Below are 246,033 nucleotides of genomic sequence, written 5' to 3' on the forward strand. Positions count from 1 at the left end.
GGAATGGGGCAGAGGTACAGGGAAAGGCAGAGCTGATTGGAGCACAAGGAGCTTTGGGTTGTGATATAGGAAAGAAAGAAAGGTGGTGCACAAGGACCAGGCCTAGAGAGGACAAGGAAAGATTGAAAAGCTAGGAAAGGAGGTTATCCATTATACTGGTTTATACACCTGATGGTTCAGGGAAAGATTATGGTTACCCTGTGAAATGAGGGTGAAATGACAGTAATAGCCCAGCAAATATGTGGCCCAGTATGAAATCACAAGCTGTGTCTGACTTTTAATCACTTAGAGACACATCTCGCTCGGATTAGTATGCTCATGACCAGAGCAGCTCCATTAGTTGTGCCGTCAGGGTGGGTGAGACAGTGGGCTGGCAGTGGCTGGAATGCAGGGAGATCAGGAATAGATACTGAAAAGAATAACTTGAAGCGGGGTCCTCCCTCAAAACCCCCAAGAGGTCCTTCTTTGGAGGACCTCTCTGCTTTGCATGAACCACAGGGGCAGGCCAGGGAGACTCACCTCCTGCCTCCAGCATCCTCTGCCAGCAACACAGTCCCTGGCAGTGGGGAGGGCAGGCAGGTGGGGTGCCCCAGAACTCCCTTTGCCATCCCTTGGTCATTGCTGCCCTTGCCCCATCAGCACAAGCGACTGAAACTTGGGCCCCTCACTGTTTTATCAGCCACATGGTTTGCAGAGAAAGGGCAACACAAGTGTCATTGGCAGGTCTGTTGATCTCAGCTTGGTCCAAGCAGTACTCAAACTTGCAGGGTGTTAGGTGAGTGCTGTGATAGCTGTTAAATGCTTCCCATGTGCTATTCGTGTTCATATTGTTCTTCTGACCAGTGAGACCTTTTTTCCACTGAAATGGTATCCCCTTGTTGGCAGGCTTTGGGTCAGCAAGGAGGAGACCTGGCCTGATCCAGTTAATTCTGTAATTGCCATCTAACTGCTGAGAGAAAGCTTTTGGGAAGCTTCCTAAGCAGCCTAATGATTTTACATTGTGTACACCTAGAGAAGCACTCAGCCTTTCCAGCTCTTTTGGTGCACTAACATGTCATGTAATGAAACCATTCAGCTGAGATTAGAGGAAAGCTGTAGGGGCAGGCAGTGGGGAGTTGGCTGGTCACAACTCTGTCTTCCTGACGCCTGTATTGCCAGGGTCACAGAAACGGGGGGAGTGGAGCATGAAATGAGTAGATTGCTGAGAGTTTATTAAAAAACCAAATTGATATTAAGCTATCTAACAGGGAGAGTAAGATTTTGCTCCAAAATCCAGCTGTTGCAATGTCACCCTCATATTCTTATAAAGCACTTTCCTCCCTCTAAGATCTTGAAGGACATCTTTGTCTGAGCTCAATAAATTTCAGTGTATAGAGATGGCAATTTCTATTCCATGACAGAAGCTCCCCCTTGCCTTGTTATTAATAGTTTTTAAAAGCTGAAGTTAAGTAAGCAAAATTGCAATTGTTCTTCCCCTCATCTTCCAGCCAAGTGAGGGAGCATTTATACAGATATTACCCAGAGTACTTGAGAAAATATTTGTTTGTGGCTTTAAGTAAATTTACAGTGGAGCCCCCCATGGGTTATTTCATATCTTAGGAAACTCAGTTACAGTAGTGAAGGACAGCCTTCTGCAACCCTCTCAACTGCTGGCTGATGCTTCTGTGAGTAGCTCCCAGAAGATTCAAGGGACTACTTTTGCAAGCACAACTAAAATTGGTCACAGGTTTCAGAATTTACCCTGGAAAGCATGGTAGAGAAAACTCAGAGAGTGGACTGCTTTCTCATGCTCCAAACAGGAGAAATTGTATTCCTTTTGTTCTGTCATTCCTTCATTTCCTTCCTTCCTTCCCTTTCTGCCTTCCCATCCTTCCTGGCTTGCTTTCTCTTCCCTCTCTTCCTTCTCCCTCTTATCCAACACAGATAATTGGAAAACTCATTCTGGAATTCCTTTGTCCCTGCAGAAGACACTGAATAGTGATTCTGAAATAGTCCAACCTTTCTTTTAATCCATAATTCATCATCCTAAATTGTTGCTCCTCACTGCAACCCTGAACAAAATGTCAGATGCAGCATAAAGAAAAGAAATCAATCAAACGATAAAGGGACAAAAGGAAATGCAGCAAACCCTGAGGACATCTGCAAAGAGAAATAATTTAATCCAAAAAGGCTTCTCAGCTCTCATACAGGAGATCTGACTTGTGCCATGTGTGTCACCCTGTATTAGGGGAAAGCAAGACTGGTCTTACCTCAAGGCATGGTGTAAAACGACTTACTGGGGGGAATAAAACAGAGACATGGAAAGACAGTAGAAAACAATTTTATCTACCGCCTGTACGTTCACAAGTAGAACTGCAGTGAGTAGCCAGGCTTGGCTCTGTCGAGGCCTTCTCCACCCCATGTCAGACTCCCACCTGACTGTGGCTTGCTCAGCTGACACAAAGAACTGTCACTGACTGAGCCTGCTGGCCCTGCCCCAATCCCTGTGAAATATTGTAGCAGCCATGGAAAAGCTGTGAGACCTAAACAGTACAGTGGGATGGGATCTGCTGGGGGTGGTAGTAGTGTCTTCAGGTCCCTGAGATCTGTACCCAGAGCAAAACTCTTCATGACTGGATGTGCATGTTGCCTCTCAGCGATACACACGCCAACCTGATGTCACATTAATATGGAGTTTCTTGAAAATGCCTTTAACTGGAAGGAATCCTAAGAGAGAGTTTTGTGGCATTGTAACCTGTAGTTTCTCTTCATCTCTGGCAGTGGTTACCTGGAAGCAGCTTCCTCTGTAACCTGTGAAGTGCCACCAGCTTCAGGTCTAGGAGCAGACAGAATCCAATCCTGTCCAGACAGGATTGCAAGAGTAGGCAGGTAGAAAGCCAGCTAGGCAATAAAGGATCCTGAGGGCTGGAATAATTGAATTAATATGTACTAGTCTTTCTGCCTCCATTGAGGCCAATGGGGGCTCCTACTATGATCTTCACAGGAAACAGGATCAGGCTTACTTTGGAGAAGAGAAGATCAAAAGTGGGGACAAATGTTTGTACATGTGATTGTGCCATGATTTGAATCTTGTTTGTTTTCCTGTGTTATCCATGCAAGGATGTTGGAGAAATTAGATTAAAAAAGACTTTAAGCTCCTCCTGTCAAGAGAAAAAGAATGGAGAAAGCCATGGGGTTAGTAAATGCAATTATTAGCCATTCATTCCCCTTATCCCCTTAGACTTTTGGCATTCCCATTACAGTTGTCCTTTATACACACTGATTAAAGTTAGTCTGGATGCTCCAAATAATGCCAGGAGAAAAAAAAAGATAAACGTATTCAAAGCCTTTCAAAAACTTGCTCTGCTGTGAGAAAGAAAGGTTAAGTCCTTGATCCAGCAAGGTATTTTAACATATGCCTTTATTTTAAGTGTGTGAGTTGTCCCATTGATTTACACTGAAGAATTCTGCTGAAGAGGGATCTTTGGCTTGTGCCTCAGCAACACAGCTACACATGTGCTTTGCTTTTGGCATGTTTAGTCCTGTGACTTTCATGAGGAAACTCACATGCTTGGCTGGCTCAGGGCTGAGGGAGAGTCTTCAGGAGAAGAAGCATTGCAGCACAGCCAGGGTTAGAGGAAAAAATGTCCCAGACCCATGTCTCTGTCCCAGTCATCATCTCTCTCTCAACTGTTTTACTCTGTTCAATTGTTTGTAGCTTTGGGATAAACCATAGTAGTAAGAGAGTAGTAGTAAATAGTAAGTAGTAAGAGAGATTCTTAGGAAAAAACCCCAAACTTTTATTCAACGTTTTGTCCTTTGCAGTTCTGTCCTTTGCCAGACATGGAAAAGAAAAGATGTAGCCAAAATTTTAGCATGTGGAAGAAGAGAATACTATGAGTTTGGTTTTAATCAGGGAGAGGAGTTTTGGAAAGCAGAGAGGAAACAACAATTTGGGTCTAATTCTGCTCTTTCTGTCAAAATACCACCCCTCACCCCTCCACATGAGATCATTAGTGTGGCTTTTCTCCAAGCTGATAGCAGAAGTGCCTGGCTTGTACGTCTTGCTCACATGCTCAGATAAACCTCTTGCCAGTTTTGGGGCTAAAAGGGATTTCTCTCCCAGGTCAGCTGCAGTGACTAAGTTTCCCCCTCCTCTGCAGAGAGAGGCACAGTTTGCTCCTCCAGACCACTTAGGATGGTGCGTCAGACCTCCTCCCAGGGCCTTCTGTGGGATTATCTTTCTGTGGGAATAGCCTCCCACAGGAATAACTTTCGATCTTTTACTACAAGACTTGAATTTATAGTGGCACACTGAGAAGTATTGTAGGGTGGAGTAGACTGTTCCTCTGCCCCGGGTCTCACCCCACATTGTCTCCAATGCTGGAGTTTGGGCTCAGCAGTCCCAATATTGTCCTTTAAAAGCCCATGCCCTCTAAAATCCAGCTATTGTGTGCACTGTGAGGAAGGAGACCTATTGCAAGTAGTAGCTGCTGGCAAATAAATTTTATCACAGTAAGAGAGTGAGGTGAATACCTACACAGGGCGTGTTTTGTCAATTCATTTTGAGCTGGAATATATTCTGCCTCGCTGTCAATGCACAACCTCCCTGCTACTTTCAAAGCAGAGAAAAGCCTCTGTGCCAGGCATGCCACTAAAGCTTTGCTGGGAGCTCAGAAGCCCAGGCAGCTTGAGTGAAGGACTCAGAAAAAGATCTGAGCATCCTGGGGTGTAGGAATGCTGGGGAAAGGATGATGGAGTTGTCTGGGATTCCAGCTTCTTGGGCCTGACTCAAGGCTTTTACACTTTGTTTATGCAATAGTAATCCCAAGCACTTCACGTGATAGATCCCTTAGTGATATGTTTCGGGGGTGGGGGGGGGTTTACACTGATTTGCACTGCTTGAGGCTTTGGCCTCTATTTTCCAAAGAATTTTCCAAAATTTTCTAATGAAAAATACCAGAGCGGTCGGATCAGCACAGGGTTAGGTTACCTCAGTGAGCGGGCTGGAGAATGCAGGGAGCCCCTCTCCCCAGTGTCCCCCAGGGAAGCCCTGGGTGAAATCCCTTCCAGCCTGCTAAGAGGTGCAGGATGAGGTCTGTAGGCACTCATACTCCTGGGGTTTATCTGCTGGCTCTCACACCCTGTGGGAAGACTGTCCATAATGCATGCAGCTCCCACTTTCAAAAGCTGTGGGGCACCCCTTGGAAGGCAAAGAATTTAAAAGTCTCAACACTGATTAACTCCTTCAGGCCCAAAGAGCACCCCAAAAATATCCGTCTCCCATTGCCTCCATTCAGCTCTGGAAGTGGCAAAAATGAGATGACAGTGCAACCAGGCCTGCAAGATCCCATTTCCCAAGTCAGATGAAACAACAGTAGGATCCAGACTTATTCTCCACGTTGCTGCTGCTGTACAGCTCAGAAACAGGCACTGCTTTTGCCAGTACCTGCTAAGGGGAGTCATTTGGCAGGAAAAAGAGGTCAGGAGATCCCCTCTGCTCTGCTGGTCAGCAGGTCAGCCATGGGATCCAACTTGCCCTGGCTCCTGTTTCCACAGTGGCACTAGTTGGATGTCACATTTGTGATCCTCATCACCCTCTGTTTCCTTGTCCAGAGCTTCCCTGCAAGGCACTGTGTTCCTTTGAGTAAGGAACAGCACAAATGTAGGTAGCATCTGAGAATTTCTATCCAGATAGGAGGAATTTGCTTGTGCTGAGTTTATGGATCAGTGGAGAAAGGGTGTAGGAGGAGAAAAGGGATGATGAGAACTAAGTGTGCAATCTAAACCAGAGTGTTTGTCAGGATTTTGAAGTCTGTGTAAACCATATTATTAATATCTAAACAAGGCTTGCTTTCACATTTTTTATTTCTTTTTTTTTTCCTCTCTCCTGCCTTCCTGTTACAGGATTGCAAAACTCATTTCCAAAGAGGCTTATTTTTTTGCTGTTACTAATAGCAGCAGAAGTGATTTATATGCACATTGGGAGAATAAGTGCATCTGAAAAGAAAAAAAACATCCATCCTTTTTTCCACCTGTGTCCAAACTTACTCTCTTTTCTTCATCCTTCCCTCAGGGCTCAAACACACAATGAACTTAGTATGGTTTCTGGAGCTGTACTGGTAACTTGATAGTGTGTCCAGGCCCAAGAAGAGCCCAGCTTTGCCGTGTTGAAAGCAAAAGGTCCCCCTTTTAGTTTCAGGAGCTGGGAAGGGCTGAGATCTTAAGAATATTGTCTGCCTACAGGCAGTGAGGTTTCCTCTGAAATTCACTGCTCTGGTTAGAATTTGCATTGCAGATTTTCACCTGGAATTAATTTTAATGATTCCATCATGTGAGCTCTGCCAATGCAAGTTTATAATGGGAACATTGTCTTCACTTTAATGGAAGCAATGAGAGGGCAATATCAATGCCTGTGAATATTTAAGCTTGTTTGGGCTATTTTTGGTATTGGAAATCTGAAGGTCTTCCTGAGGGGCCCCAGCCAACATCAGGCTGAAGCGTGCTGGCACACGTCCCTGTGACACCTGTCCCTGTGACAGAGCTGCTGAAGAGGAAGGCACAGACCGTGGCCAGACCAGCCATGCAGTTGGTAGTATTGCCTGAATGCTTTTCTGTGCAAGTAGTTCGCTACCAGTATAGAAAAGCTAAGCACCAGCACTGTGTTTACACTGTGGAAGAAGGGACAGACTTAACTGAAAAAGACTTTCTAAGGTGAAACAAGTGGCTGTGGAAGGGTTTTGTCAGGTTGTAACAGATGAAGTTGACAGCAAATTCTGTACCTGATTTTGGTGGGAAGGTTTTCTCTTTGAGATTGGCAAAGGTATGTTAATGAGTATCATTAGAATTGGATAACAATGCACTTCCATGTAGGCTTGCCTGACTCTCTTGCTGTGCTTTCAAACGGAACATATGTTTTCAATTATTAACATGATTAATGGGAGTGAGATGACTTGAATCCCAATGAGCTCTATCTTGCCATCATGTGCAAACTTCTTGGTTATGAGTATGTTTACACAGTGTGGAAGTGCATTATTTCCTTCACCAGGAGTGGTCTTTGGAGGTCCAGGTGTCTAACTCTAAACAAATTTAGAGATCCACAATCAGAGCCCCTTGCTGTATTCAAGTCCCTGGGCTCCTGTGTCTCCAGGAGTATGGGATATGGAAAGTGCTGTGCAGGAGTCAATTCATATTGTGCTGCCCCAGCTTGGCCTGAGTTTTGGTCCCAAGTCTGAGAAGGTTTGGGAAATATGAAACCACTTTCTCTCCATCATCACCTGGAACAACTTCCAGGACACATGAATCTCCGATGCAGCTGAGACTCTCCTACTAATTTGTGTGGGCTCTAAACCTCCCTTTCCATTCTTAGCAAATTTTGCTAAGTTGTGCATAACTTTTCGCCCTGCTCTGTGTTTTTGGGAAGGGAGCAAAGTTGAGGATCTAGAACAAGAAAACCAGACATTGAATATTCATGTAATGTTTAATTTTTCTCCAGCTGCTAGACCCAAAGATCATCACTATACTTGGACCTTTCCCCCCACCCCCACCATCAGTTAAGTCTTGGTCTAATTCCTTCTGACAGAAGTATATATCGCTCCCCCAAAATTTGAAACAATGTCTCTGCAAATGAGTCATTCATCACCTTAACAAACAGAGTCAAAGCAGAATTGTACAGAATGAGTGCATTTGCCAAAGATCCAATATAGAAATGAATAGAGGAACACCCTCCTTCAGATCAACAGAAACAAAGCAGTGCCATGGGCACTGGAACCAATGAAATCATATTTCCCATTGTTTTGGGTCTGGTTGTTGAATGAAAGTTCCCATTTAATTTTCCTCAGATTTCTAGACTTTCAAATTTGCTGTCTCTTGCAGATTCTGTAGGTTAAAGTGAGGATAAGTTCATATCACATCCTTTGCCTCAGTCACAATACAGATTGAGGCTTTCTCCTGTGTCTCGATGCATAGTTTTGTTGATTCTGTAAGAAACTAGTAATTTCCAGGTAAGCTTGGAGCTGCCAGAAAAGTTTGAGATTGCAAGGAGAGCAAGCAGGTGGAAGGAGAATGAAATCTTAATTAATTTTTTATCCTTGGGAAATGTGACTAAAACTGCTATACAGTGAAGTGCAGATGGCTTTGACAGTACCAGCAGAGTGTGCATGTGTGTATGCAGATAGACATAAGTATGAGTTAGCATCAAGGAGCTGTGTGACTAAATCTCCTTTTTAGTTTTGAAATATTCCATATATGTGTAAATATGTATGTATACACATAGGCAAAAATGATATCTTCTTGTCTGTCTCTACACATATATGTGTGGATTTTTCTTTTTAAGGATTCTGTATATATTTAGAAAGAGTGTACAGCATTTCTGAATAGGCTGATATATGATTATTTGTCTTACTGCACTTTAGTCATATTCTTATTCTTTTCAGATTTACCAAATCAAACAAACAGGTTGCATATCTGGGCTCTCGAATTCAGCCACAGAATGGTGTGTGGGGGATGTGTGTGGTGGGTGCGTGTTAGTTTATGTGAGTGTTTGTGTGCAGTGGGTGATGTACAGCTACACAAAGGTTGCATTCACCTATATGAGAGACAGCTACATATCACAAAAGCAGTAAGGCCACCCCAAACAATGCTATCAGATGGTCCCTAGTCACCTCTTCATGCTCCATCTTTCTGAGAGGAATTTTTCTGCTAGCAGGCGTGAAAATTCATGTCACAGGAATAATCTGCAAATGGTTATGGGTCATATTTCCTTGTGTGAGTCTAACTGGGATCTATATGAATAAAAACTTGACTAGTTACAAACTATGAGTTCTCAGACTGTAAAAGCTTACAATGATCTGCACTCAACTGTTGATTTGTTTGGGTGAGCTGCCATGACAGAGAGGAACATTACCAGTTAACTAATGGCATGCTAGTAGAAATTATGGACTCAAGATCATCACTGCTAGACGTATACAATCATACAGAAGATGCTGTCAAACAGCAACGATTTCCAGCAACTGCTAAGCACAGGGTGAGGCAGCAGTGCTCCATATTCCATTAACCATTCTCCCAGACATCCACTTTTGCTGAGGAAGGGATTTTCGAAACAGAACCTATATTTAAGGTCAATTGAAGTCTGAAGAGATTCCAATTTCTTTTAAAGTTGCCATTATTCAGTCTAATGCATCACTATGAGCATCTGGAAAAGGCAAGTCAGGGGAGGGAGCTGCTCTTATGCTGGGAGCTTGAGCAGGTGTCTGGAAGCAAAGCAGCTGATTTTTGGTTGGGATAAAGCAAGCCCAAACTGCAACCTTAAATGAAAGCAAACTGCAGCTTGTGAAAGAGCATGTACCAGACTGTGAGCCACTTTCTGCATGACACTTGATCAGCATCACTAGGTTAAAGAGGTTACTTATTGCAGATGATGAGATTTCAAATGGGAAAGAGAAACAGCTTTAGCAAAGGGTGTTGATGCATGCTCATGGAGAGCATGCTCTTATGGCTACCAGGCTAGGTCCCAAAAGACCTCTTTGCTTCCTGCATCCTTGGCTGCCTCCACCTGGGAGAAAGCCAATTGTATGTTATAGCAGGACCTGATAAAGAGGACTCACTCCTTCATACATCTTCTTTTTCTATATGTAGCATGAAGTAAATAACACACAACAGCCCGAGTTTTAATAACAAATGTTCATCATCTGGGAAATTCCTACAATTAAAGATGAGCGGGAGTCCATGGTGCAGCAATGTTAGCTAGCACCTAAACAGGTTGCAGGGTTTGTTGCCCTGTTTCATTACCATCTTTTGCTGTCAAACTTTCAAAAGCCAAATCTTTGTATTTCATTCTCAGCAGCAGATTAATCAGTCAGTTGGGCTCTTATGTGACCCTGCTAGAACCTCAATTCTTGAAATATCTAAAGGGGATGGAGAAAGGGGGATTTCAAAAGATGGGTCTGGGAACAGGCCAGGGCACAGTATGCAGTGGTGTGGGCACTGCTAAGACCCCAAGTCATCCTACTAAGGACCTGGTGCCCTGAGATGTGGGCTGTGATCTATGTGGGGGTGAGGAAGGATTATCCCACCCCTCCTTTCCCAACACTTTGGGTGGGCTGGCAGCCCCTGCCAAATGGCTGAGGGAGAGCTGTGGGAGCACAGCAGCAGCTGTGCCCAAGGCTGCCTTCCCTATGCTTCAGTCACAGCCCTAACTCCCTTCCAGAGTGAAATGAGATAAACTGAATTAGGGACTCTATTTCTGAATGAGAGTGTTTAATCTGCTGCTGATTATGTGTCATCACCTAAACCCCTTCTAAAGATAAATCAACTTAATTCTTCTGGATGTCCCCATATCAACAAGCCCTGAACATGACTATCTTCCATGCCAAAGGTGGCTGGAGAGATAACCAAGTTTAAGGACATCTAGAGCAAGTGATGTCTGGAGGCAGATATGAGGCATGGCAATAACCTACTTCTCTACAATCCCGTGAAGATTTTCCTGTGAAAACCTTTGTGTCCATGTCAGCAGAGGCATTTGGTGGCCTCAGTACAGGAGTGAGAGCCAGAAGCCTGCAGGTGCTGGTGTTGGCTCATGCTCAACTCCATCACTTCACACACCCAGAGCACATTCCTGCAGCTGAAGGCAGCACCATGAACAAACCCACATTCTTCTGCCCACATTGTCTCCAGCTGCAGTAAATTTTAAGGAAAATCAGACCTTATTTAACAAGGGAAGTTTACTTTTTTTTTGCTTCTCTTGCAGGTTTCAATTTGTAAATAGAACTTAAACCTCTGTTTTAGAGTATTTTAGCACGATGACATGGCAGACTGTCAGTACAGTGCAGTACTTTGATGAATGCCAGAAGAGACATGGTGATCTGGAAGCATTCCAAGACCTGAAATTCAGTTTGTAGTACTGAAAGTACTGTGCAAATTTGCCTAAAATGTAGATGTATATCGGTAGTATTATGAAACGGAGAATCTTAATTTTTTTTCTTGCGATAGGATGACACTGAGATTACAGTGTTTGCTACTGCTGTGCTGCAAATAATGGGGTTCAAACCCAGCCAACTCAGATAGAAGAATCTTCACTGCAGACTGTTAGAAGGCTGGTAAGAACAATGACAGTTTTGCTGTTGGAAACTATATCTAGAACATCACAGCAGGGGACCTGAGTCATATTTTAAGTACTTTTGAATTAAATGTTTGTTTGAGAGAGCTATTTGAATGCCACCCCCTGAAAAGTCAGTAACTGCTCATCCAGAACAGAACAGGGAAGCATTTGGCAACCAACTCTGTAGCCCCCAGTAAGAATGTGTTATAAGCCTCTATGTGATGCACAGAGGGTAAAAGTAGTTGCATGTATGAAGAGGTGCAGCTCTTTGAGAACCAGTATTCATGATTTTGTTTTGTTTAGGAAAATCCTGGCAATATTATTATTATTATTAGTTATGAAACATCACTTGAGATGGAAACAAACTATTTTATTTCAGATAAAACAAAATATTTAATGCAATTAATTGTGGATGGACTGTTATCTATTTCACAAAACATCTATTTTTCCAGTCCATTTTATCTAAACCTGGAGCTGTTTTTTATTTTCTTCCTCCTCAAAATACACACCACTCTGAAAATCCAAGTACCACAAGCCCTAGATCCAAATTTCTTTCAGCACTGCATTTCACCCACACAGTCCTCCTGGACTGGAAGGATGTGTCCATGACACATATCAGCTATGCCCTGTTTTCCAATCATGGCAAACCCCCAAAATAGAAGGACTCACCTCTGAGGAGTGGGCTATATGACACACCCTCTCTGCTGGTGCCTGGGGTTTTGGAAAGAAAAAAAATTTCATACAGAAGATCCCAGGTTTGTTCCCTCTGCCAGATGATGTCTGAGAAGTTGTTTTTAACTGCTGATGTGAAGGCTCATTTTTTGAGACACATGTCATCTGGTCCAGACCTATCAATATATTGTAGCCCGTGGCTTTTATGTGAGCAGGATGAACAGGTGAGAAATCACCTGAAGAAGATCAACAGGGGATAAATATTCCTCTCTATGTAGTGATGGAAGACAAGACTGGATAATGAGTGATCTTCCATTTCAGCAGATGGCTTTTATGCTTTCTTCTTGCTCTCTGCTATACCCAGAATAAGCTTCAGTAACTCATTTGTAAAAATACCATTTCATCTTCTGCAAATCTCATGTTGTTTGTGAAGTACAGTTCAACTGTTTTGAGTAAATGTTTATTAGATATTAATCACATGGTTTCAGTATTTCCTAATTGTATCTTCTAAAGATAACTGTGCTACCTGTGCCCAGAACACAAGCATGTTATAATTTCTAGTCCTTGTCTTAATTTCTCAATTTCTCAATTTCAGGTCTTCTTGCACTTGATGATTTGCCTTAAATATGATTTAAATGTATTTGATTTAGAGACTTTTCCCCTTGGTGCTTGTATGACAGCATGATTCTTGTCTAGTTATAGTATTAATAACAATCACACAATATTTTCTTATCATCACAGCAGGGACAACACGATCCTGTGGTTTCATCCTGCTTCCAACTGAATTCTGTGGGAATTCAGATAATTCCCTATCTATGACAGGGGCAAGCTCAAGTCCATTACAACTGCAAGTCATCAATATCACCCTTCAAGGTGCACATCAGGGGCTCAGAGGTCCTGCTGGCTCAGGGCAGAGCTCTTCTGCCTGGGTGGATTTTTGGGGATGTCTTGTGATAGGTGCTGCTCTGGTCACAGCTGGGGATCCAAAGCTGATCTGGAGGAATGATCAGTTCCTCTCCCCAATCAGCAATGTTTCTGGTAGCACTAAGCCAGGCAGTGGCTCTTGAATGTTTGCCGAAGTGCCTGAATGTGAATAGCTGAGGTGCCAATTGACAGCAAGTAGCTTCCAATCCAAAACACTGAATTGCAAATTGAGATACATTTAATACCAGCTTGAAACAGCTGGTGTTCTTCTGCTGAATTATTTACCTGTTGGCCATTGCACAGCATTTTCTTCCTCTAGTTTACTCTTTTGTACCCTGCACTCACTCTCAAAAGAATAGTACAGACCCACAGAAAAACTTTGCATGTCAGTATCCAGCAACTAAAAATCCCTTTTATCTCTGCAGTTTTCACTTTTGAACAACAGGAGACAAAGGACAATTTCTGAGATAGATGTTGTTCCATCAACACACACTTTTGGGCCTTCTGCACTTTTCCAGACTTTTTATTTCCCTCAAACTTCTCCCACAAAAATCAAGTGATGTACCAAAGACAAGTCTGGCAGGTCATCAAGATGCAAAGGTTGGACTGTACACTAAGAAAAAAACCAGATATCGTTAACACTTCAGTCATTGTTCCCAGAAACCATCCTTTTGGTTTATGGGCCTAAATATGACTGGTGATTTATATACTATTTGACCTACCACACCCGCAGATTATTGTTTTTATCATACTGGAGTAACTGGTAAAAAGGAACAATTACTGTACTCTGAGCTTGCAGTGGAAGTAATTTCCCTGGGCTGAAGGCAACGTGCCATGTCCAAGGGAGTTCCACACACAAGTAATTTCTGGGTATCCTTTTGGTCCTGCTGCAGATTTTGTTATTGCTATTTATTTACTGAGCAATGCCAGTGAGCTCGGTTTTGTACACTGTGTAAGAAGAGCACCTAGAGCCTGACTCCCAACCAAGTTAAACTGGCATGTTGTGCTCTGGTGAGTCTGGCTCTCACTCCCTTATCCTTGGGGCTTACCATCAAAGGCTTTCCCTGGTGCATTAGGTACCAAGCTTATTTCATTTGCTAACTGTACATTCAAACACTGTTGGGGAACCAGCCTTGCTGAGAAACTGGGACTTAAATCAGCTGCAGTGGTAATTCCAGTATCTCATTCCTAAACCACACCAGTCTGCTTTTCCTTTTATTGTGTTTCTCTTATTTCTTTTATACCACTTGTTACATGCATAAAAACTATCTTACTGTATCTTACTGGAAGCAAACACCACAAGGTTTCTCTCATTCCTTTGAACACCAAATCAAAATTCTCCTGGACATGAATGGTACACAGTCAGGGCACTTGGTGATGTGAGGTGCTGCACAGCCAAAAAGTTAACCTCCATTACCTTCCTCCCTGCTTGGATTTCTAAATGCTGTTCACCAAGGGGCTACAGAAAGTCTCACTTGTCTGGGGGAAGGCCATTTCCTTGTGAAGGAAATTTCCTTGTGAGCCCTGCAGGGAGTAGATGAAAGACTATATTCCTGGGCATTTGGAAAACTCTGGGTAGAGATGTGCTGAGGTATCATGAGTTGTGAGGAAAGGTACTTAAGAAAAGGGGGCACAGTTCTCTCCACTGCCATTTCTAGACAGGACCATGTCTCCTGGAAAAGCCCTAGGAACATCCCCCTTTGAAGCCCAGCAGAGTTTCTGCATTTCTCAGAGCATTCTGCAGCACGGCCTTGGGTAATGTACAGGTGGCTAAAGGCTGTCATGCTCTGCTCACAGAGGTTGTCAGCTCCCTGCTGCACCTCTTACAGCTACTTTGCTATGCAAGAATGGGCTTACACCTCTCTTGGGCCTTGTATTTTTGTCACAGCAATGAGCAGAGCCACAGCAAAGGCTCCATGTATTTATTAAGATCCTGGACAGACTTTGCAGTCCATGCTAAACTCTGCATAGCTCTAGTCCTTCTGTTTTTCATACCGAGCTATTGTAAAACTAGGTGTTCCTTCAGCTGTAATTGCACTCTGGCTTGTAGTGTGCTCATAGCTGGAGGGATAGGGAACAGAAACTTACCCCACCTCCAGGGAACATAAGTCTAAATTGGGAGATGATGGGAAATGTGAAAAATGTGAGGGCTTCTGTAAGGACAATAGCCAAAAGCAATAAATATATAAGTAAATAAATCCATAAATAATTGAGGAAACATGTCCTCGGGTGTCATAAGGAAAGTAAGTGGAAGATGGGATAGAATTAGAGAAAGGACAGGAAAAGAAGGAAAGAAGAAACAATAAGAAAAACAGACTATTTTACCATGTGTTAATTTTTCTTAGGGGAAGTTGGGAGAGGGAATTGTGGAACAGGAAGAAAGGAAACAGAAACATTAAGACCTGTGAAAAAAAGTTAAAAATAATGTTGGAGTTAGCGATAGGAAAACGCAGGCTGTAAAAGAAGAAAAAAGCAAGCAGAACCAGACTTTACTGTCCTTATACACAACATCTGCTGCTCAGTGTGATTAAACCAGTGAACTCAGAGGGTTTCTCTGCAGAGCAAAGGACCTGTCTGTGAGAGAGAAGGAGTAAGAATCTGGCAAGATGGTGAAGTAGATGGAGAACTGGATGGCTGCAAGAGAAATAAGAAAAATCAATGTTACCATGGAAAGGCTGATGCCAGAACATTGTGGCAACAAATCTTAATTTTTCAGTTTCTGTAGAGCATGACTGCTGAGAGGCAGGAGCACTGGGTAGGTTCTGTGGTGACTGAATTGTGTGTTCACAAGCCTCTGCATTTGGGTGCAAGAGTGAATCAATCTCATCAGAAGTTTTCTTGCGATTTTTTTAGGAGTCACCTAAGTGCATCTATGCAGTGACCTTTTTCGGTGCAAGGTGATGCATCAAAAAGCCAAACAAGAGCAAGTTAGCAGGAGCCTTCCTTTATTCTGACTTAAAATCTTTGAAAAAAAATCTAAAAATAAAGATGCATCATCAGACTGGAGATCTTCCTTGCATCACCATGCAGTGTTTTCATTATGGTTGGAAAATATCCTCCCCCTGCTCCAACAGACAACCAAATCTGTGTGGAGAGGTAGTAAAGCAAAATGTAGAAGTTTTCATGCAAGTAATTATCTTAGAAAGTGTAAAAAGGTGCAATTGCCTGAGGCTGCCATTTAGTTGATTGCATTGCGGGGGGGGGGGGGGGGGGGGGGGGGGGGTTTTGGGCTGTGAACAAGTAAGAGTCACAGTGAAACAAGGCAAATCAGCTTGTGTGGTGCTCCATCCTCCAGCAGATAAACTGCATCTTGTAATTTGAGGCTGTCTCACGCTTGTTGATACCACACCACTGTCAGCAGCACACAAGACAGTAGAGACCAAGACAAACATTGCCCACACTGCTCCTCAGCGGCGAGAGAGGAGCAGCTGAGGTAATGGTGGTGCCTTCATCTTGCAGCACAGGCATTGCCTGTACTTTAACCTGCAGGGGGTAAACTGGAACAGTGCTGTGGATTCCTCATTTTCTGGGACCTGGTGGGCAGGGATACAGCATGTGCAGCAGTTCACACAGCACCTGCACAGTTCAGGTTCAGTTCAGTTCAGCCCATAGTTCAGGTTGAAGGGGTTCCAGCATCCCACAGCTCAAGCTTTGCCTTTAGCAGGGTTGATCCTGGGATGGACATTGAATTCTAAGGGTCTTCACAGACAGCTGAAGCCTGAATAAACCGTCTCTGCCTTCAACTACAGAGAGGACAAAGATTCAGGATGATCTAGAAAATATTATCAGTAGAGTCCAACACCAGAACAAGATCCAGGACTGATTAGAAAGGGGGTATGTGTGACCACTGGAGTTTACTCATGCCATATAGCTGTGAACACACCTCACCAGGGAGAGAAAAGGGAATGGAAATTCCTCAGGACTCCCACTACTGGAAAATGCACATGTGAAATCAGGGAGCAGAGTAGGATGATGACTATGATTCCCACTTGTCCAAGAAAAGCATGAGAACGGAAAGGTGTCTGATCCTGAATTTGTAACTGCTAAAGTGTTGAAGTGTCTGAAAAGCACCTGCAGTTCAGCTTCAACTCTACTTGCTGTTGCAAACAAAAAAACCTGGATGGATCTTTGGATAAAATAGGATTGAGAATGTTGACAAGCTGTATGAAACCACTGAGAAAATTTCCCTGCTCCAAGTGGGATAAAATATACTGGTAGCACTGCCAGATCTCTCTCTAAAATTTTCTACAAGCAGAGTCCCAAGTGTTCCTAAGAATTATTAGCCAGCTCTGAATTTTCCTTCATCACCCAACTGCCATCCTACCAGATCCACAGGACTCTTTCCTGAAAACTGAGCAAAGGAAGTAAGTTTTTGTTGTCCTTTCTTGGACAGTCTTTCATATACTGGAAAACTATTATCAAATCTCCCTGTGAAGTTTCTAGAGTGACCAACCTAATTATACAAGTGTTTCTGATAGGCCATATTCTATAAATGTCTTATGGTTTTATTGATTTTTTTTTTAAAGAGTTACCCAGAGCTAGATCAAATGTACTAGCTGGCTCTTCATCAGTGCACTGAAGACCTGAATAATTCCCTATTGCATTTGACACTCCTGTAATAATGCATCTCATATGAGATTTGTCTTTCAGGAGATTTAACTGCTTTGCTCGTATTTGTGTTGAGTCATATTCTAGTTCTCACATCCTTTTTTTTCCCCAGCCCTCCCAACTCTTTTATGATTTCTCATTTTGTATTTGTGCATTTGATCTTTCATTTCTCCATTTAGTGCTTCATATGCATTGTTACTAAATTCTGTCTTGATAGTTTTATACTATTTCTCCAACATATTGGGATAATTTTGTATTCTGATCCCATCTTCTGAATTACTTCCATCCTCTCCCACCTTGGTGTCATCAGCAAATTTTATAAATGCTCTCTGCATCTTCTCTGAGGATTGCAAGAAGACACTGAGCTAGGTAATAAAACAGTATTTTTAAACCTTTCAAAGATAAATAGTGAGCTAAATGCTGATAAAGAACACTTCAGGATGAAAAAGGTGGGAATATATCTTAGCTCTAGGATTTCTAATCCCAGTTTGTGTGACTATTTTGCATGTACTACACACTTTAGTATGGATTGGGAAAATGCAATCCTAATTTTTGTGAGGGGCCTTTTTCCTCTAACAGCTGAACTGCAAATGAAAAAAGATGCTGGTAAACTAAAGTATAAAAAGAGCCATATTGTATAATACAAGATAGTTCCAGGAAGAAGTTTAGTATTCAGGGAATGTACAGCACTAAAGTACTTGTCAATATTGCAGTATTTTGACATATAAGATGTCTGAAGCCTTATCTTTGCCCTCCATCGCCTAGTGCGAAGACTTGGCACAGTGACAGAATTCATCTTGCTCAAGATGTTACAAGAGCCATCTCCACGAAAAAAAAAAAAAAAAAAAGAAAGAGAAGAAAGAAAGACTTCTAGAAGACTTACACCCCTGGGTTGGCAATTGCAGCACCTATACTCTTGACAAGCTTGGAAGGTTTTGTCTGAACTCAGAAATGCACAATTTGTGAACTTGGTCTCTGAGAAAATGTCAAGAAGCATTGGATGAAGAGGATACTTTCCTTAGCCTTTGGGATGCTGCCAGTTCTCCCAAATTGCTGTCAACCTTGCCACTGCTTGTATGATTTTCCCATCTGTGTAATCAGTTGACAAAATATATCTTTTTGCTCCCAGAAGGTATCCATCCTGCCTCCACTTGAAGTGTTTCATTGCTTTGTTTTTGTTTTGTTTTGTTTTCTCTGTAGGGTTGTTTTCATGCCTGGAGATCTAAATGGAACAATGAACTGAAAGTACAGGAAATTCCAGTTGTATTTATCAATTTTTGGTTGGTTCTAGCAAATTTCATGGTTCTGAATGGTGCTGGGCCAACAGCCTCTGTACCAATGTTGCCTTTCTTTTCCATAGAGCAGGAACAGGAACGGTGCTGGCTTTACCAAGGCTCCTAAACTCATTTGTATCTCAGCACAGTAGGGCTAAGAGCAGTGTAGGCACTCACTTGTGGTACCTGTTACAAGTGCAAATGCTGATCATAAGCTGTGCTGTGGACTCTGATCCACTCTGAGTGGGCTGAGACCAGACCATTTCAGAGACAGCTATTGAAGAGCACTGGGAGGGACTGAGCAGCCACTTCTCTCTGGCAGAGACTGGGAGCTCTGTGTGTGCTGCTCCCAGCTGCCTGGGGCTGCCAGCTCTCCCAGCAGACACATGAAGCCCCTGCTTGTGGCAAGACCAGTCTGAATGCTTCTGTGCATTTCTCAAGGAAGCAGAGGAAAATCTTGGCAGAGAGACTTACATGGGAAGGGAGTAATTGATTACACACTGAAAAGACTCCTTGGCTCAGCTGAGTTATTTAGTCAAACTTTTCTCAGCTTTAAATAATGTCACTTGCCATGGGCCATGCAGGATAAAAGCACAGCTCTAGCAGGGTTTCCTACACTGGAGAGGTTCCTCTCTAAAGCCTTTATTATTCTTTCAAAGTAAAACCTCTCCACCTGGTAAATTCAGACTTCTCTCATATTTTCAGGTACATGCCCTTTGGTTCTGCATTTCTTAGAATGTCAGAAGCACACTAACTCCTCTCAGCATCTATTAGCTACTGCCTCAAGTTTCCTCCAGGACCCTGCTTCCTTCTCTGTGGGTGTGGGATGTGGGAACCCTGTCAGGGTTCTCCTGGCTCTTGGAATCCCTTTCTTTCAAGTCTTTTTTTCTGTGCATTGACATAGTAAAATTTTTCAAGAACCAGTAGAATGACATATGCAGAGGGACCCTGACATGCACTTGAGATCCAAAGTCCCCGTCTTTCCTCCCCCTCTCTCTCTCCATGAGCAATGATATGAGCTCATGGCTGATCAAATGCAGCTGTTGAAGCACCAGTGGGATTCTGAACTTGTTTGGTGTCCTATCAAATTCTTTGATATAACTGTATAACAGCTCAGTGTTCTAGTGACTAGGGAAAAAAAAAACAACAAAGCAGCTCTCCTGAGCGTATTGCGCCTGCTGATGGTTTTTTGGCTTTTAGAACAGAAAATCTAAATAAAATAATAATCTTATGAACGGCTTCATTTTTCCTGTTTGTTATTGTTACTCAAGCACATGGTATGCCTGGAGATAATCTAGCCAAGAAATTAGCATGGACAGCAAGGAAACATTGTGGAAAGCCGACACAGCATCATGATCTAACCCAGGGTACCTCCAGCTGCCAGGTTAATTATTATTTACTCACATGGTGGAAAATATGTGATTAATTAAAGCAAGAAAATGCACTGCCCTTTATTGAATTTGAAAGAAGTCTGCCTGCCAGGAAGAATGACAAAATCTGTGAAACTGAAAAACTGAAGTAGGAGCAGGAAAGAGAAAGACAAAAGCTAACACTGGTCCTGCAGTAGGTGAGGCTTCCCATTGCATTCAGCCTTTAGCAGGGTCCCATTAGAAAGCAGGGAAAACCATGACACTCAAGCACTGAGGATATTCCTTTTGTTCCGGCTGAAATTCTGTGTCAGTGTCTGGACAGGGTCCTGGGGAAGTGTGGGAGCACAGGGAGATATTTCTTAAATATTGTGTTTCCTGTGCTGTGTAGGTGTGTGCCTGGCTAAGGTGTAGTGCCATGGCCCTTTTCCTGATAGGATCCTTGCCTTCAGGTGTGGTGGTGTCTGTAGCATCAAGCCATCATCCTCCTTGCCATCTCCTTAGCAAGAACTCCATGCCTCAGCTGCTCCATCATACATAACATGCAGGATCCTGAAAGGGCAGATGGCTCAGACAAATAATGGTTTAGGTGAGGCACTGCCAGGCTTGGCAGGGGCCGTACGGGTTAAAGACAGGATCCTGCTGCTGGACTGCTAGGATTTTTGCCAAGGTCAGTACAGTGTATGCATATTTGTCTCACCACTGTCACACTGTACCTCTGCAGATACATCTGTGTCCCTAGGTAAGTATTTAGTGAGCTCCTCTGTAACAAGGACACACAAAGAATAGCTGGGAAATGTTTTATATGGGGCAGTACGCTCAAGGATATTTGCTCCCGTAAGAGTGTCCTGGGACATCCATCTAGAGGGGATGACTCAGACAGTACCAAAAAAAAAGTATACAGTTAAACTGCTATTTGTAAAGTTCTGATGCCAGAAACAGTACTTTTTTTGTTCAGCATCACAGAGTTTTCTATTTCCAGAATCACAGCAGGAAGCATTTCCCAAAATGCGTGAGGTTTCTTTCCTTAACAAGTGATGTGTGAGAGGCTACAGTGCAAAAGCTTCAGGTCCCTATTGCTGGGCTACCTGATGCAAGCACTATATCCCCATACATCGCCAAGCGAAGGGCGTCTTCTCTTTTTCAATTCTTGCCTCTTTTCCCCTTTCCTCTTCCTCTCCTGCTCCCTTTCCCTCTCCCTCTCTCTTTCCCTCTTCCTCTTCCTCTTCCTCTTTCTGTGCCTTCTTTATCCTTGTCACCCCTGCCATCCCCACATCGCTGCACACAAGCCCTTGGAATAGTGGCCCAGTGAGCATTTTCATGCATATTTCTAGTGGTGATACTTTTTTAGGAGTGTTTGGTGAGACATATATGCTGAAGTGCAGGACTCTGGAAGTGCTTTTCTTTTCTCCACTGTATATTACCATTTTTCAGTAAGAGAAGGAGCTCTATGGGAAACCTGATTCTTTTTTTTCAACTTATATCAATTTAACTTGTTGTAATGACTTGGCTTTCTACAGACTGACTCCCAATTTACACCAGTGTGTGTGAGGTTACAACTGAACAAAATATTGCTGTCTTGAACTTACGGTGAATTCCTGAGGCAAAAAATGTATTTTCACAGGGGAAGCCTCATTTACACCCCTATGTGCTGGAAAAATCTAATTTACAAGTAAAAATAAAATCATTATTTGACTACTTCTCCCCAAGCGGCATGTCTCTTAGTTCAGATATAGTTTTGAAAGCTAGACAAAACAGTGAGCAATATCCTGGTAAATGTGAAAAGAAAAGGGATATTGACCTCAGTTAACAAAGTCACACACCTTCAGCTCACAGGACAAGGACAGAAAGTTATTTTATTTGATGTTTGACTCCTTGGAAGGAAACAGTTGCTCCTCTACTTGAAACTCTTGAAAGAACAAAGGGGATGGAAAATACATGGTCTCTGCAGGGAAATCCCAGCTTTGCTTTCAAATTATTTTCTGTGATAGGCACTAGGGCCAAGGTCATTGTGGTTCAGTTGTATTATGGAGGGGGTGGACCTGTCTGTTTCTGTTGGAAGAGTGTAAAATTAATTTCTTGAGGCGTGTTGTTTTTGGTCCTGTTTTCAGAAACAGTCCTTCATGATTCTAATGGGTGATGATAAAGGTTTGAAGCCAAACTGGTCGTGAAGGTTACAAATGGGGTCAATTTCCATCTCTTGTGGTAAGTGAGCCTATTTACTGTCTGTTCCAAAGTACTGAAAGATTAAATTTGGGAGAAATCAATATATGACTTCTGGAGAGTATGTGAACTGAAAGAAACATCTCTTTCCTCTATTATAAGAAATACGTTCTTGAGTGTGATAGAGATGACCTGTGTAATTTGTTATAATGATTGGAGGATCCAAACACAAAATTTTGCAAATTGGCAAATATGCAAAGGAAACATGACAAACTAATGTATTTATTGATAATATGTGCTGTCTGAAAATACTATGTTTAATTGTACAGTGAAAAATATTTTTGAGCAATATCCAGGAGTACAATATATAGTGTTAATAAGAATACATTGCTGGAGTTTATTTGTTTAGCCACTGTTGTAATGCAAAAATCAGATGTGGTGCTAAGGCAGGTGTGGGGGGATTGGTGTCCTTCACCTGGTGCAGAGGATGTACAGCACTGCTAACTGTCAGATTGCACTGTGTACAGTGGGAATAGGTTGCTATGGGCAGCACACCACTTTTGAGGCATGAGCTCCACTAGGTGCACCTGAGTGGGAGGCAATAGCTTGAAGATGGAAAATTATATTTAAAAAAATTAATCAAAGACATCTGAGCTGTATTCAGCCTGTCCATGACATGGCATTTCTGATGTTACTTGCCATTGTCACTGATTAGAATGTTTCTCCAAAGAACTGGAGATCTGTTTGTCCTGTCTTAGACTGAAAGCACATACTTTAACTCCTAATATGAGGAAAGTGGGGAAGAAGTAAGAAAATGCTATCCAGCTGAATCTAAAATATTGTGTAGCAAGGAAAGTTTTTCTCCTCTGCCCTTCTGAATGATACACAATCACTGAAGAGAAACATTTACAATACCTAGACTGAGCACTCACTAAGCATCAGGTTCTCCCTGCCATCTGGGTCTGATATCCTGGATAGCTGGCAATCTGCACCACTTATCAATCTTTTCAATTCAGAAACTGTAGATGGTGCAGCAGCTTTGGAAGACAAAAGCCTATGTTGCTTCCTTGTACTCTCACCTCCCCTCTTACCATGCCTCCTTCAGTCTTCTTTATGTTTTTTTCTTTCTTTTTCTCTTTTTGTATGACATTCCCTGTGGTGAGCTGATGATGGTGCAACTAGCTAAGAAAATCTTTATGCAAAGACAAGAGCAAAACCGGCTTCTGGTAAAACACTTTGACTAAGGAAAATCTTTTTCTTCATCTCCATGAATCTGATTGTAGGGTAAGTTAACCACATTTTCTGTGCTTTGCCGTAGTCTCAAATTTCTTGGCTGTAGCCTTACTGCTGTGGATTATAAATTTGAATGGACAAAGCACCAGTTGAGATTACAGAACCATTGTCTGATGGGTTCACATTTGTTTTTGTTGCTCAAAAATAGACTTGTATATTATGCATTAGCACATAGTGTTTACCCCTAGCCTCAAATTACTTACAGTACTACAGCTGCACTCCAATGCTACGTAGAGTTGCTCGAGAGGAAAGGATGGAATTTCCTGCCTCGTCTCAGACCGTAGATCATCAGTCTTTACCACTTCTGGCAGCTATGACCTTTGGAATTCGGATAATTCCAATGAAGGAGTGCCAAATTACTTCAATTAAAGGTGAGGTTGTTGTTTCTGCAAGTCTCTCTCCATGGCTGATTCTCTCTTTCATCTATCATCACTCTTCTATGAGAGAGACTTCTGAGCCGTATCGTATTTTGATATCCGATCAGCAGCCTACAGACTGCTGCAAGAGGTTTGTTTTGTTCTGCTGAAGTTCAGTACAACATACAAAGTGACTCAGGAAGAATAGCTGGCAGTGGGACTGCAGTTTGTTCTGACTTCTGCCATCTTTAGTGGGAGGCCAAGCAAAGGCTGAGTTGTTCTTTCTTTGTCTTCACCACCCATAGGAAAAGAATCTGTTTCCTCTCCTTGTTGAACTGAATGAACTCCAAGGAATGTTTAACCTTAAACTTTATTTAATAGAGAGGAAAGGCTTCCAGATTTGGATAATTTGCCTTGGAAGCATGAAGGCTTAAGCTGATACTTCAAACTCATGTGAGAAAGTGCAGTGTTTACAATATCTGCATAGCATGATGTAATGTGTAGATCAATCTCTAATGTGGAAACAGCATAAGAGCAGTGCTATCAGAGGACATAGCCATTACTTTATGCTTTAAAAGAGAAGATACTACCTTTTCAAATTCAGAGTCTAGGATGACAGAGCTTTAGTTCTGCAATGCCTGAATGTATTTGGACCTGACAAACCCTGTGGTCAGGCATGGTGACACACTGTTTTCAAGGTATCATGTGCATGTACAATATTGCTGTTTGGGGTTTTAACAGTTCAAAAAACATTCTTGGAGGGTAACAAGATTTTCTGGAAGTGAGCCACTTTTGAATGCTATTGCCAGCACGTCTGCCTACTCTGGGTAGCATCAGAAACTCTGCTGAAAAATTAAACAAACATAGTTCTTGGCATCTAAACAGATGGGAAAGGACATGTTGACTCCCAAATCTTTAGCTGAGGAGGTAGTCTGTTTCTCATTGTTTCCACTATGCAGTGAGGAATTGCAAAACACCTACACAGATTTTCAGACCTGCTAGCTGCACTTAACCTTTAATCCTGCAAGTACTCAGCCATAAGTATATAATTTTAAATATCTGAGTAGTCCAACTGACTCCAATGGGAATACGCACTGAATGAAGTTAAACATTTGCATGAATGTTTTCAGGATCAGGCTCTTTCACTACAAACAGAATTCTAGCATTACAAACACATACTGGGCTTGTGCTGAGTCAAGATTTCAAGACATTAGTAGGCCTATATCCTCTACAGATGTATTTTAAATTTCATGTCAGTGTGTGATTTCTGTGTTATAAAACACTCTACATTAGTCTAATAAGTAATCTTTCTCATAAAAGAGGATAAATTATTTACTTTGTGATATAACCGCATAGATTTGAAAAAATGTAATATGAACTGGATCAGTTATGTTTTAGCTTCCATGTATCAAAGAGGTTGCAGTATCTTAATCGGTTATATTTTTGCCTTTTAAAGTCTTCTAAAGTCCCTATTTTCTGTGGTTTAGACCTGGTCTGAAAATTTTCTTCCTATTTTTGCAAGGACAAGATTGCTAGCATGAGTAAGAGATTGACTTACTTATTCTGGAAGGCGAGGACTGCTTTCCATTTGCCCTGCAGAAGGATTTGCTCACCTTTGACTAGATCATGTAACTCCAGAAATGGATGAGCAAATTTTGTGTTGTCTAAATTAGGTTGTGGCTGGTTTTGTACCCTCTCTTATATGAGTTCAGGGATATTCCCTCTGGTTTACACCCTAGCTAACTAGATCAGAGTTCTGTTCCTTAAATCTAGGTGTCTGCATTGCAGATAAAAGGCAAAGTTTTGATGATTCTTTCTGCAAATTTCACTCCCATTTGTACTCTCACATGCTTGATCTCTTTGTTTAAAGGGCTGTGCTTGATACAGAAGCATTTATATTCTGTGAGTCATTCTAGCAATGCTGCTTTCAAAATATGATAATATTTTCTTTTTAAATGCACTGGAAAATAATTTAAAAATATCTTACATTTTTCTTGAATTCTTTCCTTTAATTGAAGTGCATTTTTTTCAGTTTTTCTTTGCTGACTAAACATGTTAGGACTTTTGAGGTAAAGAGATATCTGTATGCAAATGCATTGTAATAGAACAGGCAGCTTTTCCTAGAGATAAATCAATGTAACATTTTCCATTCTAAACCTCTATGTTTTCTGTGGTCTCTGAAATATAAATGATTCAGGATGAAATCTGCCAGATTGGGACTTTGTCCAAATGTGAATATTTTGGAAAGACTTGAACAAAACTGGTTCAGCCAGTTCAGAATATCAGAAGAGTGGAAAAAAAATTCTTGATCTAAATAGACTCTTACAATCTTTTTTGAGCATTTCTGTAATTTATCAGCAGAAGGCTGAAAAATGAACTCTGACATGGAAATAGCCTTCCTTGAAGGCTTGTTTGAGAAGAAATTAGTTTTGATTTGACTGAGTTAAAAACCTTTGAGAACTGTGGTTGAGCATGTGCAGTGGATTATTTTGATAAGCTTGTGAAGTCTGCAGCTATGGAAGAAATTTCTGCACATGCATGGCTGGCTAATTTTGCTGGAAAGGGAAAAATCTATCTAAGCACATTGCTAAAATCATTGAAAATACCTGTGGCTGCAGGGAGACCTTTGAAGACCATCCCAAGATATTTAAGACAACGAAAAGGGCAAGAAAAGTTCCTGTAGGCTTTGTAGGGTGGTTAAAGACTAAGTGGTCTGCAGATTTTGTAAAGTTAAATGGAATTATGGCTTCACTTAGCACATGAAAGTGTATGATGTTTTCTGTGGGGACATATGTCATGCAAAGCACCCTTTCCCTCAGCAGATCTGCCCAGTGAAGGAATCCCCCAGCAGCAGGAAAGTTACTTCTTCATCTCATTGTTGAGCTCAAGAAGAAGGAATTTATCAGGATGTTCCCAAGCTTGGGCAGCTGAGTGCTCTGACTTATATATAAAACCTTGCTAATGGAAATTTACCTTTGGACTGAGGTGTGTTTATATGTGTACGTGTGTGCATGTCTTTTTAGATGCAGGCACAGTCAGCGATTTTGGAGGAACTGCTCTCACTTGCATCAAACACATTCTGGATAAATCAAAAACTCTCATCTAGAACATCTGTGTGTCTCCTGGCAGCCCATACTCTCCAGTGTACATCACTTCAAATAGATGCTAGCTATTTGATTCCAAAACTTGTATTTTGCCCAAATTGGGTGTCTGTCTCCAACTCCCTCCAAACTAAATTCATAATGCTCAGTTTATTGAAAGATTCATTTGCTCTGAAGAAATCAATCTCTTTGTTTTACATTTACAATCCTGGAATGGATACTTATTTGGGATTCCTTCCTTTGTCTTTTTACCCATGTTATCCCTCCAGGAGTGCTCTGGCAGGTGGGAAGGTATGCAGTTATCCCCTGAAATCTCTGCATGCCAGACAACTTCTGCCCAGGCAGTGCTAACACTGACACCTGACACAATTCACCTTCTTGACAAGACTGTCAGTGGAATGACTGTGCTGGTGAGCAGATGACTTTTTGATGCCATTTCTTCTAGCTGTTGGATCTTTTCCTGCTTATGCAACAGAATTTATGCCAGACCCCCTGGCCACATCCTGGCCCAGCTTGGTGAGCAGTCTGCTACAGAGGCTCTGTAGCCACCGGTGTGGCTGGACTGGCAGAGGCCTCACATTGGTATGGAGACAAGGCGAAATGTGGGGTATAGTCAGAACATGTGGGAGTAAAACAGTCTATTGATAAAACACAGTGAGATGACAGAAAAAAACCCAAAACATTTCAAAACCAGGAATGTTCTCCTTTGAGTTGATATTATGCCTCTGAAATAGAGGTGCTTTTTAATTGTTAGAGAATGTGCCTCATGTTAATCTTGTGTTCTCATTTCTTGATGTCTCACAGAGGGATGAGATAGCAGCAAATGCTGAACAACAGGAAACTCATTGGTGTGGAATAACAGCAGCATGAGCTGTGCACATGTAAGTCAGTGAACTAGTGGCATTGTAGTGTCTGTCCTGGGGTGTTCAGGGGTGAAACTGGGTAAGTAGAAAGATAATTTTACCAGGCAATGACTCCATATCAACAGACCAGCCTCTAAGAGCAGAGTCTTACTGGGTCACCCTTCTGGGAAGATCCAGGCAGAATCCCCCAGAGATCCCTTTAAGCCTGCGTTAGTGGTGCCCATGCTTCCAGACTGGGCACTGCTGTAGTGGTGACTTCAGAAATGCAAGCGGAGCAGGTACGTGACCTCAGTGGGATGGTGGGCTGTCAGGTCCTCAATGTGTCCCATAAGGCCATAGAAAAAGCTCTTCAATAAAATCATGCAGAGGGCAGTGGACATGTCCTGGCATGACTTTGCTTTCTGACCTTTGAGGCATAATGAAGACCTGCCTCGCTACCTACCTCAAGTGACTTCAGGGACAACACCTTCATAGAGCACATTTTCCTTTCTGAAGAGTCAGAGACACAACTTGTGTTGTGGTCAGTCTGGAATTTCTGGGAGCCTCCATGTGATCATCCAATATGAGTATGGGAGCAAGACAACTCCGAAGAGTTGGGACCCACACACTAGTGCTGTATTACGGTCCTTGGAGGATGCACTGAACGAGGGCGCAGCCACTACCAAGGGCTGTGAGTCCGGAGCACCACTCATGTCCGAGATGCCGCTGCGGCACTGCCCACGGCCCAGCTGCGCGGGGACCCCGCTGCAGGAGCGCGGGCACGGACACTTCGGGCTACGCCAGGCGGGGAGTGCGCGCCGCGGACCGGGGCCAGTCTGGAGTTTTTGCGGTACCGAGAGTCTCCGTGTAATCGGCCAGTATGAGCGGGGAGGGAGCGGGACAACTCCGAGGAGTAGAGACCCGCACAGTGGCGCAGTCCCGCGGTGCTCCTCCGCCTCAGGGCGGGGAGCGGCCTCCCCCACGCCGCCCGCCCGCTGCCCGCGAGGCGCGGCTCCCGCGCCCCGGGCGGGTTCAGGCAGCGCCTGCCCAGACCCGCGGCCGGCGGGGGCGCCCCGGGGGTGCCCGGCGGAGGGAGGGGCAGGTGGCGCCGGTCCGGGCCGTGCCGTGCCCGCCCTGCGGGGGGCGCGCAGCCCCCGGCCCGCGGGCGCGGCGGAGGCGGCGGCTCTGTGTGCTGCAACCATGGCGACGGCGACGGAGCCGGCCCGCCCCCCGCGGGGCCGGGCGGCGCGGGATTGGTCGGGGGGCGGGCGCTCGCCCTCTGCCCCCTGACCCTGCGCGGCGGCGGTGGCGGCAGGAGCGGAGGCGGCGGCTGCTGGCGGCCGGTTCCTGGTGGCCTGGCGGCGGCGCGGGAGGGAGGATGCGGCGCAGGTCTCGGCTGCTGCTCTGCTTCGCCTTCCTCTGGGTACTGGGCATCGCCTACTACATGTACTCGGGCGGCAGCGCCGCTCTGGCCGGCGGAGGCGGCAGGAGAAAGGTGAGAGCTCAGCCCGGGGAAGGTGCGTCCGCTCCCTGCCCCGGCGGCGGGGCGGGGCGGCGCGGGCCGGGCTGGGGGCAGCGCTGCGCGGCCCTGGGGCTGGGAGCAGGAGCGGCGGCCGGGGAGGATATGTTTACCACCGCTCGCTTTCAAGCGGCTGAAACTGCCCCGGGCTGCTCCTTCCCCCTTCCCGCCCGCCCTTCTCCAGCCCGCTTCCCGGAGGCCGATGGCTTCTTTGTGGACTTCAGACCGATTTCAGCCCCGTCGCGTCGCTCCTTATCCAAATGCAGCCGGCCACGTCTCGGGCCGGTCGAAGTTGGTGTGGGGAGGGCCAGGGCTGCGCTGTGGGGCGGGGGGGGGCTGCCCGCCTGGCTCCGCTCCGCTCCCGGCACAGAGCGTCTTCCCCTTTCAGCATTCCCCGCCGGCACCGGGGTCCTCCGGGCTCGTGTTCCCACCTAGAGAGCACACGAGGATCCGAGCTGCTAGTGCATTTTTCCTTTGGATGCACAGCACTTTTCTTTTTCTTTAGCACTGGGTCTGAAAGGTACCGTTTTCCGACCGCTTTTGCAATATTCCAGGATATTGCCGGATTTGTCATGCTTTGTGTCTATGGCGTGGAGGGTCTGTCTCTTCCTTTTTATAGCGGCTCATATTACAAGTGTTACTAATGTTCAAGAAGTTCCCTGCGGACAATACCTGAGTAATTTTTCAGTATTCTGGCCATCAAGTTATTAAAGATATTTTTCAAGATGTTGTAGTAATTCATCGTTCAGGAGCACAGCTGGAAGTTAAGCACATCACAGTTCACGTTTGTGTCAATATGAACGGGTTTTTGTGGCATGATGTGGACGAAGTTGCCACTTCCCACTATCTCTGCTTAGAAAAATTAAGTGCTTTTTCTTTTGTGGTGTTTTGCCTGCAATAAATATTAGCAAAATCAAGAGCTTTTAGAAACTGCTGTTTAAGCCTTATATTTTGAAATAGGAAAGGTGTAAAGCATCTCATAATTATGTATTTTTTTTACAAAAAAACCCAGAATAGGGCAAGAAGGCAATTGAATGAAATGCACTACACTTGAACGGTGTTGTTTGCTAATGAATTGCTGCCTCCTGTTAAAAGAAAAGTAGTGTTTTGTAGGTCTAGCTGATATATAAAAAGAGGAATATTTTTATGTTTCTTTGATACTGTTTGGTTCATCAATGTATATATTCCCTGTAAAAAAATGCTGATGACTTGTTCCTGTGTCAGGTTGTGGAAGCAAATACTTGGATGGCTTATGTGAGCGAGGGTTTAGAGAATGAGTCACTGCTTGCTAATTGCCTCTCTGTCCTGTTTTTTATTCTCTCTGTACCTTAGGTATGTATTCAACAGTGACTTTTGATGTAATATATTAAAGTAAGTGTGAGTACCTATTGCCACATACAAGCTCCTGGTCCTTCAAACTAGATACAATAGCAGGAATAGATCAAGCATGTGATAGAAAGTAAGGCAGTAGCCTAAAGCCTTTCTTGAAGAACCACCAGAGTGTATTTAGAAAGTAAAAGCAATCTTACACTGCTGCTGTATAATGGGATAAAGAAAAGCTATCAAGGCAAATGTATCTGCAGATAGGGAAATATATTTTTAACTCTTAGGGTGTGTTACATTTGGAGTTTCCAGACAGATTTACGATTTTGTTCAATTAATTTTTACTGCTGGGGATACTGCAATGTGGGAGTAGTGATTTGCCCAAGGTCACCTAGAAGACTTGGTAATAATAGAATAGGAAAGAAACTAGTATTTCTGATTAAGAGTCTGGTATTTAATCTGCTAGAACCTGTTGCTGTCTATTATTGATATTAGTAGCAGTTTTTATTGTGGTTTTAAGAGATCAGTGAACCTGTTACTTGCTTTGGTAGCATTATTTGGTGTCATTCTGCACAAAATTTAGTAAACCTTACTGGTCTGGGTAATTGGGAAAGTTTAGTAAGGAATAATTTCAAGTAAATGAGACGTTTCCTAGACCTGAGCTGAAACCCAGTGCTGTGTTTAAAAATATGGAAGTTTAAAGTAAGGCCATGGTAAGGAAGAAAGTAGGTACTATGACCACAAGAAACAAGTGGGGAAATTAACTATTATATGTGGATTGGTGATTTAGGATTCTATTTTCTGTCAGTGAAGCATAAAATTTAATCCTAGGCTTCAGCGTAGGTTGGCAAATGTAAGTAGAGGAAGATGTGTGTAGTGTAATAGCTTTTGAATTAGAATAAAAGGCTGATTAACTTAGTGTCAGACACTGGTGTAAAGCAAAAAACACAAACTCTCTTAAACTTATGAGCAGAAACTCTGCTGTAGTAAATTTCTTGATGTGTATGACTTCATATAGTCCTTTTTACTTGCCCACTATTTCAATATAATGGAAACAGAGTTGCTTATAGGAGAACACAACTTTTAATAAATTGCAGTCTCTCCTGTTTTCAGTCTATAAAATTACAAAACCCGGGAGGGCATAGTTCTTAATTTGTCTAAGTAATTTGCATTTTAATTACAGATATGGTTGTACAAACAGAATGTGTTTTTCCATAAGGATTGTATTTTTCTTTTTTTTTTTTTTCCCATACACAGACCTAATATGTTTAGACATACTGGACTTGTTTGATATGGCACCCATAATTGTGTGATGTGTTGAACAGCACCAATTCTCTTTCTCTTCAGTAGAGTTGAAGGTGTTTGCCCTCTGCCGGGATTGCACCTGAGTAAGAGAAAAGAGTGATTTTTTTTTTTCCTAATTTGCTTTTCTTATTAGAGTAGTGTTAGAGTTAATCTAAGCTCCTGCTTGTTTTGGTTCTTCATTTACAACCTTTCTAATAAGATCTGTGAAGCTCTTTGGATGTTGCAGGGTGTAGTACAGCCTTGATAAAGTTTTTGGCCCCTCTTAACAGTGGTGCAATCCACAGGTCTGCGTGCAGTATATTGGCCTGATAGGGTCTGAGCAGGCATAAAAGAGTCTAAAGCACACAAAGCACAAGATGTTTCACTGGTAATGTGTAAATAATAATAACCCCCCCAAAAAAGTACAATGCTTCTCATTCTGGACCTAGGCATAAAAACTGTAGTAGAAAGAAGTGATGTATTCCACTTCTGGAATTCAGTGTGTGATAGATATTTTTTTTTTATCTGCTTGAAAAGAAGAAAAGGGTAGAATCAAAGCCTTTCATTCAAGATGTGCTTGAAGGGGACAGAAATATTTTGGGTTTTTTTTTTCCCCCTTTCTTCCCTCCAGTGAATTTCCAATCAAAATTTTTGTGAACGTGAGAGAGCCATGTTCAGTTGACTCCTTTCCAGCTGGATCACTGAGTTGTAGATTGGAAAGAGTGAGTCTGATTCACATGTCTAAAGGTTAGAGACATGGTTCCCATACACAAGCTGTGACAGAGAAGAGAGCAAGTTGAAAGCCTAATAATTGTGAGACTGAAAAAAAAAAAGTGGTCTACTTTTATGTTCACTAAATGTTTTCTTTATATTAAAAAGCCTTTGGAGTGGAGACGGGAAGTTCCCTTCTTTTCATGGATAAATTTCCTAACCCAGAGCAAAAGCAGTTCATGCTCTCTGTCTCAGACTTGCATAAAAATGGGGCAGCTTTTCCAAGATGGTTAGAAAGCCAAAGTCATGCTGATGTGATCCCCTCCTAAGACTGGTGTGAATTTGTATATTTGTCACACAGATTTTAAGTTGTTGAACCACTAAGCTCTTGCACAATAGAGTGACTGGATTGAAGTCAAAAAGAAATTAAAAAACCCAATACAACAAAATCCCACACCAAAACCAGCCAAAAACTCCAGCTGATTTCTAAAGAATTTGCTCTTCTAGGCATTAAGAAAGTAGCTCCATGTAATTGAGCCCTTCACGCTGAACAGAGGAAGGTCTGCATCTTGTTGAAAGTGCCAAATGCTTTGCTGCTGCCAAGAGGGAGATCCTCAGAGGCATCCCCAGAAGGAGATCTGTGGGCAGAATGGGGATTTACTGGTGAAACCTATGGCATGCAGAGAGGCCTGCAAGGTTAAGCCACAGCTGAACCAATGTTTGTAGCCTTCTGGATTTAGGTGCCAGAGGGCTGACAAGCTTTTGCATTTGTTGCCATGTAAAGAATCTCAGTTGTTTTTAAGTGGAACATCTATCATCTTCCACCCTGTCTAGAGGAGAAGGCTAAAAGCAGCATTTTGGTAAGGAGTGATAGATCGTTTTCACAGGTAGTTCTACATTTAGAAACATTTTTCATTTTCATCAACTCCACCCCCGTGAAAACCAAAACCCCAAACTGCCTTGAATTAGAAGGCTGTTACTCTTTTGGCTCACCAGATTTACTGGGTGTAATGGAATGAACTGGAGAAATCTAATTTAGTGCTAGTTGAGCCACAAGGAGGCAGGCTTTTCCTGTGGAACTGGTTATCCTGTACATAGTGCTAGTTTTCCCTTTTCTTCCCTTCCCTTTTGTTTGTTTTGCTTTTTTTTTTCTTTATTTTGGAGCAGACTTTAGATAGATGACTGTACTGGAGCTAGCTGAGGTGAAATAAAGCTGAAGGTAATGGCCGATGCTTCATATTGTGTATGTGACTGATTAAAAATGTCTCAATCACTGGGTAAAGCAGGGGAAAAAGAAGCAAGCCTTGTAAGTTCTTTTTCTGTATGGATAAAACTTAAAAATAACTCCTTTAAGCATGGACAAAGATTTCTTTTCCTTGTGGCTCTTTTTTGTTTTTTGTTTTTTTTTTGGGGTTTTTTTTTTTTTTTTTCGGGTTTTTTTTTTTTTTTTTTTTTTTTTTGTTGGGGTTTTTTTTTGTTTTTTTGTTTTTTTGTGTTTTTTTTGGGACCCCTCTACTATTTCAGTTACTGGTAAAGGAGGCTTTTATTGACATTGTATGTAATGGCACACATAACACTTCTCTTTTTCTGCATAAACTACAGATTTAGTGTACCTAAATGGTTTTCTGATGATTTAAGTAAGGAGGAAAGGAAATGTGTGTTAACTGAAGTTCATTAATCTGATTATGTGCAAGTTGAGTGTTTTTCTTGAGGTATGTGAAACAAAGGGGTTTAAAGTAACCACTTAACTCTGTTGGTTTCATCACAGGAAGGCATTGCCTGCTTTAATTACTCAACACTGTTTAATTTGCAGCATCATTTTTAATGTAACTTTAGTCCCTTATGTTTTGTGACATTGAATGTGATTTCTGATACCTTGATCTTGAGACAAGTAAAGATACCAGATGTTAAAAAAGTCAAATTGTCATATGTCCTTTTCTGTATCATTCACTTCCTAGAAATGCAAGGAGATAGAAAATGATGTTCCTCTCTATAACAGGTAACAGTCTCTGCTAGTAGATCTTTCTTTTATAAGATTCTGTAATAAATGGGAAAGAGATTAAAATATCCAGTCACTTGAATAATAAATCTGTCCTCTCACTAGAATGTAATTGTCATACATGTATATTTTCTTAATCTAGTGTATGTCAATTGACTAAATTACTGTCTTGGCAATTCAGCCACTTATTTTTATGGATTGCTTCATAAAACTTAACTTTGGGTGTAATGAAAAGGTGGTCTATTGCAAATTCTGTGCAGGCTCTTTAGGTCTGTAGCTGTATTGGGCTATTCTCTTTTCCTCTCCTTTTTTAAATGCTTCATTGAGAGAGTTTTTTTTGTTGACATTTAGAAATTACTTCTTTGCTAGAATACTTGTGTTGTCCCCTGCAACCTGCTAGGTTAGAAACTGATGACTGATACAGATGCTATGGCTCTTGGATTACTGTTAGCTGCTTGTTTCATAAATGCAGAAGTACAGCAGGGCCATAGATAGAAGGGACTGGAGAAACAAGAATGACTTCTTTGGTGGTTTAATACCAAATGGGGTAGTTAACCACCTTTCCCCATTATTTTTCCTTTCATGTGGGTATTGTAGTAGTTTGCTGTGCTTCTGTGTTATTCTGTTGCTGCTGTGGTTTGCTGCTTTCTGAGATCTCTGTGTATAAAGGTTGTAAGTTGTAGTGATGTCCTTTGACAGATATATTTTAAAAATTAGGCAGTCCACTAAGTAATTGTGCATATGCCTTACCTGTTTTTGTCCCATCGGTCTTGTGATTTGAGGTGTATTCAAATAAATGCCAGTCATTTTTTTCCATGTGTTCTAGACACTTCCAAAGATACAACATAAAAATCGTAGAATAGCACTTCTTTTCTAATTGAGAAAAGGCACAATATGACTTCATATGAATTGAAAAAAAAATTTACAAGATTCATCTCAATGGTGCTACCTCATGTATTCTTAAGACCAGCCTGGAATAAAAATATAAACTATGTAATCAAATCTTAGCAAACTTAATTCTTAGTCTTCAAAATTACATGAGCGCTCTACATTTTTTCCTTGGAAATCCTATTATTTTTTTCCTCTTTTGACTTGCCTGTCCTTTTCAGTTTTTCAATGTGATGTGTTATCTAAGTGTTTGTGTATAGCTGGTACTGTTTGGTTGAAATGATGGTATGTCAGATGAGAGAAGTGGTACTGTCTGCTGGAAAGCTGCTTGCAATGATACTCTACTACAGAATAGAAGAGATACCTTTGTAATGGTACTGGGTGTCCCAATGGAGTGACCCTTCTTGCATGCTTAGAAGCTGTTTAAAAATAATTCTACCAGGCAGCCTAGAAAATGAGTTTGCTTGGCTTTTGGTAGCTACATATAATTTATAAATAATTTAATATACAGTACTTTTGGCTAAGTTAAATCAAGTTGAAAAGAAAACATTAGAATACAGTTCGTCCTGTTAATGTAAACTGCTCAAATTAAGTCACTGCAAATGATTTAAGTATATTTGGTCCACTTACTTTTCTTATATAACCTATTCTTGATAGTAGTTAGCTGTAATGGTGCAAAGCAATATATAGCCAGGTGGTGTACGAACAATTTTTAAGTCTCTGCCCAACAGTAAAATTGTGACTAAATGGGATTTTTATTAGGACTTAGGAGAAGATGTGTATTGCTAATATGTTGGCAATGCCATGTGTTGGCAAATAATTTGAATTCTAAAATTAATCTGCAGGAAGCAGTGAGGCATTTGCAATTTTTTCAGGAATATAGGGCTGAATGTCATTGCCCGAATAGATCAGGATATCATGGGAATGGAATATCAGTGTGGGTGTTACAGATGGAAACACTAAGCAGGTTTTTAAAATTACATGTTGCCATCATGTAATGCCAAGTGGTGGTATATTAAGCTATATAAATTTTAAAACCTGGGTGCAGTCTTTCGTGTTGTTTGTTTTGGATTAAGTAAGGTGTCCTTTTCTCTTCTGCTTTTCCCTTTCATTTAAGCTTTCAAAGGAATAAGGGATGGATTGAGGAGGGAAGATGGGGAAAAATAGTTAGGTGTCAACATCAAAATGTTTGGTTTGTGTGTTTGGGATTTTGAAGATATGGCATAAGAGAATCTAGCTAACACTAGAAATTGAACCATTTCATGTTCCCTCGAAGTCCATAAAGATCTTCCACAGGAATCTTCATGCAGGGGACCTTTTCTGATAAGTGGAAGTAAAGATATTTAAATGTCTGGTGTTTTTTCCTTTTCCTCCATTACTTGGACAATGAATTTTTTTTGTATGCCTGTATCTTACTGACATATCCAGAGTACATGTTTACCTGTCATTCACTTAAATGTTCATTTCCCATGTGTTCTTATCATGAATTAAGCAGGCCTGCACTATTTATTGTGTCATTAATGATCAAGAAAGTGTAAAAAAATCAGCATGTGTTTTCTTTTCTATAACTTGAATCCCCTGTTGTAATGTAGCATATTTTAAACTTGTATTTGGCTTATAGATATGATTTTTAATTGTTTATTTGTTTGTTTTTCTTGGATCTGTCGCCTTGAATGTTAAAAGCTGTTTTTCTTCTGCAAAATCAAGGCAACTTGTTAATATGACTGGCTTCCAGGGTAGCCTGCTAAAATTACTATCAAGACTATTTTGTTTTCCTTGTTCACTTTTCATCTGTCTAAATTGTTTTATTTTTCCTACTATCTCTTTTTTATACACTGGTTTTGTTAATTGCTCAGGGTACCTATATTGTCATTTAAGCAAGTTAAAATGTACTAGTTCAAATAGCTCCATCAACTGACAGCACATTTGTGTAAAGGGACTATGCAGACAGATGTTAGTTTTGAGCTTTGCTTATGAAATTCAAATGGGAAAAGAACAGCAGATTTGAATTTTAAAGCATTCCATATATCTTCAAAATTGCTATGTAGTGCACATCAAAGGCAATAATTTGGATTTCTCTTCTTTATCGCTGTGGTCTTGTATGGAAAAGAACCTATTGAAAAGGTTGCAAGTTCAGTTGTTAATAACTTTTCTGAAGTTGTAAAATTGTCATAAAACCTGGGTGCTTTATTAAGGGAAGCAGAGAATAACTAGAGATTCTGCTGAGTTCAAGCGTTATCAAAGTGCAGTGGACTGCCTATACTGAATAACAGATCTGCTCGAACAAAAGGACTTCGGCCAAGGAAATACTGCAAAGAATTGGCTCCCAGCTAATGCTATTGTGTATGAATTCTCAAAGAGCTATGACTTGATGAGCAGAAAATGTTTTCTCCTTGTATTAAGTTCCAAATGTTTAGCCACCCTGGAGATATGAGCACAGTTGAAATTTGTTACTGAAATAAATTTTCTCTATCTGGCCTGTTGGTTTACAGATGGTCAATAAATACACGAGTATGTGTATATAATGGATATGTGCTTCGATTATGTGAAGGTTTTTGAGTTGCTTGGTTTTTCTTTTCTTGCTTCTCTTATGTGAAATAGAAAAGTCTGTTCAGTCAAGTACACTTTGATTCTCTTGGGACCTTGGTAAGGAAAAGGAAAGTTTTGCCCTCATAAAATAGTTCATTTGGTAGCAAACTGCTCCCGGCTAATGGTGGACCAGCCTAGATACTTAAAGGTTACATTGTTCCAATGTTGAGCAACATCCCTATGGCAAAACTGTTGCTATGGTAGGTGTGCCTACCAAGAGCATGGGGGTGATGGAATTGCAGTATCTGTCTGCTGGAGTGTGTCAGTGTGTCACAAAATTAGGTCTGCGTATGTTGTCCGGACAGTGTAATAAGTTCTTGGTGGTGGCATGGCTCCTGCTACAGTGGAATGCCAAAGTCCTTCTGGTTACTGTGGCAGACCATCTATCAATTGCAGCCTTGGCATTATCTGAGTTGAGCAAATAGGGACTGGTCTTTAGTCCTCTGACTTGTGCTCTCATAACACAATGCATTGCTTTGCCAGCAGCCACTGAAATGAAGATGTGCTATGTCATTTAGCCTCAACAAACACAAAATGACTGTTCCACCATGTGGAATAGTTACAACACATATACACTATGTTAGTGACTCCTTTTCAAATTTTCAGTTAAGGAAATGTTCTTTTTTTGTCCCACTGACACAATGTATACCTTTCTTTTAGTGTACTCTGAAAGTGCTGTGGGTGAACAGTAATTGTAGCAAGTGCTGTAAGGACCTGGTGAAAAAGCTGGAGTTTGATTCCTAAAAGAGCAGAGATTTGTTCTTAAGACCTCTTCAACTGATAGATGTCTATCAAAGACAATGTCCCCACCACATTTGCTAACATGTGTGCTTTCTGTTAATAAGTACGTCTTAAGAATTTACAGGTCTTGCCAATTAAATTAAAAGGCATTTGGGGTCTTGTTGCATCCTGGAATTTGGGTTTAGATTAGGGTTTTTAATTTATGTTAAAATAAGTCAAGTTCTGTAATCCTGCAACACCCCCTGTGCTGTTTCCCCCCCTGCGGTTTCTGGCCCTATGTTTCCTGCCACCGGATCTTCCCCCTCTGCCGCTCCTGTAAGTCCAGCCCCGGGAAACCCCGTGCCTGCCACCCCAATCCACACGATCCCACTCAGCCCGAGGCTCGGTGCCTGCCCCTGTGGGGTTCTCTGGTCGGTCGCTGTTGCTGGCGTCACTGCCATGGCAGCTGCCCCTATTGGACGGCAGGCCGTGGATCCTCTTGCCCCACCCCTCCATAAAATCCTACCCCGCCGGCACCCAGGTGCCATTTTCTCCCATGCGAGTGCCGGGAGGGGTTGTGTCTTTCCATCGAACCACGCCACGTGATCAATAAACCGTTCCTGCCAAGCACGGAGTAAATAGACAAATTCCTTACCTCTTTACCGGATCCCTAGCGCACCGTAACAGAGGCTGGCCAGCCCACACGCCCGAGACACGGAGCCGTGTCTGGGAACCCGCGGCAGAAAACCCCGGCAGCACGTGCGTGGAAGCTACGCCACAGCCGGGCTCCCAAGAGCTGCGTGCAGCCGGGGAGAGCGAAAACCCACGCCGCAGGGTCTGAAAGTAGTATTTAAATTAAAAGTACCAGGCAGTGGGCTAGCAAACATCAGCACTTCTTTACATTCTTAGCTTTCATGCTTAATGTTCAAAAAGTGATGGAAAGACTTGGCTTATTTGTACTGCAATAAGTATGTCTGAAGACACTTTTTTGAGGAAACTTATTTCTCTATAGAGATATAAGTGCAAGTGTTGTTTAGCCTGGTAGATTCTTAGGGAAAATAATCTGAGTCAGAGATTGTTGATACCACCCCTGAGTTATCATATAAATATGTATATAAATATGCATATAAATATGTATATAAATATGTTAGGGGAAAATGAACAGTGATCAGAGAATAAAAAAATTTTAAAGACTTCTCTGCAATGGCTATCATGGCTATATGGTTTCTGAAAGCCTTGGTAAGAATGCAGCATGTCTTGTTAAGGTACAATTTCTCAGTTATTCCCAATGCTTTCTGAATATTCTCTAGTAAAAATAAGCAAGAGATTGATTTTGATGTTCATGTTAGCCTAGACCTAAAATATCTGTCTTTATACAAAGAAAAATCTATTTGCTTAAAAATCCATTTTGGCTACCTGCTGAGATAACTAATGCCTCTTGCATCCTGGGAACAATAGTGAGAAAATCAAGGTGTCAAAATCAGCCTGCAATCATTTAATGTTCTCTCTCATGTGCTTGCAATTCTAAGAGCCAGAAACTTGGGCAAAACCTGACTTTATACATATGGATTATCATGGTGAGTGACTTTTAAAAATTTTTTTTGTTGTTTTCATTATTCCCTAGTAGTTGCAAGTGTTTCAGATTTGGTCATTATTTTTTCTTCTTTTAGTTAGGCATATAGAAAATATTTTGACAGTTTCCGAGTACATTTGCTAGGTTGTTTTTGTATAAGTAATCCTTTTCTTGCTAAACTTGAATTCTGTAAATATTGTTCAACTGTATTGGAAAGAGTGGTGAAAAGATACCACCACTTTTGAATGTTGTTTGTGTTGTAGCACTGTTTAGAGTCCTGGTTCTATTGTGCCAAAGACTGAATGGTCTTAACAGGTTATTTCTACACCATGAACTTAGAAAAGGGCTTATTCCCAGTAGGATTTAGATACCTGAGTGTGAATGTTAGCTGTGGTCATATGGTAGAAATTCTCATGTGGTTATCTTTTGCTGTGGTCTTTTGCTCAAAACCAGTCTTGTTTTGTACTCAGCAAACTTTATTGGATAATTGGCTTTTATTAAGTCTCAGTAATTGAATGGACTTCAAGAAATTATCATGTCCCAGGTTATATGTTATATAGAAAAGATAGCTCAAGCTTTTCAGTCTTCTTCACTGCAGTACAATGGGACCTTGTGCTTCTTGCTGAGCTTACTAGAGTATGGATCTGGAGCTGGTATGTAGTCAGGCTATGCATGGAACCATGTCTAGTGTCTAATCTTAGTGTGGTTGATGCTGACCACTTCTGAAACCCTCAGTTCACACATGCTCAGTTTGGTTTAGAATTGTGATATTATAATGTTTATTTCCAAGAGCAGCTTACAGCTCAGAGGCAGGCAACAGTTCGGAAAGCACTTGTTAATGTATGCAAAACAAATATCTGTAGTTGGCTTTGATTATTAATACTTTTTTTGTTTGAGTCTTATTTTGAATTTATTGCTAGCTATATATTTATATAGTTTATCCTGAGCTATATGACTGTGTCACTTTCCTCTTGTAGTGTCATAATGCTTTGTCAGAACCTCATGGCACATATGTGTTTTTTTAAGTGTGTTATAAATGAAAAATGATCCAGCCAAATTAAAAAAATAAAAAGAATTTATTTTAGCAATAGAGATCTAACTTAGCCAGCCACAAGGAAAAGGACAGTGCCGAGCCCGGGATCGGCGCTGGGTGCAAGACACAGAGATCAGCCTCAGCAGAGGTTTCACTCTATGCTCCCACCCCACCATCCTGGTACAAGCGATTTTTATAGGGAAAATTTTGCCTGAAGCCAGGATTTCGGCATTCAGTCCTTTGTTTCATTCAAAGTCCCATAAGTTGATGAGATTTCCTTCTCGGCAGCAAGGCAGAACAATTCGAAGTCCGGTGTCGTTGAAACCCTTGATGAAATTTACGGGAACACAGTATTCACATGTCTCGGCCCGGGGGCGGGGGGGGGGGGATGTTCCTGATGTCCATCTCAGGTCGTTCACGCGATGATCAGCGCCTGGGTGTCTCCATATCGCCTCAGATAAGGCCCATCTCCTGGCGAGCCACATCCCTTTGCTTGTAAATCGGGTTTCAACACACACCTGGTTTTTCCTGAGAAGGGGGGCTTCTAAGCCAAAGGGTGCATTCTAACAACTATTTAATATTATATATATATCATGCAAAAAAAATGGCACGAATTATACCTGTTACATATAACAAGTGTAACTAGTTAAGACAGGTTTTTAGGTAGAGATTCTATTTTATTATACAAATTAAGATAGATGTAGAACTTATTTTGGCAAAATGTGTGTGTGACTTTTGTTCTCAGTGTTTTGGGTTTTTTTTTTGTTTAAAACTAAAGACAGTGGCCTTCTTGTTGATACTGATAATTTGTTTGCTGCTGTTTCTCATACAATACAGAGCGTATTTCTCACACAGTATCTTGCTGGGTTTATGAACTTTGCAGTAATGCAGCTTGATAGCAAGTGAGTTGAAGATATTTGTCTGCATTTTTTCGGGAAAAAAATACTTCTTTGGAGAAAAGTGGAAAAAACTGTTTATTAAACAAGAAAACCTAAACAATATGAAACAATGAAACTTCTTGCCGCTCTAAAAGAGGGACAAACTCAGAAAATTCCGCCCCCTCCACCCCCGGGCTGCCGCTTGGCTCACTCAGTCTCTTATCAGTCCCTCCGGCCCTGGAAATGCCGCGGCCCAGGCCCGGCCCGCTGGGCCACAGGTGCGAGCTGCTGGTGCTCTTCTTGGTGTTCAGTCCAGAGTAGGTTTGAGCAGGTCTAAAGAAAAGGAAAAGCCACAGTCCAGGGAACTTCTTTGCCTCAGCTAGCTACAACTAACTAAAAAGCAAAGGAGAGCTCTGTCTCGCTGTCTGTCCGTCTGCAGACAACACAGTCCAGGAGAGGGAACGTGGATGAGTGAGTGCAGTTTCTGAAAACAAACTCCGCACTTCTTCTCCCCCCCTTCACTCCTGGAACAAGTCTTAAAAGTGCAAAACTTATTATTCAGCATAAACAGAACAGACGATTGGGGATCAAAGCATCATACAGTCAACCTAGGACAACTCCCTGTCCTGGAGAAAGGTGATAGAGAGGGAGCATTAAATGATTGATCTGGAAAACCTGATTTCATATAAGCATCTTACCAGAATAATTAAAAAAACTTTTTGTGATCAGCTAGGGCTTGTGGATTTCAAATTTCTAGTACTGAATTTGAAATGAACAGGGCTAATGCCTTTATTAAATGTTCAGCTCTTTATTAAAAAGATCAGCTGGGCAGGGGGCTTGACGCAGAACTCGCCCCCGCGGTCGTAGCTTTCCCAAGCGGCCGAAAGGAAAGGAGGCATGCAGAGAAGTCCAGAGCAGCGGCTGTCCCTTCTTCTTTCCTTGTGGCACACCGGTGGCCAGAGGGTGAGGAGGCGTGGTGTGCAGAGTCTGTTGCTGAAGTCCAGAACAACAGCTGTCCCCGCTCCTTCCACGGTGGCAGCACCAGGGCTCGCTCTCTTTTTTGTCTCCCTGCTTCTCACAGCCTAACATAGTCTATTCTTTCTGAGGTGATGGCGACGGGTAAAAGTCAATCAGGGGATGTGTTTCCCTCTTCCTCAGCTAGGGCATTTGTCTAGACTCCTCTACTGTGTTCAGTTTTTTATTTATAGTCCTTTTTATCTCCTAAAAATACTCCCATGATCCTAAGGGGTTTTTATTTGCATGTTAGTCCCAGAATGGCAGCGTGGAGGGGTGGGAGGCCAGTTATCTCCAGGTAGTTTAGAGAAAACAAACAGAGCAATTAGCTAATTAGCATTTCAATATCGGTACTTAGCTAGAGTTAGTAGTTTTTTTAGTGTTGCCATGGGAACTAGGAAGGCCCTGCCCGCGTCTCTGGGGAACACGTGGAAACTGTTCATTACAAATTCTTTTGTCAGCTGGAGGAAGAAGAGTCTCCAATGGGAGAGTTTTTTTGGAAGTATGTCAGTTGCTGTTCTGGCAACTGCATGATGTTTTCATTTAGATTGTTCTCATGCTCTTGTTGGCAGTAGGCTGTAGCAGCTGGGATGGCAGCATGTTTGCTTTCTTGTGACATGGTTTAGGCTTCTTTTTCTGGCTTATCAGTTTAAAACAATAATTATGTAGTAATTTTTTCCTCCTGTATTTGAATGGCTTTTTGCCTTATACAAACAGTGAAGAAAATGGCAGTGGAATGTTAGGAAGTGCTAGTACTGGCTTCCCTTCTGGTTTTGGAAGTCAGAATTGTTGCTGCATGCCTGTATGCTATTATTTGCCCCAGTGCAATGATCAAGCACTTGATTCTTTTCTTCCACAGAATATCCTGAGTTGGAAGGGAGAAAACAAAGCTTTCCCAGGTTTGGCAGTGAACAGCAGTGCTTTCCAGTTACTGCAATGATATTAGAATGGATAGAACTACTGGTGAGATGGAATTGTTCCAATTGTACTCTTTAAATAGAAGCAGAACATGGTACGGGCTACATTCCTCCTCTTTCTTTGAGTCCCAGCATGCATAGATATGTGGTCTTCATGTCTGTGTTAACCTGAAGATTAATCCCCTCAATACTTTAGGCTAGTATAGCCTATCTCACATGCAGCACTGTGTAGTTTTTCAGCTGTTAACTTAATTCTGCCTGGTTGTTCTGGAAGTGCAGTTCTAGCTTTTATGCCCATTCAAATAAGAGAGGTGACTTTAACACACCCTGCCCTCTTACTCCCTTGAGGACTGAATATATACAGCAAAAATTGTATTGGTTCTATTTGCCCAGTTTCTTGCTATGCTCCTGGGTTTATATTTGAATCTCTAGCAGCTTTGCTCTTTGTATCATAGTTGAAATTTAAGTACTGTGTAAATAAATTGCTTGTTCTTTTTCCATGCAAGAATGGAAAGCGACTGATACTGACACGGCATATTCCTACCATGCAATAAAGAATATAGTGTAAGAAGTATTCTTGGGAAATCTGCCATCTAACCAAGACCTTAAAAAGAAAAAGTTAGATGGACCCTTGATTATTTTCCACTAACTAGAGCTCTTATGAGCTTAGATTTAAGAATTAAATGATTGCATCCTGGTAGAGTATGAAAAGAAAGCTCAATATTTCAGTAAGTAACTTAAGATAGGAACTGACTGCTTTCCATTTTTAATGCCCAAACCCAGTGTTTCTGTGAAGGAAGAAGGGCTGCAAGAATCTAGTAATTTTGATAGTATCTGGCACACATTGACATTTTACTTGTGTTCTGCAGCAGAAAAGGGAGAGATAATTATACAGGCTGCTACTTTGTTTTAAAGGCTTAGTAGCTGTTGTACATAATTTTCATCAGTTACCAACGACTATGTAGAGAAGGAAGTAAATTGTTGAAGATAAGCTGCAGGTCATAAAAAAAAAAAGGTATTTTAAAGATGTGTAGCCTTTTACTTTCCTTTTGTCTATCTCAGAAAATCACCACAAGCCCTAAGAGAACAAGAGTGTTTTTACTAATCTTACTGTTAGTATAAAACCATGCCTGTATTATCTGCGCTCTGCATGAAAGTCAAATCCAGTTGAACTGAAGAAAATCTGAGGAGAAAACCTTGCTGCAGAGTTTTTTTGATGTTCATTTGTACTAATGGCAGCAATATATAATTTTAATTATTCTATTAAATTATCTTAGCTTTCACTTTTACAAAACGTTAAATAGTCTCTGTGCTAAGAATAGCAAAGCAGTTTCAGACTGAGCTGTTCAGTATACCTATTTACCAAGTTTGCTTGCAAGCAAAAGCAGTTATTTTCTATTCAGACCAAACATGAGTGGAAAGCTGTTCTCTTCACGTTTGTTTGGTTGTTTGGGCTCTTGTATCCCTCTGCTTGACCATTCTGTCACTTCTTGACAATACAACTGATTTATTTCTTTTTCAGTCACATTTGGATTTTAATAATAACAACTGGGTTTTCTCAGACTGTCAGCTGCCTTCAGATTTGCATTAGCAGAGAAGGAGGCTTCTAGAAATGGAAACCATGTCTATCATGGTACTATGATGTCTTTTTTTGTCAGCTCTGAAGTATGGCATGTGTAGAGAGAAATTAAATATGTTGTGTATGAGTGTTCAAATCTAAGATATGATAGTTATGGTGTACGATCCTAGGACTCCACTTTTGATTTTTGTACCCACTTTTGATGGATACATTTCCAAGAAACTTTCAAGTCACAGTAATCTGTAAAAATCTGGGGTTTGTGTAGCCACTAATGATGTTACAAAGACTATTGGTAATACTCATCTGGGTGGGAGAACTCACAACTGAAGTTACAGCTTAAACTGACAAAACTAAGGTATTGAAAAAGAAGGGTCAATTTACTCTGTAACCATCACTGTGACTCCAGCTATTGAAATACTGGATTTAGGTTATCTTTAAAGCTACAGTATATGTCACTTCTTTTGCATTGATGACTCTTAGAGAACCCACAGTAACTTTTGGCTGGCAGTGCATCAAATTCCGGAGCATGGATTGCCTGTGGCCTCTGCTGCATTCAGTATCTTTGTGTGGTACGAACTAGTTGGCACTGAACTTGTTTTTCAGTCTTCCTTTCTGCTTGGGCCATCACTACTGCTAGTCATAGGCACTGGCTCTAGGAGTGTCAATGCCTATCTTAATGTAGCATTTCAGTTTATTTCCAAAGAGATCAGAAGGTGTTTTGAGGGATGATCTGCAATTACGAAAGGGAAGTTAAATTGACAATGTAGTTTTTTTGCTGGGGTTGGATACCTACAAATTTTAATTTGTTTGCTATTTTTGCAATGTGGTTTTTCAAACTCTACTTCAGTGGTATGCTTGGACTGCTCATTGAGAGAAGCTGTTTATTTCACAACAATGTTGAGCTGCCAAGGCTCTATTTTGCAGCTGCCTTTTTAGAGATGCACTAATTTGGAATGTGTTGCATGTTCAGCATCCCTCTCTGTCCACCTTTGTTTCTTAAATCAAAACCTGTCTTGTCATGTTACTGTAAAATAAATTGTAATGGAGATTTCTACTATTGCAACAAGAAAAAACAGGCCCCATTTTTCCAAAATATCTTTACCATTTGATGTAAGCATGTTATTTTACTTTATAAATTGTCTGCTTGAGTGAAAGTGGAAAATATTATGTCTTATAAATAAAAGCTAATTTAATCTGCTTGTGATATTTTTGCAATTTTACTGTTTACAATTTAAGACTTCCTAGATATGCTGGAGCTTGTTTCTTTTTGGGAATAGCAAAGTATCTCATTGCTTTTTTTAAAATCACCATTTACTCTGGCCTACAGTTTGAAGCAAAAGTGCTGTTGAGGCCTTCAATTCTCTACATATGGCTGCTGGCCAACACCTTGTTTTCTTCATCTTGGGTTATTAGACAGTTGTAGTTGAACATGTGTTCCAAACCAGAGAAATGTTGACCTGAAATGTCACAAGGATAAGGACTTCATAATAATTTCCTCTGTGAAGAACTGAGGAAGCAGAATAAAATCCATGTGTACAGGTCATTTGTGTTTTATTTTTGTCTGTTGGAGGAAATGCACTGTTACTGAACTATTTCATGGCATAATACCACGACCATATGCTCATGATTAATGCATAAGTGGACTTAATTAAAAATGTGACAGTCCTTTCTTTTTTTTTTCCCCCTCTTTTTCCTCTTCTCAGTGTGCAGTGTGAACTAAGAGGAATGAAATCTTAATATACACTATTCTTTTCCTTGACAGTTAAAGAGAGTGATAACCTTTGGGAGATCAAGTAGCTCCTGGTAGCTCTTGATGGAACATGTTTTTTTGTATAACAAAGTCTTTCTTCTGCAGAGACTGAACAGCATCTTCTACATACAGTTGTCACTATAAACTAATTTCAATGTGTAGCCAAATGCTTGAAATTCAAGTAGGGTTTAGTAGGCTTTCTTTGAATCATTATACAGAAGTTGTACAGAGGCTACCAAACTTAAAATTGATGTTTATTTTCAACATGATATTGAAAAATATTCAGTTCAGATGATTCGTTTGTTCCTGGACCAGGTTGCATCATCAGCTCTGCTCCAGGAAGGGAGCTTTGATTAGGTTTATAAAGGTTGCTGAGTAGGTTTTCCTTCTGTGGTGATTGGCTTTTCTTTGCGTCAGGTTGTCCCTTTTGACTGTTTTCTCCCTCTTGATGTTAGACTGCTGCAACTAAGTACCTGTGTAGTTCCTGTTGTAGTTCCCTTTCTTGTCTGTTGATGTTTTTGACTCCTAGTGCAGACTAGTAACCTCTGAGGACGGAGTTATGGAAACTTGGTAATAAAACAAGAATAATTTTAACCCCCTCTTGTTTAGAGTGAATCCTCAAATCAGTGTGAGAAGGGGAAGTTCAGAAACAAAGGAAAATAACATGGTTATTTTCCTGCTGGTGAGAAGGTGTGACACAATGCTATGCTGATGGTAAGCAGAACCCAAGGAATATAATGGTCTTAAAAAACACACAATTTTTCTGTGTGAGAATGTGTGTTGAGTGGTGGAAGGGTGGAAGGCTTCAGTTTGCTGCATCAGACGATTTGATGTTTCAAAGTGATCTTGGGTATGAATTTTTTTCAAAGATTTTGAATGAAGGTTAACTTAAAGATGGCTTCACAAGGACATTTTGAGAAAGAGTTTCTGCCAGATCTGGATCTGTTTTCATTGTGGGTTTTCTTTTTCCGAAGAAATCTGCTGCAGTAGCAATCTTGGAGTCTGTGTGTTTGTGTGGCATGGCATATCTCCAAAGGCTTGAAGATTTGTTTTTGAAGAGTGATAATGTAGCTACTTCTTTATTTTAGTTGCATTCAAAATTAACCATCTTTATTCTGCACATTCTAAGATAATTGTTCCATGAAATAGATATAACCCTCAATATTTTTCTTTGAAAATTCTCTTGCCTTGGTGACATTGTCAGTTGCTTGGCTTGAAGGACTTTCAAACCAATGAGTTTGTATTTACTGAGAGGGATAGAAAAATTAACATTTCTGCTTTTCACATCTTAGATTTTCACATATTGATGTGTATTGATGACAAGAGTGTAATATATGAGCTGCAGGGAAATAAGCTTTACTGGTGCAGATGATCGACACGTATGTATGGGTATAAATTACAACAATACAGAAACCCCCTAAAATTCAGCCTTTGAAGCTGCATCTCAACAGCTAGATTAAGAAGTTGAAATATTGTTAAAAGTATTTTAGAGAGGTTTCTGGAATTTAAAATCTGATTTTAACATTTTTGGTTGTAAGCTATATATTTTTGTATTTTGGCAAAGCCAATGTAAGTTTTTTTCTGATATAAGAAAAAAGCAGTCCATTCAGTGGCTTTTTTTTTTTTTTTAAACAGCAACACACAGGAATTCTTGCCTGCCTTTGCTCCCTCTGACCACATGACTGCTCTTAAGGGTTTTTTGTTACTCTAACCATGTGACTGCTTGTAAGGGTTTTTTATTTTGTCAATTTAGTGTGATTTTTCCAGTGGAAAGGTTAAATTTTTCGTGCAGTCTTTCCTTCCCATTGCCATAATAGTAGTATTGCCATACTCTTGAGTAGTTTGTTTTCTGATCAGAAAGCAAGTCTTGTGAAGTACTCTATGGGCACTTACCTGTTGAATGGGTGAATAAGTGGTCTCAATTTGTGTAGAAAGCAAGTAAACGGACATAATTATTTTGTTGAGACAGATTTCAAATATGCTCGATTCACTGTAATTGCTGATTGGCTAGTTCAGTAGTTGGCCACTTCTGTATATTGTGTATCTCGTAGCTTCAGACTTTTGGTGGAATGGTCCTTGCCTTGAAGTTTTGGATAAATGTAATACTTAATTGTCAAGCTAGCACCAACTCCAAAAGCAGTCATTCTAAAAACTTTTTCAAGACCCAAAGCTTTCTAATTCTGCACAAACTTTCATGGAAGTTGTTCATAAAGGAGAAAAAGCAGGTTTTCCTTTTCCTGTTTCAGAATTTAATTTCTCAGGAAGAACATGTGTTTAGGGGAGTGGAATTCTTGTGTTGAACACAAGTGCTCCTGTGTTTATTAAATGAATGGTTTTGATTTTTTTAACTATTGTTATTTTTTTAAATATGCTTAGAAGAGCTGATTTGATCAAATTGATTTATTTTAAACAGATTTTTAGCTATAAATCTTTGTAGCCTTTCTTGCTGAGAAGGGGGAACAGAGTCTGAAGAGGGGTGTTACTGCACTAAAAAGGAAGTCTGGTGTTGGGCTCCTAGGTACTAATTTTCCCAGTGTGTCTTGCTCAGACAGCTGTGCATGACAGAGTGTGTTTATACATGCAAGTATGAAGATCTCTTCTTAAGGGGTGAGAGATGCTGCGTGGTTGTACATACCCTTACTAGCACAATAGTGTTTTAAGGGTTTTTTAAAAATCCAAGTAGCAAATTTTAAAATTGAAAGGCTGAATCTGTCAACTAATAGTGAAGGTATTTTGGTACTTCTAAAAGTACAATTACTTCCTTGCTAGGCAATCTAGACTTCCATCTCTTCCCTGCTTTTAGGGTAGGCAGTGTGATAGGTAGCTTCTCACGGGTAATCTGTCTAATCAGATTCCAAAGAACAAGTCTATGGACAACTTGATAAACTTAATGATTCTGTGTTATGCTGGAAGTTTTGCATCTAAAAGGCAAGTAGTGAAGAAGAAAGCCTCACAGCCAGGCATGCAAATACCCTTTCTTCTTTGGTTTTGCTGTATTTTACAGTAATAAGTGTAGCATATAAAAATAATTCAGTTATTTTCTCAGTGCTTACTCTTTGTGAAGATACTTCTTCTTGTAATGTGACAATTCTTGATTCTTGGATCTATGCTGGAATATTGATAGACTGTGAACTCATAGCTACAAACGTCCTAGTGAGTGCCATTGAAAAAGGCTGTTGTAGATGGAAGTAAGTAAAAATAATTACTTTGTGCATTTTGGGCTGTGCTGTCTGTGAGATTTTCTGTCAAAAGGACTGTGGGGTAAATTGACAACTACAGTAGAGTGCAAGCCCATGGAATCACTGCAGCAGAAATAGCTAGCACCTTGAAAACACAGCAGTGTATCTGTGTTGCAAAGGAAATTAGACCTGCTCTTCCTGCTTATGAATGGCTGTGTTGGCTCTCTGAGGTGAGTAGGATATGCTTTGCTGTTCTTCACCACATTAGGGTAGATTACAATATGGTTTTGTGCATGTGGCTTACACTGACAGGAAGATTTTACTCTCCAGCCATGATAAGACTGCATTTGTACGACAGTATTGTGTGAAAACTACTTTACACTACAGGTTAGAAAAGAGATTCTGGAAGCATCAAGAATGTTTGGTGGCTATTCATTTTCAAGTCAAGTGTATGACTATAGCACTTCATTCAGCTGTCCTCAGTGTGGTGGATTAACTTAACTGGCCACAAGGTGCCTACCAAGCTGCTCTATCACTCCCCATCTTCATCCGGATGGTGAGAAAATGGAATGAAAAGTCTGTGGCTTGAGATAAGGACAGGAAAATCACTGAATAATTGCTATCACTGGCAAAACAAACTCAACTTGGGGAAATTGATTTATTGCCTGATAACAGATTACGATAGTGAGAATTGAGAACAAAAACTAAAACCACCTTTCCCCACCCCTCCCCTCTTTTCAGGCTCAATTCTACTCTTGACTCTTCTGCCTTCTCCCTTTTATCATGTAACAGTACTGTAAAACGCAGTTGTTTTTTAATTTTCTGCTTGTCCAGCTCTTTAAGTGAGTAGAAACTAATGATATTACTTAAAACTGTGGAAAGATAGTAAAGCAAGAGAGTAGTCAACAAATCCAGTGCACAGTTCATACGCACATTTACATTGTAGTAAAATGCACCAGCTTGTCTTAAACACAGGAACTATGACTGGGAAAAAGAGGCTTCTGTATCATTAGTAGCATGACCATGGACCTCTAACGACTTGATACTATCTGCAGTAAAAATGTATGAGCACATGTGTTAAAACCTCTTGGCTATCACTGCTGTTTCATTCAGAAATTGAAGCAGTATGTGTGTGTAAAATCTAAACAGATGTGTTTGCCTTCACATTTTGAGGAAGTAGAAGTGCACTGTGTAGCACCATTGCTATAACACATTTACTAGGCTTGGTAGAGGTCCAATAAATCAGTGTGAGGCTTTTCATGTAATAACTGGGTTATTAGACAACATGCTAGAGAAGTGGCCATGTCTTCTCTGACTCACTGTTAAAGTTTGGTTGCCTTTCAATATGTGTCTCTAAGCCTTAGGTGGTTTTCTAAGAGTTTTGAGCCAGTGCCCTTTTTTTTTGGTCTATAAAGTCTGATAAGACAGTGCATCATCTGGAAGCAAAGCAGTAGTGATAAGGAAGCCATTTTCTGTATACGTTGTGAATGTCAGTCTAACTTAAAGCAGTCTGTCTCAGTTGTGAGTCTGGGCTTCTTGCAGGAGCCCTCTTTTAAGCGTTTTATTAACTTTAATTGGTTTATGTGGTCTCAATTACTGTGTATCAATACTTAGCAGCAGAGAATTTACTGGGCAGTATTGCTGAGTCCTTTGCTAGAGAGTTTGCTCTAGACTCAGCTGTTTTGCAGCCCATAAAGCAAAGAGGTAGGAAAGCAGAATTGGGAAGGGAGCAGAAAAGAAGCTAAAAATAACCCCAAAACAGAACAGTAAGGGTTGAAGAAGGGCAGAAGAAGAAAATATGTAAGAATGTATACCAAAATCGACCAACACAGTACAGTAGGAATAGTTGCTCTGCTTTAGGAGAACAGAGTTGGCAGAGCACAGGGAGTGGGCACTCTAGAGCTGTAGAGGCAGATGGGTCTTAGCAAAAAGAGGGTAGATCATAGAATGAATTTAAGCATGTTATTTTTCATCTTGTGCTTTTAAAGTGACAGTGGGTAGACCAAACACCTGTTCTTTATCATCACTTTTTAGGAAATGTAAATAAGTTGAAATGTTAATTCACTTCTAAAACTTCACCTCAGCTTACTTTGAAAATATTTGCTGGTGTGTTTGTTCCCTTTGGCATGCTGAATTTCTATTGTAAATGCAGCTGGTGTGAGCCACATCTATTACCTCATTGTTAATGTTTTCAGTGAGCTGTAATCTGCTTACTGAATGTTTGATTTCATAGAACCACAGTATTATTTAGGTTGGAAAAGACCTTTAAGATCATCGAGTTGAACCCTTAACACACCACTGCCAAGTCTGCCACTAAACCATGACCTGAGCACTAAACTCCCTATCTTTAAATACCTCAATGACTAACAAATTCCCTCACTGTAGCTCTTGTGTGTTGGCTGTGATTTTTTTTTTAATGCATTTGTATGTTTTTTTCATCAGCCATCAGGGCATTTAGGAGTATAACCCTAACAAATTTACATGGCGAAACGAGCATGGCTTACTTTATTTTGTGTTTGTTTGTGTCTTCAGAAAGTCCTAGCACTAAATTGTAGTGCTAAATTGTATAAAATTACAAGCCTGAGCTTTCTATTAAGGTAGTGCCAGTATTAGCCTGCACAACTTGGAGTTGCAATTTTTCTAATCATTCTTGATTACGTCTTCATTTCTTGCATGCCAGGGATAATTAAATGTTGACTGTAGTGCTTTAGATTTTTGCTGACAAAAACCTGCTTTAGAAAGTGCAAATTCCTGTTCTAGTTATAGTTATCTTCTTCCAGCCTATATTTTAAGACACAAAAATATCGCTTGAAGGCTGTCTAAGCAAAAGTGAATACAATCTGAATGACAGTGATTGGCCTCCTTGAACTTCAGGAGCTCTAGAATTAGCTGACTTGAAACGGTGGTACTTATTGGGCCCATCTGCCTGTACAGTGGTTCTTATACCTGCCAGCCACTTCTATACTTCTTTTACTGGAGTCCAGGATAGCAAAGAGTTGTGTTTTCTGCTGGGTCTTTACTAACTGAATTCAGGGATTAGAAAGTTCAGTTACATTTCACAAAGCACTGTAAAAAGCTCAATGTGGACTGACAAGCCTACCCTCTCAGACCCCGAATCACCAGGCCAGCCCAGATATACGGGGCCTTGAGGGAAGGCACGTCAGGAGATGGGCACAGGTACAAAAGAGGCTCCAATTCCCGATGTGGTTCTCCACATCTCCATCTGAGATGGAGGGGAAAAGAGAGACCAAACAGGAAGGGTCATGGCCTTATCTAGGCTCTGGACAGGGAGGGCTTTCTGGCTCTCTGCCAACCCCAGGGGAGCAGGAAGGAAGGGACCCTGTTTATCTGATCCAGTCACAGGGGTCCCTGAAAGGGAGGAAAGTATAGCCCGAGCACACTGTAACATCGGACCATCTGTAAATGAGATATCTAGTTGTGAGTTAGCAAGATAATGACATTGCAATTTGTTATAGAACGCAGCTGTCTATAGAAATTGCAGGAAACAGAAAGATGTCCTGAAACACTAACCATAAATCTAGAAGAGGATGAAATTCTGGTGATACTCTTCTGCATTTTAGAGTGTAAGACTTGCTTTTTTGTGTGCCAGCTGGCATAACTGCTTGTATATCTGAAGTGAGTCCCTAGAGAAGTAGAGGGTAAAAATGTATATCACTTTTTGTCAGTATACTTCATGATGTTCTATTTGTCAACTTGGCATGGATTTTCAAGAATTAAGGTATAAATTGCTGAAGATGCACCTCTAGTTCTCCTAAACTCCAAGGTTTTATAGAGATTCAATCATCAGTATTTTATGTGCTATACAGTGAGTTACCATACTAGAACATTTTTTATAAGTACAAACTCAATATCCCGTAGCATTTCTGTAACAAATTAAAAAAAAAATTATCATGTATAGCCTTGCAGATTTAAAATATTTCTTTACTTACTGTGAATATATAGGGTTGTAATTTTAGATAAGGCAAATTATTCCTGGCACTTCTTGTGATAATACTTCTTTAGTTGACTCAGAAAATAGAGAGATTATAGTGATTTCATGGCAGAGTGACCACAGAAAAATTATTCTTAGTACTGAATCAGACCTTGGTTCTGGCTTTTTGGTTTTGCTATAAAGCACACTCACAAGCAATTGTGAAAATAAAACTTTACTTACCTATTTACTTATCACCTGCCTGGTGTGTTAGAGGAGTATTGATTGTTCTTGAAATTGGTTTAGAGATGCAGCTTGCTGTGTGTCTCTGTGATGACTATATAAAATCTGTAGGCCTGTTCTAAATGTGGGTGTTTTTTTTAGTGTTTCATTATAAAGAGCCTCCTGACTGTGGAATTCGCACTGCTGTCTGTGCTGCCCAGGAAACAGGCACTGCCATTGTGCCCTCTGAAGCTTTGCTACAACCCTTACACCCTTGTGCAACTTTTAATGGCCCTGTGTTAGATGTGGAAAACATCTGGCTGAGAGGATGAATGTGTCTAATGTTCCTTAATGGCTTTCTTATAGCTTTCTTTTGAAATGATATCAATAACTTTTTTTTTGTCTAATGTTCTAGGCAGATTGGTTTCACATGAGAGGTTGTGTCTTGTTTTTGCAGTTTCAGAACTGCACTTCTTTGTCATCAACAAACAATCAGTAGGGCCAGTCCTGTACAGATCTGCCACTTTCTCAAAATGGTTTTGATGATTAAAATGTGATTTGTCAGTGAAGTCAAATGTGTATTTTCCCCTGCACACTAGTTTCCCTTGAATGGTGAGTTTTGAAACTTGGCTGTCAATTAAAATCAGAGTTGGAGCATGCAGCTGGGTGGAACATGCAGCTGAGGTATTTTGGATGGGACCTCTGAACTTGTGATTTCTGACGGGAAGGTTACAGTTGGTGCAGTGTATTGCAGCTTCTTTACATTATTATTCCAACCATTTCCATTCGAGTTTCTTGTCTTCCATTTCTTATCCCCTTAACCACTTTATCCATTCACCTCTGTTCTTTTACTGCAGGCAAAAAGTCTGGTAAATAGATATAGAGCACCCTTCCCTTGATGGGTAAGTTGTGTTGCATAGCACACTGGGTGTATAGATATCTCTGTTCAGTCAGTTTCCTGATCACTACCTTCCCAGCTTCAGTGAGTCTTTCACAGTTCTTAATGTTTTTGAAAAGTCTCTTAATAATCACAGTGCTAAACAAAGGTTTAGTGGTTCTGATCCTGGACCGTGTTTCTGGGAAGAAATAGGTTTTATTGTTACCTTGTGCCTGCTGGGACTACAAAAGGCTTCCCAGGTAGTACAGTTTCTCTAGTCTCTGGTAGCAGGTGTAGCATTCATCTAAGCTTCAACTCCCTCTGAACAGGGGAAGTAAATGTGTTCCTCAGGGTGCTGCAAAAAGGTCCCTAATCTAAAACTGTCACTTTTTTTTATTGCTAGATTTCCCTAGGTTATGTAGTTTCTCAGATAAGTAATAATGATATCCTTCAAATAATTAAGTTCAAATTTCTATCGTGTTTGGGGAGGTTTTGAACAAGAATATTGGGACTGCAACAGTGATGCTTCACTGTAAATTTGCTTTCTATTAACTCCTGAAAAACTGTCTTTAAGGGAGGATTAATGTCATGTCTGACAGTCATGAAGGAAGTTGAATAACATCTTTACTCCGCCTTCATTTGATGTGATACTCCTGTTACTAGTGGTTTGCTGCTATTTTAGAAAGTTGAGAGGAGATACCATCTGATCTGGACAGTATCCCTAGCTGAAAATTACTCTAAAATAGAGATATACTTACCTGTTTAAATGCATGTTGCTATAGGCTTCTTCTGTACCTTCTAAATTTCTTTGAAGAATAAGGTCTGTAGGAAATAAATTTCTAGAGTAATTTGAATTTCTTTGATAATAATGGGAGAGAAAAATGGTCAACAGTGCAAATTAATATGAAAAATCAGCATAAATTGAATTTTTTTTCTTTGCGTGATCTTTGCTTTGCCTAAAATTCAAGTTATGTCATCTTTTGTGTGTCCTTCTTAGTTTGTCTGAGTACTCAAAAATTGACACAAACTATATGCCAAAAAAGATTAAATAGCAAAATGCAAATTCTCCTAATACTTGGTCTTCCTTGTGTTGGTTCCCTATGTTGTTACCCCTTCATAATTTATTTCCCACAAATTATATGCGAGTCTTTGTGATCACAGCTTGGTGTAAACTTGCTTTTTTTAAACCAGCATGGATGCCAGTTCCATGATGCTCTAAAGGAGTTAGGGACATTTTTGAGGTTGCTAGCTGCAAAATTATGGTTTTGAAAGTGAATTTGAACAGGCTGAATAATGGAAGATGTGACTTCTAATGAACATCAAATTATCTGGATGGAAAAAAAGCCTTTCAAAAATTGAATATGTGAGAAACATGAATGTTTTCCTACTGTGTACATAGTGTTACAGCCTAAGCAGACCCTGGATATTCAACACAGAGCTTGACCGTTCAGGTTATCAGAGAAAAAGATGCACACAGGCTATCAGTTCAGTGAGGGGAGAAATTACTTCTTCCTTTACAGTTGAGTGAAGAAAAATGTCTCCTGTTCTTTAATGTGAAGGTCCTCTATTTTTGATAGGGTTTTTTTCCTTTACTTCACCTATGCTTTGTATTAAAGTGTGACAATTAATAGTTTATGTCCTTTGATAAATCTGAGACTAAAAGAATTTGGCATTGCACCCTTTGTTCTCTCATTTAAAAACAAAATTTAGGAAAAACTTTGAGGGCACAGAGCAGTCTTGCAACAAGTCCTTCTTTTTGGGTTGACTTTTAAAAGATTTTCAGTCAAGCAAGGTTTCACTTGGAAAAAGCATCGTGTCTGATTTCTTGCTGATTTTCTATTGCAAGTTGTTGGGTTAAGGATATCTTTTGGAGTTTGTATCTCCTGAAGCTGTGAAGTCTGCAGTGGTGTGGATTTGTGGTTATGAAAACATTTGTTCAGAGCATGACTGATCAATTGAGACAAGGTTTCCTTCTGTTGTTTAAACTGGAAAGGAGCATGGTTGCTTTTGAAGACTCAGGGGGCCAAGTATAAAATGTTTCTCTGGGAATTCTAGTTAGCTTCTTGCAAAAATGCTTCTTGAAATGCATGTAGAGAGGGAAATTGTGTTTCACTTGCAACTTTCTTCACTTGTGCCTACAAGAGAAAAAAAGTTGTATTTCAGGAGCTTATTTTTGATTGGTACTGAAATCTATGGCAAGAATTGTAATATTCCAGTGGCTCTTGAGAACTTCTTTGTAGAAGCATGGTAATGATAGATGTAAGGTATTTTGTGCCTATTTAGATGCTGGATGCTTTAAATGTCTTTCTGGAGATAAAACAGTGTATGAAACTGCTCAGCATTTCTGGGCTGGAGACCTGTGTCTCACTTCAATATGCATGCTTGTAAGTATTCATGGTTAATTTGCACAGTAATTTTACTGAGATTGTCTCTTCCAAGAGTCTGTGGTATTGTCTGATTTTTTTTCCTTCTGTTCCTCATAGTCATGAGGATTTTGAATTGCTCTGAAGGCATGACAGAGAGATCAGATTTTTCCCAAAGCATCTCTGCAGAACTGAAAGTTATTAGAAATGTCATAGTACTAATATCCAATATTGCTTTAGCAGTTAGGTGGCTCTTAAGTGCTCAAAATCCCTTTACCAATTAATGATGACAGACTTCTAACTATATGCATCTCTGAAACGAATTTTATGTGAAAGATCTGCTTTTACATGATAAATGTAAATCCAATCTGCTGGCAGAGTAGGGTTTGAAATGCCTTTATGTAAGTTTTGTCTTAAAACTTATACCAAATAGGTCTAATAGATGGCATACTTGAGAGATTTTTCTTTTTTTTTCTTCCCTCTAACTCTCAAAGTATCTTTTTAGTATTGATGAGGAAAATTCACTGTTTTTTGTTAGTGTATGTTTGTGTAATGATAAACCAAAGTTTGATTTTTTTTTCCTTCCCTTCCCCTGTCCCAATTATTATCAGTATCAGCTTATTATTTTAAAGTGGAAGAATTGTTATAGCTCTACCTTAATGGCTGCCTCCTTCCAGAATGACCTCTTCCTCAAGAGCCCAGCTGTAGGACATTTCTTAAACTTTATTACTTGTTGTTTTTATGAAAGTCCTCTACCTTAATGTTTTTTTCTATGATAAAGTAAGCCAGATAGTTAATTTTTTCAGGCTTCACTGAAACTTCTTCACTGAATCTCATTCAAAAAAAGTTTGATTAAGGCTCAGTTTTGTACAGATAAACTGTTGGTGGGGTAGGAAGGTAGAGGTTTGTGGAGGATCGCTTTTGTAAGATAAGATGGAAATGTCTCAGTTGACTTGTAGTTAACTTTTTTATCTTCAGCTGTGTAATATTGAAGAGATTCTTAACTGACTTAATTTTTTTTTCTCTTATCTGGGGACATGCCTACTATCTTGACTGTATCTGAGTTCTCTCTTTTTTTGAAATTACAGTCTTTACAAGAAATGCTGTGGCTTGGAATCAAGTTACTTAAAAATGAGGCTAACCCTTTCCACATCCTTAAATCATTAGTTATTGCAGAGAAGTAATAATCATGTGAAACAGTGACTTTTGTTTTCTAAAAGTACTCTACAGCTGATAAAGTAGTAAATGAATTATTGTAATGCAAATTTTATCTTTCCTGTAACTTTCTCTGCATTTGCAGAATCTTAATTCTGTGAACTTTTGGTCAAATAAAGGTTGAGTTCCAAAAAGCCATCTTTAGAGTAACTGGGAAATTCTTTTGTTGTCAGTGTGAACTAATTAGTATCACATTGCTTGGCTTTTAGCACTTGCTAAGTGAAATCAAATTAAATTGCACATGTCTATTTGTTTCCAAAAGAAAAATTTTGGATATTTGACAAATGGGCTTGCCTTTTTTATCACACACTCATTCTGGGATAGTTTCTCCATTTAAAATGAAAATAAGGGTGTCTATGAATCTAATCAGAAGATTAACGAGTAATAATACTTCTATTTAAGTATTTCAAGGAGATAGGGCCTAATTATGTCCTTAGGTGCCTTAGACTCTAGTCATGCAAATTCAGAGAAATTGAATATTTCTTCTCTTACTGTGACGAGTTTTGTTTGAAGTAAGAACCCATGCTGTATAGTATGAGATGGATGGCAAAACTGGCTGTTAGTCTCTTCCTTTTATGCCATTTAGTTAGATACTCACTTGCATGCCAAAAAGTGAGGCATTCCACAGGCCATGCATCACCAGGGAAGTGAAGGGTTGCCTGGTTTTCAGGCATGTTTGTCAATTGCATTTATTGCAGTTAGGAAGTGTATTTTATAACAAATCATCTATTGCTGATGTGGCTGATGGGCTGATCAGAGATGAGGCTCAAGTTGTAGTTGCCATGAATGGCCTCACAACAAGGGGACTGGATGCACAGCAAGCACCCGTGGGGCAAGCATGTCCAGGCACTTTGGTTTTTTAACAGTTAAATGTCATCAAAACTGCACATAATTGATTTGAACCTGCTAAGTGCAGCAGTGAAGCAAAACCAAATGCTTTTTGTGACTGCAGAAAATTAATGGTGGAAAATATGTCTGGAGAACAGTGATGAAGTCTAGTGTGCTTGCTGCTTTTCAAGTTGTTTTTAAGGAATAATTGATTATCAGTTGCTCTTTCCCCCAGACTTTTCTGAATCTGCAGAATAATGGCTTTCTAGCAGAGCGCATGGCTCAGCTGGCAGCTCTGAGCAGGCGGGTGGTGTCAACTTCTGCGTGGTGCAGGAGGTGGCCCAGGGCCAAGCAGTGAGCCATGAACTCTGCATATAGTTCTGCAGGTCATTGTGGAGGCACTGAGGTGAATTCTGCCCTTAACACAGCCTTCTGAATTAAAGGGAAAACTTCCATTTACTCAAGTTCTTATTTGTGGTGGCAGATTGGCCAAACAATTTAATTCAGCTCTCTTTCTTCAGTTAATGCTTCGGAAAGGTATGAATCACGTTGCAGCACATGGCTGTTGTGCCTTTATTCTGAAGGCTTAAAATTCTCTTACAAACAAATTATGTTAGGAATAGCTGTTCTTCATTTAAAAAAGAATCAGGAAAAACTCTGAATATAATACTAAACTTTGTGTGTGTAGACTTCAGTGTTGGAAACATTTCATAAAGAAAAGCTTAAATTCTTGATTTAAGCAGGGCTGAGAAAGTGAATGGGCCAGAATATGTTAACTGCATGGGAAAGCTAGCTGTAGCTGCTGCTGAATATTTGACTATTCTGTTATGTTCTTTATCTTATTATTTATCTGTTATTACCTTTATCTTTTAGGTAGTTTGAGTAATGTCTACAGTATACGTTCCTCCAAGGGTTTAAAAACAGAAGTTGAAAATCCTTTTCTTTACAGTCACCTTCTCAAGATGGAAAAGGAATGTTACTAGGTAATATTTATTGTATCAAATTATAGAATTCTCACAGATTTGCCAGGTTATTCTTCAGTCATCTGAAAGCAGAGTTGTCTTAGAAAACAGCACCTTAATTGGTAGACCAAGACACACTTCTAGTGTACTCTTAATAAATCCTTATTATTCTTAATACTTAAGTATTACTCAGAACAGGACTGCTATCAACCCACAGATAAGCATTCACACAGAAACTTTAGTGTTAGCACTTTTTTTGTGTTTTCTCTATCTGATTTTAATAAAGCCCTTTTTGTTTGCTTCTGTATAAACCTTATTAGTGGTAATTTCATTAAAAACTATTTAAAAGATGAAAATTTGTTTGCTTGTATATGAGTCATTGGAAGACTAATGCAAGAACTTGATAAGATCATGAGTAGGAGGAAGAGAAAGCCACACTTGGTTTTCTTGCACTGCAATGAAATTTGGCAGCCTGAGGATTTAAGAATTTAATTTCTTTATTAATAATTTTTTAAGATGGATGACATGCAGTGTGCTTTTCTAGGATAAGAGAAATATTGATTGCTAAAACAACTATTTCATTTTAACAATTTCATTTTCTGTTCTCTCCCTTGAAACTCTCCTCCCTATGAAAGGGATATGTTTCTGTATAGTTGGCTGGTTGTGCAACAAAAGATCTGTTCATCCAATTGTTGGTTTGTGGGTTTTTTTGGTTTTTTTTTTGTTTGTTTGGTTGGTTTTTTGTTTGTTTTTGTTTTCTTTTTTGTGTGTTTTTTGTTTGTTTGTTTGTTTTTGGCTGGGGACATTTTTATGCTTCTGCTATGGTATTCGTTTGTATCAAAGTATCATGAGAGACCACTGGAAAAGTAGAAATACCTTTTTTGTTATATTGGTCCATGTTCTGTGTAAGGTGCTGTAAAACAATTAAGTATGATTTTCCATAGCCTGTGGTAGCTTCTGGAAAGGTAGGCTTTTGAGGTGAAATCTAGTTTTACACAGAGATCATATCATGGAAATCTAATTTGTTGCTAGCAGATTTTTGTTTTTTTACAAGAGTTCACACCTTACTTGTATTGCAAGTTAGAAAGACCTGTTTGAAAGTTTACCTGTAAGAATCGTACAGTCATAGCACAGTTTGGGTTGCAAGGGTCCTTAAAGATCATCATGTTCCAACTCCTCTGCCATGTGCAGGAACACCTCCTACTAGACCAGATTGCTCAAAGCCCCATCCAGCCTGGCCAGGAACAATTCCAGGGATGGGCCATCCACAGCTTTTCTGGGCAAGCTGAGCCAGTGCCTCATCTCCCTCACAGGAAAAAATGTCTTCTTAGTATTGCATCTAAACATACCCTTTCCAGTTTAAAACCATTTCCCTCCCATATCATCACTACATGCTCTTAAGCATTAGGCACCTGGAAAATGAATAGAAAAAATGGCATGTTTCAAACTTTTGTACTTTTCAAAAGTGTTAAATATGTATTGTGGTTTGGGTTTGCTCATCTTTTGTTTCCCTTTTTCTTGTGTGTTTGAAAGGTTTCAGGAAAGGTATGGGTTTGCGGTTTTGTTTTTCTTTTTCCCTTTGTTTTGGTGTTTTTTTTTTATTTTGTTGAATTATATAAATTATATTCATGGCAATTTTGGTGTAAAAGTTAACATTGTTGAGAAAATACGTCCTTTCTTTGGGGTCAGCAGGGATCACAAAAATGGAAGTGAATTTACTACCAGAAAATTGAGTTTACTTATGTCCTTTTTAAAATGTCTTGCATGTTGTTTTCAGATCAGCCTGGTAGATCAGATTTAGTAGATCTTCCAATGTCTAGAAAAACAGTGAAGCCTTTCAGGGCACAAATTCCTTTAGTTCTAAGATCTCTGAGCAGTCAAGGTGGCTGTTCTCATGACCAGATTCTCCTTTTGATGGCTCAACCCTGCTTGCTACCTTGGCTGGACCATGCCCTCCCAGTACATTATCCAGATGTTTTTGCTGTGGTGTGCCCTCAGCTTTGCTAGCTCTGCCACATGAAGAGGATTAGTGTAATTGGTCTAGCAGAACACCTTTTGTTGAACATCTGGGTTCATATGTCAGTGCTTGCATGCTCTTGAGCTTCACAAATTTTGCCTGGGTCATAACTGCATGCCTTGGATTCCGGACTCTAATGAAATGGTTGCTTGGAAATCCTTGAAAGTATCTTCGTAAGACATTAATAGATCTTGATGGAAGGATGAGAAGCTTATCTTCAAAGTATTCTCTGATAGTTTTGAGTCACTAGATGAGCTCTACTTTGACAGAGCTCTCCTTTGTTGTCTGTTCTGTAGATCCCTGATGAAGAGCACCTGGACAGAAATGATCTGTGTCCACCAACTCTGCTCCTTAGCCTTTATCCTGTGTGTCTGTAGTTCATGCTGGCTGAGTTGATTGCTATTGGAAAAGGCTGATCTTTTGGTGGCATTGTGCATGTGACAAAACTGGGTTTATTTTTCTGTGTATTCAGAATTAGATACATAAAACTCATTAGAAAGAAGCTTTAAGGTTTTTGGAACAGTTTTTCAGCTGTAACTAAATATATTGTCAATGTACGTCTGTAAGAATATCCTTCTGTGTGCTGAACCAGCGTAGAAAGCAGATTAAGAATGCAAACTGCAAAAAGTCTGATATGAGTGCAGGGAAAACTAATTTGAATTTAGTCCTTTATTGAAAAGCAGACATGTCTAGTTTATCAATAGCATGGAGGAGCAAGGTGTTATATTTCTGCCAACAGATCTCTCATTTGCGTTCTCTGAGCCATGCTACATATACTGTATTTAATTTCCTGCTTCATACACTGTATTTTTTTACCCTAACTACATAAATTAATGCTAGTCTTTAACTGGCAATAAAGCCAGCTTTTTGTCAAAAGGGTATAAGATTTCAGTACAGTTTTAAAAAAGCTGGGAGCTCTTAAGGTCATACTGAACTTTGCCAAGAAAATGCATTGGCATCAGGGATGCAGTCCCACTTTTAAGGAGATGAAAATGTGAGAACTTAGCTAAGTAAAAATAGCCAATCTTTTATTTCATCTCCAAAGGAATGATTTTGTTAAGAGAACAAATACTTACTTTCTTGCATCTGGACTAAGTATTATTTATGCTGTTATATAGCTTGTAGATGTTCATGATTCAGATTAATTTTGGACTTCAGAGCAGATTTATTTTTTCTTGATACTGCTGGTGCAAAGCTCTGGGTTTCTTTTCATTTTGGACAACCATTCCTTATGATCTCTGCTTTCTTCCAGGAAGTTATGGTAGAAGTAATCCCAAGATGCTTTTCTTTTGCATTATTAAACCCGAGTACACAGGTTTGGGGTTTTTTTGTTTGGTTTTTTTTTTCCATAAGATGCATGTATTTGGGTTTTGTGAGGAAACAGTATATTATATTCTCTTTTCCCCATCCTTTGAGAGTTCCAGATGAGCCCCTTTCTTCTGAAAAGTCTATTCACTCTGCTTTAGTTGTGCACATTCTGCATTTTTTTTTCCTCAAATTGATTTATCTTTGCCCTCACTGCAAATTTTCCTGTAATTTAACCTGGGTGTATCTAAGTAGATACAAAGGAGTAATTGGTTAAAAATAAGTGTTATATTTTGTTCAGAAGAGAGTAGTTTTAATATGACATCTGATGTTTGATAGCTTATATTTGCCAGACAACCTTTTCTATTATTTCCTTGCCTCACGTATTCTCCCTTTTTGATATGGTTGAGATTCTCTTGGTTGTGGAGGTAGGTAGGTGCTCCCCAAAATTATTCCTAAGAATTGCAATCAAATAGGTAAGAAGTACTGTGATACTTCTCTAGCTTGAGAAATACTGTGTATTTTTTGTTGGGAAGGTAGGCAAGAAAGAAAACAGCATATATAGTGAAATAAGAACTACTGTTCCTCTTTTAATTTGAATCATTCTATATAGAGAACTGAATTAAAAAAAAAAACAGTAAACTGTTTTAATCCACCCAGTGGAATGCAACATGCATAGAAAAACTGGGCTAAGAAATTTACATTAAACGGGATAGGAAAAATGTACTACTTTAACATTTTCAAGTTGAAAGTGAGAAGATGCAGGCATAGGTTCATCCCTGTATAAAGGGACACTAAGAAATAAAAGATGCTGTTTGCAATCCACAAAGCTAAAAGTGTGGTTACCAGGGTACTATTTCCAAATACTATATTCAATAAATAAGTCTTGAATAATAGTTGATAAAACTTTGTATCCTAGGCTTAAAAAGTCCACTCTGCTTTTTACTTGCAGTGGTGTAAAGGGTATCTCATTATTCCATAAATCCCATTTTATTATTAGTTAAAATATTTCCGAAAAGCAATGTGAAAGAATATTTGAAAATATAAAACTTGAATTTTGTTATTGCTCTTCAGTGAGGCTAGCAGCAGTGGTTTGTGGTGAGAGGAATGAACTGATGGTTAAGACAGAATCAATATCTTCCATTCAACTGTAGTGTAAACTTCAGTGTATTAGTTTCTCTGTAAGTTTATCTTTGCCTCAAGCAGGTTGATTTCATAGATGCAAGATCTTCCTGTGTCCAAAAATAATCAATAAACCTGTCTGTGTGCACTGCTTCAGGCTTACTTTAGCCAAGGATTGAACCAAGATCATTCTCCAAGTTGTTGTTTGTAGCTGTGCATTTAATAAAATGTTCCTATTACTGTATCTGAAGAGAATTTAAACCAATAGTCTAATTAACAAGCAATTTACTTAAAATGTTTTTCCTTAAGAGAAAACCTATGGCTCTCATTTTAGGTTGTGGATTCAATTTATTACTGTTTTTTACCTACTTAAATATAGTTCTAAAATTATAAGTTCCTGCATATGACTGACAATTCACCTCTTTCATCTTTAGTAACAGGCCAGTTGTTTTAACTAACTCAACCAAAAAAGAGAATTCCCTTGATAGTAATGACAGCAGCTGATACAAAAATAAGCACAATAATTTTGTGCTACAAGTGTTCCAAACCAATTTATTGTATTTGTTTGCCTATGAAGGGAAACTCTTGGTCATTTTTCTGCGTGTAAGAAAGCTTAGCTGCTGCCTCTATATAATCACAGCATTATTTATAAATATATCCCCTTGCAACAAATGGTTAGCACTGTATATATAGCTGATAATGGGTTTTTGAGTGTTTTGCCCTAAATGCTGATGGTAAAGGTGATCACACGTATGAGAGCCTGTAAAATTGGTAATTTCTCTGTATGTGTCTCTGAAGCAGCAGCAGAAAATAGGCAAAGAGTGTTTAACAGAATACAACCACCTGGAATTATCATATATAGATTTTTCAGCTAATGCTCATGGTAAGCAACTCCTTTTTATAACGCCAGCAGTTCAAAATGTTTTGTGAAAGGGAAAGGGATGGGATTAGAACAGGTTGTGATGTTAGGTTGAGGGAATAGAGCTAGTGACTTTCAAAATCAATATCAGAGACAATTGCTGTGACCTACTCCTGTTTGTGTTACAGTTTGATTCAGTGGCACTTGATCAGTTTGAGCATCAAGGAATTCTACTCTGGTTTTAAGGACTGATTAATCCTTTTTGAGGGAAGCATGAGTGGAAAGCAAAAAAAGGAAGGCTGGAGACATCAAGCAATATTGCTTCGGGCTGGCAAAAAGTTATCAGACACTTGGATTTTGGAAAGAATTATTCAGTGACTGGAGAAGTTAAGGTGTATCTCCCCCTTAAATTATGGTAAATGTTCCTTTATGTGTTTGTGTAAATTTAGGGGATTTTCTCTTTCCAGATTTTCTTTAGCAATTCTTTTTTTCAGCTTTAATCTCGACTTGTGGATAATATCTATCAATAGAATAACACACACTATGAGAGCAGGTGATCTAATCTATGTCTCTGTCTTTATCTGTGCTTTCCTGCAAGTGAAAAATGAATGAGTTTTCAAGGGATCTATATGTTTAATAATAAACCTTTTAAAGCTGCTGTTATCTAAAATATATATCCAGTATATGTAACTATATATCCAGTAGTGAGAATTAAGTGTCAGAGAAAGACTTTGAATTGTTACTTGGTGGTTCTGAAATTTTTCTTCATTTTCTCTAGGAAGTTTCAGGTTTTTTTCTGTTTTCACATGTGTGTGTCAGGCTTTTTTTTAGACCTTCCTCCTGACCCAGAAAATTCTTTTGATGGACTATCCTGTTCTTTCCTTTCTTATTAGTCCTCCTCGTTCTGCTTTTGACTCCGTTGCTCAATTCAAAATAGACTTCAGTGTGTCATCTTTGACAAGCTGTTTGAAAGACACTAGACAGTGTAGCAGATAAGGGCAGATCAGATTATGACTTCCCTGAAGGAAAGGCTGTATTATGAATTTAAATATTTGTAGCTCCTTGTGAGTTAAGATTAGAAAGCTTAATTTCTCCTGGCCTTAGTTTATAAATGCTTCTGCTTGTGTAGTTCTGTTACCCGCTGTAGTCTTAACTGAAATATTAAATAATTGTAAAGGTACATCTAGGCTGCAATTCAACTATCAATCTGGGTATGTGAGTCAAAATATAAGGAATTTTGACAAACCGTATTTACTCAGTCTAGAAATAGCTTTTGAGTTATTAGTCTGTGTGAGAAATGTGCTACACATTACTTCTCTAAAGCTGAGTTTGTGAAGCTCAACTTGAGTGCGATGGCTCAGTATTTTGGTGCTTTTTTTCCCCAAAATAGAAGCAAAATTGGGTGAGGCATTAGAGCAATGTGTGGGGTTCTAAAACCTGGTGGCTCTAATTTTTTTGATAGCGTGACTGGTCTAAAAAGTCAAGCCAGTTGACTGTACCCACTTTATTTATCCACACTATTCAAAGCAAGTCATTGAAAAGATAGGACATTCAGACTCATGTAGTTTGAATTCCTCCAAGTTTGATGAAAACCTTTTCTTATTCTCTAAATATTTTAGGATCTCTCTTATCGTTAAGGACTTCTCTAATCCCTATGACTATAAATTCTACCTGCTAAAATTGAGAATGCTGCTGTGGCTTGGGTTCAAGAGGGTTCTTACTATTGTTTTTCTTAAGTTTTGTGAATTCTTGTTGCTCCTTAGGTTTTGTTTTGGTTGTTTGTCTTTTCTTCTTTGCGGTAATGTATATCTTAATTTTGTTATTTGCTCTTGTGCTGTGATTGATTTCAACTCTTCTCTCTCTTGCCAGAGACCAAAAAAAATAGTATTTTTTTCCTTCTATCATCTAGTGAAAGTTTAAATTCATTGTACTTCTGAAAGTGTACTTGGTCTCTTACCCTGTGCCTCCCCCTAGTTTTCTAGTACAAAGTAAGTCTGTGATTAACTCTCTGTATATGTATGTGTGTATGTTTTGGTGTGTACCTATATATGCATGCATGCACATCATACACGAGTACAAGGAATCTCTCCTCAAATTCTTTTGTTTTCTCGCCTTCTTAGGGCAGACTTAAATGTCAGTATATGGTCATATATAGTGAGAAGAGGCGGAGTGCTCAGTGTTAAAAATAGTGGGGTAGTATGTGTTGTGAAAACACTAGATGATAGGAGTGACATTTTGCTCTTGTCTGTTATAAACCATTCATGACTTCCAAACTAGATTATGGTTTTGATCTCATCTTTTGACATGTTTTGACCTTAAGGTTGATATTCCTGTATTTGAAGGTATTCTGGAGAAGGGTAGCTCATAAAGTTCTGCAGAATGGTTTAAATTTTGCCTCGGAAGTTTCTAATAGCTTGAGTTTGGCAACCTGAAAGCAGAGTCTGGGTTGGAGTAATTTTTCATGTTGGAGTCTTTTGAGTTGTTAAATTTCAAGACTTTTTCATATTTTGGTAGGTTTGAGAGCAGCACAAAAGCTTTCTGCACTGCACTTGGCTTAGCCGTCATGCTTGGATCAGGCTTTAATTCTGGCTCTCCCCCTTTTACGTCAGTCTCTATGATAAGGGCTCTTTGTGGAGGTTGTGTGAGATCATCACTAAGGGTGCACAATTGGTGACCTCTCTTCTGAGGTGAGTCTCTCTTCTGAGAGACTGCAGATGAATAGGCCATAACTTCAGCAGACTTGAGCCCCCAGCCTTTTCTTGTTAGGCCTTAGCATCCAGGAGGAGGTTTTCCATCTCTCTTTAGAATGAGATTAATTCCAGTGTGCCTGCATAGTGTGAAGTTGCTTGGCTTCTTGCAAGTGTGCAGAATTCCTTGAGTGCCTCAGTAAATTGTCCAGACTTTTCTAATCTTCTTTTTCCTCAGTTTTTTCCATGAATAAGTTTGTGTATTGTTAACTTTATGTGGTCGAAGGTCTGATAGATATATCTGATACACAGTGGGAATATCGAATGTTTTGCACATAGGACCTAAATTGTATCTAAAGAGCTCAATTTATACTCTTGTTTTAAAAGTTGCCTGAAATTACTGCTTCCCTCTGTGCCTTACAATCTGCATTGGCTCAGTGCTGGACTAACCGTATCCCGGCTTGAAGGACTTTTTCTGAGAGTACAGACAAGCTAATGCAGCCCAGATTGGAGGAAAGGCAGTGCTGTGTGTGAGGAGCAGCAAGGTAAAGTGCCTGATTTCCTGCCTTGAAGCTCTGGGTCTTGTGTGGTCGAAATTTTACTTGTAGAGTGCTCTAACATTAGCTTCCTGTAATAGCATTAGTTTGAGTGTTAACCTCAATAGACAAAAACCTCCAATCTTTTTCTTTTCCATTTGGTGCCTTATTACAGAATTATGTCTTTCAAAGGAATAATCGGATTTGTTCTGTGTTGAGGAAAGATACAAAGATCTGCATTGCCTACTTCAGGTGGAAATCTTAATACTAAAGTTTGGCAGAAAAAATTTGAAGTATAGATGTCCGTTATCTCAGGAGGGATTAGTATTTCTTCCTTCTGATGTAGGGGTCTGTCTTCCACACTGCTTGTCTTGTTTGTGATAGGCATTTGCTTCATTATGGAATTGAGTTTTGATTTAGTAGTCCAGACTATTGTAGATGAATGATGCTGTCTGTGTCTGGCAAAAATCAAAGATGTAATTGGCAATCATCAGTGTGAATTTCATAGTATGGAGCCTTTAATGTTTAATGCATTAATAGATATCATTTTCCTTCAGAATTTTTGAACTGGAATAAAACTTTACACTAGCTGTGGACAATTTTTTTTTTTTTGTAAAAATCTGCAGTTAAACACAGATGCCGAAAAGCGATACTATGTGTACTGTGTCACGTGCCCAGAGCTACAGAGACCTGATCATAAATCCTAGTGTTGGGATACAGGGAAAATATGCAGAGAGTTATTGAAGGCAGAAGTCATCTGTCAAGCACAAGCTTTCTCTGAAGGTTTTTTAATTAGAGGAGTTACTAAGTAATTTTTCAGACTCCTGGGATTTACTCCATCTCTTTGTGTTCAAAGATGACCTCCTTGAAAGAGATAGAAGGAAATAGTTTCCTTGTTTTTCAATGCCTTGATTTCTGAATCTGAAGATTAATCTTTTTCCATTTAAAAAAGTCAAGATTTTTGTATCAGTCTTGCTTTTTTTTCCCTATTGTTTTCTTAGAGACTTACACAATGCTCTTGCATTCTACAGAAATGTTCCAAGACACAGCAACTTTAATTCCTTCGTCTCAGTCTATCTTCACTTTCCTTATGTCTTTGGTAACTTTCCATTATGGTAGAGAAAATGTGGTGTGATGTTGTGTTGCTTTATTGCATTGTAGCTCTACAGATCTCATCCAGCAAAACATTCAACTTGTTCACTGTGTCTTGTTTTTTGGTTTTTTTTTTTTCCTTTTCCTTTCTTTTTCCTTAGTGCAAGATTGTTTTCTTGGTTTAACAATTTCTGTGTTGTTTTGGTATAATAGCCATCTTTCCCCTTTGCTAACAAACTGTAGGCGTGACTGCCGTAGCAGTTTTTGCTTTAGATGTAATTGCATGTCTGATATCCTTCTGATCTAAGTTACATTTGCAGGTTTAAATATTTATAAAATGAAATTAAGCTAAAAGGATTTTGTACCAATTGCTTTCCATTTCTGTTTTTTGTGCTTCAAGATGCATGTACAAGTAATGGGGATTCATTTTTTCTTCATTTTTGCTGCATCTCGTTCTTGTATTGCTGGTGAGCGATTTTCTTATTGTTTCATTCAGATGTATATAGGTGGAGACTTTACAAATGCCTGTGCTATTAGAATACTTCAGTATACTTACGGTTTTGGATGCATTCATGTTGAGTTCTGCTTATTTATCCAGTACTTCACTTTTATTTCAATTAATTAATTTCAATTCCCTGGACTTCCAGAAAATATGACACTTTCTCATATAAGTAAATACTAAAATAAAATTTTGCTTTCTATGCTTTTCCTTTTCTTCCTGTGCAAAAGCTTTTTCTTTTTTTTTTTTTTCTGTAGCAAGTCATTCTTTGGAGAGCTAAGAGCAAGCAGTGATGAGTTTGAATTCAAAGAGGATTAGGGATAGGACTGTGAAATACAGACTAATTCCTCAGACACTTCTGATACTGTAGAGTTAACAAGAGGTGACATTAAATCATGCCTGAGCATTTGTTGAGTAATTGCCTTCTTTCAGGGAAGGAAAATTTGTAGTGGTTTTGAGTGATGGGTAGTTTAATGTTGTAACTAAACTTGTAATCCTTTACTTGTAATGGGAACATCCCTTTCAGCACTTTTTTCCCTGCTACCCTAGCTGGGAATGCTTCCTTGCATCCAGTACCTCAGATAATTTAGTGGTTGGTCTTGTGGTTCAAAAAATCCTACCCAGTGAAATGATACATCCATACCCCTCCGCAGCTCACTGTCAAGTCAGTCAAATGAGTTGGATGACCTGCTGTGCCACACCAGTGTGTGTAAGGGGAGCAGTGGGGACAGTCCAGCAGTTTGGGATGGAGTTGTGGTGAGGTGTGAACAGCTCCTGTCAGCAGCAGCTGGCCTGTACAGCAGCTGCCTTGTAAGCAGCACCAGCTCCACATTCGCTGTGCAGCGTTGCAGCAGTTTAGGATCATGTCCTGCTTTCTTCCCCTTACTGGACTAGTTGTTCCATGGGATCTTTCATCTTCTCTAAATAGAATCAACTGAGATTGTTAAACAGGAGTTTAGTCTAATCTCATAATTTTTTTTAATCACATAGCTTCTCTACCCATTGGATCTGAATTGGGGCCTGTGTACTTGTATTAAGCTTTGTGGACATTCAGGTTTCACATCTTGGAAAGCACTCGAGTGAGAAAATGAATGTGCACAATAATTCTCAAACAAGAGCTATGGACTTTGAAGGAAACACAGTGGGCAGATACTCTTTGTGTATCAAGACATGTCCTGTTTGGAAGCTGTTGCCACTTTTTCTTTCTTTTCCCATTACAGAAACTCATAAATTAAAAAAACAAACAAACAAACAAAAAAAAACAACAAAAAACCCCACCAAAACAACAAGAAAGAGAAATATTACTTGCAAACATTAGAACTTACAGGGATAGGCATGCTACAATTATTGCTGCTGCCTAAGTATGTACTTCAAAACACTTTTTAACTCACATCAGACATGATGACAAAATGTTCCTTGGAGGTGAATATACTAGTAAGGTGTTTTTATCAAGTTGCAAATAGTAAAGTTTTGTTTCTAAACCTTTATTTTTTGCTGCTGAAGTTTTGGGGTTTTTTTTGCTTGTATATCTCAAACAGATCGGATCAATCAGCTCCTTTTAATTGATGATGATTTGTGATTAATATATTCTTGGATTTTTTTTTTCCCCAATCTAGCACAACTAAAAGAGCAACTTAAACACTATCGCTGCTGATATATACTTACTGTATAAATCATGTAACTGTGTCTGCACTGACAAATACTTTTGGAATAGAAGGCTGTTTTCAACATTATTTAAAAAAAAAAAAATGAATTAACTTTTCAAGGAAATGTCTTTTGTCAACATCAATATTTCCTTTTGGAAACTAAAATTGAGTGATAATAGCCTTGATGTTACCCTTAATTGAAATAATCACTGCAAATGTTTTGTGATGTTTCATTTTCAGATTTGTGGCAGGTAGTGCAGAAAGCTGAGGTTTTTTTGAGACATGATAAATTTAACAGGAAATACTGGATCCTGTTTGTGACCTGCTGCCATTCTTAGAGGGGCTTATTTCTTGCTTTCAAAGCTACTGGTGCACTTAAGATTATACCCTTCTATCAGTCCCAGTACCCTTATATGTTTCTCCTACTTTTCTTCCCTCCCCTCTCTACTTCTGTCCTTGTACATTTATGCAGCTTCATGATTCATGAGGATTTAGTGATCTTAGAAAAAACAGTAAAGTCTTGTCATGGCTGCTCTGCAGTGGTTTTGTCCATTTGTGCTCTGTGTGGGGTATGAGACCTCCCCCTCACTTCTGCTGCTTCTGTGGAGAGGTGACAATCAAGCCAGAAGAGATCCATTTTGCTTTCTGCTGCTTGGGCACTGCACAGCAGGTGCTGGTTCTGCTTCCATCTGTGATGGCCTCTGGGAGATCTTTAGTTGGCAGGGCTTCTTTTGGCATGAAAGACTTCAACAGAAGTAGCCTCTAGCAAGAAGATGTATTCTTACCCACACTTAATATGTTTGGGGGGGGGTGTGTCATTGCATTGTCTTGACTGTCAGTCTGACAATCACTTTAGCTTTAACAGTGTTTTTTCACTGTAGAGCTGAAGGAAATGAAAGGGGTGTTATAGTTTCTGGGGTATCTGGTTTTTGTTTCCTCTTTCTGGTGATACATTAGATTGTCAATTTTGTAAGGCAAGTAATGTTTAATTCTCTGCTTTTCTGGTAGGTGATAAGGTTGTCCCACTTGACATTTTGACATTTATCACTAGAGTGGATGAAGTTTCTAGGCAAAAGGAGACATGGTTTATTAGAGGTCATTTGGAGCTGGGTACCTGAATTCTCATCAAGCTGTAAGAGTGTTGTGGGTTTGGGTTTTTAAATTTATTGACAGGTACTTGCAGAAAAAATTATTTTTTTGTAAAATGCTGAAATACAGTCAAAAACTGTATAGCATTTGTGGGCTTATCAGTTAATCCAGTGTATGCTAAAGCAGTGTGGGTATTTGGGAGAGAAGTCATGCTATTATTTTTAGGGAATTAATGAAAATTTGAAGATCATCTAAAATAGACTTTCATGCAAATCTTCATATTTAATCGTTTATCTATGCTTACTTCTTGAATAGCCTGACCTGCCCTACCTGGGGTTTTCTGTTGCTCCTTGGCTTTTGTCAATTGAGTAGGTCTATTGTGCCCAGAAATAAAGTTGAACCAGAATTTCCAGTTGATCCCAATTGCTGCACACATAAATCTTCAACTGCAAAGTTGGATCAGACTTTCCTCAGAGAATATGTATCCAGAAACCTCAGATAAAGCATTATTTTTGTTTAACCCCATTCTAGGTTTAGAAAATGTCATGTTTTAATACTGTTGTTGTTTTAATACTTTAGATAGTGCTTGTAAGCTATAAAATATGTACTTTGCACTAAGTAAAGGTAACATTGACAGAGATGGTAGGACACAAAGGCATTTTATTTTGTCTAGAGATTACAGCTTATAGTAATTGCCATTTTCAAAATGTTTTGAGTGTATTAACTGAGAGTATATCTAAACACATTTCCTATATATGGAGCCATCAAGGTATAATCTTGATGCTTTTCCCTGTTTTGGTTTTTTTTTTTTGAGAATGTAAAATGTTCTTATGAGGGCTGTGTGTGTTCCTCCTGCTGGAAGCTTCTATTTACTTACACTGAGTAAAGGAGTAAGAATGAAAATGAAATCATCTTTGCTGTAATAATTTTGGACACTAACAGTGGTAATCAAATATTGCAAAGTATATAGTTTTTCAGTGTTTATGCTTCACTTCCTGGTGTGCTTGGAAATGTCTGCTTGTATACTAAGCAGGTTGGCAGTCAGAGGAAGTTAACATTTCTTTATGGGATATTTTCTGCTTGTCTTTTCTGTAAGAAGCAGCATTCCAGGCATTTTCAGAGGTTACTTTATCTCTGTTTTGTACAAAACTCTTTTGCTGAGAAGGGAAGAAGTGGGTACCCCATAATGTAATTGCATTAAATTACTAGAGTGCTTGCCGGTACACAGGAAAGCTGGATTCATTTACTGCAGCAAGAGAGACTGGAGTGTGTTTCTAGAGACTCCTTGGGAGGCAGTGAGTGAGTGCTGGGTTAGAAATCAGGCTGGACACTGGGCTCTGCTGAAGGTCCTGCATTGGGAGGAACTGGTGCTTTCAGAGCTTATGTGCTAATGTAATGGGTAATTAAAAGATGGTGAACTGAATTGGAGTGGGGGAAAGGGCACATACTGAATACAGAAGGATATACTGAGCAGCAGCGAAGAAACTTGGGCTTAATGTCTTCGTCAGCTGTCAGATTGTCCTTGTCTTTGAGTCCTTTTCTAAGGAGGAGCCTTTGTGCTTGGTTTAGGGATGTAAACTTCATCAGTCATTACACTGTTGCAATGTGAAGCGCTGCTCCGCACAACATGGAAGTGCTTCTGTGTGACTGGTCCCAATTACGTGGTCAGAACAGAAGTGTATGAAGTCCTGAGAGTTGTCTTGCAGTGAGAACACCCCTTCCAAATCCATCAAGTGGTGTGACTGATCTGTACTGCTGGATGCAGCACAGCCTTCTATTAGGCCAGCTGGATCAAATGCTGCTCTTTGAAGGTGCTGCCAGTATTCACTTTCGTCTTAGAAAATCACCACTAGAAGAAAATCTGTCTGCAGTAGCCCTCATCTAAAAACAAGTTCTGAAACAAATATTAAGCCTTAACATGTATTTTGTTCAACAAAGATACATTTCTCAATTATTTTCTGAGTGTCTACCTGACCAGGTAGCACATAACTCCCAGCCATTTCTTCTGCCCAAATGTTGCACGCTGTTCAGCATCTAGGTTGCCTGTGAGAGGAATGGATGGTATTGAGAGCACAGTCAGCTCCCACTTGAGATATTTCAAACTCAGGAGCTTTTCAGAGATCTGTGTTGAGTTGCTACTTGTAAGGTCTGTGTGATATCTTAATGTATCTAAGGAAGTTTCATGTTGTTAAGTTGTTCTCTTGATAGGAAGCCACTGTGGGTTGAAATCTCTGCTATAATGAGATTTAGTTCATAGCAGTTAAATGTCAAATCCGTGATACTTGAAACTATAATTAAAAGGAAAAAAATGTATTGCGAGACAAAAATAAGAAAAACAGTAGTAGTTTTAAGTGTGGTTTTAATTTTTTTATATAGAAGCAATACCTAGGAACTTGAAACAGTTTAAAATTGGTTTTGATGCCAAATGAAGTAATAACTGGTGAAAAATTGTTTTGCAATGCTTGTAAGGACTATAATATTCAATGCAGACAAATATACCAAAACTAAAAGGAAGTGGTCTGGAAGATTTAAATAATGGTAATGAAATTATCCACTAATATACCTCTGTGTATAATTACAACTTTCTAAACTCAAGTTGAGTACTCTTAAATTTCTCATGGAATACAATCATGTCTTGTTGTATATATGTAGAAATGCTGTGAAAAATGTTTGAATCCTGCTTTGAATTTTAACTACCTCACCCTTCCCCTGCAGCAGAGCAGCTGAAAATGTGTAACTAATCATTTCCTGAAACAATTTTTTGAGTCTAGTTCTCAGAAACTAGACTCAAAAAAGCTTGGTGTTGCATCTTCAACATATCTCAAATTCAGTCTTCCAGCTTGTCTTAATGGAGTAAGTGAGTTGAGCAGGAAAAGAAAAGTGAGCTGTAATAGCAAGGTTGGTCAGTAGATGTGGGTTTTCTGAGGCATGCAGAGCTTACAGGGTCTTGAAAGAAATGTGGCGGCGACTCAGTGATTAATCAGCCTCAAAAACATCCACCCCACCTTCAGATTAGTCAATTTACCATAATTAATTGTGCAAGGTTATTGCTGCAAGGAATGTTTTAATAAAATGTTAAGTAAATGTACATCCCTTCATTTCAGATCTTTAGGAATAGCAAAGGTATTTAGAGAATTGAATTTAAAAATTACATTTAATGTACATTTATACTATTACCCTAGTAATATTTCCCACGGAATGGACTTGAAAGGTTGCAGTTTTGGTTTTTTGCATGCCTTCTACTACTGAATCAGAAATTAGTGGGAAGCAGTGACATGATGTGTAAAATTAAAATATACCAAATCCCTGCAACACTTGCATTTTAGTTGGTGTGCATTTATTTTCTTGTTGATATGTGTCCTGGCCTAAGAAAATAACTGCATGAAAAATGGCCACAAAGGTTCTATTCTAGTGGTGTTCTGTGTGCATCTAATGTGTGGTTAATGTCTCTGCTAGTTGGCAGCTACCTTTTTATTTTTCAATAACTTCGAAATGGCTGTCCGTGTGCATTTAAATACCAAGTTGTAGCCTGAAATTGCCAGCTCCTTTTAAAAATGTCAGGAAAATATTATTCTAAAGTATGAATAGTATTTTAATGTAGAAAAATACAGTAGCCTTTGAAATTTTTATTCATTAAATCTCTTCTTGTGCTCTCATGATTAAAGAGCTGTTCCTCCTCTTAAGCAGTTTAAGCTTTTTTCAATCTTCCCTTAAGCTTAGCTTTCTGTATGAATGAGTTTTGTCAGTGCCAGCATTGTTGTCTTCTACCAAGAAGATTACTCCTCAAAAGCAAGTGGCTTTTTAAGATCATATTAGAAGTTGGGATTTTGTTTCACTTAAGGTAAGCTGCAAAAGCAACTCTGTCTGTGGTGATGGCAACATGGTAATGCCATTTGACCATATGATTGATTCATATATACAGTACCAAATTACCATGCTGCGGCACTTTGCAATCAATGGTATAAAGAAACTGGTTGTGTTTATGCCTATGGTTTCAATAACTGCTTTTATCTCTTTTCGTGCTCTCAAGTTTTCGCTAAAGGATATAACATCTTGTTGGCACCTAGAAGGTAGGGGTTTCCCACATATATCTTCCAAAGCCTTAACTGGATGAAAGTTAGTGCTTACACCAGCATATCAGTTTTAACTAAGTTGCTGTTTTTAGAGCCACAAAGTCCTAGTCTGGGGCCCAAAGTTCAAGGTAAATATCCCTTAATGCTCCATACTCTCCCATCATAATACTGCTTTATAAGGAGTCATAGGAGGCAGGATGAGCATCAAGCAATATGCAGTGGCAACTTCCATCCTAGCAGCTTAGCTCACCCAAAAAATATCTGTAGCCTGTACCAAGTAGTTTCCTGAAAGGGTCAAATTTATAAGAATTCAAAATGGCATTTAACCATAAGATTTCTGAATCTAACTTTGCCTTTGGTAGTTTATGCTTATTTTATAAAAACCAGCAGCAACGAAATCCAAAGTGGAAGAACTTGGTAAATAATTATTCTCAATGGCACATGCACCTTACCTAGAAGGATTAATGGGAAGGCAGAGCTTTACCCCAAAGACTTAAAGGGAGGGGGACAGTGATGAAGCACTCAATAGTTTGTTTTGTTTAATTACAGGAGAAACTCTTGCATTATTGGTTTTATTGTTATTATTACTACTGTTTAGCAGATGTTTTGCATTTATTTTTCAACTTACATGTTTTTTAGACTCATTACAGTCATCTGGAATAGTAAAGAGCTTTGCTGAAGCAGCTACAGTTGATACTTGGATTTCAGTGTTTCTGTAGTGTCTTCAAAATGGTGCACAAACCCAAATAATGAGTGTAATACAACTTTCTCAAAACACAGAAAGTATCTATTTCACTGTGCTGGTGGGACTCAGTGCACAGTGACATATAATTTCCCTCATCAGTGTGAGTCATAAACATTTTCTTGAAATATGTTATGTGGTTTTAGGAGTGTGTTTTTGTGTTAGTGTGGGTTTTCTTTGGTGTTTTTTTGTTTGTTTATTTGTTTTTTGTTGTTGTTGTCCTAAAGCTTTCTCTAAGCAGAGGTATCAATTGATGTCCACAAGGCACAGTAGCCCAGAGCATGTACCAACATGATGATATAAGAACCTGTTAAAATTACATCTCTCTGGGATCCTTGATCCATGATGCTATGAAAAGCATGCATTAATAATACTCAGTTTTTAACTGATTTAGCTGTATTTCTCAGGGAGGGAAAAAAAAGCATCGGTATTTAGTTTTTAATTTCAGTATTTTAGAAATCTGTTGCCTTTTTTCAACATATTTCTAACCATTATTTCTAACTATTAGTGCCAACTTAGCACTCAGAGACTTAAGCTGAATTTACATTGGAAAATTCTGAGATGCCTGGGGACAAGCTGAAATGGTATCATTTGTGGTTGAAATGTTCCCCAGCATAACTTAGGCCTGTTCCAACTGCTTACTATTCCATCAAAGAATTCCCCAAATGTGGCTTAGGAGCTGGGACAGCAGAGACATTTTCCAGTATGCACTTCATACACCGTCACTCTGATCTGGAGACTGTAAAATTCCTGTAAGAGATGAGAACTGTTCTGCATTGCTTGGCTTCAGTGCACTCCGTGATTAGTGTATGCATAGTATTGTATCTTCTTGCATTTTGTAGTAAAGGTCTTGTCTTTCTCAGGATAGTGCCAATATAAATGGGATATTCTCAGGACAGTCCCAATATAGATGGGACTCCTTTGGTGCAGATTTAGAAAAGGAAATGGAATTTCTTTTGGCAAGTGTGCAAGAACAACAGAAGCTGATGGCACTTAAATCAGTTGGCTAAGTGTAGTGTGCAAATTGGCATACAGTCCATGCAGTTGCTAGTTTCGTTTTGTTTTGAAGTTAGCTTCTTTTCCACTTCTTCCAAATGCATAATGGAGTAATTCCAGCTTCTTATTTTGTATTTCTGTGGTAATGAGAATGCAAAAATGTGGTGGTTGGGGTTCTATTTCTTTCCCTGTTGAAATGAAAATGAGATTTCAGGTTCAGAATAAATGCTGGAAATTGGAGGAGGGCGTTGGTGAAACTATTTGCCCCCCACCCATCTAAATCACCTCTGCATTCACAAATCCAGCAGAGTTGCCTGTGAAGCCCAGAATAAATGCCAATGAAATTAACACATGAAAATATTTTGAAAGTATTTTTCCAATAGTAAGGCTGCCATTCTGGATGTAATTGCTAGATTACCTGATTTCTCTTATCAAATAACTTTCTGTTTAGGCTGTTCCTTGTTAGAGCAGGGCTTACTTCAGATCTTGCTTAACCTTTTTGTCCGAGTAGCTCCTTGGAACATAACTGATAAAAAAAAGAATTCCATCCTTCCTAATAGATTTCCTTTTTTTTCTTTCAAAGAAGAATTTTTACATATGTTAATTGCGAAAGTCTGACTCAATTTTTGTTGTGCTTTCCAAGTAATGGATAGAATAATCATTATTTCTCTTAAAATCCTTGTTTTCTTGGACCACTCTAAGTTTAAAATCTGGAAAACCTAGTATACTTTGAAGACACAAAACTAAATTAAGATTCTTTTAAAGATTATGTACTTTTTTTCAGGAGGACCCAAATGATATTGACCCCAAAAGGAAAGAAGTGCGTGGCAATGATGTGGAGGACAAGGCACAAAGTGTGGAGACACTACCTCCAGGTATTACAGTAAGATTTGTTATGAAAGATCCATAGCCATAAAACATTTATCAGTGAAAGCCATAAAACACTGCAGTTGTTCTGATTCGCATAATTCTTTGTAGTTTGAAAGTGCTAGGATTATTTTAGCAACATGTACTTCTCTGTTCTTGTAGCTTCAGCATCCTTAAATCTTACCTGCTTCACTGCTCCTTTGAGATAAAACAATAGGGAGCATGGTTCTATGCTAGTATGCTTGTGTTGTCCTTCAATAGGTTTGAGATACTGTAAAAGCCTCTGGTAAAAAAGAAGTTCATTTCTCTTGGTGGATGATGTTGGCAGGCAACAGAAAAGTCACCTTGGGACTATTATTTTGACTGAAGATTCAGCCAAGGTTCATACTTTTTTAGTTTTTTTTCTAGCTTTTGATTTGGCAGATTTTCCTAACTGTGCTGCTGGTGTAATTTATTTTTTCCTCATACTTGCTCAGTATTTGTCACATGCTGGAAAATAGCAGAGCAATGTGATTTTTATTTTGTTTGAGTGAAATCCTCATGCCTTGAGGATGAGTTAGGAAAATTAAGTGTTAAGGAATCTTCATTTCATGTGAATGCTTCCATAAACTAATTTTGCTCCTTAACTGTTTCGCATTAATGAGATTTCATATATCGCTACAATTGACATACTAAAGCATACAGAAAAACAAAAATTGAATTTGAATATTTTACACAATTAAAAAAGTTTAACCACAACTGCTAATGAGATAGCATCACAGGTTTTGCTTCACTTCTATGAATCCTCGTGTTTTGCTTACAAATATGTCTTGGCCAAACATTTGAAATACTATGAATTCTTGCAGAAAGAACTAACCAAGGCAAGCTTTCTTTTAAGCAGCTGGCAACGTCCATCCCCAGGAACATGTGAAGTATGATTTTTCTTTTTCAGTCATAGGCTCTCCAGATACAGTATAAGCTCTTTGCTATTGATGCCTTTTTTCTGTAGTCTTTGGCCTACCTTAACTTAGCTTCTGTTTGGAGAAGGGAAACAAGACTGGTTACCTGTGTATACCTTTTTGGCAAAGTGTTTACTTTGTGTATGTATTGAGAAAAAAATCCCCAAAAGTTGAAGAGCCTGGCTTATTTAACTCTGTTTCTGGCAGATCTTCTCAGGTATTTTTTCTGCTTAACAGAACTGTCTACAAATTTTGTTTCTAGGGTTAGATCAGCCAATTTTGCACCTTCCAGCAGTTCTTATTTCCCTTTTTTGGAATGTTTATGTATTCTGGACCAAACTTTATACTTCCCCAATGGCCTTAAGTAACCTGTTTGAATATTAAAGGGAGTGGGAAGTGTCACAAGTTGGAAAAAGGAGCTATCAGAAGCTGGAAGGGTTGAAACTAGAAGTAAGATTAAGTGTGAAGTAGAGCAGGTCATGGCTTTTTTCATTTCATATGTTGATTAGTGGTCTCATATGGCCTGATGTAACAGACAGGAGAATTGTTACTGCAAAGTAGTATTAGAGTCTGGAATCAAAGATTAAAGATGTCACAGACAGAACTATACACCCTTAAATCAGTATTTTCTTTATTTTCAGTTAATATAGGCAAACTTCTGAATCCATGTGGCAGTGAAGCTTGGTATTCATATTTCTGCGGATTCTTTGCATTGTTTTAAAAATTTGATACTAATTTGTAGGATAGTCTAGACAAATTTAATATGCAAAAGTGAGTTTTGATGTTACACAGTTAACAGTACTGTTGAAGTTTAATTACTTAATTTTCATGAATTGTGTTTGGATTACTGAGTGTTTTTCCTTAAATCATGAATATTAAACCAGATATTTTCCTGTTTTTCTATTGTAGGAAAAGTTCGGTGGCAAGACTTTCATCAGGATGCCTATGTTGGCGCTACCGTGGTGCGATCTGGCCAGGATCCGTACGCGCGGAATAAGTTCAATCAGGTGGAAAGCGACAAACTGCGAATGGACCGAAGCATTCCTGACACTAGGCATGATCAGTAAGTGCCAAACTGAGCCATGCTGGCTTGGAATAGCCTTTCTGTATTTATCGCTTTTGAGCTGCTTTTTTTGAAGCAGGAGTTCTCCAGCTTTAGAAGGGACAGTAACAGTAAACTCCCTGATCCTTGAACAGTGGGTTAAGTTATTCAAACTTATTCAAGTTTTTCTGTTTCCAGGACTTCCATCAGTGTGTATTATATATCCAAACTGGTGCTGCATTTCAGTCTTTCTTTGTTCCTGTTTATGTGGTGGCATTTCTTGGTTTCTACATTTGTAAGTCACTTTCACAGTGAGGATGATCAAACAGTGGAGCAGGTTGCCCAGAGAGGGTGTGAAGTCTCCAGGCTTAGGGATATTCAAAGCTCAGTGCAGAGCCTGCTGTAGCAGGCACTGCTTTGAGGGAACTTGGGCTCAGAGATCTCCAGGGCCACTTTGGATCTCAGTGACTCTGTGATTCTGTTTGTATGTGATGATTGTCAACGCTAAACCTAAAGGAATCAATTTATTCACATCCTGGTAAACATAGGATGGAATTATACTTCAGGCTGCTTGTGCAGTTTCAGGAAACAGTACACTTCACAGTAAGGAAAGATAATTTACTACTGGTTAAAGGAAACCTTAATTTTAAAAATGATTTAATTACTTCCATGAGTCTTGCTTAAAAAAAGTTGCTCGTTAGGACTTCTTAACTTGAAAATACAAAACCAGGTTTGGTTTTAAAAACTAGGCAAGCCAATCTTGAAACATAAAATTAGCCAACCATGTGTGGTTAATTTGCATAACTAATTCTACAGTTAGGATGAATGTACATTCACAGATTGATAAGTAGAAGAAGCGGAAAAAGACACCAGAAGAGGAGAGAAAAAAGGAAGGTTCCTGTTTTTTCCCATAAAGGTCTTTAATCAGAAATGGTCTAGTGAAGAAAATTTGTATAGAAATCAGTAATTTTTGTATAAAAGTGTGGGTTTAGGTTTCTTTATGCAAAGTATTTGTAGATGAAGTAAAGCAAGTAATTTGTTGTTAATTGCATGTCAAAGTAGGAAGAATCTGGTGTTTCACTTGTTGCCAAGAAGGCAGTGAAAAGCACAATGCCAGTGATGTTGTACTGAGGAGTTTAAAATTACTTTTGAGTTTTCTTCATAGTGTATACTTTTTCCCCACAAGAAAGGTATTCTAACTTTTTAGGTCAGATTCTTTTCCAAGAGATCAAACTCAACTACCAAATTTTAGAAGTTTCTATGATTCAGATATGCTGAATTTGGAATTTTTTAGATACCTAATAACCTTGGGGAGGGAGAGGGGCACGTCTCTAAAGACAAAGGCTGTCCTTTGAGAATAACTTAAATAAGAGAAACGTCAGGAGATAAATTATATTGCAATGGCCATGTTTTCTTTTAACTGTTAACCTTGTTATTATATGCTGACTTGCTTAAGTGTTTCCGCTAAAAAGAGCTGGAAAAGAACCCAGAGAGAGAGATGTTACTGGGGAAAGGCTGTATCTGAGCTGGGATTATTACTTAGTCTGTGCCATGGAGCAGATTTAAGTGCCTATCAGTCTGTGGATAGTCAACTTTTAAAGAAAAAATGAACGAAACAGAAAATCAAACTGAAGCAATCATTCTTTCAAGCTGTTCTTAATGAGTTCCCTGTCATGTTGAATTTAATTTTCATTCTATTTTGGGCAGAATTTTCACTGCAAAAGCTGAAAAAGCTGCATGAAATATTTTTTTGGGAAGTGTGCAATGAAAAGAACAAAAGCAATAGCCAAAGGAAGAAGAATATCTGAGCACGAGACACTTTGAAGCATGTTAGTTTCTATAAAATTGAAGGCAACTGGGTTGAGATTAAGATCTCTTGTGGAGCTGTTGCAATCTTCTTTAAGGAAAGAAGCTTGGGTGAGGAAGTACTTTGTTTCTTCTTAAGTTATTAATTGTTAGTAATTGGATTGATATGTCCAAGAGGCTTATTGACTAAAAAAATTACATAGCAAAATTTTTTAATTGCTAGAATTAAAATGAAAATTGAAATTTTCTAGACTGTTTAGAAGCAGTTTATCAGGATTCTGCATGAGATATGTAGATGTGAGTGTAACTATGCATCTTTTAATACTATATTGTTAAGTCTTTTTTTACATCATACAAACTCTTACAAGCAGGAAGACAAAAGTTTTCCTCATGTTTTTTGTGAAAGCCTGCCAGCAGTACCACCAGACCCTTTTTTTCATTTTAGCTGCTTGCCTTTGTTTTAAGCAAAAGGAAGAAGGGAAAAACAGGCAGATACAACATAAGAATGGAAGTGGAGAGTACTCTGAGCAGGAACATGGATTCTCACTCCAGCTGATGCTCACAACTACCACTTGCAAAAGTCTAAGAAACCTCTTCCTTTTGTTTCATGGTAGATTTCGGAGATCCAGAAAGTGACAAGTGGGTGTCACAGATGTAATAGCAAACTCGTAGAGCTGTCCTTCTTTCAGTTTAAAATACTTCCCGCAAGTGGGATAAAGGATTAAATATTCTGTGTTTTTTGTGGACCAATGTTCCCCATGTATGCTTTGGACTAGTGATTTCTGATCACATCTTCTCACTGATGTGTTGTGATGATTTTTAGGAATTACTGTCAAGTACTATAGCTGCACTAAGCTGTTTTTGCTGTCATTTGGCACCTATTAGAAGCTTAAGACCTCGCACTCAAGTTTTATTCTTAAGTAGAGAAGAAACAAACTTTCTTGTGTCTTTAGTACCAGTTGAAGTGAATGAATGTTCTCCTTGCACTGGTTAAAATGTATATTTCTGTCAAAAAGTGGTTTCAAACAAATCACAGAGGTTTTGGGAAAAATTGTTAATTAAATTAACCAGTCCAAATCTCTGGGGGAAGGAATGTACTTTTCATGTTTTAACTGATTTTACTGACCTATGTTAAACATTGAAGGTCTTGATTGAAATTTTCAGTTCAAGTTCTATCTTAACTAAATGTATTTTCTTACTCTGCATGTAAAATTGAGTTGCTGTAGCTTGAGGAGACAAAGTTTAGTCTTTGTGCCAAAAATCATGACATTGTTTCTTGCGTTTGAATTTTAACTGTGGCCCTGTTGACGCAGCAGAGTAGGAGGAAGACTGATACTGGGTCAGTTAAAGCAGGGATTTGTGAAGAGCTGAAAACAGTAATACTTGATGAAACATTCCTCCCGTTTTATTTGGAAGTCTAGAAGTCTTATTTCTCCCTCAGAAATACACAGTAGTGCTCTTCTCTTGAGTTTTCTTAAAATTGAGAGGCTTCATTGCCTTGAGTAATTCCCCCTAATATGTGATCTGGCTCAAGTACTCTCTTCTGCAAAGAGATCAATATAAGTTTAATGTGACTTTTAAATTATTCTAATGCAAGTGCTTCGTGCGATAATTGTGTGCACAGTAGCTCTGTCCTCTGTGGGTATTTTGAAAGCTATCAGGATAAAGAATATCTTCTTAGGCACTGTAGACTTTGGAGTATAATAATTGCATGTCTTTTAGCTGTCTAGATGAATTGCCAGAAGTTCACACTAGAGAAGCTACTCTTTATTTTTCAGGAACGCAGGCATTTGAGATTTATTCGTTCCACACTGGGCACTAGTGACAAAGCCATCTTGTACGCCCACCACAAAGGCAGAGACAGCCCTGCTAATCTGGCACAACAGTTGTAGGCTTGGCATAGACTGTTTTTATTCAGAGCCAAGTGAGGTCACTGCAGCATGATAATGTTTTGTTTCATGCAGACACTGTGTGTGACGCTATGGTTGTGTTGTATCAAAAATACCACAGGTTTTTGCGTTGTTGTAGGGTGGGCCAGGGGAAGAGGGAGATTACTGCTTGCTCCCTGATTCCAAAAAGTTGGAGGTTGCATTGTTTATGGTGCATGTTGCAGATGTTTAATCAGGTGTGGAGTGGGCTTTTATACAGGCAGAAGCCTGGTTTTAGAAGTGTGGGTGGCAAACTTCTCTTAAAAACTGGTCTGATTAATACCGCACAGAGTACATAAATTGAATTGCTGAAATAAGTACTGTAATGAATAACTGAATTTGCTACAGGTGTATGCTAGTTGGGTTTATTCTTTCTGAAGACAGCTAGGCCTGTTAAAACTCTCCCCTTAGTTAAAGGATATGGAAGAAATACATCATTGGTGTGTGTCACTGCACAAATGGCAATCAGTATCATGGCTTGTCACTTTGTAATGCTTTTGGCATAAACTCAATATACATTGTTTTCTAGAACTGTTAGTTTCTAATACAATGAGCATAATATCTTTTTTATGTTTATTTTATTAGATTAAATAGCTTAACTGTATGTAGTCCTGAAGGAAGCATTTTGGGATTTGCTTCTTTTTGCTTATTATATTAACTTCAGGTTTCTAGAGGTGATGAAAAATGAGTTGACATAGATGGAATATTTATTATCTTTATGGTTTGGAAGGATATGGTTCTGTGTTTAGTTGGCTTAGCATTGTCACAGCTAGCTCTGTTCTTCAAATTCTGAATGTTATGATCCTTACAAGTTCTCATTAGGTTAGAAACTAGTTTTATCTATGAGCAAGGCCAGGTTACAGAAGCTTTAAAAATAAAGGGAGAAGTGGACACATGCCATTCTAAAGAAGAAACATATGGTAGCCCTGTGAATCTGTGCATTTTCTTTAAAAATATGCATATTTCCTTGGATGTATTGCATGCTTTTAGTGTAAAAGAAGGGCTCTGGTTTCATACTCAGCTGCACAAAAGACATTTGACATAATGCAATGATGATGGCCTGGTGGCTTGTCTGAACCTGCCCATATCTGCCACTGACTTTTTAGGCTTTCGTGTACTAAAACAGCTGCCAAAAGTGTCAAAAGACAGGTTGATTATAATTTCACTTGAAAACAAGCTATTTTGTTCTTCTTAGGCAGCATGTCTATAAGTTTAATAGATAATTGCTTTGTAATGAAGGCCATCTACAAAGCCTGGGATATAAAAGTTATGTTGAAATGACAAGGTATTTTTTATTTCAGGTGCCAAAGGAAACAATGGCGGATAGACTTGCCAGCCACTAGTGTGGTGATCACCTTTCATAATGAGGCAAGATCTGCTTTGCTTCGAACCGTTGTCAGGTATGCATAAGAGAGCCTAATTTTTCTTTAAGGCCATTCCTTTCTGTCGGCTTGTGATAAGAAAGGGAAGTAACAACCCATTATTGAACTGTTCTGAACTATTTGCAGAGGAAAAGGTAAGTTTTAATTTACAGTTCTTACATCCTGAAATAGTAATGTTAAACAAAATTGCTCACCTTAACTAAAATACATGAAACTAAGGGACTGATTATCAGATGATGTTTGGAGGCTGGCTGTTCCAAGAAAACAGGGTAGATGGATTCCCAGGTGATTTTTGACTCAAAGGTATCTGCAAAAGTTCCATGTTGGACATTGTCTAATGCACAGAGTTCTGGGGGCTGGACTAGTGGGGGTGGGGGAGGTAGGGAGACAGGGAAAAAGGAACACACAAAATTATACATGTGCCTCTTCATACTTTTTGTAAGTACAGGCTAACAGCTGTTATTGAAAGTAACATCCTGTGCTAGGTTCTACTGCAACTTAACTAAGTAACTGCTTTTCTGACATTATTATGGAAAATTAATACTTCTGGAATGCTTTTTTGTTTTGGTCTCTTTCAGTGTCCTTAAAAAAAGTCCATCACATCTTATTAAGGAAATCATACTAGTGGATGACTACAGTAATGATCGTAAGTACTTTTACAGGATCCTACCTTACAGTGCTTATTCTGGTAAGATTTCCTGATGCTGATAGGCGACTCAGTTGAGAATAGGACACATGAATAGGAGTTTGTAGAGACTCGGCCATAACCAGGTCTTAACTTTTCCATATCTGTCATCGTTGAAATGTGAAATCTCTATAAATATTTCCAGTATATCTTGTCCTTCACCTAACAGGAAATAATAAGAGTGTATCTTTAAAAAGAGCCTTTTCATATTATGTTATCTTAAGTAAAAATAAAACCCATGGTGCTTGCAACAAATGTTTTTGTAGCGCCATTTTAAATGAATGCCTGTCTCCATCAGTCTCTCAGAAAAAATCTTACTGAATGTAAAATAAGTCAGTGTCTTGTAGGTACTAGTGTATCATGACAGAAGTTTAAACAATTGAAATGGACCTCAGAGTAATATGTCTTAGAAGAAGCTAATGTATATATTTGCATTAATACTTTTGCTAATACTAGCTTAGCTCAGGTTTGTCTTAATGTTGGTTAGAAAGTGAGCTTTCTTATAGGCAAAGAAAGCAGTTTATTTAATCTTATGGAAGTTTTTTCTCTCTATGCAATGTAGAAACTGTCCAAAGTAAGCAAAGAGAAAATAGTTAAATAAAATTATTTCAGGACTGTAAAATTAAGCTAGCTTTAAGTAACATGGTGAAGGTAGTAATTTCTTAGCCTGGTAATTTTTCTTTATTTCTTGTGAGATGATAACTAATTATGACCACAAACATTTTCACCTACAGAGTTTTTGTTTTCTTTGAAGATGGCCTCTCTTCTGATATAGAGTATTGGATGCTAAACTGGTTCTCATCACTTGATTTTTTTCTTTATTTTTAAAATTCTTATATTTATTTATTTTTTTTAAGCTGATGATGGGGCTCTCTTGGGAAAAATTGAAAAAGTACGGGTTCTTCGAAATGATCGGCGAGAAGGTAGGCTTAATTTTAAGGAAGTAAGATACGAATTCCACTATGCTGCCTTATCTGTAAGTTTTCATCAAGTCTTTTAAAGGACCATTCTGCTTTACTTTCCTTATTGGAAGAGAGATCTTCACTTTATAAATCTACTAGTAGAAGGAATAAAAAAAGTATTTGTGTAGTAAAAACAATAATTGTGATTGTTTCTATATTGTTCTCTGCACAATTGCCCATTGTTGGCTTTTACAGTGTGAGCTTCCTTCAGGGATTGCATTAATCTTCAACTTTTCCTTTCTCTTCCTGCACTGAATCCTTAGTTAAGCTGCTTCCATAGTACACAAGGTCTCACTGTAAAATGTATCTGTTTGAAATGAAGCAGCTTAAAAATGGCCCTCTTTTTTTGCTGGTTTCCCTATTAGATATAATTTTATGGATTTAGTTGATGGACAGCTGGACAAACAATTTGCTTTGACTTGAGTGTTTGAGTAACCAGGAGGACTGGGACCAAGTATGCTGGTTTTTCTGAAGCCAATGTGCCCTGTAACAAATTTGTCTTACATTTGTATTTTCTTCTACTTTGCTTTGTAAACTATGGTCTCACATCACTGAGCCCTTCAGTCAGCAGTTCACTGACAGTGGAGTTTAAAGTATTAGATACAGGCAACTGTTATTCTACAGCTGTTTGAAATAATAACTGAGATTTGACAATTGAAATAGCTGACTGAATTAGCACATATGTGCTTGCTAATTTTTATAAGCTGTATCTTCTAGACTGCTGGCCTGGCCTAGGGAAGAGCTGGAATCATTAGATTGTCAGGAATTGGAAACAACATGCACAAAACATGTGTTGCCCCATAATTAAAGTTAGTGCAATAATTGATGGGTTCTTAGTGTTTAAATATTCTGTTTGGAATATGTGAACTTGTGAACAAAGGCTTATTAGGAAAGCAGGTCTTTTATGACTTGCTGTGGTTGCCAGGTTCTGAGTACATTAATGTCATTTTTCAGTGTATAATTTGAAGATGGAGATAGCAGTAAGGGAAAAAACAGAATGAAATAACGCATTTTTGATGTTTGTTTCTTTTAGTGATTTTAAATATTAATTTGAGAGGCATATACAAATACATGCTTAGGACTGTACATCAGTATATCTGAAAATTAAATATAATTTGACAAATCTATTATGTCAGAAGAGAACAACTGTTTGCAGATAGAAGACAGAGTATTAGCTTGTATCTTTCTAAGATTAAGATTAAATATTACACATACAAATTAAAATGTAAGAGAATTGGTGAAATCAATCAATGTGTAGGGTGCTTGTTCATACTAAGTAGTATGAACAATAGAGGAAAGCAATGTGTTTTAAAACAAAAGTTAAAGTGAAGAGATGGTGTCAGTGAAGAGGATGACATTAACTGCCTTTCTTTCAGAAATAAATATTAGTAGCAATTAGTCGGATCTCTAGTACCAGAATTTGTTATGGGAACAGATGTGTTTGAGGGTGTGGTAGTCCATAGAATAAATGTTCAGTGGAACCTTTTCAGCTCTATTCATCATAAGCCTGAATATGATTGTGGAGGACTCAATGACCAAAGTGCTCACATCCATTTTTTTTAAACTCTGAAATTAGAAACACTATTGTGTGTTTTCTGTAGAATTAAAGTAAGACAGTAGGCTTTTCAACAATATTATTTAGAAATAATAAACTCTGGGGGGAGGAATTTGAGAAGTTAAAAAAAAGAAAGTATAGCGATAGTGTTTGAGGAATGGTTTGATGTGGAAAAAACTGAACAGAACAGATTCAAAGGCTGAAATTAAGGCACCAGCACTAAGTCAGTGAGGTACAGGTAGATGACAGTGTGCCACAGATAAAAGGTAAAATGTTGGAGAGCCATTGCACAACATGTATCTGGAACTATGCTCACACTTGAAATAAGAAATAGGAAAAGGATCTTGATGGGGCTGTTATTGAATGTTGGTCGGAGCAAACAAGCTTTTCCTCTTAAGCATCTTGTATTCTGTTGGCATAGTCATGTTTTGCATATTTATTTTGTAAAGAGAGGAGTAAGTAACAGGCTTGACTCTTATACAGTATTTCAGTAGGAGGGGGGGAAATGCCCAAACAAACCAGAACAGATTTAGTGGGAAACAATCAAGAAAGAAAAAAAAAAAAAAAACCAACAAAACTAGACTTGGCTTTGGTCTCACATGACAAAAAGTAGTCAACAAATTTCTGAATAGTAGTAGAAAAAAGTAGGGAGGAAATCTGCAAAGGAATGGGAGGAAGCTTGCTATGTGTGTGTATATATAGCAAGGGAAGGAGCAGGGTGAATCAGTGAGGGTATCTATGTAATTGAGACATAGAGAAGAGAAAAACTTTTTGGTTTTGCCGGAAGTTTCTGCCTAAAGATACCTGTTTAGAACAGACAAACAGCAAAACAAGAGAATGGCTGTAGTCACAGAGGAAAGACAAATGGATTGGGGTAAGACTCTCAGATAGGAATTAATGAAGCATGGTTATTTCCTGAAGAAGTTCATAGAAGAGTGCAGACTCTGGTAAGTACTAAGATGGGGGGTGGCAAAAAGGTGGGGAGGGTAAGTTAATGATAGTGCTTTCCTTAGTTGCATAATAGAACTTCAGGAGACATACATTGTTTTCAGGTCCAGTCTTAAGTAAGATTTATTGGTGTAAATACCACTTAGAGTAATGCAGACTCATCTGTATTTGTGTATCACTTGTTTTGAAAAAGGTACTTTGCTTCTTCTACTTAAATCTGATGGAAACCTGTAGAGTGCAATAGGTTGGGCACTTGCAGGCTGTTTGGTATGAAGTCATTTCACTGAATTCTTAACGAGCATCTGATTTTGATAACGGAACTTGTGTATTTGCCCCGTCTGAGTAATTTAACTAATTACTAACTTAGAATGCAATAGTTTCTTACTACTGTTGATTGTTTTCCCCAGGAAGTACTCAAAACTTTTTATCTTTACTTCTCAGGCCTGATGCGCTCCCGTGTCAGAGGGGCAGATGCAGCACAAGCCAAAGTGTTGACCTTCCTGGATAGTCACTGTGAGTGCAATGAACACTGGCTGGAACCACTTTTGGAAAGAGTAGCTGAGGTTAGTAAAGAGCTGTAAAGTAATTTCCTGAAGAAGCAGGTTTTAAATTTTAAAGCCATCTGGTTTATACTAGATAAATTTTATTCATTTTCCTAAGGAAGTCTTTTCTCTGATTTAAGATGATGGAAATCTCAATTGGAGTGTTCTGTGATTAAAACATATTTTTGTTCATTTAATCTGTGAACACAGGAACATAAAATGTGAATATTTGCAAGTAATTCAAATATATGCTTTCTTAGTTTTTTGGGGACTGCCTCAGTAAGCTGAAAAATCTTTAGAGCAAAGTATGATTCTCCTCTACCAATATCATCTCGATGTGATTCAGTTTACCTGAATCTTTATACCTCATTAAGATTCAATGTGATAATAGGAGAGCGGATGACTTGTGAAACCAAAATTCTCATGGTAACTAGCAGGAGCTAGAGGCTCTCAGCATCTATGAAAATGATGCTTAGTCTGTGTCCTGGAAAAGCAATTGAGAGTGAAATTATATGGTTTTCTCCAGGGGTTGGTTATACTTGTTAACTTGCTCTGGAAGAACTCAGTTGAAGTGGAAATTAAATGATGTGTTATTCCAAAAAAGCACTGAGAAACACTCAAGACAACAGGGTTTTTATTCTTTCTTAATTGCATTCCCTTTCTGGAAAGCTAGTCTTCCAGGAAAGGTTTGGTTCCAGAATGCTTCTGATCAAAATGGTTTTGCTAAGCTACTCTGTTTGGTTAATGCCCACTTATCCACCTTATGCTTTCCTTTGCATTCCCCATTTTTACTCTTTCTTAATTGCATTCCCTTTTTGGAAAGCTGGTCTTCCAGGAAAGTTTTGGTTCCAGAATGCTTCTGATCAAAATGGTTTTGCTAAGCTACTCTGTTTGGTTAATGCCCAGTTCTTCACTTTTCCACCTTATGCTTTCCTTTGTATTCCCCAAAAACAGAAAGGGGGAGAGAGAAGGAAGTAAACCCCATATACTCAGTATGCCCATGAAGAAGCTATCAACTGATGACTGATTTTCTTTATTCTGTTTGGTTCCCTGATGCTTTTAGAATCATAAAATCATATAGGTTGGAAATGACATTTAAGATTGAGTCCAGCTGTTACCCAAGCACTTGCCAAGCCCGTTATTAAACCATATCCCTGAAGTGCCACATCTACACATCTCTTAAATAAATACCTCCAGGGACTGTGACCCCTCCACTTCCCTGGGCAGTCTGTTCCCATGTTTGACCACTCTTTCAGTGAAGAAATTTTTCCTAATACACAATCCAAATGTCTGTGATGTAACTTAAGGCTATTTCCTCTTTCCTATGCTTGTTACTTTTAATAAGAGACTGATTCCCACCTTGCTTCCCAGCCTTCTGTGAGGTAGTTGTACAGAGTCATAAACTCTCCCCTGAGCCTCCTTTCTTCAGGCTAAACATCCTCAGCTCTTCCTCAAAAGGCTTCCCCTTCATAGCTCCCTGTTACTCTTCTCTGGACACACTCCAGCACCTCAATATCTTGGAGTAAGGAACCCAGAATGGGACACAGGATTTGGGGTGTGGCCCCAGTGGTGCCCAATACAAAGGGATGATCACTGCCCTGGTCCTGCTGGCCACACTGTTGCTGGTCCAGGCCAGGATGCCATTGACTTTCTTGGCCACCTGGGCACATGCTGGGTCATGTTCAGCTGATGTCAATCAGCATCCCAAATCCTGTAGTATTGCATGAAATTGTGACCCAAGTGCAGAACCTGGCACTTTGCCTTATTGAACCTCACAAAATTGGCCATAGCCTGTTATATTTAGTGGGTGTTCCAGAAATACTGCAAGTTGCCCAGGACACATCAGCAGTTGAAATCCTGTTTTGGAATAGAAATAACTAATCAGCTCAAACCTGGACACTGTTAAAGTACCTAGAGCCTACAAAGCCCTTGAGCAAGGATACCATAGTACTTCCTCTTATTTTTTTTTTTTACCCATCTAAAGTGTTGCAGCTTCCAGAAGGGTTGGGGGAATTTCTCTGTAATTATTAACTAGGAAAATAAATTTGAAGGCATAAAAATATATCTCTAAAAGAAGTGGAGAATGCTTGCAGCTAAAGCACTAATGAATTATAGGACATGGGAACTGTTTTCAGGCCTTTTGTGTAAACTATTTGAAGCATCTATTTATAAGCGAAGTGGTCGTTTTGGTCAGCAAAACCCTGCATTTGGTAAGACAGTTACTTGGTAATTTTCCCATTTCTCTTCTGTATGACTTTTTACAGCTCATACTCATTTATCTTTCTGAAACTGATATGGAATTTGAAAAAGTGTTACCTTTTCATTGTAACAGAATGTAAAACCTCTTATTGCTGGCAATTTTGTGAAGATCCATCATTGCATGGGGTGTATTAGGTTGGAGAAGCTGGTGCATATTTTGCTTTTTGCAGCAGCCACATTTTAGTGGCATGTGAATTATTAGATCCTTCAAAATTTGCTGCTTCCAATTGTCACCACAGTATACACTAATTGTGTGCCACTGAATAGTTTTCAGCTGTATGAATATATTTTTCTATTCTTAAAAGATTGATGTACTGTTAAATAAATTATGAATATAGAATTCCATTTAACTGTCATCTGCAAAGATTCCCAGCCAACAGCTATGGGTATTGAAAAAGCAGCTTTTAAGTTTTCTGGTTGTTCAAATAATTCAGGCCAGGTTAGTGTTTATATATTGTATATGATAGCTCTTTGTTATTTTAAATGGATTAATTCAGCTCACAGGGCAGACAGCATATGTTAGTTGATGTTAATTGGCAGCATTTTAGGATAGTCTCAGTGACAAGAAGCTGAATAGATGTGAACTCTTTTCTGCTCTGGCCTCACTGGTAACTTTTTTCAGGTCAAGGCTCCTATTCATGAATACTGTGTTTTCTGATAGGCAGCAAAATCTATTATATATCTGGTAGAAAGTGTGTTTTGTTCTTTTTTTTTCTTTCTGTTCCAGAATTGCCCCCTTGACATTTATGTCTGTTGGATTTTTAGTTGTGTGTGTTAAGATATAAGAATTTACAGCTTCCAAGAAATGGTCTGAATCAAGTCAGTTCTGCTGTACTCTATCTGATGTGCTATAACCACTTTAGAAAGCTCTGCCTCTGACACCTGAGATATCAAGCTTTCCTCCTGAATTGAAGCATGATCCATTCCGCAGTTTTCTTCTATAAGATGGTTTCCTGGTTAGGATATCTTCCTTTTTTCAGGAACTGTGTTTGCTTAGCATTTCTGGAGGGGGTCTGATTCTTCTAGGGACTTTTCTACAGCAATTTGAGCAAAAGCTCAATGCAGAAGCAACATACACACAGGATGACCACTTTAGAGTTCAGAATGTGTACTCATATAACCTAGAGCTGGTATATCTTTTGTTCCTTCCTGGAGAGTGTTTTTCTGCTTGATTCTTAAGACTACCTTTTATGCCCTCTAGATTTTTTTTGAGTGAATGTGATTAAATGAGGAGACAGTGGAGATTAATCCTTTGATTCCTCAAAAATGTCAGCATAGTAATAAGTACACAGAGTCCTGAAAGCACCTATAACTACAAGCAATTTTGTGGGCATTCATCTACTTGGCTTTTTCCTTTTCAAATTTCTCAACACTTTGACATTCTGTTCTTAGAATTCAGCAATTGTATGAGAAAAGTAAATTGAAAGATTCTGGTGCAGAACTGAACTAATCTGTTTTCATAGTGTAGCAGTAAATTATCACATTTAGGAAGGTATTTTTAAGCAAGGATGATATTAAAAGGAAGAAATAACTAAGATTAAGAAGTGAGATGTGGTTTGCTTTTTCATGTCTGTCTCAGATTTTTTTTTTTTACCTTAGTGAGTCTACTTTTAACTGACACAATGCTAAAAGGAAAGTATTTATGTTTTCTCTTAAGAGTGTTGTGAAGTTTAATCTTTGAAGTGTCTTGAGACTTTTAGAGGGGGGAAACAATGAATGCAGAATCTCGAGGATAATTTTTCATGGTTTATGAGAACAATATATAAAGTCTACCTCTCTAGAGTATTTGTAACTTCCTTATAAATTGTCAAGATGATGTGGTTTGCTACAAATTTTCAGGTGCTAGACACTTGCAGTGTTTGCAGGCTATTTCTTTTCATTATCTTCACCAAGAAGTATACAGATTTCCAGTTGCGCCTTCCATTAGAAGGCAAAAGATTTTCTACATTAAATTATCCTAAAGCAAGGTATTTATTTATCCATGGTGTGATTAAAGGGACCAGCTGCTTTTTAGTCTTTTAAATGAGTGAACTCTGTAATTTGGAGACCCACAAGCTGTCTTTCAGCAGTCTCTGCATTAACAACTTTCTAATGCTCTGCAAAGCATCACCTTAAGAATGTAGAAAGCTTTTTTCTGCTTTGCTACTGAGCAAATCCTGTAATTTCCAGTCACAGAAAGGCAGCACATTTCCAAGCCAACAATGTGAGGGTTATACATTGGACTGATTGCACTTTGCCTGGGTATTTGGCTGTCAGAGAAACAACTGGGACTTGTTTAAATATGTTAGGTATAGCAAGTAGTGTTAGTGTGGTGTTGCACCGATACTGATGGAAATAATCAGACCAGCAGTAAAAGGTCAGATGTATAGAGAGAACATGCTACCTGCTTATGCATCTTGGTGGAGATAAGCTGAAGCCTAAATGAAGCTCCGCCTAATGTGCCTGATAACTCGGGCAGCTTTTACCACCAGGTTCAACCTGCCCAAGTAGAACCATTTGAAAAAAAAACAAATCTTCTTCAAAAATACTTTTAGAGAGGGGCATAGATGAATAAGCTGTCTCAATTTCAGCTAAGGAATAAAAGAGAAAGAAAGGATGGATGTTTTCATTTTTGTATTTTATTCTCATAGGTATACTGTGAATAACTGGACAAGTCTATCTTCAGTCTCAGCAATCTTTATTTAAGGGAGTTTCCTAATTCTATCACTATATATAGAATGCCTAAAATGAGGGCATGGGTGCATCTAAAGCATTTCAGTGCTGTAGGAAGGTGTACATACACACACACACACACAGAGGACTTTGCAGTGAAGGTGCAGTAAATTGTAATTGCCTCCCAAGTACAACACAGTTAGCAAAACTGTGCCTTGCTTGCTGTCGCAAACATGGGCTTGAAGCTATCACTAGCAGAAACAGGAGCTAAAGATGTGATCAATGGGAGAATATGGCAGGTTTGCCTTTTTTGGTTTATATTTCTAGTTTTGATTTGCTTTAGACCAAATAAATTAATTTTTAGTAGGAGACCAGATTAGATGTCATATTACATTTCTCATAAAAGCAGATTTTTGGCCTGGGTGGCATAGCTGCAGTGATAGTAAAGGAAATGGAAGAAGCAATGTGTCGTCAGCTTTTCACTTATTCTTGAATTCTCTTGGGCTTGCTTGAATTCCTCTTTTGGGTGATACAGAAATTCATGACCTTTTGCTCACTCAGGCAGAATGACCTAATAGATGCCATTGTGTAATTAGATCTTACTTATTATCAGCAGAGATTGAATAGTTAAGGTTCAATAAAAAGAAAATGGATGTTAAAGGTTCTTATTGGACAAAGCAAAGCCTTTGTATAAGTTGGTTTTAAGTCTCTTCTTACGACCTCAAGCTATTTTCATACTAATTTGGTTGCAATCTGTTCTGTATAATACTGGTTAGTAAGGGGGATACACTGCTTGAACCACTGTTTAGAATATATGTGGTGTTGTTTCAAGACATAAAATAAATTCCTAAAATTGAGGTGTTTAGGCTGTATTTCTTTTAACCATGAAAACAGTTTCTCTATAATATGAGTTACCAAAATATCTCCTGTTTGTTCAAAACATTTTTTTTATATTCACAGATTTGATGATACGCTGTTTTGAAGTGATCTGCTCTCTGAATGATGTTAAATTGTGCAGCTCCAAACTTTTATTTTGAATTCAAGTAATAAGTCATGGAGACAAACTGGCTTAACCATAATACTGCATTTCCAACATTAGATGAGTCTTATTTTAGAACACTGAGGTCTTGTGATTCTGCTGGATAATGCATGTGAAGTTGTTGGAAAGATTTTTGTTCTTAAACTATTTTGGCAAAAACATCAGCTAAAATAATTAACATTGCTCAGAATAGTATATGAGACCATGGTTGGATAGAGGACTGTGTTTATCTGTACCACTGGAATCTTGACTGCTGGAGATTAATAGTATCCATGAGTTTCAGGTGCATTTAGGTTCTCTTTCCTATCTGAGTATCTGTAACTGAAGTGTGATTCTTCTAGTGTGAAATGGATTGGCATTAACCTAAGACCTTTCTGAGTGCAGAAAGGCCTAAGTGTCCCTTAAAGGTTGCAATAATAAGACTGTAGTCCACTGCATGGCTGGAGACTTGCTGTGAAAAATATGAATTGTCTGGATGCTTTTTTTTGCATTGTGTTTGAAAGTAAGCATGGAAGGGCTGTTTGCTTGACTGCCTTTAGAACCACAAGATTGCTGCCTTCTTCAAGAGCAAGTCAGACAAGGAGGATTACTGAATAAAAGTAGCCTAGAATAGAAAGAGGATTTCCAGTCATATCCTATGGTTTCTGCTATCTGAAGCAGTGCTAAGCAGTGCTATTCTCAGCACGGGCTCTTTGGAAGTAGGGGGAGAGCTGGGGAGACATGCTAATGAAATCCTGCTGAACTGTTCAACATCACATCCTGCCTGAATCTTTATATATTGATTTCATTATTTCAATATTACTTTCTAACATTTATTTTAGGACAAGACCAGAGTTGTGTCTCCTATTATTGATGTAATTAATATGGACAACTTCCAGTACGTGGGGGCGTCAGCTGATTTAAAAGGCGGTATGTACCTGTACTGGAATACAGACTTTAAAAAAACCCATCAAGAATCACAGCTCATAATCACTGCAGTTGTGGAATGGGCAATTAACATACTGTTCTTCCCTTTCCTAGATCTAGTTTCAAGTTCCATAGGTCACTTGCTTCTTGGCTTGGATTTTAATTGGCCTTATTGTTCTCTTCTTTAAAAGTTCATCTTTATTATACTAATTCTTATAAGTTTATGCTGCCTTTTAGCAATATGCAAGACTTGCTCCAAGGTTTGTAGGGTTGTGTAAATGTCTCAGAAAAAGCTAATAGCCAGAGCTTATGGTTCTCTTTTTAGATAACACAGGCTTTAATTGCTCACTAGTTTAGAAGCCCATCAACAATGCAGTGTCTATGAGGTTTTTTTCAAGATGCTGGTTTGCTTAAAAAAATAAACTCTTCTGAATAAGCAGAAGACTTTGGAATGTGTTTAAAAAAAATAGATGTTTGTCAGCCATGATCTGTAATTGTGAAAACACTCACATGTGGCCATGAAAATTTGTAGTGCTTATACCTTTGCCATTACTACAATTTCAATAGTCTGGGAAGTGTAAAGTATTGATAGCAAATAGCAAAAAAAAAAAAAAAAAGAAAAGGCTTTTGAAGCCCTAAATAAGAAAAAATTAAAAAATTATTATTATTCTCAGAGGGAGAGGGCAACTACATGCTAAACTCCTTACTTATTACAGATTTTTAAAACTTCTTTCAGTGCTAACAAGAATCTAATATTTAAAATAGCTATTCTCTACCCACTTACCCCCCCTTTTTAAACTGTTATTTGCAAATAATTGTTCCCACAACCCTGGAAACCGAACTGTCTGCATAAAAGGTGTAAAACAAGCCACAGTACAATAATTGAGTGCTGTTCTCACAGTGTCCTATCTTTTTCTGGACTTCCTGGAGTGAGGAAGGAAAAAGCAGTTTCCAATCTATTATTTTAGATTCTAGTCTCTGACTGGTCACCTAGGTTGTTGCAGTGAACTAAAATAAAAGCAATATTTGCATAATGTTGTATATGCTGCAAGTTCACCAGCAATCTGGAGGTGAGAGGTTCAATATCCTTTTAATTTAATGTTTTAAAATGACACCTCTGGTGCATATATTCACAGTGTCCTAATATATAGTTCTGTGCTATTGTGTGTGCCAGCATTATTAGACCTTAAGGCCTTTACCCAATCTATTCATTAAATATTACTTGCAGAAATCCTGATACCATTATATGGCTTTTATTGTTGTCTGCAGGAGGAGGAGGAGGAATTCTTTCTTTGAAGCCTTAGACTGGTTGCTGCTGGGTTCATGCTAAATTCTTCCCAAGTGAAGTGGGAGAGGATTGAGAGATTGTTTCACTTACAACTGCCCTTCATGCTTTTTTGAATCTGTTTCCTAATTCATTCATTCATTTATCTATTACTTTTTAGTACTCATTTTTTTCCTTTTGTACACAATGAGAGATGGGGTTTTTCATTTTTTTAAGGTACATGAATCCTACATACTTCTGATTGAGGAGTGAGAAACTGTCTTTTTTTAACTTTAATAAAAATTTTACACATATTAGTGTGCCAAGCTATTTGAGGGTCAGTTAAAATAGAAATAATATATTTCTTGTCAGTTCCCAAAAGACAGATTGCCATGTTAGAGGCACTAAGGCATTTGGCACCACAAGACACTTTCACTGGGGCCAAGTCTAAACATGGAAACCGAACTATGCTTTCAACATTAGGTACAGTGTCTGTGTGGCTGAAGCATGGAGAGTTGAAACAGCTGGGACAGCATTTGTGCCTGATCTGTCTCGAAAGGACTTAGTCACCTAAGACAAGCAACCTAGCAAATGGTACACACTTTTTTTCTAAGTGGACAAGTCTGGAGTAATTCCCAAGTCTGGCCAAAACTAAGTTCATGCATTTAATGTTACTGGCTCTTTATTTGGATTTTTGTTTTTTTTTTTTTTTTTTTTTTTTTTTTTTTTTTTTTTTTTTTTTGTTTGTTTTGTTTTGTTTTTTTTTTTTTTTTTTTTTTTTTTTGTTTTGGTGGTTGTTTGGTTTTTTTTGGTTGTTTTTTTTTTTTTTTTTAGGAGGGGTTTCCAAAACTGTTTATGCCACCCTGAGAAACACCACAATTACTGGAACAAGCTGTAGTTAACTGGGAGCTAATAATTTAATAATTTAGAGTATGCCTGTGATAAAGTTTACAATGGATGGAGTTTCATACTGGATATGCTCTGTGTTTAAAAGTACTCCTTTTACAGAGTTACAGATACTATCTCACTGAGTGCAGATTTTTCCCAGAGTCTGTGAAAATGGAGATGGAAAACCAGTTTTGAATAGGTAGAGACTTTATACACTTGTTCAGTTTGTGAGAGTGCTGTGTTCCAAAAGAGACCCCTTGTGTTCACTGGAGTACACAGTAACTGTCTCTCTCATTGCTGCTGCTGGAGGACAGTGCGTTTTTCAACTTCTGCCAGATGCAAGTAATTTTGCTGGCTATCTAGGTTGAAATGCGACTTTTAAACTGCTTGGAATTATTGGAACTCATTTTACTCTTCATGCTTTGCAGTACTGTGGGTTGTAGCCATTTTTCAGTTTTGCTACTTGGAGTTTTGGAGTAGTTTGACAGTCTTTCATTTTTACAGTGCAGTGCTTCATGAAATGCTCTTAACATGGAGAGGAGCTCCCATGCATGCTGTAAAGACTGTTCAGGGTAATTTCTGTATTGTGTGTGATAAGTATCTTGTGAGATAAAGTGAAAATTGCAGAGTTTTTAACTTCCTACATCAGTCATTGCTATGCACCTTTATGGATGCAGACAGGCAGTTTGTAGGGCTGTAATTGTTGTCTGTTTACATTAGCTTTTTTCTCCACTTCCCCACAATGTAATTGCTTTATTTTTATACTGGAGAATGAAAACTATTGACATCTGTGCACCAGAAATCTGGAAATGATTCATTACATGACCTCATAGGATCTAAATGTGTTTGGCAGCAGGCAGAGTGTACTAGGCTGATTTGCTAGGTGTACTGGGAGATGGCTATGGGTCTTGTGCAGTTTTTTAATAGATGTTCATGATTATGAGCATAACCCAGCACAAAAACTGTTATGAAAGTGTTTCCTATAGGAAGTTTGTCCTATACCAGCTCTGTATCATTGCCTAAAAGAGGTAATTTTATGGCTCTAATGTAGAAAGCTGCTATAGGTGACCTATTGATCTTGTCTGTTCTAATGATCTTTGTGCTTCTGTGCTTAACTCACAACAGGCCCAGACTGGTTGTTAATGTGTGTTCACACTTACATGTATATGCATAAGGAAAGTAAGATTTTGGTGCTCTAGCACTTGCCTCAGGTTTAAACAATGATGCATTTAAAAACATAATGTTTTTGATGTACAAAGTTAAATGAATGTTGACAAGAATAGTGGAACCTACATAACTTGTTGTGACCTTCATTATGGAGAGCTCTTGCTGTTAGAGTACCTCCAAGAGTACTGCATAAAACTTGTGTAAATGTAAATATGAGATCACTGCTAAAGAGTGGAAATGTAGTTATTCAGTAAAGATTGTTGGGAGCATTTGTAATGGCTGGAAGATCATCTTTTCTATTTGATGTAAGGAAGCCACTTGGGTTTCTGACTTTGTGAAATAGATCAAGACAAGAGAGCCGAAGTTATTTGGTGGTTGAGATTTACTCTTTTTTCTTTACATTTCATCTGGATTCCTCCTTGTTTGCTTTCTACCCAGACTTTTGCACAAGTTTAAATTTTTCATATTAATTACAGTTCCTGGTGTTTTTAGTGAACATTGTTATTACAACTTGAATGATGACCACAGTGATTTTAACATCCAACTTTTCTTCTTGAAGGCTTTGACTGGAATCTTGTATTCAAGTGGGATTACATGACACCAGAGCAAAGAAGAGCACGACAAGGAAATCCAGTTGCTCCCATAAAGTATGTCTGTACCACCATTTCTCAAATAAATTGTAGTTTGCAATTAAGCAAAGTTAGAAGTCATCTTCTTTGAGTCTGAAAGAATATCTTCACTATATCTTACATCAAAATTGAAATTTCATTCATATATATGGAGCATTATGAGATTCTCAGAAATAAATGGTATTTAAAAAATAATATAAAACACACTAGTTAATTGTTTATCCTTAAGAAAAGTAGATGTCAGTGTGTTTTGAGGGCTAAAAATACAGCATCAGTTTTAATGTTTTATTGCTGGCACAAATTGCCACTCTTTAAGTGACTTGTGAGCCAAATGGAAATTTGGAAGCTGCCTCAGAAGGTGGTCATGGCCATAGGAATGTGTGAAAACAACATCTGAAGTGATAGATGCAAAATAAGTTGCATTCAAAGACATTGCCAGTTTTTTCAAGAAGGTATTAGTCTTGATGTACAAATAATAGTTATCCCCATATTCATGGTTCTGTAACTAATTTAATTTTTCTTGTTTCTTTAGGACACCCATGATAGCTGGTGGATTATTTGTGATGGACAAATCCTATTTTGAAGAACTAGGGAAGTATGACATGATGATGGATGTTTGGGGTGGTGAAAACCTAGGTATGTGTATTATTTACCTTCTGATCAACCTTGAAAGAAAGCACGTTTCACCATTTCCTTTACTGTCAAAGAGTCATGGTTTTCCTGATTTTGTGCAAAGAGGGTTAAAACTAGCATTTAAATTTCATACACTTTATTGGCAAAATCAAAAACATTTATTTCAATGAAAGAATTATAACAAATGAAAAATTATATGCTAAATATGAGGGAATAAAAGTATTAGCTCATTGAGCAGTGACATTTTTTGTAATGGAAGTTGGTGAAAAAATTGCAGGCTGTAGATAGGCAATTAAATATAATAATGTTTAAATGCTGACAGTTGAAGGCATGTTTTTAAGATGTTGCTTAATTTAATCATGAAAAGTGGAATGCAGGAGAATGAATTTAATGTTATTACATACACCTTAATAAATCAATTAACTTAACTGACTGAAGAATTATCTGTTTCTGAACTTTGCCAGTAGTATTCTGCCTGGCATCTAAACTTAGTGAATTTTGTAGTTTTATACCCCTTCTTTAGCCCTATAAGGTATTAATGATTGAGAAGGCATTTTTCTGTAAGTCCTTATTTTCAGATGTTGACATGAGTGAGGTTTAGACAAGAGGGAGGAGGGGCTGAGAGAACTTGTACTTTAGCCATTCTCCTTTGGCCTGGTGGTTAAATCTGGCATTAGTAGGTTTTTCTGGCTATTTGCATTACAGCATTGTGCAAAGGCTTTCTCCAGTTAAGGCCAGTATATTTGTTTTAAAACAAGAAATATTTGAAAGAAACGGAATTTTACACCTCTCAAGAATTCCAGTTTGTTATTAGTTTAGTTTTTTGGGGTAGAGATGCATCTCAGACATTCCAAGTAGTGTGTTTTATGCTTCTAAGCATAGAAGCTTCTCTACTGCACATGCTAGCTGCAAAGTCCTGAAATACCTTGAACTTGTAAAAACCCATGAGTATTTTGGGTTACTGAAATCTGCATATGCATTAAGCAATATGCTTGACATACAAGGAAATGTCTGCTATGTGGAGACTTGGTAACCGAATGTTTAACGCTGCTGTAATGCACTGAAAAGCTGGAAGTGCCATTCCTACAGTCCTGTCTCTGACCATCCTGTACAGTACTCAAAGAAACCCTACAGGTATTTTGAGCAGTTACATTCCATGTTTCTGTTGTCTTGCTACTTTGGCTGTATATTGCTAAATTGTATTTATGTAAACACAATAATTTTTCATTTTTAAATGTCCTGGAAAGTCATTGGATAAATTTAATGCCACAATACTTTTTTGACTCTGGAAACCACTTTTGCCACTCGAGCACTTAAATATTTGATTAATTACAAGCGTGTTCTTGAGCTACTGCATTTTTTCTGAACACTTAGCAACTACTTTTATGCTTTGATAATTGAGGCCTTGATAGCAGGAAAGGGCACAAGCAACAGCTCCTCTCTCAAGGATGCCAAAAGATGTTTGTGTTGTTCCTGCTGTATTCAGTTCCTCCCCCTCCATGGGAAGAAGATGGAGACTTAGGGGTGCCTGAAAAGCAGGCAGAAGGCAGCTAATGTTTTCTTCCTAGCTGCCAGACTAATTGAAGATGAGTAAAAATCACATGGCATATGATTTAATTGGCAATAAATGACACATGCACCAGATAACTGGAAATCTGTGATGTGCAGTTTAAAATTCAATGTGCACACTTGTCAGGCCTCTTTACTCTCAAGTATAGCTCTGTATCAGGGGCTTGCTGTTACATGCAAATAACCTGCTAAATGGACTAGCAAAATAATTCTGCGCATCATATTCATTTATAAAAGCTAGCATTTTTCCTTCAAGCATGTACAGAGCAGCTGTTATGAGGTTTTGTTCACATGTCAGTATCAATTTGACAAATTTAAAGATGAACCTGCAATATTTTCTCTAAATTGCCCAAATTACCATGAAGATAGGTACATTCTCAGGCTGCTGCTAAATGTAACTGGTAATGCATGTGTGCTGTACAAAAAGTGGATCAAGGTGAGTTCAATCCCTTCTCCAACTCAGAAACTTCAATTCTCAGTATGTTTGTGATGCTTTTTGATTGCCTTAGGAGAATCAGAGTATACCAGAGAACTGGGTGAACCATGAGAAGGTTTGGGTCTAATTTGAAAACCTAGGCTTTTCTTACCGGTTTTCCTAAAATCAGGTAATGAGTAAGACATTCCTTGTCTTCTATATTGATGACACACTCTAATAAAAAGAACATATCTGTTAGAGAAATGTTACTTCATCTCATGAAGAATTTTTTACATGCTGCTTATGCCTTTTCATTTAAAAACTATGTCCATTGACTGTGCTCTGGTAGTAATATTTATTTTCCTACTGTTTGAGTATAACAAAGGAGATGTCTTAATGGAGTTTGTGGGGTTGTTTTGAATTTTAGTTGCTGTATATTCTTTTTTCTTTTTCCATGCAGACTTTAGAAGCCATATTGGTGCAAATAATAATTAGTTTGCTTCTCCCTATGTTCTAGTCCTTGCTTTGTTTCCCACTGAGCTATTTTACATAATGTTCACTTTTTTTGAGATTCTTCACAATCTAAGGTGCTGGAGGGTATACAAAAATGAAAAATTAGTTTTGCCTGTTGTCTTATGTGAATTCAACTGGATAAGTCACTGTCAAATACAATGTTTTCATTCATGTTTTTGGAGTATGATCTGTCTATAGCTTGAACTCTGTTGACTGTCTAGGATTCATGAATATTGTCATCAAGAAGAAAGGCAGTTAACTTGCACTGTCAACAGTTGAAATCACAGCATCTCTTTTTATTTTCTTCTAAATTTTTAAAGTTTTTCCTGGACATGTGATCAAGACAACATGTTCTCTAACTTGTGGTTGTGGGGTTCTGTGATAGTTCTGTTTTTTTCATATTTAGTTTTTGAAGTAATTCTGCTATTAGTACTTCTGTGTATGTGGAGGATGGCTTCTGAGGGAAGAAGGCATGCCACTTAGTTTGTCATAGAAGATAGACACTGACTTTAATTTAGAGCTGCCTTTTTTTTTTTTTAAGCTATGTAAAGACACTCGTTATGAAGCCACATGGTTATGAAGAGGCTTGAAACTAAGGCTGTCTTGTAGCAGCTGTTGGACTAAAGGGGGAATCATCAAAATTCAAACAGTGCTGCTGAAAACACCCTTCTTACTGCACTGACTTGGAATTAATGTGGAAAAGTTTTGTCTCCAGGTGACTTCTGCCATCGGAAGTCGAAGTTGAGAAAAGTTTTAGACCTTTGTCTCATCACTAGCTGGCTCATATCATTAGTTTGGCTTAGAGGTGTACTGTCCATAACCTTCAATTTATGGAAGTTATGTTTTTATTTGGTCTATCCTCAAGTCAACATTGACTTGATATAACTCCTTGCACTGTTTGGGAGTGTTTGTTTATCTGCTGTAATGAGTTGACATCTCAAATCTATTGGTTATTTTAGTTTGCCTTGATTTCACTTATCTTCAGTAATTTTATTTTCAGCGAAAAATTTTGTTATAAACTAGGTCATTAATTTATTTGTTAAATGTACCTGCAATTGTTTGCTGTTCAGATAAAGCACATATACCTAACTCACTGTCAAATTGCAGCAGGATTTATGGATTTGGGCAACACTGGTAACTTCAGATAAGAGAGGAGACACATTTTACTTCCAAGATAGTATGTTTATTTCTGCTAGGCTTGCAGAATCTTAAATGCTTTAGATATATGCCTTTGTTTATCCTAGAGTTTATTAAAAAAACTGTCTTTCTTGATATTCTCAACAACAATCACTAAAAGCCTTCTCTGTAAATATAATACAAGATAACAGTATTTTATGATGTTGGTCTTTCATTCCTGTTTTTATTTCAGAGATCTCATTCAGAGTTTGGCAATGTGGTGGGAGCCTAGAAATCATCCCCTGCAGCAGAGTGGGTCATGTATTCCGTAAACAGCATCCTTACACGTTTCCCGGCGGGAGTGGTACTGTGTTTGCGAGGTAAGTGCTGAATAGCAATGGTTTGGATTTCCTCAGATGATCAGCAGGTGGCAGTAATTTCATTTTAGGGATCTTGTCTTCAGAAAAATTTCAATATTATCTATCATGGTAAAATATTAATTAAGAAGAAACTAATGACTTTGAGTCAGCTGTGTAGGTTGAGAGAAGAAACCTGAGAACTGAAAGAGAGAAACTTCTGGTGGACACAGAATCTGAGAATCTGGAAAATAAGGAAATGCTTAGCTTGGCATTTCATCAATATTGTGTGTATTTGATTTTAAAGAAGGCTTTATTTTCAAAACTATCATAAAACTTTATTTTGTAGAAACAGTTCCATTGTTCACTGAAAGCCAGAATACACTAAATTATGAATATGCTTTGCTTGCTTTTCATTAATACGTGATCAGCATGTGAGACACAAATGATTACAGAGACTGATTTCAGTATTTATGCCAGTCTGTTCTTTATAATATTTGCCTTACCTGTGCTATGTTTAAAAATGCATTTTCTGTAGATGTAAGAAATTGTAGTTTTAAAGGCTTAGATTAATATGCTTGTTAATTTTCCTGTTGGTATCCATGCATAGCAGTAGCTGAAATACTGAGCTGTTTCCTTGGTTTCTCTTCTATGAAGTGTTATGAACAGCATGGTCATAGTGGTTTTGACTTAATATGGATGAAAATATTGCATGAATGTACTGAGGGCATTTTGATCACGGCTGTATCAGTTGTAGCTGAAGAATCACTGTAGATTTTGGTTTAGAGATTTGAACTTGGTGCTTAGGGGGCTGGAGAAGTACAAGTCTCGGCTAAATGTTCTGTGGGCTAAGAGCTGGAAATAAAGTTGTTTATTTACACTTGAAGGGATGTGGAGCCGAAACTGTTTAACATGAAGCAACACAGAGTGCAGATGTACTTCAATTCATAAGAATGTTCTAAGCTGCTGATATTTTTGGACTTGTGTTTCACTTTAGACTGAGGAATCTCCTTAGGGTGTAGTTCTTCCCTTCCATACTGGTTATGCCACCAAGGTGACTTTAATGAATTTAATATCTGCTAAAATAAAGTCACTGTCCTGTTTTTTTCAGTATAGTAAGCACTCTAGTATTTTTCTTCTTTTTTTCCCATTCTTTGAGATATATATTTTATGCTGCAGTGAAAAACGAATAATAGTACTTATGGGAAAACAAAAGCTAGCAATGAAATGTCCTCACTACATCACATCTCTGTTCCAACATTTTTAGTGTGCATCAGGAGGAGCGAAAACTTTACCTTTTAAACTGCATTATGTAAGCTTAGAATGCAACTGGTGTTAGTTTAATGAGATTTTGAAATGACAGTGTCATAACAAGTAGTATAGTTAATAAAATTGAATAAATGTATGAATATACTGTGCAGTTTTCCCACTCCTGCAGCTTTTCCATCTTTGGGGTGCTGCCAAAATACTGCTTTTCTTGTGCTGTAAGTAGCTTTCTTGGATGTCAAACCAATATAATGGGATGTGTTAAAATCAATTTTAGCAATGAGAGAATGAGAAATCTTAGGTAGTAGGATATCCTTGTAACACAGGTGTTATAACTAAGAAACTTGGTGCATTGAATCTCTGCTGGTAGTGCAGTTGGAACGTGTTGGCTTATGCCATCGTCTATCTCTTGGCTGTAGGCAGCTTGTTCTGGACTCCTCTACTTTAGCTGGCTAGTCAGAATGCACTGCCTTTTGGTAGCCCAAACAGGTTGGTAATTTTGGATGAGAGACTGGGAGTCCTGTTTTGTGAGAGGGGAGACCACATCACCACATCCTGGCTGTGTGATGTGGGCAGGGACAGGTTGTGTTCAGCAGGATTTGTGTGACCAGTGCTCCTTAACACAGCACTCCAGTGAGCCAGTGAGCCTTCCAGGCCCCAGTCTACTCCAAGCAAAGCTGCTTCTGATCTCTCAGTGCTCTGTTTCATTAACTGGCTCGACATTAAGTGCACCCCATTCTGTATTCCCCAGCACCCTGAGTTCTTTGGGGCCTTGCTAGTTCAGGCAGTTCTCAGCATCTACACAGTGCCCATATTGGTGTTGCATTAAGCCTGAGCTGTTCTTCATCCATGAGTACGGGCAGTGAGATACAGGCAGGCATTCTGACCTTGAAAGTGCCTTTCAATGTCAGAGTCATGAAACCCTGGAGACATTAAACCATGGTAACCAAGTAGTTCCTGTCTCACCACCAAAATCTATTTGGCCTGTGGGCAGCCAAGCTGGTTGCTGAGCAGACAGGAGGGGCTGAATGACTGACACTCATACAGGTCTAGAGACTGCAGGTGAAGATACACTCATGTAGCTTCTAATCTGAATCTAGTAGGATTTTGCTTACAAAAAATTAAAGGAATCTTTGCAAGGAAAAAATCAGTCCTCAAACAAAAAAAATATTCAGGTCTGTCTTGTGAAATTTTTATTCCCCATATCCTTTTTGCTCAGCAACCTGCAAGCCTCCTCACTTAATTCTGATTACATTTTCTCTTTTGAATTGGAAAATCGTATTAGAGAGGTTATTGGCTTACTGAGTTCACACCAGTTGCTTTGGGTGAACTTTCTGCCAAATGTAAAATAAGCTTCAGGGCATGGCAGTTACAAGTGAAATAAGACTTACTTTTCAAAACATAAACAATAGAAGTAAATGAGTTTTACATGGAAGACAGGGGAGGGAAAAAGCCATTGGGCCCTGTTGCAGTCCAAAAGGAAATTTCAAGATACCAATTACATAAATACAGGAATTTTAGTTAGAGATGTTTGATTAGAAGTAAAATATTTGAATTAGGGTTTTTTCACATTTATTAGGATAATCAGTCTCTCCCAAATTTTAAAACATTTCCTCTTACCTCAGCTACAGAAGACTTGTTTGTTTCATAGCCTTAAGTAATGTAACAGCTTGTGTCTTTTTGGAATTTTGAATGCTCTACTGGTAGGAATAGGATGAAGAGTGAAAATATCTTGTCTGTGTTAGTGTATTTGTTTTCAAAAATGTAAAAGACATTTTTAAATATTGCTAGTTGTTAAGATTTTTGTTTCAAATTAGCTTGCTTTATCTAGGTGAGCATTCGCTGACATTGTCTTCTGTTAACTTACTCTTATAAAAAGATCAACCAAACATCTGCCTAATAAATTCCATTAAGTTTGCAGAAAGAACTGAAAGATGTGTTAAATTCTGGATGAAAGCCTGAAGCAGTGATGAGTGTGGAAAAGATAAAAATTTCATTATAAATGCATTGATTTCAGTTATGTTACTCTAATGGTTTTCTATTACTTGGGTCTTTTATAGGGAGTCTGCTGCCTGACTTGAGGCAACTGACTGTGTAGTACTGGGAAGGGTTAAAATCAATCTGAGGAAAAATTGGATGGCTTAATTGCACCTAGAGAAAATATAACCCATGTTTTTCATATGATTATCCCTAGAAATACACGCAGGGCAGCAGAAGTCTGGATGGATGAATATAAAAATTTCTATTATGCAGCAGTGCCTTCAGCCAGGAATGTACCTTATGGCAAGTAAGTCACAAGCGCTTCTTTGCCCTATTTGTTTATTCTTCATGACATAGCACCTTCTGAGGTGAAAGCAGTGCTAAATCTGATGTTGTCTCTTTAATGTATATTTCTACAGTTCTACTGTTCTTTTCTGTGTATTCCATAAAATACATGAAGACAACAGACTGACTCTGAAAACTCCCTTTTTTCTCCTCTAGTATTCAAAGCCGAATGGAGCTCAGAAAGAGACTTAGCTGCAAACCCTTTAAGTGGTATCTTGAAAATGTTTATCCTGAGTTACGGTGAGTTTTGGCTGAAACAGAGTTCATGTGGAGTTTTCTTTTTTGCCCTCCCCAGAAATAATTGGTTTCTCTTTCTCATCCTTGGATGTAAAGGATGTGTTTTACTTTATCTGTGAATTCAATGCTGCATGCAGGTTTATTTGCTTTTTTAATTAGTTCTGTTCCTAAAGAATAATTTTTCCCTACTTAGCTGCTTTTTCTACTTACAGCAACTACAGCTGCAGTATTTTAGAGAACAGTGTCCAAAGGACTGAACTTGCCTGAGCTTGAAGTTAGTCTCCTACACAAGCCATTTGCTCAAAAGCACATATTCTGTATCCTGTTGTCATCCCTTTACAGCTTTTGCCTATGCCTAAACACATGCCTAGCTCAGCGAGGAGACTGAATCTCATTGTGGTACAGATGATGACATTCAGCAGACAAGAGGGCCTTGTGTGTTTGGCAGACAAGGGTAGATGTCTAAGGCTCTGAGAAGCTGAGTCTCCTACTCATTCTTGTCTCCGTTTCTCTTGTCACTGAATAATCACTGACTTCTGGGAAGGGCTGGGAAGAGGGAAGTGAGGGATGACACTGCTAACAGTTTTTGTAATGTGAACACATCCTAGCTAATGAGAAATCCTCGAAGAGAAATACTTTTTGAAAGGATAGAAAGATTTTGGTTAAATGATCCATTAAGAAGTATGTTGGTCAGATCTGAACCCACTAACTAGTCTAACTAGACTGTCAACCTAATATTGGTGGTCTAGTGGTGTAAGATATGGTGTGTATCTTGTAAGAATCCTTGAGGTTTTTTTCCTGGGGCCACTTCATGTCAGTGGTGCCAGGTAACTGCTAGTGACATGCAGGCTTGAGATGCAAAAGCAGCACCAGCTATTACAGCCCCAGTGAAACATGCGCAAAACCATACCTACTAATGAGTCTCATAAAAGAGACTAATTTTGACCTCAGGATGATACTGAGGAAGTAAGTTTTCCTTTATTTTCTCTTAAAAGTAACAGAGGATATTTGGTTTTGTTTAATCGGTGATAAAAAATGTCTCTCCTGGAAAGTGTGCTACCGTAAGCATTACTTACATGTCATGTTGTCTTGTTCTGTCATACCTCATGTGCTCATTCTGCTGGGTTTAATTATTATACTCATAGTCTGAAGTTTTTAAAGGCTCTGATATGCCTTTGTTTTACTGTTCAACGTGAACTCATGGGCTCTACCCATAACTGTACTTTGCTGAATGGACTTGCCTAGATGTTTCCATACTAGGAGTGTACTTTATGTGCAACCATTAGAAAATAGGTATCAGAAAAACTTGATTTCTTTTTTTCAAATTCCTAACCCCTTTTTTAACATTTCAGTAAAAACAGTCTGAGAAACATGTAGGGTGTCCTATTTCTGCCACAAGCTGTGTGGCCTGAAAAGACAAAAGGACTTGATGAGCTAATTGGTAACATTAAGCTTTGAGTCACTTTAAATGATAAGTAATCTTTAATTTGATTTTTGTGCCAAGTTTGCATGTTCATCCTCCTTCTCTGGTACAAGTTTTCTGGTACTGTGTGTGTGGTAAGCTTGGAAGTTTACTCATGCTTCATCAATTCATGATTAGATAATTGCCTCCCCTCAAAAGATGATTGAGATTTCCAGATGAGAGTCATCACTCATCCTTAACTTCCCATCTTAAAAATACACTGAGTATTTTTTCAAAAAAGGAGTTAAAAAAAAAAAAAAAAAAAGAAAAACCTCCCAAACAAACCCTGAACTGAATCAATCAGATATTTCTGGTTTTGTTTTAGGGTACCTGATCATCAAGATATAGCCTTTGGGGCTTTGCAGCAGGGTACCAATTGCCTTGACACTTTGGGCCATTTTGCAGATGGTGTTGTTGGAGTTTATGAATGTCATAATGCCGGTGGAAACCAGGTCTGTATGCCATTAATTTTGTTTTCTACAGTAAGTCTTAAACAAAAGAAAGTGAAGCTAAACTTTTAAACTCAAGCAGTTACTGTGTATTGGTGAGAGAAAAATGAATCCAAACCAGCACATCAGTTGTTGCTACAGATGGGCTAAAAAGCTTCTCCCTCAAATATAATTTTGCGTTTTCAGGATTGGAACCTGAGCCCAGAGATTCGGTGAGCATCACATTATCCCCTTCCTTTGTCACTATTAATATTTGCTTTTGCACTAGAGGCCATAGCTTCCTTCCCAGGAGTTTTGTACTTGCATAGAAAGCTTTTTTTTTTCAATGAAATGGAGTGTTTGATTTTTCTGGGGGGCAATTTTTACTTATGAAAATATTTGTGTTGCATTAAGCATATGTCCTAAGATCAGCAAAATAAAAGAATGCTTTGCTGTGCTGCACTGTTAGTCATTTACAGTTTGCAATAATGGAGTATAAAAAAAATCTGTCATAAATCCCCATTTGGCTCTTCTAGAAAACAGCAATGCCTAAACGTTCACTCACAGTAAGGGGAGTGTTTTAACAAATCCTTTCTAATCCTACTCCTAAACTAATTGTAAATGTGTCAGATCTTTAAATGAGAGCATTACTTATTTCAAAGAATCTATTTATGCAATTGTGATTTGGTTATCATTCATGAAATACAGACAGAGGTTCTCACTGCTTTGTGTGCTGCTTTGTTACTAAATCCTTGTCAGATTAAACCTGATTTTAAATAAAATGTAATATTAATGTGTCAAGTACAGCTGTTAAAATAGAAGGCTGACCAATTAAAAACTACACTTGAATGAGTGTCAGAAGTTTGCTCTAATTTAAATTAGAAGGGGAGAAACCTAAAATAAGATGAAGCCTAAAATGAGGTAATTTCCTGGAAGATGTATGATGACAATTCATTCAAATCAACATGTGAGAAATGCCTCCTTTTCCTATAATTAAAGAGAATTTATCCGTGGAGGCTTTTTCAATTACCTTTATGAAAGTACCCTCATCTTTCAGAAACCACAGCGGGGTTTTTGGGAGAAAGGGTAGATGTGTTACAAGTGCCTTGGAGCAGAAATCTTAGAATTTTCTGCTATGTTGTGTGTTCTTTGTAGATACACAGTTATCTTCCCCTTTCAAACTCCTCTCCCCTGAAACTGACCCTCTTCTTCCTATGTATGTGTTTTTTTCTGTGGCACTGACCTTGGCAAACCACTATGCACTTGCTCTGAACAAATACCTTTGAGAGGACGTTCAGACAGGTTAAGAGGCAGAATGGGTCAAAACCAAGCAGAACTCATAGGGTTGAAAAGAAATAACAGCATGGGAGGAGAGGGATAGGGAACAAACCACAATCTTTAGATCTGTACTTCGTGTTTTCCGCCTTATTCTTATCAGGAGGTTTTTTTTAGGGAGTTAAGGGCACTTGGATATTACAGGCTGTGGCAGTCTTCTATAACTTGAAAAGTGTACTCTGTCTTGTGTTCAACACAACTTAAAATACAAAACCTAAGTAAAAATGGGATTTCTGCCCCCTTTTCCCCTGCTCTCCCCTCCTCCAGGTTGGTAGAACTCAGTGGTAGTTGTGCACCTCCAGAGGGCTGAGGTGTGCTTGTGGTGTTCTTGACAATATGCAAATATGCAGGGTTGTGATAAAGAGCTAAAGGTAAAACCAAATGCACTTAGATTCAAGGGGAAGGTTTCAGGTTAGTTTATATACTAACTTTTTATTTCTGATTTGACACAGATTTTCTCAGATATTTTGATTTTTGCATAAAGCTATCCAATTTCCAGCCTGTGCCCTGAGCATGTACACTCCTTGCAATTTTTCTTCTCCTCTAGTGTAGTGGAACTTGTTCCATCTTACCTCCATTTTAGTCATAGTTACTGATCTGTGGAGGAAAGTACCTGTACACTATGTCTCGTAATATGAAGAGGGCATCATGCAGATGTTTCCAGCAACAGAGCTTGGAGCTTTTATGAAGCAGCTGTACTGTGACTTTTAAATACGTTAACTTCTTGCATAATTTCTGTTGTGGCTGGGGCTCATACAGCCTTTTGATGGAAGGGTGAAGATGTATAAAGGCAATAATTTCAAGGCTCTAACTCTGACTACAGAGTTCTCAGATGCAAGTTTTACTACATCCCTGGTAGTATTTTCAGCTGTCATTTTTCACTATAAATCTTACCAGGGAAGAGTTCGAGGGCATTTGTAATTCCTGATAAGCTCTGAAAAGAACTTGCTTAATTCCTTCAGTTGTGGCTAAAAAAAGTGGCTATTAATATTTTATTATATATTAATGGTTCTTGTTGACATCTTACAAACTGGACAGAACTGAGAAGGCAAGTAATTTCACTGTCATCTGAGTTTAACATACTGAGAGTAAAAGGAGAAGTTATCAGCTTAAGGGTTTGGAAGACAACTAAAGGGGTACACTGATTTGTCCTGGCTTTGCTTTGTTTTCCACAGTTGTCATCATTCTAGTACTTGCAGAATATAGTACTCATCCAGTGGCTTGTGACCTGTATGATTGTGATTACTTGTTATCTCTTGGGTTGAAAATTCAGACAGTGTTCTGAGCATCTCTTCCCAAAGAGATTTAATAAGTTTAAAATCTGCTGAGTTTCAAAGTAATTATACATTTATTTTATTTCTGAAACACTGATTAGATGCAAAATAACATTTAAATGTTATTTAACATACAGGCTTTGCCCTGTATGTCTAAGGTTTTGTATTATACAACTCTAAATCCTCTTTAGTTGCTCAAGAGAAGCTAATCATGCCATTTTAAGTAGTTTATAAGCATGATTTGGATCATTAGCCTGGCTTTAATCAAGTGGCTTCTTTCCTCAAAGGATAGTTAGACAAATTGAGACCAATGTGGATGCTGGAGACCGAACTTGAAAGGAGAGAGGCATATGGAGAGAGTCTGAATATCAGTGCAAGATCAGGCTCTGTGTGAAAAGATGCTGAGATCAAACAAGCTGGGCAGCAGTACATACAGAACAGGTTCTCTTTGCTCTCTATTTAAGAGTGGCATATTTAAATACATTTAACAGAGATTCTGTTGTACATCATGCCTTGGATGGGAGGGAACATTCTCTCTACCCCTTTTGTGTATTGCTTTCTGGTGGTCTTTATTGTATTAAGAGCTGCTGTTTCCTCAGTGTGGTCCATGTGCTTTCATCAGTGTGTGGGCAGGGTGGCCAGTAGTGTGCAGACCAAGCTTTTAGGGTTTTTATGTATCTAATTTATATATATATATAAATCCACGAAGAAGAAAGGGAAAAGTTTAATACACACACACACATACAAAAACAAATATCTAACTAAATAAGCATTTGGAGGAATATCTTCTATGAGGCCCTTTGTGACTGGCCGCAGCAGCTGGGTAAAGCCAGCAGAGGGAGCAAACAGCAAGTTCAGCCCTGAGCTCATGTGAGGACACTGAAGCAATTCGAATTACTATTTGAAAAGGACATTTCATCTCCTGCCCTGTGGGAAACAATGAACTGTTCTAATGCTCGTACATAGCTATTTGCAGGATTTTAACCTGTGCTGTATATGCAGAGGTAGCACGTGTTAACATACACAATTTTGTACATTTTTTGTTTCTTCCTTTTTGTAGGAATGGGCCTTAACAAAGGACAAGTCAGTGAAACACATGGATTTGTGCCTTACTGTTGTGGACAGAGCTCCCAGTTCACTAATAAAACTTCAGGGCTGTAGGGAAAACGACAGCAGACAGGTTAGTATGTCATAATTGCACTCTGCAAACAGTGGGGAAAACAAGGATGGTGAATAAACAATGCACTGGTGATCTGTCATATCTTCTATAGACTCTACTTTTACTGTTGTTTGTGTGTGAAGCTAGGATTCATGATGTCATAAAGACAGAGTAGGCTTTATCCCAATGTTTAACTGCCTCCTGTGTCTTCTGAAAGAGTTTGTATATTCCACAGTGTCTTTTTGACAGGTCTCACTCAGTGAAGTTGGAATATTATGTATTCTGTTTCTCAGAAGAATGTAGTTTGGCTCTCCTTCTTTTCAGTTGTGGCCTGTTTATACCAGCACTAGAAATCCTTAAATTCATTTTTATCAGTGCAGCATTGTAACTTCATCTATTTCCCATGCCTGAGGAAAATCACATTTGCAGAATCATGCCATCTTTTTGATCTAGTCATAGAACTCATTTCTTTCTGCTCAGTCATCAGTTCTGATCATCTGTCAGTTTCCTTGCTTCTATATCTCTGTTTGTGAAGACAGGTAACTGAAACACTGTTTATTGATGAAGGAAGGAATTTTCTTGCCACGCTTCAGAGAAGGAAACTATAAGGAAGCAAGATTTTCTTGATAAGGTTTACAGGCATAATTTGGTAGACATACAAGAGAAACCACCCCCCCCCTTTTTTTTTTTTTAAATCCTGTATTTGGGATTCATTCTGTCCTTGACATCATCTTGGACAAAGAACTTTTGACAGCACAGATTGCTTATCTTCTGTAGAATTGAAAGGTGTCTGACAAATTTCTGGATTTATGTAGAGTTGTCTATAGTGAATGTGCTTCTTGCTTTTCTATGCTCAGTATTGTAGTGGTATGTGGATGGATTTTGATTCTCATTTTTTTCTTCAGACCAAGGGTGTCACACAGGTAACAGGGTGGAACAGTGTATTTGAGAAGTTCTGAACTAGAGGGAAATGTGTTGGTGTATTCTGTGTCTTGCAGAGTGTTAGCAGAAAGAACAGCTGTTTTGGCAAGGCTTGCCAGAACTTATATACTCATACTCAAGAATCACCTAAACTGTTCCCATTATTGCAGTTTGTACACATTTCCAGGCACAAGCCAGGGAAGCTTATGAAGACTTCAAAGGACATAATGTAGAATTCTTCCTTTTCCTGCTTTTCCAGGTCAATAACTGTGTTTTCTCTTCCAGAAATGGGAACAAATTGAAAGCAATTCTAAACTGAGGCATGTTGGCAGCAACCTCTGTCTAGACAGCCGAAATGCCAAAAATGGTGGTCTCACCGTTGAGATCTGCAATCCTTCTTTGTCACAGCAGTGGAAATTCACACTTAATCTGCAGCAGTAGAAGGACTTACAAGCAAAATGCTGTTTCAACTGAAAAACATTGGGCAAAGTTTTGATTGAATTACTGATGTATTTCTTAAAACTTTCCACGGAACTTATATACCTCAGTATTCCACCTCTATCTGAAAGTAGAGTGCTGAAGCAAACACCAGGGATCCAGGGGACTCGGAGCACTGCAAGGATGTCACTGAGCATTACTTCACAGGAAGAAGGAATTGTGCTGCAGACTTCAACTGTTCCTTTCTGTCTTCAGCTACTACTTGCACAGCAGATAATTAACTCTAGGAACAACTGACGTACTGTAAACAAAAGGATCTGAAGAAACATCTGTGGGGAACAGTGTGGGAGGGAGGGTGGGAAAAATTACTAGGAGAAGGTCATTTGAAAACTCCATTGGAATAGAAGTCATGGTTTGTCATTTCCAGAATCAGAAGTGTCATTTTGAAGTTTTTTTTTTTTTTCTCCTGTGTGTACTTGGTAATTTGAATATGAACTTTTCTATGATGGACTCTAAATATAAATATATGAAAGTATGTATATTGTCAGCTCCCAATGATTTGTATCAGTTTTCATCATCCTATAATTAGCAACAAAGTGATTGACATATGTATAACCAGAAATTGGATCGGAGTGCTAGGAGAGAGAAACTCTGAGGGTGCAGATTTTGTGCTGCTGGGTGTGATGTCCATGCTAACACTGGATGCTTTTGCTTTGCAAACTGGATCTACTTCTTAACACTTCACCCTTGCTGGAGATCATGAAACTCAGGAGGAGGAGAAAAATATCAGAGGAAATCAATGCATCTGCCCAGATGATTGCGTGGGTTGTTTATTCCAGCTCGGGAATTCATCACCTGTGCTCTGGATAACGTTAAACCTGTACTTTATATTTGTGTTGATAATTTCTGTAGTACTTTGTCTTTAAAATATTTCTTACTTTGTTACAAAATTATATAAACTGCACAGAGCTTTTGTGCAGGTGTATTGGTTCAGCAGAGTTTTATTCTGGGCCCTAATGAGGAAAAAATTGTCTAAAACTCCCCCTTTGACTTGTAGAAATAAGTTAGAATTGAAACCCCACTGAAAACAGCACAAGATCTAAATTTTAATTTGCAAGGATGAGCAGCTATGTAATATCTCTGAATTGCTCTTGCTTAATTTATAGGCCTACTACTGGGGAATTTTCTTCCATTTTGTTTCTTTCAATGTTGCTTTTGAATGTATTCAGGCTTGACTCTGGGAATCAGCCTGGATACCTGCATAGCCTATGCGTTTTTAACCATAGAACTTGTGCATTTTGCAGCTTCAGTCCAGCTGACGTCATTTTTATAAAACAATGCTGTCAAAGGTAACGCCAACTTTGACCTGTCCTTTCTTATGTTTGCATAGACTATATACGTTTTTATTAAAAGCAAATGCTTCAATGAGCTTTTAAAATGAGAAGGAAGGTAAAAAAATATTAATAAGTGAGACACTTTTGACAAAAATTAGTGCAGACATGGAATGTCAGGAAATGGTTTTGGAAAGATGGATCTTGGGAAAATATAAGGGTTGGTCATAAGGAGATGAAAAACATCTACTGTGCTGTAGTATGCTGGTACAGTTCCCCTCTTTCTTTGTCCTGGAAGTAGAGTAGTTCCTGATTTTTTTATTTTCCCTTGGCTGTACCTATGCATCAGGTATAGAGATGGTACTCTCATAGGCAAATTGGTTTCACTGTGCCCGTAGATACCTTACATGTCTGAAGTTATGATCTGCAGGTACCTGCTTACCTTTTGGATGGGGCCCTTAAATCCAGTTTTACCCATCCATCCTCATCTGACTTTTTTAATAAATAATTAATACTTTTTCTCTGCTTATCCACAATCCACTTTCTCCAAAACTTGCCTGTTTTAAAGGCCAGTGGATAAACTATTTTCAGCATTTAGTCTCTCCCTGTAGCCTTTTAACCTAGCTGAGAACTTGAAGAACATATTTCATAAACATAGCAATAGATGCCTTCATGTTTTGGAAAACAAATGCTGAAATATGAGCTCAGTAGCAAACCAGTTGCTTGGGGCTTTGGAAAACAGAATTTAAAAGGAATTTAAAAAATCCAACCACTCAGCTTCAACCTTGGAGGTATTTCCATTCACAGCTTTGATCTAATTGAGGGTGGTACTAATTGAAATCAGCAGCTGCAACTCTGAATATTGACCTGCCTCTTATCTCTGAATCAGAATTGCTAGTAAAAAGAAATTGAGAAAAAAAAATCCATATTCCATTGCTTAAGTCTTTAATGACTACAATATTCATAAAGTAGGAATATCTTTTCAGTAATTCCCCATGGATGTTGTGCATAGGGGTTTTAATATAGGAACCGTATGCTTTTCTTTGCGAGAATGGACAAGAAGTGGTATCCTTTTGTTATGTTTACATGACAGTGTGCCAAAGTTACTTACTGTGATTTTAGGGGTTTTTAATGCTGAAGAAATTCATCCATTTGAAAGATAAATTAAGAGCCCTTGAAGCAAATTGTGATGGAGTCTCCTGAGAACTTTTCTTATTGTCTTCAGAACAAGAATGGTGATACTGTTTATTTTGCAGATTTTCAAAACATAGTTTGGAAACTTTTTTTCAGTTGGTTTAAAAAGTCTGCTGTACAGAGCTTGTACTTGTTCATTTTATAGATGGAAACCATCCTTGAAAATTTGTTTAACTTAAATAAAGAAGAACACTTTATAGATAAGTGTGTGCTGGTTAATAGAACTGAGTAAAGCCAGTAAAAGTCTGCTTGGAGCTTGTAGGTTGAAATAGTTTTCAAACACTTCGTTTCACTTGGTTGCTTCATAAAGTTCCTGTTCTATAAATGTGTATATGTGGGTGTATATTTGTATTTATGAAAAGAGATTTTGTTTGTGTTTAATACTGTAATTTTGAGGAAATTGTCTTATTTTAGAAGCTGTATTACACTGAGGAGAGGGTTAATATTGACTGTATAGTCACCTGAAAATACATTGTCAAGGCACTCCCCCTCCTGCCCCTCTAGGCCTGAGCTTCTGGAGATTCCTGCTGTGCCCCTCTTTGCTCCCAGCAATCCCTGTGCCAGGGCCTGGTGCACCCCTCGGGGTGCCTGTGCTCATGGGCTTCTGTGGTCTCCTTGTTCTCTTGTGCAGGGTGGGCACTCAGGTGCCTGTGCTGCACGAGATGACCTATTGTAAGTATTTAAACCAAAAAATAGTTTTTTTAAAAAATGAAGGTTTTGTAGGGGGCAAACACTGTCCAGCTTGTAGAGTTTGCGAATGAACCTGCACCAGGACAGCTGGGGAGGGAGCAAATTCCACTCAGGAGATGTGAAAGGAGAGTTTTCCTGCATGCCAACAGGGCATGGCCTGGCATCCCTTTGGCAGAGCTGGGGTGCAAGCTAAGTGGGCTGGAGATGGGACCAAAAATCTCATCTGCAACCTTCTGTGCAGCCTCAGAAATGCCAGGTCAGCTGGGACATATCATTCTTTCTTTTGGGGCACATCATTCTTTTGGGGCACATCATTCTTTCTCACTCCATGGCATAGAGGGCTGAGTTCTTTGCTCCTGGTCTAAGAAATTCAGCTTTGCAGTCAGCCCCAAGGGCAGGATCAGCCAGCAGAACCTGCAGAAACATCTATAGGAAACAATGAAACATTTCCACTCTTTTAATTGTACTGACAGGAAGAGTTTTGCCTAACAGCCTGTGGGAAAGAAGTCAAGAGTACAAACTTTCTCAGTGTAGTAGAGGTCAGTGACTTTCAAAATCTAAATTAAATCAAGGAAATAGGTCTTTAATATTAATGGCAGAAAATATAAAGGTCTTGTCAAGCTGCAGTAAACAAAAGGAACAATTTTCCATCTGCAGATTATATTTGAGAATTCAAATGAAGATTCTCTATCTGAAATGGCCTTTAACACCTGGGAGCTGGTAGGTGATACCTAAATATAATTATAGTGGGCTTCTGGAAATAGAAGCTTTTAATCTAATTTAGTGTTAAATGTAGGAGTCTGTTACATCTCTGCCTAGAGTCTTCCATGCTTCCTATGTGTACAGTTCTCAGTTAATTTCTTAGTGTGAGTAACAGGACTGAATGAAACATCCAGCGAATTTTTGCATTGCTGCTGACCAAGAACTCCCTTGTTGCCATAATACTTGAGTACATAGATCTGAAAAAAAGTTTCCCATTCAGTTTCTGGAAATTCAGGTCATGCTTTTTAGCAGTTTTTTATGCATGGGTTTTCTCTGCTTGCTTGTCGCTGTGCATAAAAGGAGATATCTTTGTACTGGTTTTATAAGGGAATATTTAAGCTTTACTCTTTGTGGATTAACAAAAGCATTTAAAATCCTGATTTTTCAAAAAGGTGCCTTTCTGTATTTGCAAGGAAGATAAATTTTGGGAGAGATAAAAAGTCTGCAACCTTCTTGAAGTAAAGACTATTGTCTTGTTTGAAGTGGATTCTGTAGAGCACTGCCTGGTTCCATTCTGGGGTGTTACTGCCATAACCTTAGTTGTTTTAAGATGTTTAATTTTTGAACACAAATACCAACATCCACTTTGCCTTACTTATTTTATTTTAAATGTAGATGCTGTATGAATTTACATGGCCACAGGTGGCACACAGGCATCACCTGTATCCTCCTTCAAGCATGAAACTCAGTGAATAATTTCATAGCAATAGCTTTTTACAGATCGCTCTAGCAAGAGGCTTGTTCCTCTACAGAATCATTTCAAGTGAATGAAGCCACTGAAAAAACTCTGGGATAATAAGCCATGATTACAGAATGAGCACAAATGTCAGGGTTGCAGCTTTTGGTAGTCTGCACATTTTATTTACAGCTTAGCATCCAGTAGCTGTCTTAAGATCTACCAGTAATCAAGCTTAAAAATTTGGAATAAAGTCAGTCCACAGATGTTCTCTCTACAGCCCTCCAAGAGGTCTGAATGGGTGCAAAATACCCTTTTGATTTGGCTTAATTTCTTGCAGCACAGCAGTAGGTTGCTGCTCTGTATGCAGGAAGAAGGATCTGTTTGATTTCAAGTTCCTAGTTCTACCCAGAAGATGTTTTTAATCCAAGGACTTTTCGAGGTATTTTTAATTAAAAAGGATCTGGGAGTAGCAAATAGCTTTCTGTCAAACCTGTATTAATTAAAGGTCACCTTTGGTAGTCTGGTAAAAACAAGGTTAGAAAATTACTATGAAGTGTCTGTTGTGCTCTGATGGTGTGATCAGCACCACTTCTGTAAAATACTTTTGTCAACTTTTGTGCCACCTCTCTCCCTGTCCAGCAGGTTGTTTTTGAAGTGACATGGGGTAGATTCCTGGTGGCAGCTCTGTGCTCAGCTGAGCCAGCCTGTTTGTTGCTGCTGGCAGGGAAAGGAATGTTGATCCTACCTCTCCTCCCTTGGGATAGTGTTTCTGCCCATTCCATAAGACAATATAGCGAAGGCTGGCAAAAACAAACAAACAAAGAAAATAACCAACAAGTCAAACGTAGAAAGTGTTGTCACTCTTGGTAGCTGAAAGCCCTTTGAGCTTGGCTTAACTAGACCATAAAATCAAGCCTTATATTTTTGTAAGAGAGACTGAGGTGAGGGATGCTCTGGTTTGCCTTCCAGTTGAGATGCCTATTGTAACAATAATAATAACTTATGCCAAAACAGGCTCATTGCTATATCTAAAGCCAGCAGCACCTGTAGTATCAAGAGAGGAGGAACAAGGGTGAGGGAGACTAAAAGATTTTAAGCTTTGCATCAAGGTTTTGGTTACAACATAAGGCCAATGTTTGGCAGGGAGTTTCCTACTAGAAAGGGATATAACATTTTGGCCAAGACAGTCTGGAGAAAGGAAATGCTGCACCGTGTGTGCAGTTTGTGCTTTGTGTGGCATGGAGCTCACCATACTGGTGTCAGGCTCTCTCCCAGCTGGTTTCAGAATGGTATGAAGACATTGATTTTACTTTTCCTGTTGAATGAGTTATTTGAGAGAGGGGGACATCTTTAGGTCATTGGTGAGGATCAGAGCTTCTGTCATGGGAGGAGCTGTGAAAGAAAATGAAAGAAAACACACACACTCTCTTCTTGGTGTCTCGGTAGAAAAGATATAAAAAAAAGTGAAGCAGAAGAGAAAGAGGTGCAAAGTGAGAGGGTGTGGAGAAGCAGATGCAGAGCTGCAGCTTAGAATGTATTTCAAAGTCAGTAATTCATAGTTTAAGGAAAAATAAGATCAGGCTATCCTACAGCATCAGCTGTAACATCTTCAGCAGTGGTATCTGTCCCAAGTGCTCAGCTTCTGTCTGGATGTGACATCTGGCAAGAGCTCAGATGTAAATGACTGGCTGAATTTTCAGAAGTTTTTAGGATAGTTAGGTTTTAAAAATAAAATTTAGGAAGTTTAAACATCTTGCAAAACAGATGAATTTGAGAATTAGGAAATCTTCAGCTGATCTAATTCTCCTTTTGCCAGCTCTTCAAATATAAGTTTGTTAGAATGAATAATTGCTTCCAGGCTGAATGTCTAGCTTCAACTGCCAGCCATTTCTCTGCTGATTATATTTAATTCCTTAAATAATTTTTTTTTCTGTAGAATCAGAGCTCCTGGAATATGATTCTGTCATTTCTTTACTTTTACCCTTACAGAATGAGCCCTTAAACTAGGTGAGAAGCAAGTTTTTCAGGTCACATATTGGTACAGCTCTTCCTGAGCTGTCCTCAAGGCTGATAGAGGTATGATGAAGAGTAAAGGTCCTCCTCTGAATTCCAGAAAAATAGGATGGGACCCCTATGGTTGTTACTTGTGTAAGATTCTCACTGGTGCTTCTCACTCACATTGTTCTTTGGGCTATGTAAGAAGGACAGCCAGGCAGTGCTCTGAATGATCCTGAGGGCTGTTACATCTTCCTCAGCTTCCAGCAAATCCAGTGTGGCAAGGCAAATCAGTGTTGGGCCTATAGCTGTTTATTTTTCTGGATGAAATCAACAAAGACAACACTGCTAGATGTCCACAAGCAGTGCTTGCAGGCAGCTGGTCGGAACTGATGTTCTTGATGGCCTGTCAGTTCGCTCAGGGAACATCCCGAAAATTGTTTGTCCACCTGGGAATCTCTGTGTTTCCCATTTTACAGAGCAGGATTAGGTGCTGGGATGGATCAGTGTATTTGCACATCATACTGGTTAAATCTTAAGATGGGAAAATGGAATATGGGAGACAAGACAGACATAGCTCAATTACAAGCCAAGTGGCACAGAGTGGATGCCAGGGATCACTTCTTTCCCTGCTAAATCTGAAGTCCTTTATCAGCAAGGAGCAAGAATTGTCCCATTTGAGCTAGAAAGGCAGGGTGCCTGTACAAGAAGAGGTTAGATCATAAACAGTAAGGAGTATATGGATAGGGAGTTAATTCATGCCCGCTCTTTACAAGTAGTAAGTGAGAAGACAAAGGAAAAAAAAAAAAATAAAAGAAAAGATGTTTCCAGGTACCAGGTTTAGGACAAAAGCTCTTCATGTTGTTGAAAATTACTCCATGGATGTGACAGCCCTTTCAGTGGAAACCAGGGCTGTAAAACATGCAAATGTATAAATGTGCACTGGGAAGTCTCTACCCCAGAGATTGATGGGAGCTTGAAGGGCCGGTGGAGATAATACTGTTTGGTTTTAATTCCATTCCTTTGATCTTTCCCTAGGCAGTTGGCTACTGGGTTCTTAAATCCTTTGGCCCATGCTGGTTCACGTTTTCCACCTGAAGTGTCCTGAGGCCAGACAAACACATGGATGCACTGAGTACCTTTGGAGCACAGCAGGCAAGAGAAGACAGTGCAGCACCAGGAACATGCCTGGGATGGCTCAGGTGAGCACATCCAGAAGGAGTGACCCAGCAGCTGGTATTTAATGTGCTGGGTGGAGAATCCCATCTCCAGCTCTCTTCTCAAATTACTTTTCTTGCTGCTTACAAAATGGCGCCCTCAACCTCTCACATAAAATGTGAAGATGTTTCTGGCTGATTTTTATATTATAATGGAAAATGGCTGCAGACAGTTTTTAAATTGCAGATTTTCACACTGAGGAAATATGGGGAAGAAATGTGTCTGGAAAGGATTAGTAAATTAATTTTGTGAATAGCAGTTTAGTGTCTTTGGGGACCAAATTCTACATGATTTTAATAATTTTATTCCTATCCAAAACTGCCACAGAAGTCTGCCCATAGAATTTGCATTTTCAATAGTCTCTTAGGTAGAGGATGGCATCTTTGACATTCTGGTGTCTTTTCATTGCATGAGTCCCTAAGGACAGTCTTTGAGAGCTTCTGAAGAAAACAAGTTATATGGAGTTCTGAAAGCATGCCATGGGATTCACAATTAGCCTGGATGCAAAGGTCTTTGTGTTGCATTTGAATTTTGACCTTCGTTAGTAGTGCCTGGGGAAAGGTTTGTAAGAGCTTCTGGATATCCTCACCTAGCACAAAGGAGGTCCTGGTTCTAGGTGGGGCACCCTGGGCTCCATTATTAGAGAAATTATGACAAAAAGGGCAGGTGGCTTTTACCCCTGGGAGTACCTGCACTGTGGGATTGGTTGGAACCAGCCCTGCTGTTTTGGCTCGTGCTAGTACTATGGTACTTCTGTGAAACACTTTGTATGGATTAAACACTTCCTGGTAGTGAAGCTGAAGATGTGCCCAGCCTGTGTGGAGCAGAGCTGAGCCTGGCAGGAGGGAGCAATGCCCTTGTAGCAATGACCATTGGATGACTTTCCGGGAAGGGAAGGGAAGGGAAGGGAAGGGAAGGGAAGGGAAGGGAAGGGAAGGGAAGGGAAGGGAAGGGAAGGGAAGGGAAGGGAAGGGAAGGGAAGGGAAGGGAAGGGAAGGGAAGGGAAGGGAAGGGAAGGGAAGGGAAGGGAAGGGAAGGGAAGGGAAGGGAAGGGAAGGGAAGGGAAGGGAAGGGAAGGGAAGGGGAGGGGAGGGGAGGGGAGGGGAGGGGAGGGGAGGAAAGGAAAGGAAAGGGGAAAGGAAAGGAAAGGAAAGGAAAAGGAAAGGAAAGGAAAGGAAAGGAAAGGAAAGGAAAGGAAAGGAAAGGAAAGGAAAGGAAAGGAAAGGAAAGGAAAGGAAAGGAAGCATTCACTTATATAGATTTGGCTAAATAAAAAGTCATTTCACGGGGGACACAAAGGATGAGCCAAAATCTATGTGAGTGGAAGGTGACCCTTTAGCTTGCTTGCTTCAATTCTGGCTTTGCCTGAATTCTTGTATTGGAGGAGGCGCTGAGTCAGCCTGGCTCCCTGTGCCTCCACAGGCAAGAGCAGGAGTAGTCACAAGCAGTGTTACTGCTCCTGTTGTTGAAATCTGTTATTGTGCTGGTGCTCTCTGGTGGAGCAGGGAAGGTTACCTGCCCCTCACAGGAAAGATATAGGGTGGGGGGAAGTTGTGCATACAAAAGAGGCAGTCTGAGCCCAAGGTATTCCCAGAGAAAATGCTTGTCTGTGCAGGATGGTTATTTGTGTGTCCATCTATGCATCCCACCCCACTGCTGTTTTATCTGTGGGAAATGTCCTTCCCTTTCCCAGCAGATGGACTTGGCTTCCCTTGTGAGTAGGATCAGAGTCCTGTTGGCAGCTCTGCTTTCTTTGACTGGGTGCCCTGGAGCATGAATTTCCTTAGAAAAGCCAGAGATGGCAGCAAGACAAGTTTTCTGCCAGTTCCCTTGTTCCAGTTTGCTCCTTTTGGCAGAGCAGGATTTGACTTTCTTTCTTGCTATTATTACGGGCTGTGAAGAACAGCTCTTAAATTAGCCCCAAGGAGGTGGAAAGGTAGAGGAATTGCTGTGGGGAGTTTGGTCTGACACATGTAAGAAGCACAAGCTCTACCTGATTCGACTGATGAACCCTGTCATATGCACAGCCCTCTCCCCAGTTTGTTTTTTGTTGTTTTAATTCACTTTTGGCAGCCATGCCAACTTTTGGCAGCCTGCGCCTTTTCCCAACCACTGCTACAATGTTACAGTAAAGTTCTTTGGCCACAGCTTGGCTTGGGAGGCTTGGGTCCATCCAAGGAGCCTTCTGTGAAAGTCAAAGCCTGTGTGAAGGTGCCTAAATATCCTCCAATAGTGACCTTTTATCCCTCTTTCCTAAAACACTCCTGACTCCATCTTCTTCCCACTGCTTTGAGCAGCTCAGAGTCGACAACTCTGCTGTTCTTTCCACTTCTTCAGGACACTCGTGCACTGTGTGGCCAGAGATGCTCCTGCTGGAAGGGCAGAGTGGGGCTCTTCAGCCATCCAATGTGGATGTGCACCCATGGGGATACAGATCTGGCATGTGTGACACTGGCCCTGTCACCAGAGCCTCTGAAGGCTATCCCTCTCTAGGGGAGATTTCTCATCAGCCCCAGGGACTGTGAAGCAGTTGTACTGCTACAGCTTGAGGGGATGGACACCCTGGAGCACCTAAGCTGGTGGGGAGGGGAGGGAAGGCAGCACACAAACCGTGTCAGTGCCCTGCAGGATCCTTGGGCAAAAGAGGATTTAGGTCACCTGCCTAGGGAGCAGTTTGTGCTCTGCTGACTGCCTCTATCACACAGGCCTGAAGTGCTGGCAGGAGAGAAGGGCAACTTTTGAACCTCAAGTATAAATTCCCTTGACTTCAGATAAAGTGTTATGGTTTGCTTTCAGTGGGGGAAGGGAGCCTTGCAACCACCCATTTTTACAGAAATCTGCTCTAAGCAGGTGGAGCTGCTCATACATTCCTGGGTGCTTCAGCCTTTGCATAGAGCCCCAGAGAACAGCAGCCACATCAAATCTCATCCACTGTGGATTTTCATTATCCACATGAAAAACTGGGTTAAGGTACCTCAGGCAAAAAGAAATCCTGCAGGCAACTGCAAGGCTGTCATTGCTAGAGAGGCTCTGTCAGCTGGGAAAGGGCACTGCTTTCGTGCAACAATGAACCTCACTGTGTTATAAATAGCTCCTTGTTGTTCAGAAAGAAACAGAGGAAATTCTTTCTCACTCCCTTTCTGTTGCATTTTCTCCTTTCAGGTAGCAAAAAAGCCATTTGGTTATTTGCAGCACAGAAGCAGAGCTGGTTGGGACCAGGGGCCATAAAACCAACGAGACAACAGGTAGGGTGAGCACATGGGGAGAAGAGTAGGGTCTGGCATGTCTGGTGCTTAAACCTGATGCACAGGCATGAGGCAGGGTCCCACCCACAGGGATGCAAGACAGCATTTCCAGCTCCCTGGGGTTTGAGCTGTGGCAGGCCAGCTCCCTTGCAGCCTGGTTGTGTTTGGCATCTGCTCTGCCTTGCTCAGAGGGAGCCTGGTCATCAGCCCTGCAGGCTGCTGTATGGGGAAGCAATCAGGGAGAGTCCCTCCCAGTGCCTGCAAGCTGTTCATGACCCGTGATTTACCACTGGACCGTTGAACCACAACTCTATATTGAAATTTGGTGGTGATGCTACTGGAAAAATCATGAGAAACAGATCATATAGGCTGGCCTGTGGGAAAAAGTTCCTGAATTGGTTTTGCTTCTCACACATGAGCAACAGAAAGCTGTTGCTGGCAGCCACTGAGTCCACTTGAATGTCTATGCTTGGTGTGTGTTTGTGTGTACTTGGCCCAGTCCAGAGGAACTTTTTTTTTTTTTTTATTCAAAAAATCAGCTTCTAAAATTACTGTAGTGCACCATGCATTGAAATTTGCTGCTGTCATCTCAGGCAAGAGAATGCTGCTGTGTATGGGTGATTGGCTTAAATTGTCTATGGCCGGTTTGTTGCACTGGCCAAGAAAGGGCCACAGATGTTTAACAGCTGGTCTGAGTCCTACTGAAGTACCTTTCAGATTCTCCAGGGTCACCTCAAGCTCTTGGCTGCAGTAACAGGTTTTCTTCATTAAACATGCAAGTATTTTTTCTATTTGAGTAAGTTTATTAAACCTGACTTGCAGTATTTAATAGCACTACTTGCTCACCCTGGCTGCAAACTGTGGGTGATCATCCGTGACCAATTTCATAAATACTTGACATTACCTGGTGTCTGAAAAGACAAACTGTGGAACTCTGCAGTGGCACTTTGCAAATTGCTTTACTGAACAGAGCAATGCTCTACCTGTTCAATATTAATTACAGGACAGGAGTGAAAAAAAAAATGTGATTATCTGAACTCAGCAACACTATGCTGATGTTATGCCAAGCTACTCGTTGGGATGCCTCTCTTGTACCCAGTATCAGAAGTAGCTGTAGGTTTTAGGTGGTGGTGAGTTGTTGGGCACAGTAATGGAGAGGACTGAAAAAAGATGAATTGCGATGTCAAGGAGAAGAGCAGCACAAATACTCTGGAGGAACACCAGCAGGTACAGAATTACATTTTTCTTTGCAAGTGTTGGTTGGGGCCTTTCCTCTGTGGCTAGATGCAAATACAATTGCTTATGCTTGGAGACCAACTTTTCCAGTGCATATGTCCAAGATATAAACTGTGGCTATTAATTCATGTGTTTGTCTTTATCTCCAACAGTTTCAATCTGAAAAGCTGGGATACTGATAGACTAGTAGGCAATGAACTTTTCCAGTTCAAATCCTGAGAGTGATTTGCAATTTATTCTGGCATGGCTTCCTGCAGATGCTAGTATTATTCATAGCAAATAAATGTCTCTCTCCTCCCTGCTTTCCCTCAAACCTTTCCATTTTTTGGGGATTATTATTTGGCATCATTTTAGCTGACTGTTTCTAAATTTTGTGTGTGTCCAGGAGAGATGGGAGAGGCTTGCTGTGCTGTTTCCTCAAAGGGTTTGAGATGATCTTGCCATCTTAAATCCTGCCTTGTTGCCCCTGGGGAGTCTGAATCTGGCAGGAGGAATGTCTAACATTTCTTTTAAGGTTACAGTCCAGCCCTGAGCCATAGAAGTAGAAAAAGGAGCTTATTTTGGCTTGTTGTACCTCAGTGTGTTCTCACTGCAGTTGGTACCAGCTGCCTCCAGGCCAGTGCAGGGCTGCGCTGTGGGAGGTGAGTCCCTCTACTCAGGGGAGCTGATTCTCATCCACGTTTGTGGATTGCCAATTCCCTGTGAATTTCAGAACCTCCATTGCTGCTGCTCTTGCTTCTTTGATGAAGGAGGACAGACAGCAGATTCCCAGGCAAAACCTGTGACAAGAAATATCATCTGCAAAAAAAGCCCTGGTAAAATACATTAATCCCATGCCAGTATCGCTGGTGCAGGTGTTCCTGAGGAATCCTGCCCAAGTTCTCACCTGGGGAAGTGGGAATATCAGAGAAGCGAGAGAGGCTTCTGGCTTCTCAATTCCCATCACCTTTTGTGTATTGATTTTTTAAACTGTCATTCCCAAAGACAAAACTGTGACTGTGCTGTAATCTAAGGAAACTGCTGCAAGGAGACTGTCTCTGAAGAGAGAGGAGATGGCTTTGCTTTGCAGGGGTCTGATGAGATGCCAGTCATTACTGCCTGTAAAGTGCTTTTCCAAATCTCAGGTGAGGGTGCTTTAGGAGAATCTGCGCTTTGACTTGGTGACAGCTGGGGGTGTCCTTCTCTGCAGTGTCTATTAGGTGGCAGTTTTATTCTCTCTGTTCCTCTCTGGAGACAGAGGGACAAGTGGGATAGGATATTGGAAAAAACTGCAAAAGGGCATGTTAAGTTTGGCTTAATTAATAAACACTGTGTTGTTGGAATTAATGCAAATTCTCCCGAGAATAATTTCACAGGAGATTGAGTTACTGCAAGCCCTGACCTGATCTGAATGGATGGCAATGTTGTAAATGATAGCGCCAAGGTAAGGTGTGTGTCTGGGCAATTGGATCCTGGGTTTCATAATTTCATAAATTAAATTCCTTCTTTTATTCAACTAGTGTGTTAAAGATTACTTGCATTGCTTATTGTACCTCTGATGGTGTGGCCTGATCACACACAGCATTAGCTCTGGTCATGGCACATCCAGGGAACAAAGTGCTGTGCTGCTGGGGGCGGCTCTCCAGCCATGACAGGGAACAAGGAGAAATCCTCATTTGGTTTATGGCACAACTGCACATCTCATCTGGTGTGTAGCTGGTCTCGCTGCAGGGGCTTGTAATCCTCTCCTTAGGTCCCTCCTGCTGTGTGTGCCTAGGGAGCGATATAGGAGGCACCCATGCGTGGCTGTTCCTGTCCTGGGGAAACCCTGCCCTGAGCCAGGGTGTGGTCATGCCGATCCATGACCCTGATGAAGTATCTACACACTTTCAGCCTCTGCACTACTTTGGGATGAGCCAGCCTCCACTCTGAGCTGCAGGCATGCACAGTGGTTTGATTGCTTCTTGAGTGTGGATATGGCGTCTCACAGCAGAAACTTGTGAGTTCCTCCCCTGCTGCTCAGCAGTGACTGCTGTGGTGCAAAAAAACACACAGCAAAGGAAAAAAGGAGTCCTGTTCCTTGTGTGAAGGGGCCAGACTGTCTTTCAAACCAGCATTAAGGGCTGTCAATGCAGCTACTTACATGTTGAAAAGGTTTCTGAGATCCTAGCTGTGTTGAACAGCCAGAATCTCTTGCCCCTCTTTTTGTGATACTAACCAACTTCAGAAAAATAGTCTCCTAGGGACTGGTTCCATAAAGACATCAAATAGGTCAAAGGGCTTGTTGCTGGTTGCTTCTGTTAATGTTTTGTTTTCCCTGGAATTCTGGCTTTTTCTTAGCACAACTTAGGTGCAAACTAAATTCCTTCATGTGGAAAACACAAGATGCTATGAAGAAACACCCTGAGCAAATCAGACATGGCAGCCCAACAGATCCTGGCCAGAGGTCAGTGTTGAGCCAAATTCACAAACCTGGAATGCTGGGCAGCCCCATCCCAGTGGAGCCTTTGCAGCCATGGGGAAAATGAGTGACACAGCCCAAGGCATGGGGGACATCTTTATTGTGGCTGTTGGCAAAGACCGACTGTGGCCCCACTCCTGTGTTCTCCTGTAAGGTTTCTGCTACCTTGTGGAATAAGGTTTATACCAGGTCCTAGCAATTGGCTGACTTGGAGCTGTGAAACAGCAGCCATCTGCAGATCACACGTGTCTGGATTTGCCAGCAAACACCACTCATTTGGCATGCAGGTCATGGGTTTGGTTTGTTATGTACCACTGGTGGTACAGACAATGCTTGCCAGGAAGAGCCAGAGCAGCAAGGACAAAGGGCTGGTTCTGTTCAGCAGAGATATTTGAGAGCTGAGACAGCTCTCCCTGTCCTTGTGTCCACCCTACTCTGCCCTGAGGTGACTGGGAAGCATTGCTTGTTAGGGTCAGGATGGCACGGTGGTGGGGACAGTGGTTCCCTGTCCTATGCCTGTATGCAGGTTACACGGAAAGGCTTTTTCAAGTCAATTCTTTCTAAAGAAAATGCCTTTCTCCCCAATGGCTGGATAGAGATGGAAGGTTTATGATTCTGATGGTCTTAGGGTGTGAACCTGTAAGTTATCTTGCAGTATATTCTCTACATCCTTTCACTTAGGCACCCAGAGCATGACCAAACATCTTCCGCACATATTTCAGAAAAGAACAAGACAGGAAAAGCAACGGGTAATATATCTGACTGTATTTCAAAGTTGTTGATTGTAAACAAACTTTGTTGAAGAAATAAAATCACATGACAAGATATCAGAGTGATACTATAAATCAATTTTGTTATTGTTGCCACACTTCACATTTTTGGAACTCGGAATTCAGCTTATGGTGTACAAAATTTGTAAAAATTTATTGCAAGCGTGCCTTTGTGTAGAACAGAACTGATGTCACCAAAGTAGTTCCTTGTCCCACGTAGAAACACAGTTGTGTGTCTCTTACTGTGAAGAGGTCACACGCCTGCATTTCCTGAAAGACTTGGCCGTCATAAAATTGGTCTGAGAAGATTTTTAAAAAGGAAAAAAAAAGTGATTTGCAGTGTATATTTTACCTCTGTAATTTATGCTTTCAACAGAAATCTTTAGAATTATAAAGAATATGGAACTTTGCAACAGAACCGCAGTTGCTGATGGTGTGAGCACAGCCCAGTGGTCTTGAAAGCACTCAGCCAGCTAAGGCCCATCTTCGCAATTGGAACTGTCACTGCATTTGATGGAATGTAAGTTGCACGCATTGAAAAATAAATGAAAACAAAATGTCAGTGGAGAGACTCCTTCTCCGGAATCCCCATTGTTCCTGTTTCTACTGTGGTACTTCCACAGTCTGTAGCTTCCATGCTGTGCTGACATGCAGCAGTGCTGTGACTCCAAGGCTGATGACTACTGAACATGTATAGCCTAAGGAAAGGCATGGAGTGAGGCCAGGGATGTAGCTAAAGCAGGGTTTGTGTTACTCAATCAGCTGTGCAGACTGGTTATGTTAAACATCAGCCTTTTCTTTTAATTCAAAGGCAGCAGGAGAGGGGGGTATACATGCTGGAATTATGAGAGAAGGGATCACCTGGCTTGTCTCCCTCCATGTGTTCATCCTCTGAACTTTTCTCTGCCTTCTCAAACCCACTGTTGCCCTTGAGCTCCTCCTTGTGTCAGACCATGTTGATTAGCCACACCTTCACAGGATCAGATTAATCACTGGCATAAACCTGAGTTTTGTTATCTCTGATATCACCCCCAGACCATGGGATCAAGCTATTTTTTTATTTCAGTTCTGAAATGCCAGGCAAATATTTGGTTTATATCTAGAAGAAAAATCCAGGTTGCAAAATAAGTCAGAGAGACCTGCAAACTGTTTTCCATCAAATGAGCAACTATGTTTTCCAGAGACATGCAAATTGTTCAGCAGTCACATTTTGCAAATGCCTTGACACAGATTATTTGAGAACAAGACCACAAAGTTACTTTGACACAAGTGGGTTGGGGTTCTGGACAGCTGAACCTAGTGCACTGCGCTTTGCTTTTAAATTTCTAGGCTTTTTCCGGAACTAGTGGAAATAGGTCAAAATGCTCTGAAGGCCAGAGCACACTGTAAATACTTGAAGTGTGAAAGCATTTTCCAGAGTGTTTATTTTAGAGAGAGTTTCAAGGGCTGGGAGCAAACTGCATAGGCCTGGAATTTTCCCTTTCCTAGAAAAACTTCTGAGACCAGCTTGACTATAAAGTCTGCTTGTCCAAGGAGCTTGGACTGCAAATTGTGATCTTGTGTCTCCCCAGCTTTTTTTTCCAGTCAGGTCCTGCACATCATGGTGCTACAGCACAGCATGACAGTCCTCTCCCGCTGGGTTCCACCCAGGGCCCCCAGGCATCCAAGGTTGTTCAGGTACAGCAAATGATGCTTTCCTGGCTAAGGTTTTCACACTACACATCACGTGGACCACCCTGACATCCAATACAAGCAATTACTACTTGGAAAGAGTGATACAAAATGGTTTTACCACTTAAGGCCTTTTAGTGATACCTAACAGCTGTTCACCAAACCCATCAGAGTGAAAGGGCTTCAAAAACAAAGCAAAACACAAAGAAAATCCCCAGACCCTGTCAAAGGTGTCTCTATGACAGCAATGCAGAGCTGAGGAATATTACAGCCATGCCAGTTGGAGCAGTGGGTGTGGTGCTGCTGAAACCTCTTTGGGGTCCATCCAAATCTGCTGGGACAGCACTAATGGGGCAAAGCAGATGCCACCTTCACAGTGATTGCAATCAGAACAGCCTGCAGAAATAATACCCTGTTTCATCTGAGATCTGCAAAATAGCAGAAAGGAACAGCAAAACAATGCTACAGAACTAAACTGAAGGGCCAACTCTGTGATGTCAACTCTTCCAGACTGACTAAGAACTGCAGGATGCTTTGGATGTGTTCTAAATGCAAGAAATGAGGAAGAAAAGGAAAGTGTGGGGCAGGAAGCTTCTCCAGGGCTAGATTTCCAGAGAGACAAAGCTGTCACTCAGAAGAAGAGGAAGAGATCCTTTTACAAAGCACAGCTGGTCTCAACTGTTTGCCAACAGTGAAGTGATGATACAGAAGTGCTTCTAGTTCATGATGCTTCTGGAAACAAAGGTAAGTTTAGGAAGAATTGCAACAACAATGACTATATATCAAGTAGCACTGATGGCAAGCTTGCTTTTGAGTAGATGACGTGATGTGTTGGTGCAAGTATCCTAGTTAACAGCAGGCCAAATATATACCTGTTTTGAGCTTAGAGTTCCTTGCCCTTGTGAAACTGTGATCAGGCCTTCAACACTTCAATGTTTTTCTCAGCCAGACTGAGATGAGCTTGTTTTACAAACAACCAATCTTACAGCCAAGCGTGAAGGAAGTGTCATGGCAAACTCCGTAACAGAGGTGGATGGAAGACTTAATATTCCATCTAAGCCTCAGTGCATTTTCTTAACTCAGTAATTATTTGTCTGAATTTCACACTGTTTACTGGACTATTGCAGAGCTTCAGATTTTCCATATATCTCTTCTCAGTTCCTCTAGGCTTGTTGGGCTTCTATGTTTTACCAAATTTTCTCTTACCTTTAGTGCAATTTGGTTTTAACTCGTGCCAGCCTGTATGAAGGAACCTGTGCTAAGTCCCACAGCCCTTACTTAGGGGGAAATGGTATTTGGCATACTTTCATTTCTAGTTAGGAAAAGTGCTTTTGAACAAGAACCAAGTCACTGAAAACATAGAACACAGCCTTAATCAGCAGGAGTGCAAACTCCACTTTACACTTTCATGACCCCCCTTATCTGTGCTGTGCCTTGGTGTCTGGTAGGAAAGGAAAAGCTTTGATAAGCTAATGATGTCTCACGAGTGCTGAGGTTGTTACAGCACTTTGCAATTCTTGCTTGCAAAGTACCAGAGATGCACAGAATTATCAGAGCAGCATAATCTCCCAATCCCTGCCTTGTCAGTGGAATCAGCTCTTCCACAGTAAGGCAAGGGGAGTAAGGCATGGAAGAATGAGATACTGGAGACTTCTTTCACTACTCACTAGCTCAAGACAGACTTCTAAATAACTGTTAGAAAGAAAGTAACATCTTCAGGAAAAAAAAAAAAGGCCACAGAAATATATCTGGAGGTAAAGAACAGGAATGCTGGTTTTGAGTTGCTAAATTCAATTTTCTCTAGAATAGAAACAGAGAATGGAGATGAGATTTCTTTAAATTGTGCCCTATTGCCAAGTGTACAGATGGACTGAAGTAAAAAGTGGTAGAATTCCTGCAAGCTCTTGAAGCATTTTTCAATGGAGACAACAGTGGAAACCACTTCCCAGTGGCTTCTAAGCTTTGACAAGTGTGGTATTACACACTGGGAGAAGAAATGTTTTCCAAGAATGGATCATGGCACGACAGACATTTCCTGAAAGTACTCTGCATAGAAGGTGGTAGGTATGTCTTACTGATGGTCTCAGTTCTTTGAAACAAAATTTGCATACCATGAACAAGTAATTATCAGTTTTTAGAAGTACACATCAGTGAAAATTCAATTCAGCAGGAGAGAAAGGAGATGTGCTGTGCTCCCTTCACTACTTCAGTGTTGAACTTCTTTTTTTTTTCCCTGAAAAAAGTTCAGAGACATTCCTCTGTGACTTGGTTGGCATTTTGACTGCATTTTACCTACTTACTCAGTTCTCTTACCCAGATTGTATTAAGGCTACAAACAACCCAAATTATAATTTCACAAGCTATTGCACAATTAGACACACACGCCTATAACAAGCATCCTTGCACTACTTTGAGACTTTTTTCCCCTCTTTAATTAGGGAGAAGCTTGAACATTACAAGCAGGTGGAGAACCAAATCTGAGTAAGCCAGTTTGTAGTAAAAGAAATAATTCTGCATAGGCTGAGCTGCAGTTGACAAACTTTAAAAATTTAAAAATTATCCTATATCTTCCTTAATTAGTTTTCCTCGGTTGTAGTGACAGAAAAAATGCAAGATGCTTTTTCAACAAGGAGAAATTTTAACTTTCCCCAACCCTATCCATTTCCAGTCAATAAAAGGAAAAGATGAGGGGGAAGAGTCATCTGTAGACATGGACTACATTTTGGTGGCTTTTGCTTGTTGGCTTCAAGAGCCAAAATTCAGGCATTTTGTACGTACAAATATATATAAATATTTTTGCTTACTTATGGAATGTTTGTACATGATAAGAACAGCAGTTCCAAATGATGAGGGATGTTTAAGGCTAAGAAAATGAAATTCATTGGAAAGCTATAATTTTGTTTTCATTTTTCTCCTTTACAAAGGAGACTAAAGCATCTTCCCTGTCAGCCACTGCGTAATCCCCTGTCAACACCAATTCTAGGGAAAACTACTCAGGACCCAGTCCCTGAGGCAAAAAGCTAGGAGCTCATGATTGAGCTCAAGTAATCTGCATAATTAACTGCATACATTGGTGAAAAATTAAATATTTCAAGGCCTCAGGCCTACAGTCATTCAAAAAAAGAAAAGGCATTTTCTGTATGGGATGGCCTAGATCTAGGTCTTTAAGCATACATAGTTATATAACAATTGGCCAAGGGCTCCAGATTTATCCCAGGGGCCTACAGTGTAGCTGGAGAGTGGTCTGCCTACTCCTCAGAAATGCCAAGTGGCTCCAAGGTGGTCTTGGAATGTCTGCAGGGGGCATGGGTATCCTGCATATAGCCCAGTATGGCATGGGAGTGTAAGGAAGCTGGAGTTTTCATTCAAGCCATCCCATCAGTAAAGTTCCAGCCAAATTTTTCCTTACTGCCCCAGTTTCAACTACCATTTAAATTTATGGGATATAATGAGCTGGTAGCTATACTTCCTGATCCAATATAGGCTGGCATTGTCTGAAACAGGGAGCAATAAGAAAACTCTGTGAAATTTCCTGAAAAAAAAGAAAACTGTAGGTTTATATTGCTGAACATTCATTTTTCATTCTTCAGGCTAGCTGCTATCTCCTTTTGAATTCTTACAAGACTGACAAGAACCAGCTATCAAACACAGTCTGAAGAGGGGTGGTCTCAGTTCTCTGCAGGGTCAAGAAATTTTGAACTATTCTTGGGTTCCTGTGCAGCTTGGCATTGTCAAGGGCTAGAGTGGTACAAACTCACCCCCTTCTTTTGTAGTTAGGAGGCCTCAGTGCACAAAGTTTTGTCCTTTCTCCCATGTTTCCTGGGTGGAAACCTTGTGGACTGAGAAGTGAAAAGGATGCTTAGGAATCCTGCTGCTGTTCATTGTGCAGCTGGCAGGCAGAGCAGGATGTGTGGGACAGGCTCCAGGCTGTAGCACACGCAGAACCACCATGGAGTTGGCCATCCCCTTCTCTACTTGCAACCTGGTGAGATCTGCCTCTAGGTCTATGCCAAACAGTAAGACTTTGGTGGAAAAAGAAAGGTGTCAGTGCAAGGATACTCCATGGGCTAGTCATTCATTTACTAACCCCTGCTGGATTCTTCCTCTGTTATTATTTACATGCTATGCATTTTCATGTCACAGAATGATAAAATCTGAAGAGTTTCCAAATTTATGTTGGCTACCCTCTATTGTCTCTTGTCAGATAGATACATGTAACCTCATAAGATTTACACTGGTAAATCAATCATTCACTCCATTCCTCTTGAATAAACTTGAGTCATTCTTTGGGTGTAAACTTTTCAGGCTTGGGGTCCTCTAATCAACATGGTTTCCTGCCCTGTAAGTTAATGCAATTCTGTTTGTGCCCATCACTGCTAACCTTCAGAATACAGAGTTTTTTGATGACTGAGTTGTGGACTGAAATCAATAAAGTGTAGAGGGCAGGGTACTTTTCCTCAGTATTGATTCCCTCATTTCAATCATACCTGTCTCTCTTGACATTATTTTCTGAACCTCCAGTGGCTTTCAGATTCCACGAGCACCAAAATATGGCCTTGACCACCAGCTCACAATGATGCTTGCCCTCTACAGTGTCACTCAAAACAGAAGAACTCTTCAGGCCTGCTCTGTTTTAGCAAGGTTTAAGGTTGGTTGCAACTGGACTTCTTTCCTTTTCTAAGACACAATGCTATGTTATTTTACTAAACATGTAATCTGCTTAATTACAAGTACTGTGACAAGCCCTGAACTTTACCAAAAAGAATTCCTACAGAACACCCCACAGTGATAATGGGAAACACTTGGCTATTAGTGACTTTTTTCCTGCTAACTGTGTGCCAAACAAAATTCTAAAGTGGACCAAAAAGGTCTTGACAGTTACTAAAGAAAAAGCAAGACATTATTGTTCTTAAAACTTTAACAGTCCATTACATTAGCTTTTAAAGCAACATTTAAGATACAGTGGAAATCAAGAAAAAATATAGGTAATATATTTTGATTTCTCACCTGTACACTGACCATGGCAGTTAAGATGTGAGGCAGTATTACTTACTGGTTTACTCACTGTTAATTACAGTAATTACCAGTAATTAATACTTATTAATACTTAATCACTTTGTGTAAAAAAACGCTTCATTATGGTTAAAAAAGAAAATCAGTGTAGTGTATTTGTCATTTTAAATTCACTAATGTACTTGGTTTCTCCTAATTTTCCTGTGTTCCAACTGGGATCAAATTGTCTTATGTAACATTAAAAAAACAAAGGGGGAAAAAAAAACACAGAAAGAAGAAATCATGACTGGTCCTCTGTTCCTGGCTGCCTGCCTGCGAAGGTGGTGTTTGTCAAGATGCCTGCTGCAAGGTTCCTGCGCTGGGCTGCTCCGCCTGTCCCAACGGAGGACAGCAGCGACGCCTCATGGGACGTGGAATGGCAGCTGTGCTCAGCCACAGCCCTCGGTGCCGCCTCACAGGGCTTGTCCCGGAATTTAGTAACTCCAAGGAAGGTGTAGAGTTTCCTGTAATGCCTATCTAGGACTGCTGAGCTCTGCCAGCTTCTGACAAGCTCTTGGCCCAAGAGGAACTTTACAAGGTGACCCTGTTCAACAAATAGCATTGAAATGATGGCTAATTTAAGTCTATTTTCGGTATACAGATTCCCACAGGGCATTCACATATGCAATTTTGTGTCAGCTTTTCCAGTGGCACTTTCTGCACGAGATGTTTACATCCAGCTGATACTAGGAACAAAGTTTGCACCTCTCTAGTGGCATCACTTGGCATTTCTGGATGACAGCACTGGTGGTGTCACAAGTTCCTTGCTTTGCCGCTCCAGGTGTGGCATCTTCTGCTTTCCCTCCAGCCCCTGCCTACGCCACTAAGAGCAAAGCATCAATGGGTGGGTGAGGTGTCCTCCAAGCCCAGAAGCTCCTTTACAAGTCTTTCACCAAACTGTGCACGGCTGTACCTTGTCACATGGTAGGCCTCTGACATTTTGTAGAGGATGTAGGCATTATTTATAGCGATGCTGATGGCAAACCAGAACACTTGTTGCCAGGTCTTGTTTGGTTTGTGAGAAATGAAATACCTAAAAGTCAAGAAAGGAGGGAAGAACATTGTTGAGCCAAACAATTGCAGCTGGGATGCAAGAAATCACCCCAGACAAAGATCCTGCAGTCCCAAAGGAGAAGCAGACATGGGACTTAATGCCTGGTTCAAGTATTATTTAAAGAAATTTTGTACAATATATTTGACAGATGTTAACATCAAATTTGCACAATTTTGGACATTTCTGGTAGTATGTAAAAGAGCAGACCTCCTTGCTCTCAGAAGCAAACTTCTGCAATAATCTCACCTCTGTATCAGTCCATGTAAGTAAGAATACTGATAAACATTCCTTGAGCTCACCCATGACAAATATCCTTGTGATAGGAGATGTAGGTCTAAATCCGTTCAATTTGTAACTAAAAAAGTAAGCCTCAGTCACATTACATTACAGTTTTGGGAAGCTTACTGATGCTTCTCCTCAGGTTTATTGTGAGCAAAGGATGATTGCTGCTGCTGTCAACAGTAGGTGGGAGGATGTGGGGTTAGAGCGAGAGTGTACACTGCTGGTAGGTGGACCACAAGGTAGAACTAGAGAGGACTGACATCTTTATATTTAGGTTCTGACTAATTCTAGGACTGCCAGAATATTCTCTCTTCGGTCATAAGATTTCCTATTCTCCCATTTTCCTACTTTCATTTTTTAGTAACCATTTAAATGTACTACCCCAGCTTTTTTCCGCATTGATTTCCTCAGACCAGATCCCAACATCATTTTCCAGCGACCACCTCCTCCTCTTTCATATATTCTACTGAATTCTTGCTGCCTTGCCCAGAACTGGCTTGAAAAATCTGTGCTGCTTTTTCTCTCTTGTCAGTTTCTAGTTCTTGAAATCTTCTGTACCTCATTGCTATTCCCACAGCCAAGCTTCACTACTGCTATTCTTACTCCCTGCTGTTCCTCCTTGCTACATTAAGAGCTAACACTGAGGACACCAACTGGAATTCAGGACCCAAAAGTTCTACATTCTGCTCTCTCATCATGTAGGTCAGCTTTACATGTAGAACTGAATGTCTTTTTTTCTTCTGGCTCCAGGTGACGCAAATATCACCAGGACAGATTATCAACTAAACATCATATACTGCTAGAGGTGGAGAGCTGAACTAGCTTGAGAGACTTGTGGGGCTGGTAGAGCCTTGTTGAATTGTCTATCAGTCTGCTGGCTCATCCTCCCATCACTTCTTAAAAGTAATTTATAACATGCAAAGGACCTGTGTCTCAAAATTTCTTTTTTTTTTGTCTGATGGGTGGGTAGATAGAGCCAAACCAATACCAGCAATGCAGTTCTTGCTTTGTGCAGAGCCAGCATCTGATCTTTGATTTAAACAGAAGTTCTGTCAGAGACTCAGTGAAAGCAGCATTGGGCCCTCAGATGCAGCTCAACATGAACAATTCAAACCTTGCAGCAAAAGAGAAGGTGTGAAAAAAGTACACACAAACATGCACATCTTCTTACTTACTTGCTGTATTTATCATCATATTTGCAGATATAGCTAAGGTGAGCAGCAAAGGCTTCAACTGCCAGTGGGCATGGAATTTCTCCACTTTTCCTCTTAATTATAACTCCTGCATCAATTAGAAACATAACAGTTTTAAATTGACATCGTAATTCTAGCAATTTAAAAATATGTTTTCTATATATGGCTTATAAAATAAACATTATTGATAGTTTTCCACCTAAAGCTGGAAAATTATCTGTAACAGAGATGCTAACTTGATTTCTTTTCCCACAGGTAGTACATTGAACAAGTGGAAGGGGAAGAAGAGGGTCATTTTTCAGTTGGAAATGAAAAGGTGTTAGACACAAACATCTTTACCATATATTCAAAGGAACCCAGACATTCCTGTAGTCCCACAGTAGCACCCTACAGACAGTATTAGTCTCTCCTTTTTTGGGCCACAAGAAATTGTGGTCACCTCTAGAGCAGTGACTTGCTGTTATATGCTTTGAATTCTGGAGGTCCCAAATTAGTCCCTTGAAATTAAATCCTTTGCTTATCTCCACCCATGGGGGCTAAGGGCAACATCACCTTCTCTTCCCTGGTTGCCAATTGACAAAGAGAAGAAAATACAGTAAGAAGGAGCCAACTGGCTGATCTCAGTGCAGACAGAAGTGAAGCTGGTGGGTGATTGCAGTCTCTCAGAAATGAAAAGCAGCCTGATTCCTGCTGTGGGGAGCCAGAGCTCAGAAGTACCCATAGGTTGCGCACTGGAGCTGAGCACACATTTTTCTGCCTGCAAGTGCTGCTTCCTGTCCTGCCTGGTCAGCTGGCTTGATAATTCAGCTCAACATGGGGGATGGCCATCCTGCCTACTGCAGAAATCTGTGGAAAGTCAACAGGCATCACCCTGCAGCCTTCTACCAACCATTCGTTGCACATACAGGTGCTAGAGCACCTGTTACTAAATGCGCCCCATTCCTTCATGTGGTCTATCTTTCACCTGGCCTTATCCAACACTACAGCAGTATTTGTAAGTCCAATGTCCTCCTAAGAAACTCTCCTAGCTCTTTTCTGATGTACTGCTCCCAGAGAAAGCTCCCCATAGGAAGAAAGGGTGGGTAAAACAAACTTAGAGCATAAGAGTCTGTTCCCTAACTTTTGACCTTATGCCCCCACATGTTTCAATTGTGGGCTTTCCAGGGTATGGAGCACCACTTACTCCATGGCTATGGCACACTGCCCAGGGAGGCTCCCTTCTCTCAAGTACAACACCATTTTCTCCAGGTCTAGAGAAGCACAGGCTTGGTCGCATCCTTTCTTAGCATCATTTCAGTACAGGTACAATCCTCAGCTTTCTCATTTCTCAAGCTTTCAAGAAAATTTTCTTCACCTTCCTTCTGCCAACTCTTTTACAATCAACCCTTAAATGCTACTCACGTTTTGATTACAGACTTCACCGTTTCATTCCTCCACCTGGAAGTCTCATTCCATCCATTATCTCTGTCAAGCCCCCTGTGCTGTCCTAGCTGGCAGGCTCTATTTTGAAGCTAGTATGCCACATACTAAATGTCATGTTACAGCTGAGCCATGCAGAAATTTATTTGGGGTGTTTAAAGTCTGATTTTTCAAGAGTCCAAAATTATATTACCTCTGAATTGTTCAATACACTCTCCTTTCACCTCTGCCTCCTCAAACTGGGTGTAAATGTAGCCCAAGGAGTGGCGGTAAAAACCAATCAAACAAAAAAAAAAAATTCTTCATTACATTCATGTAATTATTATAGTGTGGTTTTGATTCTTTTAATGAGTCCTACACATATCTGGCCAGCATGAGGTAAAAAGAACTGATACACCACCAGCCTGCTGCAGTAGTGCTGCAAAATCACTTGCTATCTCATCAGGGCAAGTCAGGGAAGGTTAAGTATGTTCCTGGTATAATTATTATACAAAAAAAAAAAATTACCTTCTTTCTCCTCTTGCTCTCTTCTCTTTCTTTCCCTTCTCTTCCTTTGGAGAATTTGTATTTCCTTTGTGATTTACTTTGTATTCATAATCTTTAAAGGAATGCATTGCGGTGGCAGAACCGTATACTCCCTATCACTTTCTATTATATTTCCCATAACATTCCCCTGTTTTGAGTCTATAAATAGCTTTATAGGCATACTATTTTCACCCCTTCCTAGGCTTGTTTTGTAGCCATAGCCCACCTTCCCAGGGAAGACAACTGCCAGAGCTGGGTCATTCCTAGCTGCAGGTATCTGTGGCACGTGGTCCTGAACCAGCTGACTCATTGACACATCCAATGAACCATTCCCCGTCCTGGTCCTCCCCCAGCACCGCTGTGTTCCCATTCCTGGCAGCACTCCAGGGAACACACCACCTGCACAGCAGCCACAGCCTGCCTTTGCTTCCATGCTGGAAAGGGCACTGACTGCCAGCCTCCATCCTGTCACAATAGAAAGGCATTACCTTTTGGGTTTGGCGGTCTTTTAACCCTTTCTTCTTTTTAATTTAAAATTTTAAGCTGTATGCTTGTGAAGCAAAGCTTGAGAAATACTACCTCAAATGAAACAAGACAAAAGACAGAGGTTTACATATGTTTGTTTCCTGAAAACACTTATCCTAAGCCTATCTAGAATCATGCTTTTTTTAAAAATAGGAGTGCCACTAATACCAGCACTTGCATCCATCTTGTCAAACCCTGAGATTTCATAACAGTATAAAAGAAGGGGCATTGCATGATCCAAGTGCTATCTGGCTTTTTATCAGGACCTCGATTTCTTACAGTTCTTTATCGGAATTGCTGACATTCAGCATTGTACAAGGTCTGATGATCGAGGTCTTCTCACTGAGGTCCTCCAGCCCCGTCCCCAATCTCACTATACTATATATACTATACTATATACAACCCCCTGCCTGTAGTCTCACAAAGGACACATGGAAATAGTAAGTTGAAACCCTAAGCTTATCTGTTCTGAAATATGTTTTTTAACTTCACGCCTTTTTCCACAGATTTTCCAATTCTGGGCCAATCTCACAAGCTGATTTTTTCAGGAAACTAGACTGTCACCAGTCACCTATCACTCCAGCTTCTCCCAGAGAAAGAACCACACAGAGACTCATACAACTGCTTCATACAATTGTGATGACTCTACATCATCTCCCATCTTCTCACAAGTCACTTTTGAGGTGCTAACATGCCATCTGCAGCTCTTTATTCCTTGCATATGTGGCCCAAGCTCTATTTTCTATGCTTAGTTATTGACTGTTTAGCTTTTAAGTAGAGCTAGTTGGTGAAGAGCACCTGTGGAAGTTCTTCTCAGAAAGAAGCTACTTAAAGAGATCTTGGGTTCAACAGTTTTTTGCTGAAGATGTTATTCTGGGCATCCTACTGGGCAGCAAGTGAGGTTGCTGCCTGCTCCATCCTGCTACACATGATAGGTAGAAAAGATTGCAATTATTTCTAGAACACAATAATGGAGATGCTGAGGAAGTGAGCATCAGATCTAGCGTGAAAAACCAAGATGCAGCCTTATCCCACAGATGGGGACATTTGGACTAGCACACAGATTACCTGCTTTAGAATAAGTTAACTTTTTTTATCTCTGGGGGTCCCTATCTCTTTTGAATTTTCACTTCTTCTGTAATACAAGCACAAGGAAAAATTAAAGCTTAAGAGCAATTAAAAATCCGACTGGATTTTGTTCTAGACAGAAACTACATACTTGATAGCAGAGTAAGCAGGATATGTTTGCAAGACCAAAGGAATTAGATCCATCCTTGAGTATCTGAGATGATATATTATGACATGCTGGTTTAAAACATCCATAATAAATAACCTGCTGCATCTAAAAATAGTATTCATAGATCTGCTCTGACAAGTGTACTGCCCTCCTGGTGCCTCTGGCTTGGATGGGATTTGCACTCCTAGTACAGGCAAGATTTACCTTCTTGACTTTTCTTTAAATTGCAATAAATAGTTAATTATTAGCTGTGTCCACCTCTTTTCTCATCCTAAGTGCTCTGTTGACCATCTCTTGCCTACTGTTTTTAAGGTTTTATCTCCATGGCCTCCTCCAGCCCACGCAAACTTACACTCAGCCAAGTGCAAATGCACTGTGCATCACCAGACAATCCCACTGGCACCAGTCTCTGTTCAACCACCTCATGTGGGTTTTAACCCCGTTTAACTACCTCCTCTCCCATGTAACATGGGCTGAGCACATCTGTGCTACAGGCCTGCCTCAAGCAGCACAGATTTCTCTTCTTCTTCTTCTATATTTACATACCTTAGAGGAGACTGGTGGTCCAGCTTCTCTTGAGTTGGTTTAAACTATCTTTGCTTTACTGACTTTAGCAATGCCAAATCAGAGGCAAGCAACTGGTCTCTTGCCTTCCCATCGAGCTTCCATCTGTTCCCATGTCCCTGCTAAAGACTCTTTGCCCAGCATCACTCTCTAAAAAAGCCAGTCTCTGTTTCCTGCTCTGATTCACAGTGAACTATGTCAACTGTCCCAGCCAGCATTTGGTAAGCAATGAGTTGGGAAAGCCTTGTCCATCACACACAAAGGTCATTATCACAAATACCTCACACACACCACCTACAATCCCATCTATGCCAAAACAGACCCAACGTCAATCACAAGCACAACAGCTCACACCTCCATATCCTGCTTTTAAAGGATGCTGCCAGCATAGTCTGCTTTTGCTCCTCTTTTTAAAAGGGCAGTTAACACTGATGTTTATAAACAGAGTTTTTTCCTAATATTTATGAATTATAACCAAATGCTCCATGCTAGTCTATAAAAAACAAGTAATAGTTTATAGTGAGAAGTCTTGTCCAGTTAGTGCTGCTGAATGATCTAAATCCAGCAAGAAACACAAGGAAAACAGCACAAATCCTGATGGTGAAAGCCCCTCATGGGGAGATACATTACTCCAGAGACTGGCTTCAGTAGGGTGTCTGAGTGTCATACTTCCTTCTCATAAATATTTTCAGCATTTGTGCTCAGACATCAGTCCATCTGAATCACCAAGTCTTCACTCTGCTGGGATGCCCAGCACAAATTCATCAGGAACAGCCATGCTTTGCTAAGGCAATGAGCCTTCTGGCAATGCACTGAATAACACACCAAGTCAGCTTTCTCAGCTTACCATACAGTAATTCTAGGCCTTAGCTTTGCTTCTGTGATCTGTAAACACATGTGAGAGTTGTTTGGAATTCAGAAAATTAGTGTTGAATATGCCTTTGAATTAGTGGCTTTGTGTTTAAATGTTTATGTTCTACTCATTTGTCTCTGGCAGTTATACATAAATCTGAGTTATAAAAATTCTAAGAAACTGAAACAACATTCTCATTGAAAAACTAATTTCAAGAAGTTTTAGTCATTGCATTTTACAGAAGTTTCCAAATGTTCTTAAAACCATTTTATACTTTCAAAAAGGAAAATATTTCAGTAGCAAGAAGCTCTCTGTAATTATTTGAACTATCTGAATTATCTGGTTTGGTTTCTTTTCATCGACTGCCAAAATCAATTTAACATACAGCAGGAAACCTTAATCATATCTAATCCTGGCAAAAAAAGATACTTGTTTGTGACTAAGATTTTACTAGATAAGAAAAATTAATTGTAGGATCTGCTTGAAGTTCAAAGTACATCATGACGTTTATTAATTTTTCTGTTGCAGCAACCCTACAAGATGCTTTGCAAATGGGGCTAATATTGTCTTATGCAGTACCCATCTTCCATTCTCGGAACATCAGCAAAGATATATTCTTTACACCTGAAAGGATAGTGCCTCTACCAGCTCAGGCAAGGAGGCTGCATTAGCAGTAGGCTTTTTAACCTTTGTATGAGAAAGAAAGAATAGCTGTATGAAGATACAAAAGGGAAATTATCACTACAGCTACTGTTTATCTAGGTTGTATGATCAGTTACAATCAAACTCTTTGTTCAGGCTTATTATCAATCTCAGTGACTCACTTTGGCTTGTGACATAAAGCATGTGCACTTTTGAGATGAGAAGTAGGAATATTGCTTACCTTGTTGAACTGGAGAATAGGCATTGGTCAGAAAACGAAAGTGCCCTTTATTGTACCAGCAAATCAATGACATGTTTCCCTTCATTCTTATTCTGTACTGTCCTCTGGACTGTGGAGTTGCAGAATTGTTCAGCATGGATGGAGGTAGGCCTGTGCAGTCACTCTTCCTGGTGCTCAGCAACCCACAGCAGTAAATCTCTGCATGTGAAAAACACATTCCCTATTAGCAAGCCATTGCATGGACCTAGAGAGCAAAACCAGCAGAGCGAGCCTGAAAGAACTCTGAAAGAACTTGCCCTACAACATTCTAGTCCAACAGATATGTCAGCCAACTGGTTTTCTTCTGTAATACCAAAGATTTGTGTCCTACAGACAAGTGCAGAAAGCCTGATATCTTGTTGAAATATATTGAGGCCTCCTGCACTGTCATGATGAAACAACAGGAAAAATAATTCAGGGTATTTTCCTAGCATTAGCACTTACAATCTGCATTTAACATTACAACATGTTTAAAACTGGTCTCAAAAATTCCCCAGTGATGATATGCATTATGGGACAAATCAGAATTTATGATCTGAGAGAGTCTTGGCTGTTTAACAGAAAGAATAAATTTTGGAGGGCACAGGGAGGTAGGGAAAGCTATAGCATCTCAGATGTTATAATATAACATACTATATTAGTAGATGTTAAAATATAATATCTCAGATGTCAACTGAAATAAATTCTCCTACATTACTCCTATGATGCTTTTAGTCACAATAGTTTAATCTGCTGCTTCACTGTGCTGCCACGTTCTTGATTTTTAGCTCAATACTCCTTGCACCTGCATCATCTGCTTTGCTAAGGAAATGCTGCTTAGGCAGCTAAAAACCACTGGTTGAGTGAAAAAAAATGCATATGCCAGAAGGATGGAGAAGATGGAAATTTCAGTGAAAACCAATTTTAGGGCACTAAAGCAAGCACTGATCGTGTCCTGCAAAGACACTAGAGGCTCTTGCAGGAGACACAGTCTGTTGCTCACAGCTTCTTGGCCTTTTCATATGCCTCTCATTGTGAGAGGCAATGAATAAAAACTAACACAACAAAATGCATCTCAATACAGCCAGGCAGGTGCAAACAAGGTTTGAAAACAACGTTAATAACAATGCTTGAATTTTTCATTAGGCTGTGAAATACTAACAGCCTGTTTCTGTTAGTCCAAGAGAAGCAGATCAAATTGTTCCCTGACTCAAAGAAATCTTGGATGGAAATTTCCATGGTCTCTTTCAGTTTTGTGTTAACCCATTTGAGTAGAAAAAAAACAGTGGGCATGGAAGCAGGTGACATCTGTGCACATCTTGTGGTGGTTTAAAGCTCATCTGTCAGCTATGTCTGCTTGATCAAATTTTTCATCATGTTGAATTTTGCATTATATCCTTACAGCGAAAATACAAAGTCAGAAGGCAGTGTTTGGCTTCCCCTAAATATATTATCTCTGTTCTTATGTTTCCCTAAACATGTTACCTCTGTTCCTGGATTTCCATTCATGTGGCTCTTCTGCCTCTGTCTTTCTAGAAGCACCTAAGCTCTTGAGTGCACATGCAGCCTTTGTCCTTGCCTATAGTAACTGGCATGCTGAACATCCCCTCAACAGCTCACAGACACTACAGGAATACTAATAAATTAATTGCATATATTCATGCATTGGTCCAGTTGCTGTGGGAAGATCTACAAGAAACTACAGCTCTTCCATCAGAAATTTAAGACACTGATGAGAGAAGAAGGTCAACCAACACAGCAACTTCATTCTCAAGGGAGAAACCTGCACTCCACCAGTTATTTCTAATGAATTAATCAGTCCCTGGAAATCTGTAAGTTCCTTCCACAAAGAAAATTAGAAAAGCCTGATGACAATAGGCTTGCAATCATTATAGAGGGAACTGCACCTCCAGTGGAAAGCTGATTTTCTATTTTTCTTTTTAAAAAATTCTTCTGTTGCTAAGACGTACCCAAACAGTGTAGGTCACGTACCTGCGGACTATGCCATTAACATAGCAAACATTTATAAAGCTTTCTTCTAGTCAATATTAAGATCTTCTTGCTTTGATAACAAGCAAGAAGAAGAATTTCTTTAACTGCCCAGAGTTTATTATTCACTGAAATGTGATACTTTTTCCATGAGGCTACAATGGAATAAAACCAAGCTAGTAACTACATTATTGTCCTAAAGCTTCAAAACAGCAACAGCCATCTTTGAGATCCCATAATAATTAGTTGTAGCCTTTCCTTTTACTGTAGCAATAAGCCTGCAGAAAATTTCCAGCAAGTGTTCCACTCCTCATGTAGAATAATGGGAACCATTTTCTTTCTAAGGAACACATCATGTAGCCTTCCTGCTGTACAGCCTAGAAAAGTGCAGCATTTCTGCAGATTTACTAGCATCTCTCATCATGGATGAAACCCTTAATCTACTGTAGAGGTTTTTAAAACCACCTAGTTACTATAGCAATAGAAGCAATAAAAATTTCACCCATCTGGCTCAATGAAGTTTTTGTGTGTAATTAAATCAGAATTACAACAGGTGTTTTCTGCACACACAGGAGTCAGTTGAAACAGTCTGTTCTCTGGTCTTCTTAAACTGTAAGTGTAATATAAATGACTACAACTAAGATAGTTTAGCAAAGAAGAAGAAATGTGGCATAGTCACCCAAAACTCATTGCCAGAGTCTCCAGCCTACAGAGAGCTTGTGCTGAAGCCTGTTTCACCACATCTACACTAGTAGAGTTCACAAAAGCCGTCAGGCTTGAACTAATTCAGACAAAAATACACATTCTGCAATCATTTATTCTGCATGCAACACTGGGTCAAGTCAGAGCTAGGAAACCAGGGTGGGGCTGCTGTGGGGAGCAGAAGTGTGCTTGATTTAGTCAGTGTGCTGGAGTTGCAGGATCCCGCAAACCTTGTGGGAATGCCATGGTCAACCAGGCTGGCAGTTCTTGCAGCTTTGCCAACACCAGCCCCTCTGCAGAACAGAGCCAGCTGCTCCTGCTGGTTGAGAACATGCAGAAGAGACTTTCAGGGATCATATATTTAAGGGAGGCATGGAACACAGGGCTTTAGGAAGTTTTGTCCTCTATAAAGGACAATATTAATGCTTAGAGACGTAACAAGGGATGTGGCTATGAATGAATATCAAAGCAAATAGCAGTGACAGCTGTCTGCTCACAGAACAGAGAATCTGGGGCATTTCAGTGCAGGTTTCCAGTTCTATTCAGAGGCCAGTGAAATAAATTCTTTGTATGTCCCCTGGAAAAAAAAAGGTCTATTCAGGGTTTTGATTTTGAAAATTATCAAAGTGCTATCTTATTTTCTGAAATTTTCTCTGTTCTTGGTATCTTCACATAGGTCTTAGAATTATGTTCACTGACATCCCTTATATTACAAGGCACACTATTTTCTACTGTGGTACAGTGAAGGTGCTACAACACAGGCTCTCAATAAACAGAGAGTGTTATTGTCTTTAACAATAATGCATGTGTGGGCTACGGTGAGGAAAAGTGAATGACAGTTAAGATTTAACAACTTTTTTTTTATAGGATCACAGGGTCCTATAGATTAAAGAACAGTTCAGGCTGAAAAACAACTCTGGAGGTCTCCAGTCCTATCCCCTGACAGAAACGGGTGAACTCTGTGCCATTCAGGGCTTTATCTTGTCTGGGCTTGTAAATTTCCAAGGACAGAAACTGCATAACCTGTTTGGGCATCCTGCTTCACTGCCCTCAGGAAAAATCCTGCATCTAGTCTCAACATCTTTTGTTTCAGCCTAAATATGCTATTTTTTGTCCTTCCACAATGCACCACTGTAAAGAGCGAGCTCCATTCTCATTATAGAGTAGCATAAGGCTGCTTTTGCATCCCCCTAAAGCCTCTTCTCAACCTGAACATGAACAGTTCCTTTCCCATAGCAGAGTATATTTGTATACAGAGTATTCTTGTACTGGGTGCATGTTGTCTAGAACAGGAGAAAATATTCACCTCCCTTGATCTACAGGATACACTCCTGTTAACACAGCCTGGGACAGTGTTGACCAGCTTGGCTGCTAGGGCATGCTGCTGGCTCAGGTTCAGCATGCTGGTTACCAAGACCCCAAGTCCTTTCCATCAAGAATTTTGAAAGGAACAAACAGAGTTTTAGTGAGTGAATTTCTGGATTTTCTAGAATTGCCTTCAACTGCCTTAAAACTTTCATGTTCCCAGAAAGTTTATGGCTTCCAAGCATGAACTTATTTAAATATTTCCCTGTTTCCCTGTTGATAGTCATGAAACCCTCAAACAAAATAAAGCAGTTAAGATCAATACCAATTTCTTTTTGGTTTTGGCTCTCAATGGATCTTTCTACCACTGGTCCTGCTCTAGCCCAGAAATGGAATCTTCTTGAATAAAAAAAGTAAATTTATCAGTTTAAGAAGGGGTCTTGATCTGTCATGAGCACCTGAGCATAGATACTTTTCAACAGGCTCTCATGACACTTTCTGGTCATGGCGTCACTCTGTTCAGGTTTAGCTGAAGTCATACACCAAAAAAGTGTCACACACCAAAAAAACCCCAATGTTGACTTCACTGCTGAAGGAGACTCTGTGGTAGATCAGGAAAGATCTCTCTGTCCAGTCCAGGCTTCTTTGCATGCCTCTCCCCAAATGTACTGATAACGCAGCAGGATCCCAGCAGGTGCTGGCAGTACACAACCTGCTTTGCAGCAGAGTCAATAAACACCGTCTCCCCCAAGGCTCTTACTGATTTCACCACAGCTTGACATCTCAAGCATCTCACCTCTCCCAGTGTCTCACAGTCCTTCCAGCTCAGCATTCCCTTGCAAAACCTCTTTGCTAGCCCCTAGCTGCTCGTGGCAAATGCAGACAATCCCATTGTCTTATTAAACAGAAAGACTATTCTCCCCATGATCTTTTTTGTGTAGGAGTGCCATGCTGTATCGCAAAGTAAATAAACGTGCTTTCTTAGTGTCCACCCCCTACCCACCTAATAGCTTCACCCCTAGGAAGGTGATAGTGTATACCAGATCTGAAATTTAATTTTGGAGGCAGCTGTCAGAGATTATAGTCTCATGAAACTACATAACAAATCATGAACCAGAATGAAATCTCAGTGTTGTATTAGCATATTTGATCAGATACTAAGTCAAAATTGCATGTTTTTAAAAGACATTACTGAATTTGTTACCTGCTAGAAACCATTAATTTGAATGATCTGTGCAGTGTAAAGCCTATGAATAATTCAGCTCTGTGAACAATTTGAATTATCTGCAAGTAATAAACATTCAGCTGGTTTAGTAGCCATGTATCTTTATTACTAGGGTTACTGACCAAATGGATCATGCCAGATCATCTTTATCCTTCTCTAGCTGAGCATAGAGGATGAACTCAGTCAAGCTGTCAGTGTTTACATTTAAACGTTAACAATTCATCTCAGGTACAAACAGTATGTGTGTTATCCTCTGCATTTTTTTAAACTCACATTTTGCATCATTGGTTTCATAGTCTTAAAAATGTAATGCTTATAATCAGTTAAGAAAAGCCATCTAACAAAGATACGTCTCTGCTTAGAGAAAAAACCCAGTGCACTATAAATATGCTCTACTCCTTTCCCATTTGGCTGTTCGCAGCATTTGGGAAACCATGGCTCTTTTATGAGATATGCAGATATTCCACTGTAGCCAGTGAGCTTCCAGCTTGCCTGAATTAATGTAGGAGATAAGTTCTGTATGGAGCTCAACAGATGCAGCCCTCAGTGCCAACACAGTCTGTAGTGCTAAACTACAGCACTGGTGCAGCTCACCAATGTTCTCATTTTAAATGAGAATTAACATATTGTCTCAATTCCCAGACTTTCCCCCTGCTTTGGGCCATGTGTCATTAATATAATGGTTTGCGTGGGTTTCATTTTCTGCAATGACAAAAAATCTCCAACTTGGACAGCAGCGGTGTGTCAGCAAACAGCCTCGTAGCTGTGATGCATTATGGCAGTTCCAGCCTCATTGCTGGGAAGGATCTATTTGATGCACCACATCACTCTGAAAGGCTGTGCTGACTGAAGAACAAGACCACAGTGACATGAAATGACTTAGAACAGATGGCAAGAGTGCAGGATCCTATAACTGGAGGGGAGTCACAAGTCCTCAGCTTCGCTGAAAGCAAAGCAGCACGTGATTTTCCATGCTCAGAGTGAGAGGGCATTTGACAGAAAGGATGACCTGGGATTGCTCTTTGCAGTAGCAAAAGACTTGCTTGGGAGAGCTGTATCAATGGACATTCTGCTGATAAGTGTGTTTTTGCTAATGGAGAGTTTTGTTTTGCTTTCAAAACTAAAATCTGTCCTATCAAGGTATGTTGATACTAGCAAAAATCCCTCAAAACACAAGAAGCCAAACTTTTCTAGAGCTTTTGCAAAGGCATAAAATGTTCTCTAGAAAAAACACATCTTTAACAGATATTAAATCAAAAAAGACTTCTAAGGCACATCTCTAAGGATTCACCCCATCCCTCATCTTTCACAACAGGAACAGAAAAATCATGAGCAGACAGGAAATTCCTTGAAAAGTCCCCCAGGTCACATAGGAGATTTGACCTCACATTTCTAAGTCAAAGAACAAAAGCAAGCACTTTAAATAACCATATTAAAATTGTTTTTACATCCTCATTTTGAAGATTTAAAAAGGAAGATTTAAAGAGCAACTTAGAAAGTCTTCTGCATAGTACCTTCTCATGAATGAGAAGTTTACTTAGACATGAACAACTTACCTATACAAGGAATTGAAATATCAGTGAAGACTTTAGGAATTTTTTTAAAATTCAATAGCATGAGGCCCCTAGGTCTGTCGCCATTAAAACCCAATGAGTCACCCAACACACACCTTGCTTCTCAAATTCTTCAAAGAGGTTCAGGCTGGTAATGCTTGGGCCTGTGAAGATGATGTAGTTCTTCCCAGAGGCGTTTTGACAAAGGCTTTTGGCCACCATGCTGTGAAGCTGTGGTTTGTTCTTCAAAGCATCCAACCCATCAGCACCACTCCCTTCTTTGAGGTGGACATAAATCTTAAATGAGAAATGGTAAGAAAAGTCAGAAGGTTATAAGGAATCCAGAGGGAGCAGATGCAATTCCCAACAAACCTGCACAGCTCAACTTGAGACAAGCAGAGAAAGCAGCAGACACTTGTTATAAAGGATAATTAAAGTCCCTCAAGGGCCTGTTGCTTTTAAACCAATTCAGGTTAGCTGGCACAGTTACTGATAAATACAGCATCCTTCACTTCACTTCTGAGGTTCCTATCACTGTTGTACAGTTTGAAGATTTTTTGCTTGGCAGGAAGACTCCAGTCATAACTGGGATTATACATTACACTGAATCTGCATAGGCTTCATTGCTGCCAGCAAAAGGAGAGCATGGGAACTTCAGTTTCAAGAAAAGCCAGTGTAAGATGCCAGAAGGAAATGGCCCATTACCTTCACTACATTAATATTCAGATTTATTTCCCGTTTGCAGTAACCGTCAGGTTGTGACACTGGTGTGTGTGCACCTCCATAAATGAACAAAATGCACACCCAACCAGACAGAACACCGTGATCAAACTCCCCAGGCACAGTGCTAACACTTAGATCCTTTACATAGATCCTGACTTGGAAGCAACCCACCAAAACAGTTTGAACCATACAGACGGAGAAAATGTGTTACCTTTTGTTTGTACGCAAGCCTTCTATTTTGCTTCACTGACAGTATTTTACAAGCACAACTTTCACCCTAGTTCAACACTTAATAAAGCCAAGTAGGCATCCAACCTTCATCTTGTTCTAAGAGCTAGCAGAAATAACATGCTGGAAAGAGAGTCAGGAAGAAGCAAACGCTTCTATTTCTATTTCCTACAAATAGTATTTGTACTCAAATACTATTGTAATACCATGGAACTTGCAAAGATTTAAATACCCAAATAAATGTAAATTTTCAGAAGAACTTGCCCAGGCCTACCTTTGTGACTTTGGCTCTGAAATACTCAAATCTTTTATGAATTACAGAAAATTTTACCTGTCAAAGAAAAAAACTGAAACTTGTTTAGTATTCAGAGGCAGGAAAAAGTAATTTTGCCAGGGTTTTTGGAGTGATATATCCACAGCAACTTCGTTAAATTTGTTTGAGAATACAACCATGCAAAACATGCACCATTACTTTTCTGTATAGCTTATTTCTCTTACCAACAGATGCTGTTACAAATGAAAATTCATAGCAATCCTCAGAGAACAAAAATGCTCATGTTTGCACTAGTGCTCCCAGTAATTTGTAACTCAATGATCTTAGAGAAGAACAAAATTCAATTAAATAGCATCTCCCTGTTTTAGATGGTGCATCTCCCAGCACTGGTATTCTGTGTAATATTCCCTAGCAATTAATGCATCATGGAATAGACCTCAACAGAATGTGTTACATATGAAATTTCTGGGAAATTAGACATAATTTGTATTTTGAAGGAACTGACATGCTGAAAACAAAGTTGGTGCAAGGACAAATGCACGCTAATTCCAAGAAGCAGAGTGTATATTAACAGGAAGACTTAAATATACCACTGGTCGTAAAAAAAAAAATTAAAACCACTTTTATTGTTAGAAACAGCTCCCAGATGAGGACAAAGGCAGCAATGTTTGCAGACTCCCTGATTCTGCTCCACTCATTTTTGATAGCTGTCAAATTTGTGCTTTCTCCAGTTCTAAGACTGAGGACGACCTAATTATGATAAGTCATTTAGGTTATTAATCAGGGCTCCAGAGAGCCAGTGGAATGCATTCAAAGAACAGATTGTTCCAAACTTACAGCAAAGGTATTTCGTGATTATTGGCAACAAAATTAAGATTAGGTTACTAGTATGTCAGCACAGAGACCACACATCAAACCCTCAAAATCTACAGACTGGGCAGTGGAGACAGAAGACACAGACATATTAGTTTTGGCCTTGGATTAGTAGATGAGCTGAAAACAAAGCAGGAATCTCTCTAAGTCTATAGAAGTGTCTTACACCTTACCTCCCCGTGTCCAGTAAATCTTAGAGTCTCTCCTGCTGCATGCTTGCTCCATGTTCCTTGTTGCTGCCTCTCCAAGGGACAGTCCTCTGGCACTGCTGGTGTGCCAGCTGGTCCCTCGCTGTGGGCTGGTTTGCCTCTGCGAGCAGCTCCTTCAAAGAGCATGCCCAGCATGCAACTGGCCACTGAGGTACCACTACTTTCATGTGAAGATGCTACACACTTCACAGGTTTTGTTAGCACAATTCCCTGTGCATCTGGCTGTGAATCTCAACCTCCTTGCTCTGTTCACCTCTCCAGTGGCCGTTACTTAAATGCCCACACCCACTGCTGAACCTTTCCTCCTCCTCCAATATTAAATATTCTTTCTCCTTGGGCAGTTCCTTACCTATCCAAAACCAGCCTTTTTTCTTGGCACAGTATTTCTTGTTTTGGAGAAGCATCATTCAAAGCTTTATTGGAATGATGGGTGACAGCAGCACAGTGTTGGAAGGCATAAAGGCTGCTGTGTAACAGTGGCTGTGTAAAGATAACTGGCAAAGGCATGGCTTCAAATATCTTTGCAAATCCCTAGGATCCCATATAGCCTTCATTTTCCCTCATCCAGCTTATTTTATTCTACCTCAACCCATTAAGATCCTACCAGCTGAAGCCCACAACATTCCCTGCCTTTCTGTAATGCATTAGAAGTGTTATTTAATAGTCAGGAATCTGCAGAAAAAGCACCAGTTGCCAGAAATTGGCTGTCAGACATTCATAGGCACAGTCAGAAACTGCTCCCCCAAAATGTTTGTTAAACCATTTACTAGACCTTCTGGTTTGTCCTGGGACATTAGAATTTTGTGTTCTTTCCATGTGAACTGTGCAGGACAGCCCATGCAGCGCTTCTGGAATATCTGCAGAGATCTCTTTCTCTATCTTTTCTAATGGCTACTGATACATTTGATCTACAGCATCAGTTGGGATAACCTGTATAGATGTGACATCATCTTAGGAGGTGACTATGGGCTGAAGATATTTAACATGCAGTGCTTTTTCTATTCATTTCTCAATTATTTGTTGAATATTTGTTGAATATCTGTTGTTCATCAGAACAGTGACATGCTCAGTTGTGCCTTCTTCTCTATCTGGGGTTGCCCTACTGCACCAGATACTTTCCAGTATGTTTTCATTACCTTCTTGTGGAAAATTCATAAGGTCTCGCAGAAACTGAATAAAAAACTGAACACTTGGGAATAAAAGATACATCTTAACTGCACATTTAAGAGAATATGCCCTAGAAACTGAAATATTGGTGATTCTGCTCATATTTAAAGCTCAGATGGCATATTGAAAGCACTTGTGAATAGCACATCCCAAATATTCCACCTTCATACATAATTGAAGCACCCCAGGGTACAATTCTCAAATTAAACAGATGACATTTGGAAGCAAAAAAAAATGGGCAGAGGTAGTAATCAACAGAAGGAAGATTTTGAAAAACATACTGTGCAAAAATATTTCACAAAGGGCAGATCCTAAACAACCACAAAACAGAAGCCATGTTTTTAGATTACAGTTATAAAAGCAAGATAGCAAAGTAAAGTAGTCATGATTTTTCGATCCTCAATAGCTATTGAAAAAATAACTTCATTTTTTTCACAGCTAACCCACAACTGCACATTCCTAGCACTACTTTCTAGATCCCGCCTCAGTCGGTCTTCCCCTCTCATCCTAAACCTCACCTTCAACTTCTTTAAGACCATTAACACCATTATCACCTTTAACACCATTACCAACACTGCTGGGAGATTCTCCTCTCCAGTTCCATCCTAAATCTGTTGCAGTTCATACTCTCTCCTTCTTTAATGATCTCTTCCCAGACAGCTCTTGTCTAGCAGATATTGGCACCAGTGGTGGTGCTCTTACTGAGACCAGATCTTTTCATTTGTTCGAGCCTCTCTTCATTCCCTTCCTGCTACTCTAAAGGCTATTTTCTGAAGGGTATGCAAGAACATACAGTTTTCCCAACCTGTTCCCAGCTAGTTCCTGGTGTTGCTTACAAAGCTCTTTACTTGGTCCCCTTCTTTTCCCCCTCTGCATTCTATTTAGAATGATTTCAATCTGCATTAACACTCACAGATGCAGCTAACATCTTTGTGCTGTGGAGTGATAAATACCTGTTCTGCCTGCACATGTTCTTCAGAGTTTCTAAAAAGATCTTTTTGAGACTGGCAAAAAGATGCTGGTAGAGTTGACAATGCCTGTCCAATATGGCTTTTCTTTCCATAATTTCTTGTTAATTCTTTGTCACTGAGGGCACTACAACATCTTACCTGCATGGCAGATCGACAACCCATGGATCAACAACTCATGGATCAACAAATGCAGATTTTGCTCTGTACCTTCTCCCAGGCAGTCACATCTAGATCAGGCAGATTCATTTTCTCTAACAGCTCCACGTAAATTCCTATTCTTTCAAATACCTAAGAACTGTCTGGCTTTCCTCCTAATTACTGAAATCATCCTTCTTTACTTTGGCCTTGCTGCAATATATCTTGACATCCAGACTGTGCTTCACTCCTCAGATCACTTGCCTAACCCTTTGCTTTGACCACGTCAGCCTTCTGACAGTTCCCTCTTCTTTGCATCATCAAAAGGAAATGGGGCTGGAAAATGGAGACAGGCCTTTATGGTCTAGGCTTCCTTACTGATCTCCTCCTATACCATGTCAGTATAGTGATTCCTGCTCACACTTGCCCTGTGAAGCCAAGCATCCACCAATCAATGTCACACAAGCCCACATTTGCCTCTTTCCATGCTGCCCTTCTCCTGCCTGTTTGGAAATCACCACCATCTCAGCAGAGCTCTTTACTTTTGCTCTCCAAAACCTTTCCTAGAAAGGATGCAATCCCCACAAGGCAATTGCTAAACAATGCATTGGTCCAGTTTCTTCTTAATGGTACTTTTCCAGGCTCCCTCTGTGTAACTGGCAGCACAGCTCAAGTCCATGACTGAGGCTTCACTCTGGTGCCACACAATTGCACAACATTGGCTCAATTTTTCTACGAAAATTACAGTTGAGCTGTGAGAAGGTGTGTAAGTGAGGAGGTGTAAGTGGGAAGATATATACGTGATGCAAGGCAAGAGCAGTATAAACTATCAGAAGTGCTGTAACTGTTGACAGGATAACACACAGCAGCTCAAGGAGGAAAATACATTAAAAAGGCATAAAATCTTAAAACAAAAGCAAGTGACCACAAATCAGTGACATCAAGGACTAGCTCATTTCCAAGGAGGAACCACAAGACTGATGACTGCCCGGCCCGTGCAGGCTCACCAGGAGTAGGGTGTATACTGGCGCCTAGCAGTGTGTTAGTCCCAGATCTCTGCCATGTGCACTAGCCAAGAAACACTGCTGCACTCAGCCTGCTTCCACAATTATCTGGGCAGGCAAAATGTGTCTGAACTAAAGAGATTTACTGTCGGAAGCTTAAGCCTCTTGCACTTAGATCCTAAACTTTCTAGGGCAGGGATTTCTTTTAGTTCTGCTTATTGCACCCAGCACAAAGGGATGGGATCCATGAGAAGCATTCCTATAGCAAACCTATGAAGTGCACAAAACAGAAGGCTCTGGTGCTTTCAGTCTTCTTCCCCAAGCAGAATTGTACTGAGAACAGCTGCAGAAGGGACAAAACTATACAGGTAGTTTTATTGTCATAAACTCCAAGCAACTCAGATAGGAACTAAAAAATAACTGTCATTCACACTTGAAAATAGACACTAAGACTGTATGTAAACTGTGAGAGATCTTTGCATTAGATCACATTTAGGTTTCATATTCATTTAGAAACATGGTAAGATTGCAAAGTCCATAAAAATTAATAGGACTGGCCCATCACGCATCTGCAAAAATACCTTTCTAGTTAACACTGGTGAGCAAGAGGATAATTGACTTTTAACTGAGATCTGGGATTCTCACATGCTGGCATTACAGAACCACATGCATTAAAAAGCAAGAGCTGGGTGGGAGCCAGAGGAAGAAAGTAGATAGGATTTTCCAGTCACCAGTGGCTGCCAAAGGAAGGTGATCAGGTTTCCTGGGATCCCCTCACAGACAAAGCCTGACATTGAGAACCTCTTCAAAGCAGCTGCTACATCTGTGTCTTCCAGATGCAACTGTTCTAGCAATAGAGGAATTATCAGGGCCCTGTTTAAAGAAATGCAAGGGCTCAGACTAATCTCTAAACAGAACTTAAATAGGCTGAAACACCAACATTTCTGAGCAGCTTATTAAACAAGTGTACAGATGGCTAACTCTCCTGCAACTCTGACCTTGAAAACAAAACTGACTCCAGGTTTATTTACCCCTCCCTTTCCCACTGACTGAATGCACTTATGTGGTGTGCTGTGAAATTATAAATTCTTTGGGGTACAGTCTCAGTTTCCCTAAATTCTGAAAGTTCTTACTCTGTAAAATCAATAGGGTTATGAAGTATTCAAGCTGGCTGTAGCTACCCTGTCTGACATGAACTACAGCATATACTATAGAAGCATGGTGTTTATATTGTTTGGGTTTTTTTTGCTGCCACTGAGAGCTCTACCACTGATCTATGCAGCAACCTCAGACATCTCCCTTCACTGAGACTGCTGCTCTTTGGAGAGAGCTTTTTCTCACACTCTCAGGTAGGGGCTACCCTGATCCAGGTTTCTTTTTAAACTCTTTAAACATGCTGTCATGCAAATCACTGTTTCTTCAGGACCATGAAAAGACTCAAGATGTAGAGACACAGTACTTTTCCTTACTCTGTTCTGATTCATCACTTCATGGGAAGCAGTGGAATGTGAAAACTCAAAGTCAGTCCCAGCACAAGGACCTAAAGGACTTCATAAATCTGAGTAATATATTTCACAGAGATATTAGTGAAAATGAAATGCATTATTGCAAGAATTTTCTGCCAGGGAATAAAAGCAAGTGCAGAGCCCATATATTCAGGGGCAGGGAGGAGGATTGGGAAAAGTCTCCAGTATAGCCTCAGAAAATAAAATTCATCTCAGTGAATAGGAAAGGATATAAATATCCATAAAGTAATTTCTTCCTCACCATGATACCAGCCTTTTAAGAAAATAATAATGTTGATGAGTTAATTCCATTACTGCCTATCAGAGTGATTAATATTGCCTGACTGTCCCTTTGCAGTGCTGTCTACCATCTACGTACTGTCTTTCATCTTGTTAATTGATGACTCTTTGGGTCAGGGATTGTCTGAAGGTTACATTTGGGCTATGGGTCTGTGTTTCAGGATGAAGTACTATGGGAATACCTTATTCTGCCAGCTCTCCATGTGCTGGGGTTCACCAGCATCCTGTGCTTCCTTCTCCTGCAAAATTATCAGAAAACCTTCTTGTGCAGGAGGAGCTATGCAAGGACTAGGCATCACTTATTTACTCATAACCATGTTCATTCCTTTCGAGCCACACAAGAAGTGCAAAGAGAGAGCATGATATGTCCCACCTAGCCCTGGTAAGGTATTTGGGAATTTTCTTCATCATTTTTTGATGAGTGATATTACGATATCTAAAATGAGAAATAGTCCCACCAATCATATTTATGAACCATTTTTATAATCAAATGTTCCAGATTTTCTGAGAAAAAGAAAGAAATAAGAACTCACAAGAAAACTGACACAGCGGGAGTTTCGACTTAAATAGTATGACTTACTATTTAAATATACTCTAAGCAAATACTATAAGAAAGACTTCTAAGCTACTTCAATAATTTAAACTGCAATCAAGACATTAAAATATTTGTTTTAAAAGTGCCTCAGTGGTAAGGAGGTGCTAAGTAGTATGCAGGGAAATAGATTGGAAAGAAACAAGAAAAGCAAAGAGAAGATGGAGCAGAGAGGGACACATGAAGTCCTACAAGCTGTGTTTGTTGTCGCCCCTGAATTAGAGAGAAAGAAATAAGAAGGCCCAAGCCCTCTCCCACAGCAACTGCTGCCACCTTGACGTCCAGTGTCAAGGGCAGATGAAAAAAGCAACAGTATCAGGGCAGTTTTGCAATCTACTTTGCCAAAGTCAACTCTCCTGGAGCCCTTCTGAGTCCTCTGAGAGGTTTTGTTCATGTTCCCAACTGCGGCAGACATATATTTGAATAATGTGTCCTTCCTGCACGTTCCCACTTGGCCAGCTGACCATGAAGAGATGCTCAGCCAACAAAGCTATTCACTGCAACAAGATGCTCTGCTTGAGATTTTCTGAAGCAGAGATATAATCTGAAATTGTGCATCCATCTTAAAACAATTAACTATCAGGGTGCAGTCAAGTTATCTGGAGTACAGATGACAGAAAAGTAGTCTAATATTCATACATTATATTATGAATGTATAAGATTATGCACCTTCTTATGTTCACAAGCAGCACTTGAGCTTTATGCCATTTCTGTTCCATGAATGGCTTATTGGGCTAGATTGTTAACCAAACACCATTTCCTTAAAAAAGTAAAGTATAAGCCATCAAAAAAGAGTGTTTACTCATACTCAAAAATTTGATTCAAAGTTTTGTTCACAAGAACAAGCAGGAACAGGAATTTGAGGAGACAAACAGCTGAAACTCCTAACATTAACAACTCACCTGTGAGCTGCCAACCAGAGTTCACACAATAACTCAGCATGTGGCATATCCATTTGTCGTGGTTTGACATGGAAGTGAATTTTTTTCCAGGAAGTCGGGTCAAACCAATCAGTGGTCAGGTTTGGATATTGGCACCTGGAGTGACCACTGAAAGTATGGACATGCCTCTGAGAACACAGGGGGTTAAAAGCAAGAACTGCCAGGGGAACTGTCTCTTTGGTTCCGGTCGTCAGAGAGTGCAGACTCTCCCCTGCCCAGCCATGGGCTGGGTGGGGGAGGGGAAGCCACGCGGCCTTGTCCAGGTAGGCCAAGGGGCTGAAGGTCTGGAACCAAGCCAGCTCCTGTGGACGGAAGGGTGGAGAGAAGCGGAGATGCCTTTGTTCCCCCTCCGCAGAGGGAAAGTGACAGAGAGCCTGGCGGCACCTGGAGATTTGCCGGCAGAGGCGAAGGAGAAAGCAGGGGGGGGATGATGCCCAGCGTGGGAGACGGGATGCTGGACCGAGATATCAGCCGTCCAGGGAGTCTGAACTTTTAACCCTTTCCAGGAAATGAGGGCTTTGTAAAATATTACTCCTCCTTGATTTGTAGTGGAAGAGAGACGGTCCGGGACCTGAGATGTTAGAAGAAGAAATATTTAGGTGGGAGGAGATGATGAAGTAGCTTTTGGCTGGACTTTTCTTGTTAGCCATGGACTGAACCAAAATCTCCTGCAATAGAGACTGCATTTTAGGGGGATGCAGTGGTGACCCAAGGAGACCTGCTTCAGCTTCTAACAGCACAGGAATGGCAAGAAGAGAAGAAAGCTGAGGAGGGAATGGTGATGCCCTCTGTCTTCGGGAAGAAGATGATCTCTGTTCTTGGACCCTTGGCCCCAGGGGAAAATGGGGGGGACTGTAGTCCCAAGATGAGAAGCTGAACCGTTGTATCTTTTGGTCCATGGCAAAGCATCCTTAAAGGAGCCCTATGAGCAGTCTGTCCATGCACGGTGGTGAGAGCACTGTGACATGGAAAGGAGAGTGTCACACTGGCAGATTTTCTCCGGGCGGTTGCCATGTGTGACAGGGAAACACAGGAGGTGGCAACTGTGTTTCCTGGGGGGGTCTGTGGTGCAAGAGAGACTTCTCTCTCCCTTGATAGCTTGAGTATTGATTATCTGAAGGGTGGTAATTTGATCAGGAATCCCGGGTGATGTTTCATGGTGGGTGTTTTAGGAATTGGGAGGAGGAGGGGTGTTTTAAAAGGTCTTCATCCTGGATTTAGTTTATGTGTTTTCTGTAGTAGTAGTAGTTTAATAAAGTTTTTTTTTCCCCTTTTTTTATTAAGCTTGGGCCTGCTCTGCTCTGTTCCTGATAACATCTCACAGCATTTATTTGGGGAAGATGCATTTTCATGGGGGTGCTGGCATTGCGCCAGTGTCAAACCATGACATCATTTTTCATTAGGAAAAACCAACCAATCCTTTTCACCATAGGAAAAGCAGAACACTGGGAAAACTAAGATGTCTCCTCAGATGGAATTTTTTTTAACACCAGGCTTATAATTCAGGATTGGAGGACATTGTTTTTGGCCAGGAGCATCACAGACCTCTTGAGGTTCCTTCTGTCCCTGAAAACCAGTCGTACATAGGTCTCTCCTCTCTTCTGTGTGGGCCTACCTTTTTACAGATACATAGTATTCCATTTTTTGAAACTGAATTATCCTGATTTATGAAGTGTTGATAGCCCTATTTATCTTCACAATGACCTCAATGTCATTGTGTGGAAGCAGTGAGGGAGGGAATTCACCCAGGCATTATTACAGAATATGCATATTTTGAAAGCTTTTCCAACAGTTGGCAAGTGACAGACAAGTCAGTCCTTAACTGTCAGACAAGTCCTTTCTTCATGATGGCAGCTTCACAAGAGATGGAAGGGAAGGTTTACACAATGGGGAAAACATTTGATTTATTTCTCATTTAGATCAATTCTCTTCCTTTGTTTAAAGGAAGGAGAAAAGAAATCAAAACCTGTTTTAATACTCTAAATACACCAAGTAGCCACCAAAAAAGTGCTTTGGATTCTGCAAAATGGCTTGTAAGTGTGACACATAAATTAACATAGCATTTCAATCGTATCACAATTGAAGTTGCCCATCCTCCCCAAATCAGGTTTTTCCATTTTAGTATGAAATTATATTCTTTTTCACTGTTCCCTTGGTCCCTTTCACCAAGTCATTTCAGCATGTTGATAATGACAGCCAAGTCAAGGAATGAAAATAGAAGGCAGCTGGTAAGATAATCCTGGATGTCATCTGGATGCAAGTGAAGCATGAGCATCTAATTCATTAAGGGAGTGGAAGGATTAGGGTGGTGCTGAGCATCTATTCTGTTTAATTTGACATTCCATTAATTTAGTGTCTCAGTGGACAGGACAGGAGGTTCAACATAATTATAGCTCAGAATCTAAAACCTCTGGCATGTCTGAAGACTTACTAGTTTTGTGGCAGTTGGCTGGGGGAAGTGTGGCAAGAGCTGAGCAGACTTTGTGCTCACTGTACCCAATATGCTTCAGTAATAACCTGCATGTAGGATTGGCAAAGTTCTCCTTGGAGATCAAAGACACTGCCTCTGTATAGCAAATGACTTTCCAAGAGCTTTGAGAGCAGAAACTTCCAAGGAGGCTTCACAAGGTGAGTCTATTTTGTATCAGACAAAATAGCTGCTTTAAAACCTAGATGGAAGAGGTAGGATCCTAAATTTCTTCTCAGAGTGAACAGCATTGCTGAAAATGCAAACCCCTGTTCCCAGTGAGCCTCTTTTCCTGCACAGCTACTCAAACAGTCATGATGATTCACCAGCCAAATCCTGCTCTGAACAAATGTTCAACTGCAGCAAATCCACAGGCCCTGTTCTAACATGTATTCAGACATAGCAAGCAGTGTGCACATCCTACCTCTGTGTACCACCACTCTGGAACACGTGGGACACCACGTTTTCACAGGAGCTCTTGGGAGAAAGAAATATCGGAAAACATCTGCCCCCTCACCTCTAAGCATCAAAATAAATGACCAGATTTTTCAAGGGCTCTCAAAATACATCCGCTATTTGGGGAATCTGAGAATTTGAGAAGATGTTCCCAATGCCTTACAACAATACAAACAAACCCTTTAACATGTCTCTCACTCCAGCTGACATCTCACCTTGAAGTCACATCAGATTTTATTTCTTTGATTGAGAGGTAGATATGTGAAAAGATGTGTAATAGGGGCCTCCACTAATACATTTCTCACAGAAATATTGACATCTTGGTACCATATTGATTTAGTCTATTGGACACCACTGGCTATCACAGGTGCAGTGTTATAGTTATAAGAGAGAAAATCTGACTCATTAAAAATGACAAGTCACAGTACCTAGACATTTAGATAAACTTAGGATATACAAACAGACAGATCTTTTAACTGCATTTCAATGTAATTAGCTGAAGGCTGGCAGCCATACGGACAGTATTAGAGACAGAAACTCTCAGTTAAATCATGCAGCAAACAAAGCATGAGGAACTTGTCATCACTGTCCATCACGTTTTGTATCCGCAGGAGTCAGAGGCATCCTGCATTCAGGCTGCAGCACCCGGCCAGGTAACCAAGAGAAGTGACTGTTACCTTTGGTCCTACAGTACATTTAAGGGCCTTCTGGAACTGAATGAAGACATTTGAAGAGGTAAAACCCACCTGGCAGATGAAACCAGTGGATGAGCATTGCCGAACCCAAAGACTGAACTTCCTCTTTTTCCTCTTGCGCAGCTCCCTCTCTGTACAGGTCGCAATGAAAACAGGATCCTCATCTATCAGGGGCTCATGTAGCACCTGCAAGTGGCAAGAAAAGAGGCAGGGAAAGAAACAGAAGAATATATGATTGCTAAAAAAAAGGTGCTTTAATTGCTTTCAAGGAAATACAACCCTTGCACTGTGCTTATGTGCATCACCCCAAAGAAGCAAACCCACTTTTGTTTGATGCTACCATCAACAAAAAACAAAGCCTGGCCAAGCACACTCCACTATGGATAGCTGCTCTACATGTAATTTGCAAACACTGCAAGGCACAGCTCTCACTTCTTACTTGTCTGCTACAGTTCAACATCCCTCCAAAATGTTGCAGAGGACGGGGCAGGGAGAGTGGATTTTTAGAAGCATTTTACCATACTTCTTCATAAGCTTAATATTGTTTGGTAGAATGTCTTCCACCCAAACATCCCCTTTACAATTTACACCCCTACACTTTACAATTCATTGTAAAGTACATTCCTTGGTTATAGCAAAAGAAAACACATAATAAAGAGAGAGAGAAGTTAAGGAAGAAAAAGATGCTTTCTGCTGCCACTTGAGGAGGTGGTAAAGAGACAGAAAATATTTTTCCTAGCAGCAGCAGCTTTAGGGAAGTCTCTCTTGCCTCAGGAGATGAAAAGGTTGACAAAAGGAGACAAGGATAAACCACCAGAGGCAGGAGTAGAAAAGATAAGTCAGACTGGAGCAAGTAAGGAAGACCTGTGAAAGTGAAGCAGCTTCTGCATTCTGCATCCAGATGATGTAAGTAGTTCCCTGTTCTGTTACACTTCTCTCCATTAATTTGGCAGCAAAACTGAAGTGTGATACTGCTAGGTATCACACTGTGGAACTCACCTATAGAAAAGCACTAGTAGCTCCCCACAGCTCACAGGCAGCTGTGCATAACATACACATACCTGACTGCACAATGTGCAAGTTGTCTAGCAAGCCACTTATGAAAGTACAAAGACTTGCAAACTCTTGAAAGGTCTCAGCTGATGAATGCTGACCAAATTCAGACATGTACATCTAAATCAGAGCAAGTCATTGCAGGCTCCCCTCCTTGTACATGCAGGGAAAGCAGTCCCAGCAGGCCATAATTCCTTGTACCCTTGTAAAGACGTGCAAAATAGTCAGATGGGTTATAATTTAAAGGAGTCTGTTCTTTTCCAGTGACCATCCCTCCAGGAGACAGGCTCAGTTACAGGTATGCAAAGGCTCCCACCCTCAGACAAAGCCTTTCCACACATGCATGTGTGCTACTTTTGTGCACATCTGCACAGTCAAGGGCGGAAATGAGAACAAAGCCGCACTACACCTAGGAGTGATGCTTGTTGGAGAGATGCAGTGGGTGAGTAGTTAAGCACCAGAGATGAGCAGCTGCTGGTCTCCTGAACACAAGATGCTTGCTGAACAGCTCTGTCAGCCCAAAATAGGCACCCGTGCCCTCCCCCCGCAGTGATGGCTGCACAGTCATTTATACGCACTCCACTTCTTAACGACTCATGAAACATTCACAGGACCATCTGAAAGCACTCTTGTGAAATGTTCAAATTATACACCAAAATGCAGATGTGAGCAAGGAGAGCTGCACATAAAGCTATTTGTTCTTCCAGCTGCAGCTGCCCTGTTTCCCTACTGAAGCCACATCTTCCCCTCTCGAGGCCCAGAACAGAACCCTTCCAATCTAAAGGCCATCTGGGGCATTTCCTGCTTCTGCCTCAGAGGATTCTGAACAGCATTTTGAAAATATTAAACTTGCCCTTGTTCGCTTTTGCCTTTCTGCTTCTCAAGTGCAGAGGGAAGGAGCACATCCTTTGGGAAAAGGTTGGATACATGGCTAAGAATTTCTCAGCTTCTGGAAAGGCTCTCTTACCAGCCAGATCCTATTGAGTGGTGTGGTTCCACTGTTATAATCTCCCCTGCTGTAGGATGGAGAGCAGCAGAAAGAAAAGGCTGTATAAGCATCACCTTAGGACATCTTCTAGCCTCTGTCATTAGCTTCTTTCCCTCTGCACCACAGGATCAACTCTCCTTGCAGCAGCTCTACTGCATCCTGTTTACCCTTCACACTCTTTCTGCCTTCTATGACAAAGAAAGGCCTGTCAGCCTTACATCTAGGAAGTGAATCTGAATATTTAAAACCTCTCTCCATCTTCCTGTTCCTCCTGCCCATGCTCAGCCCTGCCTTCCCTCCTTCGTTCCTCTGTATTGAATTTAAATAATTTCTCTATAAGTTCCAACTCAACTTTTGTGAAGAGGGAATAAAAATGTGAACAGGTTAGTGAAAGATCTGCTGTCACTTTAAAGACAAAATGTGGACAGGCAAGGAAAATGAACTTAAAACCCTGGAGCTTCCTTCAGAGGGTAGGGGACAAGGGGTTTTCACCCCTCCACATGCATTCACTGCTTCAACAGCTGTAAAGAACTTTGCAAGCAAGGCAGTGTATGGGCTGTGACTGCCCCTGGCACTGACACAGTGTTTTTAGGACAAAAGCTAGCCCTGTTGCTACTGGCCTATCCTACTAGTTTGTTCACCCTCCTGTATTCTCAGTCTCCCTGCTTTTCCTGTAATCTCAAATCCATCTATTTGCCAAATCCCCATGCAAAGTTATATTTGCTCCCTCTCTATTCCCCATTCTTGCTGTTGCTGCAATACACAATTTTACAGGAGTGAGCTTACCGCCCCCATGGCATATTCCTGTTTCTCATCTTCCTTGATAAAAATCTACTTTCAGGCTTAATTACTCCTACACACATTCCTGGCCACCTCTTCACCATCTTTTTCTCACTCCCCAAGTGCTCCCCACTTCCTATTCTGACTTCCTATGATGCAAGATAGTTTGTGGATTTCTTCATAGAAATTATCTCCATTTTCTTCTCTCAAATTCCCAGTTCAGTTCAGAAGCTCGTCATCTAGTTGCTTTGTTCCTCCTTTCCTTTCCTTCCCTTTTCCTTTTCCTTCCCTTTTCCTTTCCTTTCCTTTCCTTTCCTTTCCTTTCCTTTCCTTTCCTTTCCTTTCCTTTCCTTTCCTTTCCTTTCCTTTCCTTTCCTTTCCTTTCCTTTCCTTTCCTTTCCTTTCCTTTCCTTTCCTTTCCTTTCCTTTCCTTTCCTTTCCTTTCCTTTCCTTTCCTTTCCTTTCCTTTCCTTTCCTTTCCTTTCCTTTCCTTTCCTTTCCTTTCCTTTCCTTTCCTTTCCTTTCCCCTTATCCCTGATAGATCTACCTGCCAAACTCTTTGTTCTCCCCTCAATATGTATTTGCAGGCCAAGTGTTGCAAAGGCAAGACTCCAAGATGGGACTCCATCAATTGCTCTGTCTCACAATATCTTTCACTCACAGAACAAAACAGCCACTGTCAGGAGTGCCTTTCTGTCTTCTCCATTTTAGACCATTTCCAACGCTCTTTCCACACCAAAATTCCACCCATCCTCTCTCACCAAACAGGCTTGTAGAATCCAAACAGGCTTGTAGACAAAGCCCTGAATCACTAAGTCTTTTGTACTTGGAACTCCTGGACTCCATATAGTTAGATAATGACCCAACATATCTGGGAAACTTCTCCCCCTCAGCCCTCCACAACACAGGCTGTCTCTTCAGCCTTCAGCCTCTTCTCTTCTCCTGTCTCTTGGAGAAGCTGCCTCAGCTTGCCTTGTCTCTGGCTTTTGGTGTATACCATCCAGTTGCAGAGGCCCCTTGGTAACTGTGTCTGGATGCACAGTCAGTCATTTCCTACTGCAAGACTAGCTTGTGCTTCTGCCTCTCTGCTCCAAAGCTCCTCCTGTCTAATCTAAATTCTCTTGCTGGTGTCTGACATCTCTGCTTGCATATCTAGCTGCCAGTTCTGATTCCATTATGTTGCATTTGAGAACATCTCCCTTCCCTTAAGAACCCCTCAGTATTTCCTTTTTTGGTCATTGTAGATGTCCCTCTCCTCCTGCTGCAGATATCACTGGCTAGTGAATTTGAATGTCAGTCTTTATCTCCTACTTGCAAAATCTCCTCAGCTAGGCAATGCCTGTATTTTCTATGCTTTCTGAGTAAGAGCTCTAAAATGGCACTCATTTTAGAGTAACAACCCACCCACCCAGACAAGTTTACATCAAAAACCCACAACCATCCTGCAACAGTTTTATTTTTACTCAACATAAGGCAATCTTCTCCTACAGACTGCTGTTGGAAAGCCATTTTCCTAGTCCATCACACTGACCACATCACTTTTCTTTATTTCTCTCTCATAGTTCTTCTCCAGTATATCAGACATTTTCTTTCTCTTCTCATTTTCAAAGTCCTGCTTGGCCTATCCACATTTTACAGATCCTCTTTGCCATCATTCAAAGGTTAACTCTGAACCCCAGTGGAGCCATGATTCCATGCTCCTCTGCCCATTTGTTCAGTCATCAATCAATCCTCTTAAAAAACAAAAAAGTCAGCTCTTACAGCACTCCATTACCATTAGGTAATTTAAAAATAGCAATGAAGTTTCATCATTTTCTGTTGCCAAACTCTCCCTAAAATCTGGCTTCATGAAAGAATCAACTGGCCAAGAGCTATAGGACAACAGAAATTTACCTTGCTATTCAGTATTCTTATTGCTCCTCTGTCTGTCTTTCTCTTGCTTGATGTCTTATACTTGGCCAGCATTCTCTGAATATTTATGTATTTGTGTCACACTCACAGAAGCTCTAAGACAGAATGATTCTCATTTGGGACCAGCACCCTCAACTCCTAAAGAATCATTTTGAGAACAGGAAAACTGAAATATAGAGGTACAGCACAAGCAAAGTCTTACGATACCTTAAGCAACAAATCTGAACTTGGGATTTCAGGTATCACTGATCACAGAAACCTGGGCCCTCCTCTCCAACTGGCTTTCAGAGGCAGAACTTCCAAAAGCCCATCTAAGTGGTTCTTTCCCCTCATCTTTCCATTTGTTTTAATGCAACTGGCTTATTATTTTTAATTATTACTGGTATTTCTCACTGAGCATTCTGGGTTTGATGTATACTGCAGTCTGCATTCAAGCCAATTTGCAGGGAGAGGTCTTTCCTACTGTTTTGAGCAGATGGGGTCCTCATTTCTTGAGACAGGTAGTGTGCTGCCCTAACTGATGGCACCCAGGAGGATGTCATGCACAAGGCTCCTTTCAGGAGGAGGCCTGGAACACCCCCTAGAAGCCGACTGGAGCTACGCTAGGGTATTTTTAACAACAGATTCAAAACCTTATTCTTTCTTACAGAGTTATTTTTGAAGTATTTTAGTGCTTTTTGTTCCACTCAATATCACTGAAACATGCTGCATAGAAATCACTGACGTAAACACTGACAAAAGGAGCAGAGAATTGGAGAAGGAAGGAAGAAAATGGGGTAGTCTCTACTTCTTCCCCCTTATTTTTTTTAAGTAGCATCTCCTTACCAAGCTCAGGATAATAATACATTTTGCTTGTAAAGATTTAGATGTTTTGCCACTGCAAACAGGGTGCTGAGATTTTGTCAATTCAGCCTTGCTTGGGATGGGGAATGGGAGAAGAGATACACATGCAAATAAAATCTTATCCTTTAATGGATTTGCACTCACAGTATGTGCCACAGCACATCATTATAAGCACTTGCATTAGACACAGTGATCAATTTCTGAAGCCTTTATCTTCTGCCTATTGAAGTCAGCAGCCATAAGGATTAGATTTCATATTTTGAGGGAGCTCAGTCCCAACAGTTCCACATTTCTCACTGCCTGTTTTGTCTTAATGGAAACATACCTTGCATAGCTTAGTGAGAACACTCCTCCCTCCTCCCTTCTCTACCTTAACAGCTTTTTAGGCAGCTGTGTTCTCATGGGTTATATAGGTATGATTTTTATTGTCTATAAAATAAACTGTAATCACTTGCCATTTATTTTAGGCACACTTCAATGAATGTGTAGCATCTATGCCTTCATTAATTTTGTGAAGTGGGCAAAAATGGGATCCTTCAGAAGGGAAAGAGGAAGAAAAAGAGGACTATGGACACAACACCCTTTCCAAATGCCTAAGTTGAAATATTTATATTTTGGAAATAGAGAATTGATTGAAAAGTTGTATCAAGCAGTAACATATTTCATGCTTATTCCTTTTTCTTTCCAGATTTCTGAACACGACCAGTAGCAACAGCTTAAAAAGCAGATAATTTGTATTGAACTAAGTTTAAATAGATTATGACGAATATTAAAAGATTTTCACCTGTCCCCCTTTCCAGTCATGAGGAAGTAGCAGTGTTACTGGACCATACAGCAAGCACCTACTGCTAAGATCAGGGACAGTCACTCTCAAACTCCTCCATCCAACTCAGCCGGCTTCCCTCCAGCCCAGCTGCACCAGCTCTGCCCTTTCCACCCTTGCACAACCTGCAACCTCCCATCCTCAGGACAGCAAAACCTACTGGTGGCCAGCCTCACTGAAAAATGTCCAGGCTTGTTTAGGTCACTAAAGCAAACAGCTCCAGCTCAGAGAGCACCATTCCCACTGAAACCTGTTTGGTGCCTGCACTGACAGACACGGATAAGCACTTGCACAGGACAGGGCTGCTCTCTCTCTTGCTTCATGGAGGCACTGCAGCACAGCTGCACACTGGGAAGCCCCAGCTTTCCCCAGGCAGCTGTGCTGTGCACTTTCTGTCCCAGTGAGACAACCAGAGTGCACAGGTCAGATGTTCCCTCCAACGGCTTAACTCTTACCTGGGCTTGTGAAGGTCTGAAAGCAGAGTCAAAGCCATTCTGCAGAGAGTCCAGAAAAGGCTGGATTTTGTAGAGGCTATGCGTTGTCTGGCTCGAGCGGAAGGCCACAATGTGGAAGTACTTCAGAATCTTCTCAAACCTTGATTGTGTCATGATAAGTGCAATGCTTTTGTTGCTGTAGAAGCCGCTGCTCCAGATGCTGAGAACAGACTCACAGTGGTGGATGCTGGTTGATATCATGTAGCCTAAGAAGGCCTTCATTTCTATCAAGGTGACATCAATCCAGGCATCGTCACTACCAAACCTCTCCTGGTATTTCTTTGCATACATATTGGTTTGGACCACCATATTCTTTAGTACATTGTCAGGGACAAAGAGCTGAAAAAAGTCCATGGCACTGGCAGTCAGGGGCATTTTTCGTGTTGGACCTAGGATAAAAGAAGGAAAGATAGGCACACTCCTGATCACCTCGAGGCACATCCAGCACCAGAAATTAAAAGCATGATTAATTTTCTCATGCAAATGATGGCATGTACCCATTGCCTGACAGACTTCATCAGGAAATTTCCCCTCGCCCCCATATTCTCCCTCCTGTATGATACTATACACTATGAAAAGTTCCTCCCTCTGCTCTGCACACTCATTACTTTGCAGCATGGTGGCCTTTGCCGTGAGACAAGCAGGCATTTTATTTCTCCATTTACATAATATCTGCAACTTTTGTCCTCAGCAGCTTTGGACTCTTTCTGGATAGTCTTTTATTTATCCATATGCATGTCAAAGCAGTGCCTTCCTCCAAACAGCCCAGAAGGACAATATGAGTTCTCCAGAGACAGCACTGCCCTCATCCCAGATGACATAATTCCTAGGCTCTATAACTTGATCCCACCTTTTCTCCTGTACCTCTAATTCCTGCCTAATTCATTGTCATAATTCTGTGACTTTCATATCTGGCCCTGCTCCACACAGAGTCATATAATGGTCTACATGTTTTTGAGTTTTGTGCCTCTGCCACCACATTGGAGTTTTATTATGCAGTCTGATATCCCCAAGAAAGCACATTACCAGAACAAGTCACAGCTACCATGTGGCTAGTGTCACGCACTATAATGCATGCAGTGGTCCTCTTCCTCCCATGATGTAATAAGCCTTGCAGTCCCATCCTGTGATTACTCTAGCATTTCACTGATCTTGCACTTTCTCTGCCAGTTTCAACTACTCCATAAGAGGAGGGAGATAAAAACAAAAAGGAGGCTCTAAGGGCTGGCAGCACTGTATGAGTGTTACAAGATCAGCCAGTCAGACACCAGATTACACTAAACTGAATTAGGAAAATCAAACCCACAATACCAGGGATGCAGACACTAGTATTTACAGCCCACTCTCCTCTAATCCCTCCCACAAACTAACCAAGCTCCATTCTAAAAGCAGTAGTTTTCATGCTTGCACCTTGTGGTAGTGTTTTAGTTGCCAGGTAAGGGCAGGGAACATTCTCTATTCTACAGAAGCAGTGAAAACCAATACCCTGAGAGGAGCAGCCTCTTCAAACCTAGCAGACAGGGGAGCACTTAAAAGCAGCTCTATACCCCTGTGAAAAAGACAGTGTCATGGGTATAATCTCAAACCAAGAGCTGGATCCAAGAAATACTGCACCTTAGTCCAGCAGCCTTCAGCCCTGGGACTGTGTGAAACACTCCTCCTAATCAAAAGGAGAAGGCATGCAGCTTCTTATTTGGTGTTCTGCCCAACAAGAGCAAGTCTTTCTTGCACTACAGGGCTGTCTGGATCTCAGCATCAGCTCTCCCAGCTGCATCAGAGCATGAGATTGACCATTCCACAACCTGGCTCTGCAATGATCCACTAGCACATTGCTCAGGTCGCATTCTCCAGTACCCTTGTATCTCAGTTCACATTCCTAGTTACAGCAACTACAACTACAGCTTGCAGAAATTTTCCACGAAACAGAACTACAAGGAATTACACAAATACTGTGGTTGGACTTATTCATAAGCCTTAATGTTTGGGTGCACTCTGGTGAACTCAAGCTACTAGAAGGACAGAAAAAATAGCATCAAGACTTTGAAACAGTAAACCTCCAGATTGCAAAGAATGCCAAAAAACACTGGACATATTTTTTAATAAGTGCAGTGGGAAAAAAAAAATCTATTTAAAGATTACTTTCAAATTCTAATTTGTGAGATTGAGAAACTTCCAGTTGAAAGCACATTCCTCTATATTGTAAGACCAGAAGAAATAGCCTTGCACAAACCATGTTTTGGTAAAGACAGAAGAGAAAATTTCAGTTTAAATGATAAAATATTTTCATTATCAAGTGAAAACTATGGGGCTAGAATAGATATATTTACTTCACCTTAAGTGCTAGTGCAATAATAAAGCTGCTTAACAAATGTTTTCTTCTTTTGATCAGGAGGTTTATTTTCTGCTAGCACTGGCTTGACTGTTATAACTCATAAAGATGCTCTATGCATGACTCTGTATCTTCATTCTTCCCCATAACTTAATCAAGTTTTTATATTCTATGGTAGGTATGGCTTTTTGATAACAACACATGGAACAGAGTGTATTCCTAGTTATAGATGAAATCTTGAGTAACTATTGAACTCAACTCCAGTGCTCAGGCAATCTTCCAGGTAGCACATATAGTTTTAAAATACCTGGCTTCAGAAGCAGAAGCTGAGAGTAGGGGTAATGTTATAAATCTTGTTTACAGCAAACAAGAATTCATAAAACATTAAGTCTTACAAAGTGAAATATGTTCATCTTGAGACTCTTGGATATGGACAATAGGTACATGCTGGACTCTACAGGGAGGTAAGAGCAGTCAGAAGCACAAAAAATGTGATTTTGGTGTAATTAAATTTTCAGCAACTGCACAAGTTTACCTTGATAAGTGATAATGGAAACCTGCCAGGTATACGGGATACAATAATCCTTCCTTACCCAGCAGTCCTGCTCCAGACACAGAGAACCTGCTACCTCCTCTCCTTCCTGAAATAAATATACAAGCTTTGTATCTCATTGGTCATGCAGAACCCACACAGCTCTAAAAAAGCAAGCTCAATCACTTTCTGACTCAAACATCAACATAATTGTTGATTAAATAAAATTATGAAAGCTCCTCTATAATCTCATTGTTTTAAAAAACAGCCTTTATTGGCAAAGTGAGCACAACTGATTCATAATTTACTGATATGCAATATAACAAGAGCGACATTGAATTTCAGTAGGAAAAGAAGTGAATTTTTAACATGAATTTAGTTTTGCATAGTTAACAACCAGCCTAAAATATTTAAATATGACTTTCTAAATACACAAATATATCCCCTAGAGAGAGCCAACTGTCTGCATAGGGAACTTAAATAGCTAATTTGTACTTTTACAGGATTTTTACATTGACTTAAATGGCACTTACCCAGAAAATACTGATATGAAGAGTTCAGTGTTTCATACATGCACTGTTTAGCTTTCAAAGCTTTACTCAGACAAATGAAAGAGTGGCTTTGCCTAGTTGTCCATTCTCAGAATGATTATAGAATTATGACTGTAAAATTCAGATTTTTCTCTCTCCTCTGCTATAGAGTGTTTGCATGGAGAATATATTTACTTTCATAGGGTTTCTTTCAAAGCCAGTCAGGGTTTCCAATACAAATTACAGAGACAAACTGCAAAAGCGCTCTTGGAATGTCTGAATATGCAGCCAGACCCAGTATTCCATGCACAGTCAGGACAGGGACAGAGCTCTACTGAGTAACCTCTGATTGCGCAGCACACATGCCAGCACCAGAACTTTGGGCTTGCTCCAAGTGACCTTGCAGGATGTGGAAAATAACAAACAACTTCTGTTATGATACAACCTACACACACAAGCTCTTCTTCCTTCTCACTCTGTCTGCCAGCAAGAACTTGCTTGTGCAATCCACAGCAACCACCTTGCAAGTCATTACTGCTATTTTGACTAGTTGGTTCCATTTTCTCTTTTGCACTCAGAAGGAATGTCTCCCACAAAGAGACATCTCCATTTGTAAGAATAGTCTCAAAATAAATGAAAAAAACTAAGCATGAAAAGCCATTTGTGTGTCTGTACTGGCGATCCGACTGTGAAGCAAAAGCTGGCACCTTGCCCCCGGAGTGTGTGCATTGCAGAGCCGGTTTTGGCTCAACTCAGCTCAGGGCAAACTGCAGATGCCTTGCTGGCTCTGATGTCTAGCAAGAGAGCAGGCTGCACACTCAACTTCTCAGCAAACATACCCACTGCAGAACACCCAGAACAATTTAAGAAAAACTTCAGGTGGAACTTCAGGCAGCCCCTGCATGTCGTCCTACAATCTCTGGTCTTTTCTCTTGGATGGGACCCCACTGGTCACATTCTTCCCCCTGCTTCATTTCCCTTTCTAGTCTTCCTTGCTGAGCAACACATTAGGAACAAAATAAGAATTCCAAGTGAATGAAATGCTTTTTCCTTACTTAACTGGTTTGCAGAATTAAGTCATTTGAGAGCATTTTTAAAAGGTTTATGTATCCTTTCCCATTTTTTTATGTTCCAAGTACCAACCTGTAATTTAGTAGCTCAGAGTTCACAGACTCAGAATACGGGATGGACAATAGACAGAAAGTTTCAAAACGCAGTGTAACCTATCAGTGCTTACAACATAGCATACAAATCTTAAGAAGGTCAAAAGCATTGTTATTTTGGGCAGGATAAATCAGATATGTAAGGAGAATATGCAGTGAAATAAAGTTCTTTTGCTTTGCTGCGCAAAAGAGACTGCTCTCATTCAAACTGCAATCGAGGCCCACAGTAAAATATCCCATTACTCTGACAGGCCCAGGTGTTACCCTATGTATAATAACCCAAATTGCATGGTGTGTAAAGCCTTGTGCAGAGCTATCACAGCTAACTTTGAAATTAATGCAACTTCATTAACAGCTTGGCAGACCCCAATACTCCCAAATCAGAAACAGGAGTGATAGAAGTATCAGCTCAAGAATTTAGAAGTCATTTCATTGTCTTCTTTAAGGAAAAATCTAACAATTTATAGCCACCCATGAGAATAGCACATTCAGCATATAATATACATACCTAAGAAAAATCAATCCAGAAACTTTTTTTTTTGGCCATTGGGAAATACTTTCTCCTCCAACATATGGTACAGTCTTCAAAAACCAAGGTTTAAGAAGCCAATTAATTCCTTTTTCCTAAGTCCAAGCAATTAGAGACTGTTTTATATTCCTGACAAGTTGCCTTTGCAAAAGTGCACATGATTTTTGAGTCTTATTTAGAGAACATAAAAAGATGCTGACAGAAGCCTTTCGTCAGAAAATACTCATCAATCAAAAAAATCATGATGTCTTTATGGAAGGTGTCAATTAATGAAATATGACAGACAGTTAAAACAATTTCTCATATTTTTCAATGTGTAGGGAGCATTATATAGAGCTAAAAAATAAAAAAAGGCAAGAAAGCAAAAAATTATGTTTTAGTATTTCCCAAGTGAATATTTTTCAGAATTTCTGTTCACACTAAGTTTCTTCATGTAACCTTTAGAAGCACTGGAGCTTATCTGGCTTGCCAGAATATCAGTCTTCATACCAGCTCTATTCTTAATGGCCTGGAAATGTACATCAGACCATCCTCAAACCATAGCCGGTTTGACAGCATTATGACAAGCCTGTCAAGACAGCTTGAAGTAAGTTCACTTAATTATTTTCTAAGATTTATTCCAGTTTATTTCAGAGACTGCTGTCCTGTAGGAACTGGCCAGCAAGTATCCAGGTTTTTAGGATATTATGCTGCATGTTTTTGTTCATCTTCATTAGAAAAAGTTACCAAAGCTTCAGTGGCAGGCCTACTTTGCTAAGTCAAAGGCATCATCCTAATTTATACCAGCTGTGATTCTGACCAATATATTGAGTGAGTAGATGTCTGCACCTGTTATTTTCATAGACAAATCTTAGCTTCCTTTAGGGACTGCCTTGCACAAGAATTCAATATAAATGATGAAAACATGATCCATACTGTGGCACTGCTTAGAGATGAGAGCCAACTTAGGAGGAGGCAATTTAAAAAGTCAACGACACCCAGGCAGGCACTCTGGGCTTAGAAAGAAGAAACTGGACATAGTCCTTCCAAAGATGGTACTTTTTGTAGATTATAAGGGCTCACTCTCAGCAGCCCATGCTTCTGGGTAAGTTTTTGCAAGGTCACCTTTACAGAAATTTACTTTGCACCCTTGTATGGGTGCTCAGTAGCCACACTTCTGCTCTACATTTAGTTTCAGTAAGTCTATTCCAAGCTATTTAGTAAAGCATGATTTACCTGCACTCTTCCAACCTTATAAATAAGCCTTTGACAATGCCTCCATGTCTGCACATAATAACCATAGTAAAAAAATTGTACCAAACAGCTTCTCCTTGTACCAAAGGTCGCTTTCTCTTTCCTCCCCGGCATTAAAAAGGATTGTTTTCTTCACAGCGTCAGCAATAAAGCGATCCACAGACTGCAGTCTGACTTTTATCCATAGAGAGCATTAAGAGCTGTGTCTAGAAGCAATCCAAGGACAAATGAAAGTGGACTGAAAACCAGAACAGAGCTCCTCTGTGCTGACTCTGGTCCTAAGAGTCCCTGGCCTCCCCAGCAAGCAGCACTGAGTTAGTGAAAAATTAAATAGAGAACTTATTTAGAAAATCAAACAGTAAAATTAATGAAGTATTTAGCAAACTAAGGAACTTCCTGCAATTCAGCTTGTTTCCATGCTGTGTACTGGATCCAGACTGTCATTCAGCTTTCTTAAGCATTATAGCAAAACCCATGAGCATCAAGTGTAGTAGGCAAACCTGGCATAGGTCAGGGATGAGTAATGCACTGTTCCACCAAAGACAGTCTCCTCCCCTGATGAGGTAGTGACCTTCCAAAGCCTGGGGTAATAATGAAGGCACCCTGCCCATTCCTCCTTCATACTGCCGTGTGCTGGCACTTCAGCCTGCAAAAGGTAAAGAACTTCATTGGGGCATTGAGACTGGGTTACCAAGGGTAAATAATTTTGGCTGTCACTCAGTAGATTACCTTGTGTGATAAGACACTGTTGAAGAACAACTAAATTTTGAGGCATTTTCAAGAGACCAAGCAGACAGGTCTTACACCTTTCTCATTGATCAAATGTATGCTGTACCACCAACAGCACTGGTCTGAGAATGAGAACGTGCCAGACATGTTGTGGCAGTCTTCCATGGAAGCGTGCTTTGTTGTAGATTTAAGCCATGGCAAAAAACTGTCTAATTAAGAGAGTATTTCTTTGTGTTTACAATCATGTTTTAAAGCTACAAAGTTTTCAAGCTGTGACAAGTACAAAGAATAAACAGCCCACTGCAGCTCATGTTGACACCTTTAATTATATACTTAATTTCTGTGGTGAGATCTTGCAATCGACCAATCACCATTTTCCCAACATCCAATAAAATCTCCCAAAACACTGGTACAAGGTCTTAGGGTTAAAATAATTTCCAAAAGCCAAAGACCCTAAAGCAGCAGAGTCAAAGCTGAAGTAGTACTGTATTGTGTCAGTTTACATAATTCTTTGCACATTATTTGGCTGTGGGACTGCATATGCTCCTCCTCAGGGGAATTCCTGTTCCACAGCTTCCATGGCTGATAGTCCATTGGGCTCTTTTGCTACTGTAGTTTTCTATTAACATTTTACTGCACTGCTCCTGGCAGCCCAGCTGACACTGGGCACATCTAGCAGATTAGAGATGACCACTGATGTGCTGACTTCATACACCACCTGTAATACAGCTTTTACAAGACCATGTAGCAGCTACACATCTGTCTGTGGGCACAGCTGTGCACATTTATGAAATAACTGTACAAAGCAGCATGGATAGTTTTATGTTAGCACAACTGCCATTACCAGCAGGGTGACCTTCATAGCTAAATCCCAGGAGACTGCTTTGGGATGGTTCCATGGGGGGACTCCTCTCCTGCACTGGCAACTCTCACAGGTACAATCCCACCATCTCATCTTTCTTTCCCAGGCTCCTGGTTTGTTCTAGTACACACTGGTCACAAATACCATTACTCCCATGCAACTTGCTCCTTTCCAGAAATTTAAAATAAAAATCCACCTTAAGCATCAGCAATATTTGATGTGAGGACCCTGCCTTGAAAGGTAGGGCTTCTGTGTTTGAAGGAGGGAAAAAAGCCTGATATGTTTCCAAGTAAATCATCAGAATATTTAATTTATCTTTTGTAAATAAAAGTCAGTAAGTCAGTATAAATGACCCAACTAATGAGATGCTGAAAGCCTTCACATCAACTCCTTTACATACAACACACACATATGCCATTGAAAAATGAACCTCCAGTTTTTGAGTAAGTCTCACAAAGAAATGGCTTTCTGTTTTGTTCAACAATTAGTTATTTATGAAAAAAGGAAAAAAAATACAGCAATCAGAAATCCAGACACTTCAGTAAAGCATTGGAGGTAACCTTATAATCCACAAACATTAATATTAATTTCAGTATGGAATCTCCTAAGGATTCATCTCCATCTCACATAAGCTAAGGTATAGTAGGTATAGTACTGGTCTCTGCAAGTGCTTCCCAGCAGCAACAGGCTCTTCTTGGAGAAGACAGGGAGTATTTGTTAGAGTAAGCACATTGCCCCCAAAGTATTCAATGCTACTTCACACAAACAGATGTGAACACCTACTGCAGCACCCACTTGGGAGAGGGTGATCAGCAGGATGATGCTGCAGGTCTTCTAGAGGAGCTCAAAATCTGAATCTGCCAAGAAGGCTGGTGACAGGAGCATGGGGATAATATTCAGGCTTTTTCAAACCTGTTTCTTTTGGGTTGTACCAGTCTCCCTTGGATTTTACTGCTCTCTGTAGGAAAGCATGCACTTGCATTTCTAGGTGAGTTTCATCAACTGCCCAGGAAGAAAAGTCTTCCCTTCTGTCATCACCCCAGATTAAGAGGCAAAGGTGCTCTCATCACTCCATATTGCATCTGCTCTTACACCTACTTCTAAATTTGTAATTCCCTTGCTTTATATTCTCCATGTTCCTCCCCAACACCCTCAAAAATCTTGGGACAAGCCATATGTTGTCTGCTGGTGCATTAGGCTTAAGAGGCAGATGAGAGTCTTAATATTTTCTTAGGACATGTAAGATGCAAAGTGGAGGTCATGTATTTGCAATCCTTGCTAGGGTCAGGACTCCTTTACACATGCATAGTATCACTTTGTGTGCTTTTTGTTTTCTTTTTGATTTTTTATTCCTGCCCCTGTTATTAGACTGTCTTTTTCCATCCTTGCTCTGCCTGCCCTAAGAAGTGACCAGTGCTACAGACTGTCTGAACATCTCAACTCAAAATAGGCAAGCAGTTGGAAAGTTCAGGAAATGACTTCTATATACCATGTACATCAACATGCCTAATCCTCTTACCACATGCAGGATACATGACACACTCCATAGCACTTCAAGCGCATAGGCTTCCTAATTACTCTTATAAATCCACAACTTGCCAGTTTTAAGAAGTCAGTGCACTTCTTCAGCAATTAGGAGTGAAAAAAAAAAAGGCAGTCACAGTCTTTTCCTGTGTAAAATATGGGATTTATTACTTGTACTGCCTGTGTTAACTTCAGGGTGACACAAATGTGTTTACAAGCCACTGTACCCCCTGGAAAGGTTTTCAGGGAGCTGTGTCTGCAGAGAGCAAGCCAGAAACACAACTCAGGGCTAAACAGCGCATAGAGTCAGAGTGGGATGGATCCTCAGTGGCACAGCACTGCTCACTCTCAGCAGCAGCAGCAGTCCCTCAGCAACACAGCACCACTCCCACAACCTCTGCCCAGCTACTGTGTGCAGCCTGCAGAGCTGCTTGGCTGCTTGGCCACTGGCAGCTCCCACCGCAGCCCACACCATGCATGGCAGACACAAGTGCAGCAGGAACCAAGCCACAGAACTAGGTTTGCAAAGGAAAGTATTGTGTACTTTCCCCCACAGCCTTTCAGGGAAGATGCTCTGTTGCTCTGGAGCCAAGTCCACCTCTTCAAACACAGGCTTAGCGTGCTGTATTCTGAGATCAGGCAGGGAAAAAACTGGAGGTCACCAGACAAGCATTGCTTACGAGTAGCCATCCAGAACACCAGATCACAGCTACACTTAGAGGTCAGCTTGTCCAGGCTTCTTCATATGAACCAATAAAAGCTGAAAGATCTCATAAGAATCACTGTAAGAACATAGTTTAGGTTGTAAAAGCAGAAAGTAGCTTGTATTTCTCATCTTGGACCTAGCAGCAAGAAAGATTTCATACAGGAGAGATTTTCAAAGAACTTCATGCTGTGTTCACATTTAAAAAAAAGGGAGCCTCCCACTTCCTAAGCTTTCTGGACCTAACTGCTAAAGTTGGTTTTATATTATAGACAGATTTGTTCCTTTACATGGCCCTTCCAGTTCCTCAGCCATTTGTTACTATGTTCACAAAGCTCTCATTTAAACAACATTTCTTGCCATTAATTCTTTATGTTGACTGCCTCATAAAATTAAGTAAGAGATCTACTGTGAAACTCCATCAGCTTCTTCCATCACCTTTGATACATCTCCTTTCCTGCTCACTGTGAATGGCCCTGAATAGGTAACATTTTACCTTCCACATCAAGATATTTTTACATGCTTCCCTTAAGGTCCAGATTCTATAACCCTCATTGATGTTTTTAGTGGGGGGTAAAAAAAGTCTTCAGATTATTATTAGCAAAACCAGGCCTGGAGTTTTTATAGCCTTGTCTGAGAAAACTCCAAGCCTACTAAGCAAGCTAGAATGTTATTTATTTGGGGAAAAGAGAGAAGACAGAGAAAGCAGGTGAACATACGGCTTTTCATCACAGCTACATCCGGGTCTGGTAGCATCCCTGGCAGAAGGATTCAAACCACTTCACAGAAATTCTCTTTCTGGGTCTGAACTGAAGCAGTTTGGCAGAGCTGGACGCAAATTACCACAGTCCTCCTTGCCAAGATCCAGGTACCATCTGCTTGGCCATACACAAACTTTTACCAAGATCCTTTCATAGGCCTTAGCACAGTGCTTTCCAACGTGGGGTGCTGCACAAGACAACCTACTTGGCTGCAGGAAGAAAACATTTTTCTCAGTTGTTAACAAATAAAAAATTAAAAAATTAAACAGTGTTAATTTCATCTTTATCTCATCCTGGTTTAAATTCTGGTTTTATGTATGCTTTATAATGTACATTAGCACATAATATACATATGTATATATATATGTATATATATATACATATATATATGTATAATGTACATAATATACATAATAATGTATATTAGCACAGTAGTGCAGGTATATAATATAGAAATAAATAAATAAATAAACATAGATTGGGGTACCTGGTGAAAAAACTTCCACTGATAGGGGTGAATGATCAAAAATTATTGGGGAACACTGTCCTAGAAGTCTCCATTAACTGCATTCATGACTAAAGCAGCCTAGCAGATACAGTTCACCCTCTTTTTAGCAGACAGCTGAATGGGTGCTCAAATCCTATAAGCTTCAGTTGATCTACTTGTAGGTTTTATACCAATATAAAAAGGAGTAATTTCCCTTTGTCCTTTGAGAAAACTGTCTTCTTGTAAGAGCAGGGGAGTGGTGGTATCAGTCAGAGGTCCTTCTACATTGGTGTAACACTTCTCATGTTACTCAAGAAACATATCATTCAAGTCATATGTCACATATCACTAAGGTAGTATCACCTATGCATATACTTATATGCATCTCTGGATTCAAAGAATAATGCACTATATTTACATCCCTTGACACTCCCCTTTGAATTTTAATTTGTGTCACTTGCAAATCAAAAGGATGTGTAAGAGCCTTGTGTTTTTCTCTAGCAGAAATAGGTTTCCAGAGCAGACACTCATCTTGCAGTCAGCCATGCAAATTATTAATCCTAAAAGCAAGACTGAGGCTACGATATGTGTCATGGCAGGAAAAAGGGGGAATGTCTTTTTACTACGAAAATCCTTTGTAGTCTATCCTGCAGCCACTTTGTCCTCCCTCCTGGGCCTTATGACCACCACAGATTTTGCTCACTCTTTGCAAATCTTAGCAAGCAAATTAGAACTTAAGTTCTTCTGGAAGCATGGATTTTTCCTTTTGATCAAGGGATTTAATGTTAGTTTCTACCACTCAGATCAGATACCAAACTTTCTGCTGTCATGGCAATATGAAGCAAGCAGGTAGTACTTTCAATAAACATCAAAAGGGATGTCTTTTAAGAATTTTTTGAGGCTATTGTTTGACAATAGTAACCTCTTCTACGGTCTTTTCACTCCAGCCCAGAAGAAACCATTTGAGGCAGATACTTAACTTTAAACTACAGTGATCAAATTATTCTTAGGCATCAGTGCAACACCACCCTGAAGTACATATTTTTGAAGTGAGATAAAGCATACTTCTTCTAGCCTAGGACTGCTCCAAACAAATGATTTAACAGTATAGGTATTATAATGTCAAGTGATGCAGTCCATAAAAAACACAGAAATAACTGCAAAAGAACGAATATTGGCAAGTGTAGCATGGAGTCCTTCAAGACACAGCAAACTAGGTGCTTAAAACTCTTCTTAGAAAAGCCTTTTTACTTGCGTTTAAAAATTTACTTACTTTCTCCTCCCTCTTCTAAATTACAAACAAGGTAGCTAACAATGACTCTCTACAGCAGTAGTCAGAGAAAGCAAAACTTAGAATAAATCTTTGTGTCTCCTTTCTTTAGGAAGCATTCAAAATCCACCAATATGTAGAACACTGAATTCAGCTAGCCTTAGAGGAAAAGAAAAACAGCTACACCAGAACTGCTTATAGAAACCATAACACTTTGCTTTCTTTAGAGAAACTATCACTTGATTTTGGTCACATCCTCCTGCCTCTAGAACCAATGTCAGGCAAATAAGGGACTACAGGGTACAAATCACAAAGTGAGTGAAGAACCAGACACAGGAGACAAAATCCCCACTCCTGCCAATACAGGTGATTGAGAAGGGAGAATATTCCTTAAATGTTTGCTATAAGGAATTGGGCCCATTACTTGGGGCATTAGCCTCTAAAATTGCATTGGTCTCTTCTATTAGGCAGCGAGAGCACAGATGCATTCATAACTCAGACACAATATAATGCTAACTCAAAACTCCATGCAAGGGCAGCTGACACTCCTGAAGTGCAACCTTCATCCAAAAAGAAGACTGAATAATCACGGATAACCAAACCCATGTGAACTATCATTTCTGAACTGAATAATCATGGGATAATCAAACCCATATGAACTATCAGATCTGAACTCAGATTTTGTTGAGCTGCATACTGCATTCCTGCCAGTTTTTTAATGCTATGTTGGATGCTGTGGTGGGTATGACAGTTCACATATTGTATCATCCACAAAAGCAGATCTGGAGCATCAGCTGTAGCAAGCTGGCTGAGCAATGTGGTCAAGAGCACCTGGCCATAATTTTGTTATGTTAGAAGTACCAGCTGTTATCTTTATGCGACACTATGAGGCAAGAACAGGCAGAATCTGGTTTCACATGACCTCACATCTCAACATCAACCTGCTTTTTCATCACAGGAGATGCTGTTGGAGCCTACAGGCTCTTCTCACTACAAATGTGCTGACTAATAAGGATTTAACTCAAGTGAGCCATCTTTCAGCAAGGGCAATTCAAAAGGCTGTCACCCCATCAGCTATCTTCCCATAAGTTAGGTAGGAACTCAATATCTGGAAGATATTTTACTTTACCTTCTCATCCCAAGAGAATGGACATGGGGCAGAGCAAAATTGCACAAAGTCTGGCTTACTAAGAAGCAAAATCTGATTAACTCCTGCCCCTGACTACCCGCAATTTTAACAAGAACAGTGGAGACATGGTATCCAGCAGAGCCCAGAGAATTAAAAAAAGGAAGTTTCATAATGACTAAGAACAAGATGTTAAAAAGGGAAGTATTGGTAGAATCTATGTTAAGATATAAGAGAAACATTCATTTTTATGGCATGAGATTTTAGAAAGCAAAATACAAATAGAGGAACTAAATGCTGCAGCACAGAAGGGCAGGTTAGAAAGAGGTTATAGTACAGACTAAAAGGATTCAGTAGAAACTGAAAGCTTAAAAGTAAAGTTTTGAGCAGCTTTTGTTAGACTTATTTCTTGTTCCTTTTCTGATTAAAGTATTGTGCTGAAGGATTCTCCCTTTAGCCACCCATTTCAGCTTAAAAAAATAAACCCATCACCCTTTTATCTTAGGAAGAAAGCTGACATTAGAGCAATTGGCAGTGCACTATTCAATGTCAAGCTGCTCCAGGTCAGTACTCAGACTCCTTCTGAGTCAACCTTTCAGCAAAAGACCTGAAGAAAAGGCACGGTTTTTATTTTAACATCTCACTCACTCTCCTGCAATGTATGCCCATAAAATGCTATCAAACATTTCTGCTTCATCATACAATACAAATGTCTGTTTTAGATAAAAACTAATGCTCACTTAGTTTCTTTTCATTGATTCAGGGAGAGATAGCTAGTAGCCAAAAAAAAAAAAAAAAAAAAAAAGAAAAAAAAAAGAAAATAAAAAAAAAAAGAGTTAAAAACTAGTGTAATCTCAACAACAGCATCACATTACCAGCATCAACTCCATTTCATATTTCTAGAACCATTTCATATTCAGTACCCACTCTGACAGTACCAACTCAAAAATACCCATAGCTTACTTTTTTATACCTGCCATCTGTCCCCATGAAGCAGTTAGGTGCCTACACTACTATTTGCACTCAACATAGTTCGATGTGTTTTGAATTCACCCAAGTCTAGTGGGATTACAGGTTTTGGTACTGCTGGCTGAACTCACACCCCTCTTAACCAGAAACAGCCATGCCTTGTACAGAAAGATCCAAAATGCTCCTCAATAAAATAAAGGGGGATGAAGGGGAAGAAGGAGGAAGTGAAGACAGCAATTTTCATGACAGAGATTCATGATAACCTAGGCATGCTTGATCTGTTACGGCAAGGACTTTGGCTTCATTCTCAAGGCAACTAATGAGGTTCATAACAGAGTAAGTTTCAAGAGTTTGAGGACAGGACACCAGAAGCTGAAATACCTGCAACAAAGACAGAAAAAAATTTGAATCTTGCAGTTTAGTATATATTTTTGTTTCTAATCCTCAAATACAAGGAGTCCCATAAGAAGAACCTAAATGAATACAAGTTCAAGGTAACATGTTAAGCTGGGAAAACAAAGACCTCCTAAAAGAAATAAGAACCTTGGTGACTTTAACTTTTTACTCTGATCCCAATACCTTAAACACTGAATAGATTTTAAGGAAAGACTAAGGAAAGACATGAAGGCAAATGCAGACATTTGCATCATAGGTGACCTTAAAACCATTTTTAGTGCATAAGCTTCTAAGATATTACTTATGGTCTACAGAGGGTTGTGTTGGGATTCAGTTGCAAGGAAGCTCTTTATACCTCAAAAATTGTCATGAACAGAGGCAAGTACAAACTCAGGCACCACTGATGCACTGCCTCCAGAGTGTAGCATTGCTAATCTCACAAGTCTTTGGGTAGTGTCACATCAGACATCCCTAACAAAAGCAGATTAGTGCTTTGAACATAAAGAAGTCTCAGTGTAAATCATTTGAGTAGAGATACAAGATTCATGGACACACAGCTCATTACCATCAAAGTGAGTGTGGAAACAACACTCTAAGTAACCATCAAGTTTGCCTGGACCACTTTCTGGGACAAAGGGAAGGAGGGAGTTTCACCTTAACAGATCAGGTAGCCTTCTGCAAGCACACAGCTCTTCCCCACAAGCTGCACAGCCTTCTCCCCACTCCAAAAGTTAACATGGAAGATGCAAGCAGCAAGTCCTTTGCATAACACTCCAACATGTAACTTGCCACTAAGCAGCTTGCTAGTTTATCTTAGCCAATCTAAAACAAAGGAAAAGAATGCTGGAAGGGACCTTAGGAAGTCCTTCAGTCCAAGGTCTCTATCCCCATTGAGCACATATACTGGGTGTCAGTCTGTTACAAGAGATACAACAGGTTAATGACACTTGTTCTTAGGTTTTCAGTGACACATTTGTCTTCTGCACCACTGCACCGTCTGAGAGTTTCTATCATGTCTGATTCAATTATCCATCAATTTATATCCATTATTCCTCATATTTAGTTTTCAGAGCAGGTAAGGCAGATAATTCCCTTTCCTATAATAGCTCTTTTACTTACCCATATGGCCCTTTGGCTTAAAACCAGAATACTAAAAGGTGGCCAAGTGAGTAGATTTTCTGCTTCTGTCCTTTCTCTTCATATTTAACTACATTCTTCTCACCTGGGTTGGCAACCCAGACTCTCTCTCTTAAGTGGCAAAACAGTCTCATTTCAAGTCTTGTACACTACATTTCAATGTTTGCCTTTTCACAGCAGCATGAGATTGAGTCACATTTGTCTGGTGCTCAGCTTCAACCACCAGTTCCTTTTCCACTCCATTTTCCACTTCTGCTGTTAGTGCTGCCTTCACACTAAGCATTCACCTCTTGCACCATGCCATTGTGCTTCCTGCACCAGACTATTTCAGGCTATCAACAACCTTGGAAATTCTCAGCTTGCTCTTCAGTGTACATGGAATCACTCCCAACTTCATGTTATCTAAAGTTTTAATAAAAAAATTCAAGAAGCCCAGGTCCTTTCAGGAATGTGCTTTCAGGTCCTTATTAATTAAAAATAAAAAGTAAAATTAAGTGAAATTAAATAAAAATAAAGTAAAAATGTCCCATCAGAATATTTAAGCTTTTGACAGATCTTTATGCCACACATTTTTGGAGATGCTAGGTCACACCTATCCAATTCAAATAGAGACAAACAGGCATTTTCAGTAATAACAATTTTAGTGAAAATACCTGATGGGGATTAGATGTTATTTATCCAATCAGATATTTCTTCATCTGCCTACTTTTCCCCACTATGTATTTTAATGTCTGTAAGATCTGTTGCAACAGATGTAGTGCAATGCAAAGCACAATGTGAAACTCAGAGCCAGTATTGCAGAGATGGCTCCCACCCCAATAATTTGTTTCCAGTTCACTGCAGTAAAGTCTCACAGAACACAGTGACCATGGGGGGCCTCCACAAGGCTCAGCTGATTCCTAGCTTTCCACAACTGCTCCACGCACCAAAATCCCCATATGTCTCATACACAAGACAAAAATACTGAAGGTAATCTACACCAAAAGAACTTGCAGGGCACCCATGAAACAAAGGTAATGTCAAAGGTAGGTAATGGCAAGCACTATTTCCCCGTCACTCTGTGACTCCCAGGGCCACTCCACTGAGGCAGCAGCCAGGCTCTCCATGGCTGACAGGAGGGCTGGCTATCAACAGCTTGTAGGGACAGGGTACAGAGAATCCACAGCCACTGGGAAGTGGGCTGGAAGAATGGCTCAAGTGAGCACTAACAAATTGCTTCTGAATGCTTTTTTTGTGGAAGAGCCATGACAAAGTCAAAGCTTTTACCAAGGAGCTTGTTTCAAAGAGCTGCTGTCAGTGCCCCAGGGTCACCACCATGCCTGACTGGCCTTGCCTGGCCCTCCTGGCCCAGTGCTCCATGACAGCTCCCCAGCTCCATCAGCCATCAGCCTCCATCCCAGCTAGGCCAGGCTCCAGCTTGGCACAGCCCTGCCCTGCCCTGGGCCCACATCCGGAGCCAGCCTCACCTGTCACCCCAGTGCCTGAGGATGCCTCAGTGCCCTTGGCTGCAACTGTCCTGGCTGGGGTGGCAGGATGGCCCTGGCTCTGACAGACTCCAGGGGCACAGTGGCAGGGGGCTGCTGTAGAGGTTGGACAATCTCTTAGACCATCTCTGATGTCAGTTTGAGTCATTACCCTGTAGTACAGAAGCAGATGAAGAAAGGCCTTTTTTGAGAAGTCATTCTTTATTCGTCAACTACAACCTCATCATGTAGAAAGACCAAGATGTCATCTACTCTAAAAGCCACCACTCTTTTCCCAAGGGGGAAGGTTTTCTGATACACTTGAAGACAAGCCCTTAAAAGAAACAAATGAAACTACTTGCAACAATGTTAGCACCATGAAAATAGCTACAGATCACTCAAATACAGTCCAAATGTTAGAGTTTAATTTCTTTTAATCTCAGTCAGTGACAAAAGGGAATTACTGCAGATCTCCAAGTATAAACCTTCAAAGACTATTTTTCTTCATCTCAAAACAACCACTAACTACATAAAAGGACAAGTTTATGAGTAAGGGATAACTACAATTGCCAAAAAATGAGAAAGACTTCAGTTTAAGGAGGTCTTCTCATCTAGTGATCCTTTTCAAAAATACAGTCCAGAAGGCTAGAAGCCCTTCGAAAGGCTAAATGATAATTTATATCCACATATGTATTTATATACATAATGCAACACATCCAGCAAGACAGATGTAAGAGCATCCTACATTTTTCAAGATCATCCTGGGAACCCCTTTCCCCAAACCAAAGGTGGTTCATTGTCAGTTGGCTGCTGCAGCACAAGGTTTACAAACCACTATCCTGCCCTCTGGAGAAGGCTGACCACTGATTCCCCAGGGAAGAGGTGGAGTCACCATCCTCTAAGTGTTCAAAACACCTAAGAATATGGTACTTGAGAATGTGGTTTAGTCATTAACATTGTGGTGGTGCTGGGTTGGCAACTGGACTCGATGATCTTAAAGGTCTTTTCCAACCTTAATAATTCTGTGAATCTGAATCTGTAAGTTTCAGTACATGTAGCCTCTTCCTGGCCATGTAGTTTTCCTGGGCTCAGGAAAAGATTACCATTGTCCAAGCCCTCTGTCAATAAGGTGCAGCCAGCAGCAGACAGCACCATGACATCAGTGGGAAGAGTCACACGCCCACAGCTACATGCTGACCCCTAGCACTGCACACCTACAGGTGCTCCCTACTCAGAAGTTAACCACCATCTACCTTTCCAAAAAAGGCAGAGATGGCTATATGCAATGGATAAGCAGACTTTCCACAACAGTGATTTTTGTAAGTAACTTCAAAAAAGAAAAATATTTTCATTTTTTCCTTGAATTTAATCCTTCAAACACACCCACCTCCCTGCCATATGTAATCAGAAATGAAACACAGTTATAACAGCAGTTGCTTTAAATATTTTTCTGCTTTTTCTTCACTAGAAATAACACCTTCATTTGTGCCCACTAATGGGCTTGCAGTATCTTTTATGTTCATCCAATAATCTTCCTGTCCAACACATAGCTAATTGCCCCCATCCATCCAGACACATACACAGTTCTTCTTCTGTGTTTCCTGTGTACCCCTCTCCAACATGATTTTGGCATCCTTACAGTGTGCCTCATTGACTACACTTCAACTTGCCCAGTTTTCAGGCGCATAGTAACAGCTTTGTATTTCTTTCTGAATAGAAGTTGCTTGGTTTTGTTCTTTGTCCTTAACACCACATATGGTTTATCAATACAGGTCATGTGAATCCCTCATGTTATCAAAGAAAGCAGAATCAAAAGCATGTTTTCTATCATGTCACATGAATACTAGCCATTTTCACAGAAAATAAGGACATAGTCCAAATGTAATTTATACAGACACAGAATCATCTGTGGAGCTTTCCAAGCCTATTATCCTGCAGTTTGTCAATCAAGGAACTCTGCCTTAATTTTTAAATTACCTTCTCAGGTATAAGTTCATTCATTTTCACACAGAGCCAGTGACTGGTTAACATCCTGTTCTTTAAAGAATATGAAGGGGGAGCTTGGATAAGCTCCTAGAAACTACGTCTTCTACAAGGAACTGAGGTGTCACATGCTAGTATCCTCATTAATTTGTCTTAGCCATGCATTCCTTTTGAGTCCATCTGTTCTGTTTTCTAATAACATGCCCTATTTTTGGCAGTACTCGAAAGAATGAGGTATCTCAGTGATTATTACCTCTAGTCAGGATGTGTAACTGTATCCACAATTACCTTCCCTTTTAGAAATACCTTGTATTTCCAAACTGCTAAATCCATCTACTCCAAAATTTTTGAAGCTTTCGCACAGGAGGGAAGCAAAACTCCGATAAGAACACTAACATGCAAGAGACATTTCCAGTTTCTTTTAAATCTAGGGCATCCAGGACAACTTCCTATGACCCAGCAGTCAGTGCAGAGTTTGTGAGTCAACTCCACCATTAGCATCCTCATTAGACTCAGCAGAGAGGTTGATTTCCTCTCTAGGCTGACTTAAAGGTATACAGACATAGAAACTGTTTGCTGTCCTGTTTCTGAGATGTTGACTAAAGGACATGAGTCACTGTAGGAACCGAACTAATTTAAATGACCCCATCAGTAGCTACAAGGAGAAAACACTCATTTTATGCAGTAACAAATCTAGAAGCAAATATGCTTTTTCTCTGTAAAAGGCTAGGCAAGCGTCTATGGAGAAGACCTTAATCTGCAGTGCTTACAGACTTTCCTGTCTCAAGTACTGACTAAAACAGATTCTCTTTATAAAAGCAGAGAAAAAACAGTGTTAGTTCTTTTTTCCTGTAAAGTCTATCTAAATACCAGGTTATTCTCCAAATGCACGTTTAAGACAAAGGTATGAGCAAAAGAGGCAAGGGAACATGGCAAGATAGCCAAGCTGCATTCAATTTTTTAATTAATAAGGCTGTCACATGTACCTTGCTCTCTTCAGTGACAATGGAAGCAGGAAAATGTGCTCTAAAGCCATTAAAACCTCCTGAAAAGCCTATCTAGATTTTGTAAGGTGTATGTGATATTAAGCCTTTGCACAATTCACTTATTTAGCAAAACTTCAAGACAAAGTCATCCCATAAAGGCTTTGCAAAGTAGTAATGTACATCTTTGAGATTTATTTATCATATCTTCCTGAAAGTGTTGTGATACTGTCATTATAAGTAACTTCTACATAGAATGCAAGAACAGATTATATAAATATGCATTCTTTCCCAATATTTTCCATGGTTATGCAAGTCAAAAGCAGCTAAGTTCTCTGATGACATAAATAAGAACAAAGCATATCAGCATCACTTTATCCACTTAGAGTCAGAGAATTTGGGCCAGATATTTCTGAAACAGAATCTGACATAAGTGACTACGTAGCTTTCATACTTTTCTTACTCCAGAACTTTTAAATATCAACATCAATCTAGTAAGATGAAAGCCTTCAGATTCTATTCAGGATTTGAACCAAGAGCTCCTGCACTGTTAGGTGGTACCATGTATATGGCCCTCTTTTATGGCCCAGGCTCCTTGTAGCTGGAATGCTGCCCTCCCATCTGACTGTCCATGCTCTTGGGAACAGAAAATACTAGAAACTACTTTAAATATTTGCTTAAACTTCTTCAAGGTGACAAGATTGCTAAACATGGTCTTAGCAGCTTCTTCCTGAGAGCATTCTGTTATACAGCAGCATGTTCTTCAAAGATGACAACTTATGGCACACTGTTTCAGAGAAACACTGGAAATTCATAAAAGCTATCCTCACTGTCTAAATGCAACTCAAAGAGGATTTGCTATGCTCTTTCAGCAAGGAACATTCTTAATATTTTCTCCTTAAGTCTAGGCTTAAGAACAGGGTTTGGAAGGCATAGAACATGAAGGCACAGTAGCACTAATTGCCTGTATCTTTGAGGACTTCAACATTAACTTCTGCTTAGATTTCCCTGCTATTGCTGCCACCCTAAAACATAACTCTAACATAGCATCCTAACAGTAAGAAGTGCTCTTACATCTGAGGTCAAATTTTCTGGTTGCTGAACTACATGGATATAGGACGCATTGGATCCTAGGAAGAAAACGCCAGCTACCCCAAAACAGGAACATCCAGCTGCAGCAATACCAGGATATTCGCACCTCCAAAGAACCAAGAGCAGAAGCAATGCCTCTATGTATTACACAACAGTTCCTGGCAAGATTACTGAGCTAACAAGGGAAAGCACCACTCAGAGCCACCCCACTCCTAAAGAAAGGAGGAGAACACCAATTAAGTCTGAGGCAGGAGTGACCAGAAATGAAGGGCTTATGTTGAGTTACTGGTAAGTACTAGCTTGTAATAGTAGTTGCTTGCTCTCTCTCTCCTTTTCAATTATGCTTTCCCTATCCTAGGAGCAATTTGTTCTCTTATTCTTTCTGGACTCTACAACTAGGTCAAAAAGCCTGGATCCAGCATTTGATCATGGATGACATCATCTTTTTAAACACACATGTTGACCTACCCATGGACCTGCTGTAGCCAGGTGCTCTTTGTGAAGGAAAAGCATTTCAGCAACTTCCTCAGGACCTCATATCTATTAACCACATCCCAGTACCTCAGAACTTCTATTACTGCCTTGATGTTTGAGACAGACATTTATTTCCTCAACCTGATTTCATTAGAACTACACAGTGCCTCAAGTCACCAGTTTAAAAATCAGGGTATCAAATCATATGGTTGAGAATTTTCTCACCCACTAAAAGAGTGATTTGCAAAATAGTTTAACAGGAAATAACACAAAGTGGCAGCAAGCTGTCTGTTTTAACCTCTATGTTAAAGTTAACAGCTATTTTGGATTTCAACAAAGGAAATCACTTAAAGCTATTCACATTGCGGGCCTTCCCCCCCACCCCAACCCCCTCACCAGGGAATCTAAGCACCCACTATTTTCATTAAATGTAACAGGAACAACAGGAAGTGGAGATTCCTGAAGAAGAGGCAGAAAACAAAAAATCTGGGACACAAACAGCACTGTGTTGCATAGCTATGCCAGGCACTTATCTCCTGGCACAGAAGCCAAGCCAGACCTTTCCCAGTTTGTCAGAACCTGCACACAAGCAAGGCAGCATCACCACACATACATGCAGTGACTGACTGCAGACTGAGGACATATTCAACCACCTAAGACATTGCCAGCAGCTTCCAACGCATCTGGGTCTTGAGTGTATTTCTGGGATGAAGTATCAGTCAGCCTGTGCGCTCAACATTAATTCCAGGGATGGATACAATGCTTTTTAAAGATGTAAGTTTAATATTGAGGCTGGGAAGGCAAAGGCAGTAGTAAGCAATCTATTCAAAAGAAAAAAGGGAAGTGATAGTGTTTTCTACTTGTAGTTAAAAAGACCACAAGCTTTATAAGTGGCTCTTTATTTTTTCTCTTGGGAGCTTTAGCTCACTCAACAACTAATTCAAACTTTGTCCTCCTCCACACACCCTTCCATGAAAGGGCAGTTTCCAAACCAAAGAGCTTGACCCTAGTCTGACTCAAGAATTCATCTCCAGCATCAATGAGGCTGAAGTCTCATGAGACATTTGTCTCCTGGCATCAGATGATTTCAAGTACTTGCCCCTAAGCAAACCTTAAGATTTTGACCAAAAGGTCATGCTCTAAAGTTTTGGTGCTAACCAAAGGTCATTTTTATCTCAGTCTCATGTAAACCTATTCTTTTTCATCTCAGAACCTAGAAATAAAGTATCTTACATCCAACACATTTGAACTGAGAATACAGTTTTCTTGGCGCTCTATCTTACCCTGTATTTCTTGCTTGTATTCCATAAGAGGCTGAAAGACATACTGTCACTGCAAGGCACCTCAGTGGAGACCCTTCCCTCAACAAGTACAGATACAAACTTTTGTGTCAGAATGGTGTCCAATGAAGCAACAATGGTACCAGCACAAGTACATTTAGCATGACTCGGATGATAACTGCAAGGCCTAAAGCCAGTCAATGTACAAACTAGATTTATAAGAGCCCAGTTATATACAATGCAGTAGTTTCCACAGCTTGGAATTTGAGTAGTCAAAAATAAAAATATCACAGATGGTACATGTTTCCTACATATCAAATCATGACACTACCTGAACTTCTGCCAAACCAAATCACCATTCTATGAAGAGCACGCAGCATCTATCATCCTCATCACAATCAATACAACTGAAGGGCAGAAGTAACCTCTTCTGCATCTATTAGTGGGAGGAAATATTCACAGCAATAGCCATACACCTTCCTCAAGAGACATCTGCATTGTTTCTGTCAACCATAAATCTGACTCCTTTATTTCAAAGGAAATATGAATTCCTGAATTAACAGATCATCAACTCAATTCCTTTCCAAACCTGTATTAAAGCACTAATCCCAATTCTGCCTGTATTAAAAAGGATATTACTATAAAGCAATAATATGAAGTAATAAGCCATCAAAGGCAGATAAACTAAATGATAATCAATGCTGAAATATCATCACATCATGAAGCTTATAGTCCAGAACATCATCTTAGATATGACTATGAATAACAACCTTCAATAGAACTCAGGAGTTTTTTTACAGAGGCACATAGCAGTGATTTTAAAACATTTTATAAGCTATTTATAGAGGCAAACATAGCTCCTTTTTTCACATTTTCAGAAACACAACTGAACTTTCTCTGGGCTCCTGTGCTAGCTATACCTTCCTCCTAAACCATCCAAAGCTGCTTCCTCAGATAGGTTCCTGCCTACCCCACTGCACAGATTTCAGCACACTACACTGAGTGCAGCAGCACTCTTTGGCATTTACTTTTAAAGCCAAATGAATGAATTAAACACTACTGAAAAAAAGAAAATATAAGCAACCTTAGGACAGACAAACTGTCAACTCAATTGACAGCAATCATCCTATCCTATTCTGAGATGCACATGTTGAATTTCATATCCCAGCTTTTCGTAACCATTAACCTGTTCTTGCAATGTCTTGCTGCTCTGCTACACAGTCAACTTGGCTGTCGAGGCCTGCAGATCTATTATGCGTTATAATGGCTCCCTCGGCAAGCCAGCGGTGTAACTTGCCACACAAGCCACTCCACAGATATCTCTGTGCTTTGTACTGCTGCTGTAGGTCGCGCTGTGTCATTTCACCACTCTCCTGGTATTCCCTCTGGCCAAAAGCCACGCAAGGAGGGTTAAGTTGAGGGACGGCTGCATAGAAAACCCTGCAGCCAGAGGGAATCCCAGTTCCAATCCCAGAGCCCCAGCGCACAGCGCGGGGCAGGTGACCCGCAGCGCCCTGCGCTGCCGGCGCTCGGGGCACCGCCACAGCCCCGCCGGGGAGGGGATGCCTGTGACTAAGCACACGCGGCCTCTCCTCGCCCTCCCGCTCACAGCCTCGGCCGGGCTCTCCACCACCGGCGCGCCCGGCCCTGTGCACCAGCGGCCGGAGAGCGGGGCCGCTCCCGGGAAGGGGCCGGGCAGGAGGCACCTGCCGTGGTCCCCCGGCGAGACCCGGCAGCCGGGCCCGTGTACGGATTTCTCTCCCGTGGCTGCGCCGCGACCCGACCTTGGGGGCCGCTCTCCGGGCACCCCACGCTGGCATCCCCACGGCTGCCCGGGCCCGCCGCCCCCGGCCCCGGCAGCCCTTCTCCTCGTACCGCTGCCATCCTTGAAATGAGGGGGTGGGACGTCTCGCAGCGACCGCGTCCATCCCCCCCTCTCCGCTTCCTCCTCCTCCTCCTCCTCCATAGGGCCGGGGCCGCCCGGGACGGCGCTGCCGCCGCAGACCTGCCGATGCCGCCGCCGCTCCGCCGGGGTGGGCGCAGCCCGGGGAGCGCGGCGCCGGGCCGCCCTGCTCCGCGGGCTCGACACCGCCAGGCGCCCCTGGTCTTCCTCGTCGTCGTCCTCGTCCTGGGAAGAGGCGGCGGAGCGGGAGTCGGCCGAGGTGCTGTAGAAGGGGTTCCCGCTGCTGTCCTGGCCCGACTCCCCGAAGACGTCGTCGGAGATCTGCAGGCTCTCATACCGGGATCGGGCCGCCTCCAGCAGCGATAGCGCCTTCCTGCGCGCCGGCCCGCCGCTGCCCTCCGCCATCATCTCGGCCGCCGCCAGCAGCCGCCCGCGCTCCTCTCGGCCCGGCTCGGCCGGGTCCTGCGGCCGTAGGCAGCAGCCCAGCAGCAGGAGCGGCTCGGGCACGGCGGCGGGCAGGCAGCGAGTAGGGGAAGCCCCACCGCCGCCGCCACCGGGGCTGAGCCCTGCCTCCCGCTCGCACCACCCGCCCCTGTGCGTGTGCAGGGACATGGGGGGAAGGAGCCAGCTCAACATCTCCAAGTACCACATCCAGCCAATTGCCACGGCACTCCGCGCTCGGGAGGTGGGGTTATATGGGCGCCGCGGGCCAGCGCGGGCCGCCCACCGCCCGCCCCATGCCCGCCTCCGCTCCGCCCATTTAAAACCACAGCGCCGGCTGCCGCCGGGCTGTCGCTGCGCCCCGACGCTGGGAGGGGGTCTCTAAGCCCAGCGCCGCTCCATCTCCCTGTCCTGGCCCCGGCTCTGGCCCTTGGCCCCAGCCCCCGTCCCGGCCTCCGGTCCCGGCCCCCGATCCTGGCCGGAGCTGTTCGCTGCCGCGGTGCTGAAGCGGCGCAGGACAGAGGCAGGAGCGCTGGAGGAGCGCTGGCCGCGGTGCCTGCGGGTCCCTCAGTAGCGCCCGCCGTGCGGGGACGGGGTGAAGGGAGGCTGGAAGGGCCTTCCGCGGGCTGCGGGGAGAAAGCCGCCGAGGTGTTAACCCGCTGGGTCCGAGCCCCGACAGCGTGGCCGGGGCCACACAGCTCGTCATGCAGGGCAGTGTAAGCAGTGGGGGCTGTCACGTCGCTGCCCCAAAGTAGGACATATAGCACCAACGCCAGGGCAGCCCTTGAAGGAAAGTGGGGAATGTGTTGGAGCACAGGGCTGTGGGACACCTGTCACCTGGCAGGCCCTACACCCGGTTTGGGTTCCATGGAGACTTTGATTGGCCTTAGGGGACATACACATGCTCCTGCCTGTCTGGCTCTCTGCAGATGTGGGGCTCAGCACCTCCAGAGTGTGCTTTGGTTTCTCAACTGAGTACAGAATGAAGTAACCATTCTTCCAAAATCGCTACCAATTTTAAAGCAATATCACAGCAGAAGAAAAATGAGGGAAGTGAAAACACCCGTGGCCTGACTGGGTTAGTTAAACATGATTCCAAAGTATCCCTGGGGTAATCTAAGGATTTCATACAGTAGCTGATGCCCCTGGTTGTGCAGCAGTCAGAATGGTCTCTCTGATGTTACAAGGAATGTTTGAAATCTCTGATCAAGGTTTATTATTTGCTATTGGGCATCCCACTGTGCTGGTCACTGTACAAACACTTATGAGGATGACAGTCCTTCCCTCCCTTGTCAACAGCAATAGCAGCTACGAGCCTACCCTTTCACAACACTGCTTTCAAAATAAACAGTATTTGGATTCGGGGGCGCAGAGGGGGGGTGGGGTTGTGCAGCTTATTGTTTGCAATTTTTCATAAAAACTTTCCGTGTAAGTTGGTCTGAAGATCTGTTAGTGCTACAGATTTAACAAATTTTATAACTCTGAATGTTTCTGTCTTTAAAAAAGGAAGATTAATGACCTTCGGATGATTCTCAAGCACTCCAGCACAACATGGAAAATTATAAAAGTTGGACTGTGTAGGTATTTAAAAGACCAACCTTATGTTCTATTCAGATATTTTTAATTGCAATTGCTTCACTAAAACTTTAAAGTTCTATATAATGTATACAGGCAAATCCAGAGAAAAGAATCCATCTTCTGCTTCCTTAAGTAAACAGGAAAGCCCAGTGTATTTTTGAGGGATGAGATTTAAGTTTCATTTCTACACTCAAAAATTTCCAAACTGTCTTACTGATTGTATTTTAAAAAACTGTAAGTTTATATACAACCTTTTTGTTTTAATTGCAAGCTCAGCCAACTTAGCCTGTGAGTTGAGCATTGCACTGTGTTTATTTCATCTCACTGGTCACCAGAAATCATAGCTCTGTAGGCCAAGCTATCCTTTTAATTGATCCATGCCACCCTGTGTCTTCAGAATACTGTGATGGGAAGGCATTATTGGATATCATAAGAACCTTTCCTGCTGGTAATGATGAGTGACCAGCTTGAACCTCATGAATCCTCTTTGCTTGGTTGGCATGTAGAAAGCCACAGACTCTTCTTCACAAATGTTGTCTGTTTTATAGCTGTTCTCACAAAACAAAAAAAAAAAAAAAAAAAAAGAAAAGAAAAAATAGGGATGGCCTTTGTTGACCTTCTCACACAATGTTTTTTAAGACTGAAAAATGCCACTTTAAATATGTTGACATGTTCTTTGTAGTAGGGACATTGAAACAAACTTTTGATTTTTGCAAGAATGGAGGTGATTCATCACATCCAGGTGATGTAGAATTCACCTCAGCATCCAGGTTCTATGGAAGTGTCCATGGATGGACACCATCCATGTCTCAAATGTCAAATGTCTTCAAATTTTCTGATTCTTTTCTGTGAAACACAACAGCTGGAAGGACTGTTCCAAAGCCCAGGACAGAAAGAGAAGGTTTTTCAGAATGGGCTCCCAGTAAAAGAATTGATGGGAACTGTCCAGAGACTGAAGAAACCCACATAGCTCTCACCAGCTGCTAGTTGCAGCAAAGACTATGTCTCCCAACTTGTGCGAGCTTTGTGCCAAAAACAGGCTCCCATCCCAGCTGGCTGATGCACACTGCCAGAACCTTCCCACCTAATGGCCAAAATTCAATTTTCATTTTTTTAATAGAGCGATGCACACAAGAGCTCTGGGAGGAGACCACTGCATTGATGGAGAGAGATGGGACTAACCCTTTCATCTAGCAATCCAACATGGAGTCTGCTGCCATGCACACACATGCAGGTTTTGTTGATGGAAATTTCCCCTCTTTCAGCATAGTCTATACAATGACAAGTCCCTCTTCTGCCTGTCCCACAAGCAGAGAAACCGCTTTAGTCTCTCATGCATGCATGAAAAGATTACTGTTCTCAGGCAGAAGTATAGAGGCTCCCACACAGGGCTGCATGCCTAAGGTTTTGGCTTGCCTTATGGCCTAAGACTTAGCTTTTCATATGTATCCCTCTGACCATTCAACACAGAAGCTGTTGATTGGATTACTGTAACCCAAAATGAGTATTCTGGATTGTGAAAATTGCCATGTATGACATGCTAGTAGTCATTTGATCCCAAATGATTGCAGAGGCACAGAGTTATGATGGATGGTTCTAAAAATGGTTACATAAGTCCACTGGGTTTTTATGAACAGTCAAGAAAACCATCACCAAGGGGTGGTTTGCAGTTGAAAGATCTAATTATATAAACCTAATGGAACATTATAAACATAGCTGTGTTTTCTCCTGAATCACTTAAACTTTTGTTTAGCTGCTAGAAAACACTACTGGAGTAAATGGACTTTTGTAGCTATGGCAACCTGTGGATCCACTTTTAATTTGTCTACAGAGAAAATGTTTGGTGTTATTTTCCTTGTAGTTTTCTGTTTTTTTATTGCAACAGCAAAGACTCCTTCTGCACACTCCTTCTGACCCTGACAATCTTCATGGTTAAGACTGTGATAGTGGGAAATCTTGTGTTTCTCAGTTCTCAGTAACTTATTTTTCATAGTTAACTCTTTGAGGAAGGGTCTTGTGCCATCTTCCACCGTGTTTACACTGTCAAACCTTGGCCTAGATCCAACAGAATATTGACATTTCTGTCTCCTACCTAAGCTTCCTCACTTCCTATTGATTTCACAGTTTGTAGACCCAAGCTGTGCTGTGTGCCTGGTCCTTTTATAACACAAATACACCAAGATGGAATAATATTTAATCAGATTACAAAATTATTCTTTTCTAATCCCTTGTTCTGAAAGTGCAGCCTGTAATCTGAATTTCAAACTGTCTTCCATCTCAATGCCCCATTAAAAGAAGTCTGTAGCATCAGAATCAAGTTGCTTATCCAGGATGAGGCCAATAGGCTTCAGTTCCCTCTTCCATTATTGCATGGCCTCAGAGGAACAGAAAAACTTGGGGAAAAGCTTCATCAAGACTTGAAAACAATAGTGAGTTGGAGCCAGTGTATTGTTTCTTCCCAAGCCCCTGAGAAGAGGGTAGGGAGGGACTGTCCCATCCCTGGCAGAGATCATGCATCAGTCTGGTTCTCTAGTACATTGCCATTTGGTGTCCCTACTTTGCAGGGAAGAAATCTCTATGACCACAGCCAGTCCTGTTACAGGGCTCTGCACACCCTCCACAAAGGTTTCTGTTCCATGTCTTGCTGCATGGCACAGGGAAAAGCAGCTCAGTAGGGATTGATCTGCCACTGTCCTGCTCTGTGTGATACATTGCTCCACACAGGTTGTTGTGGAGCTCTTTCTCATCCACCCTGCAACTCTTCTGTTGGAAGTAGCATTGATAATACATGTGGGTTGTGGTTGTTTTCTTTTAAATTCATCAAGTATTTACAGCACATGGCATGTTGAATACAATTTGGCTCACATGTCTCATCAGGACCAGTGGGGTTTTTTGTCACTGATTCATCTAAGCATAGGCTCATGGACTTCATCTTCCTTGTAAGGTTTCCCTGGTAGGATATTTGATTTTAGGAGTCTTTTCCCATGGTGGCTCACTCTTTCTCTTTTGTTTTGTTGGGGTTTTTAAAAATCCTCTTCCCCCTGCCATACTCAAAATATAGGAAAAAAATCACATATTAATATCACTCCCTGCTGTGTGTTTGTGGAGCAGTGAGGAATCAGGAACTGACTGACTTAGATGACACGAAAAATATCTTGTAGGTTTTTGGATTTATAGTAATTACTCCAAAAAATGTTGAATGGCTTGATTTCTCCTCTGGTCATCCTTATTAGTGGATTGCTACAATTGCAGAGGGAACATTCTCTTCTGACTGTGATTCCTTACCCATTAAAGAGGGGAAATCATGCTGCTCTGTCGACTCAGCCTTCCTTCTCAAGCTGTACTGCAATTACAGGCATGGTCTGAACAGCCACTGAAACACCAAGCAATGTCCCTGGGTAACTCTGGACCTGTCATTCCTGGGGCTTCATTTTCCTATGTAACCCATGTCTGCCTTCTAGAAAGAAGGCAGAATCTGGTTCATAATTTCTTCCCATCCTCAGTTACTGCTAATAGGTGTCCCAAAGACAATTAATCTTAGTAGTACTTAAATACTGATATGTAAATTATGTTACTCTGGAGCCTTGGACTTCTTAGTAAAGTAGGTATTTGCTGCAGGCAGCTGCAGTACAAGTCAAACCACTTTATTTAATGTAGATTAATAATTTGATATAATTCTTTTTCAAGGACACTTACTAGGCTTATTTTTGAATGTTCAGTCATTTCATAGCCCAAAATATCCTGTATGATGAAAGTAGCTGCATTTATACTTTTAAGCCATCTTTGTTTAATTTCAAGTCTTTTTTTTTCCAAGCAGAGACTACAAAGATGAGCAGAGGTCAAATACAGCTGTTGGCTGTAACACCCTCCCCTTTCTTCTAGTTCAGCAAGCTCAAATCCCATAAATCTCCTTGATCTTGAAATACACAAAAGCACACTGAAATCTAAAAGAAAAACTTGAGCATTTAGCTGTCTTGGAAATGTACTTCCAAATATATAGTCTGCAATATTTATCTTACAAAGCTTGTTAAACAGATGTGTTCAGTACTGGGCACCTTTTGGCTGGTGGTTTAAGTAAAGAGACATTGATTCCACTGAGAGAAAATAATAAGTAAAGACTTCTTACAAAATAACTGACTGTATATATTCACTTCTTTAGGAATAAGAGCATATGTATGAATTTCTGTGATTGTGGAAAATCATGGAGTCACAGAATAGTTAGGGTTGGAAGGGAGCTCTGGAGATCATCCAGTCTAACCCCCCTGCCAAGGCAGAGTCACCTCAAGCAGGTGATACAGGAACATATACAAGTGAGTTTGGAATATCTCCAGAGAGGGAGACTCCACGAGCTCCCTGGACAATCTGTTCCAGTGCTCTGCTACCTTCAATGTAAAGAACTTCTTCATGCTCAGTTGAAACTTCTTGTGATTTAGTTTATAGCCACTGCTCCTCATCCCATCCCAGAGCACCACCAAAAAGAGTCTGGCACCCATGTACTCATATATTAAGGAAAATCTGCCTATTTCTTAATCACATAAATGTATTTATAATTTGCCACATCAGTGAATGATTGCTTGTTCATGAGGATATGTTTTTGCAGCAGGTACAGAGATCAATCAATAAGTTAGGCCAGATAATCCGGGGCGGTAAAAGTGATTCAATAATATTCAGCCCTATTAGTCTTATCTGGCTGTAGGATGTATACTGAGCATTTTGGGGAACTCCATTTGCCAGTGCTTTCCTCTGCCTTGTGCACAGAATGGGAAGCAGCACAAAAATGCAGGCTTGCAGCCTGGATCCCATGAGACATTGACAAGATTCACCTTATCTGTGCCCCTTTTTCCTTCACAAAGGCTCTGCCACATTCTTTCAGAAAGACACTTCAGACACAGCAGAGAGCCAGCTGCCGGCTGGACGAGTAGCTCCAACAGTAACAGCCGGCTTGGAGTGTCTGGGTGCACACCCATCATGTTAATTGAGAGATCAGGGCTGCCACTGGGTGATGGGTGTGTCAGGCTGCTTGACAGAAAGTGCCAAATGCCACGCTCTGTTACCACATGGATGTCCTGTCACCAGAGAGATGTTGGGCCATATTTTTGTGCCTTCCATCAGAAGCATCCCTCTCTGGCATGAGCATGGAGCCTTGTTCCCATAAAAGCTCTTCTGGTCAAGATTTCAGATATCTCTATCATTGTCATACCTTTTCTGCATTAACTCAGAAGTAAAACTCATTCCCTTGATCAATGCTGAATGCAGAGTGCACCTATCCAGCTCTTATTTCTTTCTCCTATTTTTGTTTTCATATTGATCTCTGCTACCACAAGAAAGCCTGTGAGATGTAGGCATGATATTATGAAGCTGGAAGATATAGTCACATTTCTTCATCCCTGGAGGTATTATCAGCAGTGTGCAAATGCTAAAAAAAGAATGAAACCTTAGGAAAACCAGTTGATGTTTCAGTTCAGTTTATGACATATGCACTAAAATTGTAAGTCTTATCATGATGTGGTTTTAGGACAAATCAATACCCAGGAATTCCTATGAAAGGGGTGAAGGAAAGCAAAATACGAATGAAAATGTTTAGGAATTTTAAAAACCACCTTTCTGTCTAATGGTCCTGGTAGGCTTTATTTCCAATCACTTTTCTGATTCCTTTTTGAGCAAACTTGTTCTATCAGCTTTCTCAACACCCTTTGCATCATGCAGTGACAATGAATTCCACAATTTAAGAATAGCTTGTGAAGGAATTCCTTTTTTTTAACCTGTTACCTGATAATTTCATTTGATGTCCCTCAGTTATTGTACTGTGAGAAAAAGTCAATAATTATTCCTCATTCATCTTCTCAGTGGTAACCATAAATTTATACATTTACATATTTTCAAAATATTATTTTATTAATTTTGTATTTGTTCTAGTTTCACTATATCCTTTTAAACATTAATTAATCAAAGCTCCATTACGTTTTTTAGGTGTGAGTGCACTGCAGACTTTGGCAAAGACTTATTGATGTTTCTATTTTCTACTCCTTTCTTACTAGTTTTTTGCCTTCTGCTTTCCTCTTTAATGGATGCTGAATAGTGAACTGTTGTTTTCTGGAATTAGTCAGAAAAATAATCAGTTTCTCTTTCATGGATAATAGTTGCTGATCAGAGCATAATGAGGTGGAGAACTTCAGAACTGAAGTGCTTTAATCTCATGCAGAAAGAGACAAAGTACGGAAAAGGAAACAAGGGTGCATACAATCATAGGAAAATATATAATGTGAACTTTTTCTTCCTCAGCTTTTCTTCAGAAAGAACAAGTAGCTGTATGAGAGGAAGCTACAGAGAACCAAGTTGCAGTGAGAGGAAAGAGATGACCAAGATGTGGACCATACAACTTCTCTTTTCACATTTGGATGAAGTAGATATTAACAATGAGGAATAACAGAATTTATTGTAATTATTGATGAGGACAGAAAATAATAGAAATGCCACCATTGTGAAAATGGTGACATTTCAGTATAGAAAGGAGGAGATGAAAAGGTGAGAGAAGAAATGATGTAGCTATTCAGCATGCAACTACACCAGGGACCAGTTATCAGAGGGGCCCAGGTGCAGCCTAGGAAGATGAGGGAAGCAAGGAGCGAATGTCAGCAGCTGGTAGGATAAACAGTTTCATTCTGATTATTGCACTGTGGCCTGTATTAAGCACACAGTACCATGAACAACAAATGCAAAACTAGAAAACAAGTCCTCAGTTCCCTTTCTGTTATTTTTGAAATTGTGAAAAGATGAAAATAATTATTTTGATTTAAATTTTCCCTGTGTTTGTTGACAGCAAGGTTATTTACATGTAATATATGAATTTACAGCCATTGTTGCCTTAAGAGGCTTCCAGCAGTTCTGTCTTAGAATATTTCATGTGAAAATTCATGTGCTCCAAACATTATTAATCTTTCTTGCCTTTATGAGATTATGATGCACACTTTTGCTTTATGCAATCTGAATAGTTCAATCCTTTCTGTACCTTAAAGGAAGATAACCATTGGTTAAAGAGATATTTATATTTCCCTGTTCACCCCAAGAATGTCTGTTTTAGCCTGATTAGTTTAGTGAAAATTGTTACTAGACAGAATAAAGGCTGTAAGGTTTCTCCCTCTAGTTATAAATCTTATTTTTCCTCATTTATTATTTTTAATTAAATAATTGATTTGTCTTTAGTTAGTTACTCTTGGTTACTTTGCAATCTAAGGAAAAAAAAAAGATCTCGAAAGCCTGAAGAAAAAGGAACAATTTTATAGAAATAAATGTCTTTTTTTTTTCCCCCAGATTTTTGCCTTAAAATAATTGTTTAGCATAATGTTGCAATTTCCAGAATGGTCAAGTCAGTGAATTACAAAAGAATATTTGGGAAATGTGAGAAATGTACTCATTAGCAGACTTAAAAAGCATATAAAAAGCAGACTTAAATGGGGGAAGGGAGCCAGCACCAAAGAAAATAATAGCATCTTTGGAAACTGGTTTATTCTGCCCTCTTATATAAACAGATCATAGTGGAAAAAAGCAGTTTCTTCCAAAAAAAAGCAAATACCACACTGTTTTCCAGAAAAATTCAGAATTACAGCAGGTTTCCCCAGGGTTTGGAAAGCATCTGATTTGTCCCACTACTTCACTGGAGGTCTCACACAGAGATAATGAATGGCCCTCGAAGTCCCCTGATGGTGTCCTCTGGGCATCAGAGACAGAAAATCTTACAAGAGGGAAACCTATTGTGTCTTGCTGGCAATCTGCCCCCTTTCCCTGTGGTGAGAGCAATAAAGATAACTCGGTGGATCTTGTCCCTAAGCATTGAGAAGCACCAGTCTGCACTGGTGCAGCAGTACATGCTTGGGCCTCAGCAGAGCTCCATGCAGGACAGCTGGACCAGGCTGCTGTGTGCTCAGTCCTGAGGCCACACCGTGCACCCAAAGGAGATGTTTGGTACAGGCTAAAGCATACAGCAAAAATGAGTATTTCTGCTCCCTGTGTATATACATCTGTGTAGGACGAGTCTGACCTGGTAACCCAGCCAGCTTCCATATTTAACAGGTGTTGTAGACTTTTTGGTAGCTTGGAGCACTAGCCACATGCACACTATTACAAATGGCAGTGAAATAGCAGAAAAAGTCTGCCTACATCTCCTCCAGTGCCTGGGGTCAGACTTTGTGTCCAGATCAAGAGGCTGTTATGCTTGCAGAATCTCCCCTACACAGGCAGAGACTGTGAAGAAATTATGAAGTCTCTTGGGCCTCCATGAATTGGAGTGCATAAAATAAAACACTAGGGAAAATCTAAAGTTCAATGCTTTCTTCTCCTTAAGACAGTTGTGTTTCCACTTCACTTGTTATTTGAATAATGTCTTGACTACGTTTAAAATCACCTCTTGCACAGCAACTTCATCTCGTATTCTGCTTCTAAGTCAACTAAAACCTAGTGACTGCTGTTCCAGGAACTCACAACCCTAATTGCTGTCCCTGATACTGAGGAGTTTGCCTTTTTTTCCACATGGATACACTTGGAAATCACAGCACACTTACATAAAATTGTTATCTTCAAAAGACATGATCCCTCCAGAAGTCATGTCAAAGACTTAATCAGTATAATCATCCTGAATTGCTCTTCAGTGTGGCAAAAGTATCTTCTAGGCCAACCCAGCAAAAAATGTCAAATCAGACAATGGTTGTATTAATTTTATTTGGCAGTTCTCTGCAGAACATAAGAAGGTAGACCTCTGCTCTATATTTATTTTATTGGAAGGAGTAGAAAGCTTGTCACAGATCAAAGTCTTCCAGCTTCTCTCTGGGAAGGCACCACTCCTTCTGCTGGGTCTATGGAGCTGTAAGAGCACTGGGCATACAAGTAAGAATAAATAATACATAATAATTACTTGTGATTACTTTCAGTATTCATCTGTTTGTACTGTATAAGCTAAACTTTCAAGCAGAGTGGTTTTTAAAAATGTCTGATGGAAATGTGGCTGCAAAACTATCTATATACACATTTTCCCTAAAAATGAGATTTCCCCCTCCCCATATTTCACAGAAATATGACGATTTTTTTCACATGTTCAGTAGGGAATGGACATAAATAGGTTGGGTTTGTCTTGTTTTGATAATTTAATTTAGGTTGCATTGTTTTCATTCACATAATTTTGACTCATTAAAATATTGATAATGTGTTAAATTTATCAGTACATGTACTAAATATATTTATATTTTATGTTTAGACTTTATTAAGTGTTTCAGTAGAATCAGAATAAAGTATTTAACATATAAACTAATTTAAATTCAGAATTTAAGCTTTTATTATTTTAAGCAAATTTTATTTTTTTAATAAAAAATACAACCTCTTTTTGCAACTTTTTACTACCCACCAAAAGACAATGAAGAACAGGCCAATTTTTATCATGCATTCTTTCTGCAAATACTTGGAAATTTCTGAAAAACTGCTTCTTGGGAACCAAGTCTTTACATTTAGGACCCTCATCTGCTGTGGCTGAGAGGCCCCTTCTAGGCTAAAGACACTTATAGTCACAAAAAACTGTTAGTATTTATTTTTAATGTGTTCACTGCAAATCACTTTGACTTGCACATCTGTCATTTTGGAGACTGGGCTCAGATAAATCTAATAATAAAGAAAAGTACAATCCCTTACACCTACAGTTGTCTGATACCCTCTCCAACCTTGCTGATGATTTCCACATTCCAAAAGTTATCGTATGCCATAGAATAAAATATCCAGTCCCCGTGCCCCCTACACCATCTCTGTTAGCCCATTTATTTTTAAAATTATTTCCACTTCAATTTCAGATTTGAATACAACTAGAGCCTTTATTTCCTGTTCTTTTCTATGCCTATAATAGAAAATCAGAACTCACTTCTTTGCTCAGCTCCAAGAATTCTGAATCCTGAAAGAATGAAAATTAAACTACAAAAAAATCTCTGCGTGTGGTCACCTTATTTAACAGAGATTCAGCTTTTTAATAATCTGTAGGGTGATTAGATAATTAAGGAGCAAGGAAAATGTGAAAGAGAAAACAAATAATTATAGAGACCAATTACCAAAATGAAACAGACTAATGCACCCTAAGATGAATGATGCTTACTTAAAAATGGTGTTTCATTGAATCAGGGAGAACTTGACCTATACTGAAAACAGAAGGAATTATAGTGATTATGTTGGGATAATGTCAGAAAGCAGCTTTATTAAGCTTGAAAGAATCAGCTGCCACTATAAAATGCATCACTAAACAGACAAGGACAGTAACAAATTATCCAAAGGAAAATGAGGGAGTGGAGAGGCCATTTTTGTCACTGCACTGTCATTGCGCAGGCATGGATCATCCGTCTTGCTGAGGACAGTCCAGGGAGGTGGGGAATACCTGTGCTCTCAGGAAAACAAATCAAGCCCTGGCACAAGGGCAGTGTGGAAGGATCCTATCTGATCCTATTGAAACCCAGGAGGCAGCTCGAAAATCAATGCAGTTAACAGAATGCTGCAGCTGGATCAAGGTCCTTCGGGAAGAGCCAAGTCCTTTCCACCTGCAGGGACAGTCTGTGTTGTATGTTTGCCGTCTTGCTGTTCCTAACAACGCAAACAGTTGCATGCAGTTGTTGTTTGTTGAAGATGCTGAGAATACAAATACAAATAGAAAACAGAATATACTCGCATTAGGTGCCAGGGTGAGAAGGGCAGTTACAAATGAAGACTGTTTCAGTCTTGGTTATGCCTTTCTTACCCCTGCAATGCTAGTGGTGGTCCCAAAGTCTCCCCCAGAAGTTTGTTATTGAAAACTGGGCAAGGCACTTTCAAAAATTACACCAGTTAGTTGTGTTCCCGGGGCAGAGAGATGGCTGGGTCCTGAAGCGAGTTCTGTGCCAGTGCCAGAGTAAGATCCTACAGCCTAAGAGGCCCTGACAACAGGCTCTCAGCCTTGCTCCCAAGCCAAGCTCCCCAGCCTTGGGGACAGGCAGGGGGCTTTTCAGGGTGCTGTTGTAGCTCTCAGCCCTCCCCTCCCCACATCTGCTTCAAATGAATGTGTCCCAGAGCATCAAACAGGGCAGCAGCCTTTTCCTCCCCACTTAGATGATGACAGTTTCCACCCCTCAGTGGCCTCTATGGGGGCAGGAGCAAACCTACATTTTCAACAGGTATCAGAAAAATGCATGAGAAATATTCCATGAGAAACGTTCAAAATATTTGTCTGCATATAGGGACCAAAATGATGACTGGGTCATGATTACTAAAATCTGGATGGCTTTTTTACCTTCTTACATAGCTAACTTCTGCTCCTAGTCCCTTGTATTCTTAGGAGATGTTGCTCCCAACATTAATACCAAAGGTAAATGCTAGCTATAGATGTTGGACAATATTCCTGAGTGCAGCAGCTGAGGTGGGGAGAAAGGGGCTCTCACAACCTTCACCCACTGTTTCCCTGCTGCTGAAGTGGGCATGGGTGTGCTCAGTCCCCCACATAATTCAGAGCAGCTGATGGGCTGCCCCAGCTTTCCCCTTCTTTGTATCATCCCTATCATCCCGTGGGCACCAGTCCTTCACTGACCAGCCCTGCAGAGACATCCTTTGCTGAGAGCCACCCCAGGCCCTCACAAAGGGAATGGCTTGGCTCCCCCCAGCCCTCTGTCCCCATCAAGGTCCTGGCTGAGCTGCAGCCCCCAGGATGCCATTATTGGCCTGTCTGTCATGCTGCTATTAGTGTGACAGAGAGGAATGACTCCAGCCGTAAAAGGCATTAGCAGAGGTCATTAATGAAAGGTTCTGGCTTTTCTTAGGAAATTGTAGCATTACTGGGACGACTTGAAATATTTATTAATGTGGGGTGTAGCAGTCAGAGGCCCTGCAAGGCCTCCATGGTGGTCACTAGCCTAAGGTAAGAAATGCAGACTCATGATCCGCACATCAGACCCCTGTTATCTCTCTGTAAGGCTATAGGTCATATGCTCCTCGACCTCAGCCATACGATAAATCCTGATCCCTCAACAGCCTATATAAACCCATACCATTGCCCAGTTCAGACGGAAGAGCTGTCACTGGAACCCTTTGCAGAAGCTGCCAATAAAGACATCTCCGCAGAACTCCACACAGCCTTCACCTCTCTCCTTCCCTGCGTCTGCTGAGGCACTTTGCGAGCACAGAGCTGAAATCACTAAGAGCTGAAATCACTCCACGTGCTCGCAAGGTAGCCAGTGGCTCGGAGCTAGCCGAGGAGGGCCCAGGCAGGGTGCGCCTCATCAGCACAGTGCTATCCGGAACACCTACGGCGGTTGCTGCCCCGGGGGCCAGACGGACCCCCGGGGAACACCAAGCCGTAATAGTGGGGAATTATTTCAGTTTGCAGATTTCTCTCATTATCTTACTTTTTTTTTTTTTTTTTTTAGCTTGTTGCAAGGCTACCAAGCTGGCTTATGAGGAATCCAGCAGTGGTCTCTTCAACCATGGAAAGTGCTTTTAGAAAACATTATGGTAATACTCAACTAAATGCTGTCTGTCCCCCTAAAAACAAAAAATCACCATGAAGAAAACAAGAAAGTAGCACAGAGAGGAGTGTTCACTGCAGGAAACAGGCTTCTTTGCTCCATCTGTGAATATTTTTCAAATGCAAAATCAAGGTGGCTTTGAGCAACAAAATTCTGATGATGAACAGTCCCCAGGCTTGAAAATAGGTAATGGGCTAGGCATATGAGAAGGCAAAATCTTTTTTCTCATTGTGTTTCCTGTTACTTGCCAGGGATGTTTCAAAAGAAAGTATGCAAGCATACTTTCTAAGTAGCTGATATTTGGGGCAAATTTTGACCTAGTTTCAAGATAAATATCTAATATTCATTTACAGTTCCTTTGTAGATGCTAATGAGTGGATGTCACAACATTTGAATACTCTCTTTAGAGACAGTAAACAACTTCAGATGATCTCCCCAACTACTGTATTTCACATCATTTGGAGCTATGGCCTCCTCTGTAGACACTAATGATGCCTGCCTACAACCGTAGGCTGGAAAAGTGGAGAAAATATACAGAATCAAGTTAGAGGAGGGGTTTTCAATCTGTGTTCTCATAGTTCATGTAGAATCTGACTCACAGAGGAAAACTGCTACCAGAAAAATCGTCTTTGATGCTTGTATAGCCACTCACACCTCTGCTGAGCATTACCTCACTCAGAGTGAGTCTGAGCACTGATGGGTGAGCATTCATGTTTAAATTGTTGTTGCAGAAGTGGAGAGGTTGTTAAAGTTACCTGATGAAAGGGAAAATTATAATAGCATTCAAACTATGATGAGTAGAACACAGGTGATTGGCATAAACAGGCAAAAGAGCATTTGTCATTTGTGTACTATGCCAGGCAGAAATTGCTGTGTGGGTGTGTAGCTTTGTGTTTGCTTGTTGTGGTTGTCTTAGCTTAAGTCAATGATTCTGCTGAGATAAGTACCTGAAATGCCAGGGGCAAATCAATGAAGGAAAAGGCAGGTATCTATACCCCAGAATCAAAATAAAAGCCCAGTGTAATACCTCACAGTTCCAGTCTAGAAAGAAATTGGCAGTTAGTTTTGAATAGAATGCGACTTGCACTGAAAAAAACACATTAAAATGTAAGAATTTACTGCACAATAAAAACAATCAAAGGATTCTGATGTTATTGTTGTTTTTAGCAATCAACTTCATGATTAATCATTTACCTTCCCTGTGTCTGAGAAAAGAAAGGGTGAGAGGGAGTCAAGAGAGATGTGAATAACTCTATAAGCATGGACTTCAGAAATTTTCTCTTAAACCTGACACATTAATTCTTTCTGTCAGTGGGGGAACTCATTGAAGAAGAAAGGATATCTGGTAATAATAACAACAGTAATATAAATAAAAATTAAATTAAGGGATGCAGAATCTAAAACATATATTGACCATTTGAATCATGAAGGAAACTCTAAGGGGCTCAAAGCCAGAGGAAAAATGTAGATTCAGGGTTGTACCATGTAAATCTGATACTACATGGCAGTTTCCCACTAATGCAAGGGAAAGCATTTCATTATTGATAAGCAGAGTGCATTCTATGTTAGTAGCTGGAGTCAACACAAGGACTAAATTAACATTCATGTTTACCATGCACATCCCAAAATTGGATGAAAACCGATAGAAAGTGACTTTAAAACCATAATTTCAAACACTGTTTACAAATCTGTATATGTGACTTGTAAATGTTTTGCTTAGCCACCACCTTCAATAAGAGAAGGAACAAAGAAAATATTGCTAAGATTTCTTCCCTAAGTTATGTGAAATTATCTGTAGAGGTGCAGAAGTTTCACATTATTCTCTTGTTCATTTAACCACAGGATTCCTCATGTGACTAAGGGCTCATTGACAGGAATAAACATTAATAAAACCTGCCCCTGAAAGATCTTCATGCTATTGACAGATAGATTTTGTTCTTGCAGTTTATTAAAAATATCAGATATCTAAAACTGGAGCATAGTTGCCTAGATTTCATTAGGTACCTATGTAACACAATAAGTGCATGTCCCTAGAATGTCACTGTTGGAAGGAAACTTCTAGATACCTTTTTCCTTTGTATAAAGGTAAAATGTATTTCTTCATTTTTGCCATCATTATTATTATTACTTTTCTTCTTGTTAATAAAAATGCTCTCCAGAGTTTCTTACTGAAATATTTATGCGTAAGGAAACTACTACACTGTTATCCTTTTTTTTAAATATAAATTACAGGTTTTCTTGCTGTTGTCTCACTGCAGACTTTTTACAGGGTATGAGGAATTAATGAGCTTTTAGATGCTAAACAAATTAGTCATAAGGTACCTTGCTTTCATATTAATGGGAGAGCTGAGACACCACTGTGGAACATGCAGAGTCAAAGTGAAGCTCACCACTTCTTTCAGGGAGTTCTGGAAATGGGTTCTTATGCTTTCTTCATCTGGGAATGTGAAAGGTTTCTCAGGTTTCTCCTTTCTTTGGTTAAAAGTTTATTTTTATTCCTTATGCCAAAAAAAATACTTCAAACTGCTGCTCCTGTTGTCCTTCTGCACAACATCCTATGGCCTTGGGAAGATCTTTCTCTGAGTGGTGTCTGGGAACAACACTCAAATGTCTAAATGGAGTTCAACTGAAATGAATATTAAAATTCCCATAATTTTCAAGGAAAAATGATGTCTTCCCCACAGTTTTAAAATGCTACAGAAAACACACCATCTCCTCTGAAAAAACTATACATTTCCACCTTTTAAAGGGCTATAGAGAAATTAATGTCTTCTGAAGACCCACACTGCTACAATGCCATTTTGAGAATGTGTGAGCAGTTGCCAAGGTGAAGCTAGACCCTGACAAGTTTGGTTATTACTCTGAGGAACATGTGTGGGTGCTGAAGTAGCTCTGTCTAAAGACAGCTGCTGCCTGTCCTGCCTTGGATGAACCCTGAATTTTTTCATGCATGTCCAGTGAGATGCTGGTGGCATGGAAGGTCATGGTTCCCAGAACTCCAGCAAAAGAAAAGAGACTTACAGCTGTGCTCCTGAAATGAAACTGCAGTTGAGACAAGAGGAAAAGTGCAGTAAAAAATGAGGACAAGTTGTAAACTCAGAAACTAATTGGCACCGCAGCCAACTTCATTCACTAAGGCATGGGCATAAAACCAAACTGCTTTCTCATGAAAATACTGAGGGTTTTTAAATACCATTTTCCTAGGCTTTCATCCCTTCTATTAATTTACTCCTGCAGTTTTATTCTTTTCTTCTCTCTGATCATTTGCTTTCTTTTCACCCTTTTCTCTCTTAGTTCAAGCATTTTTGCTTTTCTCTGCCCCTTTTATCAAACAAACACTTAAACTCAACATTTATTTCCCCCCTTTAAATAGTCACTGTTTCAAGCATCCTTTTTCCCTTTGCTAGTTTGACTCTCTCACCTTTTGCCTGCTTCACTAATTCACACCCTCCCACACTCACCCAAACACAAAGTTTTTGCCTGGAAATTGTGAATGAATGGGTGATGGATGAGAATGAAAGGGTATTCCCAGAATGGGTATCTTCAACTCCTGTCATCAAATTCCCAATGAAAACTGATCAGCAAATATGTTGGGATAAAGGCAGAGAAGGTGGCAAGGAGGTTTCTGGATGTCTATTTACTAAATTGGAAAGATGGGGACAGAGATGCTCTAGACAAAGGTTTTGCATTGGAAATACAACTAACCTTTCCAGTGTCTAACTCTTCAAGCTAATAACCCTCTGGGAGTAGTCTGGGAATAGTTTGAGCAGAAGACACACAGACACATGCTGTATTTTCTCAGACATGGAATTTTTTTCTGCCTTTGCTATCTGAAATTTTAATTAAAGTCATCCAAACTGAAAGAGCTTTTGGCTCTGTGCACAGCATAACAAAAGCCTCCACTAGCACAGCACAGCTGCATATCATAACAAACCCTGTCTTTTCACACCGCAAAAACATTCCTTCAATGGTGAACCAGGTACATTTCTGTGATGGCACATGAGAAAATTCTACAGAGAAATGCCAACTCTTTTTCCCTGTAATTCTGTCGGTGACATAACTACACATACAGAAGGACTTTTCTGATATGTGGTTAAAGCCGTGTCTCAATCAACTAAGACATGTATATTTTTTAATAAACTCAAGTTTCCAGTCAGCCATTGCTTTGCTTCAAATAGATCATGTAGTTTATTTGTTTCTTTGCCCTTTTAAAAATATGTGTTAACACTGCAGAAGGAGCAGTTGGAAACGTAAGTTTGGAGAATAAAAATATATTTGATAAAATACCACAATTCTATTACTGAGAAGGACAACTTGGTGGCAACAAGCTCCATGGACCCTTACAGCATGCAGCATGTTGCACATACAAAAAGCCAAGGCTGGGAAACAGGTAGCACATACAAAAAGCCAAGGCTGGGAAATGAAGAAGCAGCTCCTAATATTTTTCAAAACAAATTTTCAACCTCTCTCTCAAAATGATGAAATGTATAAATCTGCTGGATCAGAGGTAAGCACTGGCATAAAGACAAAATCAAGTAGGCTGAAAGATCTCACCAAGCAAAATAGTGTGTCTTCAGTCATTAGTGCAAGCCCATTGGAAATGGGTTTGCTGGTGGACTGTGAATGATGTTTTCCTTCCTATCCAGTCAGTCTTTGGCTTCTCTGCTGGCACCTTTCATCACTAACAGACTAAAGCAAAACCAGTTTCATGCTCTGGCTCCTCAAAATTTATTGTGGGACAAAACCAAGTGCCATTCCTCCTCTGAATTAATTGCCACCCAAAGAGGAACAGTTTCTAATATGAAATTTTGGGACAAAATACCATCCATACACACTAGCAGGCTTGGTCATGAGGACTGGTCCAGGCATGGAGCTATCACTCAGAGGAAATTCTGTGTTCTGCTATTTGAATGACTGCTTGTAAATACAGGTTCATAATGTACTCAGATAGGCCATGAGATGCTAATAAGTCTTAAGGAGCACAGAGCTAATCTGGATTTAAAATGACAATCAAATAGGAATGAGACATACAGCATGTCCCTCAAGTAATCTAATTCTTTTTCTGTGACATGATTCTAATATAATTCTTCACATTCACATTGCATGGCTTAATCTGAATTAGCTTTCTGAGCAAGACCTGATATGGGCCAATCATTTAGCCTCTCCAGCTGATTTTCTCTCAGACAGACCTCATTTTAGGTTTCCTTAATACTTCTGCATCTGTTTTGTTGTGACCTTCAGCAGCTCTATCTCCCTCCAGCTGACCCAGATGCTTTGCTTCTGTAATCTGAATCCCCTGTTTTCATAGGCTGCTGCTGCAGCCTTTTTGTGTTTTCAGTGAGCTCTCGCAGAAAGCTCTTAGATGAATATAGTTGTCATGGCATGAAAGAGAAGTCATGCATTTAAAATCTGCTAATGACATAGGGAAAAGAAGATATGAACAAATGGTCACTTTTCACAGAGAAGGGAAATTACCACTAAGAATCCCAAAGATAATGTGCTCAGACTTGGGAAGCAGTTACAGACAGGCAAGGAAGGTGCATGTATAGGTGAAAAACTTTTTGTGATGATTAAAAATAGTTTAGTAAAATCAGTTCTAAAGCTGACTGCAAAAAGTGTCTGAGGGATTTCACAATGTTGAATAGCTGTGAGATATAATAGCAGGTAAAACATAAGACCAGCGTATCACATACAGGAACAACACTTCTATGTATACATAAAAATGGATGAGCTCTAATTTAGCTACTGACTTTGGGGGGAAAAAAAGAACAGGAATCACAAATAGAAGCCATCATTAATTGGATTAGTACAGTGTGCCCATGCCTTTTCTGAGAATATTTTTTTTCCATAAAAGAGGTGGACAAAGGAAAGTCTGTTCAAAGCTATAGAAATAGCTCAGAGCATTTTAACTTGGAAAAAAGATTACTGAGGGAAAATAGGATCAACATTTATGAAATGATAATGGCTTGGAAAAGGACAACAGATCTTCACTGCTTCTTATAATGAAAGAATTAAGGTGCACAAAACCAAAATAGCCAGTAGCAAATATAAACAATAAAAATATAAGTACTTTTATTGCACAGCAGGTAGTGAAACCATGTAACTCTTTGGCATAGGCGTTAGGGAGACAAAAGCAAGAATGGGTTAAAAAAGCCCTGCTAGATATATTCATTAGTGTGGAATTTGACCATGTGAAATTTTAACTTAAGCCTAGTTAAATCTTGAGGGTGAAAAAAACCTCCCAGTCCAAAAACCTGGACTTGATGCTGATGCATCAATAAATAGAATAAAGATTGTTTCATATTTGCCATTTTTTTCTCAATTTCTTCTTCTAAGTAGTTGGTATTGGCCAGTATCAGAGACATGATGTCAAGTTAGAGTTGTCTTTATTCTGACCCAGTACAAGCACCCTCCTGTAATTAAAGTTGTACAGAAACTGTTGATCAAAAGCATCTTTATGCTGAGAGTGGAGACAAGTAAACACAATCTCCAGCTCAGGTACTTTCAGTATGCAATTAGAGCAGCCTCCAAAGAGACAATGATAATTTTAAGCGCAGAAATTGCATGTCTAGTGCAGAACCACAAAAAAAAAAAAAAAATAGGGAAGGAGGAGTCTTATTTAGATCTTCTGTTGCTCAGATATTTGAATGCAGAGTTAACATAAGCACCTCTGTGAACCATCCTGCTCAGGGCAATTTTGTGAACCAGCTTCCGTGCTCAAATACTCTGCTGCATGAGGGAGGAGCTGCTCATGATTTGAAATGAGCTATAAATAAACTGAAGGACATTAAATAAACAAGTCACATAGAGTCATAGACCAGTTTGGGTTGGAAGGGACCTTTAAAGGTCATCTAGTCCAACCCCCTGCAATGAGTAGGGACATCAACTAGATCTGGTTGCTCAGAGCCACATACAATCTGACCATGAATTCTTCCAGATATGGGACATCTACTAGCTCTCTGGGGAATCTGTGTGTCTTTTACTACCTACATTGTAAAAGGTTTTCCTTATATCTAATTTAAATTGACCCTCTTTAAGTTTAAAAACCTTGCCCCCTGGTCTATCACAACAGACCCTGCTGAAAAGTCCCTCTCCACCACTCTTGTAGGTCACCTTTAGGGACTGTCAGGCTGCTCTATGGTATCCCCAGAGCCTTCTCTTCTCCAGGCTGAACAACCCCAGCTGTCTCAGCTCTTCTCCATGGCAGAGATGCTCCAGCTCTAGGACTGTTTTTGTTGCCCTCCTCTGGGACCTGGATCCCAGACCTGGTTAGTACTTGGGTGAGTACTCATAAGCACGGAGCAGAGGGGCAAAATCCCCTGCCTGGCCCTACTGCCCATGCTGCTTTGGATGCAGCCCAGGGTACAACTGGGTTTTCTGGGCTGGAAGCACACATTGCTGGGCCATGTCCAGGCTCTCATCCACCAGCACCCCCAAGTCCTTGATGGATGTGATTGAGATTAGTGATTCTGAGGAACAATAACAGATTCTTGTGTAAGAAAAATAGGGCACACACAGTGATGATTTTGCTAATGGGCCAGGCTTTGTATCAGGTGTAGAAAGCAGATGGCAACAGAAGGAAATCTGAGCTACATGTAGTAGTTGCCACAGGCATGCCCTGAATGCAATGTGCCAAAACTGTCATAAGAGAAAAAGCTGATTATATAACTCCATGGAGAAGAAAAAGGAAGCAAAAGATGATCTGAACAGGATGCTGCATTTCAGGACATAAGGTGGGAAGTGTTAGTCACAGCATTAGGCATGCATGTCTTTAATCCAGCAAGAGGAACTGTCTGTATAAAGGCATTGGCTTTACTTTCTAAAATTGTCTGGTACACTGTGTTTTGAAAGAGTGCAGTGAAAGTTCATGAAATGAGACTTTGAATGGTGGGGTATGTCATGTCAGATGGAAATGTTAATCTTTCCCTTTACTACTGAATCACAATGAACAACATCTCTCTGAAGTTCTGCAGTCTGGAAATTTCATCAACTACCCTTTTATGAAAACAACAGCTCAGTTCTATTCACCTAAAGTGGAAGGACACACCACAACTTTTTCTGGTAGCAATGCTACCAGAAATTTGGAAATTGATGAGGTTTGCAAATCCTTAATAGTAATAATAACAACAACAGTATTTTTTTTAAAGTCTGACAAAATGCAAAAGTATGTGACAGGTAAATTCAGACAATCAAAGTAACAGATCCATGGTTTTAATCCATCTATTTAAAATATTTTATTTCCCAAAGTTTAGTATCAAATAAAGATTTGAAGGCAAGAGCTACAAAAATTGTTCAAAATCTGACAACTCTTACCAATCTTATTGCTAACAAAAATTTCAGCTTGGGGTATATTTATAGACCAGCATTCTGAATCCAGCAACAAATCCAGCTGACTTTTCAGCTTTGTTTAGCTGATTTGGTAGAACTGACAATGGTATGTATACAACCAATGACCTGCTGCAAGTTATATTAAAAATGTGACTTTGAGCAGGATATCAGAACTCAAGAATATTTTCTACCTCATACAAGGACAAATCTGATGTCTTTTGACTTCCAATTGTTGCAGAAGGATGCCTTGAGAATGCAAAAAGAAAGAGAGAAAAGCTCAGCACCTCTTCAGCTTCAGAAGTCATGCTTAGAAAAAGTATGGCTTTAGTGAGTTTGTTTATGTCATGACAGTTTTCCTCCATTGTTAATAAAACTGAGATGTGAGTGTCTTTTGCAAAGGCAGTGTGCCCTTTATTCACTTATATAATTCATTGTGCTGGTTTTGACTGCGGTAGAGTTAATTTTCTTCCCAGCAGCTAGTACAGGGCTGTGTGTATATTTGTGCAGAACACAGGACTGATAATACAGAGATGTTTTTGTAATTGCTGAGCAGGGCTTGCACAGAGCCAAGGCCTTTTCTGCTTTTTATATTGCCATGCTGTCAAGGAGGCTGGGGGTGAAAGGGAGGTTGAGAGGAGACACAGCCAGGACAGGTGACCCCAACTGACCAAAGGGATATTCCAGACCATATGGCATCATGCTCAGTATATAAAGTGGTGAAAGAATGAGAAGGGGGATCCAGGAGATGACTGAACACCTGCCTGCCCATGGGAAGCAGTGAATTAATTCCTTGCTTTGCTTTGCTTGCATGTATGGCTTTTGCTTTTTCTATTACACTGTCTTCATCTCAACGCATGAGTTTTTTCACTTTTACCCTTCCTGTTCTCTCCCAAGTTCCACTGGTGGGGGAAGGAATGAGTGAGTGAGTGAGTGAGTGAGTGAGTGAGTGAGTGAGTGAGTGAGTGACTGGGTGGGGCTTGGTGGCAGGCTGGGGTTAAACCGTGACACCCATAAACACTTCAGAGAAGTGAGGACCAGTCCCTAAAACTGTTGTGGCTTTTCTCTGGGCTGTGTGCCTCAGACTGGTCCATCAGGTGCTCTCTGTTCACTGGAAATGAGTTCTGAGTCTGTCATAAATTGCAGACTTGAAGTTACCCAGCCAAAATAGGTCACTGATCACAGACCCCAGGGAAAGGTATTTTTGTTATTTACTTTCTGCTGAGAGAGCTGGAGCTAAGGGATTTGGGCAGCATTTACAGAAGCAGGAGTCATCCATCCTTCACAGCAACCCAAGAGTGGACATGACTGAACTGATGGACGAGAATGAGCCTCAAACACACATTGGACTGAGGGCTGAGGAAAGAGACAGAGAGGCTCAGGGTAGAGTGACAGCTTTTACACAACTCATCCTTCTACACAGGAGAATTGGGATCTGAGCCATTGACAGGTGGAGTCATAAAGCACTTCTGGAGTACTGCTCTCAAAGCAGTACTCAAAGCACAAAGGAACAGTCACCTTGTGAAGTTAACATGCAAAGCCTGTTTGCCTCCTCACCAAAAGATATGCCACTGTATTTGCAGCTCACAACATTGACTACAGCTGTCTCTTGCAAGGATCAAAATACATATAGAGGTTTAGTCTCTCATCTTCATCACCAGAAAAGCCGGTCACCTTTGCTGTCCTCAGTTTCAGAAAAATATATCTGATGTATTGCACTGCCTTGCAAAACTGAGAAGTTGTCACATCCCATCACAGAAACAGTAGGTTCTTAAAATGGATAGGTCACTAAATAAGACTGAGGTTTCCAAGGACAGAGAATTGCTACCTAGGTTAAAGAAGCAGGCAGGGTTTTTTATTTGCTTATGTCAATGGCAACATATATCATAATCCATTAAAAAATCCAGGCTTTTCTAGATGGCCCTGGTTTGTAAGATACCATTCTGGAATTTACTGTTCCAGATGGTGAACATCAGAGAAAGCTTCCCTGGGGTTTGTTTTCTGTTATTGAGTATTTGACTGGCTTAAAAAAAAAAAAATCTATTTGTGGCAGTCACCCAGCAAGGCATATTTCATCCTAAACAGCTAGAGTTACATAATTACAGTCAACAGAAAGCAGTCTTATCTGGGAAGTGTCAGGCAGACTTACTTACAGGCAATGATAGGAACTCAGCCCTGCCACAATATGCTTTTTCATGTTTCTTCTCCTTTCCATTGCTTTTTCTTTGTAACTTTGTGCCCTGATTTTACACGGATTGGATTAGTTCATTATTAGTCTTCTGTAAAATCAGTGTAGCCTCTCAACTAAAAATACAGATTAAAAGAAAAAAGAAAGGGTTTGCCAACATAATATTAAAGTCTTGTCAAGACAGCTAAGTTTGGCATGTGAAGGCAGCTTTCTTTGACTATCCAAAATAATTTCTACAGTAATTGGCTTCTTTCTCACATTTTTGAAGGTTGCATCCCCACTACAGTGCTATACAACTGATGATTTATGGTTCTCCTAAAAGAGAGGTAACTACAGGAAAAATAGTGCCTAAGCCACACTGAGGGGGGAAATGGCTAAAACATAGCTGCCAGAACTTTCTTAGGCCATGTCATTAAAAATAAAGAGGTGAGTATACTGTAACAAATCCTTCAAATCAATAAAGCCCAGGACTCTCACAAACTGCAAAGTCATTGCAATAGGCAAGGCATGGAGAAGATATTTCCCTAGGTGAGTGCAAAATAACTTATACAATACAATCTTTAGCGATTGTGGAGGAGGTGTTTTTAGTAGCTACATTGTCCTAAAGGGAAACCACAGCTCTGGATTTTGGCATGCTACCCTTTGGATTTGGGTCTGTGTGTGTGTTGCACTCTGCCTTTGAGAAGAGTGGGAAATTGTAATAAGAAGAACAGGGGCCCTGGTATGCCTTCAGCCCTTTTTCCAGGTGGCTTTGTGAGGGATTACTCAACTGGACAGGGCAGAATATGGCTGGTGGAAGTGCCTGTGCAAGTGGGCTTGGCCCAGGCAGCTGTTGGTGTCATCTGAACCTCTGCACTTCCTTACTGTCGCGTCCTGGGTATGGAGCAGCCGTTCAAGGCAGAAATATGCAAAAGTGATGCTCTTACCCACCTCCCATGCAATGAGAGAAGCCTTGCAGGTCCTAGGAAACAGAGGAACTATAAGGCAAACAATCATACACCTTTCCCTCTCTGTGAAACAGAATGAAGTCTAGATTATTTTCTATTCTGGTTGTCAAAGGTTGTCCTTACCACCTCTAAGGACTTACAGCTAATGCACATAATCTATATCATAGGTAAGAAGATGTGGTTTTTCCATCAGCAACACAGTTTATAACATAAAAGAGAGCAAAAAATAAAAGAAATAGTAGTACTGTGTAGTGCTTTCTTGTAGTAACAAAATTATACTAACACAATAGAAGATAGAGGTATAAGAAAATGTCTTAGCAATGAATGGATGAATAATCCCCATAGCTGTTCTTTCAAAAACTCCCTATCCAGTTATTTTACAGAGGTCTTTATAAGGACACAGAAACCTCTTCGTGGTGATGTACTGATCCTAGGGTAGTATGACAGCTTGCAACAGCCACAGGACCAAAGCTACCACCAAAACAACAGGGCTGTCACATTTATGTTGTCTGTGATACTCTTCTGGGGTCAGCTTATGGGTTCTGCTTTCCTGAACTTCTATCTGCATTTGTGCCTTGCTATGCTGCTCGCAGCTGTTAGTCATTAAACTGTGGTTTAAGGAGAGGAGAGAATGAAAGAACATTGCCTTTATCATCCACAGATGAGCAGTGCTCTACATGGAACTGCTTCATGTTGGGAATCAATTAAAAGTTTGTGGTTTTGAGGGAAGTGGTGAGAAAGAGAGATTGAGAAAGTAGAGAACAAGCCAATTAACCTTTCACATTCCCTCAGATCTGGTGGAATGTCCAATCCCTTTCATTGTGACTTGTGTTGACACCTCAGTGGTATCTCCCAATGCTCTGCTGTTGGCAGACTTCTTCAGACTGGCTTGGGTGGTTTCCTCCTAGCTTGCTGACTGGCTCCTACACTGTGCTCTCTGCAGCTTAATTACATGCTGTCAGACACTAATGGAGATGCTAATGAACTAATTATCATCTGTTGGTAGCTGATCCTGGGAATGCAAGTGGAGCTGCTCTTCACCTATGTCACTAGAACAGTCTCTGCTCCCAACCTAATCAGAGATTTTTCACCTGTTGTTTTTTTCTTTTTGGCAAAAACAAAGCTGGGAAGAGATACACTACACAGTCCTTCTCACATCACAGATCCCAACAATGTGCATCCATCAGTGGGACAGGTGGCTGTGGGGAAGAGAAACAGAGGCTCAGCCACCTGAGTACAGCCATGCATATTCCATAAACCATCCTAAGACATTGGGCTTGATCCCAATAGTAACAAGCTTTAGAGGAATTCCTCTTGCCTACTGGCCACAGCAAGAATAATGAACTAAAAGCCTCATACATTAGATACAATAGAAAAATCAATTGAATGTAAAAGGACTTCTTAAAAAAATTGATTCTGGGTTTTAGTTTTTAGGCAAGATGCAGCTTGTCCAAAAAAGCAAAAATTGAAATGGGTATTATCTTCAAGGGAATACTGGTACTGCTGTAATAAGACATGTTTACTAGACAGTCTGGATGTTAAAATTAAAAGAGCTCTGGCTAATTCAGAAATTAGGAAGCATGCACAAGGCCTACAGATGAACTGTATCTCTGCAAAGATAAAAATCAGCATATGGGACAGAGCTGCCAAATTCCAGTGTGTGATCTGTGCTGTGGAAGAAGACACCAGATACGCCAACCACCAGTTCCTGATATGTTATTTCTATCTACAGCTGGAATGGGGAGATTTCCCTTGGTTAAAATGGATTTTAAATCTGTCCCAGAATCCATCGGGATATCTAGGATATTCTCCTAGGAATGTTAAAATTAATTGGAATGGAAGAGTACAGAGGACAGGAAGAAAAAACTGCTGGAAAACACATGAAAGGGAAGCCTGGAAGAGACAATTACTGCATTTCACAATATGTATGTAGCCAAGAGATACACCACACAAAAATAATTGAAAAAAGGCTACATAAGTAAAGAAGAGAACATTTCTATTCTCCTCTCCCTATGCTTTCTGAGAATATCAGAGGGACAAGGCATTAGTCCTATTAAAACTTCTGGTTGTAGAATGGACACATGTTGCACTAATGTCCCCACTTGAGGGAACAGTCAAAGAATGACTGTGTGGGCTTTGCACAGTTTGAACAACTGATGGTTTGATAAGAAACACTGGAGATGCCCAGCCAGCTATGTGATTGCTTTCAGGTCAGGGAAGACAGAAAAAAAAAATGTGATGAGTTTTGGTGTACTTGCCTTTTTTTTTTGTGTTATGCACTTCTGCATAGCAGTCTCAGATAGGACTGAAATTTGTTAAAAACGTGCTCCTGTCTCCTATGTTGCAGTGTCCTATCAATCTTCATGGCAGTTTGGATTTCTATCAGAGGTTTGCCATGTGACTTTGAGAAAATGACAGTACCAAAAAAAAGCATTTTTAAAGGAGATTTTAGATAAACTTCAGGAACTGTTACTTTTAAATCATCTCTAGTTATCTGCAAAGAAAGGGTGTGAATAAAATGAAAATAGTAAATAATATTTTAAACAGTAGATTTTAATATTAATAAATAAAATTCTATTTTTTCCATGCGATTGGACTTTTTACTGATTTACTTTTTTACTGAAATAAAATGGGCAGGTAGGGAATTGGTAAAGCTGCATGATACTAGAGATCAGTTCTTTGGTCTAGCATTTACTTCATGCACAGCTGAACACAAACAACATTACAATTTCTGTGCTTTTGGTTTCCCTATGAGGTAAGTAAGAGGTATTTCTATTAATATCATCATGATTTCTTTAGAGGAGTGAGATGAGACTTAAATAACACTAAGAATTTTAAGATCTACTGAGAGTTAATGCTAAAAAAATTTCAAGTGTTGTTATTACAGTAAATGGGTTTTCAGAGGAGACAATCAACAAGCTGAGAAGAAACAGTAAATTATAAGCCTCTTGAATGAATGGCCTGACTTCTCTAGATACAATTCATCCAAATAAGTTGGGACTATTTATTTGCTTTCTCTTGTGTTAGGATCACATCTCATCCTTGCTTCTGCACATGTTATACCAGACTCCATCTTTTGTCCATAGCTGCACGGACAAAAGGGTGGGGGGAGAGGGGGAGCTGCGCTGCCTCATCCCATGTCACACAAGCCAAACACGTGCCAGCTGAGCAATCTGAGCAGCTGATGTCCTTCCACCTGCATTGGGAAATCTGTGTTTCCTCTCTGCATTGAAGCTGTTCGGAGAAATAACTGAGGGAAAGTTCCAAAGGGCAGGATTGTGTAGCTTTTATCTCCTTCTTGCATAACACATTATGTGAGTGTCTGAAACACCAAGTTAAGACTTATCTCGAATTCAATGATGCTACTGTCCTGTTCCATAGCAAACTGCAGGAATCACTAATTACATCTCTTTAGAGGCCAAGCTATTCAGCTTACATCAAAAGAGAGACTAGAAAAAAATAATTACTGTTAACAAGTGAACTGAAACTATTATGCAAACTTCCCCAGTGAGTAAAAGCTGCAAGCCATAATCTGAATGAGATGGAGGATAATAAACAGCAAATGCTGTTAGAGCATTTGTCCCTCTTTTAAAAACAACCACAAAACAAACCAAACAAAAATCTGAGAGGTCAGTGCAAAAAATACAAGCAGAGATTTCTGTCCTAGGGTCACAAAGATAAATTGGGATGCTGATGAGACACTGCTCTCTGCAAAGCCCCTGAGTTGAAGGAACAAATTACATTATTGCCATCATCCAAGCTGGTTGAAGACCAGTTCAAAGTCTGCTTTCCCTTTTCCACACTATCTGCTTCCAGCTGGCCCTGTCAGCTCAGATGTTTTGAAGAAAATTCTCCTCCTTCTCTGGTGAGGAGTGAATGTGTGCTGTAAAGACTGGCCTGAAATAAAACTGGGCCATCTGCCAAACTTGGATTCAGAGCTCTAAGTTGTCCTAAAATAAACACATTTACCTTTACCCATGTGATGAGAGTCCATCCCATGACTGTTTTCATCCCTTCCACCTCTTTCATGTTCTCTTTACTCACCTCCAATGTGCCACTCCACATTGCACCTGCTTCCCAAGCCTCAGCAGGACTTTTACAGGGCAGTGCTGATCCTAATATGGGCTCAGTGTTTCCATGGGGCACTGCAGAAGAAACCCACCACATCCCACAAGAACATATCTGTTGCTCCAGCATCACTACCAACTTGTGCTACAGTGCATATCAAGCTGTCTTTCCTTCCAAGGGAAAGGGATCTTCAATTATCTTCAGTGAAATTCTCCAAGCAGTGGTTGCTGCAGAGGGCTGGCTTGATAGAATGAAGGGTCTGGCATGTGGCAGGGTCCTTATAAGCACAAGGCTAAGATAGCCACTGGATCCGGCTGAGGCTGGATCTAACTGTAAGCCTAAATATTGTTCTTTTGTTTCCTTAATGAGAATATTGCAATCAATTTTTGGCATAAGAAGAGATTTTCTTGACATCTCAGGTTGCTAATTTGCTTTGAGGCATCTGAGTCCCTTTGAGTGTTATCTAGGGAGAGATTTCAGTAGAGTATCTTTCAGGGATTTAATAAATATTCTTATTTTTTTTAGACACCATCAAAGACAGAATGTGGGGCCAGTTGAGCTGTCAACGAGACTTTCTCTAGCAACTGCTATCATCTTAAAAAAAACCCAAAATCTCAATTAGAAAAAAATTTTAATTTAAAGAGGGGATTAGAGAAAACATTTTAGGACATGGATGTTGCAGAATGTGAGACAGCTGGAACAGCAGAGCAGAACTGAAATTTCACCTGCCATACTTTATGAGACGATGGGAGAAAATAGCAAAGAGTTTTATTTGTAGCAAGGTGACCCAAGGTGCTTTCACAGCTGAACTCACAACTTGCACAAAATAGTCATGGTTTAGGGTGTATGAGTCAGAAATAAATTTAAACCCTGTATTTTTTTTTATACTGCCCACAGCACTCGTTTCTTTCTTCTGTATTCTCCTGTCCTTGCTGAGTGTGACACTTAGAGCCTGTGATCTGCAGGACTTTAGAGAAGAGAGGCAGGTGTGATGATAGCTTTAGTCTATTTACATCTACTGAAAATGTACTTAAATGTACTTTTACCTTGAAAATTCTCCCAGGCTCTTTTCTCTCTTTATCAAACAATGTCATTGCTGTGGGTGACAACATACACAGCTGGGAATCACTTACTACAGCCATGTGAAATGCAGTTTATGAGACTTCAGGGGTGTGCAAAACCAATCAGGCAATGGAGGTAGATCTAAGGGACCTGGTCAAGCGGAATTAAGCTGTGAACAGTGAGGGAAATTGTCATCACAGAGCACCAGATGACTCAGCACTGTCAAGAATTTTGAAGGCAACAATTTAGACGTGAGCTTCAGAAAGGCTTAAAGTATTAAATTTATTTTTCCTTGAAAGAAAAACTTCTCATTGTTTTCCTCATGAGTTTCTCCCATAATTGAAACAGGAACTATTCCTTCCCTTGAGTTCAATCCACTTTCTTTGATATTTCCAGATGTACTGTAACTCTTCCAGGTTCATTTCCTGTGATTCCATTACCTCAAATGCTTCACACAGCCCTCTTGGGCATCTTAGCAGCATCTGTATATGGGATTATTTAGTAAAATCAGACCACTCTGGCTCCTTTGTTATTTTTCTACCTCCATTTTTGCTCTCTTGCTCTCCTTACCTGAAATGCAAGTATTCTAAAATGCAAAGTAACACTCAATATGTTATGCGGCTTTCCTCAATGCCATGACTTTTTAAAGACAGCAACCCAGACAACACTCTCAAAAACACCTGCCAGCCAAGCAGATTGGTTGCAGGTTGCACCCTGTATCGGGGAGGTGTGCAACTCTGATCTCAGTCTGAGAAGTTCTCCTAATTTCTCTAATTATCAATCAAATACATACACCTCATTCCCTGTTCATGGCCCCAAGTACTGAAAAACAGTTGTCTCTCTGCCACTTGGCTATGACAAAGAGAAATGAAAGAGGAACTCAAGGAAACAAGTGCTGCATTGTGAGACTTTTAATGAAAATTACCAGCAAGCAGCAAGTGTGGGAGCATTGAGAGCAGCTGATATAAATGCCTCCCTCACACTGGCAGTTCCCTCACAGTGGAGTGACCCAGGGGTAGCTGGCTCTGTCAGTTTAGAGAAAGGCCACAGGTGATATTTTATCCCAGAATCCTGCCCTCCATCCTGACATTTAGTGTGGATCTGGAGAGCCCCAGCAAAAAACTCCATATATCCAGTGCTCCTCATGCAAGATTTGCAGAATAGGACCACATGTATTTTCTCAGAAAGTTGACAATGCCAGTAACCTTGATCAGTAAGGGAGAAGTAGTAGCTCCTCATAGCAAAAGACATTTAGCACTCCGGTTTCTAATCAATCTCCATTGCACATCTTTTCCATATCTCACAGGAACTGTATACTCAAAGACATTGGAAAAGATGAAAACACAGTTTTTGCATTTGAAGAACTGGGTCAGGCTGGGCATTGTCTTTTGGCACAAAGATTTATTTTCTTATATAACAAATGGTGACCACTCCATCAAGACAAGTCCTTTTAATCTGTATAAAGAAATCATATCTTGCCTTTAGTCTTCCCCATGACAAATTTAAGCTTATTGAGCGATTTGTCTTTTTTATTGCACAACAATTATCCTGCTGTGAAGGGATGGACTTAATAACCAAGCAGGTAATTTCTATTGCTAATTTCTTTGCTTATATCTTGGGAGGGTGCATACTAAAAATTCTTTTTAATGAAAAGAACTTTCTTAATCCAGTGCATATAATTACACCATTGGTAAAGCACAGATACGTCCTACTTTTTTAATAAATGACTCACGATTGTGCCTGCCTTGCTTTTCAGATGCTGAATGTGGTCCATTTTATAGGGATCTGATTCATAAGAAGCGTCAAGCATGGATTTTAAATATGCAGTCCCTTAAAATGTTGTAAGTTATCTAAACCAAAAGCTCCATAAAACTAGTTGATTAAAAAATTTCATCTGCAATTGCAATATCTTTCTATATTGCAGCTGAAGCCAGAGGAAAACTTTTTTTTGTCAAAGGCATTTGGCTGCACAAGAGTCCTGACAAGAGCCATTTGTTAAGATTAGATGGCAGAGGACAAGCAGAAAATGGTGGAATCAACAGAAAATATGAGCTCATGTCCAGTCATATATTGCTCTGTGTAAATTATTTGGTAGCCCAAGTGAGAGTCTGACAAAACTAGCCTAAGGACAGAATGAAGACTGAAAATCATGGTCTTGTGGTTTGGGGTTTTTCCCCCCTATCTGTACAGCATTAGACAAAGGCAGTGACTCACAACCCTATGTGTAGTTCAGGATACCATCTGTCTCAGGTATGGTCTCTTTCCACTCAAAATTTTTGCTTGGGTAGAATGAAGGGATCTCTTACATTTGCCTATGATTTCTGGGCAGCTGGCATTATTTCTCACTAGCTCAAACCAGCCTATTGTATGTCTGGAACACAGGGATATTTCCTCAGAACATCAGTAGATTAGATTTGTAGTGCTTGGCCTGCAGGACCAGCACATGGCCATGTGGATGATGTAGCACGTGTGCTCATGACACCTACTTTTCTCAGGAGCACCAGCTGATGAGCACATCTGTACAAGCTCAGGAGATGTATCATAGAAAAATTGAATATTCTATATGGCTTTTAGTATTTAGATGAGTCTTAAAACTTTAGGAGCATCACTAGTGTTAATTTACCAAATCCAATACAGAGCCAGTAAAATTTTCTGAGCATATTAAAAAAGGTTGGTTCCCTGTCACTAATCATGCTGACACTCACCTACCTGTGCATTAACTGGAAACCATGGCATGACAAATACAAAAAAAGAATGACAAAAACATTATTTCTATGAGTTCTTGAAACTGTCAAGATGTGCAGGCTTTTCCACAAATATTTGAATAAGGAGCAAAGAGAACTTTCCCCTGGTAATGAGTCAGACTTGAGTCCTTTAACTACAAATGTATTTTTGGTGATTTGAGGGCAGATATAACATTTCCTTATATAGTTGCATCAGAAAGATTCTTTAAATTACTTCTAAAGTTCATGAATTTTTATCTTTTAAGAGAGTATATGAATCAGTGATCTGCACAGCACTTGAATTAACAGCTGCCTGAACCTGGTCAAGACACTATGAACATTGCCAATAGAGAAAGTTCATCAGACACAGTATAAAATAATGGAAAAAAAACAGACCATTGTCTTTCAAAATCACCTTGTCATGGTGCAGGAGAGCTTTGTGTGGAGAGATGTCATGCCAAGTAAATGAGAAGCATCTGCTCTGACACCTGCTGTCCTTAACAAGTTGACACGCTGTAATCATGGAGCAGTCCTGGGGTGGAACTGGGTGCGAACAGCACCCATGGGGCAGCCGAGTCAGGGAACAGGCTCTGCCAGGGGAAGCCAGGCAAAGTGTCTCACTGGCCCTCTTCCCTGAGAGCTCTGCCAGCAGCAGACAGCTTTAAATCCACTCTCAATTGATACATTGCCCTCCCCTGATGATCCTATTTACTTCTTGGGCTGGATCCCAGCACCTAGCAGTCATGAGAGATTGCCAGCACTTCATGATGCTGCTCCCACTCCCACAGGAGAAGTGGGAGCCAGAGGAAAATGGGGCGATGAGCAGATCTTGGTCCCTTTGGCATACAGCAATAAAACTGTGGGGTTGTCAGGGACAGGAAGGATCTTGCCAGGAGGGGAGTAAGAAAGATTTTTCATTTCTTATTTCCACTTTGTTTCTGATCACTTGCTCTGTTACAGGCTGAAGTGCCAGTGTGTACTTCAGCACAGAAAATGGGAGGCTGAGACAAAGCCTGATGTCACTCGTTGCTAAGAGAGTAACCTAATTTGCAGCAGATGGTGTTTATTGTTACTTCCCATCTGCATGAGGATTAAGAATTCTTCTCAGAAAAAAAATTATGCAGCCTGACAGCATCCTGGTAAGAACAGGCAAACTTAATTCAAATCAAATATGACTTTTATGAGCCTTTGGGTACGCTTAACTGAAATAAAGTTTTGGAGCATTATTTTTAGGTGTTTTTTAATTTAATTTCTTTTTTTTTTCAGTTGAGGATATTATTTTTTAAATAATGTCACTTAAAATTTCTATCTGTGCAGAGTAATTTTTTAAATATACAGGAATTTACATTAAAAATGTACAAATAAAGAGTAAGCACATTGTCTCTGATCAAAAAGTAACAATGTCAGAGCTGAGATTTTAAGTTTCAGCTCCCCAAGGCCTTAAATCAGGATACAGTCCCACAAAGGAACTGATAACACATCTTGTAGTATCTGTCCTTGGGCCCTAGCACTTATAAAAGAGAGCTATGAGGATGGTGTCTGTGAATGATCAGTCCCTTAAAAGCACAGATGTCTCTCTTATGTTCAGCACCCATTGACTGATTGTGCCTCATGGCACAGCATGTCCTTTTGTACACTAAGAAACGAAACTTTTATTCAATTCATATAATCCATCTGAAGTCATAAGAGTTGTACCAAGGTGGTTAGTACATTGAGCCTTGTTAAAGTCTGCCTGAGTTTGTTTTGTAACACATACTGTAAAACTGTCACCTTGAATATACTGCCACTATCACTTTCAATTGTGCCTGGGCTTTAATAAGCACAAAAACATTCACATGACTACGGCTTAGAAACCAGGACAAAACTTTAAAATAGAAATTATAATAGACAAAAAAAATTAATAGTATTCAAAACAGAGAGAGAAAAAAGCCCAAAGACTGAAATGACAATGTGTTCATTAATAATGGCAACTTGCCTTAACATGTGTGCCACTCCCCAGACTGGAATGGTTATCCTGTATTTAGAGTATCGTTGCCTAAATCTATAGTAAAATCTCTCTGTATTCTTGCTCATAGATTCATTTCCTGATTAGCATGCCCTCTTTTCCTTCCTGCATTTTATGCCCTAGAAGAAAAAGCAGAGTCTGGTTATTTTTCTGCATTTTCTACAAATTAGGTGTCTCCTGGCAGATGGCTGGTGCTGCTTGAGAAGATCAGCTGGGTATGTCAGGAAATTTGTAGCATTCCAGTCAAAAGGAATGTGTCTGAGGCCAGTGGACCTGACCAAACCCCTGCCTGGACTGCAGCAGACGGTGTCCCTTGCACAGCGGCTGCACAGCTGATCTAAAGATTCACAGCAAGTCTGAAGCAGCTGGGGTATGTCTGGTATCTGGCATGTGCGCTGCATAAATAGAAATAGTTCTCTAGGATTTCTTGAAGAGAAGTCTAGAAGTCCTACACACATTTGTAGCAGGTATTGTAGGGGTTGCTAATTTAATGCAAAATTCATGACAGTGTTAAGTAATTTGGTATTCTTGAGACTTGCATTTCAAAAGGCACAGCAGTGGTGGCATTTGTATGGGGATGTTGGCCAGAAGATGCTTTGCCATCCTAAAGCACATTTATTAAAATCTTCAGATGTGTATTTTTCCTCTTAATTTGTTTATACAATAATGGCACATCTGAGCCTTTTTCATTATTTCCTCTGTTGTGGTGTTTCTAGGTGGGCTTCACATGTGTAAGTACAAGATTACATGCAATTTCCGTGACATATGGTCCACAACTCACTCATATATTTTCCCATGCAGAGTTTGTCTTCCAGCTTGGTTAGCTCCCACCTCTTAAATGAAATGTGCAAAAAACTTTGCTGGCTTTGTTCTTCAGAATCTCGTAACAGAGTATTTGTTTGCCACCTTAAAAATCATCAAGTTAAACAAAACTTGACAAGCCCAACCAGATCTCTGCTTACTGCAGGCTAATAAGATTTGCTCCCATTTCAGATGGAAATGCTTCTCCTCCAAATCTTGTGTTCTTTAAATAATTTTTTACCCTTTGGAAAAAGTGCACAGATTTCTGTGTTTCTGTGAATCATTAGTGACATCCAGTGGCTAAAATGCTAAAAATTCATAATTCTATTGCCAAGGGCTACCTAAATTTCCATCTCTTTCCCTAAGAGCTACCTATTAGAGAAAGGTGAAAATTTCTGTTCCCCAGCTCTTCCAAAACACATTGTGGATTTGATTAAATCTCACAGAACTTGCAATATACAACTGTTATCTTTCCTTTGTGATAACTATAAGAAACTATAGAGCTCCCCTAAGGAACCATTGAGCTCCCTTAAGAAATCAAATGGCTGAAACTATGCCATTTTCAATCAAAACACAGATACATATCACAATGCAAAACAAACAAACAAACAAATGTTAAAATGCAGAGAAATATAAACCAAATGCAGAAAAGGGTTTCATTAAGTAGTGTTCCAGGGAGGAGTGTGCATGGCAGAATGAGACATGCTGAAGAAACAATATGGAATGAAAGAAAAGGAACAGCAGAGGTTTCCTGAAAAGTCACAGCATTGCAGAACTACAGAACTAAAGAATGATTTGGCTTGGAAAGGACCTTTAAAGATCATCTAGTTCAACTAAAGAATGATTTGGCTTGGAAAGGACCTTTAAAGATCATCTAGTTCAACTTCCCTGCCATAGGCCAGGATATCTTTCACTAGCCCAGGTTGCTCAAAGCCCCATCCAGCCTGATCTTGAACACTTCCAGTGCTGGGGTGCGGGGACTGCTGGGCTCCAGGACGGTTTGGATGGGTGGTGATGAAGGATCTCTGAAGTCAGGTCTTTAGAACATGTGGTTTATTATGAAGGGTGAAGGGCCCTGCTTGGAGTTGCTAGCCACAACTCGTGGCAGGCCCAGGGAGAGCAGGGGGAGACAGAGAGAGAGAGAGAGAGAGAGAGAGAGGGTTCCAGGTGAGCGTCCCAAGAGGAAGGTCCAAGAGAGCGTCCGGTCCCTCGGCCACACCTTATCAGGGGGCTTCAAGGTGGGCTGGAACAGGACTTGGGCCAATGGGGTCACAGATACCTGATACTTCAGGGGAGGGTTACAGGTGTGGGACGAACCATACATTGGGGGGTGAGACAGAACATTCCATTTGACCTTTGGATCTATCTGTAGGTAAAGGGCATTGTTTAATCAGAAGGGGGGATTGCTTTCAACTTGGCTGTATTATTGTTTTCGAGTTGCTCAGTAATTAGGGTTTGGTATTTCAAATCTTGTTCTCATCTCAATATCTGTATTTTCTGACTCTTTTGCCAGGCCATCATATTTATAGGGCTTTCCTATTTCATCTTCCCCAACACTGGGGCATCCACAGCTTACCTGGACAACTTATTCCTGTATCTCACCACCCTCATTGTTGTGGAACACAACTTTTCTTCCTTATATCCAATCTAAATCAACCTTCTTTCAGTTTAAAATCATTGTTCCATATCCTGTAACTACAGGCCTTCATAAAAAGTCTTTATCCTTCTTATAAGTCCTTTTGTTTAGACTGAAAATCTTCAATTCTTTCAGCCGTTCTTCATAAGAGAGGTGTCTAAGCCCTATGATGATTTTCATGGCCCTGCCTGTGAATAATGTAATCTTGATCAAAAATTTAACAAATATTTTTGGGCAAAGCACTAACTAAAAAGGATCTGGCTCTATAAATCAATGCAACTGTTGTTTGAACGCTCTGTCTTAAAAATTGCCTTTTGTAATTTCTTGTAGTAAGCACATTATCAAATTAATAAACAACTCTGCCATTTGTTTCCTCTCCTGATGGTAATAAATTGATAACTCCTGAATTTTGGGAAATAGTCTGCTGAATCAGGTATAGGCAGGTATCTCTGCTCTAGTCTTGCTACTTCTGTAATGCCTGGGATATCACTGAACTCCAATTAGCCAGCTAACTCAACAACTGAGAAGAAATTTTCAGGTTAACTCAAAATAATTAAATTCCATTTTGAGAGCTTTCCTAACTGTCATTGTGAGCATGTCAGGAGGAGCTGAAGGTGGAAAACCACAGCCTTTTTTTCAGCTGTGTGGGGCCCTGAGGCAGGATGTCTTAAGTTAAGCAGCTCCTTTACACTATGCCTTCTCTGGGCATGGCAACTCAAGCATGAGAGAACTGAAACCTCCTCCACTTCTCTCCCCTCCTGCCTCTCTCCTTTCTCATGTCACTGTACTCAACATATCTTTGATGTAAAGTATCAGTCTGTACTTACCCCATCAGGGCAAAGGGACAGTTCTGAAACAATTTAAGATGGTGTATGTTCAAAACTGATTTTAAGCTGACATACTTTCATACTGCAGTTCTACATTTTACACACATTCACTACAGATCTTGTAGTATGTGCCACAGAAGCACAGAATGGCCCAGTTTGGAAAAACCTCCAGAGATTATTTGATCCAACCTTTCATCAGAAGGGGAGCCTTGGTGAAATTATTTAGCACCCTCTCCAATTGCATCTTGAAAATCTCCAGTGATGCAGCCATGGGCACTTCTCCATGTCCCTGGGGAGACTGCTCTGGTGAATGATTGTTTAAAAAATATTTTTTTTTGGTCAAGATTCATGTTTATATCATACATATAAATTCATATTTTGATATATCCACATACCAATGTCATTACTGCAATGTTATAGTTGTCTTCCAAGACCCATCACCTAAGGAATTTCCAAACTTCTTTGGTTTGTTTATTTAGGACTAAGTCTTTTTTAATCTACTTAATGACATTAAGCATGACTAGACCCTCACCAGGTCAGTAGGCTTATTAACACCTCTGGAGTTGGGTTACTGACAGTTAACCACAGAAATCAGCAGCATTCACTCACTGACTTCAGTGTTCAGGACTGAAGTCAGGTATATAAACTCTTCTACACTTTTTCATGTATTTAATTCAATTTCTAAAAGGAAACAAAATAAAGGCACTCAGTAAGATGTCAATATTCAAAAAATGTCCTTTTCTCCCTTCTGAACTTCTATTTATTAACTGATGCTCTTTGTTTTTAACATCTACTGAAAGCAGCTAACATAGACTATTTCTTACTCAGTTTTGCTGGAGGGCCAGAAGATACATTGATGGAGGTATCATCTTAGGAAGGCAAAGTACTCAAAATAATACATTAACACTGGCACCTCAGTTACTACCTAAATTTTCGAAGCTTCTCAGTACCTGGAGTGTTGTAGCACATATTAACTGTAGTATATCTGTCCCTACATGTTGTACTCAGTCACACTTTTCCTATTTAATATAAATTGTAGGTGATGTCTTCAACTCTTGTAAATAATAAAACCAGGGACGACTTTCAAGAATGTGGTGGAAGGTAAAACTAACTGCTATCCTTCCCAATTTAACTGGTATCCACCAGAATTTCCAAGACAGTGGATTGGTCACTGGCAGCCTTCAGTAAAATGTTAATACAATTATCCTAAACATAATTTGTTGTATCATTCATTATTCCTCCCTTGAAATGTTCTTTATTTGAGAATAAGGAAGGGTCCTAGAATCTTTAAAATTCAGCGCCCACACAACAGCTAAAAGTAGCTCTTCTACTCTCAGGCACCTACATTATCCTTATTCAGATAATAACAATAATAACTGAGACAGACTTTCAGGTACTCTCTCCATTCATCTAATGGGTCCATTAATGATATGCTATTCAAAGCTGCAGATTAAATGGTGATTTAAAGTTTTCAAGTGTCGTGGTTTGACATGGAAGTGAATTTTTTCCAGGAAGTTGGGTCAAACCAATCAGTGGTCAGGTTTGGATATTGGCACCTGGAGTGACCACTGACAGTATGGACACGCCTCTGAGAACACAGGGGGTTAAAAGCAAGAACTCCCAGGAGAACTCTCTCTTTTGGTTCCGGTCGTCAGAGAGTGCAGACCTCCCCTGCCCAGCCATGGGCTGGGTGGGGGAGGGGAAGCCACGTGGCCTTGTCCAGGTAGGCCGAGGGGCTGAGGGTCTGGAACCGAGCCAGCTCCTGTGGACGGAAGGGTGGAGAGAAGTGGAGATGCCTTTGCCCCCCCCGCCCAAAGAGGGAAAGAGACAGAGAGCCTGGCGGCACCTGGAAATTTGCCAGCAGAGGAGAAGGAGAAGGGGGGGGATGGTGCCCAGCGTGGGAGGCGGAACACCGGACCGAGATATCAGCCGTCCAAGGAGTCTGAACGTTTAACCCTTTCCAGGAAATGAGGGCTTTTTAAAAGTATTACTCTTCCTTGATTTGTAGTGGAAGAGAGATAGTCCGGGAACTGAGATGTTAGAAGAAGAAATATTTAGGTGGGAGGAGATGATGAAGTAGCTTTTGGCTGGACTTTTCTTGTTAGCCATGGACTGAACCAAAATCTCCTGCAATGGAGACTGCATTTTAGGGGATGCAGTGGTGACCCAGGGAGACCTGTTTCAGCTTTGAACAGCACAAGAATGGCGAGAAACAAAGAAAGCTGAAGAGGGAATGGTGATACCCTCTGTCTTTGGGAAGAAGATGAGTCCTGTTTGGACCCCTCGGCCCCAGGGGAAAATGGGGGGGACTGTAGTCCCAGGATGAGAAACTGAACTGTTGTATCTTTGGGTCTGTGGCAAAGCATCCTTAAAGGAGCCCTATGAGCAGTCTGTCCATGCACGGTGGTGAGAGCACTGTGACATGGAATGGAGAGTGTCACACTGGCAGATTTTCTCCGGGCGGTTGCCATGTGTGACAGGGAAACACAGGGTGGCAGCTGTGTTTCCTGGGGGGTCTGTGGTACAAGAGAGACTTCTCTCTCTCTTGATAGTTTGAGTATTGATTATCTAAAGGGTGGTAATTTGATCAGGAATCCCGGGTGATGTTTCATGCTGGGTGTTTTTGGAAATTGGGAGGAGGAGGGGTGTTTTAAAGGGTCTTCATCCTGGATTTAGTTTATGTGTTTTCTGTATTAGTAGTAGTTTAATAAAGTTTTTTTTCCCTTTGTTATTAAGCTTGGGCCTGCTCTGCTCTGTTCCTGATAACATCTCACAGCATTTATTTAGGGAAGATGCATTTTCATGGGGACGCTGGCATTGCGCCAGTGTCCAACCATGACATCAAGAAATTCTTAGGTGCCATGTCTTTGTTGTTGGGGAAAAGTGTTTAAAACTGTGTTTTCTAAGCCAGGGGGTATTGAAATGACAGTAACAAGAATCAGAAAAGGAAAGGGACGAAGGGGCTTGTAGTACAAATGAACTAAGTAAACAAAAGTAATGGAAGTATAGGGAGCTTTGCAGGACTCTTTGGAATGGCTAGCTTCCTCACTGCTTTGCCTGTCTCTTCTTGGAGAAACTTTACTTTGTGCACCACTGCCCCAGGTGAAAATGGCTGTACAGAGACAAAGGGCATGTAGAAATAACCTACAACTCCTAATTCTGTTTTTAGCATTAACTTACTAAAATGCCATACTGCTAGCAAATTGTTAAGTTCCACAAACTTCATATTTGAATTTACAATTACATCAATAAATATGAAGAGTGTAAGAGCTCATCAATAAACAAATCCAAGTTAGAAGCATACTTTTTATTTCCTCAAAGCACTTCATAATTAGAGCTTTGTAAACAAAACCATAAATGGCACTAGCAATTATTTTTACAGCAAGATTTGTCATAGCTAGTACACTTAAAAGAAGTAGGTGTAACTACTTGTTAAGAAGTTAACATTAAATGCTGGTTAAAATTTTAATTTTAAGCATCCAGCTCATTAAATTAAAATATGGCTAAGCAATAATGTGGCTTTGTTCCTGTACCAGAATGTAGACATTTCAATATCACAATGTAAGAAACCTGACATGCACAGTCGTAGCTATTGCAAAAAAGTGCCAGTGTAGATTTGGGAGGTGGGGTGTATTGTTTTCTGCTCTCCATCTGACAACACATGACAGGTATAAATCATGCCTACCAACCTCTGAGATCTCTGAGGGGGTTGGACACTCTGAAACATGTCAGTCTTGAAAAGCTTTGCAAAGGGACAGGGTGAAAGCAAGCGGGGGCAATGAGCACACAAGGAGCCAGCCAGCAGGTGCACATGTCCACCATGCTCACCACTGACCCACTTGGCCCTTCATACTCCTAGCAACTCAGGGAAGTTCTGAGAAACTCAGTGCTAGCCATGAATCACTGGCACAAATCTTTTCTGGTTACAGACCAGCCAGGCTCTGTGGCAGTGCTGAAGAACTTAGGACAGGAGATATGTGTTGGAGCTGTCAAAATGTTGGCTGCCCAAGAGGTCTGGGGGTTTCAAGCCCAGCGTATCACTGAGTCCATGTTCGTCAGGCCTGGGAAGTCTTCTCTGTCATTATCCACAGAGCAACTAGCAGAGAAAGAGTTGTGCAGGATGTACCTTTACAACTCTCTGGTAAGTCACTGGGATAGCTCCTCATTTGAGCTCACTGAGACAAAATTAAATCTGTAAAATGCTCATGTGAGGAACAAGATCATTTGCTGTCTTCCATCCTGAGGTGCAAACAGAAACAAGTGACAGCAGGGAGGCTTTCTAGAGCTAAATTTGTCTTCACTAAGTCTTCACAAGTCAAGTGACCTTGAACAAAAGATTTTGAAGGAAACAAGAGCCTAAGAAGAGATTCTGCTGAAAAAGATGGGGGAAGTAAATTATGCTCTGACTCAGTTCCTGTTACTAAGGATCATATGGGCAGAAACTACAATAAATTTAAACATGAGAAAAAGCTTATTTTGCATTAGAGAATGGTCTGACCCTGACATTTCTTGCCTATAGAGGCTGGATATCCTCCACCCCTTGTAGCAGTCAGAGGCCTGAAAGGCCTCCATGGCGGTCACTAGCCTAAGGTAAGAAATGCAGACTCATGATGAGTGGAACAGAGCTACCCCTCTTCCACACATCAGACCCCTGTTATCTCTCTGTAAGGCTATAGGTCGTATGCTCCTCGACCTCAGTCATAGGACAAATCCTGATCCCTCAACAGCCTATTTAAACCCATACCATTTCCCAGTGTGGACGGAAGAGCTGTCACTGGAACCCTTTGCAGAAGCTGCCAATAAAGACGTCTCCGCAGAACTCCACACAGCCTTCACCGCTCTCCTTCCCTGCGTCTGCTGAGGCACTTTGCGAGCACAGAGCTGAAATCGCTAAGAGCTGAAATCACTCCACAAGTGCCTGCAAAGTAGCCAGCGGCTCAGAGCTAGCCCAGGGGCCCAGACAGGCTGCGCCTCACCAGCACAGTGCTATCTGGGACACCTAGGCAGCTGCTGCCCTGGGGGCCAGACAGACCCCCGGGGACCACCAAGCTGTAATAACCCCTGGTAATACATAAAACCTGAAGAGATGTGGCTGATCTGGGTGACCCTGCTCAGCTTCCATCCCCTGGAGCTCCTTTCCTTCTCTGCAGCCCTGTGACTCCATGGCTTGTGCCATAGGCCCTGATGGCTGGGCCCTGCAGCTTTACATGACTGGGTCAATTTGGTGCACTTGGTGCCCACTGTGGGGCACACACCAGGCATCCACACCAGCAGCACAGCTCAGCTACCCTGACATCTCAGGGTGGCAAGAACCATAGGTTTAGATTAGATATCAGGAAGAAAGTCTTTACTGTCAGGGTGGTGAAGCACTGCAACAGATTGCCCAGACAAGCTGTGGATGTCCCAACCCTAAGTGTTCAAGCCCATCTTGGATGGGGCTCTGAGCAACCTGGTCTAGTGGAAGGTGTCTCTGCCCATGGCATGAGTGTTAAAGCTATATGATCTTTAAGGTCCCTTCCAACCTAACCCATTCAAGGACATTATCCTTTCCAACCCAAATCATTCAAGGACATTGCAGTGCTGGAGCATGTCCAGAGAAGGGCAGCAAGGCTTGTGAAGGGTCTAGAAACATGTCTTATGATGAATGGCTGAAGGAGCTGGGTTTGTTTAGTCTAGAGAAGAGGTGGCCCAGGGGATACCTCATTGCTTTCTACCTGAAAGGAGGTTGTAGTGAGGTGGGGACTGCTCTCTTCTCCTGTGCCTGCACTGACAGGACATGGGGAAATGGCCTTAAGCCGAGACAGGCGAGATCCAGGT

The 246,033-nt window shown here is 40.3% G+C and overlaps 2 protein-coding genes across 3 annotated transcripts; one reads left to right on the forward strand and one right to left on the reverse strand.

Moving 5' to 3' along the window:
• Positions 1-29,045: 29,045 nt before the first annotated feature.
• On the forward strand, positions 29,046-118,932 carry GALNT2 (polypeptide N-acetylgalactosaminyltransferase 2). The gene is made up of 16 exons (XM_053939315.1): positions 29,046-29,172; positions 80,479-80,569; positions 82,409-82,562; positions 87,577-87,675; positions 88,236-88,303; positions 89,200-89,265; positions 92,249-92,370; positions 99,121-99,208; positions 103,084-103,171; positions 103,686-103,789; positions 107,653-107,779; positions 111,216-111,308; positions 111,503-111,586; positions 113,371-113,497; positions 117,143-117,262; positions 118,448-118,932. Exons 1-16 carry the CDS (start codon positions 29,056-29,058, stop codon positions 118,601-118,603), a joined length of 1,704 nt encoding a protein of 567 aa, XP_053795290.1. The 5' UTR covers positions 29,046-29,055; the 3' UTR covers positions 118,604-118,932.
• Positions 118,933-140,701: 21,769 nt separating this feature from the next.
• Positions 140,702-201,599, reverse strand: PGBD5 (piggyBac transposable element derived 5). Of its 2 annotated transcripts, XM_053938369.1 has the most exons (8): positions 201,297-201,575; positions 201,073-201,188; positions 175,604-176,031; positions 168,802-168,936; positions 156,325-156,507; positions 149,419-149,614; positions 143,395-143,500; positions 140,702-141,916 (listed from the first exon to the last, which is right to left on the reverse strand). In XM_053938369.1, the coding sequence occupies exons 1-8, from the start codon at positions 201,506-201,508 to the stop codon at positions 141,721-141,723; spliced, it is 1,572 nt and encodes a 523-aa protein (XP_053794344.1). In that variant the 5' UTR covers positions 201,509-201,575; the 3' UTR covers positions 140,702-141,720. The 2 variants fall into 2 exon arrangements, with proteins under 2 accessions (XP_053794344.1, XP_053794343.1); XM_053938368.1 differs by having other exon boundaries at positions 149,419-149,616; positions 156,327-156,507; positions 201,073-201,599.
• Between the last annotated feature and the right edge of the window lie 44,434 nt (positions 201,600-246,033).

Source organism: Vidua chalybeata, chromosome 3 (assembly GCF_026979565.1).
Source record: "Vidua chalybeata isolate OUT-0048 chromosome 3, bVidCha1 merged haplotype, whole genome shotgun sequence".
Classification (NCBI taxonomy): domain Eukaryota; kingdom Metazoa; phylum Chordata; class Aves; order Passeriformes; family Viduidae; genus Vidua; species Vidua chalybeata.

What these genes read in the sequence shown, in the direction of transcription:
- GALNT2 (XM_053939315.1), top strand. Translation starts at nt 29,056, where the DNA reads ATGCGGCGCAGGTCTCGGCTGCTGCTCTGCTTCGCCTTCCTCTGGGTA. An exon ending in TTGCTTCGAACCGTTGTCAG is followed by an intron (nt 87,676 to 88,235) that starts GTATGCATAAGA and finishes GGTCTCTTTCAG; the next exon opens with TGTCCTTAAAAAAAGTCCAT. An exon ending in TTTTGGAAAGAGTAGCTGAG is followed by an intron (nt 92,371 to 99,120) that starts GTTAGTAAAGAG and finishes CATTTATTTTAG; the next exon opens with GACAAGACCAGAGTTGTGTC.
- PGBD5 (XM_053938368.1), bottom strand. Translation starts at nt 201,508, where the DNA reads ATGATGGCGGAGGGCAGCGGCGGGCCGGCGCGCAGGAAGGCGCTATCG. An exon ending in CCACTGGTTTCATCTGCCAG is followed by an intron (nt 156,508 to 168,801) that starts GTGGGTTTTACC and finishes TTCTCATTTAAG; the next exon opens with ATTTATGTCCACCTCAAAGA. An exon ending in TGAAGAATTTGAGAAGCAAG is followed by an intron (nt 149,617 to 156,326) that starts GTGTGTGTTGGG and finishes TTTCACATGCAG; the next exon opens with AGATTTACTGCTGTGGGTTG.